The sequence below is a fragment of the Musa acuminata genome, chromosome BXJ2-6, assembly GCF_036884655.1.
Source record: "Musa acuminata AAA Group cultivar baxijiao chromosome BXJ2-6, Cavendish_Baxijiao_AAA, whole genome shotgun sequence".
NCBI classification, from domain to species: Eukaryota; Viridiplantae; Streptophyta; class Magnoliopsida; order Zingiberales; family Musaceae; genus Musa; species Musa acuminata.
The window spans coordinates 45455373-45735834 of NC_088343.1; the positions used below are offsets into that span (position 1 = coordinate 45455373).

The window sequence follows — 280462 nt, forward strand, 5'->3', positions numbered from 1 at the left end:
CATCAATCAGGAACAAGTTTCGTGACGGGAAGAGAGATTAAGAATCATTTTCTATTGCAGGTTTACTGAACCAGAGATTGGTAGAAAGCATGAGGGAATTCATAGCATTAATGCAAGGCTGTGATGTCGAAGGTAGCCTTCTTTTTCTTTCTCCCTTGTCAGCACTTTTTGTCAGCACAACATTTGACTCCAAACTACAGAAAACGATCTCTCAGAACACTTCTTTTTTTCTCTCTCTCTTTCGAAAAGAAAACTAAACTTTACAAAGTGTAACGAGAAAATACACCGTCCTTCGCATCTCCAAGAACCAAAAAATTACATGATTCAATTGTACGTGCATCTACACTGTTTTCCTGCCTCAAAACATGGAAGAATTTGCATTCAACAAAGCGAGGAGTCAATCATTTAATGTTCCCGACCAAAGTCAGAATAGTCCATGGCGGAGTAATATCTCACAGTTACCTTTCTCCTGATTCCTCGACTTCACATTTACTTGCTCTTCAACCTTGTTTTGTCACCAAACTCACAACCAAGTTGTTGTTGTTGTTGTTGTTCTTTTCTCTCTTCTTTTTCTTTTCTGTTCTTGGCTTGTAAACAAACCATCAGGCAACCGAATTTGTATTCGAAAGCGAGCACATTTATTTTCTTCGATCAAGAATGAAGCTTCATTTACAAGAATGATGATGGTTCGGCAAACGACCATGAATGACACTCGCTAAAACCTAGTGTGCTGCAACTTTAGTCCGGTGAGAGGTGACACACAGATACACTCACAGAAGATGTATCACATTTCCAATTCTAACTGGCAGCTTTCTTTTCGATGATGATCCCTGTCATCGTAAAGAAAGCATGTAAAGATGGCCTACTGATGAAAATTGTGTTGCTCTGACCACGCCCAGAAGGCAGATTGATCATCTGTGCTGTAGAACATGTTACAGAGGTTGTCTCTCTGGACGCTGCTCTCCACCTTGGGTGTTTCTGACTTGGAGGAGCTATGAAGAAGCTGGGAAGCACTCGGGAAGAAGGTTCTGCTCTGCTGGTGGAGATCCGACGGGTTATGGTTCATTGGTTCCCTTGAGATCTCCAGACTGATGTCAGGGCTGTTCTCGCTCCTCATGCTGCAGGAGCCCTCTGTTTCCTTGTTGAGATTGATGGACTCGGAGACATCTTTGCCTTTGAGACTCAAAATCTGCGATGCGTATTCATCCACAGAATGACAAGTGCTCCAAGGCAATTCATGACAATTCAATCAAATCTCCCTACAGGAGAGAGTGGAGTACCTGAGAAAGAAGCTCCTTGTTGTGGGCGTGCAGGGCATCATTCTGTGCCTTCATCATCTCAAACTGTCTCTTGAGTTCATCGTAGTCCTTCTCCAACTGCTTGATCTTCCACCTCGCTCTCCTGTTCTGGAACCATATAGCTATCTGCCTCGGTTGCAGCCCGAGAGATCTGGCTAGTTCCATCTTCCTCTCTGGCTCCAGCTTTTTCCCCATCACGAAGCTCTTCTCCAACGTCCTGACCTGCTCCAAGTTCAGCCTCTTCTTCTTCTCCCCCGGTGGCTGCAGTCCGTCGTCGGAAATATCATCCTCCAGGTTCAGCTCCTCGCAGGTCTCCATCCCCGAGAAGGACGTGGATCTTCTCCCTGCATCCATGCATTCGTTTGACGAAAGCCTCAGTGCCAGATCTTGAAAACAGTGATCTCACCTCTCAAGTCCTGTGGATAGGTGGGTAGCATTAGTGGATTCGTGGAGTTGTGGGGTGCGTGGTGGCTCTCCTCGTAAGGAATCCGTGACAACAAGCTTGCAGAGAAGAATGGCGGCATTCCATTGTGAGACATTGCAGGTCACAGACACGAAAAGTCCTGGTGGATGCTTGTTGTTGTCCTGGTGAAAGGGAAAGGTATGAGCCTCTGTTTTTCTGAGATAAAAGTGGGAGAGAGATTGGAACGAAGGGCATAGGAGCGAGGGACATGTATCATTGGATCTCGCAGAAGAGAGAAGGAAAACATGCATGCCGGTGGTAGTGAGAGAAGGTGGAAGGACGAACCGGTGGACTACATGCAAAGAAGATATGCGTACTCTTAATGAGGACAAGATGTAGAGTCCAAGTTACAGCTAGAGAGATGCAGAGAACCAGAGGTTGGTGTTCTGCTACTGGAGAAGTAGATGGCATCGGTAGGCTGCACGCACTTCAAGAATCCGAGGGCCGCCCGTGCGGTGCATGTGCGTGCTAACCCTTTCATCTTCTCATCTTCATGTCCCATGCGACGTGCTTTCAATGGTGGATGAGAACGAGATCAACAGTCTCGGCATCATCTGAGAGTAAAGAACGCTCCGAAAGGGGGTCGGGAGATCTTTGTATAGAGAGACGAGAGAGAGAACAAAAAGTGGCCCAGTCGATTGTGGCTTTTATATCTCAATTTGCGATCAAAGATAATGGACGATTTTTATGAAAAGGTTTTTTTTTAAAGATTTTTATTGAAAAGTATATATCCTCGTTTTTTAATTTACTTATTTGATACTCATTTTTCTCTAATACTTTAAATATCTTTCGTCACTATCACCTTCTTCTTTTTCTTTTTTTCGTTATAATGGTGGTGCGATCATGACAATGAGTTCTCGTGGTCCAACGAAAATGATCACGATGGGATAAAAACGATAAAGTCAAAGTAGAAAGGCAGAAGTAGTCTAATGAAGATAATAACGTATAAGCATTAAGGCCTCGTAGAGGAGACAGAGGCACTAGGGTCAAAGGTAGTCATAATAGAATGGAATTAACATGGGCTTACAAAGGAGAAGAAGATAGTCATAATGGGACGAAAACAATGAGACGGAGGTGGCAAGGTGTGTCGTTGTAGGGTGAAGGTGATGGAAAAGGAGCGACATACCTCGTGGAGGGGAAAGAGGTGAACACGATGAGATGGAAGCGATAAGATCTCACGGAGAGGAAGGAAACAATTATAACCGGAGAAAAGACGATGGGCGGAAGGTGACCACTACGGGGGCGAAAAGCAATGATCGACAATAACCATTCAAAGAAGGAGATGTGGTTGAGGAGTATTTAGGATATTAGAGAAAACATAAATAGAAATCTGACACCTTTCAGGAAAAATCTAAAAAGAAATTTTTTTTTTAATCTTCCAAAGATAAATAATAAGCATCCAAAGTACAAAAGATAGACTGTTCCGTCGTGAAGTACTTAAAACTTTTAACTTGAAGTAATTAAGCATAACATATTTCTTGGATGCGTACGACTTAGAAAAGGCAAAAGGTCTCCGTCGTCCGCTAGGTGAACATATATGCATTTAGAACTAAACACGATAGATGTATCGTTCAAGGAGGCGTCCAACCATATATATATATATATGTATGTATATATATGTATATATATATATACATATATATACATATATGTATATATATATATACATATAAATATATATATACATATATATATACATATATATATATATACATATATACATATATAAATATATACATATATACATATATATATATATACATATATATATATATATATATACATATATATATATATATATATACATATATATATATATATATATATACATATATATATATATATACATATATATATATATGTATATATATATATATATGTATATGTATATATACATATATATACATATACATATATACATATATATACATATATATATACATACATATATATATATATGTATATATATACATATATATATATTATTCCCAAGATAGTCTTTAAACTAAAGCACACGATAACGTTGCTTGTCGGGAAATTACATGTTCTTGTTGTTATATTCTTGGATGAGCTGCTTGGCTAAGTTTCCAGAAGTCCCGCCGCATAGACCTTCATGTTTAAGAGACAAAGCTGTCTTTTTATCATCATCAAAATAACAATTAACGAAGAAAGACTGGGCTCGATGATCTATGGATCACCGGTTCTAAGCCTGCCATGGTGTTTACCGTCTCCGTGCGCTTGTCGGGTTGGAGATGGCATCCTCTCTGCGGTGCTCAGTGATCGATACCCATCGAGTGAAGCAGGAGTGCCACCGTCACCACCCCAACACAGATCTAGCTGCTGGCTCGGCAGCATAGCCATGGATGTACAAAGGTTCAGGGAATGCAGGCCACTGGAAGCGGACACTCTGAGCATGTTGCTGCTGCCCAATTGATCAGGGAGCGTCCAAGTAGACCGGTCATCACCACCCATCGTATCTTGTGTATTAGGGTTTGTCACCGGCCATAGTGTCCCTGGCATCCGTCCATGGCTAGCTTGGCCGTGGACTGCTATCTGATTCTGCAATGGATGTGGTCGGTGTTGACGAATCTCCGGTTCCCGTCCGCGCTTACTGCATGGATTGACATTAAGAAACACAGAGGTTGACGTTGACTGGCCATCAGAGGAGAAAGAAAAGCTTCGATCGCTGTTAAAGTAATTAGCGGCAAGGAGGTGAGGAGAAGCGGAAACGCTGGAGCCGGAGTTGCGAAGGGAGATAGTGCTGAGAGAGGTGAAGGCGGCGGCCGCGGGGATGGTGCCAGTGCCTGTGGCCGCGATCACGGCGGGCTCAGCCTGCTGGAGCAGCCACTCGACGGTCTCCCCGTCGGTCTTGTGGCCAAGCTCGCGGGTGAGCTGGAAGATGCGGGCGGCGCAGAGGGCAGGCACGCGAATCCGTCGCCCGCGCCCCTCCACCTTCGTGTGGCGGTCCTTGTTGGAGTTCCTGATCTTCTTGGGAGGTGGCTTGTTCTGTGGGTTGACGACGGGCTCGCCGGCGGCGGTGGTGGTGGTGGAGGATATGGCAGGAGAAGGGTAGGAGGAGCAGGAGTGGTCTTCTTGCTTCTTCTCAAAGAACCCGAGAGCGTCGTTGGGCCGTCGGTATCCGCCTGATTCGCCTTCCATGCCTGGATTATGCCATGAGGTACAAACTGTTGTTATGGAGTTTGGCAGGAAGGATGAAAGGCTATGGGGAGATGGATCTGCGGAGAAGAAAGTGAAAGATTGAAGGAGATATTCCTGGAAGAGATAAGCCACTGCATCTTTTTGATGGATCATGTAAGCGCATAGTAGGGAATAGATATAGGAAGAAATGAATCGAGAAGATATGAAACAATTTCAAGATTCGGAGGACATCCAAATTCCACAACTGATGGAGTGGAAGGAAATCCAAGAGAATATTAATTCTTAACTCTCTTTACCTCTTCACTTTATTAATTTTCTTGTGTGAACCCTTAAGACAAAGGTTAATGACAAGTTTAGCATTAGGCTATTCGCATTTTGCAATTATTCATCTAACATTCTTTAGATCAAAGTCGGCCATTGCGAGCATTATTAAGAACAATCTTCATCATCATAAACTTGAGATGATGAACACATTAAATATGTCCAAGTTAGGTGGGTTTTAGGTTGTGGATTATGGTTACCTAATCATATCATGTCTTTAAATTGAAGTATGGAAAACTGAAAGCAGGTGGTACTAAGTGACAATGAAATGTTGAAACAGCGTCTTGTTCTTTTGTAGCAGGTCGCAGCTGATGTCATTAAGAAGGTTTACATCATTTCAAGGACGGAATGATTGAAGGTTGGAAAGAACCACACGACGCAAGTTCTTTGCGGATAGATAGAGTTGCAATGTGCATCCCTCCCTCTCTCTCTCTCTCTCTCTCTTTCTCTCTCTCTCTCTTTCTAACGAATGCACAATTGATTTGGATGCGGCTTTTGTGATTCTAAAAGTCAGTATCCGAAGATTACGAGAAATCCTATGAGTTTTTATAATTTTAATATTAAAAAAATCTTCTAAACGAACGATTCTATAAGATAAATATCTTATATATCTTCGTATTTTAATAAAAAAATATATATGAGAAATACTTTGGATGTTATTACATTTTTTTTCTTTCTGGTGTCTAAAGATGATGACGCTCTTTGGGTCTTTTTAGAGGGTGAGAGAAAGATATAAATTTTTTGATTAATATGAGAGAGTATATAAAGGGAGTCATACTTGAGTAGAGATTTTCACAATGTTAAGTTGAATTTTTTTCATGGATGTGGATATAGATTGGAGTTATCAAATCACGTTAAATCTTACGTTAATTTTTTGGTACGTTACTTATTTATTGCTCTGAATTTCTTTTTAGATTTTCGAGTTTTTCTCATTCTTTTTGACAAAGTGGTGTTATAGTCCAAAAGATCCGTTCTACAAGTGAGTGATGAAAATTGAAAGAAATGTGAAGTAAAAATATTTTCTCAAAAGTAGATAAAAAAATTAAAAAATTAAAATACCTTACGCTATTATTCTAAAAAGATAATGAACTAAAGAAGACGAGAGAAATGTATAAATTCTGAAAGGGTATACAGGAAAAGTTGAATGAAAATAATTTAAGATTTTTATAATTGATCTCACTAAAGATTTTAAATTTTTTTAGATATAAATGAGGGTATTAAATTTTATTTCAACTTTTTAATATATTATTTATTTATTTTTAATTTATTTTTAAATTTTCTCTCCCTCCTCAACGATAAAAAATTAAAGATCTATGATCGGTGATGTGTAGCTAACATTCTCTTCATCACTTAATATAAACAGGAGTTTCTCCCTATCCTAATCCAAACATGATTTGAGATAAACATGACAAGAATACAAGAAGAACAATGTCATGTCATGTCATGTCATGATTAAGAAACTAACGGACAGTGATGCGCCAAATCGGTGTTCATTGTCCCAATTGTGCTTTCTTATTATGTACTTGAAAGGTTTGGCTTCTTCACCATCTATACAATGCTTTACTTTTATATCTCCTCCCTATTAATTTAGTCTCATTGGGCGACCTCATTCTGCTACCTAACTAAGGATTGCAATCGGCATCTGACATTGTCCATACACTATATAAGCCCTCATGTTCTCTGCTCGATCGATGAGAACATCCTCTTCCCTTTCACCATTTGCAATCCATGACGCGATCTTTACTGCAAACCCTGACGGATACCGTCGCGTCGAGTCAAACAAAGATGGCTTGTCATCCGAGCGGGTGCAAACGGGCGGTGGGTTCGTGGTTAGGTCTCTGGGAACGATTAATTGTGGGGGATTATGGACGGGAACCATTTGGATTTAACGCATATAAATTGATTACATTACTTTGATTTAGTGCTCGGCTCGATCCGATGGTGCTGAGGAGAAGGATGCTCTTGGGGTTCGTGCTGGCTCTCTTTACCGGCATCGGTTTCTATCTTCGGATTTGGTCGATCGACGGTGACGACTTCTCCGCTGGCGACGACAGAGACGCCCTTCGGTCTGAATCCCTCTTCTCCTCCTCCTCCTCAGCCTGCCTCTCCCTTCTTACTTCTTTCGGGTGTTTGTTTCTCCATCGGATTTCAGTTTCTTTGATGTAATTGTTACAAGTAATATTCATTTCTCATAAGATCTTTTCTGCTATTCTATCAATTTTTAGAATTGAAGACCCGAGGAACCCCAATCTGATGGGGGTTGGGCCGAATACTCCGTTCCGAGCGGAATCTTTTACTTCAACTTGATTTTTTTTTTTCCTTTCTTTCAAGAACTACTGTTCTTTAATCTGCTTATTTTGTGTGTTGGTTTTCATTAATCGATCATAGTGAATTGACATCAGTTGGTCTCGATCTCATTAGCCACTGTTTCCTGATCGGATTTTTCATCTTCGCTCATGTTTATGCATGTATCATCGGTGTCGACTCGAAACTGTAATCATGAATTAGGGGTAATCGCTTTCCTGAAAGGAATGTGTGTGGATGGCTATCTTTTCTACATCTACTTGTCCTTTATGGCAATATGCTCATTTGGCAATCGTGATGTCTAGAGATTTATTGGGTCCGGATTGATGCTGACTCTGACCTCTGATAGGTCTGATGGCTCCTACTCTAGAGATTTATGGAGTCCATTTCGGGTCTACATTGATAACCCTCTTATTTCTTGGGCAGGATATCATCATTGTATTGGCGACAAGAATTGTCGTATGTCAAAACAACGGAAACATTCTTATGCTCAAAATCGAGGAACCAGTTAACCACCGATATCGATTAAAGGTTCTTTTGGTTGCATGTTAGGTGTACAATATACGAGTTAACACACACATGTTGGAGTCAAATATCTTCTTGACTGTCTTTCTAGGACTTCCTTCATGTGAACTCATTCGATGGTTGTACAGGTGATTGGGCGACAGGGTAATGAAGCCTTTGCAAAAAATTGTTGCCCTTGGTTGTCGTCTGAGAGACCAGTTTCTGGCATCATTTGAGTGATTACTTGCCATGCAAAAAAGAAATGAAAAGTTTTGCACACGATAAGTTGTCAACGTAGGAAGTTGTTTAGCTGAAATATGCAATTCAATCTAAAATATTATGACACCATAAGCATGACTTTACATTTAGCTAGTTACTCTTCTCATTCCAGTGTTCTCAAATATGCTCTTAAGCTAGTTATCTATGTGTCTTTCACTAGGATGCATCTGAGAAAAGGCCTGCTCAAAGTATCTACCTTTATAATCAGGATCATTGCCTTTTTGAGCAATTAATAACTGAACTTGTATTCATATGTTGGATAAATCGTGTTGATATTTTTTCTTTAGATTCTTTTGTGACAAGCTGAGTACAGCAAAGAATCTTGTTTTGAGCATTACCTACAGGTCCAAAAGTGTCATTCCTAAGTTATTCTACTCTGCAACTTTTATATATACCTTGCAGAAGAGAATTTGAACATGCAAATATGGAAGCGATGGATGAATCTGCTGAATGGAGAATGAGATATGATGTGGAAGTGGATAGAAGTAGGCAAATTCAGGATGAACTCCTAAAGGTACACCCTTCTTTTTCCCTTTCCTTCATTTTCGATGCTTGTACTAAATTATAAATTTTGATTGCAATTACCATTGTTTTGTGCTTGCTCTTGTTGGGTACTTTCGATATGTGATCTCCAATAAAATAGAAAATAGACTGCACTAATTAGCTGAAAATTTTCCTGCCAAATCTGGAAGGAGAAAAAGTTTGTTTGTTTTGACCAAGAAGTCTTTTTTCTTACAAAAATGGATAGAATAAGGATGGTTGCTGAGATTGTTTTGGACATCCTATCTTCTATGATTTTGAGATGCAACTGATTCAACTAACCTGCGATCATGTAGGATAGTAATTAACAAATCCATGCACCACTAAATGACAGAAGAGCTGGGAGGTCAATCGACAACTATTTTCATACAGAGGAATCAGTGAGTATGTTACCATCACAAAATCTTGAAGCTTGGAAGGTATTTTTTCATTGTTCTATATAAAATTGGGTGATGTATATAATGATACACCATAATAATCTTAGATGAAGCCATACAGTTTCAGATTTAATCAATTTAACCTGTGGACTTCCCAGGTAGACAAATAAAAGTGTAAATTTTGCCTTGGCAGGAGACCTTATAGTATCTCCCTCCTTTATCTATTCTCAGATTTGTTCTCTTTTCGTGATAGTTGCATTCTTTCTGCTGTTTATGGTGAGAAAGTGAATAAATCAGATTCCTTTTTGTTTGAATCTGCTTCCATAGTGTTGTTTTCCTATAACATTAAGGTGCATTAATAAAATTATTCTGCATTTTGATGTTGCAGTTTGTTTTCAGTGACTGGGCTGCAATGTTTTGCTGGTTCCAGTTTTTTTATCAAATTGACTTGTGCTAATTGAACTTTTTAGACTTCATCATTTTTTTGTTCTGCTACATATGTTGCCTTATTCCGATGTTTAAGCTGTTCTGCTATGCATATGTTGTACCTCAGTCCATATATATATATATATATATTTTTTTTTTTCATTTGTACTTTTTCAAAGTCTGATAATTTATCCTGTTTGCAGGTCAAGGCCTCGTTAGCTGGGGCATCTAGGAGGTTCAGCATGCTGCAAAAGGTATCTATGCAGTCATGGTATCTCATTTCCAGTTTTCAGCTCCTTGCTGCTGCTTCTTAGATACTATTGCTGTCAGGAAAACATGAAACTGCAGAAGCAGTTTGAATCCTTGAAACAAATCAAAACTAAAGGATGGGAATGCAAGTGCAATTAATCTTCAACCCAACTTTGAGAATAAAGAGGCGTATCGTCCAACAAAATCCTCAATACTGGCTTCAGATTCTCATGCACAATTTGATTTAACCCTCGTATGCAAGCAGCAATTCAAATCTTCCTTTTGCTTCCGTGCTGGTGGGTAATAAACTTATTGTTCCTTGGTAAGCAAGCTATATTCTTAACAGCAGGAATCCTGGTTTCCTCAACAGAGGAAGCTTCATTGCGGTTAAAAAAAGCAAGATGTGTCCGGTTTCATGCCCAAATAATGACTATATTCTGAGTACTCTGCAGACTAGATCGTGGTAATAAGGAGGCCATCATACTGACTGTCAACTGCTACATGAATCCACAATTGGAAGATTGAAGTATTAGATGCTGTTTTTCTGACTTAAGGAGAGGACGTCACTGATAAAAGGCAATCAGATGCTCTGATGCTGTGGCTATAGCAGAGTTCAAGAACCTGTTTGTTCTATGGGTTAATAAGGATAAGAAATGCACCTCATTTTGTGCCGGTGGTGTTAATTGGAATAGCAGCAGTGGTTAGATGGCATGATCTCTTTGTCGTTTGTTAGTTCATTTTTTGCCTCTTTTCTTTTCTTTGGTCACAGGGTGGAAGCATCTGCTTCTTGAATCATATACTTTGATCATTTTATTAGACCAACTCTTCAGATTAAATATGATTCTATGGAATAGTCAGTAATATGGACTTGGGAGACCCAACCTTGTTTGTTTTTAAATAGCCACAATAAGAGCATGTTCTAACACTCGAACAACTCTGGAGATTCAAATGCTATATATACTTACTTGATCCTTGCAGGACTTGGGGAACTCCTGAAAAGAAATATTTACCGAGAGATATAAATAGCTGCTTATTTAGGATGAGTGCCATGAAGCATATATATATATTTCCAGATGCTCATCCTCCAAGCTCCCAGGAATCACAGTCAAATCATATTGCATGATTGATTAGACATTAGAAGACAGTATATTCATCATAAATTAGTTCCATGTCTATATAAGAAAAAGACAATCCCCCCATTTCCATGGAAGAAGGAAGTGAAGCTTTATAAAATTTTTCCAGTCATTTTGTCATAATTTACAGAGGAAAGAATCCCAAGCACTTGCTTCTGGTCCACTCCAATTTCAACACCTTAATTTCTTGACAAAAACCTGCTACTCCCAACATCAATCTCTATCGTGAAATCTCGTATTTGGAGTACCCAAGCTGCTCCGTCTCCCAGTTCAGCTTCGAAGCCACTCTTTCATGTCGAGGGAAGTACTCCTGATGACACCAAACAGACAGACATCAGTTGGCTTTGTACACTTGCTATTTTGATCGTCCACTAAAACATAATATATCTCCGTAATGTCATTTGTATGTTTACCTCTAATTTCTTCATCAATTCTTTTGCCGTTGGAGCGGATAATATGATATGACGGGCATTTGGGCTGACGAAACCTTCTTCCACTGCCTTGTCAATGAACGATAGCAAGGAGTTGTAGTATCCATCGACGTTCAGCAATCCTACCTGCACAAGACCACTTGGGAGGGATAAGAACACCACCAGATGATTGATCTAAATAAGCGTTAACACCACCAGACGTTCAGCAATCCTACCGGCTTGTCATGGATGCCAAGCTGAGCCCACGTTATCACCTCAAGCAGCTCTTCAAGAGTCCCATATCCTCCTGCACACCAACATCTCATTCAGCTCCATGCAGATTTGGCAAAAGTACATCGCATAGCACAACAGGTATGCATACATGATCGTCTTATCTAAGCAAAATTTCTACGTTTCAGTTCTGTCAAAGGAAGGTGAAAAGGGAAGACAAAGCGATGCTTAGATGAGTATCACGTATGAAGGTTCAGAAGAACGAGAAATGAGGCTCTGCGGCTGTGCTGCTGTTTAGGGGGAGAAAACAAAGCACAGAGAGAGAGAGAGAGAGAGAGAGATGCCCTGCGTGTGACAGTGCAGAGAAATCTGCAGGTTTTTATACACTAACCAGGTAAAGCAATAAAGGCATCGGAGCGCCTCGCCATCTCTGCCTTCCGTTGATGCATATCGGCGACTGCCTTCACCTCTCCTACGGTCTCCCCGGTTATCTGCAAGAAGCAACCACCCCAAGGCCCAAAAAAGCATGAATACAAACATACTGTAGAACGTAGCTTTTGTACCAGCAGAGACAGAGAAAGGCCGAAAGCTTTATTTAGCTTAGCATACCTCTCGAGGCATGAGTGTCTTGGGAATAACCCTGCGCGGTCAGACAAGTAGCATGACAAAGAGTGAGTGAACCGCACATGACCGAGGCGACACAGTCTACTCCAAAGAACAGTAGATGAGTCCGAAGCTTACCCTGTGACATGCCTCCCACCATCATGAACGGCCTGAGAGACCAACCCCATCAGTCCGACACTTCCCCCACCATACACCAGATCGATGTTCCTCGACACCTGAAGGAATCCCACCCAGTTTAGCGGCGGCAAAGAAGAGAAGAGAAGAGAGACTGCAAGTTTCTCTATAGCTCGCCAGAGTTTTGATGTGCATCACACCACAACCGTAGATCTCTCAAGGAAGAAGAAGAAGAAGAGGAGGAGGAGGGAGCATACCAGTTCCTTGCCTAGCTCGATGGCAGCATCTTGGTAGCTTCTCTTCTTCCCCTGACTGCTGCCGCAGAAGACGCAGATCCTCGTAAATTTGGATGCTTTAGCTTCCTGCTTCCCCTCCATTCTTCTTGGCTCCCCTGTTTCTCCTCCTCTGCCTCTGTTTCCTATAGCTTTACCTCCGTCTTCCTTATGCTGCTGCAAGCGTCATTGGCGCAATGCAAACATCCACACTAGGCACTTTTCGGTGCGCTCTCCAGGGAGATTTATAAAGGCAACACGTGCTCACAACCAGAGAGACACACACAGAGAGAGAGAGAGAGAGAGAGAGAGAGAGAGAGAGAGAGAGTCACAAAAGACGCCATGGACAGAGAGTAAATGATTATGGAGCTGTGTTCGAAATGGAGGGCCCGGCTGCCCCCTTCCTCGTTACTGATGTCTTTTCCCTCCATTTCCACTGCATCTCGGTTTGGTTTCCCTACACAAGAAAATTGGACGAGTGAGTGAGACTGGTCTGGGAATTAGTACGTGTATATTTCATTCAATTATTGTGGTATGCATTGAGGAAGAAGACTCAGTGACTCACTCGCACAGTGACAGAGGGAGGAGATTAAAAATAAGCAGATGGCTCCGCATGCACTTGGGTGGTGAACGGAGGAGCAATATAATAAAAAGGCTCCTCCTTATCTGCAGCTTCACCTGCCGGACATGTCCTGCTGCATGCAGAGGAAACATATTGGTATTTTTATTGGACACGCCCTCTCCATTCCCCCATACCACCATCCCCCTCCTCACCAGACCAAGCATGCCCTCCTCCATCCACGCCATCCCTCCCATTGATTATACTTTGCCCTCTTCTCCCCTCCCCCCTTATCATTCTTCTCATCCTCCGATACCTTGTAACTTAAACCAATCCAGAATCCAATGTCCCATTCCCTCCTACAAAATCCTTTTTCTAATCCGTCCCCATTCCCCTAGCTCGTAGGAGCTAACTAAGCTCTCTTATCCCACTCTCACCGCAGGTAAGCATGCTTCCATCTTAGTTTTAGGCAAAAATGCGGATTCCTTGTCACGTCCGAGTTGAATTCCTCTGTGTACTGCCTCCGTTGTCTGTTTCGGTGTCTTTTGTCTTCCTACGCGTCTCGCATCTGAGACGAAAGATCCTTTTGGCCCTCCCAACTGCCGACCTCACATCTGATGAGGCCCATAACTTGCAGCTTACTTGTACTTGTCTGTAATGCAGGACATGGATAAATGTTTACTCGGTGTCTTTTCCCGGTCATCCTCTCGATATCCATAACTCGGAATGGAATAGACTTGCTCCACAGACGTGCACCTATACACGCGAAGCAGAATTCGATGGCCAAATCAACTCTCTTCTTTGAGACAAAAGACAGCAGCAGCACACACCAGTCACAAGCAGCTGCATCTCCACAGCCCACTAGTCGCTGACAAGGTGCTTAAGTTGACAAGCAACAAGGGAACCGAGTGAGAGCTCCATAAGCCTCCAATTGCTCGACCAAATGATTCAATATTCTCGATCGTTCCTTATCCGATGATTGTTCCCGAATGCAATGAATGGCTGAAGAAACCAGAGGGGCCATCACCAGGCCCTGCTGTTGGCCATTCAGAGCCAAGATATACAAATGTGAAAGAGGGAAATGCCAGTATCTATTCAAAGCTTCTTTATATTGGACCTAATGATTAAACTTTGCTTCTTCGCCACCTCTCCTAATCGCTGCATGCTCTGAGAAAAGAGGTGCCATCGTGAGGCTAATTAGGATCATGTGGGAGCAGAGATGGATGCCGCTTCCAGAAGAGGGGAGTGACAGAGTAGATGGACGAGAGGAGGAGGCTTCGGCCAATCGATGGGTATGCCGAAAAGACAAGCTGCCATTGCCATGGTCATCCGTGATGATACGGGCTGCTGGCCACAGTAAGCATCACCCACATGGTGGCATCAATAAAGGGTGATGATTGGGTCGGCTTTTGAGGCAGGTGGTTGTTCTTCATCTGTCTTCTACCGTGGGAGAAGGAAGGCGAGAAGAAGCAACAGCGTGGTCGATGAAGGTTCTCTGATTACCGTCTCATGCAGTCGGGGCTGCCTGGCCACCATCATCATCACATCGGGGAGACTGGAGCTGATGGCCGGCGCTCGTGGCAGACCACTTGTACCCTTAGGAGGGTGCCGTATGACTGGGAGATAGAATGGCTCGGGCAGGAATCAATCGAGTACTGAGGCCTCGTTGATGAGGAGTGCTTCTCCGAGTCATAGTCCACCAGCCCCGTGTATGGGAATCGGTTGCGACGACTGCTTCCCAAACCAAGAAGAGGTGTCAGAGGCGGGACGGGACCAGACCGCTCCGGTCCGGTTCGATTATATATATATATATATATATATATATATATAGGCCCGGCGGGTCGAGCGGCTCCGATATATGGTGGACGAATCGCGAGTCGACTCGGTGAAATCGGTCGAGTTCTCCTAATCTCGTATAAACTCCTTATCAAGTATTAAAATAGAGGATGAATAACTCAACGAGGAGGGCCGGTCGACCATCTTCGCTAACCCTAGCGTTTCCGCTGCTACCGTCGCCAACGTCGCCGGCCGATCACGTCTTCTTTGTCCCTGCCGCGGGCCGCCATCTCCCTTTCCTGAAGGTACCATCTCCTCTTGTCGCCTCTTTTCAAGTCTCGTGCCATCTCCTTTCCCTCCCTACTCCTCTTTTCACCGTCCACCTCTCCTCTCCTATTCTCTCCCCTCTTACCCTCTTCTGCTATCTCGTCACCTCCCCGATCCTTCGGTGCCAAACTTTATATGTTTTCTGGATGATGTATCGAATTAGAAGATGACATCGGTTGTTAACAATACATTAGTATCGACTTGATTGCAAGGGATCATGTCCGGTTACGGCTGGATGCTTGGCGAACTACTGAACTCCTCTAAAGGCTTGATTTTTAGAAGCTTTGTGATTCGCTTTCCCTTTTCCAATCGAAAGAATCTGGATCTCGAAATACTTTTGTGAAAATCGTGTGCCAAAGTGTGAGATCTCTGATCAATTTGCTAGCTTGATTAATCTTTTGTTCGAAATGGGTTTTCTAGAACTGGCACCCCCGGGAGTCTGTTGAATTGGGTTCCTATATCGATCGATCGATCGATATGGCAACTGAATCAAAGACTAGTGCTGCCCGCAAAGCTGGTCCGATGGTTCCTCCAGCTGAGATTTTGCATAAGGCTTCTCAATTTAAACGCTGGGGCAGGAAATATCCCTTCCTTCGATATGGTCTTCCACTCATTTCCCTTACAGTCTTGGGATCTGTTGGTCTTGCGCATCTCATACAAGGCAGGCAAGAGCAGTTGTCCATCAAAAGTATTCTTTTCAATATCTTAACAATGTTTTGTAGCGTATGATTTCTTAAAATGCGATCGTCTTGCTAATGTGTATTTTACCTGTTCTTTTCGATCATTGTTGCTCAGCAAAGAAGTAATAAAAGAAAAAGATGATCTGGAATGGGAGATTATCGAAACAACAAAAGCACTCACTCGAACCGGCCCCAAGGACAGCTACAAGCCTAGCAAGCTCTCTTTGGAGGAGGAGCTTAAGGTACTTGATCGCTTATAAGTTGGTGACTACTACTATGTTTCCCTTAACTGTGATCCAAACTTTTGCTCAACCAACCTGCAGGCTCTGCAACAAAAGATTGACATCAGCAATTATGAGTACAAGAGAATTCCCAGACCAAAAGAAGGGAAAGATAGCAAGAATTGAGTAGAACAAACATGGTCAGCATCTTCTTTTGTATGGTGTAATCTGTGTTGGCTTTTAATAAGTGTCATGTTTTTTTGCTCCTAATGTTTGTAGGTCCACTATTTTTAAATGTTCTTTTCCCTTTTATTGTAAATGTTGATGACGCTAACAATAATCATGAAAATTTTCCATCAGTGGAGAGTCACAATAACCCCTGAATGGTAGATTAACTAGAAATTACCAAATCCTATTGTCATGATAAAATCTTTAACGGGAAGATCCATTTTCTTGTGAGTAGCATCAGCTTTTTGTACTGATTGGTGGTCATACGGACTCCATGGTTGTGGTCTTATGGATTCCATGGCTGAGAGAATTTACCATGAGTCCATGATATGTCTGAAATAGGCAAGGCTATACCTACTTGGTGGAGTGATGTTGATCCATAGCTTCCTGTTTATACATATGTGAAAGTTTCCTCTGTTCATAGTTTTGTTGTCGATGTATCGACTGTTCTTTACGGGTTGAAGCATTGATCTAATCAAAGAAAAAGAAAACACTCGATGTTCTTGTAGAACAGGTGATTGCCATGATCCTTCTACCATCAGAACTGAGATCAAGAGGAGAAAACAAAACAATTCATTCCTACTTATCAACATCGTCGGTTGTCCAATAAAAAGATAACAAAAAGTCGGCATGGTTTCTTGCCAGGTTCTACGGGCGGGAGAACTCAGGAGACTCTCCATACCCACTGCAGTGTAGGTGCTGTACTTCTTCTATCTTCCTTATGATCGCCTCTATTGTGTTTGTGGTCTGCACAGAATTGCGACATCTTCTCGAGTCATATCTGTATGAACGATACCAACCATCTACTTAGAGGGATGACATATATGCCTGCATGAAGGATTCCAGACGGGGCTCCGTCAGGTCCACCGTCTCATCGTCCGATGAGCGCCAACTCCGACCATTTGATGTCAGCAGGATCAGCCTCTCCATGTGCTCAGCTGATACAGCCGGCTCCGGTTTTGCTTGGTGGTCACCGCAGGAGTCTCTTTCGACTGGCATTGGCAATGAACATGGATTATGGCATCTCCCGGAGACTGCTCGATTTGGATCCTTCCTTTCAACTGCAACTTCTGGAGTTTGACTTCCGCTGGTGCGGCGAATGCTGTGAGAGTATGAACTCTGAATAGTGCAAAAGAGAACCATTTATATGAACCTTTGGAAGTAAAAAAGATCTACGTACACAGCTTTACCTTTGGAAGCAAGCAAATAAAGGTGTTACATAGCATGAACATCGGTCATATATCAACCAATGTTCAGTGTGATGTAGCCTATTACAGATATTGCAAGTAAATGCATAATCTGGTACTCTATCAGCCAGGTATCACAGTGATCTATCTATTTATCAAAAGTTGCTTATAACTACTCTTGATCACAGTAATGTGGAATTGTTACTGAATAGTCATTCTGGTGGAGATAATACCGCACAAGAATAACAAGAATTTTCAAGTATGTGTTTGCAAGTAGTACATGTCATGTATCATGCACCATCACGCGCACAAAAAACCAATCTTCATGTAGCTGTGCTTGTGAATATACCACAGACGTTTAACTCGGTGTATGAACGTGTCGATTGAAAACAAAAAGGTGGGAAAATTTGTGCATAAATGCATTGCTAAATTTTGGTATAGAGACAGGCACAACAGGCATTTTAGTCTTGAAAACTTTATGGAAAGCAAGCAGCAGGAATGACATGGGAATCATGGTTGAACTAATATTTCACACAAGTTAGGATTGCGCAATGACATGGGAATCATGGTTGAACTAATATTTCACACAAGTTAGGATAGCGAAAGAGAAGCGTATACGCATACCCAGAGAAGTGTATTGCCTGTTGGTATGTATCTCCTTCTAGACTTGTCGGGAGCAATCGTTAAGAGGATCTGAACAATTTCGCTCATGGTGGGTCTTAAATCTGGATCCCACTGGAGACACTCTCTGGCTAAGTGACCCATTATTTGCATCTCTTCTTCTGGGAACTTCCCTTTCAGAAGTAGGTCTGGTAGTTCTGACACAACAAGCTTGCTATTTTGCAGTCGACTTGTTGCCTACATTTTTATGAACATTTTAATTATTCAGATATGTAGATCTGAACAAATTAAAGGAACAATGAAAACAAAAAAAAAGGCAGCATTAAACTAATTGCATATGGTAGCAAAATTGACTTGCTTTTTATGCACCCTTGATGATAAATTTTCTTTTATCTCACTAGAGATGGACACAGTGCAACTAGAATATTTAAAACCCATCCACTAGGATTGGAGTAGGAGAGTAACCTGAAATGAAATCCCCTTCTTTCATATATTTAAACATTCTCGGAAAAATTGCGTGCGCAAGTTAATCTGTTTACTGCATCATGTTAAGATCTTAATAAAGAATAACAAAAATCAGCACCTGGGGAAAGATTGATACAAACCAAAGTCTCTTAAAGTTGAAACTGCTCAAAGAAGGTGATGGGTCTGTCTATATGATGCTCAGGGGACTTACCCATATCACGAGGCTGTCCTCTTCTTTATTTGAAGACTTGAAGATGGGTTTCCGACCAGTGATCAACTCGAGAATAACCACTCCAAAACTAAAGACATCTGATTTTCGTGATGCCCTTCCCACAATAGCATATTCTGGTGCAAAATATCCAAATGTCCCCAGCATTCTTGCTGGTGAACTCGAACAACTAGTGAGATCATCAGTCATGAGATGTTTGGCCATTCCAAGATCAGTTATCTGCATGAAAAATAAAAAGCCACAACACAGATTTAAAGAACAAGGACAAAGGAAACGACTACAAACATTACAAAGGCCAGATTATTGAAAATGGAGCAACCATGAGAAATTATACCTATCCATAGTGTGCCAAAAAAATATTAAATTTCACATAATACTTAATAAGTTGGCCTTCCAATTTAAAGTTGAAAATTTAAATTTTCATTATATTATACTGAGACATTGAAAAGCAAGTTGAAATTTTGAGTTTTGATTTACAAGAATTTTAGATCTCATGCTACATAGTTTGATGATGAAGGAGCAACTTTAAAATGCTACTGCAAGTCTGCAACACTATTTTTATAGATGCAGCCTCCTAGTGGCTTCAACTCTAAATGCTGTTATTGACTGAAAGGAGGGTTAAACATATTCTATATTTAATTATAAAAGAATCAAGAAAAGAAGAAGATGAGAAAGAGGAACAAATTATCCCGACAGTTTATTGATACTTGGTCTCCTATTTATTTTAGTTATGCTTTACTAAGATTCAAAATAGCTCTGGCCTAATGGATCAACTGGGGTACGAATAATATTTTAGCAGAAAAGCATCAACTAAGATCATTGTCCTATTTATTTTAGTTATGCTTTACTACGATTCTAAATAGCTCTGGCCTAATGGATCAACTGGGGTACGAATAATATTTTAGCACAAAAGCATCAACTAAGATCATTGTGTTCCCAATGATCGGGACTGCCTACAAAACAGGCAGGAATATTCTTCAGCACATCAATAGTGAGACAACTGCTTCATGAAAAGTACTCACCTTAGCTCTATAATTGTCGTCTAAAAGAATGTTGGTGGACTTGATGTCTCGATGCAGAATCCTGGGAGCAGCTGCTTCATGAAGGTATTCTAGGCCCTTTGCAGCTCCCAATGCAATTCGTACACGTGTTTCCCAATCCATTGGTTCCTTTCCCCCTCTTGCATCCAAACAATCTCTCAAATTTCCATTAGGCATATATTCAAATACCAGGAGCCTTTCCAGTTGCCTTCCCTGGGTTTCAATGCAGTATCCAAGCAAAGGCACCACATGACAATGGTTAAGCCTTGATATCAGTTCAATCTGTAAAAGGAAGGTTTGAAAAGTTCAAATGTAATTGCTTTTAGATACTCAGAACAACAGGAATATGGATAACAATGCAAATGAATCAACAATGTGCCACCTTCTGACTTTTGTTTAGTTCACTTATTTTATGTTAAATCAGCCATTGGCAAAAAAGAAAACAAATTCATCCAGAAGACATTATGGATGCCAAAGACAAGGTAACCAAGATCCAAAACAGAATAACCTACAATATAAAGCAACATTTTCACCCAAACAGAATAAACAGTAAAATCATAGGATATTGCTTGAACAGTCCAACCAGATGTAAAATTCAGAATGACGCTTATAATAAAGAAAATCTTCTGTGTTAGAGTGTTAAGAACATGATTAGACCACTCACAAAGAATGAGTAAGAATTGGACACTTAAAGAGTGGCGTTTAGACAGTACCTCATATAGAAATTCAGAATCAGCTTCTGAACCTCCTAGCGGTCTTAATTTTTTTATAGCAACAATTCTTCGATCCTTAAGCTGACCACAGTAGACATTGCTGCTCCCTCCAACCCCTATTAGATTGTTATCTGAGAATCTATTGGTTGCTTGCTCCAGTTCAACATAGGAAAATTGGACAATTACACCAGGTAAAATTCCACTTCCACTTCCAAATATGTAAGTCAATTTTTGTATGACTCCTGCAGCATAGAGAATTTCTTTTACCATTAGTGACAACCACTAGATGGATGCACGAGTTTCGCTTCAGAAAAGCACATACAACAAAATTGAATATTTGCTTTCCAACAATAAAGTTGATGTAGCAGCAAAAATTTGAAAAGCAAAAGTATCAGACAATTCCGAACCAACTAAATCAAATACATGAGGTTTCAAACAGTGCAGGAATATCATGCACTACGCAAACAAGAAGGCTTCTGATGTTTCTTCTGCTTATTAGAACTGTAATAGAATGGCAGCAGGCAATGAGTCATTCAACATTCCTGCGTCCAAATCATTTATTGCCAATCAAACAGGCAAATGAGTCAGCAAATCATATCAAGTGCAAAAAGTGCTAAACAGACAAAACGGAGGTATGCCGACTTTACAGATCTTACAATAGGTTGTTCACCCATGAGAAACAGAATTTCCCTTCTAACAATTTCTCTGATCTCAAAAGGGAAAATAAGAAAGAAGCAAGAGCAACGAAACTGAAAAAAAAAAAAAACAATCTTCTGCAATCCTAATCAGAAACTTACCTGGATAATTATACTATACCTGAGATAGGCTTGAAAAAAAGACCGATCTTGTTTCGTTGCTGTGGAAATGAAGCAGATCGATGACTTATCAAGTTTATTGTACTGTTCCAACTCGAGTCTTTCTCAGATGAAATTTGCACTTGTCGCATGGAAAGTCTATCCTTGTAATAGAAACAATATGCAGCCACAGCTAACAATGCTATGGTTGCAAGTACAACACAGAGAAGCAAGATGACTAAAACACCTCTGTTAGATAGGTGCTTCTTTGCTGCCACAGATGTTCCTGTGGGATCTGGGCAAGGCATAAAAGAATTGATAAGTAACCCAAGCAAAACACAAAAGATAATGATTGTAACCTGAATCAACAAATAATATGGAATTTATGAGCATTCAACAACAAAACGAATGTCCGCCAGATATGATCCCCAAAGTGAGCTTCTGACTTGGCAGAATTTTATGTTCAGCTACATAACATCAAGCAGACAAAAAGAACACAACTTTGTACAGCATAGGAAGTTACCTGAGGTGCAGTTGCAGGTGGTAAAACAAGTAGTATCATGGATGTTGCCTGGGACCTGAGGACCTAGTATTGCACATGAGCAATTCCATGTACTTCTCTCTGAACCTCCTGTTACTATCACAAGAGAAAAGTTAATTTTGTAATGCTCTTAATGCGGGAAAAACCATGTTGAATATGCAGAGAGCACCATATGAGATACAAAAGGAAAAGGAACGTGTATGGAGTCTAAGAATAGCAAGGATTAGAAAAAAATCTACTCTAGAAACTAACAAGGCTTTGGGCTAGTTGAATTCCTTCCTCATCTTGAAGAGGTTCTAGGTAGTGGGTAAGATAAAGAATACTCATAGTAGTGTTAAAGAAGTCAACCTAGCCCCCCTCGCACTCATTACTGGACTTCCTACTGCAGATGCATAAGCTTTGAGAATTACAAATTGTTTCTAAGTCTTAACAATAGGTTGAACCCTTTCATTTCAGGTTTCATTAGTACTAAACTATCTAAAATACTAACATGGACCAAATGATCTCAAAGAACCTTCCCAGAACATGATATTTTCCGTGAAGCTGAGTTCACCAAAATGGTTTTGAAAATATAAAGTCTTGAAGAGTATGCAAAATCAATACAAGGATGTCAAATATGATCCATGTATAAAATTGACTGTTAACTTGCTCCTATTGACTTTCACACTAAAAGCAATAAGAACTATCATTGGATGAAGCCTTGTGCACTAGTCCCCCTTCCATTATATAAACTAACTGTACTTTAATTTACAGATGTCACCAATCAGAAGCATGTTGCATCAAAGAATGGACATACCAATCAATAATGTTTCTGTAAAAATAAAGGATTGAACGTATTCCATGCACGAGATAGTCTGCTCGTCTTATTCTTTTTTACACTAACACAAAAACCATATTAATCTCCTTCAATATCCTTTCAAAAACCCATTCTTATATCCATTTTATGTTATTTTAGATCAAAATAAACCACTGCATGACAAACCAAAACAGTTTTTCTGCTTATCATGATTAGTTAGACCATAAAATCCAATTATTGATGTTGTACGATGACATTTAAGCCTTCTTGAAAACAAAGAAGACATGAACAATCTTAACATTTAATTGGGTAATCATAAATCCTAAAAGCTTCAATGGTTAGAAAAGTACTTAATATATGCGTTAACATCCCTTCTCATGAGCAAGCCATTACACCTGAGGTGTGAATGAAGCCTAAGCGTATGGCACAAACCCAAATGAAGACCGATTGTTGCAAGAATATTTTTAATTAAACACTGCGAAAGAGGGCCTGATATATGATTCAAACTCAATACTTGATTTATCACCATCATAAAAATTTAATTCAATGACCAGTAATCCCAAGAGCTTAAAGCTATTAGATCAACAATGCCAGGCTATGCTTTGACAAACCATGCAAAATGGCATTTTTTTTTCTAATGTCATTTGTTATCCTCGCTATTCATTGAGAAAAGCTATCTGATTGATCGAATAAACATTGGATCAACTCATGATCATGGGCTTGATAACCAATCCCTCATTATACTATGAATCAAGCATGCCGTTTCTTGACATAAATATCAGTGAAATCAGCAAAAGCAATTAATTAGCAATGACAAAGGATACCAATCAAAAAATTAATAAATCATGATAGTAACAATTCTGAGCTGTCTTAAAATCCAGTCAAGGATGTCATAAAAGAAAACAGAGTTCCAGGTGAACTAAAAAGTCTAGGGTAGCTGATTAAAGTTATACCAGGAGTGCATCCACAGGATTCCGAACAATTAGATGCAGGAGTATAATTTGAAGCAGCTATAGGACCAGCAGCACATACACAAGTCCACTTTACTGTATCTGGCTGATCTCTGGTGTCCTCTGTAACGAGTAAAAGAGAACCAAATTTAGTGATGTATCCTGAGAATTGACGCTGCACAAAGATCATTAAGTTCTAAAATTTTGTATATGGAAGTTGAAAATGGAGAGACAACCACCTCAACTTATTTTCAATATAGAAGAAATTTGATACTGACCACAGGATGTAAATTGAATTAAGAGAAGCCAACTAATAGAAGCCAAGGCAACTCTTGAATGTAATTCCATCGACTTCATCCAGACCCTCTGTCAGAGAGGCATTAAAATCTACGCTTCCAACGAGTGCCTGTGGAAGTATAAATCAAAGTGAATATGGAATATCAGCATAACACACAATGAATATCTACTAGCAAAATTAAGCATTGATCTATCGGAACTACTTTTACCTTTCATGTTCTAGCATGGTAACGGAAAACATGGTATAGACTAGAACAAAAACTACACCATAAAGACCTCTGAAACGAAGAAATCAGATCCTTCATGAAAAATTAGGAAGTAGGCCATTATTCACTCACCCACCTATATGTAGCAGAGCAACAACAGCTTATTAAGTTCCCTATTTAACATCCTAAGGTTGCTTAACCTACTAAAAAAACCACTACAAGAAAAGGTGAGTTCCTTGTGGCCTTGATTTTAGTTAAAAAATCATCACTCTGATAGTTTTAGAAAACATGCAAAGCATTATGAAGAAGTATCAGTCAAACATTTAAAAAGGCCTTAATGATCTTTGACCAGATGGTTTGATCCCAGCTTGCCACAAAAATTATCCAAATGCTATCTAGCCACACAAATTAACATGCCGCCATATAGAAAAGCCACAAGGAGGAATAGAGTATGAATGAAGCATGAATTAGCGAACACATCCTAAATTTATATGGTTATCCATAAAAAAATAATTAGCATACCAAACAAGAAATAAAACCCAAACCAATGATGGATTGAAACTAAAAAAAAAAAGGAAAGTCACCAACACGTAGGAGTCGTATTCGGCCGAACAGAAATCCGCCTCGTTCGCTAGAGTTGATCTCAAGCATCAATCATTTCTCTTTCCCCTTTTCCTTTTTGTTTATTGGGGCTCGAGCTCCAGCATTCGGCGACATCCCCTCACCATATGCCGATGCTTGCCGATGAGGACGGTAAGACAATTCAACAAGCACCTTCGAGGAGGAGGAGGTTGGGTAAATATGGATGGGTTAGGTGGAGTGGCGCCCCAAATCCAAGAAAGAAGAAGAGAGGCAGGCAGGCGGACACAAATCAGCTGCTGGTGCTGCAGCTGAACTCGCCAACTTGGATTTTTGGATGGTTGGATGGCTGGATCGAAGCAAATAGGAGGCGATGGTGATGATGCAGATAGCAGGAGAACTCCTCTCGTCCAACCCAAATCGAAACAAAAGAAAGAAACGACCACCTCTCCCTCACTTCCTCCGAAAGAGAGAAAAACGTAGGGAAGGAATCCCCTCACCAACCTGACAGCGGCCTCTCAACCGTCCCCCCCATTTACAATCAAGTATCATCTTTCATCTCATTATATGCGACTCTCGCTATCAACGAGAGGAGAAACTAAATCAAACCCCTTTTCTCTCTCTCTCTCTCTCTCTCTCTCTCTCTCTGGCTGGGTGGGCAGCGACAAAAGAAAACAAGAAACTCTCTCTCCTGCAGCAAATGTTCAAACTGATCAACGGTTACTTCCTCTTTCTACCGAGAAAGCGAAAAGAAGAGGGAAATAGGACAACTTCGCTTCCAAGGCACTTATGATGAATCCACGCCACCGACATAATCGTATTGCAAATAACAACAATAGCAACAATAATGTACGGGTAAAATGGCAAATCTTTGAGTGACGTCTGCAAGAAAACGATATGCTCATGGATTTCCTTCCTCGTGAACGAATTTATTGCCGAAGCAAAGCTAGCGAGCGAGTCAGCTGAATTAGATTAGATTCTCTTTGACTTCTTTCGAATTAACTGATACTATATTTCGTACAATTACGGGTCCACCGCAGCGCAGCTGTGTCCGCTACAGGTCACAGTGTCAGCGGGATCCGGGGGGGATCGACGCACGATCCGTGGATGGGGATCCGTGCCAGCACTACAACTTCCGACATCACCGTGACGCGGGGGGGCGCCTTCTCCAGGAGGTGGTTGTGTCGCCCGGACTTCGTTCCTTCCCCATGCGCGGAAACCGATCCGTGGAATGCAGCGACCCTTTTACCGAACCTTGCAGTTTGCTTTCGTTGGATCTCGAGGGCCTTGCGGTAGATCTCGATGTACTGCTCCATGGATTGTGATTGATGTGATCAATAAAAAGAAGAAAAAAAAGAAAGAAACTTTTGTTCTTGAGCATGATTAAGCCAACCCAAATAGTATTGTCCATTGCAAAAGCAGCAGCTGATTCCAAACTTTCTACCAACGCCATAAAGGCTGATGAGAACAAGAGCAATTATTTACGGCGACAGAAGCGGGTCAGTCGTCGCAATCGTACGCTCACTATGTGTCGGCCGGCGGGTATTTATTGCAGCTTATTTCTGCATCATTTTGTATTTTTGCCTTTTTATTTGATTAGCGTCGGCGAATGAGGAGAAAGAAAGAAACAACAGACCAAAAATGAGCTCATCCATTAACCAATTAAATAAATTCCTTAGAGAGAGAAGAAGCGATGGGTTATGTATGGAAAGATAATATAAAAAAAGAGAATAAGAAAAAATAAAAGGGCCCGGGAAGGTGGAGGTGGAAGTGGGGGTTGATGCTGCTTCAATGCTACAGACGACGCAAACGGAAGCATTGGATGAGCAAAGAATGTCGAGGATTATATATATTAATCCTCCTTACATTTTATATTCAGTAGAAGTATAATTTTATTAGATTATCTGATTCTATTTAATTAGATAAAATATATTATAAATTTAATTAGATTTTAATTATGATTATCAATCAGTAAAAAAATTTATTTATAATATGATTCTTTAGAAAATAATCTTGATGGTAGGAACTCTCTTATTTATTTATTCTATATTTTCTTATCTTATCTATAGATAAGTAGAATCTCTTAATCTTCCTTATAAAGAATAGAAAGAAAAGATGAGGGCCTAGTTCATCTTATATATTTGTGTTATTGTTGCATGTTGATTGGATTACATAGCGTATTCTTGGACCTAATAAAATTTTTTGAATGACATCGAAAGGTATTCTGATCTGATATTCGATTCATTGTTATTTGATTTTAGTTCTTAGCATTTAATTTTTTCATATAGCAATAACATGATTATTTTTTTTTTTATTTACAATTGATATCGGAGCATATTTTGAAATCAAATATCTTATATCGTCAAAGCATTAGATTTGTTTTATATTAGATCTATTTTGTGTTATCATCGTTTGCCTGTTGTAAAGGGTGTTTCAATCTATTTAGTTTATCTTGTTTGTCTTAGTTGCTTGCTTACAAGTGGTGAAGGCTTCTTGCTCACACGGATGAAAGCGTGCTGCTCGATTTTGATTAATGGATTATAGTTAGTAGCTTACTATTAGCTACAACATTACGAAGGGTGATGGCCCGCTATGATCTACAATAAAGTCTAATGCTATTAATGATACTCACAAAGGTAACACCCAAAAAGAAAATTACTCGTGGCCCATGTTTGAGGGGGCACTCGGCACTTTGATCGTGACCATCACTATATCGAAGAGGTCGATGGACTACATCGCAACAACATTGAGGGCGGTGTAAGTGGTCGCAGTTTCATTAGTGGACAACATGCAACACCTTTAGGCATTGTGATAGAAGTTTCGCACGATGACGCACACACCAATTGGCCCTATAGGGTACTCGTAAAGTTGTCGACCAATATAAATATAGATGAGTCTTTCCTAGCATAGTTCATTCTTAATTTTCTTCTTCCTCGGTTTAGATCATTCAAGATTCACTTTATAAAAAAAAAAAAAAAAAAGATAAATAAGACTTGAATGAGTTAGCTAATATATATGTTTAGAAAAAATTAATGTTAAGATAAGAAAGTTCTCATAATATTTTGACTATTAGAATGACACACATATAATATTCGATCTATTATTATTTATTTTTAATGTTTGGAGTCGAAATTTTTTTTATAACAGTTGCACGAAGATAGATTTTTTATATGCTTACAAATCTAACCCATCGTGCATCAGCCTGATTCTGGCCCAATCAATTAACAGACCAACGAGAGAACAAAAACCTGCCAAGATCATGAAACCAATTGGAAGGACGAACACAAAGGTGGTTCCATTTGGAATCATATTAAGATGGCGAAAGAGCAAGCAACAATAGGCAACATCAATTGCAGGCTCCTCTGGAGAGCACTCAAGTTTTGCATCCCATTGAATCACAGCGGATTACGAAGAAGAGGAGCTCAGGACGTCAACTCTGCGGACAAAGCGAAACATTGTTCCAGATAATTATTAGTACAATCTTTTTCTTACATATACACACACACATATAGCCCAATTCCTGCTCTTGTTAACCATCCCAACTTATTCATTTGCAATAAAACAATAACTCCAGCACCAATTTAAAATCCTCCGGATCATCTCCCTCTCTCCTCTTTCTTCAATGTATCCCACCCAATCTTCCCTCGTCACTGAAGAACAGGAGAAAATAGGACACCGAGTACAAATAGCAGGACAGATCCATCTGTTTCCACAAGTAATTGGAAACCAACTATCTGGGTTTTGGCCCGGCTGGGAATGACCTTGTGTGTCGCATCTTCGGATTTGAACGCCGAGTCGCAGGACTAAATGTTTGGGACCTCTGCAGCATGTCAACCATGGAAGGCGTCTGATAGGATTGAACAAAGCTGCCACTTTCTGTCATGTCCCCACGTGTAGTTGCTCTCTGGCACAAGTGTGAGCTCAACCCTGACAGAACGTATGCCCGACCAGTTGCCTCATATCTTTGCTGGCTCACCATCCTCTCCTGCATCTCTTTCAGCTCTGCGTCCAGGCTCACGCACAACCGGTCACCTGACTTCCCAGCCTCGGACTCTACAATTCTTTTCCGGCAATCCTCCAGCACAGAAACAGCCTCCGATAGTTCACCACGTTCGGCAGCTGCCCTTGCTTCCACCATGGCCTCTGCAGCTTGGAGCCGGTTCCTTTGACGGTCCACCTCGAGCGACATCGTTTGTGACACCACCAACACTGGCCTAGGGATCTTTACCTGTACAGCTTCCGGACGCATTACCTCCTTCGTAACAGGGTCTCCGTAGGCACAGCTAACCTTGAGCAATGGAGTGTCGACGTCGGCGGCAGGAACATTGACTGAAACCAGATAGTCCCTCTCTTCATCTGCGTACATGTCCCCGGCGGCTACGGTCCCACTGCGTCCATCATCTGCAACCCTACTGGGATATCTGCCTGATTTTATACATCGAAGGTGCACATCAGGGTGCAAGCATTCCAGCCTCACCTGCATTTCTTGCACCACCACACTAAGAAGACCTCCGATACACTGTGCAAATGCATCTTGAATTGCACCCTCAGCCTCGATGAATGAGAATGTCCCGCCAGAGGTCTCGGAGATGGAATGCATCGATGCGGAGTCATGGTCGGAGCCAAAGCCAAATACATGAACGGGCACGTGATGCGCACTTCCGTCTCGAATGGAGGACGGCACAAGTGATCTGTAGTCTGGTTCCGTCGCTTGTCCGTTGCGAATGGTGGGAGTAAAGATGTAGGTGTCCTGCCCATCGGAGAGGAGAATGATGCTGCAGACGGGATTCTTCTCCTTGCGATCTTCAATCACTTTGGCACCCTTCCTGAGTCCCTCTGCTATATTTGTTCCGCCACTTGTTGTCAGCAAATTGACCGCCTGCAAGGCCTCCTGGCGGCCAGACTCGGACATCCGGCGGAGAGGAAACAGCCTTCGTGCTGTAGAGGAGAAAGTGATCACTGAAAGACGGTCCGACGGACCGAGGTTTTGGATCACAAACCCCATAGCCTGCTTCAGAAGTGCAAGCTTCGTGCCCGACATGCTACCACTGACATCAAGCACCGTGACCAGGTCAACTGGAGCTCGATAGCTTCTGGGAACTTGGGCATCTCCATGGACATCTTTGCCGGGATTCTGTGTTCTGGGAACAAGAGGTGCCTTGAGATGAATCAGAACGGTAAAGTTCTCCGTAGAAGCTGACTGCGAAATGGCTGGATACTCCGGGTATGTGCTTATCTCCACCATCTTGGCACATCCATGCGGGGGAACTCCGGAAACCTCGGATGGGGAGCCCAGCGACTCATCATCATCGAAGACGCTACGCTCTGAGCTACGCAACAGGGGCACAGAGTTCTGGCGCCGAATGTTCATGTGACCCCCGTGATGGGGCCAAATCACTGGGTTAATTCTGGATCTAACATGAGAGGACTCAGCAAAGGAAGGACCTTGGAAGGGAACTTCCTTCCATTTAGCTCTACAAACTGGACAAACATGGTTGCCGAACTTCACATTTGAGGCAATGCAGCGGAAATGGAAGCTATGGGAGCATTCTGCAGTGAAGAGGGCATGACCTTGCCCTGGTTTCATGGTCGCCAGACAAATAGCACATGTCCTCTATGGATATACAAGTAAGGTTATTAGCTTTCATGAAGCATGTAAACATTATGTTGCTACAGAGGACAAAAAGAAGAAACTTATCTTAAGTGTAGAAATTGCATAAGAATAAGAACAAGAAAAAGGAAACAAATGGACAAATAGGGGAAACACAACAAAAGCAATTTCATAGAGAAGAAAACATCAAATTCAATATGTACCATTAAAGAAAGCATACTGGAATAACAAATGAGTTAGCAATTTCATATAGAAGAAAACATCAAATTGCTTTAGCCTAATTCCCAATATGGTACCATTAAAGCAAGCGTACTGGATTAACAAATGACTTAGGGAAACAACTGCAAAATCGCCAATGTTGAATGCGATATTAAAGGTCGGAAGAAAGAAGAGGGGCTGGACAAGCAGAAGATTATCACTAATTAGATCATACGATATTTATGTTCTTCCCCTTTTACGTTGGTCTTTAATCTGTGATGCTTGCTACAGAGAAAACCAGGGCATGGATCTAAAAGGATGAACTGAAGCCAAGGGAAAAATTTTTGGCCAATGAATCGTGACCGCTCTTCGGTTTGTATATAATAGGGGGGAAAAGGGGGAAATAAGCTACAGCAACCGAATGGATGAGCAGATGGCTCCTAAACAGATCCAGAGTTGAATACCACAAGGGAATTATGTAGAGCTTCATTTGCGGGCAGAGCAAACCTCAGGCACTCGCCAGACCCCAAAAATCGCAAGTCCCATGTAAATCAAAGAGGAATTCGAGGCCTAACATAATGCGTCCGTCGATCGGTTGACCGACCGATTCGAAGGTGATAAGTACAATGGAATCTTACTTTGGAGGATCCGCTGCCGGATCTGGACGCCCGCGCCCAGAGGCTGGAGGACGACAGGCTAGGAGCGTTGAGCGCCGGGGCTCCGAGATCCGAGAACTCCGTCTCCAGCGAAGCGTCGTCGTCCCGCCTGTCAGGGGGGCTGGCGTCACCGCTGCCATCGACGGCCTCGGAGGAGTAGAGGCAGAGGTTTAAACCCCCCAGGGCGAGCTTGGCTTTCCTCCACCCGCTTCCCACCATCTTTTTATTCTTCTTTCCTTCAATATTTTTTTCGAGGCCGGCAAGAGAAGAGGCGGGGAAAAGTGGATCAACAGAGAGATCGAGCTCCGGGATCGGGGGGGCTACGGAGCCGAGGGTTCCGCTGGAAGAAGAAGAAAAAGAGATCTTATGCGCCTGCCGCCATAGCAAGCACACACACACACAAGCTGGCGGTGGTTATGACAGAGAGATTTTTAGGGGAAGCAGATGACAGCAGCGACGCGATTATTCATTCGTTAAATTGAAAATGCTATAATTATCTGGACGAATTTTCGGAAAAATCCCCCCTTTTTTTTCTCTAAGATGTTATCTTTTATATTTCTTATAATTTCTGAAATATTATACATAAAGACTGTTTATAGAATCTATAAACTGATGTCTTTTTAAAACAATATAAATCTATTTATAAATCTTGGTATTTAATTATTGTGACTGATGTATTTATTTTTTTGTTGCCCTCGGATTTGTTTCGTGGGTAACTCTTCGTGGTGTGAGAGGACCATGGTGGGCCACAGGGCCAATTTTACTCTTCGCATGATGTCCCTGTCGAGCCATCCTGGGTCAGTCAAGTAGAGGGTATAAGACTGGGCCATTAACCATCGCGTCGATCGACATGGAGCCCACTTCGCGGACCAATGGGGGCTGCCCAACTGGATCGGCACCGAGACAAGTATGCTTCAAAATTCTACGCGCACGCGATGGCGAGAGCAGGAAAGAAACAACCAAAGAAGGGGCGACGCACGAGTCATCGATCCCTACGCTTCGATGGGTGCGTGCCTACTGCGTACCACCACCACCACTGCCACTTGCGCTGCCAACTAATTTGTTTGCCTCATTGAATTGGCTACTGTGACTCGGGGCGGGTCCCGCAACAAGGATGGAGTCGATGGATGCTTCGGCAAAGCAGTGGGGCCCTGCGAATTAATCATGTTTGAAAAGAGAGAGAGAGAGAGAGAGAGAGAGAGAAAGATCCCCTGTGTCTGTGGATCGGATCGAGGGGTCTCTCTCGCGTGACATGCAGATAAGGGGAAGACGATTAAATGATTGGCATCATGCACTCCTAACCCAATATGACCAAGTCGATATGCAGATGCATCGATGCTCGAAAGCAACATGACGGTGGGTAAAGACGTGGAAAAAACTCGCGGTGTCGAAGACTCGTAGTGTTCGTGGCCGGAAATATAATGAGATTTGAGGGGAATGGGAGAAGGGCAAACTAGTAAAATAGGTTGAAAGAGGAGGAATTAAGAAGAATAAAAATAAAATAAAGTGTGAGTGGGTGACGTCGACATATAGGAGAAGTCTTCGCCGACGGACGAATGCTCGAGAACATGAACCCAGTTTTCCGGCAACGAGCCAAGAAGTGAGTCGTTCGTTTTGTATGCATCGTCACATGGTGGAACAGATAATGTAGAATTAAATATGTTTATGAGGTTGATGAAAGGAAATTTTATTATTCAGCTTATGATGTGACACTTTATTTGTTTGACATGTCGTTTGTCGAACCTACGTGTCTTTTTTTATTACATTAGTTAAATTTAAAAATATTAAAAATAGAAAGGCGGTAACCCATATTTTGATTATCCGCTTGCGATGTCTGCTCGGAATTAACCAAAATTTTATTTTGTATTTATCTCTTGTTAGGGTTCGGAAAGTATCAAATTCTCTTTTGTTATGGAAGATGTTAAACCTAAAAAAATTAACAAGATTTTTATAATATGATTTCAAGATTATTATGCTTCAATATGCATATAAACATTGAGGATGATTATATGCCTCTTTTATTCCTCTTGGAATCATATTATGTTGAATTCGAAATACACGCAAAAGTGGTGACATTGTTTCGATCATGGATGTCGAGAAATTAATCGACGTGACTCTAAACTATTAAACATATGATGTTGGAGTGTCAATCGCATGCTACTCAAGGTGTTAACCACATAACGCTAGGGTGTCAACTTATGTTGATATTATGGTTTCTTGACTGACATATTTGGATAAATAGCGTTTATAATCGTATCGAATTATGAACAATAGACATAGTTACATTGACAAAATGTTAGATAAAATATGACTTATTGTTGGATTGACAACATCTTATACGCATGTCACATCAATCTATTCTTCTGTATTCTGTCCAACATGGTGAAGCAAATGAAACAAGAGAGTAATATAACAAAATTGAAGCCTCTGCTGGCAAGTTGGTGCATAGAGTCGACCCATCCATGTTCATTTCGGTTCAAGTTTTCAGTTTAAAAGCGAAGTCGAATCTGTTTTGTCATTTAACTTTGAACCATAATTAAACATATTGGTTTGTTTATTTATCTCTATCTCTCTCTCTCTAGATGTCAATTGCAATGCATCTATCCCTCATAATATTAAGTTTAATTTACGTATGAGTCATGCAAACTACGTCCAACCATTGAATTGGGTGCACCAGAAGGCCTTCCTCTTCTTTACGACGAACATGAGCTTCTCATGAGAGATAAAACATTGGAGGAGTGATTGAAGAAGAAGGAAAAGAAGGCCATCATCCTCTTCTTTATGGCCAAAATGAGCTTCTTATGAGAGAGAGAAGCATTGGAGGAGTGATTGAAGAATCACCACGAGCGATTGAAAAGACATTGAAGAACGCAGCATAAATAGATGGCCCACATCGTCCTCGAGTCTAAATCAACATCATCGATAAAGTGGGCTCGCAATAAGTAAAGATTACACAAATAAGAAGGTGTTGTTGTTACCATAAAATCATGAGCATAGGATGATATCATGACGTCTTTGATCCTGTACTTAACAAGCATAATAATAATGTAGAGAATATAGGGATGACAAAGCAAGGGATGAGTATTTCGTACGTTGCCCGATCTGTCGGATGGACGTGTGTCAGCGATTGGTATACAATTTTTTTCTCATCGTGATTAGGAATTTAATTAAAAAATATATATTTTTTAAGTGGGGTTTGACTGTCAATGAATGAAAGTTTAAGCCAACCATCCCTTTAATAGTTTTTATTTTGTGTTATATTTTTATATTTTATAAAATATAAAAATTATTTATTTTATATTTTTAGGTAATTTCTCTAAAAAATCTCTATTTTATTTTTATTTTCCTAAAGGCATCCTATATTTTAACTTTTTTCGAATGATACCCCCTAATTTCAATGATCCAAAATTATCATTGGATTAGTCTCAGGGTACTATTTCATCCTATAGACTAGTTCGCTCCCATTAGTTTGATCGACATTTCATTTCTCTCTCTTCCCTTATAATATTTTGAAGCGCATGATTAATATTTTTGTGTTCGTTCATTTTCAATAGTACACCCTTTTATTGTTTTCATGCAATTTTGAGAACTTGTTTTCTCTCATCAATTGTTTTCATACTAATCATCCATAAGCTCTAAACTCACACCTTAAACTTGGCTATTTCCTTTCTTCTCTCTATTTCTCTAAAGAGGCATGTGTCATCGACTCTTTGTCACTGTTTAGCTCCCATCCTATTTTCTCTCCTCTTGCTGCCTAAATCCTGAACTCTCGTATCTTATTTCCTCTTTTCTCATACCCTAAACCATAAACTCCAATCTATTGTTTTCTCTCCACTCGTACCCTAAACTAAACCCTCACAAGAGAAGACCGACAAGTATTCTACAACTTATGATAGAGGAAAACTAAACCCTCACAGGATCAGAAAAATATCTATCTTTAGATAATTATCGAATGTAAATGTTCTAGTTTTTTTGAACAAAATGAGGGTAAAAAAAAATCGATGAGAGCTACAACATGAAAGGAGAGGAAACACAAGTTTAGAGTTTACGATACGAGAGGAGATGAAACAACTAACCAAAATTTATAGTTTAAGGCACGATAAAAGAGAAAACAACCTAAGAGAGTTTGAGATTTAAAGTTTAGGACACGAGAAGAGAAAAAACAAGATACAAGAGTGAGAAGAGAAAAAATAATACGAGAGCAAAATGGTAATAAAGAGTCGACGACACACACCCCCTATGGTAAGAGAGGCGAGGAAACAATTAGGTTTATGGCACGAGAAGAGGCGACGAGAGGTTAGGCTTTGAGGGGACGGTTGATGTGGAAATCGGCAACAGGGGAAGATAGGCTCGAGAAATCATGTAAAACCAGCTAACTTTGAGAGCGAAGGGCTACAAAAAACCTAAATCGCATGTTTCAGAAGACAAGGGAGAGAAGACGAAGGGATGTACACGTTAAATCGAACTAAAGGGGGGAGGCAACCAATTTATGGGGCGTTTTGGATCGATCCATAAGGTATTGGACGGAACAGTACCTTTGAGGTTGATGCAGGGGTAGTTTTGGTATCATATAAATTTTGGGGACAATTTTTAGAAAAACCAAAAAGGTGGGCGTCTCTCGGAAAATAATAATAATAATAAAAAGAGGGCTTCTTTATGATAATTACCCTACAATTTTAATAATAATAATATAATAATAATAATAATAATAATCGTAAACTGCAATTAACTCGGCCGAGATAATAATAATAATAATGATAATAATAATAACAATAACAATAATAATAATAATAATAATAATAATAATAATAATAATCGTAAACTGTAATTAACTCGGCCGAGACGTTAACCACATCCTGCGGGTAACTCACGGGTTGGATCTCACATCACACGCTCTGCTTCTGTGCAGGAGGCGTCCGCGGTCGTCGTCGTCATCATCATTTCGATCTGCTTCTGACCTAACCACCACCACCACCACCACCAACTTGCTGCCCCTTCCTCGTTTGCTATTCTCCAATCCACCATACGGCGACGGATCCGATCGAGATCGGCAACGGCGGATTAGGGACGAGGGGCTGAGAGCGGCGAGAACAAGAGGACGCGGCTGCGGCGTTGGGGTGTGGGCGGAGGGGAAAGCCAAGAGGAAGGATGAATTGGATCAGCCGGAAAATCCACCTCTACAACGTCACCATGGGTCTCTACATGCTCGATTGGTGGGAGCGCTACCTTTTCAGTATCCTTTCCCGATTTATTCGCTGCGGCCTCATCCACCGATTCCTTTCCATATATTACTTTATCGATCGTGATTTCTTTGTTGATTGTTGATGGGTTGCTTTAGCTCTCGGGGTTTAGATATCTTGATTCTTGTCTTGCTCTGGTTCATCTTCTACAATGGAACCAAATCCGCCACCGAGTTCTACGACAGGTACCTCGATGGTCCCCCCCTCCGCTGTAAACATGATCCATGGAAATTTGTTCCTTAATTGAATTGGTTATAAAAAAATGCCAAAGATGTTTCCGTGATTGTATCATTGAGATATACATTCGCCATGCCAGAAAAAAAAAAAGAAATAAAAAAGACCTCTAGTTCTAGAAGGGTATATCGAAAAGAAAAAAAAAGGTTTAAACATGCCGCTTCTTTGGTGAGAAACAAATCTCCAAGTTGCAATTTCTTTTGCTACGAAGCCTGCTAATGCATACAGTACCTGGAACTTTTTCTACATAATTTCTTGACTTGGTACCAGTACTGGAAAGCATTGTCAAGATTCTGGTCTCTTTTATATGTAGACTTCTTAGGGCGTTATTATTCTTGAGTGCTTCCGAAAATTTAATCGACTATAGAGGAGTTACAAAGAGCTAGATTGCTTGAATTTTGCATCACAAAATTTGGGACCGCCAAGTCTCATGCTGCTTAAGAAACTGAGCTTACCATGTCAAGTTCATACTATGTATTTTCTTTTTCATAATTAGTTTATTTTGTAATACATGAGGGGTAGTATTATTTGCATCTTTATTCTAAGACTATCACTTTCTCAGGCCGCTATCTACATGGGATAAGATTTCTGTCTTGCTAAATGATCAAATATGCATCTAATAAAAGAAATATTAGTGGTACTTTTGTCATTTTGAGTTTTTCTCAAAGGAGGACATGATTTGCTTTTAGGTGATATCTTTAAAATTGAATGACACCAATGAGATTGGATATCTGATTTTGGATCTCTGAATCGTGTACAACAATCATACAATATATAAAAACTTCATGAAGAACAAACTGAATTGTGGTTTGAAGGAGTAGAAGTGTCTTGCCAACAATCATACTTTTACTAATGCCATTTAACAAATATCACCAAAGCAGTCATGTTCAAATGTTTGGTGTCAGTCTATTTAAGTTCACATTTAATCGGACTCAGCTTTTTGTAGGCTTTTTGAGATATCTAACGCAATCCTCCTCGCACGTTTCCTTTTCGAGTTTTAGCATGGTTCATTTATCGATCAGTACTTTATGTCAATATGATCAGGTGTATTGCAAGTACTGATTGGGCAAAAAGGTATAAAATGAGGAGGCAAGAGGGGAGACCATGAAAGTAACTCTTTTTCACTTAAAAAAAGGACACTTGGATAAGTCTAGCTGTCAACAACTGTTGACTGATATGCTAGAATGGTAATTTTGGTGGTTGTCCAATAGATTTTGGTTAATTCCAAGGTTTCAATTACCTATTAATCCAGTATGATACTGAGATACTGTATACTGGCCCATGCCACCTGATCTCGCTAGATAAAATAATATAAAAAAAATAAAAATAAATGATATACTGAGCAGTATCAAGTGCTGAGGTTCATAATTGGTGCTTGGTGAGACTGTTCATAGCCGGGCATCCCGATAGGATCCAAAATTGGTCAACCCGATATTTGCTGATATGGTTATTACTGATCCTAGTTTGGCCAGAGCGAAGGAAAATCTTGGAGTTTTAACTAATTCCAGGGTTTAAAGTTATCTCACCTGAAATTAGGCGATCTACATGCAACTGATCTTTGCTTGGACCAGTATGTATCATGTAATATGGGTGAAATATCAGTAGACAGCATTTTTTGCCTTCTCTTTTGTCTGGGCTTGGGTAAGACAACAAAAAGAATGTAAACCAAAAAGATTTGTCTCTGTGTCATACCATTAAATCATTTTGACATTGATTCTGTTACAACTTATTATGACCAATTGGAAAAAGTGTTGCATGTTTGATCAGTACAGATAGACAGGAGAGACTCTGGGCTCAACAGTCATTCATAATTAATAACAGCGGAAGAGAGTTGTATTCTGCTTGTTCTTTAAAATACCGATTGCTCAATCATTATGTAACAAAGCGAACTAGGTCCACAGGAGGATAAATCTAAGGGCTAGTGTTTTGCTGCTGAAAGAAATGCTGTAACTGAAACTACATAATAGCAATCAACTTGAATTTGCCCATTTTAGGATGCACTGTAAAATGATGGGTGCATAAAGCTACTAAATTTCACCAAAGATATATAATGGGTAACTAAATTTGTTATTTTTGGGTTGATAAAGGATGTTTTATCAACAAGCTGCAAATATGTCAGAAAAAGAAGGTGAAAGAGTTCATGGTTGATTTTCAAAGAAAATTTAAAAAATTCATTAATTTTTTAATACTATAATGATCATGCATGGAAGTCATGTCATGCAATGTCCTTCCTATCTTTCGGTTTCAGATAATGTTTAACTATTAAGCTAACATTATAAAAGTAGTGGTTCTGTGTCTGTTTTTCTGAAAAGAAATTATTTCGCATGAGCTCTAGTAGATGCTTGGATGTGCTGCTTCAGATATATCAACAAACAATATATTCACAAAAGGATATATATTTCTTGGTCTTGAAGCATGAGTGTCATTCTGTCAGATCTCCAGGTGTCTCTTACAACCTGTCATATAAAAATTCATAAAAATGACATGTGGACATATGCATGTGATTGTAATTTTTTTTTATTTGTTTATTCTTTGGGTTTTCAATGGAAGAATTGATCTTCAATATCACTTAATCGTCTGTGGAAGCTATGTGTGGCTTTAAGAAATTTTTACAACGGTTTCATGTTCATGCATGATGCCGAATAACATCATGTTTTGTTAAGATCAGTTGATTATGAATAGTCTTTAACGCCCTAAGTTCAAGTTGTTAAATGTCAAGACACTGCAAGCAACCTAAAATTGAAGTATCCAGTAAGGTTGCTACAAAGTGGAGAGCATGAATACCCTGAACTTGAACTTATCTTGGTGGAGATGTGAAGGATGATAGGCGCAAGTTAACAAACCTTATCGGGCTGATCGCTTGAGTTCATCTGATGTCACTTCACATGATCAGTGAAGTTATTACATACATGAGAGATCTGATCTACATCTTCAGTCCACTTAACTCGACATTAAAGCTATGACATGCTCATCTTTGTCATCTGCATAATCGTCATCGTCATGATCTGATCTCATTCTGTGGTTTATTACTTTGGGGCAGTAATCCTCTTTAAGCAGGTTCTTGCTATCAATTGTTAAATGGCAGCAAACTTTTATCAAGTCAGCACAGGAGTGAAGATGCCTGAAAGAAAGGCTGCCAAATAGTAGGGCCTTATTGCGGGTCTAATTTTGTTAATTATTTAATCTCGTTACAAGGAAGCATATTTCTATTCTTGAAAGGAGTCTTAAAAATTATACAAGACGATACTGTATGATACAAGGAAATCTTCACCAACTTTGTATTGTATTTCTGATTGATTTTATAGAGATGTACCAATTATGACCACTAAACTAGCTTGTTACAGAAGGAATTGTTTTGATGGTTGCGTGCATACATAGTTTCAACTATTAGGATGCTACAAGTATTGACTGAGGAAACATGAATTCTGTTGTAGAAAATGAAAACATTCTTAGATGTGTTCTAAAAGAAATAGCAAACGAAAACAGGAGAACATTTGATTTGATTCACTAAGGAAATTATTTCGGGCTTTTCTGTACTCTGCACTATCATTATAAATTGTATCTTGGATCCTCCATCATGTCCCATCGGCTTGTGTCTCTTTTATGATAACCAAATGGCGGTTTGCAATTGCATCTTTGCAATCTCGTGACCTGTTGTGGGTGAAATTATGTTTATTTTGGATGCTATTGTTTCTTCTTTCTTTTGGACATCTACTTGCATTTCCAAGTTGCTTCGTTCTCGTCATTCTTGTTAGTCGTGTTTCTTAACACTGGAACAAAATGCTTTCTGATGTGTTATTCTCTTTTTCAGTTTTCTTAAGCCGAAGCTCAATGCTTACCACTCTGTAGCTGAAGGAAAAATACCTTCCTAATGGCAACTAATGGGGAAAGAGGATGACGGATTTAATTTATGTGATGTTCTCGTCGTTCATCCTGGATGACGGCAGTTGTTTAAGTCTTAGACATCTGTATAGTAAATTCCATTGGGAGGTTTAGTTTGATGCCATTTGTTTCTACAATAAATTGCTGTTTTCTTTGTTCCTGTTTGGAATCATTTAAGTGAGAAATAGTGCTTCATTTATTGTACCAAGTAACTAAGCTTCAGTTTCTTTGGATCAAGAAACTGGACCAGATTAGAATCCAAAAACTATGACCATTTATCATTAGTTGTACATCTCTTTGTTCAGATATATTCAAATTGCACGAGAGATGTGGATGCTGTTTATTTTTCCAAGTTGTTTTTCGATGAAGCAGAGGTTGAATGTAAGTGGGGATTCCACCACTTGGAGACGACGACCAACTACAGAAATCAGCTTCTCCATTGTCATCGGAGCAAAATAAACATTAGATTTCTTTTTTTCTTTTTGCTCATAATTTGAATGCAACATCAATCAATTTCGGGTGCCGAAATGTGTTTTCTACAGCTGATTTCAGTTATATGGCCTTCTTTCTGGTTATATTACCTTGCTTTTAGTTGTGTTAAGGTTTCTAAATTTCGGACGTACTCTGATATAAATGCTTCCCTTTCGATTGCATATGGAAATAAAGCATTTTGCTTTCATGCTGGCTGATCGGTTTAATTACTACTCCTGGTCATTGCTTAATGAGTGTGGTCGGACTGAAGTAGTTGGCACAATTATTCTGTCTGATAGATCCAGTAGTTGGCCCAATTATTTCATCCCAAGGTTGGCAATTGGGATGCGAACCGTCGTGGTCATTCGTTGCTGTCGTTGCTGTCATCACTATGATCAATCGAACAAGTTAATGCGAAATGGGGTCGACGGATTACACATACAATTTTCACACCATGACGGAAGAGTTAATTAACGAGCAGGTTGGATCGTGCATGACTTGATCATATTCACATATAAGGGCTTTGCCTAACGTCGTCGCTGCTGGGCCTTCTCGAGGAAGAATCGGAGGAGGAACGATAGGGGTTTGATTGATGTTAGGTGAAGGCGTCGGCGCTGGCGTGGGCTGGGAGGCAAATCATCATCTTCTCATCGATGGAGACGTGGTTGTTGCCGAGGAATGCTGCTTCTGATGCTCCGCTTCCTAATTCTACCCGACTGTCCTCTCAGATGGAATGGCAGATCCGGCCAATTATGGGAACCCCGACCGTGACATACAAAAAGTAGGTTTTGTAGATTGAATTCTAGCCATTTTCAATCCCTTCCGGTGGGCACCTTTAGTATTTATTTTAATTTGTAATCTTATTATTATTCGCTTGCTTCTTGTGTCGTTTCGATGTAATGAATCTTTGGTTTCTGAAGATAATATCAACGAAAATATTTTTATTTTCTTTGTTCACAATTTTGAGATGCAAAAATAGCACCATGTTAGTTTTGGTATATGTCAATTGTGAGATCAGACGTTGAAAAATTGACGCCATGCAAAAGAGAGATCGATGAACGATATATTCTGCATCCAAAGTTTAACCATGACTGGATTGATAGTTGTTCATTTCTTCAGTTTCTTAATGAAGAATATTAACTTGTTTACTAACATTTTAGCTTATTTTTTAAAAAAATTTTCTACTACACCTTAATAATAATAATAATAATAATAATAATAATAATAATAATAATAATCCTAGGTCTCTATAGAGGTGGTTCCTTTGTTCTGTTTTTCTTTTTCTCTCGTTAGGTTATATCTAGATATTGTTCATATGCTTCTTTATAGTATGCTCCACATAGTTTTCATATTTTTTGGTACATTTAAGATTTCTCAGTTAAAATAATAAACATCACAATTATATAGTTACTCCTTTTTATTTTTCAAAAATTATTTAAATAGCATACGTTTATAATTAGAATAATGAACAATTATGTATATATTATGTACACACACATATATATGTATGCATATATATACACACACATTATATATATATATATATATATATATATATATATATATATATATATATATATATATATATATGTGTATGTGTATGTATGTATGTATCTATATATGTATGTATCTATATACATGTACATATACATATATATATACATACATACATACATACATACACATATACACATATACATATACACATATACATACATATACATATACATATATATATACATATATATATATATATATACATACATATATATATATATAAATATATATATATATATATATATATATATATATATATATATACATGTGAGATATATTTGCACTACTCGAAGAAGGAGATATGTGAAAAGTCCAAAAATACAAGCTGGAGTTGATATTACACCCGAGAGTATGTGCATCAACATTCATACTATTTTTATTTACAATCCACACAACAAAAAGAAAACAGTAAGAGCATTGCACCTTCCACATCTTCTTGGACTGCCTCCAACATCATCATCTCGTTTGAAGGAGAACGCTGCTTGCTAGCTTCAACAATAAACACGGATAATCCATCCATCCCATAACAGTGGAGATTTCACATGAATGCCCAATTTATCCTAGTTCGTGAAGATAGATTCCAAGAACATGACACTGAGAAAAAGGTATCAAGATTTTGCTTTTCGTCCGATCCCCTCGCGTTGACTGCGCAAGTGACTTAGGATCTGTTGTGCCTGTAAAACAGGATATGCCATCCAAGAAATGAGGTCAAAGATCCATTTTGCAATGACAAATTTGAAAAATCATGAAAGAATGAGGTCAAAGATCTCATCCAAAAAATGTAATGATTTTGACATACATCTTTTCTTTCAAAGAAAAATACTCAACCAAAGACAGAAGACAACAATAAGCAGTTCAGATTTCGTACCTTTTCCTTCGCCCTGGGTGTTCCAAATTGAGCAAGCGCAATGAGAGGTGGCACGACACCTTCTTGCAGTACTAGACTGCAAATTTTCTGACTATTCAGACACAGTTGCGACAAAGTCGATGCTGCATTTTCCCTTCCCCTCGCAGACCCTGTCTCGACGATCTCTACTAGAGGTGGTATACCACGTTCTTGAACAATCGCCAGGCGTCCTTCAAGAATTGTCGATAGATTAGCCAAAAGAGCCACGGATTTGTCAACCATTCCTGAGCTTGGATCCATCAGCTCGACGAGGTATTTAACTGCACCCGCTTGAACTATCCTCACCTTGTTTTCATGGAAGATTGAGAGGTTAAACAAAGCAGCAGCAGCGTCCTTTCTTCCTCTAAGGTTGCCAGATCCCAAAAGATGAACTAATGCCTTGGCTGCACCAGATCGACCAATTTTTGCTTTATATTCTTCCAAGGCAGAAAGGGTAAATAAAGCTGCTGCTGAATTCTCTTTGGCCTCTGTAGTACCTGAATCTAGAACGTGCATAAGTGCTCCAATAGCTCCTGCTTCTGCTATAAGAATTTTATTATCATCATTGATGGACAAGTTCAATAGAGCAGTCACTGCATTTTCTTGAACTTTCTTTACCATAGAATGCAACAAGGAGACTAATGGAGGAATAGCCCCAAACTTCCCAATTAAGACACGGTTTTCCATATTGTGCTTTGCAAGAAGTCTCAACTCTGATGCAGCAGCTGTTTGCAATTCAGGAGATTCACTCTTTAGACCATCAGTTAATTTTTGGACATGATGAGAAGTGGTAAGGTCATCTAAATTTGAGCTGTGAAGCAAGAATTTCCCTGTGACATTCTTTTCATGCCCATTTTCAGAGCCAAAAAGCTGGTTCTGGCCACACCATGGAGAAGAACTGAGCTCTTTATTGAAGGGAGAACAAGCTGGATATGTAGTGTTTCCTACCAAACAAGTGTTGTCTTCAAACTTACTCATGATCCCGATGCTTGAAATGACACTTGACATTGATTCATTGTGACTATGGCAACCACTTTTTCCAACCAAAGCATCAGCTTCCATATTGACCATACTTGGCATCATTTGGTGATCAGTAGAATAGGAACAATCTTTCTGATCATGTTTAGGTGATACCTTAGTTTTGTGATGTTGAGTCTGATCATGGCCTTCAAGAGAGGATTTGTGGGTTGAATGTCTGCCCATTGAATGCTTAAGGTCAGCACCATGCATGTGGTCTTCAAAAGCTGCAGAAGATAGAAAAGGATTTGTGACATTGCCAGACTGAGCAGAAACATCTAGCTTTATTTTCTTTTCCTCGCACCAATCTGTAATAAGCACCTTAACCGTGTAATTGGGGATAAGACTTATGTAAGCAAGAGTTTGACGGGTCCTCGGACAAATTCTGAGGCCACTGTCCAGCCATTTCTGTATAAAAGATCTTTCATATGTTTGCCCTGAGGCCACAATTACTGGATCCAACATAAGTTGCAAAGAGAGAGGGCAGCGGAAATGCGAGGGAACGGGATGCCCATTGAGAACACCAAATTGTTCGAGTTTCTCGATACAATAGCAGATATGTGTGACTAACACGATGACCTGATTTATATCGTCCACAACTTCTGCTTTTGATTTGAGTTCAGCTTTCATTCTTTCCTTTTCAAGAGCTATACTTTCCATCAGGAGTTCTTGATTTGATGTCAAGCAAAGAGTAGCCATGATCTTTATGAGATCTTCAATGCTAGGTATGATATTTGCCTTTAGATCTTTAAGAGCATGATCAATCAGTTCTGAAACTGTGTCCTGCTCCGCATATTGAAGCTCCTGAATGCAATTCTAGAAAATAATTTGTAGACATTAGCTTTTTACTGCCTGGAGTACAAGAGATTGGTATCACTTGAGTTAAGACCTAGCGATTGAAAAAAGATGCCTCCATACTAAAAGATTGGACTGTCGCACACCAAATACCTGGATGTGAGCTGAGAGCGAAGATGACTGTAGCAATGCACTCGAGAAATGACATATCTCTAGTGCTGACTTTTGGACCTTCAACAAGATGGGTTCACTTTGTAAAACCTGCACATAAGCACTATATCAAAGAATGAGGATCATGATACATGGGCAGTAGCCAACATCACTATCCCAGAGATGTTGTATATATATTCAAATCTAAGCATTAATTCAGGAATACTTATGTTTGACCTACCTGTGCTGACAATTTTGGAACAAACTAATTATCAAAAATATCAAGAGGTCTATGTCAGTAGCAAAAGGAACATGGGCTGATATGGCCAGATTCAATTTTGTTGATCCATTGTTGCATCAGACCCTGTTAATATTCTCTTTGTAATCTGAATAGTCTCGGGTTATTGGAATTCTGGGTTTTATATAATTAGACATGTGACAGACTCTTGCACAACACATCTTTCAGATGTGTGCATCATCTCAGTGTCCGGCCATCGATGTCGGCTTACAAACCAAATCATATAAATTTTCTTCGTGCAATATGATTTCTCACTTTTCTAAACAGTCATCTCTACATTCCATAAGATATATACGTATTAGTTTTCATGAAGTGACCAGGACACCACTTATGCATATACAACATAGCTTCTCCTTAGGTTGAAAACAGTCATCTGTACATTCCATAAGATATAATACGTATTAGTTTCCATGAGGAAGTGACCAGGACACCACTTATGCATATACAACATAGGTTCTCCTTAGGTTGACTCAACATAACACTTAAGACTTACAGTCATTCATTCTGCACACATCAGACAAATGATTATAGGTGACACGGCATTGCCATTTGTTATTGCAATTGATGAAAAGTTTGAACCATGAAAAACTATGCATCAACAGGTTTATGTCAGGGTGTTTTATGCTTTAATCATCATTATTTGAACTTTGCAGTTGTCTGCATGTGGTTTGTGAAGAGTAGTATTGTTTGATGGATTAGTAGTAAACATGACCAGGTTTCAAGACAGACATGACCTCATCTAAGAAACTTCTCACGTTCTAATGGTTAAGATGATATGGCAGGTATCATACAGAGAATCAAACTCAAGTCGATAAGGAGTTGGGGTCTTGGAGGAGCTAAAATTCATAATTCTAACTCACATTATAACATTACTATTGCATTCAACTAACAAGGCACCATCAGTGAGTGAATTAAACTCCAGCAAGGTCATAAGCATGCCCACACGTTTCATGCACTCAACAGATTGCATCTTTGTGGAGAGAGTTCTGAAAATATAACCTAAAGAACTATTGAAATTAGTCAACAGATCAATTAAGTAAAAACACGAAATAAGACGCAGATTGCATTTGAGCAACCAAACAGATCAAAAAGGATAACCAGCATCATTATTGATGAAAAATGGTGAGATGGAAATGGATAAAGACAAACCGAACAAACAACACTAGAAGAAAAAAAGAAAAAAAAACATAGAACACAAAAGGCACTTACAGTGTATATCTTGCTCATTCTTTGGGGTCCCTTCTCCACTAGCTCTCTAGCTTCATTCACAGCTGCATCTAGCTCCTCAAGTTCTTTCATGAGATGTTCATCAAAAGGCAATTCGGGATCAAATACTTGATCTACAACAGGCCTCAAAAGCTTCAATATACCAACTATTTTTCTGAAGTCCTTTAAAGAGGCACTTTTTGTTGTCTGGCAAGCCACCAGATGAATAAATCGAGAAATGCTGTTGATGAGTCCGCCAGTGACGTCTCCATCCATTACTATTGTTTTAGTGGAAACACAACATATAATGAATACAGCTCAACTCACAAACAGAACTGGAAAAAGACAAAAAAAGCTCAACAGCAAAGAGTCACGGGAGCGTCAAAAGGAAGAACTGCATAGAACTTGGATGAAAACTATGAGCACAACATAGGCACTGATTCTTCCTTTTGTAATGAAGAATTAAGACATAAATTTTATGTCTGATTAGGTAGTGTTAAAAGCCTCACCGAAAGATTGAACAGAATTTACAAGCCTAAATGCTATGCTACATGAATACCTCTCCGAGGAGATAAAGGTACGCTAAGTTTTACCATGGCGGTGTCTAAGCTCATGCATCGTATATCTATCTCAATTTTCCTGTTTTCATTTTCTGTTCTCTCTTTCTCCTAAAAGTTGAATCTTTTGCAGAACCAAGTCGAGATGAAGAGTTGAAACAGAATAGGTTGACAAGAACTACCAACAGCAATCTTTCCCCACAGTTCCACCAGAAAGGAGCAGCCACCGACTTTGGTCTAAGGTCACGTTGGGCTCGAATTGAAACAACAGAAAGAAGAATCTTGACAAGCACATTCAACAACAAGAAGGGAAAAGAGGAAAACCCAAATTTCAGGTCAAGAAAGACGGCTTCCCTCCAAATTATCCCCAACCAAGAAGTATGAATCGCAAAGCAACCATACCTCCCCTCGTGTGGGTCGAGGACTATGAACTGCGACACACAAATCCAGGTCCTCAGATCAATCGACTTCGACGCGATTGATTTCGTGAGATGCCCCTGCGTCGACGCGGCCCTCTCCTTCCATAAACCCCTGTCGACAGACCAAAATGCCACAAACAGAGAGAGAGAGAGAAGGGAAGATAGTGTGCCCTTTTGATCTCATAACTACTGTAGTGTTCATTTGACTGCAATCCAGCGGTCTTATCGGGTCATTTGACCTCGTATCAAATAGTCAAAATCTATCTTTTCTTATTGTTTAATGGGTGATTTCATTTATTTATAATTCTCAAAGAGAATTTCTTCTCTTTGTAAAAATAATAATAATAATAATCAAAATACCTTGAAAAACTCTATCAAAATTTAGTAATATAATATTTTTAAATAGAATTATAGTTTATCAATTTATAATATTTTCAAATATATAGTGTTTTTAATTAATGAAGTAGAAACATTGTAACTGCGTTATTTTTTATTATTATATTATCATAATAAAATATTATAAATATCTAATATTAAGAGATATTTAAAATTTTTAGATCTAAATTTAAGATAAAATAAAAAAGAATTATATCAAGGCCTTTATAATTTTCATGAAAAAACAATATGAGCACGGTTCGATTTAACATCGAATCGGTTTAATCAATTCGGTCTAGTGAGGTTATTTTGACAGAAAACTTAAAATAATTAAAAATTTTATCATTGATAATAAAGGAATTTTAAAAATAAGATCCATTATTCGAACACATATGAATACTTAGAACATTTTCTTAATAAATCATCCTTCTTTAATCTTTGTGCACAAGCACCCTTATACAATATATGATAGGAGAGCCCTTGAACTGATTTATTAAATCATTAAAAAAAAATCAAACCAAACCAATTCATCATCCAACAAATTGGATTTTTTTTTTTTTTGGAAACTATTAGAGTAACTAACTATTTCTATGATTTAATGCGTATTTGTGTTGAGCAATGTTGGCGTTCAGCATATAGATGATGGATCTCTGTGGGTTGAAATGCAAGCACAAGTCCGCTTCCGTCTCTCCTTCCTTGTGGGTGTCGGTCTATTTCCACGGTCAAAGCGATGGAGATTGGAGCATGACGTTGACCGCGACGTGAAGACAGCACAGCGTTTGATGTCGTACCTTGCAGCAAGCCAGAAACGTTCGTCTCCCCAACTAAACGACGCCATTGAGGATTACCTTCTGCCAGTGAAGAATACAGAGTATGACACCATGGCGGCGGATTCTTTCTTACGTCACACACGACCTCTGAGACGGAAATGTACTGCGCAGCTTCGTATTCTTGCGAGTGAACGCAGGTCCTAAAGCTTCTAACACTGTGCCATGTTCATCGATAAGGAATGGGATTAAATCTAACGTAACATCTGTTTGCTAATGTCTGATGAGTTCTGTTAATCTTGTGGTCGAGATGAACACAGACAGAGCCGTCGAAGCTTAAGCTATAAATTTAAAGTAACCTTTAAACCCTAGGATGGAACGAGATGGTCGTCCCTTATTAGTCAGTCTCATTTCAGTAGCAAAGATCGATAAAGAGAATATTTTTTATTCTATTTTTCGATAATTATTTTGATTGATAAGTATTTTTAAAATATAAATTTAAAATAAGAAAAAAAGATTGTTTATAGAAAAAGATTTTTCTTTTTCAATTAAGATAGGATGATGACCTCTTGAATGAAAAATCACCCATATTAATGTAAGTTGTCTTTTGATAGATCCAAAGAAAATTATTATATCCTCGATTCAAATAAGAGAGATACATCCAACATTATATAATGCTGATTCAAAAGCTACTTATGAATTAGACTGTTGATTATGATTAAAAATTTAAAATAAAAATAATAGTTCTTATTGAACTGAAATTTATTAATATTTATATAAGAGAGTGTATAAAATAAATTTAACTCACTGATATTTGTAATTGATGTTACATGATGAAAATTTTAATTTTCTCTGTTAAGCAAATAAGAAACACCAAACCACATAAAATTGTCTTATCAATTTTCGATAAATTCATTCCTTTGATTGTTGATATCAAGATTTTTTTCCGGTATATTTGGAACGCATCTCATTCTTCCCCACAAAATGGTATCGAATTCTAAAAATCTTATTATCAAATTCGATAGAGATGTTGGAAAACGCTTGGATATTGCTCTTCCGGAAACAAGAGTAAGTTTGAGGAGCAAAAATGAGACAAAGGACAGTGGAGAAAGTGATGTTTTCTGCTTGTTCCCCGCCGGTTCAAAGGACCGGAAGCCTGCATGCAGGCCCCCCAAAGAACAGTATAAAGATCAAATAAGTGAAGGAACGGGGGGGGGGGGGGGTGGGGGGGGCAGAAACCCTGGAAAAGGAGGACGGGACATTCTTCCCATCTACAGAATTCCTCTTCCCGGTCAAAAAGGCACTCCCGAACTCCCTCCTGTTTCTGATTTCTTTTAGTTCCTGTCGATCTATCATGAGTCTCGTGCACAGCTTTAGTAAGCTGTGCAGCTCCCATCTACCGCGTGATCCATCGATCTTTACTGCTGTATGTATGCAGTTCTCGCAAGAGGAGATGGGGTGTGATGGATAGATTTACGCTATGCATCAGTGCAGCTGCATCAAATGAAATTAACCGCATGTATCTTTTCATTCGACGGTGTCATGATACCAATTAGTACGTACATGCATGTGGATGTCTCGCCTACGCTTCTGCCTGTCGCGTATGCATGAATCAAGCGAGCTACTTGAACCACCAGGAATTCCACCTCTCTCTCTCTCTCTCTCGCTTCTCAAGTTCCCTGTGTTGTTTGGAACAACAGCCCCCAAGTTTATTATTGGGTAAACAATTCTTGTATACCATTAGCCAAATCAACGTAGGAAGAAGCTAAGAGGAGCTGTAGATCTAGTCTTGACTTGCACTTCACAGATGTACTTGCAGCATGCAATGCATTAGTTGCATGCATGCTTATGTATTATAAGCAAGCCATATGGTATAGCAAGTAACCAAATGCCCTCAAGAGAACTCCTTATGGTGAGCTCGAGCCACTTCATGTAATTGGTTCATATCAAGGATGAGGTTTAATTCTTCTTTGCACTTAAACATATATATGAAGCACCCAATTGGAGGAATGTTTTGGCGAATGATATATTCTTGAAGAACCAAAGAAAGTCCAAGTAGATAACATCATGTTTGCAAGAGAAAGCTATTTAATGAGGAAATTTTCCTTTGTATAATGCAGTGATAACTCGATGTGTTCTAAGGGAAATAAAAAACATATTGAACATTATCGATAGACGAAAATGAGAGATTAATGCTTGGCAAGTGAGCTTCATAGCTTCGAACAAACAACAAACAAACATGTCGACTCAATGCAAATTGATGCATTATCACACATGATTAAACCATCGATAATGCATTATCACCAAAGAACTGACAGCCAAAAGTCTGGGTAGCAGAATCCAGTCGAAAGTGAGAAGTAAAACCATCAACACAAAGCTATCCTCAAATGCACAACAGCAACAATAAGAAAATTTGAGTGCACCGGAGTCTAGTTTGGCTTTTAGATGGATCTCAGGATTGCTACCTGTCTTTCCCAGATATCTTAGTGAATATGATGTGATTTTAGAACACTCTGCCATAGCAATTTCTTTTGATCTACAAATGCTAAATTTCACATTTCATTCAGCTCATGCAGAAAAGAAGTTCCTTTTAGCTTCTATCTTGATCATCATCTTCTGCAGTGTTTCTGCGCCTACAATTTCATTGCGTTCGAAGCTCAAGGATTGCTTGACCACTTGATATCCACATAAAACCTTACTAGGTAGCTCGTCCTAGATTGTCATCATCTCTACTCATCTTACATGAAACCAAGGAATTCAATCTGTCACTCACTCGTTCACAAAAAAAAGAAAGGAACCTGATGAGCTTTTGCGAGGACTGTGCGGAGTAATTGTGTCGTAGCATGTGTGGCTGATGAGTATAAACATTAGCGGCCAACTAATTCCACCTAAAGCATGATGATGTGCAGCAACCATATAACGCAAGCAAGTATATCACAAAGCATATGTTCTGATGATGCAGTGTGAATCTGAATCTTACCTTCGGATCAATCCAGAAAGGTATATCAAGACACAAAAAAGCTATTTTTTGCTTCTCTTGATCTGCACGACGAAGTCGTAACAAGACATAAACATGGCAGTGCACGTGATCAGAACACACAGGAGGAGGTCACAGATAACTAATAGGAAATCGAAAACCTTGAAGCGTATAGGAGGATAAAAGACCATCAATTTGCAACAACAAAGTAGCAAGATTCCCCAGTTTTTGTTTTGCTAGATAGGAAGATGCGAAGGCGGTGCACAATATGAATTTAAATATGGCAGCGTTGTAGTTTCCAATGGATATGTTTTCTGGGATATGAATAGAATGTCTTTTGGATGTTTCCTTGACATATATGAGCAAGTCCCCAACCATATGTGGCTTCATATATGTGATGGGAAATCATACATACAGTTCTCACCACTAACTGCTCATATACATCATAGCAAAGCAATAGAAATTCTGAAAGTGGGCGAATCCTATGGCGATTACTTCCTTTCTCGCAAACATGGCGAGGCCAAACAGCCCCGATAAGACAAGGTTGAGCAGACTTTCCTTCAAAGAGTCAAGTCCTTTCATCCTCCATATGAAGTAAAAGAAGTCAAACAAAGAAAACGCCTCACGACTCCTCTCGGAAGCACTTGCAATGCAAGTAAAGTCGAAACCGAAGAAAAGGTCGATGGAATGATTTCACCCGAAAAGAACCGTTGATCGCATTACCTCTATCGCTTTCATGCGGACGATTCAACACCTCAACACTGCGTTCTTCACCGTCTCCCGCACCTTTGCTACCATAAAGAGAGACAAAAGGAAGGAGAGGGAATTCAAATATGGTGGCCGAATCCTGAACCTCCCATAGTTGAGATCTCAAGTACACCATGAACAATCTTCATCTTTGGAAGCAAAGAAAAAAAGTACACGATGAATTATCAGTTCAAGACACAGTGCTCTACCATTACTTACCACCGGTAACAGTATGCTAACACGACTACCAACTACGGTCCAGAACCATAGTTAACTACTAGCCCTCCTGGCCTGCAACTTCGCTTGATCATGATAGTGCAATATCTAAGCTGCTTCTCCCTGTCAGCAACTCCACGAAAGCTTAAGTTTCAGCAACAACAGATGAAGGGAACGTACCTCCTATTCAACCAATTAAGCTACGAGTTGAAACCCTGTACTTACTGACATGCACATCATATGAGAATTGAGGAATAGATCATAAAAGACGATGGCTGGATGATATGGCGAATGCTGCGCCCGTGCTTCTTTCTGAATTAGGCAGCTGAACTGGTGCCGGGTGGTGGGCTGTGTGGGTTGTGAGGGTGTGACGGTGTCGGGGAAGTAGTCTTTTGTGGTTTCTTGCGATGCTTCCTGTAGCTGATACCCCGAGCCTTGGCCTGCAGCTCGCGGATCTCGCGGAGATACAGTCTGACAGCCCGTGCACCGAAGGGGTTGGCTTCGCGCTTGCCACCGTTCTCCTCAAAAGCCGCACGGAGGCGGCCAATGAGGGCGTCAAGGGAGCCCCAGGCCTGACGGAGCGGACAAGGGCAAGGGGCAGGTGGGTTGGGGTGGCCAAAGAAGGGGCACGCTGGGGTGTGGATCTTCGTCTTACCGAACTGGTCCAGGTACCGAAGGAACTCGAGGACATGTGCGGCGCTGCACCGCGACAGTGATAACGGTGGCTGGTGATTCTTTAGGTACTGAGAGAAGGTGTTCCAGTCGCGCCGCTTCTGCGCCTCGTATCTGCTTGGCGATGGGGTGGGTGAGGAGGATGACGGGGCAGCGGAGTTTGGGCTGACGGTAAAACCATCGGAGGAAGGACTGGCAGGGCTCGGGATAATTTCCATGATGCATGAAACTTGGTGTCCTCTTCCTTGGTCTGATCTATTAGATGAAGTACCCGTCAAGTATTATAGATCAGATACAGCACATATATATATAGTTTCTGCACTTGCTACAAAATGATTTTGGAATGATGATGATAATGATTTGATCTAGAAATATATGCCGACTGACTCTGGACCTGACACGCTTATACTTCTCACACACACACACACACACACACCACAGTGTGAGAGAGAGAGAGCGAGCGAGAGAGAGAGAGAGAGAGAGAGAGAGAGAGAGAGCAAACCGGAGATATAATTCAGGTGGAAGTGGGCATGAACACTGTCGCTCCTGCAGCAAGCAGTTGGATCTCCTTTGGCAAAAGGATGATGCGGAAGTCAGGAAGGTGAGATCTTCTAGAAACCACAGCAGCGACAGATAGATAGACGGGGGAGACGGAAAGTACTCGTTTAAGGGAAAGGCCGGAGAAGTATAGTTGATGGGGGCCGAAGACGAGATCTTTGGAGAAGGAGAGGCTTTTGTTACTTGATCGGGTCACTTGTCTCTCCGCTAGCGGATGCTGCTAGAGAACACGGGAGGCTCTGAGAGCGGTAGATCTCATGCTTATGGTCTCAGAGGGAGTTCAGAAGGTAGAAGATACTATGACTGGCCCGAAAGGGTGGGATATGAGAGTGAAAGGGAGGGGTTGGCAGCAGTGGGGTGGAAGATGATGGTGACAGGGGGCAGTGTGTGTGCGTGTGTGTGTGAAGGACAGTGAAATAGCTATTGGGTTCAATGAATGGAGCGTCCTTTTCGAGATGACAATTAGTAGCATTAATCAAAACTCTACTCTTTCACGAGTACTTCCTACGATTAAGGAACCCTAAGCTTGTCTGGGCCGTTCTTTGCTGTCAACATTCTTGTATTATCCTCATGCAATAGCTGAACTCATTAAATATAACCAAATATTTGCGATACTCGAATTTATTAGTATTTTATTATATAAATTATAAGTTTCATGTTCGAAATAAAATGTTTTTCTTATTTTATTAGAAAGGATAGAATGGTGTTGAATTATTATTTATGAATCCAAACATGCCTTATTATCCATTTGATTTGAGTATAAGACAAACTTGTCATCTTTATTATCTCCTATTTTTATTCTAATGGCTCATGAGATCTATTTTTTTAATAAGATAAGAACTAATTATCATATATTTAATAAATGATATGTTGGGGCTATCTAATAGCCCAATACTCATTCTTGTGGTTTGTTAATATTAAATAATATAAAAAAAATAATTATATAATATAAAAAATTAAAAAGTGATATAATAAATTTGATTTTCAAATATATTATTGTCAACAAAAAAATATATATAAACCTTCATGATTCATCCATCTCGTTCCCAACATTCCTTCTCCTCTTTACCTGTTTTTTTTTTTTTCATTGTCTTCCTTAATATCTCAGATGTAATTAATTTAATCATATTTATTTCTTATATCATCATCATGGCTACCATTTTCTCCCCCCTCCCCCCCCCCCCCCCTTTTTTTTGGATCATTTCTCGTATTAATTCTTCCGATCTTATTCTCTCTCATTAAAACTACATAATACCACCACTATATTCTCCTACCACAAACACACATCTCTTCCTCAGTTTATCAACACATTATCATCAAAGCTATTCATTATTATGTTTGACAAATTTTTAGGATTTTTTATTTATTTATTATTTCATAAGTAATTGTAATTAACTAACCTTTTATTATCTTTCAAAAAAAAAAATAAAGTACCTCCACCCACAAGGGGGCATGTGGTTGGCCCACAACCCAACATGGGTGTACCATAGTCTTTTCAATGGCTAAAGCTTATTTAATAGGGATAAGAGTTTGAGACATTAATTATTATATATATTTTTTAAAATATAATAAAATAATTTAAATAAAAAATAATAAATCATCATTGTTGGATATATGATATAATAAAGAATTCATATGACTCTCGATGTCATATACTTAATGCAATCCTACTCTTTTTAAAAGATCTTGAGACTGACTATGAAAAGGATATGACAATGTACATTCACGGACTTCTTGTTATCATTGTTATTGTTGTTCTTATAATTTATTACTAGTACCAAAAAAATAGTACAATGCACAAGATAATATGTGTTCAAATAACTAAATATTTAAATATATATATATATATTAAAATATGTTAGATAATTATAGTTTATTCAAAAAAATTATGAACTTATAGATTGTTAACAAAATAATAATAATTAAAAAAATTATTTATTCGTATTTGTATTCTTTGTGACCATTTGAATGACAAGTTAGTACCAAATTAATTTATCAAGCATTAAAAAGAGTTACATGGATTAAGATGGAGCTATGATATGCTCTAAAGAGCCTCATCGTGGAATATAGTTTTACAATAGTTAAAGCGATCAAAACAACCATATATCTCTCTCTCTCTCTCTCTCTCTCTCTCTAGTACATCCAGTACTCAACTGAAACCTCCCAAGAAAAGAGAAAAGCAATAATAGGTTAAAGCTGTAGAACAACATTGTCCAGGACATGTTCAACCTTAGAATGATGATAAAAACATATTTATTCGGATAATAGTGAAAGGCATATCCCATACTTGATCCTACATACACACAATTTGATTGAACTTATAGGGAGACTTGTTTGTTAAAACTAAATTAAGTCCTGAATTATCAATAAAAACTATAAATTCAAGCAGAGAAAAAAAATACACCTACTCTTATAAATATTATTATAGCATATATTACCTTATTAAACATATGTCTAGCTTTTTTTTTCTTTTCTTTTACCATATTATATATCTCTAGAAAATTAATTGAGGAAGATGGAATTGGATCTAACAAGAGTCAATGATCTTTTAATGTCTAAATTTTATGAGTATGTCCAATTCAATAAAAAAATTTTAAGATTATTAAGTTTTTTTTTTTGTTTTTGACAAACTCGGTATATATCATCCAAACTCCTAAATTTTTACCAATATCAAACTATTTGTCTTTTTAATCTTTTTTCATCACATGAATATTTATTAATATCATTTTCTATTCATATGTGCAGCTCAATCTATCTCCCTTTTTTTATTTATAAGAGTAGGGTCGAAACTATTTTTTTCAACTGATTATGGCCAACATTTTTTATTTAATTTTTTTACTCTATTTTTTTTCTATGAACATTTTGTTTTGTTTGATGAGTTTGAATGGAACTATCATGTCAAAAATTAATGAGTTTGAATGGAACTAATCATGATTAACACATATCAATTTAAAAAGTAATTCATCTAATAAAGTGAAACCTTTGAATTAAATGTTTGATGTATTATTACTTATCGATTTCTAATAATATGGACTATTTTTCGGTGCTCTTTTTTTATCTGTAAATATTTCCACAACAGTGATTTTTGTGCAAAAGCCATCGAAATTTCGGTTTCCACAATTGTGGTTCACATGAGTCAAATCGGTAAAATATTTTCTACTATATATAATGCATACTGGGATGGATGGATGGATGGATGCATCTTTAAGACATCGCCAAATTGATTGATGATTCGCATGATGGTGACATACATAACCCCATCGCTCCCCTTACCTTCCATGCTCTAAGCTGCGCGACGTTCGATCAACCCACAGTGCCCGGCCGACCGAGCATGATGTTGCGAATGCTGGCCCCGCCCCCATTCCGTCTCCATCGCTGCCTCCTCCATGTCATGTCCCGTGTGTGTTTGTTGGCGTGCTTACGTCGGAACAGTAGTGTGGTGGTGTTCTTCTCCTCATCAAGTACAGCAGCACCAGAAGGTGGAAGGCAGAAGGGAAGGGGGAGAGAGGGAGAGATGTAGAGAAGAAGAGATACATGAAGAAGAAGAAGAAGAAGAAGAAGACTCTGCCCACCACAGCGTTGAATGAGGGTGGGAGAAGGGGACGAACAGCGAGAGCCGCTTCATCGCCCGAACAAATAAACGGAAGAGCAGCGCAGCAAGGGTTCTTCTGTCACTTCTCCCGGCTTCCACCCACAGCGGCAGCGCAAGTACGCTGTTGCTGTAATCCCAGTAGCAGCACAGGAGGCAGAATAAGTAACGATCATATCATGACCTTCGACTCGGATAGATACCATACTAAAGCGGCCATTAATCTGCTGAGCGAGCGACGGAATCAGGCCCTCCATGTGAGGCTTGATGGAGATGGTTGTTTGCAGCTGTAGTTAAGGGTCAATGTTACGATACTCTTCTTCCTTTGCACTGCAGTGCGTGCGACGTTCCAAGTGTTCAGATAGAAACAATGCGACGAGGAAAGGCAACAACAGGTATTGGAATTTGTTAGCACAAATCCTGGACGTCAACTCAAAATCCGACGGTGCAAGATTTGCGATTGTCAACCCAATTTGATAAAGTTTGATTCGATCTCTTTATTATTATTATTATTATTATTATTATTATTATTATTATTATTATTATTATTATTATTATTATTATTATTATTATTATTATTATTATTATTATTATTATTATTATTATTATTATTATTATTATTATTATTATTATTATTATTATTATTATTATTATTATTACGTCTTAATCTTGTTGCATTTGAGACTTGGATGATGTTAAGTATAAATGCTAGTTATCCGATAGGTAGAGTGAGTTTGAAGTTAACCAATGTTCACTTTTGAGTTTATCTAAGGCTCCAGGAGGAATCTGGATGTTGGAAATTCTGATGACCCTACAAAAAAAGTGTTAGGGGAATTTATCCGATAAAGATTGCTTAAATTAGTATAGAATTTAAAGTATTTAGTAAAATAATAAAGTGGTTTCCTTTAAAGAAGAAGCCCTTAGGAATGAATGTATTTGGGAGGCCTTTTATAACCGTTTGAGATATCTATTATATTGAGATTCCGATAAATATGAAGGATGATTGCACAAATTGTTTGATAATTAATAGATCATAAAATGGTGCATCAAACCGTCCAGGCTATGATTGCATGGTAACTGACTCACCTAAAGCTTGGCATTGTCTATTATTGGTGTCGAATCAACATCCCATCGATCCGATGTCATTGATCGTGTGGGATCATGTGTAAGCATAAAATTGTAATCATGCCATTATATAGAATAGATTTAGTGTCAAAATCTAACATCAAATAATAATATATCGATAGTATTTTTGGATTTAATGTCATCCAAAAATCCTTTTATTTAATTCATTGAACACAACAATATCGATCTAAAAAAGAATTAGACTCGTCTTCTTCTCTTTTCCTATCATTTATATGTAATTTCTAAAGATTCCTATTTATTTATAAGAGAATTCCTTTTATCAAGATCTTCTTTGATTTTCTTAAAGTAAATACCTAATACCATCACCTATGTTGATTCGTTAAATTTTCGTTAGATATAACTTTACAATTCTTACAATATCTAATACATTTTAAGTGAGAAAAATATTTATTTGACTATAATTATGATCATTCTTATGAGTAATTAAATGTTCATCTTTCATCTTAAAGTGAATATTTATAATAATAAGATTATACGAAGTTGTATAATCCAAAATCATACCATTATCTTTATTTTTTTTTGTAATTAAAGCTCTCATGCATCCCTTTATTTGTTATAGGGAATTATTTATTATATGTTGATCATTCAAATCTCATTTAATTATAAGTTTCTTTGGTTATAGGGAATTGTATCATATAAGTTTTTCTAAAATTTTCTTTTGGTTATTCAATTCGACTCAAGGGTATAAGCACTAATAACATTAAAACATCTTATCATTATATATGTTTTAGAACTATAATTTTATTTTAAAATCTTTTTACATCTATAGTATTATTTTTAAGATCCTTATCAATAGCAATTTTGTGTTTCACTTTTTCAGTATATCAAATTTTAAATTTAATACTATAATTTTTTTCTAATCCGCGTAGTTGCTTATAAGCAAATAATAATAATTATTTTCTAATCATAATATCTATCCATTCTAATAATTTTTATTCATATATTTCATATTGCTAACCTGATATTTTATTATTGACTAACTTATTTACTATTATTGGTCCAAAATAATGAGTGCACATTTAATTACTTGGCACCACGTTTAGAAACTGATGTGATGAGCCGTTTTCGGGTAATCTCTTAATCTATCATTTATAATTCAGGATATTTATATGGTAAAATATCACTTTTGAATAATGACTTATATGTTCATAAGATCTAACATAGTTTTATATAGATCGTAAGTGACGTGACTTAACATGTTTTAAGATTGCAGGGTAACCTTTCATCTTTTTCATTCAGTTTTAAGATTGATATTACGAGTATTTTTATTTTATATTTATTAGATTTCATATGATGAATCCTAATTAAACCGATATATGTTAGACCGGTCAAATGCTTAGACGCAGGAGACCAAAACATAACAAGGCCTGGTTGAGACGCAATCCAACTCGCCACGTATTAGACAGGTGACATCCATGAAAGCAGGAGACCAAAAACAGAAGAGAGAGGCTGGTCGAGACGCAATCCAAGTCGTCATGATGTCGGATCTCTTAACTTTGGAGCCAACTCATAAACTTGTTAGTTGGGATGATGCCTGGTCGAGTAGCCAAGTTTGGGCTACCAAAAGTCCGATTGGCCTTCCATTCCAAGATTTATATGTGAGCTATATTTATATAGTCCAACTTAAATGGGAATCGAATTAAATGGGATGTCCCACAAAGAGAGTTAATTAACAAGGAACTTTACTGGAATCACTCACTCTTCTAGCAATAGTAGTGTAAGCAGAGCTTCTCAGACACTGAACACGGTGGACATCCAACATTTACACATCCCCTCTAGAACAGGAGCTGATCTCTACTCCCTTGAAACCTCAGACACCCTACACTTGCAATGCCTCCTCCCATGGCATCGAGGTCCTGCAGGCTCATATCCAGCAGCATCTCGTAGTCATCCCCACCACATCTCGAGCCCACTCCCATCACCATCGTCCTACCGCTCCCCAACTCCCGAGGGAAGTCCACAAGGCTGCCACGCAATACTGCCCAATTGAGGACGGTGTTTGAACCGTTGTCTTCCTGTCTCTCCTGCGTCGTCATCATCTGTTCCTGCCACTCCTCGGCAATGCCACTCTCAGGCAGAGGAAGAGGAGGTGAAGACTCCTCGGTCTCCATGCTGTAAACCACTGCACTCTTTTTCTTCTTCCGGAATACTCGGCACAACACCCAGTCTTCCTGCAGTTTGTTCAGGTCAGTGACTGATAGTTTATGGTGCCGAGGGGAAGAGAAGCCGGATGAATACCTTGGGAGGTGTATGTGGAGCTTCCAGTCGGAACTCATGCATGACCCAGTCGGACTTCACCCCATTGGGAGCTCTTCCACTGTAGAAGACTAAGGTCTTCCTCATCCCCATGACGAAGGTGCGCGTCGTGGGTGCATAAACACTACGGTCTTTGCCTGTGGCCTTCCAGTAACCCGACCTGGTTGCTCGATTCATGCGTAATCCCGTGGCGTATTTCCGGTCCCGAAAGCTGAAGAAGTACCACTCGTCCCTGCTGAGTTTAGCCACCTCTGACCACATCGAAGTGTAGATCTGTAATCAGTGTCCACAGAAGTGCACCAAATAGCTGGAATCATGTGGAGCGGGGGAGGGGAGGAGGAGGAGGAGAGAAGCAGATATCGACCTGGAAGTTCCCATGGCTCACGAGTGTGCAGATCCACCTCCACCATTGTGCCGCCGCCTGAAACACTTTCATTAGCTACTTTCTTGAAGAGGTAGTAGCAGACGAGTTCCTCGTCGCTCGGGCAGAACCTAAACCCTGGTGGGAGGGTGGACTCGATGTCCCTTAGATCCATAAATCTTTGCTGCACCAGAGAATATAGTCAGAACGACACACAAAGAGGATGATGGGTAACCGAGACACGGATACATATTTATATAGCACGAGGAGAAGGCCATGAGTAGTGGAGTTGGTGAGACCGTCAAGCTGTCTCTACTGTTTCAGAGGTGTCGTCGCCGTCACCTGGGAGGCAGCAAGGGTCCTCGTGCTGAACTGGAGAAGAATTTCTCCTCCAGTGAGCGGTGGGATAAAGACGCGATCCAGTTATTCTAATGTTGCCGTTAACCATGTCAGGGTTCAGGCGTAGACGAAGGGGAAGGTGACTTGGCGGCAGTGTGCAGTCGCCATGTCCAAGGAACGTGGCGCCCACCTCAGTGGGCAAGACAACCTGTACATTCGCCATCCATGCAAACCTCTTGGATCTCGAGCAACTAAATCTCAGGAAATAGAGTTTTCAGGACGCTTTCGAAGCTGACGACACACCATCGAGTTGATCCGAGAAGAAGACATGCACGTGAATGCAGTTCACATGAGGAACTAATGAAACTTTCTCCTTTCTTTCACTCTTCTTCCTCTCGAGATGTTGACGATTTCATTCTGTTTGTTGCAGCTAAACGTCAATGTGCTGTATGATCGGGAATCATGGCGAAGTCTGCTGTCTGTAGATGTTGTAGGAAGAGTGACGCCTCCACACTCTTCTTTCTTCCGGCAATCAACCTTCCTCAAATCAACGAAAGATACCTTCCATGGATGACACACAGCACCTCTGCTGCGACGTTGTCATTTACTTGGGCAGCCTAATCATTCAGGATTCCGATCATTGTGCTTCGGTATATGCTATGGGCAACCGTAGTCCTCTATCTACACTGCTTCAGGATGACAATTATGAGCCACCACCCATCTATGTCATTATCATCACACTAGTACAAACAAACAAACAAGAAAAGAAGGAAAGATGGCATAATGTTGAAAGGAAAGTGACTCTGCTGATAGAACATCGAATCTAACAAAACTTTGTCCCCGATGCGGCGGTTGAGGCTTAGGGAATCTTGCGTTATCTTAGCGAGGATACATTGACATGCACAGTGTGGCATGTAAAAGTAAATGCACGAATGGTAGGGTGATCCCCAGAAGTGACATACGTCAATTTTGATGGACTTCAACGTATGGTAAGAGATACGCCCTCCTTTCACGTGATGGTTTACTGCTTCCTTACAGTGTTGGCAGCGGCTTAGCTTGACCTTGACCTTGACTTTGACGATGACAAGCCGTAATTAAAATGCAGATGCCAAGTCGAACGACAAGTAGATAGCAACGAGGACATGTGACAGATAGATAGATAGATAGCCAGCGTGGAAAGGAGGGAGATCGCTGTCTGCAAGTTTTGCGCAGGACAGTGGGAATGACAAAGATTCTCCCAAGCATTTCCATGGCAACATGAATGATCAGAAGCATGCAAGTGCAGTTTGGCGCGTCGTAGGGACAGTGCTTCTTCACGCATCATGTTGGATGGTGGCAGCCCCGAGTACATGAAAAAGTGTTTTTTTTTTTTTTTTTGAAGAATCCACACGAAATTGCTTTTATTATATGTTTAAACTTATATATATATATATATATATATATATATATATATATATATATATATATATATATATAATACGGCTTACATGATTTAAAATGTGTCATTTGCCTCTTTATTAGATATTGACAATTTGGTTCTCCAATTCGACTATCGATATTCGATTAAATATAATCGATAATAATTTTAAAAACTTAAAAATTAATATAATATATTATTTTTTTTTTAAAAAAAATAATTATTTATGTGTAAATTAATTTATCTCGTGACATGGGGTGGTCAGCCTTTGATCAGAAAACCAATCATTTCAACAAAATAATCATATGATCCTTTTGGCACACACTCAACACTCGAGATCAACCTTTCAACCAACGAGAACAATCCAAGACACAAGACAGACAGGTAGAGACAGAATAAAGCATCAAAAGACGCTCATCGGAACATTTCGAAACCGACAGATGTTAGCGAGAATATGCTCGTAGGACCGAGTCAAGTTGAAATCTTTAATCGGTTTCACGAGGGACTATGGATCACGGGCCAGCCAGTGATCCGTGCTCGCCCTTGCGACGTAATGGCTTCCACCTGGATCAACTCTGACGCTTTCAAAGCAACAGGAAGAGACGGAGGGGTGACAGTGGCGAGTGTGACCAATACGACTCCACAAGAGGTTGCTCCCACATTGATTAAGACCCATCTCTACGCTGCCAACACATACGACACTCTTATTTTACAGTCTCAAATTCATTGACGCGCAGTTCCATAATGGCCTCATGCATGCATATATATATATATATATATATAAAAAGGCAAGAAATGCAACATTGTCATTTGAGATGACATGTAGTATCGGAACGAGCAGAGTAGATAAATAACCCTTTTTATTTGGTTGGAACAAAGGAAAAAGGAAGGGTTTGATTCAGAATGTATGGAAGGAAGGACAGGACTGTCTTAGCAGAAGCTAACAACAAAAACAAGAATATGCTAAATGACAGCACTTAGCCTACAAATAACAGCAACAGTGGAAGTAAGACGGGTCATGGTGCGGCTCGACCTTAAAGAATCAATCCCAATGCAGGCGACTCATGTCCGACCCAACTCCATAGAGAACAAGGAATTCAGACGCTTTAAGCAGAATCCTTGTCACTTTCCTCTATAAGCCACATCTTTTTCTGTATCACGAATACCATCTCCCCATCTTCTGAATCTGAATTGGGTTCCGCATCCTCAACTGCCACCGATTCCCAGTGCAATGCTGCTAAATGCCTCTTAATGAAGTCTATGACTGGCTTCCTGTCTCGGACAATCATGAAACCGGTTGGCCTTAGAATGCGGTCCATCTCAATAAGCAGGTCCTGAGCACTGCACCCTTTCTTCTCTATGTCAGAAAAGACAGTCCAGGCATGAAGGAGATCATACGTTCGAGGGTACGTCGAGAATGCCTCACACCTGTCAATTGTTTGGTGATGATAAGTAAAAGAACAAACCAAGTGATTTTGCATAAAAATTATAGCATTTCACTAAGGTTCCGCTGCCTTGGTCAGAACATTTAAGCATACTGTGACGATTAGTCCTAAAAGTATTCTGGATGACTACAAACTACTCAATGTTGCGCAAGCGCTTCCACAAGGTAGTGAGGCCAGTCCCCAAAGGAAACAGCAATGAGGGCTTGAAGAGGCAAAAGGTACCGAGTCCATGAATTTAACAATTGCATGACCTAGAATCAGTTCTCGCTACATTCAGCAAGAAAAAAATAATGAATAAAGAAAGTATCTCAATGTATAAGGGAAAACCAATGATATGGACTTGCAACATAAGGAGCTAATGTAATTGGCAACATAAATAAATGGCAGAATATCTCAATTGGTTTAGAACTAACATGGAACATCATCACATAAGAACAAAATTTCAGACAGTCGTTAGAGATGCCCCTAGCTTTGCATCAGCTGGGGAAAATATGGGACTTAAAATAATAGTAAAACAATTATACAGTTTCTTAGCTTCCCAACAAAAAGTAATAGCAGAAAGAGGGAAGAAACTTGTGACATGATCAGATTTACAGGTATGTCATATTTTCACATCAAACTATGGCAGAAAAGGATTCAATCAATTTATAGACCATTCTGAGGTTATACAAGCATGGAGAAAGACACGTGGAAATTTTCAGTTGCTTGAAGGAAAACCAAGACAAATGACTTGGAAGTTATCCACAGTTGGAAGTCTGGCAGTTTCAAAGAAGCTATTCTGAAACTTAAAGGTCTAAAGAAACTATTTTTCTCAGTTTTAATAAGTCATTCCTTCAATTTTGATACTTGCAAACATGTATCACATGCCTATCCAGTAGCTAGGAGAGAAAAAACCAAGTAGAAAAACATGTCTATGAATGCTTAGGAAAGATAGGCATAGAAAAATTATGCAACCAGTTAAATGCAAGCCTTTACTAATTAGTTACAGTACCTACAAACCAAACTCCCATTTCATATAATAAATAAATATAAAGCTCACCAGTCATGCACACTGCCTATAAGGCCTCTGTCATATATTATCTTGAGAGTGTTCGGACCATCTTCTGGTACAACATTCATAACCCAAACAGGCTCATCTTTGAGAGCAGCAGCAAATGATCCCATGTTTGCCTTCATATCCATCACATTTCTCAGTGTATTCGGCCGAATTTTTGTACCCAAAAGGCTCCAATAGTTATCAACCCTCAGCCGCCAAATTTCCTGCAAATCATATGCATTCAGAAAACAAAATTTATTGCTGCAAGGATCAGTTATGTGTCACCATCTTCATGATTGTAGTCGCACCTAGAAGCAATATCAAATTGCAAGCACTAAGAATTGCATGTTACAAATGATACACGTTATTTACCATATCCTTCTCAAACATGTCTGTTGAAATACCAAAATCAGCAAGGCGTGGAGGTGGGGTAGTTAGGCGAGATGGCCAAGGAGCCAATCCACTTCCCTCATCTCTTTGGTTCTCTGCAAAAGTGAAACTCTCATTACTAAATTTACTTCAGGAACTTTCAATGTAATTGACTATGTAGTAATAGCTACATTACATCATCTTTTTTATCCTATAGTAATCACAGTTATTTCATGAATATAGCAAAGTAATGATGATCAAGAAATTAATGCCCACGAGTATGACTATTCTACCAATCTTTATTGGTTAGCAAGTAAATTATCGTTAGATCTGGTGTGAAGATGACATCAGCTTTCCTTATATGTTCACCATGTCATACTAAAATAGGCTAATAATTTTATTGGGACTCTAGAATATCCATTAGGCAAAATGGGAAAACATTTGTTAGGCACCACTATGTGGGTGATTTAACAATCAACAAAGCCTCAATACACTGTTAATTTGACAAATAATCTCAGACAGCATAGGCTAAATCACATCACATCTTAGATAATTCATAAATGTAAAAGTGTGCATCTTCATTTTGTAGAAAAATTAGAGCCATTGTCTGTCATAGTAAGCTCTAAAATCTTTGCTAAAGAAAAGAATTAGAGACTTCTGGACTTCTGGTCATCATCTTTAAAATCTTTTGGCTCAAGTGTAACATGACATAATTGGTTTCTAATTAAGTTATTCTTTTGAATCTTCGAGTCCAATGGTAGGGCCATATTTGTTGTTACGTTTAAATCAACATTGTCAAGTATTCCGGAGAAAGATCTCATTAAGAATACTTTGGTTAACTGAAGTCTTCAAAGAGTAGCATGCAAAAAACTCAAATGGTAAGAAGCTCAGAAAGCCTCAAGCAAAAGAAAATCATGTTGAGGATAGAAAAATGAAGATCACCACAAAAGCTGAGCACTCACGTTCAGAGTAAGAGGTAATACAAGCCTCCATTGGAACACCCCAAACTGCATCCGGATCATCATCAGATCTGCATAGAGGTGGTCGTGTTCCTGGCTCCCTCTTCAAGTAACAATCATTTGTCAAAGGTTTCACCCATATCACAGTTTGGTTCTTTTTGGCAGCAATCTTCCAACACATCCGCTCAACTAGAGCACTCATCTCCTTCCATATCCTGAGGTCTTCTTCATCCTGTGCATATGCTTCAGGAGATGAGTAGGCAAAATAGCCTCCTGGTCTAAGCAGCCTATCTAACTCAAGAAGAAGGATCCCATCTCTCTGAAGCCAATCAATTCTACATCGAGAACAATGTGCAAATTCAAAAGATCTGCTTGGGTATGGGAGCCTCTTTGTCCCTAGTACACCAAGGTAAGCAGGAATTCCTCTCTCTAGAGCAAACTGGATCTGATTTTGATGAACATCATTAGGTGCTAAAGACATAGCTATGATATCAGATGACAAAAGATATCCTCCAAAGCTGGCAACTCCACAACCAACATCAAAAACTGTCCGGATCCTTCCCTCATTGTTCAAATTATTATTGGTGAAGTTAAGCATCTGTTGATCCAAATGAAGAATGAGTTCCAAAGTTACCGAAAAATCAAAGAACCAATAAAATAACAAATGTGAAGACAATAGAATATATCAAGAAAGAGTTAATTTCAGAAGTCCATAACTATTTCAAGAATGATAACAGCAACTAAATGTATCAAAAAGATAAAATTTTGCATGATATGACCAACATGTGAAAATCAGACTCACATTTGCAAGATGTGCAATATACTTATCAGCTCCATAGTGAAAATGAGTGCCACCTCCAGGAAAAACAATCTTGTCTCCCTTGACAACCATCCAGTTCTGGTCAGACTTCTCATGTGCAAGGTGTGTATGAGGAATATTCACTTGCCAAACTTCATCTCGGCTTTTTGGCCACTTCATTGGAACCTATAGCATAATAATCACAAAACACTCATTAATTGCCCAAGAGAACATAAAACAGTAGCATTAAGCAGAAGATGATGAAAAGGATGTGCCCAAGGGCATCTTTTGCAGCAATTATTCCTTGTCCAACCTTGTATCCAGGTGGAGGTGGAATCAAGCAGTTGTAACGCCTCTCAGGCTGTGGACAATGTCTCTCGTAATGCTCCATTAGAGCTAGATCCAGCTTCAGTCTTGTCTGGTAAATAAGATTTCTGTCTAGGCAGGGAATGAGCTCCGAATGCCGATCATCACAGACCTTAGGGAAAACAGAACAAATCAACTAAAGCTTGTACAATCACCGGTGCTCATAAAGAGATATAGCTAGTTCAGAATTCACTTACAGGAAAACTTTTGGGTATGAGACCATCCTCTCCACCCTCCTGACCAAGAATGGACTCTTTTGATTCACCTACCTCTCCGTTATCAATGCTAGACCAACCAAATGATCTTGAAATTCTACTACCATACTCCAATGCGGAGTTAGCATGCTGCCCACGGGGGCCAAAGAAAGAGCCATAGTACAGAACCAGAAAACCTATAAAGAGGACCACAACACACAATGATGGGACCAAGTGTTTCTTTTGGCCTCCATCTCTTCCCCTCATCTTTTGGAATAGAGTTCTAGCAGAGGACGTTCTATTAAAACTCTCAATAGACTTTATAATGACACCCCTCAATCCACGTAATCAAACATATTGAACCCCTACAACAAGCTATGAACAGGGTGGTGAACCTTCAAAGTCTCTGATATGTTTCTTTCCTGCCAAACACTAAATTACTGAGGTGGAATGACAATACCTACAAGTTCTGATCTGACTGTTCCAACTCAAAGCAAACGACCTGCAAGAACCAGATGTTTATACTTGATTCATTATCAGCATTTTATTTTTTGAATATATACAAGAAAAGATGTAACCAAAATTCATATGTTCTTCTTCATGTGAATATGACGATATGTGCAAGCTCAAGGAGTATCTATAAGAGTGGAGGGCAAAAAAAGAAAAGATGAAGAGACTGATCATTTATGCAAACACAGAAGGTGGGAAAGATGGAATTTATGCAACTAAGCTTCAGTTTACAATGGAAGATGTCGAAGAAAGGTACAGATTCTGGGAAAAAAATTCTAAGACCAAGCGCCGAAACGAGCGACAATCGCAGCCAAGTTATCACAAATTAGAACCTTCTTGCTATATGTGGCAGAGAGCATCGGGGGTCTCTTTGTAAAAGATTCAGAAACATCACGCAAGCAATAATAAATCCACTAGCAAAAAGAGATTGGCTGATCCACGATTCTAAGCCCCGCGGTACTTAAATCACCGACAGAAGAGGAATGGAGATACAATTACGGAAATTTTTCTGGGGATAAATCTCTACAGTTCTCGACTTGGTAAAAGAATCAACAACGCCACCAACCACGGAGAAGATCCGACGACGATCTAAGAAAAATCAAGAAAGGCAACATGCAATTAAGACCAGAGAGAAGAGCACCTGATCCAGGGAAGCAATATAAAGAACGCAAGAAACCCTTGAAACGGATCCAACTTCGTCGAGAGGATCCCAGCAGAAAAATCTCTGTTCGCACCCTAAAACGCAAGCCGATCCAGATGTAGGAGTACTCACCCGGAATCTGAGATCGGAAAAACCCTGCGAGGGATCTCCAAAAGAACGGATCGAAACGGGCTTTTGCTAGGAAGGGGAAGGGGAAGAGAGAGAGAGAGAGTGGGCGAGTGGAGTGAGGGAGGAGAAGCAGATCTGAGAGGTTTGGAGAGCGATGGGAGATATATATTATTTCTGGTGAATGTTACGATAAATTACTCGCAACGGCGACGACATAGATTGGTGAGGGTCGAAGTATGTAAATATAAGAACATTTGGATGATGGAGATCAAATCAGATGGGTCGCTGCTAAATTTGGGTATGTCGGCAACTCGCATGTACACTGACAAGCTTGAGATGAGAGGGATGATGATGGCGAGTGCGAATCGCGTCGTGAACCGATCGATCTGCACTGTCAGTAGGCGACGAAGATGAGAGAGTGTTTTATTATTGGCTGGTTGGCACTATGAGTAGGGCCCACACGGACTTGGAGAGAGAAAGAGAGGGAAAAGGAGTGATTAAATGACTCATTTGCCCTCCGTCGCACCACCCGCACGGATCTATTCTCTATGGCTGTGGAGACGGATGGAAGTTATAGCGAGTCTGCACGGTCACCGAGGAGATCAGAAGGGCGAAATCTTACGATGCAAATCGAAGGCTACATCAGAAACAGGTCGGATTGGTCGTTACCATCGAAGGATCGAGGAAGAAGATGTGGGTAGCACTCATGACTACGTTCCATGGGTAGTAAGGAGTTCTCGTTACACTGAAGTCAGTCATAAATACTGAATAAAATGAACTATTGTTTTATGCACTTACTAAAAAAGATCCTGTTCACAACTCAAAACAAACATACATTGCGCATTTACTGTTTTTTCATTATCTATATATATATATATATATATATATATATATATATATATATATATATATATATATATATATATATATATATATATATATATATATATATATATATATAGCAAACATAATCTTATAACATAATATATGAAAAATAAAAATATAAAATATTATATTAAAATAATTTAAAATACTACATATATAAAACATAATAAATTTATAAATTTCTATATCTCATATCATAATATATGCATGTACTTCCATACGACACATCATTGTAATATATACATGTACTCCTATATGATATATCATAGTATATACGTATAGTCTCATATTGTTATATCATTATATATATATATATATATATATATATATATAGTTTCACATCGTATGTTATAATATATATGTGTACTATTATATTACACATCATAATACATACATAAATTACACATTATAACATATTTATATATTCCTACATTGTATGTTATCATATATACGTGTATACAAAATATTTTTATCGTAATTTATATTTTTTAGCTTATAAAAAATATATATACATTCATATTTAGCTCATGAGAATCATATCATTCGAAACATATTTTTTAAAAATATTATGGATCTTATAATTTATACAATCATTATTTTATAATAAATTAAACTTATACTTATCTGATTTAACTAAAAAATAAATATAATAGTAAAAGATAGCATTCCTTGATGATCAAGTATGATAGAGTATTACACCCATCAAATTGGAGCATAGGATCATCATATGTCTTAATTAAGAATCTTATATCTTGAATTATTGATTTATAATAACTCAAGAATTCATACAAATATTTTGATAAAATTTCTAATATAATATATTATAATTATCCTAAAACTTTATATAAATTTTATCATTATTTTTTAATAATTCACTCTATAATCAATGAACTAATTTGTATCACTCAAATAATCATACAATTCTATAAATATGTCTTACTTTATATTTTAGCTGATCAAATGATCTTAAATTATCATAAAATTTTATAAAAAAATAGAAAACATATAAAACTAAATATATATACTAATATTTAGTCTAAAATAAAATTATTTAAAGGCTAAATTACTCTTTTAATTTATTATATAATATCTATTATATTCTATTGAAACTAGGTTGGGATCATCTGAACTTATAACCCTTATATCTTGATGCATACAAATGATATTTACTCAATTTTAAATTAATAAGGGAATCAATTCATCTTAAAGAAAACCCCTTCTTAAAATAAAAAAAAATTTAGTGCCTCAAAGGAACACTCATAACTCTATATTAAAGTCATATTAAAGGCCTTAAATCATACGAGATTCATACAAATTATATCCAAAAATTAATATTAATTCAAAATCTAGGATACCTAAAAGTAGCTAAAAATTTTAGTTTATAATATGTAAAACCAAATTCCTAGGTATTGTCATGGAAGAATTAAATTTTTTTTATCTCAGTCTTCCTTACGGCTAGGGTTTCCTAGCTTATACGAGAAAATTGAAAGAATAACTAAAAAAAAAAGAGAAAAGATTATATGTTATAAGGTCAGTAAAAAAGATAATATTAAAATAAGATAGAAGTGCTTAAGAAGTTATCTTGAAATCTAGAATTCAATCTCAATCTTATTTCAATTTTTTTTATTTTATCAATATAATTATAAGGTTTTAATAATTATATTTAAGTCTAATTTGATTTGACAAAGATGATATATATTTTTTTATCTAAGCGTATCCTTCAATTTCACTTATGTATCTTAATATTTTTAGTATAACACTTCTCTTATATTTATATTTATATTTATATTTATATTTATATTACTTTATCCATGTTTAGTAACTTATTATCTATATATATGAAGTTTAAAACTTAAACTTTCTTATTGTTCAAACTTATTCAAACCTTGATATTCACTTGAGGTCGATTACAATTCAATTGTCACTTCTAGTTACTATATATATGTTTATTATCAAAACTTAATCTTCTACTCAAATCCACTAATACACTTAAAGCTTCTTACACCGAAGAACTATACATTTCTTATTATAAAATATATTTAAAACAAACATTAATTCTTATATATGCTCAACAAATGTTTCGCAGAAAATAATATTTTTAGAAAGTATGTACTTCAACTTTAAATATTGAAAATATGAACGTATCATTTATCATATTTATAAAATATATACATCATAAATCATATCACTTTCTCTTCACTTATAAAACATCAATCAAATGATAGTTATCAGACCTCATTCGTCCTCACTTTCCCTTATTGTACTAGGATATCTAACATGAGTAGCAAGTTGAAAATCACATCCAATATCGATATTTGTATAGATCTACCTCATTTCTAACTCTCCGAGGTGTATTAGATTGATTGGTCTTCCAGGTCACCACCAATATTTTCCTCATATAGGTCACATCATAATATATTGAATTTTTACCATTATTGAGCTGACTGAGAGGCACTGACATAAAATGTGATGATAAATTGTGTTAGCAAACGAAAAAAAAAAAAAATGTCATACATTAGAAAGCGAAAAAGCTAGTTTGAACCAACGCATGCAAAAAATATTTTGTGCAGGAGAATTCTGTGCAAAATCACTCATCACGCTTAGATGAGAATTTACTTATGTAGGGGCTAAAATTACATTAAAAAATACCTCTGTAAACCACCAGTAATGGATAAGTGGCCCAATACTTGCTTATAGTACATGCCTTGATCTATACCTGTAATCCTGTTACATAGTTTGTGTTGATTTGACTCACTTTAGGTAAAACTACTTGTGAGGGTGGAGAATTTAGCCCAAGTGGGAGTGTATTCTCTAACGAACCAAATGGAACATGATCTGGTGGTTTCTGGACTGCTTTCTTGACGGGACGCAAGCAGGCAAGACGACCATTCAGCTGATTATTGCAGATGGGCAATTTGTTTACTCGAGTACGTGCTTCCTTTTCCTTAGCTACCGGAGCTCCTGAGGGATCCTGTTACATCCACCGAAAACGATATCATTAAGGCATGCACAATTGGCTTCATGGTCTGCAGAAGATAACTTCGTTCAAGTATATTTGGAACATGGAAAGTCATATTACCAATCGAAGCTCACAAGGAAGTGCGCTGCACTAATCACAATTACTCAAAACCAGGCAACAAAAGGAAAACAAAGTACTGTACCTACCCCAAGCAAAAGAAATGTGAATTTTTTGTTGTCTTCCTCGAGATTTATATCGATGAGTTTGCGCAAATCAGCAAGAGTCGAGTCCCTCAACACCTTAAGCTTCCTGATCAGACTGCCTGAAATTTCCTTCGAGGCCTCCCATTTTACATATATGTTCACAATGTCATCTGCATCCACCTTTCCAGGGCTGCAATTCTCCATCAAATCTTTTGATGGTTCAGAAGAAACACATCTTTTGAGTCGTTGATCAGCTGATTTTTGCTCATCTCCGAGTTCAAGCGACGCAAATGTAACAAGCAGTGTGGAAACTGCACTTTCTGTAACTATTGATTCGGAGAGCAACTTGCCTTGAGGTGCGAGCTGAGATTGTTCCAGTCGCAAGCCTAACTTTGATTCATACTCTTCGCCAAGCATCAAAGAAGAAGGTCGTCTATTTTCATCTTGATTACCTCTCTTGAGAGGAGAGGAAACTTTCACCTGTTGTGATAGCACTCTGTGGTTTCCACAGAGTCTGAAAATATTCTGGACACATGTTCTTCTTCTAGCAGAGATGGCATCTATTGTATTTTTGATAGAGTTGGTTTCTGCTCCTACCTGCTTTTTCTTTGAATCACTACCACACCCATCATGGTCATCGTTCAACCCAGAATCTTCAAACGGCATCAAGCAACCAATCCCGCGTGCATGGCTCATGTTCTCTTCGACTACTTCCTTATCAACCTCGTCTTCGGTGCTTTCTATGTCTTCTTCATCTCCCTCAAAAACAGTGCTCAAACTCACCTTCTCTGGGAATCTAAGCACACTGGAGTCAGCATCCTCTTCAAAATCTGAAAGGCAAGCATCCAGTGGGGACTGTTTTGGATAGCTTATATGCCGGTAGGAGTCCTCTCTGATCTCCTTTACATCATAACTGTCCTGTTGATCTCCCATGTCCAAATCCATAGATTTCACCATACCTGGTTCTCCTGCATAAGTTTCTAGCCGCTTCATAAATCTTCCTCCGTCCATGTCATGCAATGTATCCTCACCGGCTTTTCCTCTTCCAAGTTCCACTTCCTCGAGTCTCTGCTTTAGCATAGTAAGCTCCGCTTGCTGTTGTAACATTATCTCTTCCATCTTCATCAATTCAAGTTTTAAAGTCTTGGTTCTTTCGTCAACCGTCAAGTTGATCTCTGCCTCCTCGACTCCTGATTCCCTTTCTTCAATGAGTTGGAGCCTTGCTCCGAGTTTTGCAAGTTCCGCATCTTTCTGCAAGAGCTCTTTGCGAGCATCATCACACTCTTTCTCTTTAAGCTTGTTCTCCATTTGAAGTTTATACATGACCTGGTTCATTGCTACAATTCTCGACTTGAGGAGTAGCGAGGATTCCTCAGGATCAACTTTCTCCTTGGGTGTTGCCATACGAGTAACACGGATGATGCATTTTGCTTTAGCTCCGTACTCGAGAGTAGAAATGGTTTTGTGGGTTTCCTTGGGATCAGGGCTTGCGCACAGAATCATCAAAATCTTTGATTTGTCATCCTCAAAGGAATCCTGAGAAAATGAAAACAAAAGGCAAGAATTTCTTGATCACTGTTCATTTCTATGCTGAAAGTAATCGTCGAATAAGATTGCAATCGGCAAGATCATATGAATGAATACCTGTAAAAGCATTGTGAGCTTGCTATCCCTGAACGGAACATGAGAATCACCATTTGCAATGGATTCGACCACCCTTTTAAGAGCAATATTCCCTTGGTTTATTTTAGCTGTCTGCCAATGATTCACCATCACTCAATTCAAAATATCTGATTCATGAACATATCATAAATTTAACAGCAGAAACAATGCCACAAGAATCCATAGAAAACCACTTTGCAGAAACAGATGTATAATTCAACACGAGTTCACTTACTCAAAATTGGACCAAGTTTTTAAAGCAATAATGATAGAAATCGACATGATTAGCAAGAAAATACATTTTTGCATGTCAGATTATACATGCATAGAAACATTTACAAAAGGAGTGACTGATATAGATACATGTATGAAAAGATCTGCCAACAGCTAAGAAGTCATGTTAAATACAGTCAAGGGTACTAAATATAACAAGAGGTGAATTTGTGAATAGAGAATGATACCTGCATTTTTGCTTCAAGACCAGTTTGACCAGCTGCTTCTATGTTTTCAGAACCAGCCATGTCGACAAGCATCAGCCTTCCTCCCACAGAAGGAACATCTAAGATTATCTGCATATTTGTTAAGAAATAATAATAATAATAGTAAGCTAAATTTCCAAAATTCAATGAGTCTAGTGGTTCTGAAGAACAATTATTAGAATTAGAAGATGAGAACAAAAACTAAATTGGTAGTGAATATACCATGCAGTGGCTCCGTGAGCTTCTTTCATTGCAAAGAGTGCTCTTGACAATCCGCCGCTTTTCAACTTTGGCAACTTCCCTTGTAATCTTTCCAGCCTCATTTCCAGATATGTAACTTGCATTTTTGGCCCTTTTACCCAGCACCTCCAGCCGAACCTGTTAAGCACAGGAAAATGAGTAGAATTAATCTCTGGAATACGTATACAGGCCAGAATGTTGGAGCTACAGAAAGATTCATCGATGAGGTGAAACTGTATGGAGAACGCCACAAGCAGGGCTTCTTCCTTCAAAAGGATGGCAGAAAGAATTCAAGCTGGACGATTTGGTTCAGAAAGTTCATCAAATAAATGCAAAAAACAGCAAACGAATCGAACCTTGGGCGTTCTATTGCCTTTGGGAAGGCCGACGGTGTGTCCCGCTCCCCCATTGGATGCCCCCGAAAGAAGATCGTAGATTTCCTCGTTGTAAATCTCCAAGACCGTTACATGGACGAACAACCCAGGACCGAAACCGCGGTCTTCCTCGTCGTTGGCAGAGGCGGCGGCGGCGGCGCCAGTGGAGCTGCCATCGGAACCATCCCTTCCTTCTCCTAAGATGTCCCTGAGGGCCCTGTACACGATCCCGGGCTGCTTGGGGCAGCCGAACGTGGCGTGGCTCTTGCCGGACCCGGTGGGCCCGTACATGATGATGGTGCACTTGGCGCCCAGCCGGACGCCCTCCACCCTGGACGCCACGAAGCGGCGGTAGAAGGCCTCGAGATCCTCGTGCTCGGACATGGAAACCCCATCGAGGGTGAAGTCGCGGTAGCCGACGTCGGCGCGGACGCGGAGGGAGCGGCCGTCGCCGGAGATCTCAAGGACGGAGCAGGCGGCGGGCCCATCCTCGTCCTTGGGAAGGTCGGCGGGCAGGTTGCGGATCAGGCCGATGACTTCGACGGGGTGGTCGGTGGCGGCGGGGGCCTTGGGGTTGGGGCTGGGGAAGTGAAGCCGGTGCTTGGAGTGGTGAGGAGTGGGAGTGGCCTTGGAGTGGTGGTGAGGGGTAGTGGGAGCGCTTCGTGGAGACGGCGTGGGAGGAGCCATCGGAGTGCGACGGTGGGATGTGGATCGAGATGGTGGTGGTGGTGTTATCGGGCAAGAAGAGAGAAGGGAAACAGAACGGTTTAATGGGTTCCCTTTCGAAACGGAGGGGATGATAGACGTTTCGTAAGCAGGAGAGAGGGAGCGTCGTCTTACGGCCACACCGAGCAACGGCTATTTTCTCTGCCTTGGGAGCATATGCCGATCATTATTCTGTGATGCGCTCCACACCGTCCATCAGCGATGTATTCGCCGTGTAGGCATCCTACGAGGCGTCCATTCGTGTACAAACCCATATTTAATTTTAATTTTTTGGAAAATAAAAAAAATAATTTATTCAACTAAAGGAAATATTTTATGGTATAATCAATGATTAATGATACATACACTTGGCATCAGTTGAGAGGGTTGTCGCTCGTAGTAATAACGGAGATGAATTCGAGTTATCATAAGATCCATTACACCCCGAGATATCATAAACTTGATGAATATAAAGATTAACCTTAATACTCTTAGGTTTTTGCGTCTTATTAACCAAGGCAAGTATTCGATCCATATTTACGTACCAGTATATAAAGTTAGGTCAAATTGGACACAAAGTAGTTTTTTGTTGATCCAAATATAGTTTCATTTGACGTTCAAGGATTTCATATATATTTTTCTTGATCCTATGGAATTATTTGTTTTGCTACCACACTTAGATTGATCGATGATCTTTTTTTAGTCAAGGCTATCATATTATGGTATAAATTTAGTAAACTTGAAGCAAAAAAAGAAAATATACAAGGATCATTATTTCTTTTTGCGTAAGGGGTTCTTTGCTTGAGGAGTTTAGATCCTCTTGATATATTATTTTTTTTTTACTTAGATGGAAGAAGAAAATAATTTTTTTATTTAATAAAATAAAAAATATGTATAAGAAGAAAACAAAAGACTCAAACCATCCGAAGTCACTCAAAAATTTTAAATTATTATTATTATTATTATTTTAAGAACGAAAGTGAACTTTTTTTTAAGCCGAAAACAATAACATGCTACCAGGGACAAATTCGAATGAGTGGTGCAATGTCAAAAAAAAAAAAAAAAGTCATATGAATTTAAAACTACTGTAATGATAAAATAAACAAAAAAATGACGATCAATTATTCCTGACATCAATGATTCATCGTCACTAATATGATGGTTGTTAGTATAAACAACCTTAAGCCGGGGCCTCGGGGCCGACGCGATTGGATTCGGGTCCGAATGATTGGGAATCTTCCCGGGATGACCCTTGAGACTACTGAGGTGGCCGACTGTGGTGGTCCGATCGCGAGGGGACAATCGTTTCCTCTGGGAGGGAACTCCTCGTCTGGGCACATTGTGGGAGGCGTCCCGTCTTCGTCCTTACACATAGGTCAGGTCGGGAGGATCGACCCGACCCCTCCGACGATCAAGTCAGTGGATAATCTTATGGGGCTTTTTTTTTCCCTCCTGCTCCTAACCGAATGCGAGGGTTTTTATAGGGAAGTTTTACCGTTGCCTAATGTGCCCGTTTGTAGGGAGCAGGATCATACTCCTAGTAACGTCTGACACTGGTATTGGCGTGGCGTGAAGGACCGGGCTCACGCAGGATGTTAATGTGCCTCGGTCGGTGTTCCGATATGTTTTGGGCAGACGCTGTCAGGTCAACCGAGACGCGATGCGTCATCCGGACGCAACTGACGTTAACCCCCATCCCATCACCATTATCACTATCAATGGTAAAACTATATGTTTAAACTTATCGTCGTGATTTATTTGACTTTATTGAAGTAATTACAATAACAAGATGAATGCAGTTGAATCACTTATTGGTTGCAACATCAATATTTTTTTCTTTTTAAAAATAAAAAATAAAAATCGTTGTCTTGAGAGATTATCTCTGAAATTCAAACTAAATGTTTCTTTCGGTGTAAAAAATAAAAATAAAAATAATTAAGTGTATATTTACTTTATATTAAAATGCTCGTGTTCTCATTTCGTTACCAACCAACGAAATCAGTCTCACTCGAATGAATGATCAAAGCCGTCCATCTTTCAGACCCACACCGTTCTTTCCCATCTCCGAACCGTAAGTATTCACATGGATCATCCAAGGCCGTCCACGTGCTTATTCCATCAAAGCCGTGCCGTTGGATGGAGCTAACTTTGTGCTGCCGCTTTCCTTCTTTTAATTCTTCCTAGCCTCCCCGCTCGATCCTCTTTCCATTTCGAATTCAAATCGGCACGGCCTTCCTTTGTCCTTTCCGTTCTCTCCTCCCTCCCTTCTCTCTTTCTTTCCTTCTCACCTCCAACTCGGTTTCTCTTCTCCCGTCACGTTCACCCCTTGCTAAACCTTATCGCCATCCCTGCCGTTGACGGGAGATGTCGTCGCGGATCAAGGAGAGATGCGGCGGCGGAGGGAAGATTCCGGCGTCCAAGCCCCAAAAGCTCCCCTTCCATTCCACCCCCAAGGACAAAGCTGCCCCCGCCGCCCGTAGGACCCCAATCGCTGCCGGCAAGGAGAACCTTAGGACCCTCTCCGGCGGGAAGATATCTTCCATCCGGCCCACTCCTGTGCCCAGGCTCGTCGAGAAGCCGGCAGCGGCTGTCGGCGTCCGGTGGTCCACGTCGTCTTTGCCGAGAGGTAAGGCTGTCAATCCTTCTGATTTCTCGAGGTTGGTTTCCGATTTCCGTGGCAACCGCCGCCTTCCTAGGGTTTCCGCATCCGATCGGACGGCAGGAGATGTAGGCAGGGATCTGGAAGCCGAGGCCGGCCGATCGGGTGGGGTTAGGGATTCGGATGGTTGCCACCAGGGGAAGGGGGTTTTGGGCTCAAATTTGAAGAAAAATAACGAGAGACAGGCTACGAGGATCGCCGTCTCACAGCAGCAAAACCCTAAGCCTAATGGGTTTATCGGCTTGCCAGCGGCTAAGAAAGATGCAAAAGCTACGGTTGCTACCTCGGAGAAACTTGGTGGCAGAACTGCCGCCGGTGTGGCTTCAGAGAAACATAGCCGCAAAGAGGTAGCCGCTATAAAGCTATTGGTAGCAGACGGTGGTGATGATCGTGCCAAAGAGAAAGGAACAACTGCAGAACAGAAAAAGGAAACCAACTTGTTGGCGCACAAATCCGGAGTAGTGTGTTCCGATAGAAGCAAACATAAGGTATGGCTGGTATCATGTTCAACATCTACTGATGGCAAAACTGCAGAGAATGTTTCTGATCGAAATGGCTTGAAGGGCAGGAGTTGCACAGCATCTAATTCAAAAGCTCTAAATGATATTAACAAAGATACTGCCCCTGTTCTGTCGAACGACAAGAAGAAAGATTGCATAGTTGTACAATCACAGACTTCACAGGAGGCGGGTGGTGATGTTGACATTAAGAACGATCCTTCTGAGAAAAGGTGTATCGATTCAGTTCCAACAGTGAAGATTCCAGAAAAATCATCTGCAGATGTTACAGTCTTCGAGAAAGTAAAGGACTACATGAAAGGTGCTCCTGTAGCTAATAAGCAGCCAAGCAAGCTTCATGAGAAGCTGGCTCTGTTGGAAGGGAAAGTTCAGAAAATTGCTTCTGAAATCAAACGAACTAAGGAAATGTTGGATAGCAACAACCCAGATGAATCTAAGCTGATACTGTCTGATATCCAGAGCAAGATATCTGGGATTGAGAAAGCTGTAGGCTGCACAATTGATGGTACTATATGTCAATTCGGTCCATCGAAAATTATGAAAGGAGTCGATTGCCACAATAATCATAATGTGGTATCACGTCAGTGTGAGGAAATAAGTGTTCCAGGTCATTTAGTTAATGATTCGATTGATGAAGGATTACAAGAAAGGCTCTTTCCTCATCACAAGTTACTAACGAACAGGAGATCATCTGGACGACTTGGAACAAATCATAATAGCAATCCAGATGTGGAAGATGGGCCAGGGAGTCCTATTGAAGCAAATCCCATTGCATTGGAGTTCTTGGCTTCTCTAAATTCTGTACAAGAGGAGCCTAGCAAAAGTGTCTCCATTGGTCACGTGGCAGTACGAGAGTTGGGGGTTGATAAGGGCTCATCAGATGAAAGGTATGTTTCAAGGAAGAAGGTCATTGGGCATTGCAAGGCTGGAATTGAACTCAATGAAAAACATGAAGAGTTTGAGGACCGAGAGAAGAAAACTGCAATAATGTTGCATGTAGATAACGAGGAGCCTTGTGTGAAGCATTTATGTGAGATTGGACAAAAACCATCAACTGGTGGATGGTTTGTCTCTGAAGGAGAAGCCATTCTTCTTGCCCACGATGAAGGATCCTGTTCCTACTATGACATAGCTAATAATGAGGTAAACTTTTGAACAATTGATCTACATTAGTATCTTTCTCAACTCTTCTTTAGGTTTTTTCTTTTTTTTGTTGGATATGACAAATGTGCTGGACATATAACTTGCTTCGTAATGACTTAATTATTAACATCCCATGTTTGCATTATAATAATAATCTTCTGTCTATTGCTATATGGCAGCAATATGCAGTTTACAATTGTAACATTATATGTATCTCCTTTTCTGTGAGTAAAGAGACTTGATATATTCATGAGTTATAGAACAATAATGAAACAAAGTACAGATTGAGATAGGTCGATACCTGGTAAAGGATGCAACAGCTTGAAAATTTGATCAAACAACCCAAATCTTGCCCTTATTCTAGGTTTATTCCATCAAGTACCTTCCTAAACAGTGTTTCCAGGTTGCAAAAATGCTTCCTAAAACATCTCTGATTTCTTTTCTTACTCAGAGACCATTGCATAATGCTCACATCTCCTGTATAAAAATCCCATGAACAAAATCCACATTCCTATAGCTAGCATCTTTTTATGTTTTTCAATGAAGATTTGAGTCCATAGGACCAAGAAGCATTAAAATTTACCCAGCTATTGGTCTAAGGACACACTGATGAGATCATTGGTTGTTCCATCCTAATTACTTCGTAGATGCAGTATTGCTGTATGTTGCTTCTGTTCTTTGATATGATATACTCTGTATGCAGTCAATGAAAAACATCAACAAGTTCTTGGTTTAGTTTAATAATATGATGCTTACAAACTCAGACTAAAAACTCGTACTGCTGTCTACTAATTTACTTTAACATTCTCTGTTTTCAGTTCAAGGCTGTATACAATCCACCAGGAGTGACCCATAATATATGGGGTGATTGTTGGTTAATCCGTGCACCTGGTACAGATGGATGTTTTGGAAAATATGTTGTCGCTGCATCAGCTGGGAATGCTTTGGAATCTGGATTTTGTTCATGGGATTTTTATACAGGAGATGTGAAAGCATTTTCTCTTGGGGATGTGACAACTAATTCTTTCTCACCATCATCATCCAGGATTGTCCTTGGCTCGCTGAGCAATAGAGGTTTTAGCAGAAGTGCTTCATGTTCAATGCAGACTGTTGGACAGCCACAGTGGTGGTACAGGCCCTGTGGACCACTCTTAATCTGCACTGGAAGTGGGCAAAAGGTTGTCAGTGCTTATGATATCCGCGATGGGGATCTAATAATGAAGTGGGAAGTCAAAAGCCCAGTGACGGGGATGGAGTACTCGAGCCCTCTACAATGGCGAAGTAGGGGAAAGGTGGTCGTGGCAGGAAGTGAAGCCATTAGCCTTTGGGATGTAAATTCTCTTACCCCGCAGCCTCTGTTGTCTGTCACCTGTGCCGGTAAAAAGGTCCATTCCCTTCATGTCAACAACACTGATGCTGAATTGGGCTGCGGTGTTCGTCAGAGGTGAATTTCTAATTTCTAATGTTATTTTCAACATATATATATTTAGTGATTTAATGCATTACATTCGTGTGTCTGTGTAAGGATGACCTGAATGCTGTCCACTTCTTGTTTTTGTTACATTTTGCCTCATTTTAGCATCTGCCGATTCTTGAATTAATCTGCAGAGCGAGTTCATCCGAAATGGAGGGCAACGATGGTGTGTTCTGCATGCAAGAAAGTATCAACGTACTTGATTTCCGTGTCCCGGCAGGTGTTGGTCTAAAAATCTCTAGGCATGGAGGGATCGGGCACTCAATTTTCTCTCGTGGAGATTCCATATTGGTTGGTAGCACAGAAGCAAGATTGGCCAAAGGCAGCCCACGGTCTCGTGTCCAACATTTCTCCTTGCGTAAAGGAAAGCTTGTGACGACTTATGAATTGCCAGAATTCAATGCTCACTCACACTACTCTTCGTTAACTCAGGTATGGGGAAATACCAACGTCGTCATGGGCGTTTGCGGGATGGGACTTTTTGTGTTTGATGCGTTTCAGGATGAAAGATCCCAAGCTTTTTGCTTTGATCGGGGGAATACAGTATGCGTGAAGGAAAGCATTGGCCCCGATGATCTATACTGCCCTACTTTTGATTACTGTGGATCCAGAGTTCTTGTCATATCAAGAGATCGCCCAGCTTTATGGAGGTATTTATAATATTTATCAGAATTATCCTATATTTGTTCGATATAACTCTTTGGTCTGTACTATTTAATGTTTGGTTTATCTCTAAGAACGTTTATTTATTTATTTTTCTTAATTATCAATTTAAAAGTTGAATCCCTGCTATTATCAATTATATCCTGACACTTTGTTCAGTTATCCTCGCATGCTATTGGTCATCTCGATCTAGGCTTGGTCTTGGTTCTAGAACTAATAATTTTTATTCTTAAATTTTAGGAATCAGAACTGGAATTGAGTTGACTGTGTGTGATTGGTTTTGGAATCAAATTGGTTGGAACCCTGGGCTTTTTTTATTTTAGTAAACAATAATTTAAAATAAAATTTATATATTTTCTTAGTTATAAATTATTGATTGGAATCGTCTGTTTTGATGATTTTGGTTCTAAAAAATCAGGTATCGTAATCAAACTGTTTAGGTTTGATTTCGATTCTAACTTGATTAGAATCGATTAGATGAAGATTAAAAATAATTATGTGTTGGTATATTTCTTTGGGCTTTTTTTTGTTTCTTTTGATATGTCAACATGAATGTGTTTATAGTTCTGTCTAGTGAATTTTGGTTAAATTATGCAAAAAAAATCATTGAATTAAATAATATTTTTTACTCTTGTGTAAAATTCAATCTCAATTGCACTCAACAATGCTTATCTCTCCTATTAGATCTTTATAACCTAATATTAGTTTTGTTATGTGAGACTCATTTGAGCATTATAATTTCAATGTAATCCGGTTCATTTTAGGATGAGTTCAATAACTTGATCGACGAATAGTCTTTTCTTATTTGGTTCATATCATCATATTTAAATATTAGATAGATTTTGATATTAAATGTCATAATGATGAGTTAATTGATATATTAATTTCAATCTAAATCATTAATCAAAATATTTAAATTAAAATTGATAATAACATATTTATTATATCTTTATAAACCAATCATAGTTTTAGTCGTACTGAATTTGAAATTAATCGAAATATTACAATATATATAGAAAGAAGGAGATAACGTAGGCCAACAACTTGTAGCGTTGGCCGCGAGTACACGTCTCGTGAGGGTGCACTTTGAATCCAGCCGCCATGACGTAGCACGCAGTGAAGTCAGCATGTGCCTTTGAAGCAGAATTTATACTCGTGTGCAAATTCAATCTCACATTGATCTTTTTTGGTCAGGATGTTAAATGTGCTTCGAAGATTAGGACTGTTTTCTCAAATCATGCTTTATTTCATCGAAGTTGATTGCTGCATTCGATGAGAAATCCTCTGTTCTTCAGTTTGTTGGAATGCCCGGAATTGCTTCAGGACCAAACCATCCGAATCCCTAAACCCTATTCCTCCTCAGTCATCCGAAACCAACTCACAGAAAGGTAGTGGGACGGTCTTCACAGCTCTGAACTTGCCAACATTGTTCAGGTGCTCATTCTCCAACCTTTACTTGTAAATAAGTTGAACCGAACCGATACAAACCACCACATTAGCTTTCTTGACGTGTGGATAGCAACAACTAAGGTGCGGGAATGGGTGAGGAGACTGACCTGTAGAAGTTCCAATGCCCACGTCGGACGATCTCCAGCGAAGCCAGTAGGAAATCCAGCAATCGATGCTCCACCTGCCCCAGGCTTAGCGGCATAACGCTCCCGATCCAAGCAAGCCTAAGCACCGAATTCAAACCCTGCAAGCCAGAAATGACATTCGATCTATAAGAGTTGGTAGCGACGACAGTTGGGTTCCAATTTAAATCGGAACTAAACCGGGTTGGGACAAAATCCCAATCAGATTGCTAATTCATCGGTTCTAAACCGAACCAGACCTGATTAGTTCAGTTAATGATTCTTGGTTTTTTGAAACCGAAATCGATGATTTATAATTAAAATATATATATATATTTTTTAATATTTTTTAATTAAAAAAATTAAAAAAATCACTTTAATTTTTAATTAAAATTAAAATATATGGTTTTGGAATATATATATTTTTTATATTCCAAAACCGGCCTTCTTATTATATTATGTGGTTCTAGTTTTCAAAATCTAGGAACTGAAATCGGATCTACTTGAAGTGAGAAGTGAAATCGGAGAGATTTCACCCACCATGGAGGCGTAGTAGACGCATTTGTTCTTTAGAATGAGATCGTCTCTGAGGAGGAGATTCTTGGAGCTGAGGTCAAGTAGTCCCCAGTCTTTGACGAAGTCCCAGAAGAGCTGGTAGAAGGTGGCCCCCGTGGACGTGACGATGACGATGGCGAACCACAGGGGCGTGGCCTCCACCGCATACTTCAACCTGGCTGCAGCCGCCACCATGGCCGAGATGTACTTCCCGGCGTTCGCCAGGTGGTTGACGTCGTGCCCCTCCTCGATGTACCGCCTGACGCACTTGGAAACAGCAGGGCGATGCAAAGTTCAGCTACTCGGGTAGGCGCCGCAGAACAAACACATTGTGGGCATGTATATTTCTATATATATACACACATACCTGCATGGCACGCCAATAATAAGGAAGGAAGGATATAACGTAGACCAACAGCTTGTACTGTTGGGCGCGAGTACACGTCTCGTAAGGGTGCACTTTGAATGCGGCCGCCATGAAGTAGCACGCAGTGAGTTCCATGTGCCTTAGCAGTGGAATCTGTCACGGATAGTTCACCATGAGCAAGTTCTTATTGCCGCAACTTTTGTCAGGTAGCTGTAACTCACCTGGCTGGTTAGCTGGTCGGCCATGAAGAAGTCGACCATCAGTACCTGAAATGATGGACCGTGTCATAAGCCATGTAGTTTGCTGGATTAAGGGAAACCGAGAAGAAGTGGGAAAAGGTGAGCATTTACTTTGTAGAAGGGCGACAACGCGATGTTGCGCATCACTCGGATGAAGCAATATCGCGTCGAGCGGTAGAAGACGTTGAATGGGCAGAAGAGCAGGCCCGTGAATACCTGTAAGGAAACACAATGGAAATGCTTCGTATAAGGGTTGGAAAAGGATACAAGAGGTGAAGAAGTTGAGGATTTTTGATTCAATACCAGCAGGAGAGCTCCGGGTATGGCATCAACGTGCTTCTGGGAAACCCCAGCAGATCGAAGGAGGAGGTGGACGACCAGAGCACTGACGACCGCGGTCATCAAGGAGGCGCTGATGAGGAAGGCATCCCGTCGCTTTAGAGCTGTGTTTGGCGAGAACTCGAATATGAAGTTGTGGTTTATTCTGGTGCCTCTCCACGCGAATATGTTGCAGCCATACAAGAAAATGTGCAGGCTAAGGAGCGCAAACATGCTGCGGAAACCACATGATACATAATAGATTCAGTTGACCGGAAACTCTTGCACGTAACTCTACAATTGATGTCTCAACTCTCCAATAAATAATACTCTCTGGGAAAGCAAAGCAGATGTGCAAAGATGAAGTCATGTATGAGGCATTAAAATAGACCAAGAGAAGGGGAGCACCTGAAAACAGGGTACACGGTTTGCATATAACCGGCTTCACCATCGGTGGAAGAAAAGATGCCACAAAAATGAGCCAAGATTGCGTATACAGTGAATAGAGTCACAAAGCTGCCTGTGAAGAGACCTGCATGCAGCAGAAAAGACAACCCAAAGGCATCAGAGGAAGGAAACCAAAGTCCACGCTCCACGGCAGCAGACTGAAGACAAAAACACATACCGAGATCCCTGCTCTGCTATCTATCTTTTTCTTCTTAGTAGATGCCAGCTTAGGCTACTCTTTTCCTTAATTTCCATGTCTTTAGGCTTTGTTTTACCACACAATGCTTTGGCTACCATGCAATAATAGGTTTTTTCTCGCCGGTACTCCATCGTATACTCAAAACATTCTTTGGGTGCCTTTGAATTTTTATATAATATATTGAGGTGCTCTCCAAGGTGAAATAATAATAATAATAATAATAATAATAATAATAATAATAATTTCTTACAAAATAAATTTGTGTTTAAGTGACAATAACTCAAAGATATTATAATTGACTATATATAATAAAAAATTAAAATTTTTCATGGATGAAGATGAAAATGGTTGAATCACATTAAACTTAAACATTCTAGTATGCTCTTTAATTATTGATTTCCAGATTTTTTTATTTTAAAGTCTTTTCTCTCTCTCTCTCTCTCTCTCTCTCTCTCTCTCCTTATATGAAATTATTTTTAATTAAAAAAAAAAAACAACAACAACAACAGACCATACGAGAACCAAAGCGACGTACCCGCGAAGAAGGTGATAGTGTGGGACTCCTTGGGCTGCTGAGGTCTCAGGAACTTCATGGCCTTTTTCCTGTCACTACCAGCAAAGTGTTTTGTGAATATGGATTCCACCTCGTCCACCAACTTCATCACCTGCACGAGACCCTGTTCATTATTCTTAAATAGAAAAAGAGATTCCAACACAAAACAAAGGACGTATGGCCACGACAACGATTGTGATCTCCGTCAATGGATTTTCCACTATGGTCCCATTAATTGCAGGAGATTTCAGTAACCATGCCATGCCGAGAGAGACTTAAAAAGTTTTAGGTCATCTACAAGACCGAGCGAATCTTTTATTGGTGCACACCTGTGGGCAATCATACTCCTTTTAGCCACTTAATTTGTTTTTATTGATCTTTGTTTTTTGTTTTTCCTTGAGCAGATAAGGTGGTGGAGTCTACTCTTCTCCATATTCGAAGGCAACATCTACCCCTCCTTGGTTCCTCATGCATGGATGATTCTTAGATCATGGGATAAGCAGTGCTCATCCTACTAGGTGGTAAATTAGATCTTAACAATACATGGATAGGTTAGTCCGAGAAGGGGTAGATGCCATAAGAAAAGGGACGTGGGGATGGGATGTGATTGTTACCTTATCCGAGCTGATGAAGTGCGACCTCTTAACCTTGCTCGAGAACGCGGCCGATTCCTGCAGATGGTTCGACACCTTCAAAACAGAGCATGTCCCATCTCAATTAATACTTGGTAATGTCTCCACCACTTACTTAATGATCATGCAAGCTACAATATCACCATTCCCCAAATATATCTTTAATGAAGAAAAATATATGGTAGAGATCGAAGAGGAGTAAAAGTAGCTTCCTTCCTTCATCTTTTATAGGCATGGCCAACAAAACCCAACACCTCATGCCCCTCATGTGTAAAAGGGGCAGAAGCCACCTTTCTACCATTACTTGGGCACAGCTTTTTATCCCATCCACCCAACAACCACAGCAGTGAGTGAGGTATCTATAAATTGATGGCCCTGGACGTTCGCTCCTGTAGGATTCAGAATGATAGCTAGCTGGAACATCTTTCGGTGTCCCGATCTAATTGATGAATTAAGCATGTACATTGATGAACTGCACTTGTCATCATTATTAGAACAAGAAAAGACGAAACAAACGAAAGAGGAAGAGAAACAGCATGCCACTTTATTGACCAAGTTGTCATCTATTAAAGCTACTACGCATTAAAGGCCATAGAGTTAAGTGCTGCATTACCTTTTCGAACTTCTTGAGGATCTTCCTGAAGGCCTCCATGTTCAAGGAGCTGCGTACAAATGAACAACCTTTTGTAAGTAATCGATCGATTAATTTGACAAAAAAATGTATGCGACTAAACCGAGAAATTAACTTTTCCATGGACACAGAGTGTGTCATCCCTCCACCAAGAGAGGAGGTGAGGAGGAGGAAATTGTGCACTACGGTGTTGTTTTGGTCTTGTAATGACACAATAGTAAGAACATGTGTCATTGAATCGGTCAGTCTTCTCGACCTGCACGCAAGGCTGGTCTCCACGTCCAACTCTTGCATGCATTACCATGTAGATTGACGACCTCACCCACCCTCTCAATGGGGAGTTGCCTGATCTGAAACAGAGTAATCGACCAACCTGTATGTGCCGAGCAGGGCCAGCCCTCGGTAGAGCTGCACGAACGCCTCCCTGATCATCTTCTCGGCGCGCTGGAGCTTCTTCCGGTTGAGGTAATCCCCGCCGCCGGAGTCCTCCTTCCGGGAGCTGTTGACGAGGTCCTCCCAGATCATCGATATGGCCCGGGCCGGTGTCGTCGCCGGGATATCGATCCTTAGCGACGTGGCCGCCCTCGGCTTCGCGGACTTCTTCGCCTTCGCCTTCCCCAAACCGACAAAGCTCACGCCGTTCCTCTCTAGCGTCGATATCACCTCTTCAGTCAGGCTGTCCCGCTCCTCTGCTCCCGCCGCTGGGCTCTCGGGATTTCCCACTGCCACCGGTGCAAAACAGCTCAGTGATACGCATCAGCATCCGAGTTAGCGATAGTCGACGCGCTCACCGGACACGGAGGAGGCGTCGCTAAGGAGAGACGTCACGCTGCCGCCGCCGGAGGAGGGCGGGACGCTGCATTGGTGGCGGCTGCAGCGATGCTCGTGGAGGAGCTGTTTGAGGTCTATGAGGATCCGGAGTTGCTTCCTCAGTATCTCGCTCCGCTCGCAGAACTCCTTCTCTTTGTTGGCGTAGAAAGCGTTCACCTTCTTCAACTCCTGCTCCGACTTCTCGAGAAACTCCTTCACCTAAATTTCCACCCATCCATTTTGTTACTGCTATACGTTTCCGACTTCTACATGCACAACACAAATGCGATAAGCAAATTACCTCATCTTCTCTGGATTGGACGAGAACCATTTCGAAGAGATTCTCCTCATCGGCCTACCAACAAACACAAAAGGAACAGAGCCACTGATTAGTCCCGTCTGCAATTGTTCTGCAAATTTCACACCCTTCGTTCAGTGCCAAGGAATACGGATCGATTCTATTCCATTCGATTCGATTAGCAAAATCGACGGCACAGATCAACAAATCACTATCGCCGACCAAGAGGAACAGAGAGGGCGTAATCGATCGCGCACGAACATACATACGCATGTATATGTTGTACATATCATCGCGTGGCTTTCGTGCCATGAGGAAAACCAGATCGTGTCCAGAAGTAAATCGAATGCAACGATCGATGGGGTGACGGCGCGATGTACTGCCGCTGCCTTTTGACAGCAAAAGCGTCATCTTTTGCTATTGTCTCTTCCCCCCCTTTTTCATCCGATGAAAACCGAAAGAAACCGAGAATCGGAAGCAAGACGGGGAAGAAGAAAAGGAATTGAACGACCGACCTAATGAGGTTTCGACGTGATTTATGTAAAGAGAGACAGATATTGCATAGATCGATTAGGGATCTTACCGGAAGATGATGGTCATCGCGGCAGGCGTAAAAGCGGGCGGCGAATGCGCGAGCGGAGTCCAAGAGAAACAAGCCATAGCCGCTGTCGCAGCAGCCAGCGACGCCGTCGGGGTTGCCATCGGGGGAGGAGGAGGAAGGGAGGGAAGAACGGAGGAGGGCGAGCTTGATCTTTTTGACGTGCTTCTTGAGTTGCCGGTAGTCGACGAAGGCGTCCTTCCACTCGGGGATCATTTGCGCCTCCAACTCCCGTGAAAACTTCACCATTTCCCCTCTTCTTCTTCTTCTTCTTCTTCTTTTCTCTCCTTCGGATATAGAGATGAGGAGGAGAGGACGGAACCAATACGTATATATATAGAGAGGGTAAGCCAACACCGTTAGTATAAAATAAGAAAAATCTTCTTCACTTTTAATTTAAGATTTTCTTTTTTACTCTCTTAGTAATACTTTCAAATATCTAATATATTATTGTAAAAATAATAGGTCTCAGATTCAAATCCAACATAATTTATGGCAATGAAAGTTTTTAATTTTTTTTTCAAATATTCATCATAATTGTTCATCAAAATTACGTGTATACTTTATTAAAATTTCATTATATATATATATCCCTCTAAATACAGTAATTTAAGTGTTAGTTAACATCATAATAATAAGAATATGATGGATATTTCAGATATTTTCTATTTTTATCCACTTTTTAACTCAAAGTTGTTAAAGTTACGCACACTTGGAAGTGATTAACCCGTCTTTTTGCATGGATGCCAGTCAGAGAAGTGTGGGTGTGTGTATATATATATAGATAGAGAGAGAGAAGCACACACACGGCAACACTTCTTGTGCTTCCCGTGTTTAATGGCACAAGTTTAGACAGAGTATATGTTGGAGCACGAAGGTAGGGTTGGGTGTTAACCTGGAAATATGGTGGGAAATGACTCAGACATCACCAGAATTTTCTTGTAGTCACACTGAAGAGGCAATGGGTTAACATAGAGAGAGAGAGAGAGAGAGAGAGAGCGAGAGATGTTGGTATTAGGAGGATTGAGCCACTGATCCCTTCTGATCCAATCCGACAACACATGCTTCATGTAAGGAACTTTTCTTACTATCGTGTGACACAGATACATGGATATATGAAAAGTATTCTCAAAAACACAGTTAAGATATCAGTGGAGTAATATTGTGAAGAGGCTGCTGACATGTCACAAAATACAAACACCATTAACTGTTGCCGGTATGGACAATAACTGAGCCTTTTTGCTTTTGACCGTCTTGGAATACATGGAATACGGACAGGTTCCTATCTTCTTCTTCTTCTTCTTCTTCTTCTCACTTCTGCTTTGGGCATTTTCATGCTTGTGGATGATGCGTCCTAATGCATGCAACGCACTGAAACCCATCGTGGTCAGAAGAGATGATTGGCTGTGCGGCATTAATCATCGTAATGCATGCATCACACTGCAGTCCATTGGGGCCAGAAGACGTTCTTTCTCGGACGTGTAACAATCACCATTTGTACTACGACCGTACGGACGTCCTTGTGGTCCTATAAGTCGTAAAGAGGGACCATGGTAATTACATTCACCAAACATAATCTCATCTCATTCATGAAAAGTGTTTTTCACGAAATGGTTGCCGTAAATTAATGTTTAACTTGGTCTGGTTTTAAGATGGTCAACTTTTTTTTTTCCAAAAATATTATATTACATTAAAAGTTTTTTAGGTAAAAAATTCATGTTTTTCGAAACACAAAATGGAAATTAATCCTATCTCGAGATGATAAAACTTTTAGAAGATCTAACCTGATTAGCTAATCAATAGGCACCACTATTACCCTCCCGGTATACATTAGTAAATAAATGTACAATCGATGAACTTAATAATTAAAATAAAAAATACTCCTCTAATAATTCAAAATATTCCAAGGAGAGATGGATTTCCATCGTATTTTCAATGTCTTAACCATAATCTTAGCATCAGATTCAATTATTAACCTTTCTAGTTGTCAATCTGAATTCTCTTATCCAAGAAAAGAAAAGATTAAGAAAACAAAGATGACAAGGTCATGGCTCAAGATAACTTCGAAAGACTACTTACATCAGGCGAAGGTGTGCATCCAGCATTACTCATCCGATAATGAAGTCAATATGACTCATTTCTGATGTTAAAAAGCTCGCTAAAATCTCAGTATACATCTGATCAGTCCGGAATAAAAATATAGCTAAGAAGATTACCTCATAGTAAAGGTCGATTAATGAGAAAATATTTATTTTTTTTGGTTCTGTGTCGTGCTGATGTAGCACGTACGGTTGACTCTTTCTCATCTCCAAAAACCACATCTAGTAGGTGTTGACCGTATCAGAGTGCTGAATGATAAGCATCTCCACATTAAGAACCGAATCCCTGACGAGATCATTTGCTTCCACATTAACCAATGGCCAAACAAGTTTCAAGTTTGCGGTCTGATAAGCACAGTCGGAATCATTTCTACTCACACTGCCATCTCCACCGATTGGATCCCAGACTGATCAGTATCAGATAGTCGCATTTCCACCCTTCATCAGTATCTACACGCAGTCTGAGGTTAAAGATGACACTTGAGCCTTCAAAGACCTTTGTAGCTTCGATGGCAGTCGAGTCTTTAGTGACGCCATGGATGATCCCCATGTTGCTTTGCCGTGAATGTCCACTCTGATAATGCTTCATCCTCTTTGCATGCTCACCCTCCTCATTGGCCACTGCTCTTTGCAAGTAGATGAGTGGATCATTCCACTAGTGTGGTGTACCCTTTCCATTCTGGGTATTATTCTACAGACCATAGTGCTTGGTCATTCATCCACAGGAGGACGACGGTGGTGTCAGGTTGATCACCATCGCATCACTATAGGTTTCATTAGTTCATGTGCACATCTCCAAAAGCGAATGCTTTTGGCATCCAAAGAGACTATCTCGATGAGACATCAGTAGCGTTAGGTAAACTCTTTTGCAAAAGGTTCCGTATATGTATCATCTCAGGCCAACTCTTTATTCAGCACTTGAGCACCTCGTGCATGCAAATCCAATCGCCTAAACAATGCGTCTCCTTCTCGGCCTTTCACGGGTGTAAATCCAAACGACCCTTTTCATCTAGCGGTAGGGGTTAGTCGGGTGGCCGTGGTTTTGAAATCGTTGGTTTTGGTTCCAAGATGAACCGATTCCACGGTTCTGGTTTTCAGTTTCTGTCGACGAACTCTCGAATCGTGTCTGTATGGTTCGGTTCGACCTTCGATGTGCAGGATCATCGGTGTGGCTGGTTGTTGGATGGGAGCCTCTGTCGAGTCGAGTTGAGTTTGAGCCTCATCTTTCGAGTGCATCTTCTCCGTTATCAAGAGGAGGATTTCTTGACTCAACCCCTCAGAAGATTAAGTCAGTAGCGTACATGATTTGATGATGGTAGTTGACTCCTCGGGCAGTCAGCTTGTACATTTGTGCGAGCGCTACCGACTTGCACGGAACGATGTCCCATGGCACCGTTTCAAACTTTTCGAAGCGACTTTGTACCATATGATTGTGACCACGAGGATAATGCTAGAATATATCCTATCAATTTCGATTGAATTTGAAAGCAACTAGTCATCCTATTGAATTCCAGCTGGAATAAAATCTTGATCACCTACATGTAGGGATTAATTAAAGACGCCACGCCACATTGACGCATGCCTCCACTCCATATCTTCAAGGCAAAAGTTGACATGGATCTGCCTATCTTCTCCGAGGAAGCATCACACACTTTTGGGGCATGTTTGAGTGGTGGTTGCTAGCACACTAAGGAGGCACTTCGATCACGTAAAAGGAGGATGTCGAAGAAGAAAAGTAAAAGCCTCGAGTAAAAGGATGATGATGAGGTCCGCCGGACTTAGGTAACAAAGTCAAGCCAGCTATAGTCTGTGCGCATCGACGAGACTTCCATCGACTAAATCGACATGTCTTATCGATGAAAGTTTTGCTTTTCTTTTTCTGTTTGTGTTCCAAAAACAGATAAATAGAAGATTTGTTCATCGGAGTACATGTAATAGGTACGTTCGTGTTCACGTAGGATATGCTGTCATTATGAAGCTAGCTAGCTCGCTAGCTATTCGAGTACATCATCAATAAATGCACATAGGAGCACCATAGATGATGAGATGATATAGCTAGCAATCATGTTTTGGTGGCTTTGATCACCTCTCCTGTTACAAGATGGTGGCTTTTTCATAAGGATGACATCTTCATTAGCCATCACAAAAATGTTGAATGCCACTATGAGATTAGCTCTTCATCTATCTAAGCTTCAACGCACGATATTGTCCCGTCCCCACCCGACTTGTAGAGTGAATGGCACCCAAAGACGAGAGAGAGAGAGAGAGAGAGAGATTATAAAAAGCTATTAATTTAATCTAAAAACTTATTAAATTATGAATCAAACCTATCTATCAATGGGATTCTTTTAATTTTTAATAATATAAGATTATTCTTTAGTCCCTTTAATTTTTGATACATGAATATTTCCTTAGTTCTTTTCTCTCTCTATAAATGGGTGGTTGATATAGTTGTCTTCGCCTTATTGTTTAGGATAGATTAGATATTTTGATTGTAACCAATATCTAGTTTATTTATTTATTTTATTTTATAATTTTTTATTCACTCATTGTTTTATGTAAGGTCCGTCATACCGTATCGTACCGGAGTTTCGACCCGGGCTCGGTACGGTACGGTACTGGTATATCGGGCGGTACACCCTCGTGTACCGATACTGTAGTAGTGCTACAGTGTAATAATATAGCACTGTAGCAGTGCTACAATGTAGTACTGTAGCACCGTAACGACACAGGACGGTTCGCGTACCGAGTACCCGGCGAACCGGTACGTACCGCCCGATACGGCCGGTACGCTTCGGTACGGCAAACACTGGTTTTATGAACCTTACCTCTAGTATCATGATTCTAAGTTGAACGATAAGTTTAAGCCAAATTAATCAAGGCTAACATAGATGAGATTGCATATTAATTTAATCCAAAAGTTAAATTTATTAAGTCGTAAGTCAAACCTAATATACATTAGTAATATGTTATTATTATTTTAATTCTTTTAATATCTCGCATACCTAAATATTCTCTTAATATTCCACGTGTAACTAATATCTCTACGATGGAGTTTGATTGGGGTATTTCTGGTGTAATAAATATCTGTATCATGTGTAACTAATATCTGTACGATGGAGTTTAATTGCTTAGCACATTGTTGCATAAGCGACATACTCAAACAAGGACCGTTGGATGTATAGCCCGATCTCACAGCTCCAGATGGCTCCGGCCACATAAATACATGAGATAATGTTGGCCGCCGGATTACTTCGTCGCGTTTTATTGAGGCCGCCCGTTCCCGGTCTCGGTCCATCATCGATCACACGGTCCAGGTTTCATCCATCCAGTTCACGAATCTTACGGTCCACACTCTTCGGCGATCTCACCCCGAACCGGGCGGCTTCTTTCCGGCCCTCCATCCACGATAAATGCAAACGGTCCTTGCAGCTGCCGCCCATCTTCTCCTGGCGGAGGTCGGTGGGCGGCGGAAGCGAGCGATCGAGAGAGATACCGAGACCCAACCAGGTACGCTTCGGATGAGCTTCCCTCCAAAGTTCCTCTTTCGTTTCGCATCCCAACCCTAATCCCGGCATTCTGGTGTTGTTCGGGGGGTTTGACTTCCGATCCACCCCCGTAGACGGGTGGATCTCTTCGGGTGCATCGTCAGGGCAATCAGCATTTCATCGGCTTGTTATTTGTTCTTATTGTTTGGAATTAATGAATCGTTAGGGGCTAATGGATTTTGCTGTAAAGATTCAATAAATGTTTCGCACTTTGAATCCCGTGGCGTATTTTGTATCCTATGTTTTCACGTAAAAGGGAACTTGAGAAAAGGGACTTTTCACTGTTCTAAGCATGAAGACTGCCCAAAGAATGGGTTAATTTACGTAGAGCTCATCTTTGTTGCATTGGGGGATCACCATTACATGAATATAGAACTTGCTCCTAAGTAATTTTTTTGTCAACAGCTAATTGCTCGATGTTTCCTGAAACGGACTCTGGGAAATGTTTCCACTGTTTCTTCTTGCTCACTACCCTAATACCTGATTTCCGCGTTTAACACATTTTATATCTTTAATAAAGTGTTCTTCTTCTTTTTGTGCAATGCATGTGTGTGCCTTTTCCATGCAAGACATGGGATGAGCCTTTAAGAAAGTGGAATCGCATTGACATGGTGCATTATGCATGTAAAGGACTTCACTGGTGATGTAGGTTACTAATGCAGTCCTTACTTTGCTTGTAGTTGATCTTACGAAAGATGCTGGGTTTGGTTGTCACTCATGAGGTATATTCCTATACTTCAACAATGACCTGAATGACTGGTTGCCAAGTACCACCCTTGCATTTTGAATGGCGGATTGTGCTTCTATACCATCTTGTGCGCGTGCACAATTGCAAAGTATTATTTCCAGAAACAACCATTTTGTTGCCAGCCAAAGAAATGCATATGCCAGAATGTTACAAAGGTGAATCACACATCAAAATTCTGTTATAACTTACTTCCTAATGAACCCTATGTTCTTTTATCATCTTTGTATTTATCTGTTTGTCGAACACATTGATGATTATGTCTGTCTGTGTAAGGACAGCACTTGAGAAAATGGATGTATACATTCAGAATGATATCGAAGAAATTTCTTTCTGATTTTTGTTAATTTTCTGATGATATGAATGTTTTGTTTGGAAACTTAGACTGATTGCCCTCCATGCCACAGGGACTGTATCAAGAAAGGACATCTTTTTGGACAGTTCAAATGTTCAGCAACTTGTTTAGCTAGTGCTACTTTTCGCACTGGCATAAATGACATAATTTGCATGAAGAAGAGCTCTATCAAATGTCGTTGTCAGGGGATGCTGATGAATCCCGAGACTAATATGCCAAACGATTGGATTCCTATTGTCAACCAAGTTCTTCTAACAGTCAGTGTGATCTTTGCATACCTAGCTGGAGTAGTTCCCAGGGACAGAGCTTTTTCCAGGGTACGAGATGGCACTACAGGCTTACATCGTGATGCTACAACATCCAGTTACGGTAGGTAAGAGTAGGCTGCTAATCGGAAGAACCATGTATAATTGGATGGCATTGCATATTTATCTCGTGTGTTGAGAAATTAGTAATCTCTTCCATATCTTAAGCATGATATATTCTAGCTGATGTGGATGCACCAATTTCTCGACAGATCAACTGAGTCTACCTCAAACGATTATTGGCATGAAACTTGCAAAAAGCTTATGGATGCTTTGAGTACAATTAAGAATGATAGTAATTTCACTAGCAACGTTGCTGAAAACAATGCTGACAGCAAAAAGCAACCCTTCAATTTGTTTGCTATTGATGAAGGTCCTAGGTTGCGTTTGATTTGGGTCACTTTGCAGCGATTGCAAACAGAGGCAAGTATTATATCTAATTCCTTATGTTTTACATTCAATTGCATAGTTCTCTAGTCTGATGAAACTGTTGATATCGGAGGTCATAGATTGTCAGTAAAATCTCAAAACAAGAGATTTTGATTATGGCGCCTATGTTCTCTTTGTTCTTGATGGTAGTTTAGATTTCAATATGTAACCTAGTTCCTCACCATTTTGATTATTTTTATAATGCATTTAGTATACAATATTTACAAGAAATTTGTAGATCATAATAATTTCTTTTGTGAATGCCCAGTTTTATGCATAGGACTGGAAAGGTCAAAGATAAAATCATTTTTTTGGATAGCTGAATAAAATTTTTACTAGTCATGATTGATCTGTGGGTATGTGGCCTTTATTGGGTTTATAATGATAATAGATGGATCAACCTTTCAACCTGTGTAGGAAAAGAGATATGACACCAAAAAACAAAATAAAGAAGAAAAAGAATTTGGTTGTATTAGATTGAGTAGTGTGGTGATATGGATGTGAGTGAAAATCAAGAAGACCTAGAAATAGGCTGGCTTAACATACTTGTTCCTGTAAGATTGTGGTCTAAAGTTTAGGGGTAAGAATATTATATTGAGACAGGTTTTTAGTAGAAGTGGAGAGCAGGAAGGACCTATAATATAAACATAAATGCAAGGAAAAAAGAAAGATTGAAAAAGAAATGCAGGATTTGAAAAAAGAAAATAATAAGAGTAATTATTACTCCTGTTGGTGACACAGATAGAGCGATCATGCTGGTTAATATATATTGCCTTCTTTATGAAAATATATATTTATATGGATGCCATAATCTAGCTTAAACTCAATGCAGCTAGGGTTTGGGTTATGTCTCGTAGATTCTATAATTGGGTTTACTGTATTTATATGATTTTCAGTTAATACAACATCAGCATCCTTGTATTTTGTCACTTGGCTTGATTATGGTCTATCTGATTCAACTTGTTGTTTGATGCAAGTTGAGAATTCCTAGTCCTTCACTGGGTTCAATCAAGTTTCTGCTTGAGCTCTTAACAGCTATTGTGGATGATTTGACCGGAACTTGCCCAAATCTTTAACAATCCCAAACTTGATCTGTCATAAGCCTATATAAGAATGTTTATTTTCTTATGAAACAATTTTTTTCATTGAGAACTTCAATCTGTCAGACACTGCAAACTATTATATATGCTTCTCTAATGGTCAAGATCTCCTTGGACCAAACTCCAGTATAGTACACTTACAACACCCATAACACTGTCTTGTGGATAACTGATCTTTAATAGATGCTGATATCTGCCAAGCAGATTATACTTGTGAGAAATTTTGTTTTCAAGTTACAACTGAAGAAGAAACACAAGACAGTGTTATGGGTGTTGTATGAAACAATTTTTTTCATTGAGAACTTCAATCTGTCAGACACTGCAAACTATTATATATGCTTCTCTAATGGTCAAGTTCTCCTTGGACCAAACTCCAGTATAGTACACTTACAACACCCATAACACTGTCTTGTGGATAACTGATCTTTAATAGATGCTGATATCTGCCAAGCAGATTATACTTGTGAGAAATTTTGTTTTCAAGTTACAACTGAAGAAGAAACACCTGTAATGGTTTAAGGCATCCCATCTTCTTTGTGTATGAAGATATCTTGTTGAGTTTTATAAACACATTGGAAAATAAACAAGACATATTATCCCATCATGTCCTCCTACTATTGGGTGTGTTATTTCCTCCTTCTATTGAGTTAGTCAAAACTATTAATGTTGCCATACCGTAGAATGGTCTACATCCAAGTTAAAATTCATTGTTCATCTGGCTCCACACTGCATATCAACAAATGCATTCATGGAGAGAGAGAGAGAGAGAGAGAGAGAGAGAGAGAGAGAGAGAGAGAGAGAGAGAGAGCTGATATTGTTTTTTTGAAGTTTTCTTGTCAATAATTAAATTTTGAAGTATGTCTTAACATAATGTTTTTCTTCTATGTTATTGTTCATCAGATGATCTTTCAAGGTGCCTGAATTATTTTAGATATAGTTTAAGATGCTATGACTGCATTGGCAGGTCAATGATATCTCAGAAAATAGCGAATTTGTGACTCATGATATCTGGCTAAAGATCTCATTAGAAGTTATAAAAGGAGCATTGCTACCAATATGCAAGGAATGGCTCGAGGTAGAACTCAATCTGGAAATTGGAGAGTGCAACACGGTACATCAGAACACATGATTTTTCTCTTTATTGTGACGCTTCAAAATTCTGATTGAGATTTTCAATTCTGTCTCAGATGCTTACTTCCAAAATGCTAAAGAAATTGAAGGGAGATGATAGAATCTTACAAAATATCAATAGAGTAGGCAAGTCTGAACTATATTCAGATTTGTTATTCTTTCTTAGATTTGGTTCTCTCAGGTATTAATATAACTTTTGATATTTTGTTGTTGAACTATGTTTCTTTAGAAGTTACTCCTTGATACAACAACAACAACAACAACAAAAGCCGTAATTTAGAAGTTACTTCTTAATATTACATGAAATTGCCATATTTTGATATATAGGTCTAACCATCATTTGCTTATTCAAGTGTTCAAAAGCCTCTAGAATTGAATTTGTGTGGATGTTGGAGGTATGAAGTTATCAATGTAAGCTGCAAAAAACGATAGGTTTTGTTGTTTCTCAAAATTTGGATGCATATCATCTCAAAAAGTACTGATCTCAATCATATACACCAAAAAACCATTAATTTCAGGATTCAAACAATAACTCTTTGATCTTTTGTCAATGACTGTTCATATATCTGGGAATTTTTTATATTCATATAGCAATGAGTATATTTCATTTATAATTTATTTGTCTAAATCGTAAAAGTGCTGAGGCTCATCAGCTATCGAGACGTTTGCTTGACACTTCAATTCTCAAGGTGAAATCCTAATTAAGATTAAGCAGGTCAATCATATTTTGATCCTCCAAACATTATTTGCTGCTAGGAATGGAAGGAAAGGCCTTTGCATAAGACATTCATATCTAGCATATAACACAACCAATAGATATCCTGCTTTACAAGGTCCTGTAAAGCTTTTAGAGTAAGCTGCATTACCAATATTTTTGTCTCCCTTTTCCCATTGTTGATGTCTGCTCATTTGTCTTATCTTTTGATGGTTGAACATCCAATTAGTTCTGCTCTACCGAAGCGAAGCCCATTAAACATGATGTGGGAGTTAGAGTTGGTCTTGAAGGTTAAATCCTAATACAGATTAGGCAAGCCCATTATATTTTGATCCCCGTAGCATTATTTGCTGCTAGGAGCGGAATGAGAAGTTATTGAACAAAGAAATATTTTGCATATGGCAGTTATATCAAGCATATTATACAACTGATGGATATCATGCCACAGAAGGTCCTGTAACGCTTTTAGAGAGATCTGCATTATCACATATTTTTTGGTCTCTTTTTCCCTTCTTGGTATTCGTTCATCTTTGTTACCTATTGACAAAATTTTTATGCTTGAACATCCAATTAATTATGTGCTAGTGAAGCAAAGCCCAGTAAGCATGATGTGGGAGTTAGAAGTTGGATTGTCTGTCAATGTTATTTAATTACAATTGTTAAATTTATGGGCTATAAATTTTAACTGAAGATTAAAGAGGGATCAGTTGAAAGCCAATGCATTATCAAGAAATGGCTAACGAAGTAGAATAAATAATTAACTCTTTTTTAATATTTAATTGAGCCTATATATTGCTTTGCTCAGATGATGGAATTAATTTTTTTTCTTTGTATTTAATTGGGGCTATATTTTTGCTCTTGTCATAGAATTTACTTCATTCATTTACTAAAGTTCAGGATACCAACTTTTAAAATGTTTGGCACTTGAACTCACTGTGACAACATGTATGGTTAAATGACCCAATAAAGTGGTTGATTGTACTAAGTTCTTGATCTTTTTGGGGACGATTTCTCTTGGTTTGGATTGTAGACTCAAGTGAACATTTCACAGATTTTCCCTACAGACCGATTTGCTGTTAATATCAGTTTGAAATTCCTTTTGTGCAAGATTTTCCGGAGTTCTTAACTGGAGTATTGTACAATTGTAGTCAGATCACAACATGTCACTAATATTCTTAATTCCTTTTACCAGTGTTGGATGCTGTTATGGTACTAAACTTCTGACACAATATGGAGTTGACATTTTAGAAGATCTGGTGGTTATGTTGGCAGATACAATAGCAAGCATATATTTGGAGCTTATCTCTATTGACAGTGACATTTCTACAGAGATGAGTGGCTTGGGCTTAACATTATGTTCAATGTCCACTAGAACACTTCAAAAACTAAGGAATGAGGTAAGCAAGACTAAGTTAGTTGACTTGTTAACCAATTTTACATTTAATACCGTCATACAACATCTCTTCTAATAACTAGAATCTTAAAGAACATCTTAAGTCAGCTAGTAAATCTATAATGGCACTGCATATGCATGAGGAGAAAGTACTTCAAATATGGTAGATGTAAATTTTAAGTTATCTTAGATGGAACTTGATGTAATGTCCCCAACCCAACGGAAAGCTGGGGATGGTACAACGCTGCAATCCTATGGATTGCCCTATAAAAATGTAAGGTCAGAATCAGAACAAATAACTTTCATGGAATAATTATGACATAATCTAGTTCATAAGTAATCAACCCACAGGACATTAATAACATAACTCAATCCATAATCAATCCACCCATAAGACATTCAATAGATTCAACAACTCGTTTAAACAAACAACATTCTAATCCAAATAATATATATACAAAGGAATCTCAATGTACAGTAATATCAATAGATTAATTGCATAATTGAATCAGTAATTGATCCACCATGCTTCTGCTGTGCAACACTGAAAAATTGAGAGATAATCATATGAGTAAATCACACCTCAGTAAGCACCATTAGCAAAACTTGTCATAAATAAGCATTTTCTTTAAAAACATATGTTCTTTATGCATTCAATACATGTTTTAGAAATATGCATAATTATCAAATACTTTTTTTATGCATATAAAGTTTATAAACCATCAATTTCATATGCATTTCAAATCATGGCTTCTTAATGATACTTTTTAAAGCAAAATATTTTTAATACATTTTCATAATAAAAAACATAAGTATGGCTAATGTCACATATCACATAGCTAAGAGTGCATAAACATAAATATAGCTAAGGTGTATATGGCTGAACAGAAGTTGCAGTAGTATCAATGGCTATGGCCGTGTTATAGTCCCGTGACAAGGCTCAGAATTATGCTTAAACTCCCATGGTGTAGGTAACACATATCTCCCTGTGTTATGGCTCAGAAGATATTAGTTTCTGAATACATACTAATATAACCCTCATTGGTAGGGTTCATATCATAACCATGATGACTAGACAACTGTCATTTCACGGAAATAATATATCAATTATTGTTTTACCAAAACTAAGAGTTTTAATGAATCTTTTTTTTTTGCATATCAATTCAAAACTGATGCAAACATATATCATTTAAAACTAATGATATTAACATATTTTACAATAATTTTTAATTATAATATTGGACGAACATTTTCATATAAATTCAAATAAGATAACTTAAAAATGCATGTAAACAGTAACTAATTGGTTAAACCATATGCCTTTCCAAATGGTAAACATATAAATTCTTTGTAATATTTTTAAATAATAAAAGAACTTCTAAATCATGTAATCATATGCATTTACAAATTTTGAACACATGCATTGACACTTTCGAAAATAGACTAGACGAAGTTATCGGATACTTACCTTGATCGCATATCTTTGATACAAACATATTGTTCATATATTTCCTTTCCTTATTTTTCCCAAAATAAGTATATTTTCCTTCACAGCATAAATATCACATTAACTAATAACACCAACATTAGTCAATCTATAATCAACATAAATCTAATTAATGGGAATGCAAGAGAATTCAAAACCATACCTCATATAATTTTCCTGAACTTGATCTGAATCTATTTGGTATCAAAACGAATCCTCTATAATGATTCTCTTATTTTTCTTTTATTTTCTTTCTTCTCTTCTACACAGAATGCCACTCTTTCTCTCTCCTCATCTCTTCCTTCCTCTCTTTCCGTTTACGTGGTATCCTCCTCCTCTCTTTCCTTTCTCTTCCTCTCCCTTTCTTCTTCTCTTCTTCTGTCCTCCTTCTCTCCTCTGTTCTCACAATTAATGCCTTCTTTCTTCTCTGTTTCCTTCTTTTCTCCCTCCTCTTCTTTTCTTCCTTTCTTCCTTTCTTCTTCTTCTTCTCTTTCCCTTCTCCTCCTTCTCTTCTTTCTTTACTTTTTCTTGGTTTCCCTCTTTTCTTCTCTTCCTCACTCACCCACAACCTATCTTTACACGAGAGAGAGGCGGTGGGATGGAAACCTTTTTTTTTTTTCACCTTTTACAATTTAGTTGCTGCGATATATATATATATATATATATATATATATATATATATATATATATATATATATATATATATACAAATAGGTCCTAAAAAAATAGGGATATTACACTTGATGCCACCTCGAGATACCAGAGGGGTACTGGTACTTTTGCATGTCACATATGCATGTGCTGTATTTGATATCCTGCATGATCACATCATACCATGGGCACAAGCCATCCTAGTGCACTATTATACCATGGGCACAGCCCAGTGTGGTGTTTGTCATGCCCAAGGATCTTAATTTTGATTGATATCGCTTGGTAGATCGGTATACAAATCGCCCGCTACCGTTAGCCTGGCTGCGGCCTGGCTGTGGTGTGGGAAGAAGAAGCAATGAGGGAGAAGAGGGAGAATCGGGAGAACCTTGATGCTTTCCGATCCGGTGTCACCCTCCCTCGACAATCCTGATCTAGGAGGTAACAAAGAGGCAATGGCTCGGCTTCTTTTTCGTCGGAGGCCGGAGACGTTTGCAGCCTTCGACGTCTTCGTCGAATGTCACAGATGAGGAAAAGAACGTTCTTCTCCTCGTTTGATATGACGAGAAGAAAAGGAGACGACGTTGTCGAGGCAACATATGCCTCCTTTTCTATTTTTATATTATTTTTTATATATTGATTTTTATATTTTTATTATATATATATATATATATATATATATATATATATATATATACCGAGCAGTACACCTAGCATACTGCTCGATACGCTCGTATTGTACCATATCAAACAAAGCTTGAAACGTCAGTACGATACGAAATTACGAACCTTGGTCATGTCTGCCTACTTTTGGAAAAAAATGTGGCATGATACAACCATCAGTGCCTTCAGGTATAGCGGATTATTTTCTTACTTTTGACCATTGAGGCTTTAACAGTAATGTAATAGCTATGTGTACACAATAGGAGATATGAATGTATGATATCATAGGCACAGGATGTCATGTATGTTGGAATAAGATTGGCAGAAAATTAGCATAATTCTTGTCATCTTGTTTTGGTGCCATTGAGAAGTAAAATTGTTTCTTGCAGGTTGTACTTAAGCACTGGCTTCAGGAGAACTTCGAGTCTGTTATCTCAATGTATGAAGACCGTTTTGAGTTACATGTCCTTCACAGAGAGCTGCTTGATAACCCAGTAGAAAATCAAAATGTGAATCTTCATTGGTGGAAGAAGCTTCCGTTCAGAAAGTCAGCGACTGCATCCCCCATGCCATATGTTTGTATCAGCCGATTTTCCTTGCCTGTGAAACGAACAAAGGAACTAAGGGCCTTAACCGGATGGTATTGTCATACTTCTGAATGATCTTTACCATGGATAAAACATACTATGCTAAGCCAGTGATATCCCTAAAGAATCTGCAGATCAAATCATGATGTGCCTTGAATATACAGATTCAGTTGCTCTCTACCCATGTCAATTGAGACAGCCTGTTGTCTTTATACCTTCTGTGTCATGGTGATAACTTTAAGCCTTGTTGTCATGGAATAAACTATTTGGTGGAATGTAGCAACCCCTAAAGAGATTCAGGGTAATTTCATCTCACAGAGAACCGACATCCGACCAATGCATATAAGCCCCATTGTTCAGGCCTTTGAGAGGTGACACCGCCCCCAAAAAATCGTCAGCGGTGATTTGGTCCACCCAATTTGCAGTGTTCTATTCTCATTTTCAAGAACCCTGTTTGCATATAATTAACATGAAATTATGATATTACATGTATTCCATTTTTAAAGATGGAATTTAGTTCATTGGTTAATGAGAGTAATTCATCCTGCAATAAACTGGAGAGCTATCCTTATCCAATATCTTTTGTTTTGTTCTTTCTCTCTCTCTCTCTTTTTACTACAAGAAAACAAGTCATTTTCTATTGTTCTTCTTCATACATTTGGTTAGAAACAATGTACTTTATTCTTGATGATATGTGACATTTAATGCTTTGTTTGCAGGAGGTACTACTTCAGCCTGTATCTGGAGTTTTCCGATATCAGCATGCCATTGGTTAGATCTGCTTTCACCAAGGTTAGAAATGCTGTATCATTTCTGCTTGTCTGTATGATTGGGAGGTCCGTTGGTCTTATTTTCACTGGGATAAGACAGTCATTAGGCTGGAGGTAAGTGATTGTTTCTGTTGTCTTTCTCTTTGACCCTTGTTTTGAGATCAGATTTCCTAATGTCTAGATCATGACACTTGAGAAGCTAAGCCTTCTATCTCGTGAAACTGAATTACAAACACAAGAAATTTTTGTGAGCAATAATTTCTCGAAGGTAAGAGTTGTTCAACACTTTTGTTACCGTTTCCTTTTGTGTAGCTTGTAGTGTAGAATTCCAATTTCCAAGCCACCAAATCTTCTGATAAACCTAGCACACAAGGTGCTGCAATATTCTCTCCTTTTCATGAGACCTGCAAATTATTCTGTTGTATCCGTAAATCTCTGACTTCCGAGTTTAGTCTTCTATCTAGGGTACTACAATTGATTTAGTTTGAGGACTATCTTTGTTATTTTTCACCTCCCAGAGTGACATGAGGATGAACTAATTTCTAGTTTTCATTTGCAAAAACTGATGCCATTATGTGAAAGCAGATTTATGCTTCCTGGGTTTGTAATCAGTAAGATGTGTGTAGTGCAGTACGAGCTGCATTATGAACACACACAGCTTAAAGATGGGGTCTATTCTTTTTTTCCGGAACAAATCCGCTTTAGTTAGAATCTGCGTGGCATGAAATTTCATCCACTACGGTATCATCTTCTCAAAGAATTGTAATCTCAGCGGTCGCCCTCACCGCCTGCCATCTTGAAGGAGGAATCGATCAGACGGTATTGTTGTCTACTCAACTCGGTTGGCTCGATTTGATGCAGGTGTACCTATTCATTAGTAATGAATGAACTCTCCTTAAAAGCATGCATTTGCTCTACCAAAAAAAAAAGTATCAAGTCAGCTGGAAACGACGATGTCTTTCTCTTCTTTCTCTGAAAAGTGCGTTTTCTACTTTGACCATTGTCTCGAGCTTTTACAGGACCTACAAATAATAGGTGTTGAAGTTTCTTCTAAGATTCCACGACAGGAGCGTCCCGCTGGGAAGTGAAGCTTCAGCTTCAGTACTCTAATTGTCTTGCGAATGCCGCAAGAATAAGATGTACGCTACTTTTGTCTCGAGGGTGAAAGGTTTGCTGCTGGCAGATTTAAGGGTAATTTTATGGGTGAAAGGTTTCGTTATTTTTTGTTTCATATCCAATGTCGTCTTCCTAATTCGTTTTTATCTAGAGATATTTTTTCTATTTAAACAAAAATATTTTTATTTTATGTCAAATATTATTAAAAATTAATATATAATTTATGGTCTTTTTTTTATGGATTCATTTTTATTCATGTCAAAAAATTTTAAATCGCTAACATAATTTTCTCTTTTTTTTTTTTTGCCTTCTCTCCCTTCTCCTCCTTCCTCTCATTCTCTTTCTTTAGGGTAATTACATATTATCATTTGTAGTTAACTATGATTAGCACCTCGATCTTTTATACTTTAAAAAGGAATATTTAGATTTTTATACTTGCGAAAGTGAAATATTTAATATTAATTCTTCTCACATCATTAACTTCATTGATAAAAAAAATTGCACATGTTGTCACGTACCAAAAAGACATGAATGAAAAAGATAAATTTTTTATTATTTTTATATTAATAATTTTATATAAATGTAGTCTTTCACATAAATTATTTTACTTTCCTACGGTTACGATGCGAATGATAGACCAGCAGCGTCGTCGGTGGTGCGCAAGGCCGATGGCATTCTAAAGGAAATTTGGATGTTGCCTTTGACCGTGAACGATTTCCTCCTCCCCTCTTGCTCGTCCGTCACCTTGTTTGTAAAAGCAAAACCTTACAATGTGACGATCATCTTCTTTTCGTTCCATCATTGGTCGGCATTGAGGACCAGCACGTCAGCATTGACTCAACGCTTGCATTGCCAGTGCATGGCATTGAGATGGATGGTGATGCATACGTGATCAGGGGAGGGTGGTTGTGAGGAAGGACGTGGTCAGAGGAAGGTTTTGTTACCTGTGCACTCACATAGCGGATGCCCAACACGTGATGTCCTCCCTAATAAATAAAAATGCAAAAAGGCGAATGAGAAACCAGAAGACTAGTGGTGGCGACTCCCTTGCTACAACATCATACTCCTTTGAGTCATCGAGCAATGATATCGTCATCGTCGTCGTTGGAGATGTGGACGCACCCTACCTCCGTCTTTTGTTCCGATGTCCTCGGTTGTTGACAAGGACGAGGCTGAGGAGGAGGGATGCGTCTCACTGAAGCCGGGCATCACCACACGATAGTTGTTCCCTTTAGCTACGGAGGTTGCTACGATGCAACTTCACATAGTCGTGGAATTGTCCTCCTTGTTGCCTTTGAGCTTTATCGCTGTTGGCTTCTAAAAGGGAATGACAGGTGGTTTGGCGGAGTCGAAGTCCAACTTACTACTATAACAGCAACAACAATAGCAAGTGAAGAAGAACAAAAGGGCATCGAGGTCTCATAGTTCACAGTATCATGGAGTCACCTTCTACTAGAGAACCGATCTCGTGCGTCGTTGATGCTATCATGATCTGCCATTTGTAGCGTAGGAGCAACAGGAGGGGAGGAAAACAATTTACCGTGAATGATAAATTAATAATTTAAAAATAATAAAATTAATTTTTATTCTTTTTATTCGTGTTATTTTACACGTGATAGTACGTATGATTTTTTTCGACGTGAACAAAATTAAAATTAAATATTTTATTTTTATAAATATAGAAATCTTAATATTATTTCTTAAGGTATAAAATTAGGATATTAATCATAATTAACTACAAGTGATAATCTATAATTACCTTTATTCCTCCATAATCATAATTAACTAAAGGGTGAGAAGACAGGAAAGGAGACAAAAGGATGAGAAAGTTAAATGGTTAGAAGTTATTGGTTCAATTAGGTTTAGTTCATATATCTTTTTGTCATTTAAAAAAAATATCCTTAAGTAAAAACTACAATAGTATGAACTTGTTCGATAAAATGTCTTCTCCGCATTATAAATGTATAAACAAAGCATCCATCCCAAACTTATTATATATTTATATATACATATATTAGAGAGAGAGAGAGAGAGAGAGAGAGAGAGAGAGAGAGGAAAGAAGGGGGAAGGAGAATGGGAAGTGGGAGTTCTAAAGTTAAAAGTCGAAGGTAAAAACTTTCTATTACTCACTTATTCCTTCCCACTTGGTGACTTGTCACCGTCTAAAGCTTCTCTTGGTCGAAGACGTCAACACTTCTTCTTCTGTTAACCTCGTGAGTGACTTCTCTTGTCATGATAAGACTAGTTTCCACATTTTTACCTTTTTTATATGCTTCTTCTGCCAAAGCTCAATGGTTAAACGTGACTCGTTTCCATCTTGTGTTGTAAGATCCATCCATCCATCCATCATCACCTTCTTCCTCACAGCAAATCTGTCAAGGTGGGTATCGGGGGCCACCTGTTGCCCAGTGCGACGACAGCCTCTGGATCACAGACTGCAGAACAGCCATGCTTAGAATAGGATGCTTGCTTTTCCTGTGTCTTTAAACGTCATAGGCTTCCTCTCTCTCTCTCTCTCTCTCTCACACACACACACACCCATCTATCCAAGAAAAGGCCATCACATTAGCATGATAGTGTCTTTACAGGCAATTCCTTCTTCCCAGGTTTTCATGCAAATGTAGGGAGGGATATGATGACCTGAGAACTCACCAAGATAGTTACAGAAACATCATCGACTTTCTTATCTTATCATTTTACATTACTCTCGACGCTTCAATGGCGATCTCCACCACCACCATGCTGGATTCCTCTGCCGCACTCGTCGAAGCGCATGTCATCTCGTTCAGAGTCACTTTAACAATCCATGTACGCAAAAGTGACCTGAAAGGGGGTAACCACGTAACTTCGTCCCTCGCAATGTAGCGTTCAACTTAAAGCCTTTCCCTTTTCACCTCCCCTCCACCTGCGTTCTTTCCACCAAACCTTCTTCCCTTCTCGTCTCGAGCCTCCTCTTCTCGTTACTTAAAGTGGTTCATGGATCTTGATCTCTTCTCCAGACTGAAACCTGCATGGCTAAAGACCAAGTCCGTCTCGGAGCACATGCATTCCTACTCTACTCTTTTCTCTTCTGCCTCTTTCTCCTTGCTTTGCTTCGCCAGCCTCAGATTCAACTGAAGACCGACGGTGCCTCGTTATCGAGCAGCAGCAGTAGGCGACTTCTGTCACCTTCCTCGTCTCAATCCATGAGGCTACATCCGAAGAGCGGCAACTCCACCTCCCAGTTCGAAGCGAGCAAACACGAAGTCCCCAGTGGCCCAAACCCAGTCTCCAACAGGTAGCTTCATCGCCCGTCATCATCCGCGTCGATCGTCACCTTCTCAGCTGCTCTATCTTCTGCTTTTCGTCCATCATTTTTTTCTTGTGATCATAAGTTCGCTGCCATCAAATTATGTTGCAGTTCTCGTCGCTTGTATTATTATTGTCAGAAATGACGCTGTTGTAAATATACACGATCGACGCTTCTTGTCATTTTAAGTGCTGAAGAGTGTTCATCGTTCTACTTCAACCGAGATGGCTATCATCCATATGAGTATGCAGGATTGTTCTTTGCTCTTAGAACTCCACTTGGTTTTCTCAAGTAGAGTCAGCAGCCGAAGGCTTGCCATAGGGCTCCCATGTTTGCTCGGACCTGGCTGATCTGATCCGGGCAACATCTCCCGAGAGCAGCCTAACTTTTAGCTGGCCATTGTTTGCTTGCTCTTGTCTTCTTGGATATGTGTGGGATCTAAGGCACCTGTCAATGATGACCGTGGTTACATGATTCGATAGTAATTCTTGTCTGGGATGGGATGCATTCGTCTTTTCCACGGAATGATTGTACTGTCATTGTAGAGGCGATACAACATGAAGAAGGCAGTGCGATTTATCTTGTTCTTTTACTGCTATCTCGTTTCATCAAATGTTATTTATTACTGTGTGGTGGCGAAATGTTGCACTTTGGATTTGTGTTGGGGGGGTCAAAAAGTGGATTGGCCATTGGTGGTTTACTTTGACAGCCCCCCACAAAAACAAGAAAAAGTGAAAGAAAAGAAGTAGATGCAACTGATCGCCTGTGACTTTTCCCCAAAGTGACGACTCTCTGTCTTGGAGACCCAAACCCAAACCCTTCTTTTATCTGCCTCCGTTGCTTTGGAGAGAGAGTGATGTGAAAGAAAAATTAGATTTTAAAATGGTTTTTATTATTTTCTAAAAAAAAAAAAAAATCAAGATTCCAATGTTAGAGACAGAAATCGATAGCATATTGTCTTAATCGATGGATGGATGGATCAATCGATCTATTGGTCACTTAATGATAGGGTGTTTCCGATTTGATTCGGTTGAAATAAAATAGGTCTGAAGTGAAATCGGTTTGTACCCACCTAATCGAATCAATTCAAAATCACTTAATTCAGTTAAGTTAATCGATTATTTGGTTTATAATCTTAAGTAATTATATATATATATATATATTCATATTCAAATGAATGGACTTGGTTCAATTAAAATAAATCGAATAGTTAATCCAATTAAATGGATATGACAAAATTTATGAAATTAAGCTCACATAAGATTATGATAGTGAAATTAGGTCACGTCAATAATCAAACTAGTTAACGGCTTAAAACAATAAACTCATATCTAATTGATATTTTTTAAATTAAAATTAGTTTAATTTGATTCGAACTAGTTAATCATAGAAAAATATTTTTTCTATGATTACATCGACTTGGTAAATGAATTAGAGATCCAGTTTAGTCATGACTAGAAAACATAGTTCTAGTGATGATGCTGAAGTCGAAGATTTTTAAAATATTTTTTTATAAACTCTTCGTACGGGAAGAAATATGATAAATCAATAGTATCTAGAAACTTAGGACGTTTTTGTTTTTTTGATCATTGGAACAGTTTATTTGATTAATAATTGATTTTTTTGGATTGAAAATATATTAAATTAAAGGATTTGAGGTTTATAGTTTTTTTTTCTAGAAAAATAGATTCTACGTTTCGTGATTGATCGTCCTGAACAATCTGTTTATAGTCTTCAAAATTGAACTATCGATAGACCTAATTTGAATCGAAGTAGTTCCAAACTAGTTTGATATAATTTTTTGATTCGATTGGAACACTCCTAAATGATTGATGATTTAAAAACCAGATCGTCGGAGTCCAACTTGACGTAAGAATACCATGCAACCAATATGTTTACGCTTGTATTGGTAAATAAAGAGGATAGAATAATTTAACATTCATGTGTTTTCAAATTCGAACGCCCTTCGAATTCGCGCCTTCTCTGCGTTTTACGCGCCCCCCCTCTAACCAACAACCACTACATATAGAGACTCGCTCGCGGCAAAGAATAGCCATTGAGGACCGCTGTCGTCACCCACACCCTCCTCCATTCTGAATCCAGTGCGCATGGTCTCCAGCTCTTGCTCATCCCTCCCATGCCCGGTTTCTATTTCTGATGGGTAATACGTTGCCGTTCCTTCCTTCATCCAGTGCAAGAGAGGGTCAGAATGCTGCTCTGTCTCTTGATCTTATCTCTCGCTTCTATCGTCCGGGCAAAGGTATGATCTATCGCACCATCTTCTAATTTTACATCGCTCGTCACCCGATTATTTCACCTTTATTTTCCCTCTGAATGCTTGCAATGTGACATTCGGTGTTGTGTCAAAATGCCTCTGTGATTCGATTCCGTAGATCTGATTGTTCTTTTTGCATCTCACTTGGTCCAATTTATCTTGCTGGTAACTTGCTTGATAAAAGTCCCGTTTTGCATTCCTTACTGATTGGATCCTACGTTTGCACCTATGTAATTAGGCGATTAAGAATGCATGAATTTTACTATGCTGAAAGCCTGATGGGGGTTTCTTTTTTGAATCAAAGCGAGTAAATAATAGAATACGTCGTTAGAAGAGGTACTATATACTGTAGATAAAATTATGTGGAAGAAACTGTTGTTCGAGAGGGCTAAGTATCATTAGGACGCATGGTGATACTAGTATGAGCGTCTAAGGGAAGCGAGACAGGCACTCGAAAAGATGTATGCAATAGCAACAAGGTTTACATCATGGCATGATCTCGTCGATTTATTGATTACGGAGAATTGGCAGGTCTTTGCACGCGTATCAGAGGATTAGAATTATGTGTTGAATGAGAACATCAACATTGGTGGGTGTCTGGTTTCGATGTGAGTATGAAGTAAGAGATTCTACAAAGGATGAGTAGGAGCTGAGTGGCTCGATGAGGAAGCTAAGAAGGGGAACCAAAATTTGTTCTCGGAAGTCACTGGATATGAACGGCAAATCTGGAAATAATAAATCTGCCCTTGGATGTGCTTCATTTGAGCCCAACCAAGTTTAGCTAATATATTAGTGAAAGAATATATAAATGATTCCTAGGCTCGAAGTCATATATAATCAATCACTCAATCGTAGATATGTACCACGACCAGTTATTCACCAAAAGCACCCGTATAATCATCGTTCCTTGTCTTTGGTAGGAGAGCATCTATCGCCTCTTAAATGTCTAGGATTAAATCTCCCTCTTGTGCAAGTTTCATGTTTTACTCATCGTTATGATTGATGGTTCATCCACTAATGGTGGATGGCCTTCTTTCTAGCTGTCGTCTTGAGTATGCTTAGTGGGTCCTAAACCCTACTCGTGGTATAAGATGTATGTATCGCCCATGTTGCAGTCCATGGTGCCTTTTATCAAAAGAAAAGAAGAGAGAAAAAACTCTACACAAGATCTAAACAGAGAGTTAGTCTTGGTATCAATGATTAGGTTGCTCTTTAACTCATCTAGGCCATGCACTGGCAGGAATCTTATGAATTACATATATATATATATATATATGATTATTGCATACTAATATATTTGTGTTTTGAAGGACTTTCTTTATTCCAAGGATGAGATATGAGTGTGGTTTTGGCAGTGAGATCACGGCATATTCAGAGTAGACACATCATCGTTGTCTAAATTCCACAATTTTAGTTTTAAGCTCCCCTTAATTTGTTGATTGCCTTATTTTTTATATGATGGCTTCCCTTTAAACAAGTGATTCACCAGCCAGCTACTACAATAAGGTTCAACGACATTTTAGGTTCTTGACTGGTTCCATCTTTTTAGCTTCACCATCATGTCCGAAGTTAAACTCGCCTGTCCAAAACACACTAAATCAGTAGTGCTCAGATACTTTTAGCTTTTGCGTCTGAGTTCGTTGCCTACATGCAACCATGCATGTTTTAGCCAGAAGTCTAGTTTCAGGCGTAACATGATACGGAAGGTTTGCAGGCCCAATGATGGACTCGGAACTTTGTGTTGTCTAACTGCGAGTGCAATTTGGGACCGCCATAACTGTCTATTTCTCTTATCCTATAAGCATTTGTCTATGATTCATCTTTGGTACTTGTGAAAAGTGATCATGGATGAGGAAATGATCACAGCTGTTGTAGTAGATAATAATGCGCCTCATGCCGACTGAAAAGGCATCCGCTGCTATAGTTAGTTGGTGGGTTATCTTTTTCATGCTTTTTGGAATCGGTAAGATGATATGCTGGAGATAAATTTTCGTTTAGAGCCTTGCTTACCTTTATAATGCAAATGATGCATTGCCTCTCGATGTTAACCATCTAGCTGGAGCATATTCCAGCTGTAGTTATCTATCTGCGTACTCCTGTTTCAGTATGTAGCTTTTCTGTGTACCAACTCCTTTCGTTCCTTTACAGTCGGACCTTGGTTAACAAAGAGTAACCATGCGTCCACTTGGGGCCACCTTTTTGAGGACAAGATGTTGGCTAAACTCTTTAGCTTATCCTGTTTGGTGATCTGTGAGCATGTCGTCAGATTGGACTCGTATTTGGTGTGTGTGTAAAGAGGTTGTGGGAATCTTAGCTATCTATCACGGGAGACCAAGTCTACCTACAAGTTAGGAATCGAATTCATAATTAATTTCTGAGGTTTTTGACAATGACGTTGGGAAAATGGTCAGAAAAATTAGATTGAAAATTGGACGGATTTTTTTTAAAAAATATTTTATTTTTAGGATTTTCTTGGAAAATACTCCATTGTTAGGATTTTCTAATAATATTTTTTTTAATTTTCAAAATATTTTTAATTTGATGGTCAACCATATACCTTTTGTTTTCTTCCTTGATATTTCTTTTTCTATGAACCGGTACATATTCTTGATATTCTTCCTTGATACATTTTTTTATGAACTAGTGTAGTTACAATACTTTTACATGTTATCATGTAAAGATATTGTGTTTATCGTGTGTCTACAATGTTTTTATATTACAGTTCAGCATTTTCAATATTATTAAAACATATTATATTGTGTTATAGTGTTTTTATGATATTATTGAAAACACCATAACACAATGCAAGAACATCATTACTGGATCAGTTCATCCTATAGATTGATCCATAAGAAAAGTAAGATAAAAGAGATAGGTGAATGAGGATGTTCAAGGTATTAGGAAAAAAAATATATATTAGGAAATTCTAAAAATGAATATACTTTCGGGGGGAAAAAACGAGTTCTTTTTCCCAAAAATTACATGAAACTTTGGTCCTTATAACAACTCTATAGTTGTGCGATAAGAAAGACAGAGTTCTAAAATAGGGTAGGAACAGTTATTACAATGAACAGTGTTTCTTTGTGAATGCTTGAACTTTGGAAATATGGCACGAGAGCATTGATTAAAAGGATAGTTAAAGTGAGTCGGGCAAGATAGGGAATGGTTCCGCATGCAAAAACTCATCGACAAATGTCTTCCCGGACTTGACTCCAAAAACGCTTTTCTTCCATTTTGACAAGCTTCATGTGAGAGGCTTAGTAGGACAAAGGTTTTGGGAGAAAAAAGTCTGGAGTTCCGAAGCCTCATTTAATTGCCCGAATAAAATATAAGGGATGTTGTTAGTAGCGTTCATTTATTCCACGTTCGTGGCAGCTCGAGTTTTCCGGCGAAGAAGATGTCGTGGTTCCACTTTGACCGTAGTACTTTTTTTTTTTTTTTTTTCCATCTCATTTCAATTGAACTCTTGTGCGAGAAATGGCGGGATGTGATTTAGAATTCAGAAGCAAACAAGACACTCCTAACAAACAAACAAACAAGGCAACTATAGGCTCTCGGCCTTACTGCCGTCTGTCCTTGCAACACCGTATCTCTCTTTAGAATTCTTTGACAGCCTTTCCTACTTCCATATTGGTGAACCTCATTACTATATGTTTATATACATACTATTCGTATTATCGACTCTCCTCAACGCCACTTACCAGGAGGCTAGCACAGTCCCAGTGAGTATGAATGGGGCCCGCCGAGCTCCTGAGTCTTCTTTGACCTCCTTCCTTCCTATCAGCCTTTTTTTTTTTTTTTTCCCCAACTACCCTACGGCAACCACTCCCCTGAATGCCAATAACTGTAGTAATACGCTCCACTGGTCAGCACATGGCATGGCCATGCCACCACATGGTGGTGCCATGCATGCATGTCAGTGGTCTTCCTGTACCCTCGAAGTGTTGACTCGTCTCATTATTGTCCTCACAACCTGACCTCGTTTTTGTACTCGTAGAGGCGCCCTAGAGCCGTCATTTCCTGCAAAACTCTACGTGGAACAAGTAGGGAGTGATTCAAGTGAATTTGTGGTATGCTACCGAACGATTCTTGTAGGCGATCTACACCCCAGCCGTTCCCATGAAGAAGCCTCACCTAAAATGTCTCTGTTCTCTGGTTGCTGCGACCTATTCCACCACTTCCGATATCCTATCTTAACCAACTCAATCACGATTCGGATCAGTTAGTTGAGATTCACGTACCCTGGCGACACAAAAAAGAAAAGTTTCTGTGAGAGAATTGGAGTCGATATTTTTCTCGCTTTTCTTGGGGGTTAGGATGGATCCCAGACGTCGATCGGATTGCAATGCCCCACCCATGGCTGATCTGTCCCACACACGAGACAGGTGAGCTCCACCCTTCCCCAAGTCTCCCTCGACCTCATCGCCCACTCCAATATATGCTAAAAATGCGGCAGCAACCTCCCATGTTCAGTTAGACAACAGAGATTCCAGTGCGGCAGAGGAGGTATCAAAACAGAATGGAGTCATCCGGCGCCGACTCCTCCTCCTCCCCCTCCCCTCCGCCCCCCGTCCAACGGGACAACCTTGCCCCAAGCTGCGACGACGCGCCACCTCCTCCGGCCACGTCACTTGGCCGCGTCAAGCTTATGGTCAGCTACGGCGGCCGCATCCAGCTCCGCCCTCACGATAGCAGCAGGCTCTCCTACGTCGGAGGTGAGACCAAGATCCTCTCCCTCGACCGTTCCGCCCGCCTCCCCGCCCTCCTCACCAAGCTGGCATCCCTTGCCCGCTTTTCCGCCCCTCTCTGCCTCAAGTACCAGCTCCCCGGTGAGGATCTCGACGCCCTCGTCTCCGTCATCGACGACGGCGACCTCGACCACATGATGACTGAGTACGACTGCCTCTGCTGCACCTCCTCCTCCTCCAAGCCGTCGCCCCGCCTCCGCCTCCGCCTGTTCCTCTTTCCCGTGTGGCCCCCTCCCCCGCGCCCCTCTGCCGCCCTTCTCGTTACCCTCAACCCCGTCCCCGCCCACCCTCCTCCTCCTCCTGCAACTCCAATTGTGCCGGAGGCCTCGCCGAGCCCTGACTTCCTTTTCGGCCTCGACCAGGGCTTCGTCCCTGCCCCGGCGGTGAAGGTCACCACAGATCCTCAGCAGCGGCCACCGTTGCTAGAAAGCCTTCCCCTCTCAAAGCCCGATCTGGCCAAGGATGACCCCGAGCAGCCGATCGGGACTGGTGCTGATACCGTCGCCCCCGCCGTTGCCGTGGTCTTGGCAGGGGAGATCCAAGCACAGATTCCGGAGCTACAAACGCTAAATATCGCCGAGAACGCTCGGCCGCCGATTCCACGCAACAGCAGCGAGGAGACCCTACGTAAGATATGCCCCCTGGAACACCATGTTTCAAGAGCGCCTGAGAAGGCAACACCGGCGCCACCACCCTCCCCAGCGTTGTACTGGCTGGAGCAAAGCGGAGCGACGTCGGGTGGCAGGTACGCCTCCTTGGCTCCCGGCGTCGATCAGACGGTGTACCTAGTCCCGGCATCACCGGCGGTCTACCCAGGGTTCTTCCCTACGGTGCGTAGTGTGGTACCATCGGAAGCCTACAACGAGGCGCCGGCGAAGGTAGTGGGAGGCGTTGGCGGAGCAATGCCGGGCCCGGAGGTCTATGCAGGGGGGCAGTTGGCGTACGGGCGGGTGGTCTACTACCCCAGCGTGGCGCCCACGTTTCCGACGGTCACGAGCGTTGCCCTCAATCCGGCCGATAAAACCGTGAAACCTTCAGCTTGATCGAGTCAAAAAAACGAAAGAAAAGTCTTCTCCTTCCTTTTTCTTTTGTGTCTCCCTTTCATAGTTTTTGTTAGTTTACTCCTACGGGTTTGCAGTCGTCTATGTTCGTAAATATGCACGAATCGATGTCAGTAGAGGTGGGTTTTTATATTAGTCATGAGTTAGATGGGGAGTACGTTGGGTCCGTCTGAGTAAGGGCTTTTGATGATGATGTATCTTGAGATTGACGGTTGGCGGCCAAGTGTGGGGAAATTTTGGAAGGGCCACCAAACTATTTCCATTCCTTTCCACCAAACTATTCCCATTCCTTTCCACCACATTCTTCTCACCTACCTCTCCTTTGGCTAATCATCCGTCGTTCGTCAGAAAATAAAGGGGTGATGCTAAAGCAGTCAGGCAAACTCATCGAGGTTTTGGAATTCCTGTATTTGCCATTCCACGTAGCGTCATGCGTCTTAATGCCGTTTAAGGTGTCCGATCTTATCCTTAAAAATGTGATCACTTAAATTTTCTTTTCTGAATGCTTCTACTACTACTACTTGCGATTAAGATTCGGATGTCGATACGTAAAGAAATTTTGCATAAGATGTGATGACTTTAAGATGCTAGGGGATCTCATAAGAAACATTGGTAAAATGGATGATGAACCACAACCATGCAGTCAAAATTAATCTCAACAACCAATCACACTCTGTGATATAGTCAAAATTAATCTCAACAAGATTAGAGATAGGAGGAGTTATATCTCTAGATCTCTTAGACGAATGATGGGCATGGAGAGATTCTTTGGTAAGGGCTAAAGTTGTATAGATTGTGATGGATGTGTCATTTGGCCTCATTTCTATCGAATCATTGACATAAAACGGAATAGACATGAGACTAAATCCAAATATATGTATTTGTCATAACTTAAAATTGAAAGATTAAAGTGTTTAAATGGAAGACCGATTTTATCTTGAGTAGATTCTAAGGATAGAGAGAAGGGACATTCAAGGAAGATTCAATATGGAGATGGCAATAAAAGTAATTGTTCATTTTAAATAGAATGATGATTCTTTGTCATGTCATGTTCTCAAACCTCGATCGGTCCCAGAATCAGATTTTTAACTATATATATATATATATATATATATATATATATATATATATATATATATATATATATATATATATATATATGATTGATTGATGAGCTATTAATAAGATGTTAATATATTTTAAGACAGCAAGAGAGCACGTAGTGCAACTTTCGGGTGCCGTCAGATGGGGAGGCCCAAAACAGCAGCAGCGGCTTGCGTCATCCGCCGTGGAGCATGAACCCAGGCTGATCTGGTCGAGGTTTGTACCCCAATTAAAGCGGTGGTGGTTGTTGCGGCGTCGGATCTTATTGACATATTCTTTTTTTTTTGTGGCTCGTATATTTATTAACAATTATTTGATTATACGCTTCCGCTTTGCTTCGTGCCGCGTGTGGTCTCGGCGATAGCAATTCCGATTCCTCGAGGCAAGGCTGCCCTTTTCCCGCACCCCAACCGCACGTTGCTGTTTCCTCCATCCTCCCTTGGCAGATGTGTGTATCCGATGCCTCTGCGTCGACCCTCATCTCCTTTCTTCTCCTTTTGGTTGTGTGGGTGAGTTCCTCCTCTTCTGCACGGTGCAGAATAAAGAGGGATTAGAGATTGAATCGATCGATCGGTATCGAATGGGTGAGTCGGGTATGGATAGGCTTCCCGAGGGCTGCGTCGCCCACGCCATCGCCCTCACCTCCCCCCGCGACGTCTGCCGCTTCTCCGCCGTCTCCTCCGCCTTCCGCTCCGCCGCCGCCTACGACACCGTCTGGGACCGCTTCCTCCCCTCCGATTACCGCTCCATCCTCTCCCGCGCCATCCGCCCCGTGGTATGCTCCTCCAAGCGCGACCTCTTCTTCCGCCTCTGCGATTCCCTCCTCATCGACGCCGGCAAGATGGTACGTCTCCTCCTCTAGATTAGATGCTCTGTTTTCTTTAGGGTTAATATTATATTCTTCTTCATCGGTGAATTGGGACCGGTTTCTGATTGGAACTGAACGACAAAGAAGAGATTTCTGGTAGAAGAAACATAGAGAACCACCATCTTTCCGGTTCTCTTTTTCTTCGATTTCGATTTCGATTTCGCCCATGCTCTCTGGGCCGCAACGTGACAGGATGAGTCGGGTACAAAGCTTGGCTGTTGTTTGATGCTTGCAGAGCTTCTGGTTGGAGAGGTCGAGTGGGGCCAAGTGCTACATGCTCTCCGCCCGATCGCTGTCCATTACGTGGGGAGACACGCCCCAGTACTGGAGGTGGGTTCCTCTGTCCGACTGCAGGTAATGTAGTTTGCATCCCTCTCTCCAACGCTGCTGCTGCTGCTACTGCTTCATGTCTCATTCCCCGTGCGTGCAAGGTTCTCGGAGGCCGCCGAACTGGTAAACGTGTGCTGGCTGGAGATCCGTGGCAAGATTCAAAGTCGCATGCTTTCTGGGCGGAGGACGTACGCTGCCTATCTCATCTTCAGACTAGCGGACTGGTCGCGTGGTCTCGGCCACCCACCCCAAGAAGCATCCGTCACGATGGGGGTGCAGCATTCATCCACCCACGTGGTCCGTCTTCAGCCAAATGATTCGCCATCTCGTGTACGCGCTCGGAGGAACAGGATCCGGTTCGGGCCTTTGGTGAGGTGGGGCGCGATGATGCTGGAGATTGCAGCGGACCAGGAAGCGGCGGCGGAGGTTGGGGACGCAAGGGACGACGGGTGGATGGAGGCGGAACTGGGGGAGTTCTACATCGATGAGGGAGAGGACGGGGAGGTGGAGATGAGTTTGATGGAAGTGAGGGGAGGGCACTGGAAGAAGGGTCTCATCATCCAGGGAATCGAGATCAGGCCCAAGGCCTAGCCGCACAGGCGCCCCCCAAGGGCATGTGATTCGGGCATTCCTCGAATCGCACCAATACTACGCGCGATAGATATCTCCCTGTTGCTTCTTTTCCTTTTGGTGATCGAGTGATACGGAGAGAGAGTGTGTGTGTTTTGTTTTGTTTTGTTTGTCAAATGCAAGTGCATCTCTTTCTTGTACGCTGTTTCTAGCAGCTTGTACGTACGTTGTGGAAGCTTCTGGTGTTCTCTTAAAAGACGAGAGATGAAATTAGCGATAGGAAATTACTGGTGTTGGAGAATCATCAGTGAATCAAGCAATAAATGATTTGAGAATAGCGATTACAGTATATACTTAGTTCAACCAATCATTGTACCTTTCAAATATCAATCGGTTGATGACTCCAAGACGATCATCGAGAATGGTGTGAACCAATATTGTGTGTATCGATAAATACTTCCAACAAGACTACAAAGGGAAGAAGGTCTTCTAAATCGTGCAGTGAAACAAGACGAAGGAAGAGGGTCTGATTTGGAGTTGTCCTCTCACGATAAAATTAACACACAAGAATAGTATTCAAATTTTGTTGTATACGCCAAAGAAAGACACTTCCTGTGGAGGAGAGGTAGCACGCAATCACCGGTTCATCGAACCTCGCACAACAACAATTAACCCTATATGTAACATAGGTAGCAAACAAAGGTGGCACGCAATCACCGGTTCAGCGAACCTCCCTCTCTAGGGAGAGGGAACAGTGCACCAACTATTATAATAGTCAGTAAAAAAAAAAATGTAACGTTGGGGTGAGAGAGGCTCGAACTCTCGACCTCAGGATAACTCGATAAAGCTATGAGACCTACGCGCTAACCAACTGCGCCACCACCCCGATGGTGTTTAAGGGTAAGAAATATTTATATTATTTATTATTTATTTATCGAAAATTTGCATTTACTTTCCCTATATTATCATATATTTTTTGCTTTTACTTGAAATCAAAAAAAAAAAAAAAAAGGAGGGGATAACAAGTGCATGATTCTCGATTATAAAGAAGAATGGAGCTGAACAAAAATAAATTCATAGAATAATTTATATATATTTTTTCTTTAGGCAATTTTTCTTTTAGATGGTATATTATTTATTTATGAGAGTTTTTCAATTGATTAAATTGGGTGTGTCGAGTCTCTCGATCTACTATCGATAATTATTATTTTAATCATTATAATAATATTATTGAAGATTGTTTCTCTACTCCCATCAAACCCCATGAAATGCTTGTGGGATGAAATGCACAGATACAAGTATAATTACTTGAAAGAAAACAAAAACTAATTATCGACCAAAATTACTGTGCCAAAAATATGTGGTAATATAAATGAGCCACGAACGACCATTGTCGTACATATACACTGCGTCCACAGACTCCCTCTTGATCTTATCCATTTAGAACAGAATGAGATGCGACGGCAACACAAGAAGCCGTTCACGACAAATAATAAAGGTGTTGCTTTTTGCCTCGGTGTTATCCTTCACACAGCGGTGGCAATGCGTGGATTGATCACCGCACGGAAGGCACGGCCGGCTTCTTCTGCAGGTGGCTCTCAGTCGACATGCGATCGATCCTCTGTCATCATTAAGACGACGACGCGGAGAGAGAGAGAGCAGACGACCCAGCGGAAGAGACAGCAATGTAATCTTGCACTCAAGTCACCGACGACAAAATGCTGCTATATCTCCACCGGGCTGGCTGTATATCAACTCGTCAATCCGGACCCAATTAATGCCATCAGGACGGACCTGAATCGTGTTGTTGATACCTTAATTCTCCTTCTCGATGCAATATTCCAAATAGCTTATATGCATGGTATTCACGAATATATATGTATATTTTTTATTTTTGAGGCTAACATTTTTCGAGGATAAAAAGTCATAATATGAATAGGATTTCTCATTAAGGAAGAAAATTCTAAAACTAAGATTTGGAGAATATCTCATATATTTATATGTTTTTGATATTTGACTACGATGTTAAGAAATATATTAAGTGAGTTTTTTTAATGGGTCTAGAGAATGTAAAAAAACATATATATAATTTTTTTTTCAAATTTATGTACGAGGATATGCTAGTGTGATTCACAATTTGAGTTAGGATTAACTAAAGAGTGTTTGCAATTGATCTCTATGATATAAAATATATCTTAGAAGAACAAATACTCCAAATAGAGAAAGAGAATGTCATTCTATACAGAAACAACTCGAGGGAAGAGTTAAGAAAGGAAAATAAATGTTTGCTTCTTTATAGATAGAGATAAAGTATTTTAATCACATTAATTTTATATTAATTATTTATACTTATTGATCTCTAAGATTTTCCTGTTAATTTTGAAGCCACACAACTCATCTCACACTGTTTAACTGTTTTGCATGCACTACTATCTCGTTGGTCCTTACGCAAAATGCCTTGCTTTCTCCCACATACTGCATGGTTGAGCATCGTCCTCCACCATCATCAACCATCTTCTCTCTCTCTCTCTCTCTCTCTCTCTCTCTCCCTCTCTGTACATCCATCATACATCAGGGAAGGCACGTCTCGATCTCACTATTTTCTCTTCACCTACAGTTGCATGACCATTGCATCTTCTGCTCGCTAACGCTTGGCTTCTTCCCGTGTACTCCTACTACGTGTATACGACCTCGTCCGAGAGAAATCCGATTGGTATTCTTATCCCAATTAATGTCTTATATACTCGACCAGGAGTCATTAGTGATCTCATCGTCATTAAATCTCCATTTCAACGTCCTCCAAAAGTCAAAGAGCAAGATCGCTGCTTCCATCTTCCTCTCTCACTCGCCAACGAATCTATCATTGACCAGCACAGCTTGTCAACGCATGGTACGTCGCCATACTTAACACACCCCACGTCCCAACTGTCTCCGTCTGCAGTCTACGTTGGCTTTTCTGCTTCGGTGTGGCTTCGCATTGACTCGGTGACTCCGTCACATATCTTATTAACAGAGCCACCGAGTGGTTGTCCAAGCCAGCCATCAGCTTAGCTGGAGTTTCTTGTCACTTCGCAAGTTGGAATACGCAAAAACTCATTCCTAAAGTTTTAGATAAATTGGTGATCGATATGAATGGTATTATTGAAGTTTGAATCCCACCCGATTCAGTTTAGATCTATGCATGTAAGAATTCTAATATGATCGAAACCTTGAACGCTCCCTTGATGGTTGAGATAGATTTGGACGCGTGCTCCGTAGCTAGCTGACCTATATGAAGATCAAGATCAAATGAGTTTTTTATATGATCCTTATGATGTTTAAGTCGATAAAAGAAAATGAAATTTAATAAATTATACTTGACTTCGATTATTATGTTCTACAGTTAGTAAATTGAAAGAATAGTCTATAATACAAGTGGAATATTTTCTTGATCTACTATTTTTAAGATATGAATAGAATATATTGATCCGATTTTATCTTTCTATTATTGTGCTATATATCGAGTTGTCATTGGGTGAATATTTGCGCTATCAATGATGATCAACAATATTTGGATTAGCCTCGCCAATAATAATTGCAATAAGTTGAGGATTTAGAGACTCGAGACGATGGCTTTGGCATGAGATATATAAGTAGGAACAGCGCTCCTTCTTCTCCGAGCAGTGTTAGTTGCCATCCCTAAAACATTACTTGTCGAAGCTCCTCTTCTTCTCTCCTCTATTGCTGATCAATGGTCCGGTGGGGCTCCTGCCAACTTCTGAGCAGTGTCCTACCAGGATATGGTTGTCCTCCATAAACGTAATCCGAACTCCTCGTCATTATTATTTCCTATTGCGTACAAAGGAATTTAGTAATTATTACACATAACCTTTGAAATGTGGTGTGGTTGATAGCAGAGAGGGAATTCTTCCTTGCAATGACCCACAATGATCACCTTCCATGACCCTCATCTCTCTCTCTCTCTCTCTCTCTCTCTCTGATCCTTCGAGTTCCTTCTCTCACATGCCCGTGACAGACCTCAATGTAACAGTCAATCTAAAAAAGGACTTGGTTGGGAAGCAGCAGATGATGGTAGTGCATTTATAGCCGCTCAACCCTCCGAAGCCATTCACTACGTATAACTCTCCCCCGATCCCTCCTCTTCCAGTGGAAACAGCACCGAGAAGAAGGTAGATTATTTATTTCCTTGGCATTGTGCCATGGATCTCTTGTGGACGATCTCCACTATCCTTCTTCTCTGTTCTTTGCTGTCCATTCTGTGGAAGGGGTTCGACCGTCGGAGGAACCGGAGCTGCTACCTCCTCGACTTCGTCTGCTACAAGCCTTCCGACGATCGCAAGCTCTCCAGCGAGCTCTGCAGCGACATCATCGTGAGGAACAAGAGACTGAGCGTGCCTGACTACAAGTTCCTCCTCAAGGTCGTCGTCAACTCCGGCATCAGCGAGGACACGTACGGCCCCCGGAGCATCATCGAGGGCAGGGAGGAGTGTCCCACCCACGACGACTGCGTCGACGAGGTCGACGACTGCATGTATCGCACGCTAGACGAGCTCTTCCTCCGGACCAGTATCTCTCCCATTGACGTCGACGTGCTGGTGGTCAACGTGTCCATGTTCGCCCCCTCCCCTTCCCTGACGTCGAGGATCGTCAACCGGTACAGAATGAGGGAGGACGTCAAGAACTTCAGCCTGGCCGGGATGGGGTGCAGCGCCAGCCCCATCGCCATCGACCTTGTCAACAACATCTTCAAGACCCGGAAGAGGACGCTCGCTGTCGTCGTCACGTCCGAGTCCATTGCCCCCAACTGGTACTACGGCACGGACAAGTCCATGATGCTGGGCAACTGCCTCTTCCGCTCCGGAGGCTGCTCCTTCATGCTCACGAACGATCCGTCGTTGAAGCACCGAGCTAAGATGAGCCTGAAATGCCTGGTCCGGGCGCACATCGGTGCCAACGACGACGCCTACAGCTGCGCCATCCAGAAGGAGGACGACGAGGGCCGCGTTGGTTTTCACCTGAGCAAGAGCCTCCCCAAGGCGGCGGTGCGGGCCTTCGCCGAGAACCTCCAGAGGCTGGCGCCCAAGGTGCTACCGGTGGGAGAGCTTGCGCTGTACGTCCTCCGGGGGTTCCGGCACTGGCTCTGGAGGTCGAAGGAGGCGAAGACAGACGCAGCGACGGCCGCGATGGTGAACTTCAAGTCGGGCGTGGACCACTTCTGTCTCCACACCGGCGGCGCGGCGGTGATCGATGCCGTGGGAAGGGCCTTGGGGCTGACCAAGTACGACGTGGAGCCGGCAAGGATGACGCTGCACCGGTGGGGGAACACGTCGGCCAGCAGCTTGTGGTATGTGCTGGGCTACATGGAGGCCAAGAAGAGGCTGAGGAGGAAGGACAGGGTGTTGATGCTGAGCTTCGGGGCGGGGTTCAAGTGCAACAGCTGCCTGTGGGAGGTGCTGCGTGATCTGAACGATGGCGGAGCGTGGGAGGACTGCATCCGAGCCTACCCTCCACAGACCCTAGTCAACCCTTTCATGGAGAAGTTTGGGTGGGTCAAGGAGGCGTAAGCAGCGCCGTTCGCATCCTCTTGCTCCATCGATTCTTTCCAAACTGTATGTTGAGTGGCACCTTTCGCTTCTGGTTGTTCTTTTCTCATTGTGATCTCGATTGTCGCATACATTATTGTTTCATTAACTCACTCGGCTATAGTCGGATAGCGTCGACATGGCTGGGATTGCAAGGACGGTAAGTTGATATGGGCCTTCATAGCTCGAGTCACAATAGTTGCTGCTGGGGCTGATGAGTACAATCTAATAAATGGATTCAATGCACGCGTCATTATCTTTTTGCCCTTTTTGGTTTCCCGAACCGCGCTGTCCCCGCAGGTCTGTGTTCGTCATGTCTCTTCGGCTTCACTCGTCGGTCATCGGTGTATACGACGCGCCCCGCCACCCCCGCCTCGACCCGGCTCGATGCGCTGCACTGCAGATCGGTACGCAACATTGATGTGGCTGGTGGAATGCGACGGACATCCAGGTGGTACGCTCATTGATTTGTTGCCCGCGAGAGTACATGGTGGGTTTTCGGGCCAAAGATATCTAGGCTTTGGAAGCCCAAAAGTTTGAGGCCCAATCCAAGCCCATGTCTCAGTATGCAAGCCGATGCTCAGGTGTGTGTATTTTGGTGTTTACGTATGAATACATATATCCATCGTAGGAAGATATCCATGCACATATGCTCTCCATGACTTCCTCATAGCATTCGGCCGGACATGCAACACGCATGCATCAGTCGTTGACTTGTACTCGAGGAGATGCGTGATGAGAGGGGAAACACAACAAAAGATAGCAGGGCAACAAAACAGTGGAACAGCAGCTAAGGAGGCATGCACTGATGCTTTATCCAACCAAAACTGTGGATCAAACCCTACACGGACATGAATGCCCAGCATACCAATGGCCAGACACTGTTAGGAGACAGTCAATCGGACATGTCGGTTGTCAATTGTGGCCGAATGCAGACAAAAAATGTCAAGCATTATAAATAGGTGTCCAGAATTGAAGTCCTTGCTTGCCCATACATTTAAAGATCTTAAAATCCGTCTGGTCTCATATTTTCTCTCATTATTTCATTAATAGTATCATTGATATGTTGGTTAGTTTGTTGATCGAAACCAATCTCTACAATTTGAGGGCTTCGTATAGCTCGGGTCTGGAATATTCGTTTTCATCGGAAGCTTGATAAGTCACTCAAAATATCATCATAAAATGTGCATCAATTATAAAAGATAGATGGATATATCAATGCTCAACATTCTTTTTTAATTTATCTCAAATATTCAAATATTGATTAAGGTATACATCAATTTTCATACAAAGAAGATAGATGATTTGAATTTAGCATCACAAAGAGCCCTCGACATCTCGGGTGACATCAACTATTGTAGCACGGGTCAAGTCCATAGCAAATCAAACGGATTAATATCCTCATCAAGGACCTATCCATGAGTAATTCTTTTTAGCACGGGTCAAGTCCATAGCAAATCAAACGGGTTAATATCCTCATCAAGGATCTATCCACGAGTAATTCTTTTTAGCACGGGTCAAGTATCGTATTATGATACTACTAAATCATATTCGATGTCGCCTAACTCAATGTTTAGATCTACGCTAATGGCAGCTGCCTCTTATGAATTCATTGAAATCTTCTTTCGCTTTCGCCACAAAATACTTTTAGAGAAAGTAAATGCAAAAGAGACTTTGTTACATGGTTAACTCAGAAAAATGATTTTGGTCCTCATTTCAAACAAAGTTTTACCGTAATATATTTTTTTTCCTCTCCCAAGTTGGAAATTTTCCATGGAAGCTGAAAATTTGCCATGGATACTAAAATATCGTTTGATTGAATCTTAAATATATTTTATACTAAAATTGAAAGTTCAGAAAGAGGAATTAAGAAGCAAAAGCATTTGTCTTACTTGTATTCCTTAGTCCTATGCAAGCAGCATCCGACAAGAAGACCGTCCATGATACAAATGCATAGACGATTCTTGTATGCGTTCGATGAATACGATCTTAATGTGGTAAAATCGAAAGAATCGGAAAGCTGTGCTTCCTCTCTGGGTAATCGTGGTTTTCAGAAGAGTTTTTTTACATTGGGATTCGAGAGAAGGAAGAGGAGGATGAGGGATTGGTCAAGCGAGAAGAAAGGGGAGGAGGAGGAGGAGGCAGAAACAAAAGCTGTGAGACAGGAGAGAAGTGGATTTCAGGGTTTGTAGAAGACAGTAAGGCGATCGAGTCAGATATCAGCCAATTACCGTTCTCTTTGACATTCCGTTGGTGGCGGGGCTTTCACCCAATCAATTTAGCTGCAACATTGCGAGTCCCTCGAGTGTCAAACACTGGCTGATCTCGTGATCCAGAAACGAACTGTCAGAAGCGTCCTCAATGTTCGTATTCCCATCGGTGAATGCTGTCAAGTAAACAAAAAGAAGGTTATTACCCACCCATTCGACATGCCGTAATAAGATATATAGATTCGTGGCCTGCCATGGATGGCGTGGGGACCTAAGTGGGAAGCATGAAGAAGAATAAATGACCTAAGCCTATGCGGAAGGACCCGGTGAGCTCAGTCCCCACTCCTTAAAAGCTCACAGGCGACTCGAGCTCCGGTTCGTGCAATGGAGAGACGCGTCTTCTTCCTTGACCGTTCTCACTGACAGAAAGCCACATACATAGAGGTGGGCAGGAGGCATTCTTGGTGGGTTCACGTCGATCGGGAATTGTTTATGCGTCACGAGATCTACGTGCATGGGGGAATCCACCAACAACATTGAATCCAACCACAGAAAAGGCCACAAGATATGATTGAAATAATCCCCACGGGCAGGCCGTACCCTCGGATGGTGCTTCTGGCCACTTACCTTTGCAGCCTTTCACCCCCTCTTTTGGCTCTTCTTTTACCGCGTCCGGAGCTCGTGTCGTCTTCTTTACCTCGACCGCCTTTGCGGCCTGGCTTTCTCAAGAATCCAATGACTGCCGGAGTGCTGTTCCAGGTTTGACCTGCTGTTGCTGCATGCCAACTGCAAGAAAGTGGAGCAGCGTGTAGCGTGACCATGGGTTGCAGCAGCACGCTCCACTGCTATTCCCTCGTACGTAAACACCGACTGCATGCATGCAACAGCAGAAGGCGATAAAGAGATGATGACTGCAGTTTCTGCCGTGGATTAGAGAATGTGTTAACTCGTCGCCTTTCCTTTGGAATGTTTCATTCCAGCGAGCTACGTTGATTCATGCACACACACAAACACAAACACAAACACGCACGAGTGAGATGGGTTGTAGGCACAGAAAAAGCAAAACAAAATGGAAGTACGAAGGAAAATATATTATTATATCATGATCGAGTAGGAGGAGGAGGGAGGAAGGGGTGGGTCATCATACAGTAATAAATAAGGAGCATGGAGATCATATGAAGGAGCGAGTGCACATTCCCGCACGAGAGAGAGTTAATTGGGATCACCAGATGTCACTGAGGGTGATGGTGCTCACGTGTGGTAGGTGGTACCATTACGCTCAAGGTGTATGAGTAGTACCTACCCATCTATGAATTCCAAGGAATAAGTAAGTCGATTCAAATATGTGATGTTTTTTGATTGGCCAGAGTTCGACTAACATAAACATTATTTCAAATAGATCGAACTTAGTCGAATACAAATTCTCAAGTTTGAATTTTTCATGAGCACCAAGCTATTATGTTAGTTATATCCAATAGAGGGAGACGAAGGGAGGAAAGAGAATGTAAGGAAATGATCCATGAAGTGAATGATTGGCAAAGAATAATGTATTTTGCGGCGTCCCGTTTTATAGTTAAAAACAACGATAGAGAGACAACTGATGCAAATGAAAGAAAGGAAGTTAGGCTTCCATGTTGATATTGTCGTAATATTAGATCAAATGATTAGACAATATTTTGGCTTAGGAGTCTTTGCCAAGATATGAATTTTTATAATAGTTAAATTAAGTTCTTAAGTTTTTATCCCTTTGTAAATAAAGTTTCATATAATATTTTAATACACAATTGAAAGGAGAGATGAGATAGAGTGTGTCTAGTTTCAAAAAAAAAAAAAGCTCATGTTATTGTAAATTATATTAATATAAAATTTTAATTTAATTTTTATCATCTTTTTGAAAGATATTTCAATACTATATCAGAGTGTGTCTGATCTTCGAGGTTAAGTTACATATTAAAAAGATAGATAAAGAGAAACTTACAATAAGAGAGATGTAGACAAATAAAAGAGATCATATTTCATCTAAAAGGATAACTTTTAGAAAGAGAAATAAAAGAGAGACAATTAAGAAATTAGTAGAGAGAAAATCAAGGAGAAACGATTGCAAGAAAATTTGAGGATACTGAAATCTCATAGAGAGAAAATCCTAAGACAAAAATTATTCAAAGAAAAAAAAATCTAAGTGATAGGGAAAACAATGGTATTACACTTTTGATTCACTGGTAATAGACTGCCATTTCGAATCGACACTAGAATGCACATTATCCCATCATGTGAGAAGTCGCATAAGATGATCATTGGAATATAGTAATCAGACCCACTCTCTCAATTTTCTCTCGATCACATCACCAGATCTCTCGATCTCCCCCCCTCCCCCGATCACTAGTCTCCAGACATCCGTCATTCTTAACTATGATTTCGAAAAGGATCACATGATTAATCATATAGATCATTAATTCTTAAATGACACGACCCAACTCTTGAGGCACTTAACACCAATCCTCATCTCTTATCTATTTTGGACATATCACTACTTGGATAGACAATGCGCCCCTAGACGTCCTTCCCTAATATTGTCAACGGGAAGATATATTCACTAGCATTTGACATAAATGAACCTATAATGGTATGAGAAGCTAAAGAGGGGAACAGGTAGCTAGCCATCCTTCATTAACAAATCAAATTTAAAAGTCGAATCTTGAAACTAGTAAGGGAGAGGAAAATAAATTATAGAAAACTCTTTTAAGCCCTTTTAAATCTTCTATACTTTCTCTATTAACTTGTGTGTCAGAAGGGTCAAGTCAGGAAGTTTCCCGACACTAACCAATTGTGTAAGACTCTCGCATATCTAGGAACATCTTGGGAATACTTCAAACTTCATTTAGTATACGAACCGTCCTCTCATTCGTTTGGGCTTCTATAGTAGGTTTGTACCTGTAAGACTACCCTTATCAACGATACTCATGTAATAACACTAAGAAAAAAATTATAAACAAAAAAATCTAAGGAGATATAGTGAGAAAATCTATAAAAAAAAACTATAAGGAGAAAAATAGCCAGATTCTCTTGTGAAAGTCATATAAATTGAAATATAAGATACTCCTAAGAATAACATGTGAATCGAATAGAATCACATATCGAATAAAATAATAATTATTCATAACATTGACGAAGAATAATCATAATAATCATGAAATAAGAGAAGATACTAAAATTAAGAAATCAATTGATTTAGATGCTTGTGAATATCTAATGAAATTATCCTGAGAAAACTATGTAAATCAAATTGAATCAAAACTAAACAGACTAAATTGAATCAAACAGAACTAGTCCATGTAATTTAGAGCCCCTTTTTGTTATCCATTTTCATGATTATGGAGAAGGAAGAGAGGGAGGAATGAAATAAGAGCATGACTGTTTAGAGTCCCTTTTTATTAATCATAATATTCTAATTATTATAATTTTTTTTAAAATTAATAAGATAATAATATACTATTCATAACCATATAGTTTTCTTTTTGCCCTTTTTTTCATTTTTTTTTTCTCCATAACCCTTCCTTATAGCCCCACCCATTCCATCGCTGTCTATAGCCATCACGTATTTTCCCCACCATCACTTGCTGCCCATAGTCTCACCTACGTAGTTGCTCTCTAAATCATTACTGACTCTCTCAATCGTTGCTTAGTGCCCACAACCCTTCCCATGTCATATCTCTCCAAGTCATCACCAATGCTCTCTAAGCTGTCAATGTCGTCGCGGACCTCATTGGGTGCCAATTGCCTCTCATTCTTCGCGAGCTTCATCGATTCCATGGGAAAAATATGAATCAAAGTATATGTTTTTTTTGAGTTTCTTCCTATGATATCCAAACTTTTACATATTATATATATATATATATATATATATGAAAGAATAGTTTAGGTAGATTAAAAATATTAAAATAAGAATGCAGATAATAAAACGAGGTTATGAAAAACTGCTTTCGATGTTTATTGCCCAAACTACCCTTCCACCGCGCAGAGTTGGACTTCGAGATGCTATCCCACACGGGGAAGTGTGTCCACCTACAAATCATTCCCATCTGCCCAGCGGAGAAAAGGAATAAGGAAAGGGGAAAGAAAGCCGTCCAAATCTTCGGTGTTGCCATCTCCCTCCTCGCGCGTGCTGTTTTCCTCCCTCGTCCTCTCGCTTCCCACCTCCTCTGCTTGGCTTTCTTTGCTTCTCTTCCCCTTCGCTTCCGCCACTCGGCTTCCCCCTTCGTTCTTCCTTGACGATTTCTGTCATCTTAATTTTTTGACCTTTCTGCCATTGAAGATTTGATTACCGCTGAAAGAACGGATTTTGATGACGAAATCTCAGGGTTCGGGAATGGGGAGGTACGCGAGGAAGGCCAAGATCGACGGAAAGGCGGCGGTCGCGGAGGCCGTTCACCATCAACCCTCGCTCGGGGTTCACACCAGGGCCAAAACCCTGGCACTCAAGCGCCTCCAGGAGACGTCACCGGACACCGCGTCCTGCTACCTCCAGCTCCGAAGCCGCTGTCTCGAGAAGCACCTCCCCGTCCCCTCTTCCGCTAGGTCCAGGGCAGCTACCAGGAACAGGCCGAACGCTGACCCTAACCCTAATTCTCACGCTAGCCCTAGCCGTAGCCCTAATCACGTGAACCAGGCGGCCGGTGCGGCAGAGAGTCCGGTGAATTCGGACTCCGTGGGGTCCGTACCAACAAAGAGTCGCTGCTTCACCAAGACAAAGGCCACGGCGTTGGCTGTTCGGGAGGTGTCGCCGGAGGTCGATCCCGCGGAGACGGAAGGTTCCTTTGGGGAGAATGTTCTCGACCTCGACGACTCCAGGTTGGGTTTTCGTCTATCCTTGTAAGCTTTGGGTTCCTTTGTGGGTCACCGTGATGACCGTGATGGTTCTTTGGTCTCGGCCTTGGGTTGTGCTAATTACCCCATTCCGGGGGATCTTGGGCCCTTTCGGCTATTTGTATATCGTCTCTCCGGATTTTTCGGTTCTTGGCTGATGAGAGGGCTTTTGGCCCTAAAAAGATTCAACCTTTTCCCTTTCTTTAAACAAAATTTTTCTTTTTTGTTTTGATCTCTTAGGTTTCTCTGTTCCAGAGGTTCCTTTTCTACTAAGATTTATCTGGAATGTCGGATCTCACCGCTCTACTCTTAAAACTAACCATAAGAATTGTTCAAGATTCTGCTTCGAGGGACCATCTTAGTTCATATTTCAAGTTGGCCTTATCTTCTTTTTTGCATTTTCCTCTTGCAGATTTTAAAAGATTTTCTTGCACTTTCTCCCTTCTTTTGAAACTTCACCGTTGTGAAATCTCATCCACTGGTGCACCATTTCATCTCAAGAGCATAATGTTTGTTTTTGGAGTTACTGAAATCTCAGGTACTGTCAGAAGACAAACTTCTTGTGCATCGTACTGTTCTTATTATGTTCCTGTTTTACCCTTCCCTGCTATCACTATCCATCCGATTCTTCTGGCTGGCTTGTCCGCTACCTGTACTGACTGCATTAATGTTTCTTTGTAATATTATTGTTGTTTTCAAAATTATAATTAAATAACGTAATAAATACTTAAAATTGCAATTTCAAGTTTCTATCTCGTCTCTCTGAATTGGCCTAAAGTCCACTAGAGTCTCCAGGGGCTGCTGCAAGTGATGTTACCATATCTACTGCTGTCTGAACTTGTGTCATTCCTTTCCATTTATATGCTAGCTGTTTGTCGTGAAGCAAGTATAAGAAGTTGGAGATGTGTGCCTTACATCAGAGGTGGCATTCTCCGGCTAGGTTGTCTCTGCCTGGTTTAACACTTTAGACCAAGTTACATATTTACCATGGCATGCGAGGATACCATAGTTACTGAAAAGATCCGTTCTTTGCGAGCCTGTTTGTTTTCTTAAATGTAGTTTTTGTATCATTGGTTTCAAAAGCATCGGATTGCCAAAATTTGCGGTTTCTGTGTGAAAACCATGTTACAAAGTAGTTTGGTTGACTACTTCTGTTTTTTGTGATTTGGTAGCTTGAACTTTGCAAGGAGTCACTATAAATTTAATATCTTGATATCGGTAGGTGCTCTGACTGCTTTTTTTGGTTACTAGCATGGCATCTTTTGAGCTACCGCTACAGATAGTGAAGCGTATAGTGTCTATGGCTCGCACATTCTTGGTGATGCTTTTGACACTTTTTTCTGTAGTAGACTGTAAGACCAGCAGTGAACGACCATGTAGCAGCACTATGTGACTAGTCTTTGTTTGAATTGTTACGGCGATCATCCCACCATGATCAAAGGGCTTTTGTTTAGGGTCATATCCACCATTTGCAGACAGTTGATGTCGGGCTATCCATGGTGATCCCCGTATTTCTAACAAGTACTTAGCTTGCTGCTTAATGTTTTCTCCTTTCGTTAACCTTTGGAGATCTAAAGTGGAATACATAAAAGGATACTCGGACGAATAATCAGTTGCTTTATCTAGTTATGCCTATTGAGATGAATTTGTTGATCTTCATGACTTTGGCAAATATTTTTTTCTTCTTTTTAATGTGCTGAATCATGGACTTCCCTATTTCTTTCAATGCATGCTTGCTTGGTTTGTGACATTGTTGACAAGTTACAATGATGAAACTTATACACACGTTCTTTGGCTGCAGGACTGCGAGAGAACCCACACCTTGTGATCTGATAAGGGACTCAGAAACCGTTGGAACACCTGGTTCAACGACTCGGCGGACCGCAAGCAAGAGGCAGGCAGCAACTCCCAGTAGTATACCAACGAACCTTGAAATGGAGGAGCTTTTTGCTGGCCCCGAACAACTTCAACAGAGAAGTTTTGTAGAAAGGTATGGTTTCCTCAGTTCTTTAAACTTCTGAAATATTTTCTTTCGGTACCGAGACAAAGTCTAAACCATCATCGCTGAGGCCACCTAATGGAGCTTCCTAGTGGTTGGATTGTCATAGTTATAACTTCAGCTGTATTTTGTAGCAAAGCAAGAGTGTTGGCAGGTGCACCCGTCATAAATTTTGTTGTTGCTTAGATTCACGTACGTTGTTGTCGGTGTTTCATGAGCTAGGATTACTGTGAGTTCATTAAATGTAATTAACTCAGAAATTGCGGACATCTTCTGTCAGGTACAACTTCGATGTGGTGAAAGATCAACCGCTCCCTGGCCGCTATGAATGGGTAAAATTGGATTCTTAGATGTTCTCCAATCACGCAAACTCACCGGTGACCTCTGCCCGAGATTTTCCGACGAGGGTGGTCTCGTCTGCGGTGGTGGCGTGTCCCACCCTTCCTTCCGTAAGATACAATCTTCACCAAGATTAGTGTTTATTCTCTAACAGCTAGTGGCTGATCAAAGGTCATCAATTTGTAGCTATTCAAATCGATCGGATCTGGGTGTCTCTTCTGTGGTTCGTGGGGGAGATAGGTGGTTGTACCTTGGTTTGTATCTTTATGTAGACAAGTACTGGTGAAACTGATAGCTCTGTGTGAATAAACATAGACTTGACCCCATCTCCCCATTGCCTTTCTGTCTCGGTAACATTTCTGCCGCTGAGACTGGACTTGTTTGTCATTGCCTCTGTTTCTCTTCGGTGATCAACTCCCAAGTTCTGCTCAGGGTTTCACTGCGGTGTGGTAATTGCTGTCTGCTGCGTGTGTGGTACGGACATGGGAACAATGTCAGTGGTGGCAAGAAGTAGTCGGTCCTTTGTTACCTATTCTACTGTGATAACTCCTGCACCGGTTGGTGGCGTAGTTAATCCTCCGCAGCAGCATAAACTAGTACGTGCTGCATGCGCATGAAAGAACGTTGTTTACTGGCTTTGTGATTGGTGGATTAATCAAATGGCATTTGATCATTACATCTTTTTCCTTCATCTACGTATAAAATAAAAAAAAATATATTTTACTCTTACTGTCGTCCTGATATATATATTGATCGATGAGATTTTTAATAATTTTTTTAAAAAAATTATTTCATAAAATTCAAAATATAAATAAAAAGCTCACTAACACTACTCCTCCTTTATATCTTCATTAAGAAATTTTATTTTTATATTTATTTATTGTAACTTAAGGTCAAAATAAGCGACTAATATCAAAATGACACGAAGATAATCTTTAAAATGTCTTTGTATAATCGATTCATTCTTTTTTAGTAAATCCCTATGTAATAAGTCTTTTATCTCTCAATATTACTTAATAAATTTTTCTTGATCTTAAAGATCCATTTATAACAAATGGCTTTGCCTCATTAGATAACTCTACGATGTCTCCGTTGCTCTTCATGTAATTCATATTCTCTTTCATGACATTGTGTTACAAATATGACTTTTTATAACTCATGCTCTGTGAAAAGATTTCATGATTATTTTCGGCTCTAATATTATAGTTAGATTTTTATAGATATACAACATAATAACTAGGAATTATTGATCTTTTATTTATAATAGATCTTCTTAATGTCGTACCAATATTTTCCTAAGGAAGTTATAGTTCAACTAGTTATTCAAGAGCTTGTTGTAATTCATGAATTACTTGATCTATTAGAATACGGTTAGCAACTTGTAGAATCTCAATGATCGGTTATTTAACACCAGTTTGTATTTGAGGAGTATTGTAAACTATAACCAATCTATCATTTGTCATGAAAGATTAAGATTCTATATGATCATGTGGAGAAACTATGTTCTTGAATTAAATGCTCCCACTAATCATGCCATCCTCAAGAAACTTAGCATTTCTTGATTCTACAATCCTAGTTATGTGAGATGGACAATAAAATATGTAATCTTTGGATCTTTCAGCATATAAAATTAAATATCCACTAATAGTTCTTAGGTTTAATTTTTCTCTCATGGATTATATATCCTGATACGGACATCCCTAAATGTGCATATGTTACAAACTCGATTTTCAATAATTTTATAATTCAAATGGTGTCTTTAGAATAGTCTTGATTGGAACTCGATTTAATATATACACAATCATCTTTAATGCTTCAGTTTACAATAATTTAGGAAGATTAGAGTTACTAAGTATACTCCGCACCATGTCTAATAATGTTCGATTTCTTCTTTCTGTAATACCATTCTGGTCTAGAGAACCAGACATAGTGTATTGGACAACAATCCTATGTTCTTGAACAAACTTAGCAAAAAGACCAGGAGCTTGTCCATTCTTAATATATCTATTATAATATTTTTTAGTCTCACAATTTTAATTTGCTTATCATATTAGTTTTCAACTTCAGCTTTAAAGACTTTGAAGACATCTAATGCTTCGTTTTTAATATCAAGCAAATAGATACACATATATCATGAATAATCATGGAGATGAAGTATTTCTGACCATATGTATCTATGTTTTGACAACATATATCAGTGTGAATGATCTATAATACGTATGAACTCTTATTAGCACTTTTTATGGACTTTTTAGTCTGTTTTCTTTTAATATAGTCCACATAAGTCTTAAAATTAGTAAAATTAAGAATACTAAGTATCTCATAATTAATTAATCTCTTAATTCTCTGTATGAAGATATCTCGATGCTATAACACATAAGAGTCCTTAATAATATTACACTTTTTAGTGCTAGTGTGAATATGTATTGAAGTGTCATTATCTTGTAAGAAAATATGATAAAGACCATCAAACAAAATATCATTCCCAATACCATCAAATTTATATAATAAAAAAATTAAAGAAATATCCCAATAATACGAGTTTGAAACAAAAATCGAGAAACTTGATATATAAAAAATGTCCTTTCTAATTTTAAAACAAAGCCACTTCTTAAAATTAAAATGTATATTCCAATTTCCTCGCATGTGAGCCAATCTTATTACTTGATAAGATGCTTTGCTCACTTCCCACCGACTTTCTTAGGTTTTGTATATATTACAAAGAGTTTACAATATAGATTGTTAATCCATGGTCAATCTACCATGTGTTAATATTAACATTAACCATATTAGATTCATAATACATAAACGAGATTGATTTAACTTTCTTATCAAGTTATTATTGGAATTTCATGCATTCTTTTTTCATGTGTCCATTCTTTTTATAGAAGAAACATTTTGCTTCTTTTTTGATATCAACTTGAGGTGGTATTTTATTTTTTCCCCACTGATTAGCTTTCTGATTGGATTGATTTTTGTTAATTTTATTTTTCCTGCAAATAATACCACCAATGCACTCTCACCCAGCTCTATCACTAGTCTCTCTTCTTCTTGAATACATATATTTATTAATTCATTGATTGACCATTTGTCTTTATGTGTTGTATGAAATCTTAAAATGTTCGTACTATTATAGAAGGGTGTTTAGAATATAGTGCATTAGAAATGATTTTGACATATCAACCTCAAATTTCTTAAGTTGAGTCGTAATATTTTTTATTTGCATTATATGCTCGTGCATACCTTTTACGTTGGTGTGTCTGAGGGATGAGAGTTTTATTATTAAGGTACTTGCTAGTGCCTTTTCCAAAATGACGAATTGCTCATCAATAGCTTACAACAAGTCTCGGACTTTCTCATATTGGTCAACATAATAACGTATACTAGTAGTTATCTTAGTTTTGATAAACATCACGCTGAGCTGATTGGATCACTCCCATCACTCATATAACGCGACCTCAATTAGAGTGATAGTATTGATAACTACAAGTGGTTCATCCTTCCTAATAGCATAATCAATATCCATTTACTCTAAATGGAAGAGAACCCTCTCTTTCCATACCTTATAGTTATCACTCTTAAGTTCGGAAATGTCACATCGGATATTAGAGAAAATAATAATTTGAAAAACTATATAAAACCCAAAATGCTTATGTTAAAATTTATGATTTAATAGTCTAAATTACATATTTTACCAATATGAAATATGCCAAAAAATGAATCTCATGACATAAAAATTACTTGTGGGTTAAATTTTTAATTCAAATAGATTGAAATGATCTTCGTGATAAAACTATCAAATTATGTATCAATTCATAATCCTTATGGGTAAATTATGAAAATAATCTAATATTTTATCTTGATTAATTACATAAGTATAATAAAAGATCCTCTTGGATAATATTTATTATATTAAGTATAATTAATCATAATATTATATCTAATTCCTTATGTGATCCTTATTTTAACTTTATATGTAATTTTAATTAATTAAGGATGCTATGGCTAATCCCTAATTAATTAAGATTATATGGATTACTGGATATTTTCAATATATACAATTGACTCATAAGCATGAATTAATATAAAAAAAATATTCACATAGAATATGAGCATTTTACCAATAATGAATGCTTCATTTCACTAAAAATACTGAAAATCTTATATCATCAAGATTTTCAACACCAAAATCATCAAAAGTTTCAAAAGAGAAACTAAAATCAAACCATATTCATGGTATAAAAAATAAAAAAAATTATTTTAAATTATAGAAAATTTAAAATTATTTTAAAAACCATATTCAAGGTGAAGGTCAACGTGGCTCTGAGACCATATGTTAGAAAATTTAAGACAAAAATATATTTCTAAACTACCGTAGAAACACAATGAAACTAATATGAAAATAAAAATTGTCGAGAATTTCAACAACGAGCTCTATTACTATTTTGCTTCTTTTTGGCTAAAAACTCGGTCTTAGATTGAGTCTAGAGATTAAAAAACTCATTTACATAGATGTTCTCCTATCCTATCGACAATGTTTATTATCACCGACATCATAATGTTCAAGAATTAATTCAAATTTAAAACATTTTAATCATAATAATTTTTTTTAATAATAATGAATGAAAAAAATTATGATACAATTAAAGAAACTGAAACATTTAAATCATAATAAATGAAAAAATGAATAATAATGAATGAGAAACTGAAACATTCAAATACAAACAAGAGAAGTTACTAAAATTAAAAAAATAATTGATTCAGTTGACTGCTCATGAATATCCATCCAATGAAATTCTCTACCTAAATTTGAATCAAAATAGAACAAACCAAAATTAATAAGATAATAATATACTGTTCATAGCCATCTGATTTCCTTTTTTACCCTCATTCTTTTAGTTTTTTTCTTCCCCGTAGCCCTGCCCACCGTCGCTTGCTGCTGCCCATAGCTCGGTCCACATCGTTGCACTCCAACTCATCGTTGACTCACTCTATCGTCGCTCTTTGCCCACAATCCCACCCACATCATCGCTCTCGAAAACCAATATCGATTAGCTATGGACACAGTTATCATCGACATCATTGGGTGCCAATTGACTCTCCTCTGATGCTCTCCTATGACCCAAGATTGGTAATATCCCCGCAGGCTTCGTCAATTTCAAGAGGAAGATATGATACAAAATATATATTTTTCGAACTTCTTATGATACCCACGCAGAGCATTCATTTTTCAAACGTTCTTGAGAGCATCCAAAAGATGTACAACATAATTTAGGTGTTTAGATATATTTGTGAGAGAGAAGAAAAAGGAAGCTTTTGATATATTTATGGAAGGATAGTTTAGGTATATTAAAAATTATTAAAATAAGATTGCAAATAATAAAACGAGGTTATGAAAAGTAATCTTTATGACATAATATGCTTTGGATGTATATTAAAAATTATTAAAATAAGATTGCAGATAATAATGCTTCTCTTCCCCACCTTGGCTTCCGCCACTCGGCTCTCCCTTCGTTCTTCCTTCACGATTTCTGTCTTCTTAATTTTTTGACCTTTACGCCATTGAAGATTCGATTGCCGCCGAGTAGAACGGATTTTGATGACGAAATCTCAGGGTTCGGCAATAGGTACGCTAGAAAGGCCAAGATCGACAAGGCCGCGGTCACGGAGGCCATTCACCACCAACCTCGCTCGGGGTTCACACCAAGGGCAAAACCCTGGCACTCAAGCGCCTCCAGGAGACGTCACCGGACACCGCATCCTGCTACCTCCAGCTCCGAAGCCGCTGTCTAGAGATGCACCTCCCCGTCCCCGCTTCCGCTAGGTCCAGGGCAGCTACCAGGAACACGCCGAACGCTGACCCTAACCCTAATTCTCACCCTCGCTCTCCTCCTGGTCCTAGTCGTAGCCCTAATCTCGTGAACCGGGCGGACGGTGCGGCAGAGAGTCCGGTGAATTCGGACTCCGTGGGGTCCGTACCAACAAAGAGTAACTGCTTCAAGAAGACAAAGGCCACGGCGTTGGCCGTTCGGGAGGCGTCGCCGGAGGTCGATGCTGCGGAGCCGGAAAGTTCATATGGGGAGAATCATCTCGAGCTCGACACCTCCAGGTTGGGTTTTCCTCGATCCTTGAAAGCTTTGGGTTCCTTCGTGGGTCACCGTGATGGTTCTTTGGTTCTCGGCCTTGTGTTCTGCTAATTACCCCATTCTGGGGGACGTCGGGCCCTTTCGGCTCTTTGTAGTCTGTTCGGGACCTGGGGGCCTGGAAGATTTTTTATGGGCCGACTCAATTACACGGCCTGGCCTGGCCTGGTGAATCCGTATTCTGTTGCGTTTACGATTCTTTTTTCCGGCGATTTATATGAAAAGATTTTGAAATATTATAAATTATAACCACAAGGTCCTGTTCTTTCTCGTCTCGTCTCTCCTCAATACGGTCGTACGATCGAGGTGTGGTTTGATGAGATATGGATTCTTTAACGATCTAATTTTCCTTCGGATTTTTCGATTCAGTTATCGTCGGATCGCACGGAACCAAAATTAGATATCTATTCAATCCCCATTCTGTGACTCGATCTGGGGAATTGATTGTTGTTTTATGTGATATTTCTGTTCTACAAAATTTACCTTCAATCCATCGAATTCATACCTTTGTCATCTTTTTTGTTGTATTTGTTTCTTGGATGGAATCTATGCTTTGTATCGTGGACTATAGTTTAGTAAGAGTCTACCCTAAATGCAGAGATAACTAGAGCGTGAACATTCTATTTGCTGGATCTAAACGGTTCCGCAGATCACGATCTGTAGTGGTAAATGGATTCCCGCAGGAAAGTTCCCTCCTTGGTGGAGCTATGCAGGGACACGGCGATCCTTAACCTTAGGTTCATGGGAGATGTTGGAGACACGGAGTTGCACCTATTGAAGGACATCTTACCTCGCTGTAACATTAAGGAGTTGACCCATATCGAGTACTCATCGGAAGTAAGTCATGCGTTGCTATAGTCGTCTCTTTTGAGATTCTTACATGGTCGTGGTTTTCGTATTAATCTCAAGCTTTCTGAGTCACCACCATTGATAATTGATTTTACTATGCATTTTAGGGAAGGGACCTCAGTCCAGTGACAGATGACTTGTGGAAAAGATTCTATGTGCGATATTTTGGAGAGAAAAATGCAAATACTGTGATCAACAGGATGAAACAGAATAAAGTAGTATTTAAGTGGAGAGTGCTCTATGAGGTGCTGCATCATTTTTCTAGGATTTGCTGTTTTTATTATAAGTGATTTGTTTGGCAATCTGTAATTCTCTGGGTGAAGAAATCGAATCACTAGCCAAGAACCAGGCCAACCACATTCTTGGCATAGAAGTTCTGCAGAGATTGCCAAAAGGAAATCTTAGGATGTCATGTCTATTGTTTAAAAATTTATATTTCAAAAGATATATGGCGTGTTGAATTTGCATGACTTTCTTGTAGGCAAAGGAAAAGGAACTGGATGAGGCTATAAATAGAATGGTCAAGAAAATTAATGCAGAGATCCAACATAGTAAGTCATCATACACTTTTATATTTTGTGCCTGTTAATTGTATGTTCTGTAGCATGGAGTAATGTTTGAACTGCACCAACTGGTACATTTCTTAAGTTGAACAGCATCTAGCTTCAGAATGCTGCTTTCATCACAGGTGCATTTTCACTGTGGCAATATAAGTAAGTCCAACCATTGGCTGATAGGTACAGAAGCACATATTGTTTCATTTTGTGATTATGCTGTATAGGCTTCTTGCTTGAGCTTTTTTTGCTGAACTTTTTCCCTGTGGAAAATGTTGTTTGTTGAATTCTCAAATTATAAGGATTCTCGGGAATGACAAATTTAATCCGAACATGGTGTTGTAATAGCAGATTGTATGTTTTGAGTCCTCAAGACATGTAATTTTCCTACTTTTTATTATTATTTTGTGACACATGTCGAGCTCGAGCGTTACCCAATCAACATGTCGTAGGTTTGATTGAATGCAATCAACCAAAGCATGTTATATTTGAGGATAATTATGACATAATTTTAAAATTCTTTTTCTATTTATTAGCATAAGTTGTTCCATCATTTGTTAGAGGTTAAAATTTAATGTAGTATTTACATTAGGAACCCAACTCTCACATGATATGCGCTTGTGATCAAGATTGGGATTTGCCTAAAAATTGATGGTATTGGTTCCATTGTCTACTCTAAGTATTGTGTTTAAAGGGCCAATAGTGGCCTGCTCTGCTTATTGAAGCATTAGCCTTGAGGCAGGCCATATATATCGATAGAAATGTAGATTATCATCATTAAGACTGCCTTATGAATATTTATTATCAAGAGAGAAATAGCCTTTTATCAACAAGCTGTTGTTTGTTGTTAACAACTTTGGACTCCGTTTGGGATCGTGAAGTCTCTCGTTTTGTATAATGCCAATAAGTTTGGTGTTTATCTTGCAAAATTTTGAAGAAGTCATTTAGCTTGCCAGGACCAATGGAGTCATTCTAGATTAACAAATTGTTCATATTGTTCTAGGTTGATTAATTATTCTACCAATTAAGGTTGAAATTTATAAGCTAACGCATTATTTTTAATCATTTTTGAAAATGTTTGTAGGTGTTTTGTAATTGTTACTTTTTTGTTTTTTGAAGGGAATCAATGGAATCTACAATTCCAAAGTTGTTCTGAAGATCCACTCTCAGAAAAGAAGAGAGGCCATGGGGAAGGTAACTTCTTCATTCCTGTGTTTGATGTGTTTCATTAGAGGATTGTGAATGTCCAAAAAAGGTGAACTAAATGCTGGTTGCTGCAGTAACCAACTTTGCTAGTTGACAAAAAACATATGATGTGTATATATATATATATATATATATATATATATATATATATAAACATGTTGATGACTGATTATAGGAATTGGACCGAGTAATGTGAAAAGTAACCTGATGAAGAAGGCAAAATTGGAGTATCGTAATAGGTGAGTTTGGATTTGTTTTCTGGATCCAAACCTTGTGTTGCATTTATTCTAATAAAGTTCAGTTATTTTTCTTGTCAATAGCCATGAAGTAAAAATACATGCTCTGCAGCCAAACAGGTTATCACATCAAAGGTAGATCATTTTTTTTCTAAATCTGGCAAACCGTGTATCTTTGTATATTAGCCTTTAGCCTTTTGGAGAGTTATTTAAAATCATGCTTTCGTCTTTTCTGTATCTTACACTCTTCTTCTTGTTTGGCAGCATCCCAAAACAAAACAATATCCTTCCAAGTAGTCCGGATTCAAGTTCAAGAAATGGAAAACCAGCAGCGAGAAAATAATTGCTTTACCTCATCTTTTCAGGGTTTCTCATGAGAAGGAAAACTGTGGCATCTATTTATTTCCTACAATTTATGGTACTCTGTCAGTAAGGTGCCTTGTTGGCATTAGTCTCTTTATCAGCCTCATGTGAGTTTCGTATCTCTATAGAAAGATTTGTGTTGACTATAAATATTTGGTTTTATAGCTTTAGATTTGAGTTTTATCTCTTGACACTGTATTGTGTACTGTGGCTTCTAAGTCACCTCCCTAGCTAGATTACAGATTACGCAATAAATCAGAGCTTAACGGCTGTGTGATTACTGCCTGTCGCAAAAATGAGCCAATGATGTGCTTAAAGCAATGGTTAAGACATGTTGGTAGAACATGTCTATCTTGATCTTAGCTACTGCCCAAAGTTGACTAGATTGCTTTCGATTAGATTTTGAACATCCAACTCGTTATGTACAGTTATGCCCTTAAACAGTTATGTACAGGTAACTGTACGGCAAAACCATTGGGTGACGGAACAAGAGAGACGCACCGTCAAATGACGAACACAGAAACAAATGACCTCTGTAGTTCCTCCGCGTGATGGGTTTCTCCCCCGGAGCTTTGGTTGTTCCTCTGCTGCTTCTCAATCTGACAAGAAAGGCCTCCCACTCTCAAAGCTTCAGCCGGTTGTGAATGGGATCTGACCCTCTTCGAACTCGACGTGACGCTCTCGGCCACTGCAGGTGTTAAGTTGCTCCTCTCTCTACGACGGATGTCGAGGTAAGGCTAGCGTCGCCTAGTAAATTGTGAAAATACTTATTTTTAAGAAAATTAATTAGAGAATTAATTTGAAATATATTTATTATTATTAATTTTATAAATTGAAATTATACATATCATTGTATTAATGATTTATTATGAGTTAACATGTCAAAATTAATTAGAGAATCAATTGAAATACATCTTTTATTATTTTTATAAATTTAAATTATATATATCATTATATTAATAATTTATTATGAGTTAATATATCACGAGTAAACCATAAGGTTTAAGAGATACATAATCAAAATCATAAAAAATAAAATGGATCATATAAACAGATTCTAATATCTGGAGAGAAACTTATATACTATATTTTTTTAAAAATTTAGATACGAGTAATCATGATTGAAATCACATAGGCTAAAATGGATCTTAATCCAATATAATTTAAAGATAGGTTATTATATACAAAATACGTAGGAGAAACATCCTATATTTTAGGGATTCAGATATATAGAGATAGATATAAGATGATGGTTGGTTTATCATAATCCGAGTACATAGACATCATTATCAAAAGGTTTGATATGAAAATTTTAAAAAAATATCTCGTATCAATGAGACATAAAATATCACTTTTTAGAAGTATGTTTCCAAAGACTCCTAAAAAAAAAACATACATAGATATGATATCTTATGCCTCTACGATAGGATCTATCATGTATATTATGTTATATACTAGGCCTGATGTAGCGCATGCTCTAAGTGTTATGAGCAAGCATAAGACAGATTTAGGTTTAGAATATTGGAAGGTAGTAAAGTGTATCATTAAATACTTGAGAAGGATTAAGGATCTATTATTGGTTGATAAGGATAATTTTGTCTCATGCCAACTCATTTGTCATAGAGGCCAACACCTAAGCAGGTCTCCAAGTCATTAGACTTAAAATTGCATCGCAGTGCGTCCGAATATGTCCCGCATCAATGACTTGTAAAAATCATCCTACCTTATCCTTATTAAGATTAAAGATCAGAATGATCAGGTGGCTAGCCAAAAAATAGGCTTAGGGATCAAGTTAAAAAAGAACCTATTGATTCATGCTTGGGAGCTCTCTTTACACACTAACTCAATCATACAGCTCACACTACTATCTTCTCCCATTAACTAACTTAAACATCGGAGGGGCCGTGTCGGGCAACCCTTGTGTCGACCTGTCATGTAGGATCATCGACCACCCGAAGACATCTAAATGACTCAGCCCTTAGGGAGGAATATTACAACTAGGAAGATCCCAGTCCATCTACTCGGCCATCTCGAACCAAGTCCTCACTAATAGAACAGCTTCCGACCGAATAGCTTATGCAATCTCACCTCACCAAGTCTCTCACGTTAGGTAGGAAGAGGTACTTGGATAAGCCTGCACCTTTAGTAGTAGACTAACCAGGTCGACTTATCAGTCGATGGTACTCATGACACCATCACTAGTGTACGGAGGAGGTAGTCTCAAGGATGAAGAAGTTTATCGTAAATCTAGGAGTTGTGCCAAGCAGTAAGGAGTCGGTTCCCTTATATTACGACAGTAACGGGGTGATTACTTAAGCAAAGAAACCTAGGTCTCATCAGAAGTCTAAGCATGTTTTGAGAAAGTTCCATTATATCAGAGAGATCATAGCACAAGCAATGATATACCAAACTAGTTAAGACAGGGCTAAGCAACCTCGATAGTAGGTGGTTGCCACCCCGGCCTCCTCCCATAGCCACTAGTCCTTAGTTAGCCCCTCCCAACGTGGCTTTAGGGGGTGCTTGGGGACAGAGCCATGCGGCTAAGTGCAACAGCAGTAGATGAGCAGAAGGTAAAAAAGCTTGAGTTTGTTGAGGCATCAATGGATGGAGGAGGAGGGATGAGCATCAGACCCTCAGGGGTGCCATCCCCCCTAGGGGTGGAGGGCTTCTCAACCACCCCCTCATGTGGTAGCATCACTATAGGTGGACCTAAGGATGAGTCCGAAGAAGTTATGTGTATACCCTTCCCCCATCGGAGATAGTAGCAGGTTAGGGCCCTCCTCAATGGATGGCTCCATATGTGAAGTTGTAACCCTAGGTGATATAGCAATGTGGGACCAGAATGGTTATGTTGGCTGCTCAAAGGCAACAAGGAGCCGGTTAGGCAACAAAGAGCCGGTTCTCTTATATTGCAATGATAACAGGGTGATTGTTCAAGTAAAGAAACTCAGGTCTCATCAAAAGTCTAAGAATATTCTAAGGAAGTTCTATTTGATCAAAGAGATCATAGCCCGTGGTAATGTAATAGTGGAAAGAGTTTCTTCTGAGGATAACATTGTAGATCTACTAATAAAACCATTGTCTTATATTATTTTTTAGTGTTACCGAGATCTAATGAGGATCAAGCATGCGAGTGATTAGCATTAGGTTAAGTGAGAGATTATTAATTATAGGTCTAATCACTTTTGGTTAATAATAATAATAGTATTTTCTCACTCTATATTGTATGATGGATATATATATATATATATATATATATATACAATTAAAATTGGATCATGATGAGATCATGATAATGAGACCAATTCTCTTTAAACATAAATCCTAAATATTTCTGGTCATAGGTTACTAGAGATGAACATTGAGATAATCGGACAGACTGATATACTATATACTCGTCCATATGATAGAGGTAGTTGGTCTCATAGCTGTTTGTATACAAATACTAAAGATATAATGTAGGTGCTCATTAGAAAATGAGTTTACTTGATAATCCGCTTATGTTATGTTGGATGGTTAATGATACCTCATCGTTAGATAGCAATTTTATAGTCCTAGTTGTGTATTTGGTCCTTGGACTTGAGACACCAAGGATGCCCTTGTTTGAATACTTTATTTTTTGATATCAAACATATAGATCTAGAAGTTTTAGATCTAATACAATCGATTATTGAGAATAATAGTCAACCTTACGAAGGTAATTATATATTAATTATTAGGAAACCTAGGATAGTATCACATGCACATTAGAAGAATAGAAAATAAAAATCTCATATTTCTCACAGGAAAAAGGTTTGTCGTCATGTAAAGATCGGTGCGCAAAAACTCGCAAAATAAAAAACTACGCGTATATGAAAGATGTGTTACCTAGGGAGATCGTATATCCCAAAAACCTACAAATCTATGGGAAAGGATGAAGGAGGTCAACTATCATCTTTTCTAGCGATGATCTACATAATAGATGCAGCGAAGATACTTATTAAATCGCTACACAATCCTTCTCTCTACGTGTATCACGTGATCAAGGAAAGGGTCGACTGTCCACACACCCCAAACTGGTGCTGTTGTTTGAGGAGGAGAGGGAAGGAGAAGAATAGGAGATAGCAACTAAAAAGGATCTAGCATATACCCATTTGGTTTCTTCCTATTTATAGAGGTCTCTATCATCTTAACTATAACAGATATTACCATATTGGGTATTGGATCTTTATCCAACTACCCAAGCCTATTTGATTAGTAGATCTCTACTCAATAATCTGGCTCTTATTGGATCTTATCCAAAAGATCTAATAATTAAGGGGTTTACTGGATATATAATAAGATAGGAGCTCTAGCAGATACCTCATATCCGAACCTCCTAACATCTATCATATATATGTGACCCTCTAAGCTCAGTATTGAGTTGGCCATGAGTCATATCTATTAAAACCCCTTTTGGTTTAGTGAATTATTATCTTTATAATAATTCATTTGACTCATCACTTCTATCCTCAAGAATTCCTGCTTCTTTCTTACTCTCTCAGCATTAGTGGGGGTATTTATAAACCCCAAACAGTTTAAAAAATAAACCGTACTACTACCTGAGTGGTACTACTATTGCCTATGCGGTACTAGCGGTACTACTGCTTATGCTAGGGGATACCACCACCTGGTTGGACGATACTATCGTTGACCTAGTGGTACCATCGCTTGCTTGAGTGGTACTACCGTCGAGATTCTAAAAAAGTATAATTTATACTTTTCAACTCATAAGCGGTATCACAATCTAGCCCAACCTTAGGTTATTGAATTGGACTTCCAATTCAATCTTGGTTCAAGGGCTCCTAAAAAAGTTGACATTGTTATGTCCCAAAACCAATTCAATTATACTCTAAACGACTACGATCAAGACTTAACAATTCTAATTACAATTGTGAAGCCGTCAGCACGTTATCCGGCATGTCATCTACTCATTTGACACTTCATCCTAACCTTTGGCGCATCATCCTTTTCTTCAACGTATTGCTCGATCTATAGATAATTTGATCTCCCATATGATCCGATCTTCTTAGCGCAATACTCGATTCTTTTGGTCTGATGCTCAAACTCATGGCACGAAGTCCATCCTTCATCACGACGACCAATCCTTCGGCCCAATATCTTATTCTCCTACTTTAATGGTTCGAGTTCATGATTGAAGTTTTCTTACGTTACTTATTGCAAATACTTATTAATATATAATCTCATCAATTGATTTTATCATCAAAATTCGGGATTCAATACCTATTAGACCCTCCTTCTAGCGTCATTATGAGAAAATATTATTGACGTCTTAGTCTGTCCAACATATTCCAAACTCATGTATGTAGAGATATCCAATGTGCCTCCAAGGTGAAAATATTGAGCTTCTAAAATGTCATTTGCATTAAGAGCAAAGTCGGGTGAGATTTTTGGACTCGATTTATTCGACACCCAAATTAATAACTTAATATATGTACTTATGGATGCGGAGCGATAAAAAATGATCCATTGCAATTGCATTAAGAATAAACTTTTTATATTTAGTTGTAAAAAAATAAAATATTTTATAAAATATGTCATCTACCTCTAATAATCCTCTATTATTATTTTATTCACTTCATTATTTTTTTTATTCAGATGGATGACAACAGAGGAGATAATATGTAACTATATGCACGTGGATAGACTAACGTGAGGTAGCCTCTATCTCTTTCTTTCAACTTAACATTACAAAAAGTCACGTCTCCAACGATAATTAATCAATGATTTTTTTATACCGAAAACTAATATATATTCAACGAGTTTTCAAGTACCATCAGATTTCAATTTACCCTAACCGTTTATGGTTGACGTTTGATCCATTTAATAGAAATACGATGACACGAAGGAAAATACATTGTTTTCGAACGTTGAGATAATAGATAAGAAAAAAAACACCTTTCGAAGATAGTCTGTCTTTTGACATTTCTATATTTATAAAAATCATATAAGAAAAGATCACTTTGATAACATGTCGGAAAAATCACGTGGAAAATCCCACTACCAGTCAACGGTCAACACGATATTCTGTAGGGAGTAGGGGACGGAAACGGAAGACTTGCCCCTAACGGACCGTCTCGCTTCGCAGTAAAATTATACCGTCGACGGAAGAAAAGAAGACGAAATTACAATTTTCGTTACTTTTTATTATCGAAAGAAAATAGAAAAAAGAGAGATGAGAACGATAGTGAAGAAAAGTGCAGTAAACGGACGTCTCCTCCGTTTCAGATTTGAGAACGGAGTCCTCCTTCCCTTTACTCACTTAGTTCTTTACGTGTTTGCTGGTCGCTCTTCCTCTTTTATCGGTCTGTTTTGGTTTGTGTCGAGAGAGAAAGGAGTCCCTTTTTGGTGTCTTCTTTTTCTTCTTCTTTTACCGAGAACCGGAATGGAGAAGGGAGGCCAGAGAGTGGAAGCGGAGAGCTCCTCTGCCTCCGCGGGAGTCGTCGTCGTCGTCCAGGAGAGCAGCGACGCCGTGGGCGAGGAAACCGAAGTGGAGCTCGGCGGCCGCGATGTCGAGGATGAGGAAGTTGATGCTGATGAAGACGAGGAAGCCGGAGCCGATGGGTTCGTTCCCTCGCCGCTGATCCCCCTAAAGGATCAACTGGAGAAAGACAAGGTCTTGATGCTCTTTCTTCTTCCCTCTTTAGCCGATAATTTTTTCTTCCTTCGCCCTTTTCGGGGCGATTTTAGATCCATTTTACCGTAAAGACGCGATCTTTACTGCCGACTGATGCCGTGGTCTGAATGCTTTCTTCTGGTCGTTTCCCTTTTTCTCTTACGGTCATTTGCGATGTGTGGTTCCTCCAAAGATGCCATATTATTGGCGATTGAGGTCGGCTTAGTTTTCTTGACTGATAATGAGTGTTCGATGCACTTCTGTCTCCGTCTAAATCAGGTCTGCACTTTCGCCCTCAGCTTTCCACTTCTATCTTCTTTTGACATTGAGATGGATCTGGCGCTGATCGTTGTTAAGAATCTACGGTTGCTTCTCTTGGTTGTGTTGTGTCTGTAAAATATCGCATACTTCCGTGACAAAATGATTTTTCCTCTATGGACACTTGAATTGGGCACTTCCTGTTCTTGTACATGACGGGGTTCTTTTCTTGGGAGATTGCCTAGATTTACTCGAGACAACGATTTTGTGCCACATGATACAGTTGCCAGGCAACATTAGCTCAAGTCACACATAAATCTGTAATGTAGGTTGTCTGGCTGCAAAATAGACCTTTCAACTAAACAGGTGGATTTTTCCTTTGTAGTAAAACCAGAGGATTGATTGGCCTTTTTCTTCATATATCTGTTCCTTTATCAACAGTTGACAGTGATTGTTTCAAACCCTTGTTACTTATACATCTTTTTTGTAGTTAAGCCAAATCAAAATGATTTGGGTTTGTCATTCAAATGATATGAAGCATTATAATGGTGATTCTAGAATTTTATTTTACATCTGTCTTGCTAGTCTCTTCGAATTTTTCTTGCTTGCAGCTGTCTCTTGTTGATTTTCCTGAAGAATCTTTTGCTAAAAAGAGTTAAATTCATAAATCGACTTTTCGGATTAATAGAGCAGGAAGCCAATGAATAATGAGTATAAAGGATGTTTTTGCTCCAAGGAAACCCTTTTCCATCCTTATACTTCCAGGCCCATTTGGATACATCTCTCATAACACTTGGCTGGTCTCACGGCCATCAATTGGATGTGCGGTGCAGCTGTTGATATTTTTGACATTTTCTTCCAATCTTACGTCTTTTTCATCTATAAAACTGTATAATTTGTTAACCTTATTATAATTTTTCTTAAAGTGCCATTCTTGATGATCATTTTACTTGGCAGTTGAAACTGCTACTTAATTAGCATACCATCGTATAGAATTTATAGTAGTAATTACAGATGAACAGCATTGTCAATTGGAAAGTAGTCGTTTAGGGTCCTTTTCTTGCGTCTTGATGGTGTTCTTGATCTATTCTAGACAAGATTTTGTAGTTTGACTGTATAGTTATGTTCTCTATTCTTCCACCCACTAGTTACTATAAATCAGCATTGCTGCAATGACTTTCTACTACACCCCAAACACCCCCCCCAACCCCCCACCCCCCCCACCAGCTGTCTATCTTCAATTCTTCTCAATCAAGATCCTATTTGGTGTTCAATTTCAAGGGTCATTTATTCAGCTTGTAAAGAACTTTAAGTTATGGGTGAATCTGCAAATTACCATTTGCTGGCAAGATATGGTCATGGCATAGTCTAGAACTATTATTATTTTATTTTCCAAAAGATAGTTGATAATGTTACAGCCTCAATTAGTCGCAAGCTAATCTGTGAACTAAACGTTGTCTACTTCCACTTGTAACATGAAGGGGACATCGGTTTGTCCTATATTTGTTATTCAATTACCATTCATTAGCTCTACATAAACAATTACATGTATTATATATAAGGTAATTCTCCAATGAAAACGTTAACATCAGGTACTTGGGTTGCCATGCAAAGATTTCAGTTTCTCTTACAAGTCTTTTATTGTTGATATATACAGTTGTTACTTCTCTGAGCCATTTTATTTATCTAGTTTGGCCATAAATGGACTTGTTGGTGGTTTATGACACTGTTGCATCTACGTTCTAGCACTAGCTGATGTTTGTTTTGGGATATTAAAACCATGGCCTTGCTCCTAGATATCATTGGTTGCAAATCAAGTTGCCTTCACATGTAGATACAAACACTGAACTAGAGAGAATCATAGAACAAAACAACTCACATTCACTGGCTTCAACTGATAGGCATAATTTGTAGTGTTTTTTTTTTTAAGAAATAAGTTTGTAGTTGTCTTATTTATTGAACCCTTGTTTAAGCTTCTCCAAGTTTGTATTGCAGATAGTAAAAAGAAAGCATAAGTCTAACAGGATGCCAAGATACCTGCTTCAGGAGTAGGTGTTAGAGATGTAAAGTAGGGTTTTATCCTCTCTGATTGACCTATATCTCTTATTTTCTTTGTTTCCATGGAACAGAAGCAATGTCTTTTTCTCTTGCCTCTAGTTACAATGAGAAGTCAAGTTTAGTTTCTACTTCAATATTATGGCTACTTCTTAAGTAAATATTGATTTGAAACCATCTGCCAAATTCTCACTCACATGAAAGAAGGTTTGTTAACTAGCAGTAAGCAAATTGTTGACAAATCCATTATCTTAAATCAAAGCTCGTTTATTATATCTTGCAGGAAGATGAAAGTCTGAGGAGATGGAAAGAAAAGCTGCTTGGCTGTGTTGAAGGAGAGTTGGATGGTCAGTATTTTATTGTCTTATTTCTTCTTTATTTGATTATTGGAGGTTTTTCATGACTCATAAACCTTCTGCAATGCTTTCTGTATATCTTTAGGCCAAACTGAACCTGAAGTTACATTTCACTCGATAGGAGTCGTATCTGAAGGCCATGTTGATTCAGTCACATCCTTACCAGTAGCAGAGATGCAAAACCGAGTTCTTTTTACTCTGAAGGAGGGATCTAAATATCGCCTCAAGTTGACATTCAGTGTTAGGCATAATATTGTCTCTGGCCTAACTTACTCGAACACAGTGTGGAAGAGAGGGCTTAAAGGTACAATCTTTTACATAGGAATGCCAACACAAAAGATAGAAATTCAACCTCAACCATCACAATGATTCAGTTAACAAGACATTTCATCTCTAAATAGAATATAAATTCTGGATTTTTTATGAGAAAGAAATAGTCATGTGAGCATGCATGACTAGTGTATACAGTCAAATATAGTCAAAGTTGTAACTAGAAGAATGCTGCAGGGTTAGACTGCTGCCGCAAGGGACCAGAGGTCACTCGTCCTTCTAATTACATATTGGTTTCTGTTCTCAGTCGATGATTTTGGATGATTTCTGTTTTGGTAACACCTGTGTGGTTAGATTAGCCAGTGGAAGATGTGATGCATAAGCTCCTCCAGGTTTTCCATTTGAGTTATCTGTAACTATTAGATCTTGGTTGTGACAGTGGATCAAAATAAGGGAATGCTCGGTGCATTTGCTCCTCAACGTGATCCACATGAACTCTTGCTGGAAGAAGAGACCACTCCATTCGGGGTGCTTGCCCGAGGAATTTACTCAGCAAAACTTAAGGTACATTCTTGTTCTAGTGGCACAAGAAATTGGTACTTAAAAACTACTTAGCTTCATCACTAGCTTTTCTCTTCCAGGATTTCACTGTTAAATCTTTTCGACCATCTTTTTTTCTTTTGGTTTTCGGTTGCCTGCAGTTTGAAGATGATGATAAGAGATGCTACTTGGAACTCGACTATTCCTTCGAGATCAAGAAACGCTGAGTGTGTATGTCCTCTCTTCTAGGATTAATCATTGTGAGGTGCAACTGCATAAGGATTTTATACTGCAAAGTTAACAAGTTTTATGAGAGCATCGGAAACCTCTTATAATTTGTATGTGGATCTACACCTGTATGTTTGTCCATTTGCCTATACTTGTATTAATTTGTTTGTATGCTTTATGCTCCTGATTATTACTGTGTGTGTGGTATCAACGTAGATGAAATTAAAATGGTTGCAGAGTGAGATTCTTATTAATTGTATAAAAGTCTTCCAAGCACAAGAATTCAGATTACAACTGATGGAAATTCAAAATTGGTCGGAGTCTAAGCATCCGGCAAGCTTAGTGTTTAATTTGAAGCCCCCATTTGAGCTGCACCAATCCGCATCAGGTGAAATGGATCCCAGTGGCTCAGGGACGACGTGATTAGGTGGTCTCGTTTTGACCGCAGAGTGAAGAGTAAGCAGCAGCCGTGCCTTCTCCTTCCCAGCCAATCGACACACGCATCTAAAGCTCACCACTGAAGAGTCAATCAAGATCTCCATTGTGTGGCCTCAATTCGCCCCTCCAAATCCAAGCCTCAGTAGCGCACACCCCCCAACCGTTCTTCTTCCCGCATCTCGAGGTCTCCTCCCTTGCGTGCGTGCGCGCGTCCATGGCTGCCTCGCTGACGGCCGCGGGGTGCAGAGCCCTCCCTTCCTCCTTCCATGGAAGCTGGACCAGCTCCTTCGCGGGTGAAGACCGCGCAGCGTTGGCCAGGCACGTCACCGTGGTCTTGGTTAGAGCTGCTCGGCCGCGGCGGTCATCTCCTAGGATGGGCAACGTGAACGAAGGCAAAGGCCTCTTCGCGCCGGTCGTCGTGCTGGTTCGCAACATCATCGGTCGCAAGCGATTCAATCAGCTCAGGGGGAAGGCTATCGCTCTCCATTCACAGGTCGGTGTGGATCTCCTCCTCTTCCTCATAGTGATGGCTTTTACTGATGGCTTTGTCGTTACACGCTCAGGTGATCACAGAGTTCTGCAGGACTATAGGTGCTGATGGTAAACAGAGGCAGGGTTTGATCCGATTGGCCAAAAAGAACGGGGAGAAGCTTGGATTCCTGGCATGAGAGGTCATTCGATGCTTGTGGAAGAGGATATCCCTCGTGAATGAGAATGTAAGAAAGTCGTAGCACCTGTGTATCTTTATGCATCATAAGGTTGATTTGCTTCCTTCTCGGGGTGATCTGGCATCTTGTTCTATGTGGCTGAAAGTTATTTTGGTTTAACTGATTTTTCTTTTGTTGTGATTGTGGTTTCAATAAAATGCTACAGATTATACGAAGTTCTGTCTAAATAAACTATGATGCTTCTTTTTGGATAGAGAAGCATTTATGTTTCGCACGCAATATAATGACTATAGCATAAAATAACAAATATCATTTATCTTAGCACTCTTTAAGACCCCCATTACATAAGGTCATGGATGGTGCTTCACTCGCCCTTTGTATTGTCATATAATCAAAATCGATCTATTTTGGTATTTTATAGTGAGCTACGATGCACTGTAAAACATAAGTTAGTCATCATAAGAGTATCTTGAAAGTTTGAGCCATACATGACTAATCAATTCACTTATGAGATAGATTTGTCAATATAAAATATAGAATTAGGAAAGAACCTCCTCCAACAAACATAATTAATTACACTCCTCGAGTAACACAACTAAGAAATTGAGTCTTTATCTCTCCAACCCAGTTTTCATGGAAGATAGATATAACTCTTCAGTGCCATTGATGAGCTCAGAGAGCTACAGGGACACTCTCTTGGCTTCTCAAAGGGCATCAAGTGTGAGAAGATAAAAGGGGAAATAGTTGATATCCATATCATAAACGTCCAGGTACTGTGTGAAAAATACAGCACTGAGAGGATGCATTCTAACATATTCATAGAAACTGTTTACCAAACGTATGGGTAAGGATGGAAAGCTGTCATGAGATGTCTGAAGTGGGGAGACCTCGAGCTACTACTCCACACAACAAGAGATGGTCATGGAGGAAACCATCATCAAAGTTCTGAGAGTAACTCCGTGGATCATAAGCAAAACTTGTCGACTTGTGCCACAACGGCGTTGTCATGCCCCTCAACTCCGACCTCAACTTCCAAAACACTTGCTTCATCGACCTCCAACACTCCATGGACACCCTCAACTTGAATCTTAAGCAAATTCCTCACCTTACTCCTTCAATGCCACATGCTCGCGAGCTTATTATTTATAACCAGCGTCAAGCATCACTGTTCCATCACTAGCGTTGCCTTTATCATGCTGACGAGTTCCCATTCCTTTCCATCTCGCAAATGGATTCCTTGTCCAAAAGCCTCCATCGAGAGTGAACAATTTTGATTGGCCTTCACGCCTCAAAAGCATCGGCGAGCTTTCGGTGGCCATCTGACATCCATTCCCTACGTGGCATTTCCAGGGGCTGAAGAGGCAGTGGCATCTTTACCTGTCAGCAAAGGTAAAATTCTCACAAAAGTGACGTCTGAATGATCATAATCCGAGTAAGATCGTACTCTGTAGGAGTCGAAGCACTTTTTTTAGGATGACTTCTGACACAGAACAACTATCCTCAGTAGCTTCCTCACAGGACCATGCATCAGCTCAAAACGTGAAATAGCTGTTGTTGACACTATGGCTGCTCTGATCCATATTATTTGACCAGTGAAGACATGACTCAATTCTAAGAACTTTCAATCAATAGTTAAATTCCTTACTAACTAAGCAATAATTTAAAGCTTCAACAAATGCATGCAGTGGAATAGATTATTTTCCACGCTCGGTTCTCCGCACCAAATTGATAATGGAGCAATTTTAGTATGAAATCAAAAAATGATGAGTGTAAGTCGAATGGGTAAGGATTCATACACATTAATCTGTTCCTACAACTATTAGAGTATGACCGACACAGTCAAATCGGTTTTAGTTTGACAGTAGTAGATGAAAACATTTATAAGTATTTTAATTCCTTTAGTTTAGTTGGATGAATCAAAAGGAACATACGAAGAGGCTATTTAATATAATATTAGTTTTGGTAATTATTGATTAGACTTTGCATGTCTGTTGTTTGTAAACGAATATCAAGTTTATTTGACTTTAAAGAACTTATCACAGCTCCACAACTATTACCTTCATTAAGAAATAATCAAGTGGTATCTTCATTTTTTTCTTATCTTGGATGGAGATTTTGATTACATCAACCAAGTTGGAGATATTTTTATCTTACCTGAACGTATTGCATGTGAGATGTGACTTAGAGTATTAAGGGTATATTTTCAAACATATTTGAAATATAAGGGTTCGATGCATCGATGTTTAGTAATTTTTTTTTCAATTCATGCTATATTGAAAATACTTAAATGATGATGCATTTAGTATTTAACACTTGTAAGATGTTAATATAATTTTTTAAATTCTAAAGTATCTTATATCTAAAAATATAAGATTGCTAAAATGATTTAGTAAGAAACCAATATAATTTATATTTTCTATAAGATAATATTTTATTTTATTTAAAAAATAGTTTATATAATTATATTTTTATTTATTATATATATGAGCCATTTGAATTTTTTGTAAGATTTATTTTATTTATTTACTTATTATTTTAAATGAAAATATGTGTTCACTTTTGAATAAACATTAAAAATATCATAAGGATATATTTATTATAAAATATTCAATAGACTTTTGAAATATAATTTTATCAAACAAAACTTATGTCAATGCATATCTAAAATATAATTTTTATATAATGTTTATCAAACATTTAAAGTATTCTACAATTATACATTCATCACTTAGACATTTTTTTTTTTTTGACTACACATTAGAGATGAGAATGTGGTTCTTAAATCTTTTTTCATCTTGAGTAGGTGCATCACGTGTAAACGAGGTTCTTTAATTTTATCCTGAACAAATGCATTAAAAAAAGGTGATACTTTCTTTAATATGAAGACGTGTTAGCTGCATTGGGCATGTTGTTTCTTTCGACGGATACATCACATGCAAAGGAAACTATTCGAGCGTATAGAGAATTGACTTACATTTATAAATTGGTTTTCACATGTTGACTTAACTAAAAATACATTGGATTGACTTAATATCGATGAACGCATCGCTTGCAAGACAGACATTTTAGGGATGTATTATCTTTCTTTTTTTTATATTATATTTATAAATTCATCTATTTCTTTTTTATTATGTTTCTACATATTACTAATATTATTTTTATTTTGATTTTGACTAATATTATTTTTATTTTGATTTTGACTAATATTATTTTCATAATAAATATTAGAAAGAAGTAATTTGATTGGTGTGATCCACGGTTTAGTATAATATGCATTAAAAGGTAACATAAATTCTGGGAAGAACCAAGGTTCTAGATTTGATATGGTAGAATAATTTTGATTCATTCCCATTCATTCAAAAATTTTTTTTTATAGTCTTAGTCTTAATATTTTTATCAATTTCGGTACCGATATACATATCGGTTCAGTCTTCAGTATCATTATTGTTCTCAATATCATCATTGTTTCTAAGCAAAAAATTAAAGAATTCTATAATTCAAATCTTCGTGCTACACTCAGCATGAGTTACGATCGCAGATCAAGCGGTGGCTTCATCGGTGACGTTGACGTGGAGCTTCTGACCGCCCTCGCAATGCAGGCCAACGCTGCAGTAGAAGTAGTGGACACCGACCTTCGTCAGCTCCAGGATGGTGGGTCCCACGAACTGCACGTCCTCCACGTTGGTCTGCTTGCAATAGGCGAACTCCTCCTCCTCAGACGCCTCTATCACGTTTTGCAACCCCGTCGTGTACAAGAACACTGCCGCCCCCAATGCCAATCCATGTAGTCCCGCAGAACGAAGAGAGAAAACAAAAGGAAATAGTGATTGATCATTCATTTCTTTTCCTTTTGTTTTCTTGGATATTAAACTAAATAAGATGAGCATTTTAAGCTAATTAAGATAGTGAAATGGATGTCTTCGTGTTGTACGACGTTCAATGTAATGAGAATATCTTCTAATTAAAAGAGTATATTGATACGAACTGAGCTTATCCCCCACGAAGAAGCTCTGTTTATTAGCCCATTCCTCATAGAATGTCTTGTTGGGTGGGATCTTCCACCCATAGCTGCCTCCGACGATGTGGATCTTTTGGTGGGCTTGTGACACTGTCACAAGGCAACTCATGGCGACCACCAGGAGCAAGAGGGTGCGGTGCACTTCTGCCATCCCCCCTGTTCTTCCCCTTCCCCTTCTGTTAGCTCTCGACCGTCTCACCTCTATGGCTGATTGGGGGGAGCAAACGAGCAAGGAACAAGAACGAAGCAAAGGAAGACTTATATAGATCCATTCCTTAATCTTTATCTAAATTTAGCTCACACCCCATAGATGGAGCAAACACATCCACAACTTTTTTAGGTTGAGGCAGCAAATTTAGCTCTCTCTCTCTCTCTCTCTCTCTCTCATGCTCATCCTAACAATCAATCCACACACATTCTTTTGTCACCACCCTAATTGGCATTTGCGTAGTCATCGTAGTCTTAATGCATTATTTACTTGGTAAAAAAGATCGAGGTTTCAGTGAATTATCATATTGATGATACACAGAAATATCATAGCATTTTTATATATCAACGTCTATGTTTGATATATGATTATTGAGGGCATCACGTAAATGAAGATAATATGGTAGCTTACTTTGAATAGGGATCAGGTAAATGCCTGATGGGGAGTTTCTTGGGGTGCATCATTCATAGTTCATCTTAAATACTTCTAATACAATGGTCTCATGTCTCGAGTTCAGACACTTCGATGTCACAGCCATGGTCATTTAAGAAACAAGGGAAGGTAATGTCCATCATGATATCATACATTTGGTCAAGGAAAACTCTAGTGAAGAAGATGAAACAACTTGACACAGACGAAAGAGGAAGATAAGGATTCATCATAACTTTCCTTTCTCTTCATCTGCACAGCACATGGTGTAGAGCACAGGGTTTTTTCCTGTACAGATGCCTCTCTTGGCACAAGGTTGTGTCGGCAGGCATGAATTTGAAAGGCATGAAGGGGATGTTCGTCAAGCAGGTGCCTCGGTCTCGACCTTCCTCCGCACGAGCACCTCCCTCCTCGTCTTCCGAAGCTTCTTGCGTCACTGTGAGCAAACCGGAGCACCCGAGGAAGAAGAAAAAAATGCTAGCGCGCAAGGAGTCCTCCGGTGGGTTAGTCCATGAGGTCCGAGGAGCCCAGGCCAAAGCCCCGGCTCACAAGGGGGCAATTGGGAAAGCTCCTCGTGGGGAGGGGAGCAGCAAATGCCGAGGTAAAGGGGCGTGTTGTCCCAAATCGATGCGGGATATTTATTGCACAAGAGCTTGTTCAGCAAATGAGCCCTTCTACGCCTTGTTTTCTTTCTTTTTTTTTTTTTCTTATACACTAAGTATTTATTTAATTACTTATAAATATCTTTTATGAGATGTTAAAACTTGTCTACGGCGCATTCGCTTAATTACTTTTGGAGACGGATAATGCGAGGATACCTTATGATATAGGTAATTCTAACTAAGTCTAGGTAATTCTAACTAAGTCTATGATAGTACTCTTGCAATGCATTTATCAACGAATCATTTGTCACTTATGTTTGCTTGTACGATTGTTTGACAATATGTTTTACCTTAAGTTTGAAAGCTGCATAGTGACTGATCATCAGATTGGGTAAAATTATCCTAAAATTATCAAAATTTCGCATGCCATTGTCTATCTTCTAGAGGCTATGGTTCGGTGGGAAACATTAGTCATCTCAGTTCCCTTGAACTATCCAGGTGGCATAGGACTAGATGGGGCCTTGGGATAGTGGTGGGTGCTTTTTGGATACACAAGTTCGCTTGTATATAATTTGTGGTATTGTGATTATTTTTTTACCTTATGAAGTTTTTATTTTTCTCTTCCTCTCTTTTCTCTCTTGCATAAGTTTTTTTTTTTAATGTTATAAAGTTCTTATTTTTCTCTCTTGCATAAGTTTTTGTTGAGTTGCTTACAAGCTACCATCTTTTATGAGACGTCGAGACTTATTTATCGTTCAATTTCTTAAGCTGATCAACTTTTTTTTATAGATTATTTGAGCCTGTACGAGGTTATTCTTGGGTTGACCCTTTGCGAATGGATAATGTAAGAATGGCATACGACTTGGATAATTCTAGCTAAGTCCGTAATAATATAATTGATATCTATATATTACTTGAATGATACCTCAATACCATATCCCAAGGGATTAGATTGAGCCCTGCCTCAACCAACCAATCTTGTGCCCAAGTCATAAACCTCAACCAAAAAACTTGCTATGGTGAACAAGTGCTCAAGCCATGCACCTTGATCCAACGATGTCTGAATCATACACCTCGGTCAAACATGACACCCCAGCGAGGAAGCGTGCTACGACAGACATGCCCCGGGTCATGCGGCCCAGAAAGAAGGCTCACTATAGTAGACAAAAGAGAGGGAGTCAAGTCGCCCGATCACCCACAACACAAAGATGTACCTCAAGCCCTTATATTAGGAACCTGAGGCAATTCGGGTTTCAGTGTGTATGAGTCCTTACTATCTCTAAAATTTATATATTCATGTGATAAAAGATCATATCTATAGTGTTTTTAAAATTTTTCTTTTTGACTCATCGATAAATCCACTGCATAAAAATTTTCATTCATGTAATGAATTAATCAGTCTTTTTCTTTTTTATATGAATACAATTTCATTGATTTTTTATTTTGAATAGTACAATGTTGACCGACTCTATTTTGCCATTTTTCAGTACTAATCGAGATATTTTCTTCGAGAAAAATTATATTGATAATGACCCTTTAACCAGCTTTTCCATTTATTCATTCTAGACTTATTAATTTTTTTATGCCTTGATTTGTAATCAAATATTCCTCGTGTCATACAATAATACTTTATCTTGTCTTTAATAAAAGGATAGGTCTCGTGATCGTGTTGTCTAAATAAACTATAAGATTATGTTTCTTTTCAGATAAGAAAGAATTGATATTTCTTGTGTGATCTAATGACTGTAGCATAGAATAACAAATATCATTCATCTCAGCACTCTTTAAAACTCCCATTGTATGAAGTCATGGATCGTGCTTCACTCGCCCTTTGTATTGTCATTTAATCAAAATTGATCTATTTTGGTATTTTACAGTGAGCTATGATGTGCTGCAAAATTTAGATTTGTTTCTATCTAAATCAAAATTTTCATTTGATTTAGATAGAAAAGAAAAGGATAATATATTTCTGCATTTATGAAAGAGAATGATTTCTTTGCACTTAAAAACACACCATATGTGTATATCTTTCGGTTTTAATTTACTGAAAACGGCATGTGATATATAGGAAATATATCATTAAATAATTCTAAATCGTGGCTACATACGTATCCTAGACATACTGAAATGACTATCATTATTGATATCAAACCAATAGCGATTCATACAAGCTAAATCATCTAATCGGTAATTGGGCCAAAGAAACAATTTATATTTAATTAATTTATTTAAATCCGTATTAAGACGTTTGTCCTCATTTAAAAATTGCTCAGAGTTTCTTATGTTGTTTTTGTTGCAAAATACTAGATTTCTATTCACAATATCCCGATTATAAGAGTTGAAACAAATTAGAATTCTCAATTCTCTACGATGTCCAGAAGATAGAATATTTTTAGGAACAAAAAAATTATAATGATCTTGATCCCCATTTATAAATTATATTTATCAATCTAAGTAAGAGACAATATATCATAACATTATTAATCATTTTTTGATTCAAGGGGTCATCCAATCTAAATTGAAAAATAAAATATTTTTTCAGGAACAAATCTAGTTTTCTTTCCTTATTTTTCTTGGATTGTTTTTTTTTAATCTTTTTTAATGTTTGATCTCGTGTAATCCTCTTCAAGATATTTATTTTGGTTTTGTTTTTGTAGATTTGGTAAACGATTTTATTGACCCTCTTTATCTTGGAATTTTGAAATTCTATTTTAATGAAATCATTGATGTTTTGATTTTTACTATTATTATTTTGTTTTCATATTTACTAATATTTTATTGATTTTGATTTTTACTAATATTTTTAATTTTACTATTTTTTATTTTGATTTTTACTAATATTTTTTTATTTTGATTTTTATTAATATTTTTTATTTTGATTTTTACTAATATTTTTTTATTTTAATTTTTACTAATATCATTTTCATAATAAATATTAGAAAGAAGTAATTTGATTAGTATAATCCACTATTTAATCTTATATGCATCAAAAGGTAACACAAATTCTAGGAAGAACCAAGGTTCTAGATTTAATATGGTAGAATAATTTCGATTCATTCTCATCCAATCAATTTTTTTTTTTGATGAGTCTTAGTCTTAGTATTTTTATCAATTCCTTCCCATCCAATTAGAATAATTTCGTGCACCACCAGCTCGACTCCTTTGATGAGTTCATCGAGAACACCATGCAAGAGATCGTGGACGAGTCCACCGACATCGAGATACGCCCCGAACGCCAGCACCACCTTGGCCGCAAGCTCGACTCTGACGAGGTCCCCCTCTCTTTTCCTCGTTGATTGGAAGTGGTCGCGATTGATAAGTACATCTGTTTCTTGGTCGATTGATTAGGAACATCGTGCTCTGTCGCTTCTTGTCGTGCGATCTATCAACTTGAATCGAATGATCTTTTCTCTTGAATTTATTTAGGAAAAAAATGGTTTCCCTCTTCTGAGTCGTCCTGCCATGATATTTATGAGACTGAAGCACAAGGTTGATGATATGATCCAGTCAAGGAGTCGTGGCCCTATTGACATCCTCACCAGACAGCTAGCCCAAGGGCGATATCGATATGGTGGGCTTCGATTTGGCGAGATTGCTAGATTGCTCATGGTGCTGCACACTGGCTCAAGGAGCGACTGTTCAACCAGAGCGATGCTTACAGGATTCATGTGTGGTCTCATAGCTATTGCCAATCTTCAGATGAGTTCTTTCTAGTGCAAAGGTTGCAAGAATAAAATTGACATTGTTCAGGTAACATTTTTCCATCTTCTTTTAGTGTTCTCTCTCTTCCAACGTGGTTGGCAGTTTAAGAGCTTAACCAACAACAAATATATACTTATTTATTCAGAATAACATTTTGTAATACTTTCAGACATACCTAATGATAATTACCAAGCCACTCCCGTCATCGTGCAATCTTGTTTTGATCCCCTGCTTCCCTCGAACATAAAATGCCATGCATACATCCATCGGTTCTATTATTTTGATATGTCATGCCTCAGATTTTTTGAAATGATAACATCGCTAACATGTAATGAAATATTGTCATTTGTAATTGGACATAGGTGCACATTCCATTTGCATTTAAGCTGATGTTACAGGAACTGAAGGCTATGGCAATTGCTCCTGTAGACCAAGGATCAAAAGAAGTGATGAGAATCAACTTTTACGGTTGTAAAACATGTAAGTTTTTGGCTTAGAAGCACTGCCCTTAGATGATCGAACCATCAAGCCTTTAACTAATATATATATATATACCTCTTTCTTTTCTTTTTTTGGAAAGGAAGGTTGTGCTCTCTAGACAGGCATAAGCTAATGAGCAACAGAAACTTGCCGAGGATAGAACGTCTTTTAACCCTTCATAAAAATCTCTGTAATTGTTGGATGTACTATGGTCTTGAAACGTTAGTACAGTTACTGTTCACAATGATTTGTTGTGCTTGATAGAATTTGAAAGCTTCTTGATTCCCCATTTGTAACATATGAAAGAGAATCGAAATGTATGGTGATAGGGAAAGTAAGCATTATATTGTTGACTCACCCAATCACAATGGTCTATGTTTTTTTAACTTGTTTTCTTCCTCCCAGAAAACCAAATGTCCTACGTTGCGTTTGCTCGTCTTTCTGTAGTGGGATCTAGTCATTGGAACTGTTAAAAAAGTACAACCGAGACCAACTCACATGAAGGATGAAGACGATGGAAGACAACTTCTTCTAAGTCGATACTAACTAAATATCAGTACAAGGTGTCAGCTTCGTGGGAATTCTAACAAGAATCAAACTTATAATGCTTATCGATAGCTACTATGATATCCCAGGTGGAGCTGACTCCTTTAGGAATCACAACAAGGTCTCCACGCACTGAGACGAACCCTCGCTGTAGGCTTTCACCTTCCCTTTGAGAAGATAGCACGTCTCTTGTGCATCAAACCTGAGAAGATACCTGCCCGGAGAGCAACCCCACCTATATAACAGCGATACGATGAGCTATTTATCCCTCAGAAACAACATCGACCCCAAGATGAGCTTGACGGTGGAGTTGTGTGCTCACTTGGGCCATGGCCTGATTCCCAGCTCTAACAAGCGACACTTGGGTGGGTCTCTCTCCACGACGATGGCGAGGTTGGCGGCATCTGTTCGCGGCGGCGCATCCCCTGTCGACGACGTAGCCATGAAAGAAGAAGTCGCAGGTGAAGTAATAACCTGCAGAAGCACGAGAGAACAAAATTGCAGCAAAACGAGAAAGGCCAGCCTTAGAAGACAAAAAGGATGGGTTGTTATATAGAAGAGGAGCGCAAGTCGTTCGGTAGAAAATTTGCGTGGTTGCAGCATTTGGAGAAGACAGATTCCAAGGCCGCTCATGGGGGGGGGGGGGGGGGGTGCCATGTATTTGCTCTACTGCTGGTCTCGTCGACCTCAGGATGTCTTGATGTGGTCAAGGAAAAGATTCCCTGTTCATATTTCTGGCACCTCCAACACTAGTTATTATCCGAAACTATATAACAACAGCAGCAGCAGCAATAACTATTATCCATAACTATATACTGACAAAAAAAACAAAAGGAATACGTAAGGCTCTATTAGTGTTCGATGGCAGAACAAAAAAGAAGAAATATTAAGCTATGGAGATGTGTGCATCAGTCAATTAACCGGAGGTATATTTCGTTGATGAAACCCCGCAACGAAATGGCGCTGCCATCCGTAGAGACTTTGCGATGTGAGACGGGATCGACCGTCCATTCTGACTCGTGCTCGCCAAACTCGGGATTCGGGTCTCCACCTTAAAATTTTCCCACAACGAGCGGACGAACAAAGAAGGAAGCCAAAAACACAAAAAGAGAATCTTTTGCCCCCCTCTTCCTCTCTCTCTCTCTCTCTCTCCCATCTGTCTTGTTGATCCAACCAATTCAACGTACGCTCGTCCACCATTCCCCTAAATCTTTACATCATTTGACGTCATTCTTCTTTCTTTCGTTATGAGTCCGAGAGAAGGGAGGAGGCCACGGATCGACCGGTGGTTTTGAAGGTGGAGCCTCTCTCATCTTTTTTCCTTTCTTCTTTACCCTCCTCGGCGGTGATTGATCAGGGGTGATGAGATCGGAGAAGGAGCGGCAGCGGCTGCGGGGCCTTCTCGAGGAAGAATCGGAGGAGGAACGATAGGGGTTTGATTGATGTTAGGTGAAGGCGTCGGCGCTGGCGTGGGCTGGGAGGCAAATCATCATCTTCTCATCGATGGAGACGTGGTTGTTGCCGAGGAATGCTGCTTCTGATGCTCCGCTTCCTAATTCTACCCGACTATCCTCTCAGATGGAATGGCAGATCCGGCCAATTATGGGAACCCCGACCGTGACATACAACAGGTAGGTTTTGTAGATTGAATTCTAGCCATTTTCAATCCCTTCCGGTGGGCACCTTTAGTATTTATTTTAATTTTAATCTTATTATTATTCGCTTGCTTCTTGTGTTGTTTCGATGTAATGAATCTTTGGTTTATGAAGATAATATCAACGAAAATAATTTTATTTTCTTTGTTCACGATTCCGGGATGCATCAATGTGTGTGAAAAAATAGCACTATGTTAGTTTTGGTATATGAACTATGAGATCAGATGTTGAAAAATTGACGCCAGGCAAAAGAGAGATCGATGAATGATATATTCTGCATCCAAAGTTTAACCATGGTTGGATTGATAGTTCTGTTCATTTCTTCAGTTTCTTAATGTCTTAATGAAGAATAGCCTGTTTTCTCACATATTAGCTTGTTTTCTTTGAAACTTTTCTACTACACCTTAATAATAATAATAATAATAATAACCATGGTTCCTTTGTTCTGTTTTTCTTTTCCTCTCAATAGGTTATGTCTAAACATTGTTCATATGCTTCATTATGCTATGCTTCACATAGTCGTCATATTTTTGGGTCCATTTAAGATTTCTCAGTTACTATAATAAACATCACAATTATAGAGTTACTCCTTCCTCTTTTTATTTTTCGAAAGTTGTTTAAATAGCATGCGTTTAGAATTAGAATAAAACACTTTATGCATCTAGCTTCTCATTAGAATCCTAGTCCTCCTCTTCTTCTGAGAGCTAGCTGAATGCTAATTGGGTGTCGGTGCAAGATCATCTGGCTTTATCAAATAGTTAATTATACTTCCAAAGTGTTAATGTTCCTCATTGTCATGTTTGTCCCCTAAGTAATTAGTAATTTAGAAAAATAAATACTTTTTTCGATGTTAACCAAATAGGGATGATCTGTTGTGTGGAACTTTGACATCTGAATTCTTTGCATCAATAAGGCTTTTACTAAGCTGTGCTAAGCATCTTTTTGTATCTTTAATCTATTTGTAGTACATCAACAGCTCATTTTTGATAAATGAAATTTGAATTACTTATTTTTGTTGGATAAATTATGTGGATGAATCGCTCCACCAGATTTCTTATGCTAGAAACACATGTAAGTAAAAACTATATGAATATCATCCATTCTTCACAGGTAATTGATATTTTGAAGAGGCAAGAGTGTGTAGTACGACAACAATAATTGTCATCATAGTAATTATTACTATTTGATGGAAGGGGAGCAATGACTCAATTCACTGCATATGATACAACATCAAAGCTGTAGATAGGATACAAATACATATCCAGGTCTAACTGCAATTGATGATCACAGCTATCATCTAAAGGTTGATGTTAGAGCTGGAGTAGTACAAAAAGTGTAAGACATGTTAGAACATGTGATGTTTGGTGCTAGTCATTTACATATATAAGTTTCATCCAATTTTTTTGATATATTGGATCCACCTAGATTTTCTAGATCCTAAACCTTTTTCCCTGAAAGATTGTGGGAGATGCATTCCAACAGAAGCATAATATGAACAAATAAATATTTCCACATTTATGTATATGGTAGATGCATTGAATCTTTAGGTTAACAAAGAGCACATAAATGATGTAGCTCTGGAACCATTTTTTTCATAACATTGCTACATCTCAAAACAATATTTGCTATCCCAATTTTGTAGGCTGCTACAATTTCTTTGTTGATGTTTTGTTATTTTGTTTTAAAGTTGAAATATTTGCAAGCCAAGGTTGTGTTGGTTTATTCTATCTTCTATTGCACCGACTTGGTGGTAAATTGACGTTATTGTATTTAGCGAAATAATGATTTTAAATCTTGCCTTATGTTGGAGATATAATGCACGGATTGAGAAGTTTTATGAAAAAAGTATTTTGTGCCTTGATTTTATATTTAAATAACAAGTATATGCCAATAGGAGCCTAACTGTTGCTTTTGGTACGAATTATTAAAGAAGAATATGTATAATTAAGATCATAACTGATTTAATTCTGTAAAATTTACCTTTTTTGATTGATTTTTACATGATTCATCCATGATGTTTTGAAAATTCTATTTCCTTAGATCTGTATTGCAGTCATTTCTAAAAAAAGATGTCTTGATAGGAATGTTACTTTCTTATTCATAAGTTTTTTTTTTTAAGGCACTCGTTGCATTGAAGAAAGGCACCCAATTAATTAAGTATAATCGGAAAGGAAAGCCTAAACTCTGCCCCTTCAGAATTTCTAGTGTGAGTTACTGTACTATCATGTTATGTCTTATTCCTGATATTTATTTATTTTTATCAAGTTATGTTTTTGTACAAGCACTTTATGAAATGGAGTTCGGGCTCTGTATCCCAAACCTTGCCAATAATTGGATGCTGAAGTTTTACGGAAAATATGTATTATTATTAATTTTAGACTAAGCTGAAAATCCTTGCATTCATCCTTTTGTACATAATCTGGAGGGTCAATTGTAGTTCTTATATTATTTGCCTATTACTATATAGGTATATAGACATCAGAAACAAATTTACAGTATTTGTGACTCTCACATTACTATAGTATCTCCACCAGTATATGAAAATACTTAGTTGGATTCAACCGTAGTTAAAAGAAAAATAAGCACTATATACTAGTTTATCATCAATAATATTTATCATCAAAATTACTGATTTCAGTCATTATCTTTTTCTTTCATCTATGTTTTGATTCCTATTGGATGGTAGAAGGCATCATAATCTTCTAGGTTTTAGGAAATCAGAAAAAGAGAATCATGTTTTGGGCAGAAACCAAAGGAAAACAAAGCAACTCTTTATTTTCAATTCAACTTTATACAAAAATAAAATTAATTGCCAGAAAACTGTATGCATATAATTAACTTTCACTGAAAAAGATACAAAAAAAAAAAATCTGAACCCTTATCCTTGACATTTTAAGTGATGCAAGCTCAAAGTAGGAGTCATTAGAGGATACCTGCTCAATGATAACATCGACTCCCATATAGAAGCCTTGTCTCATCCACATGAGTTTGGCTACATAGACTATATGAAATCAAAATATTCTATTATTTATTTTAAATATTCATGCCCACTTATCATGTCAACCATATTGGTGTCTGTATATTTGCTCAAAACAGAAAATTTCAAATAATGAAAGCAATTTAGATTCATAGACTTGATAGCAGCCATCAGATACCATCATAATTACAAGTTCTGACACAAGAAGCAAATTGTATTTAGAAGGCATAAACATCTAGTGAAAATGATTCACCAATTCGAGAAGTGGCAATAGAAAAGAAAAAAATAAATAATTTACAAAGCATTGTAAGACTCCTATCCTAAAAGCTATGTAAAGATTTATGGAAGCAATAAAGGTATCATAAATGACCCTAATCTTATGAGGAGTTTGCATGGAAGTCAATTTCAAAATTCTGGAACTTGTATGGAAACTGAGCTACATCCACGATGACTAGATTTTATTACTATTTTTGGATTAAACTGTTAAATCATCCACTTTAGCCTGATTTCAATTATGATTTTAAACTTGTGGCCAATAGCATGAGAACCTTAGACATACTACAGTATCAAATTTATTCATTGTGCTTTGTTCAGGTATGTTGCCAGTATTATGTTTTTCTCATCGTATGTAGTTATCCACATTCTACTTAGCGTTTATAATTGGCATCTAAGATTTAATTACAACTAAATAGAAATATGAAAGTTAAGTGAAGTTTACTGTTCTGATTAAGATAAGATGATGTTTTAGATATTTTGACACACATGTATATTTGTGTGTTCTGTAATTTTTCTCATCTACTTCTTCGGCCTTTAGTTGTTTCATTTTACAAATTTACTTTTTGTAATATATGTTTATAAAAAATTCCTGATATTATTAAGCATTCACAGGACGAGACAACACTGGTTTGGTTTTCTCATAAGAAAGAGAGGGCTATTAAATTGGCTTCTGTCACAAGAATTGTTCCTGGACAGAGAACTGTAAGTTTTACTTAGTTTGGAACTGAGTAATATTCCATTAGTGTTCAAAAGATGAAGCAGAATTTGCCGGCAAGAATTCATCATTACCAAAGTCTAATTTTTCTTCCTTATTGACTTTAACAGGCTGTTTTTAGGAGATACTTGCGGCCTGAGAAAGACTACTTATCATTTTCTCTTATCTATAACAATGGTGAAAGATCTCTTGATCTGGTTAGCATACAAGACAATCACAACTTTTCGATTGTCATCTGTTAGCCTGTTACGTAGAATGTGACTCTACTATATATCTTCCTTCTGCATAGATTTGCAAGGATCAAGGTGAGCTAGAGGTGTGGATTACGGGCCTTAAGGCTCTGATATCTACAGGACAACATCAACATTCTAGAACTGATAGCCACAGTGATGGGGTTTTCTTCTCTGATGTAAGTTTGTATCTTTACAATAAGCAAAAAGTCAGGCCTGACTCTTTTTTTTCTGGTTTAATATTGATTTTTCATTATAAACAGGTTTCTTCAACTTATGCTACCACAGCATTTCTACTTCTATTTTATATGACATGAGAGCTATGTACCTTTAGCTACCAATCCTAGTGCCTGTCTTTTGACTTTAAATTGAAGAAAAAACCAATTTGTTTGGTTTTCAAATAGTACTCTGTATTATGACAAGATTCAAGAACAACCACACTGGAAAAAAATACATTGATTATATTTATTTTGTTTTTATTGATTAGATGGTTAGCTTTCTACCTGTACAATGTTAGCCAAAATTTTCAACAATTTATACCCACACAAAAGTGAAGTGGTTGCCTCTAGCCTTTTCTTTTTATAACACTTTAGCTGTAAATTAGATCAAAGCCCAATTAAATTAAGTTAAAGTTCTGATAATTACTTTTGGGATGCAAACGTAGGTACATATATTACCAACTTGATTTTAGACTTATATGACTACAAAAAAAATTCTTATGAAATGAAGAGTAGATATTCTGTTAACTGTACTAGACTTGCTCTTATTACTGCTATAGCTTTGGCAAAGAATAGATAGATCTTTCTTCTTGATGAATTATAACTAGAACTATCCTAACTATTTCTTTTCTTCAGGATGGAGACTCTGTTTCAAGTGGTCGTCCTTCTGGTGTAACATTAGAAAGCACTTTGAGCATATCCCGTGGCTTCAGCACAAAATTTCATAATCGTGATACTTCAGCGAGTTTACCAAGGTCAGATGTGGGGTCAGATAATGCAAATATGCAACTAAGAGCAAGTAACGGAGATGGTGTACGGCTTAGTGTTTCAAGTGCCCCTAGTTCTTCCAGTCAAGGTTCTGGACCCGATGATATTGAATCTTTAGGTGATGTTTATGTGTGGGGGGAAGTATGGTCTGATGGAGTTTTATTAGATGGATCAACAAACTCAATATGTTCAAGAACTGATGTTTTGATTCCAAGATCCTTAGAATCGAATGTAGTTTTAGATGTTCATCAAATTGCATGTGGTGTTAGACATGCTGCACTTGTTACAAGGCAAGGGGAAGTATTTACTTGGGGTGATGAATCTGGTGGGCAACTAGGCCATGGAAATGACAAAGATGTAAGTCGGCCCCGTCTTGTTGAGTCGTTGGTACTATGGAATATGGATTATGTTGCATGTGGTGAGTATCATACTTGTGCTATATCCACCGCCGGTGACTTGTTTACATGGGGAGATGGCACCCATAATACTGGACTTCTTGGTCATGGCAATGATGTCAGCCACTGGATACCAAAAAAAGTTTCTGGCCCTCTAGAAGGACTTCAAGTTCTGTCTATTGCATGTGGTACATGGCATTCGGCACTAACTACTTCCAATGGAAAAGTATATACATTTGGAGACGGAACATTTGGTGTCCTTGGACATGGTGACCGAGAGACTGTAGCATGCCCCAGGGAAGTGGAATCTTTGAGTGGATTACGGACAATCAAGGTTGCATGCGGAGTGTGGCATACTGCAGCCATCGTAGAGGTAATGGGGCAAACTGGTGTCAATGTCATATCTCGTAAATTATTTACTTGGGGTGATGGTGACAAATATCGTCTAGGTCATGGTGATAAGGAAGCACGTTTGGTCCCTACTTGTGTTCCTTCACTTATTGACTATAACTTTCATCAGCTGGCCTGTGGGCATAACATAACTATTGGCCTCACCACTTCTGGTCATGTTTTCACACTGGGCAGTACGTCTCATGGTCAGCTTGGAAACCCACAATCTGATGGCAGGGTTCCTTGCTTAGTACAAGAAAGACTGGTTGGTGAATTAGTTGAAGAGATTGCTTGTGGAGCTTATCATGTTGCAGTACTAACATCACGCAGTGAAGTATACACATGGGGCAAAGGTTCCAATGGCCGATTGGGACATGGTGATACTGAAGATCGGAAAACACCTACCCTTGTTGAAGCTCTTAAAGATAGGCATGTGAAAAGTATATCATGTGGTTCAAATTTTACAGCTTGCATTTGTATCCATAAATGGATATCTGGTGCTGATCAGTCACTTTGCTCAGGTTGTCGACAAGCATTTGGTTTTACTAGAAAGAGACACAACTGCTATAATTGTGGATTGGTACATTGCCATGCTTGTAGTTCCAAAAAAGTGTTGAAAGCTGCACTGGCACCAACTCCAGGCAAACCACATCGTGTATGTGATTCTTGCTATTCAAAACTTAAAGCTGCTGAAGCTGGTACTTTCTTGATAGGTAATAAGAAGAATGTAATTCCTCGTCGATCCATTGATATCAGGGAAAAGTCAGACCGAGGGGATATAAGACCTTCAAAATTCCTATTATCATCTAATACAGAACCACTCAAATATGTTGAAGCTAAATCAATGAAGACTGAGACTAAATCAGATCCTTTGTCAATACTGAGAGCTCCACAAGTTCCCTCGCTATTGCAGCTGAAAGATCTCTCTTTTACCAGCTCATTGAGTGCTCTTCAAACCGCTTTAAAACCAATTGTAACATCGACACCTCCACCTCCTGTAAATTCTAAGCCTACATCACCCTACTCAAGAAAGCCAAGCCCTCCACGCACTGCAACTCCAGTATTCTCCAAAAGCATTATTGATAGCCTCACAAGGACTAATGAACTACAAAAACAGGACCTCCAAAAGTTGCAAGCCCAGGTATGCTGCAAAAGCAAGCTTTTAATTAGTATGAAGATGTCATTTCATTTTTGTTCTTTGCAACCTTAAGAACATCTCTGTGCCCTTTTCCAGGTCAAAAATTTGAAAAAAAGATGTGAAGTACAAGAACTTGCCTTGCAGAATTCAGAAAAGAAAGCTCAAGATGAATCTGCCAAATTCAATGCTGCAGTAGAAGTCATCAAGTCTCTTGATTCTCAGGTACCCTTATAAATAACAATACATAATATTTTTGTAATGATGAAAACATGTACACCATTCTTTCTGTAACCTATATTCTTTAGAAAGTTGCAAATGTTCCAATGTTTTCATTGATATCACTGTCTCATGGTATAATTCACGGTATTGGATGCAAATTCACTTTCATGCTCTCTTGTTATCAGCAGTCAATTCTTAGTAGGCCTTTCTGATGATTGCAATTTTCTATGGTTACCTAATTGATGAACAAAGACTCTTAAGAAGTCTGAATTCACATTTGTTAAATGACTAATTTTATTATTGACAAATTATGTCATGGTTAACTAATAAAACCCTTATCAAAACTTCTTAGAAAAGTTGTTTATTAACATGCCCTTGGTTTGCACTTATCTATAGCTTCTTTATTATGTGAGGGAGTTTTCTCAAGGAGAAAGGAGCTTATGTTATTTCTGTTGTCCACACATAGAGATCATGCATGCCATTGATTCAAACTTTCACAGCCCCCATCTAGTTAGTCATCTATGAACATTTCACTCATATGCTTCATATTGTTATTAGACCACAAAAATTTGATATATTGAATTGCAAATTGCACAGAAGGATCTAAACTTAGTGGTTATATCTATTTTGCTTTCAAAGGAACAGTTTTGGCAAATTCCTATCTCTTTACAGTCATACTGTGAAATGAATAGTTGCTAATTAGATCATAGAATGCTGTAACTTATCCAGTTTCCACCAAATTTAATATTTTTGAAGAAACCACATGCTTATTGTAGCTTATACAAAATAATCACAATACTTTGTTGTATTTATCATTGTTATGATTTTTCTACTGATTCTTGTTGCCATGTTTATTGGCTACCATTTTCATTTGAAGCTGATGGACATAGCAGAGAAACTACCTCCCGAGTTTCATGACAGCTTGGGCGTCATGCATGGTCAAGCAGAAACATTCCTTAAGCACAGTGAACATGTCAGATCAGACTTTTCGTCTTCGACAATGGATTCTTCATCTAATTTTCAATCTCACCTGACAAATGAGGGAATTGACACTAGGTATGAGTTGGAATTGTCACATAGTGCTATTGAAGGTGGTGCTCAAAATAGTAGTAAGTTGGTGGTCCTTGATAACAGAGAATCTACTTCACAACATAGCATTGACAATGGCTTAAAATCACCTCCAAGCTCTAGGCAAAGCACAGATGGAGAAGCAGAATTGGTTGAGCAATTTGAGCCTGGTGTATACATTACTTTCATACAACTAAAGAACGACATTAAAATGTTCAAACGGGTCCGATTCAGGTATGCCTTCTTCGCATTGGAAACCATGCAATACTATTTAAGCATATCACAAAAGACACATATACATCTCGTTATTGATTTAGAAAAAAAACTCTTCAACAGCTGCATACTCATCAGCAAACAATTTTTTCTTTTTTTCTATTTTATAATTATCTTGGTAGAAAACGTCAAAGGTATGTTAAACAAAAAACAAAAAGAAAACTTGCAACATGGTGTAATCGAGATGAATGAACAAGTATAACTTTCATTCTTGAAAAAGGAATCCGAAGAAATTCTCCATTATTGCATTCACATTAAGCATTCTGACTTTTTGATCCTTGTGTAGCAAGAGAAGGTTTGCCGAGCAGCAGGCAGAAGACTGGTGGAACAAAAACAAAGAAAGGGTATTCAAGAAATACAGTTATCCAGGGCAGGCCACTGCCACATTATCCACGAGTGCACCAAACGAGGAGGAAGATGCAACACCATCCTCCTAGACTTAGCTGTTCTCGTTGATAGTAAGGAGCAACAGTGAAAAGAGACAAAAGGCACGAACTGACAGTGCAAGCTTCATGGCTTATGGAAGACTTCCTATTTAGTTGGCAATATTCTACTGTTAATCGAGGGCCAGAGCTTGTCAAGGGATAGAGATGGCAATCTAGACAAGAAGGTTTGTTTAGTCATATTTTTCCACCATTGTTCTTTGTAACAGAGCTTCTATTCGTGGGTTGTATCATTGTATAGGTTCGTTCAACTTATCATCCAAAAGTTGTATTATATGCATCACAAAAATGTAATATACCATATTCTCTCCCTTAGGGCAGCGAATGATGACATGAATGTGCATAGAACGTCAGAGATTATTTGATTACGTATTGTTTCCCTCAGTATAGAGGACCCTTCATATAGTGATCGGGCAGAACGATGTTTTTGATGAGGCAGGCGTATGAACAAGGTGATATGTGAAAAGTCCAAAAATACAAGTAGGAGTTGATATTACCCCCGAGAGTATGAACAACAATATGTGCATCAACATTTATACTATATTCATTTACAATCCACATAACAAAAAGATCACGATAAGAGCATTGCACCTTCCATATCTTCTTGGACTGCCTCCAACATCATCATCCCATTTGAAGGAGAGAGATGCTTGCAAGTTTCAACAATAAACACAGATAATCCATCCCATAACAATGGAGATTTCACATGATATTGTTCTCAATATCACTATTGTTTCTAAGGCAAAAATGAAGAACCTTATAATCCAAACAAGTGTTGTCTTCAAACTTACTCATGATCCCGATGCTTGAAATGACACTTGACATTTATTCATTGTGACTATGGTGACCACTTTTTCCAACCAAAGCATCAGCTTCCATGTTGACCATACTTGGCATCATTTAGTGATAGGTAGAATAGGAACAATCTTTCTGATCACGTTTCGGTGATACCTTAGTTTTGTGAGGTTGAGTCTGATCATGGCCTTCAAGAGAGGATTTGTGGGTTGAATGTCTTCCCATTGAATGCTTAAGGTCATCACCATGACCATTTATCATTAGTTGTACATCTCTTTGTTCAGATATATTCAAATTGCTCGAGAGATGTGGATGCTGTTTATTTTTCCAAGTTGTTTTTCGACGAAGCAGAGGTTGAATGTGCAAGTGGGGATTCCACCACTTGGAGACGACGACCAACGGCACAAATCAGCTTCTCCATTATCATCGAAGCAAAATAAACATTAGATTTCTTTTTTCTTTTTGCTCATAATTTGAATGCAACATCAATCAATTTCGGGTGCCGAAATGTGTTTTCTACAGCTGATTTCAGTTATATGGCCTTCTTTCTGGTTATATTATCTTGCTTTTAGTTGTGTTAAGGTTTCTAAATTTCGGACATACTCTGATATAAATGCTTCCCTTCCGGTTGCATATGGAAATCAAGCATTTTGCTTTTCATGCTGATCGGTGAAATGACTACTCCTGGTCATTGCTTAATGAGTGTAGTCGGACTGAAGTGATTGACACAATTATTCTGTCTGATAGATCCAGTAGTTGGCCCAATTATTTCGCCCCAAGGTTGGCAATTGGGATGCGAACGTGGTCATGCGTTGCTGTCATCACTATGATCAATAGAAGAAGTTAATGTGAAATGGGGTCGGCGGATTACACATACAATTTTCACACAATGATGGAAGAGTTAATTAACGAGCAGGTTGGATCGTGCATGACTTGATCATATACACATATAAGGGCTTCGCCTAATGTCGTCGCTAGGCCCAAACCAGGTTCATAAGAACCAGAGTTTCAATGGTCAAGATTTGGTATGATGTGTGATTTGAATCCCACGTGTCGGTCGTCATGACGACCATCCTTCCCGCAAAAATTGGATCCCATCGATCAAACCCCGCAACGAAACGGCGCTGCCATCCGTAGAGACTTTGCGATGCGAGACGGGATCAACCGTCCATTCTGACTCGTGCTCGTCTCCAACTTAAAATTTTCCCACGACGAGCGGTCGAACAAAGAAGGAGGCCAAAAACACAAAAAGAGAGTCTTTTGCCGCCCTCTTCCTCTCTCTCTCTCTCTCCCATCTGTCTTGTTGATCCAACCAATTCAACATACGCTCGTCCACCATTCCCCCAAATCTTTATATCATTTGACGTCCCAAATCTTTATATCATTTGACGTCATTCTTCTTTCTTTCATTATGAGTCCGAGAGAAGGGAGGAGGCCACGGATCGACCGGTGGTTTTGAAGGTAGAGCATCTCCCGTCTTTCTTTCCTTTCTTCTTTACCCTCCTTAACGGTGATTGATCAGGGTGATGAGATTGGAGAAGGAGCGGCAGCGGCTGTGGGGCCTTCTCGAGGAAGAATCGGAGGAGGAACGATAGGGGTTTGATTGATGTTAGGTGAACGCGTCGGCGTCGACGTGGGCTGGGAGGCGAATCATCAGCTTCTCATCGATGGAGACGTGGTGGTTGCCGAGGAATGCCACTTCTGATGCTCCGCTTCCTAATTCTACTCGACTGTCCTCTCAGATGGAATGGCAGATCCGGCCAATTATGGGAACCCCGACCGTGACATACAAAAAGTAGGTTTTGTAGATTGAATTCTAGCCATTTTCAATCCCTTCCTTCCCGTGCGCACCTTTAGTATTTATTTTAATTTGTAATCTTATTATTATTCGCTTGCTTCTTGTGTTGTTTCGATGTAATAAATCTTTGGTTTATGAAGATAATATCAACGAAAATATTTTTATTTTCTTTGTTCACGATTCCGGGATGCATCAATGTGTGTGAGAAAAAATAACACTATGTTAGTTTTGGTATATGTCAACTGTGAAATAGACGCTGAAAAATTGATGCCAGGCAAAAGAGAGATCGATGAATGATATATTCTGCATCCAAAGTTTAACCATGACTGAATTGATAATTCAGTTCATTTCTTCAGTTTCTTAATGAAGAATATTAGCTTGTTTTCTCACATATTAGCTTGTTTTCTTTGGAACTTTTCCCTACACCTTAATAATAATAATAATAATAATAATAATAATAATAATAATAATCCTAGGTCTCCATGAAGGTGGTTTCTTTGTTCTGTTTTTCTTTTTCTCTCATTAGGTTATGTCTAGACATTGTTCTTATGCTTCTTTACGGTATGCTCCACATAGTCTTCATATTTTTAGGTCCATTTAAGATTTCTCAATTAATATAATAAATATCACAATTATAGAGTTACTCCTTTCTCTTTTTATTTTTTGAAAGTTGTTTAAATAGCTTGCGTTTATAATTAGAATAAAACACTTTATGCATCTAGCTTCTCATTAGAATTCTGGTCCTCCTTTTCTTCCGGGAGCTGGCTGAATGCTAATTGGGTGTCGGTGCAAGATCATTTGGCTTTATCAAATAGTTAATTATACTTCCAAAGTGTTAATGTTCCTCATTGTCATGCTTGTCCCCTAAGTAATTAGTAATTTAGAAGAATAAAGACTTTTTTCGATGTTAACCAAATAGGGATGAGCTGTTGTGTGGAACTTTGACATCTGAATTCTTTGCATCAACAAGACTTTTACTAAGCTATGCTAAGCATCTTTTGTATCTTTAATCTATTTATAGTATATCAACAACCCATTCTTGAAAAATGAAATTTAAATTACTGATTTCTTATGCTAGAAGCACATGTAAGTAAAAACTATATGAATATCATCCATTCGTAATTGATATTTTGAAGAGGCAATAGTGTGTAGTACGACAACAAGAATTGTCATCATAGTAATTATTACTATTTGATGGAAGGGGAGCAATGCCTCAATTCACTGCATATGATACAACATCAAAGCTGCAGATAGGATATAAATACATATCCAGGTCTGACTGCAATTGATGATCACAACTATCATCTAAAGGTTGATATTAGAGTTGTAATAGTACAAAAAATGTAAGATACCTTAGAACATGTGATGTTTGGTGCTAGTCATTTACGTATGTAAGTTTCATCCAATTTTTCTGATATACTGGATCCACCTCGATTTTCTAGATCTTAAACCTTTTTCCCTGAAAGATTGTGGGAGATGCATTCCAACAGAAGCATAATATGAACAAATAAATATTTCCATATTTATGTATTCGGTAGATGCATTGAATCTTTAGGTTAACAAAGAGCACATAAATGCAGCTCTGGAACCATTTTTTTCATAACATTGCTACATCTCAAAACAATATTTGCTATCCCAATTTTGTAGGCTACTACAATTACTTTGTTGATGTTTTATTATTTTGTTTTAAAGTTAAAGTATTTGCAAGCCAAGGTTGTGTTGGTTTATTCTATCTTCTATTGCACCTACTTGGTGGTAAATTGACGTAATTGTCTTTTGCGAAATAATGATTCTAAATCTTGCCGTATGTTGGAGATATAATGCATGGATTGAGAAGTTTTATCAAAAGAGTATTTTTACCTTGATTTTATATTTAAATAACAAGTATATGCCAATAGGAGCCTAACAGTTGCTTTTGGTACGAATTATTAAAGAAGAATGTGTATAATTAAGATCATAACTGATTTAATTCTATAAAATTTATCGTTTTTGATTGATTTTTACATGTTTCATCCATGATGTTTTGAAAATTCTATTTCCTTAGATCTGTATTGCAGTCATTTCTATAAAAAATGTCTTGATAGGAATATTACTTTCTTAATCATAAGTTTTTTTTTAAGGCACTCGTTGCATTGAAAAAAGGCACCAAGTTGGTTTTTACTAATATTTTTTTTTATTTTGATTTTTACTAATATATATTTAATTTTGATTTTGATTTTTACTAATATATTTTTTATTAATATTTTTATTATGATTTTTATTAATATTTTTTATTTTAATTTTTACTAATATTTTTTTTATTTTGATTTTTACTAATATTTTTTTATTTTAATTTTTACTTGTATTTTTTTCATTTTGATTTTGACTAATATTATTTTTATTTTGATTTTGACTAATATTATTTTTATTTTGATTTTGACTAATATTATTTTCAAAATAAATATTAGAAAGAAGTAATTCGATAGGTATGATCTACGATTTAATCTTATATGCATCAAAAGGTAACACAAATTCTAGGAAGAACTATAGTTCTAGATTTGATATGGTAGAATAATTTCGATTCATTCTCATTCAATCAAAATTTTTTTTTGATAGTCTTAGTCTTAGTATTTTTATCAATTTTGGTACTGATATACATATCGGTTTAGTCCTCAGTATCACTATTGTTCTCAATATCACTATTGTTTCTAAGCCAAAAATGAAGAATTCTATAATTCAAATATTTTCTATCCAGATTTTTAATAGGCATCAATAAAATATTTTTTTTTAGGTAATCATCAATAGTCATATTTAGTAATAGATAAAATAATTCGATTTCAGTGTGCATGAGTCCTTACTATCCGCATAATTTATATATTATTATATTATATTAATATATATTATAATATAAAAATTAATATATATATATATATATATTATAAAAAATATAAAAAATTAAAAAGGAGGCCACGTTGCCTCTTTCTAAATTCCTTTCATGTTGCTTATTGGCATGTTCTGTTTCTTAGGCATTGATAGAACTTGAGCCACATAGACATACTTGTTAGGGTCCTTTTTCTTGAAAACATATACACGATTAATGCTCATCTTTTCATGTGCAATTAGCACCTTTTCATTTCCATTGATCATGAAATACTCTCGTTGATCATAAGGACACTCTCTAAGCTCTCTCAAACCTCTCTCAAAGATGGTGATCAAGAATGTGATGAATAAAATATAAAGAAAAAGAGCGATATAATTATACAACTCAGAAGAATCAATTTTAACTTTCCAGACTCTTGGTAAGTGTTGAGTCTTTACAACTACTTCACAATCCTACCCCTTCTTGATAATGGTTTTAGTGATATTAACATACAGTTGAAATAAGTCAAGTTCCTCATCTGAGCCGACAAGGAGGCGATGTCGCGTTCGACGAAGACGAAGAACGTGGCAAAGAAGCCTCGTCATCGTCTCATCGTTTCCTACTGGATCGAGATCGTCAAGGGAGAGTGGCATCGGATTGAGACACATCAAGGACTTTGACTGCCTTCTGGTGTTTATTTTATTTTCTTACTCATGTAACTAATACTGGATAGATGTTTAAAATTTCAAGTGTTGAATGGACTGACATATGCATCTACACTCTCTCATTTGTGGAAGCTAAGCTCTCCCATGGATCGCAAAGGTAAATTATTTTGCCCTTTTTTGTAAATTTGATATCCTTCAGGGATTTGTGAAAAGGTCAAATATATTAGAATAAGAAAATGAAGAGTTTATTTGAAAATTTTCCTACCTATTTACTAGTTCATAACCGAACAAAATTCACGTGCTAATTTGATTTTTTGTTTGGGGAATGATTTGTCCTATTGAAACACCTGAAGTGCAAGAATTTTTTGAAAGAACTTGCTGCATTATTTTATTGTCAAATAGGTTGTAAAGAAGTTGCTCCTGTGGAGTGTATAACTTGGATTGGCGCTAGACTGGTTCCTTTTTAGCTCGTGATTGTCCAATAGTTTATTTTGATTTTGATTTTTACTAATAATTTTTTGATTTTGATTTTTACAAATATTTTTTTTATTTTGATTTTTACTAATATTATTTTGATTTTGATTTTTACTAAGATTATTTTGATTTTGATTTTTACTATTTTATTTTGATTTTTACAAATATTTTTTATTTTGATTTTTACTAATTTTTTCATTTTGATTTTTAAATTTTTTTTTTCATTTTAATTTTTACTAATATTTTTTTATTTTGATTTTTACTAATATTATTTTGATTTTAAGTTTTACTAATATTATTTTGATTTTCACTCATGGTGCACATAACAGTAGGATTTGCTGTACATTTACTATTGGAGCTTTAAGAATTGCGTACTAAATCCTTTGATGTAAGTGTTGAATGAATGTAATTTTCTGACTTATTGAGTTTTATCACCTCTTATAGGAAATATCTCATGCTCTTATTCAGGAGTTGACTAAAATTTTTGTCAATGGCTACTGGGTCAGAATTCATTGGGATCCTGATTTCTTGGTCAACATATCGAGACAATTCAGGAAACATGTGTTGTTTTTCTGGGCATTGTTTGTAGATCATTTTCTTCTGCAATAAATGTTTGTGTTGTAAGCTTTGATTTTTCTAGCTTGTAATTTTTTTTTTCTAAACTTGCTTATGATTGAGAGGTCTGAATTCTTGACATCGTTTTCTATTGATGTCAAAGCTCTTTCTTTTGATTAATGATTCTGCAAAGCAAGAGTTGCTTTGTTGGAAATGCTGAATATTAAATATTATATATCTTGATGCTTCCAAGTGACATTTGTGTGAACGTAACAGACATGTAATGTTTCATAAAATGTCTTTCTCTAATAGAACAGTACTTTGTGGACAATGATTTATTTATTTCATTTTATTTGTTTTACATATTTAGATATATTTTATAGGCTCTATTGAGTTTTGTGGTATTTATTCAGAGATCTGCATGTGGATATGACTGTGTTCTAACTAAACAAACTTGTGAATAATGATTGCTTGTAATTGTAGTTCCATTATCATTCTATTTAGGCTTGCTTGGTCTTTGTTTAGAATGTGGATTTATGTGTTTCTGTGTTTCAGGGCATGTGCCATGGTTTATATGAAAAAATGGGTGTTGATTGGCTTGCACCTCCCGCAAGTATCTCGAGAACTCATCTCATTCATCTGAGCTGTTAAAGCCTTATCCTTTTTTTAATCTGGTCCATCTTTTTTTTGTTTCAGGGGACACGGGTCTTTGGCAATGATGTTATCATAGGAAAGACAAGAAGAGCTGTTCCTCAAGATGATTCCCAAGGACGATGTGACTAAACCATGAGCATGCACCCTGGTGAATGTGGAATAGTGGATCAAGTTTACCACCTACTTTTGGCATTCAAAGTATCGAAGAGGTGAAAGTCATAGTAATGGATTCGGTTCCATTTTGATCATCGAGGAATATCTACATTTTGCAGGTTTTGATAACTACAAATGCTGATGGTTTAAGGTTTGTGAAAGTGAGGATGAGATCTGTGAAAGTGAGGTTTGTGATCATCTTCTTTTATTTTTCTCTCTCTTCCAATGTGGTTGGCAGTTTAAGAGCTTAACCAACAACATATATATGCTTATTTATTCAGAATAACATTTCGTAATACTTTGAGACATACCTAATGGTAATGACTAAGCTACTCCCGTCATCGTGCAATCTTGATTGATCCCTTGCTTCCCTCGAACATAAAATGCCATGCATACATCCGTTCGTTCCATTATTTTGATATGTCAAGCCTCGATTTTTTGAAATGATAATATCGCTAACATGTAATGAAATATCGTCGTCAGTAATTGACTTAGGTGCACATTCCATTTGCATTTAAGTTGATGTTACAAGAACTGATGGCTATGGCAATTGCTCCTAGACTGCTGACCAAGGATCAAAAGAAGTGATAAGAATCAACTTTTGCAGCTGTAAAACGTGCAAGTTTTTGGCTTAGAAGCACCGCCCTTGGATGATCAAACCATCAAGCCTTTGACTGATATATATATATATATATATATATATATATATATATATATATATATATATATATATATATATATATATATATATATATATATATATATATATATATATATATATACCTCTTTCTTTACTTTTTTTGTTTTTTTGAAAAGGAAGTCTGCGCTCCTTATACAGGCGTAAGCTAATGAGTAGTAGAAAATTGCCGTCTTTTAACCCTTCATAAAAATCTCTGTAATTGTTGTACCATGGTCATGAAACTTTAGTATGGTTACTGTTCATGATGATTTGTTGTGCTTGATAGAATTTGAAAGCTTCTTGATTCCACATTTGTAACACATGAAAGAGAATCGAATATGTTATATATATTTCATTTTTTACCTTTTTTAATGTTTGACCTTATGCAATCCTCTTTAGGATATTTCTATTGGTTTTTTTTTTTAAGATCTAGTACAAGATTTTATTGACCCTCTTTTTCTTGGTTCGAATTTTGAAATTTTATTTTAATAGAATCATTGATGTTTTGATTTTTACTAATATTATTTTGATTTTTATTTTTACTAATATTTTTTTTAATTTTTATTTTTACTAATATTATTTTGATTTTGATTTTTACTAATAATTTTTTTATTTTGATTTTGATTTTGATTTTTACAAATATTTTTTATTTTGATTTTTACTAATATTATTTTGATTTTGATTTTTACTAAGATTATTTTGATTTTGATTTTGATTTTTACTATTTTATTTTGATTTTTACAAATATTTTTTATTTTGATTTTTACTAATTTTTTCATTTTGATTTTTACTAATTTTTTTCATTTTAATTTTTACTAATATTTTTTTATTTTGATTTTTACTAATATTATTTTGATTTTGAGTTTTACTAATATTATTTTGATTTTCACTAATGGTGCACATAACAGTAGGAATTACTACACATTTACGATTGGAGCTTTTAGAATAATTGCGTACTAAATCCTTTGAGGTAAGTGTTGAATGGATGTGATTTTCTGACTTATTGCGTTTTATCACCTTTTGTAGGAAATATCTTATGCTCTTATTCAGGAGTTGACTAAAATTTTTGTCAATGGCTGCTGGGTCAGAATTCATCGGGATCCTGATTTCTTGGTCAACATATCGAGACAATTCAGGAAACAGGTGTTGTTTTTCTGGGCATTGCTTGTAGCTCATTTTCTTATGCAATAAATGTTTGTGCTGTACGTTTTGATTTTCTAGTTTGTAATTTTTTTTTTCTAGACTTGCTTATGATTGAGAGGTCTGAATTCTTGACATCGTTTTCTATTGATGTCACAGCTCTTTCTTTTGATTAATGATTCTGCAAAGCAAGAGTTGCTTTGTTGGAAATGCTGAATATTAAATATTATATATCTTAATGCTACCAAGTGACATTTGTGTGAACGTAAAAGATATGAAATGTTTCATGAAATGTCTTTCTCTAATAGAACAGTACTTTGTGAACAATAATTTATTTATTTCATTTTATTTGTTTTACATATTTAGATATATTTTATAGGCTCTCTTGAGTTTTGTGGTATCTATTCAGAGATCTGCATGTGGATATGACTGTGTTCTAACTAAACAAACTTGTGAATAATGATTGCTTGTAATTGTAGTTCCATTATCATTATATTTAGACTTGCTTGGTCTCTGTTTAGAATGTGGATTTATGCGTTTCTGTGTTTCAGGCCATGTGCCATGGTTTATATGAAAAACTGGGTGTTGATTGGCTTGCACCTCCCGCAAGTATCTCGAGGACTCATCTCATTCATCTGAGCTGTTAAAGCCTTGTCCTTTTTTTTATCTGGTCAATCTCTTTTTTGTTTCAGGGTCACGGGTCTTTGGCAATGATGTTATCATAGGAAAGACAAGAAGAGCTGCTGTTCCTCAAGATGATTCCCAAGGACGATGTGACCAAACCATGAGCATGCACCCTAGTGAATGTGGAATAGTGGATCAAGTTTACCACCTACTTGTTGCATTCAAAGTATCGAAGAGGTCAAAGTCATAGTAATGGATTCGGTTCCATTTTGATCATCGAAGAATATCTACTTTTTGCAGGTTTTGATAACTACAAATGCTGATGGTTTGAGGTTTGTGAAAGTGAGGGTGAGATCTGTGAAAGTGAGGTTTGTGATCATCTTCTTTTATTCTTCTCTCTCTTCCAACGTGTTTGGCAGTTTAAAAGCATAACCAACAACATATATATGCTTATTTATTCAGAATAACATTTCGTAATACTTTCAGACATACCTAATGGTAATTACCAAGCCACTTGATTGATCCCTTGCTTCCCTCGAACATAAAATGCCATGCATACATCCGTTCATTCCATTATTTTGATATGTCAAGCCTCGATTTTTTTAAATGAGAACATCGCTAGCATGTAATGAAATATCGTGTCTGTAATTGACATAGGTGCACATTCCATTTGCATTTAAGCTGATGTTACAAGAACTGATGGCTATTGCAATTGTTCCTAGACTGTAGACCAAGGATTAAAAGAAGTGATGAGAATCAACTTTTGCAGTTGTAAAACGTGCAAGTTTTTGGCTTAAAAGCATCGCCCTTGGATGATCGAACCATCAAGACTTTGACTGATATATATATATATTTATATACCTCTTTCTTTTTTTTTTTTGTTTTTTCGGAAAGGAAGGCTGTGCTCCCTATATAGGCGTAAGCTAATGAGTAGTAGAAAATTGCCGAGGATAGAACGTCTTTTAACCCTTCATAAAAATCTCTGTAATTGTTGTACCATGGTAATGAAACTTTAGTATGGTTACTGTTTATTATGATTTGTTGTGCTTGATAGAATTTGAAAGCTTCTTGATTCCACATTTGTAACACATGAAAGAGAATCGAATATGTTATATATATTTAATTTTTTACCTTTTTTAATGTTTGATCTTATGCAATCCTTTTTAGGATATTTCTATTGGTTTTTTTTTTTTAAGATCTAGTACAAGATTTTATTGACCCAATTTTTCTTGGTTCGAATTTTGAAATTTTATTTTAATAGAATCAATGATGTTTTGATTTTTACTAATATTATTTTGATTTTTATTTTTACTAATATTTTTTTAATTTTTATTTTTACTAATAATATTTTGATTTTGATTTTTACTAATATTATTTTGATTTTGATTTTTACTAATAATTTTTTTATTTTCATTTTGATTTTTACTAATAATTTTTTTTATTTTGATTTTGATTTTGATTTTTACAAATATTTTTTATTTTGATTTTTACTAATATTATTTTATTTTGATTTTGATTTTTACTATTTTATTTTGATTTTTACTAATTTTTTATTTTGATTTTTACTAATTTTTTCTTTTTGATTTTTACAATTTTTTTCATTTTAATTTTTACTAATATTTTTTATTTTGATTTTTACTAATATTATTTTGATTTTGAGTTTTACTAATATTATTTTGATTTTCACTAATGGGGTACATAACAGTAGGATTTACTGCACATTTACTATTGGAGCTTTTAGAAGAATTGCATACTAAATCCTTTGAGGTAAGTGTTGAATGGATGTGATTTTCTGACTTATTGCGTTTTATCACCTCTTGTAGGAAATATCTCATGCTCTTATTCAAGAGTTGACTAAAATTTTTGTCAATGGCTGCTAGGTCAGAATTCATCAGGATCCTGATTTCTTGGTCAACATATCGAGACAATTCAGGAAACAGGTGTTGTTTTTCTAGGCATTGCTTGTAACTCATTTACTTATGCAATAAATGTTTGTGCATAACGCTTTGATTTTTCTAGCTTGTAATTTTTTTTTCTAGACTTGCTTATGATTGAGAGGTCTGAATTCTTGACATCGTTTTCTATTGATGTCACAACTCTTTCTTTTGATTAATGATTCTGCAAAGCAAGAGTTGATTTGTTGGAAATGCTGAATATTAAATATTATATATCTTCATGCTTCCAAGTGACATTTGTGTGAACGTAAAAGACATGTAATGTTCATGAAATGTCTTTCTCTAATAGAACAGTACTTTGAGGACAATGATTTATTTGTTTCATTTTGTTTGTTTTACATATTTAGATATATTTTATAAGCTCTCTTGAGTTTTGTGGTATCTATTCAGAGATCTGCATGTGGATGTTACTGTGTTCTAACTAAACAAACTTGTGAATAATGATTGCTTGTAATTGTAGTTCCATTATCATTCTATTTAGGCTTGCTTGGTCTCTGTTTAGAATGTGGATTTATACGTTTCTGTGTTTCAGGGCATGTGCCATGGTTTATATGAAAAACTGGGTGTTGATTGGCTTGCACCTCCCGCAAGTATCTAGAGGACTCATCTCATTCATCTGAGCTGTTAAAGCCTTGTCCTTTTTTTTATCTGATCCATCTCTTTTTTGTTTCAGGGGACATGGGTCTTTGGCAATGATATTATCATAGGAAAGACAAGAAAAGCTGTTCCTCAAGATGATTCCCAAGGATGATGTGATCAAACCATGAGCATGCACCCTGGTGAATATGGAATAGTGGATCAAGTTTACCACCTACTTGTGGCATTCAAAGTATCGAAGAGGTGAAAGTCATAGTAATGGTTTCGGTTCCATTTTGATCATCGAGGAATATCTACATTTTGCAGGTTTTGATAACTACAAATGCTGATGGTTTGAGGTTTGTGAAAGTGAGGGTGAGATTTGTGAAAGTGAGGTTTGTGATCATCTTCTTTTATTCTTCTCTCTCTTCCAACGTGGCAGTTTAAGAGCATAACCAACAACATATATATGCTTATTTATTCAGAATAACATTTCGTAATACTTTCAGACATACCTAATGGTAATTACCAAGCCACTCCCGTCATCGTGCAATCATGATTGATCTCTTGCTTCCCTAGAACATAAAATGCCATGCATACATCCGTCCGTTCCATTATTTTGATATGTCAAGCCTCGATTTTTTGAAATGATAACATCGCTAACATGTAATGAAATATCGTCGTCGTCTGTAATTGACATAGGTGCACATTCCATTTGCATTTAAGCTGATGTTACAAGAACTGATGGCTATGGCAATTGCTCCTAGACTGCAGACCAAGGATCAAAAGAAGTGATGAGAATCAACTTTTGCAGTTGTAAAACGTGCAAGTTTTTGGCTTAGAAGCATCGCCCTTGGATGATCGAACCATCAAGCCTTTGACTGATATATATATATATATATATATATATATATATATATATATATATATATATATATATATATATATATATATATATATATATATATATATATATATATATATATATATATATATATATATATATATATATATATATATATATATATATATATATATATATATATATATATATATATATATATATATATATATATATATATATATATACCTCTTTCTTTACTTTTTTTGTTTTTGTGAAAAGGAAGTCTGCGCTCCTTATACAGGCGTAAGCTAATGAGTAGTAGAAAATTGCCGTCTTTTAACCCTTCATAAAAATCTCTGTAATTGTTGTACCATGGTCATGAAACTTTAGTATGGTTACTGTTCATGATGATTTGTTGTGCTTGATAGAATTTGAAAGCTTCTTGATTCCACATTTGTAACACATGAAAGAGAATCGAATATGTTATATATATTTCATTTTTTACCTTTTTTAATGTTTGACCTTATGCAATCCTCTTTAGGATATTTCTATTGGTTTTTTTTTTTAAGATCTAGTACAAGATTTTATTGACCCTCTTTTTCTTGGTTCGAATTTTGAAATTTTATTTTAATAGAATCATTGATGTTTTGATTTTTACTAATATTATTTTGATTTTTATTTTTACTAATATTTTTTTTAATTTTTATTTTTACTAATATTATTTTGATTTTGATTTTTACTAATAATTTTTTTATTTTGATTTTGATTTTGATTTTTACAAATATTTTTTATTTTGATTTTTACTAATATTATTTTGATTTTGATTTTTACTAAGATTATTTTGATTTTGATTTTGATTTTTACTATTTTATTTTGATTTTTACAAATATTTTTTATTTTGATTTTTACTAATTTTTTCATTTTGATTTTTACTAATTTTTTTCATTTTAATTTTTACTAATATTTTTTTATTTTGATTTTTACTAATATTATTTTGATTTTGAGTTTTACTAATATTATTTTGATTTTCACTAATGGTGCACATAACAGTAGGAATTACTACACATTTACGATTGGAGCTTTTAGAATAATTGCGTACTAAATCCTTTGAGGTAAGTGTTGAATGGATGTGATTTTCTGACTTATTGCGTTTTATCACCTTTTGTAGGAAATATCTTATGCTCTTATTCAGGAGTTGACTAAAATTTTTGTCAATGGCTGCTGGGTCAGAATTCATCGGGATCCTGATTTCTTGGTCAACATATCGAGACAATTCAGGAAACAGGTGTTGTTTTTCTGGGCATTGCTTGTAGCTCATTTTCTTATGCAATAAATGTTTGTGCTGTACGTTTTGATTTTCTAGTTTGTAATTTTTTTTTTCTAGACTTGCTTATGATTGAGAGGTCTGAATTCTTGACATCGTTTTCTATTGATGTCACAGCTCTTTCTTTTGATTAATGATTCTGCAAAGCAAGAGTTGCTTTGTTGGAAATGCTGAATATTAAATATTATATATCTTAATGCTACCAAGTGACATTTGTGTGAACGTAAAAGATATGAAATGTTTCATGAAATGTCTTTCTCTAATAGAACAGTACTTTGTGAACAATAATTTATTTATTTCATTTTATTTGTTTTACATATTTAGATATATTTTATAGGCTCTCTTGAGTTTTGTGGTATCTATTCAGAGATCTGCATGTGGATATGACTGTGTTCTAACTAAACAAACTTGTGAATAATGATTGCTTGTAATTGTAGTTCCATTATCATTATATTTAGACTTGCTTGGTCTCTGTTTAGAATGTGGATTTATGCGTTTCTGTGTTTCAGGCCATGTGCCATGGTTTATATGAAAAACTGGGTGTTGATTGGCTTGCACCTCCCGCAAGTATCTCGAGGACTCATCTCATTCATCTGAGCTGTTAAAGCCTTGTCCTTTTTTTTATCTGGTCAATCTCTTTTTTGTTTCAGGGTCACGGGTCTTTGGCAATGATGTTATCATAGGAAAGACAAGAAGAGCTGCTGTTCCTCAAGATGATTCCCAAGGACGATGTGACCAAACCATGAGCATGCACCCTAGTGAATGTGGAATAGTGGATCAAGTTTACCACCTACTTGTTGCATTCAAAGTATCGAAGAGGTCAAAGTCATAGTAATGGATTCGGTTCCATTTTGATCATCGAAGAATATCTACTTTTTGCAGGTTTTGATAACTACAAATGCTGATGGTTTGAGGTTTGTGAAAGTGAGGGTGAGATCTGTGAAAGTGAGGTTTGTGATCATCTTCTTTTATTCTTCTCTCTCTTCCAACGTGTTTGGCAGTTTAAAAGCATAACCAACAACATATATATGCTTATTTATTCAGAATAACATTTCGTAATACTTTCAGACATACCTAATGGTAATTACCAAGCCACTTGATTGATCCCTTGCTTCCCTCGAACATAAAATGCCATGCATACATCCGTTCATTCCATTATTTTGATATGTCAAGCCTCGATTTTTTTAAATGAGAACATCGCTAGCATGTAATGAAATATCGTGTCTGTAATTGACATAGGTGCACATTCCATTTGCATTTAAGCTGATGTTACAAGAACTGATGGCTATTGCAATTGTTCCTAGACTGTAGACCAAGGATTAAAAGAAGTGATGAGAATCAACTTTTGCAGTTGTAAAACGTGCAAGTTTTTGGCTTAAAAGCATCGCCCTTGGATGATCGAACCATCAAGACTTTGACTGATATATATATATATTTATATACCTCTTTCTTTTTTTTTTTTGTTTTTTCGGAAAGGAAGGCTGTGCTCCCTATATAGGCGTAAGCTAATGAGTAGTAGAAAATTGCCGAGGATAGAACGTCTTTTAACCCTTCATAAAAATCTCTGTAATTGTTGTACCATGGTAATGAAACTTTAGTATGGTTACTGTTTATTATGATTTGTTGTGCTTGATAGAATTTGAAAGCTTCTTGATTCCACATTTGTAACACATGAAAGAGAATCGAATATGTTATATATATTTAATTTTTTACCTTTTTTAATGTTTGATCTTATGCAATCCTTTTTAGGATATTTCTATTGGTTTTTTTTTTTTAAGATCTAGTACAAGATTTTATTGACCCAATTTTTCTTGGTTCGAATTTTGAAATTTTATTTTAATAGAATCAATGATGTTTTGATTTTTACTAATATTATTTTGATTTTTATTTTTACTAATATTTTTTTAATTTTTATTTTTACTAATAATATTTTGATTTTGATTTTTACTAATATTATTTTGATTTTGATTTTTACTAATAATTTTTTTATTTTCATTTTGATTTTTACTAATAATTTTTTTTATTTTGATTTTGATTTTGATTTTTACAAATATTTTTTATTTTGATTTTTACTAATATTATTTTATTTTGATTTTGATTTTTACTATTTTATTTTGATTTTTACTAATTTTTTATTTTGATTTTTACTAATTTTTTCTTTTTGATTTTTACAATTTTTTTCATTTTAATTTTTACTAATATTTTTTATTTTGATTTTTACTAATATTATTTTGATTTTGAGTTTTACTAATATTATTTTGATTTTCACTAATGGGGTACATAACAGTAGGATTTACTGCACATTTACTATTGGAGCTTTTAGAAGAATTGCATACTAAATCCTTTGAGGTAAGTGTTGAATGGATGTGATTTTCTGACTTATTGCGTTTTATCACCTCTTGTAGGAAATATCTCATGCTCTTATTCAAGAGTTGACTAAAATTTTTGTCAATGGCTGCTAGGTCAGAATTCATCAGGATCCTGATTTCTTGGTCAACATATCGAGACAATTCAGGAAACAGGTGTTGTTTTTCTAGGCATTGCTTGTAACTCATTTACTTATGCAATAAATGTTTGTGCATAACGCTTTGATTTTTCTAGCTTGTAATTTTTTTTTCTAGACTTGCTTATGATTGAGAGGTCTGAATTCTTGACATCGTTTTCTATTGATGTCACAACTCTTTCTTTTGATTAATGATTCTGCAAAGCAAGAGTTGATTTGTTGGAAATGCTGAATATTAAATATTATATATCTTCATGCTTCCAAGTGACATTTGTGTGAACGTAAAAGACATGTAATGTTCATGAAATGTCTTTCTCTAATAGAACAGTACTTTGAGGACAATGATTTATTTGTTTCATTTTGTTTGTTTTACATATTTAGATATATTTTATAAGCTCTCTTGAGTTTTGTGGTATCTATTCAGAGATCTGCATGTGGATGTTACTGTGTTCTAACTAAACAAACTTGTGAATAATGATTGCTTGTAATTGTAGTTCCATTATCATTCTATTTAGGCTTGCTTGGTCTCTGTTTAGAATGTGGATTTATACGTTTCTGTGTTTCAGGGCATGTGCCATGGTTTATATGAAAAACTGGGTGTTGATTGGCTTGCACCTCCCGCAAGTATCTAGAGGACTCATCTCATTCATCTGAGCTGTTAAAGCCTTGTCCTTTTTTTTATCTGATCCATCTCTTTTTTGTTTCAGGGGACATGGGTCTTTGGCAATGATATTATCATAGGAAAGACAAGAAAAGCTGTTCCTCAAGATGATTCCCAAGGATGATGTGATCAAACCATGAGCATGCACCCTGGTGAATATGGAATAGTGGATCAAGTTTACCACCTACTTGTGGCATTCAAAGTATCGAAGAGGTGAAAGTCATAGTAATGGTTTCGGTTCCATTTTGATCATCGAGGAATATCTACATTTTGCAGGTTTTGATAACTACAAATGCTGATGGTTTGAGGTTTGTGAAAGTGAGGGTGAGATTTGTGAAAGTGAGGTTTGTGATCATCTTCTTTTATTCTTCTCTCTCTTCCAACGTGGCAGTTTAAGAGCATAACCAACAACATATATATGCTTATTTATTCAGAATAACATTTCGTAATACTTTCAGACATACCTAATGGTAATTACCAAGCCACTCCCGTCATCGTGCAATCATGATTGATCTCTTGCTTCCCTAGAACATAAAATGCCATGCATACATCCGTCCGTTCCATTATTTTGATATGTCAAGCCTCGATTTTTTGAAATGATAACATCGCTAACATGTAATGAAATATCGTCGTCGTCTGTAATTGACATAGGTGCACATTCCATTTGCATTTAAGCTGATGTTACAAGAACTGATGGCTATGGCAATTGCTCCTAGACTGCAGACCAAGGATCAAAAGAAGTGATGAGAATCAACTTTTGCAGTTGTAAAACGTGCAAGTTTTTGGCTTAGAAGCATCGCCCTTGGATGATCGAACCATCAAGCCTTTGACTGATATATATATATATATATATATATATATATACCTCTTTCTTTACTTTTTTTGTTTTTGTGAAAAGGAAGTCTGCGCTCCTTATACAGGCGTAAGCTAATGAGTAGTAGAAAATTGCCGTCTTTTAACCCTTCATAAAAATCTCTGTAATTGTTGTACCATGGTCATGAAACTTTAGTATGGTTACTGTTCATGATGATTTGTTGTGCTTGATAGAATTTGAAAGCTTCTTGATTCCACATTTGTAACACATGAAAGAGAATCGAATATGTTATATATATTTCATTTTTTACCTTTTTTAATGTTTGACCTTATGCAATCCTCTTTAGGATATTTCTATTGGTTTTTTTTTTTAAGATCTAGTACAAGATTTTATTGACCCTCTTTTTCTTGGTTCGAATTTTGAAATTTTATTTTAATAGAATCATTGATGTTTTGATTTTTACTAATATTATTTTGATTTTTATTTTTACTAATATTTTTTTTAATTTTTATTTTTACTAATATTATTTTGATTTTGATTTTTACTAATAATTTTTTTATTTTGATTTTGATTTTGATTTTTACAAATATTTTTTATTTTGATTTTTACTAATATTATTTTGATTTTGATTTTTACTAAGATTATTTTGATTTTGATTTTGATTTTTACTATTTTATTTTGATTTTTACAAATATTTTTTATTTTGATTTTTACTAATTTTTTCATTTTGATTTTTACTAATTTTTTTCATTTTAATTTTTACTAATATTTTTTTATTTTGATTTTTACTAATATTATTTTGATTTTGAGTTTTACTAATATTATTTTGATTTTCACTAATGGTGCACATAACAGTAGGAATTACTACACATTTACGATTGGAGCTTTTAGAATAATTGCGTACTAAATCCTTTGAGGTAAGTGTTGAATGGATGTGATTTTCTGACTTATTGCGTTTTATCACCTTTTGTAGGAAATATCTTATGCTCTTATTCAGGAGTTGACTAAAATTTTTGTCAATGGCTGCTGGGTCAGAATTCATCGGGATCCTGATTTCTTGGTCAACATATCGAGACAATTCAGGAAACAGGTGTTGTTTTTCTGGGCATTGCTTGTAGCTCATTTTCTTATGCAATAAATGTTTGTGCTGTACGTTTTGATTTTCTAGTTTGTAATTTTTTTTTTCTAGACTTGCTTATGATTGAGAGGTCTGAATTCTTGACATCGTTTTCTATTGATGTCACAGCTCTTTCTTTTGATTAATGATTCTGCAAAGCAAGAGTTGCTTTGTTGGAAATGCTGAATATTAAATATTATATATCTTAATGCTACCAAGTGACATTTGTGTGAACGTAAAAGATATGAAATGTTTCATGAAATGTCTTTCTCTAATAGAACAGTACTTTGTGAACAATAATTTATTTATTTCATTTTATTTGTTTTACATATTTAGATATATTTTATAGGCTCTCTTGAGTTTTGTGGTATCTATTCAGAGATCTGCATGTGGATATGACTGTGTTCTAACTAAACAAACTTGTGAATAATGATTGCTTGTAATTGTAGTTCCATTATCATTATATTTAGACTTGCTTGGTCTCTGTTTAGAATGTGGATTTATGCGTTTCTGTGTTTCAGGCCATGTGCCATGGTTTATATGAAAAACTGGGTGTTGATTGGCTTGCACCTCCCGCAAGTATCTCGAGGACTCATCTCATTCATCTGAGCTGTTAAAGCCTTGTCCTTTTTTTTATCTGGTCAATCTCTTTTTTGTTTCAGGGTCACGGGTCTTTGGCAATGATGTTATCATAGGAAAGACAAGAAGAGCTGCTGTTCCTCAAGATGATTCCCAAGGACGATGTGACCAAACCATGAGCATGCACCCTAGTGAATGTGGAATAGTGGATCAAGTTTACCACCTACTTGTTGCATTCAAAGTATCGAAGAGGTCAAAGTCATAGTAATGGATTCGGTTCCATTTTGATCATCGAAGAATATCTACTTTTTGCAGGTTTTGATAACTACAAATGCTGATGGTTTGAGGTTTGTGAAAGTGAGGGTGAGATCTGTGAAAGTGAGGTTTGTGATCATCTTCTTTTATTCTTCTCTCTCTTCCAACGTGTTTGGCAGTTTAAAAGCATAACCAACAACATATATATGCTTATTTATTCAGAATAACATTTTGTAATACTTTCAGACATACCTAATGGTAATTACCAAGCCACTTGATTGATCCCTTGCTTCCCTCGAACATAAAATGCCATGCATACATCCGTTCATTCCATTATTTTGATATGTCAAGCCTCGATTTTTTTAAATGAGAACATCGCTAGCATGTAATGAAATATCGTGTCTGTAATTGACATAGGTGCACATTCCATTTGCATTTAAGCTGATGTTACAAGAACTGATGGCTATTGCAATTGTTCCTAGACTGTAGACCAAGGATTAAAAGAAGTGATGAGAATCAACTTTTGCAGTTGTAAAACGTGCAAGTTTTTGGCTTAAAAGCATCGCCCTTGGATGATCGAACCATCAAGACTTTGACTGATATATATATATATTTATATACCTCTTTCTTTTTTTTTTTTGTTTTTTCGGAAAGGAAGGCTGTGCTCCCTATATAGGCGTAAGCTAATGAGTAGTAGAAAATTGCCGAGGATAGAACGTCTTTTAACCCTTCATAAAAATCTCTGTAATTGTTGTACCATGGTAATGAAACTTTAGTATGGTTACTGTTTATTATGATTTGTTGTGCTTGATAGAATTTGAAAGCTTCTTGATTCCACATTTGTAACACATGAAAGAGAATCGAATATGTTATATATATTTAATTTTTTACCTTTTTTAATGTTTGATCTTATGCAATCCTTTTTAGGATATTTCTATTGGTTTTTTTTTTTTAAGATCTAGTACAAGATTTTATTGACCCAATTTTTCTTGGTTCGAATTTTGAAATTTTATTTTAATAGAATCAATGATGTTTTGATTTTTACTAATATTATTTTGATTTTTATTTTTACTAATATTTTTTTAATTTTTATTTTTACTAATAATATTTTGATTTTGATTTTTACTAATATTATTTTGATTTTGATTTTTACTAATAATTTTTTTATTTTCATTTTGATTTTTACTAATAATTTTTTTTATTTTGATTTTGATTTTGATTTTTACAAATATTTTTTATTTTGATTTTTACTAATATTATTTTATTTTGATTTTGATTTTTACTATTTTATTTTGATTTTTACTAATTTTTTATTTTGATTTTTACTAATTTTTTCTTTTTGATTTTTACAATTTTTTTCATTTTAATTTTTACTAATATTTTTTATTTTGATTTTTACTAATATTATTTTGATTTTGAGTTTTACTAATATTATTTTGATTTTCACTAATGGGGTACATAACAGTAGGATTTACTGCACATTTACTATTGGAGCTTTTAGAAGAATTGCATACTAAATCCTTTGAGGTAAGTGTTGAATGGATGTGATTTTCTGACTTATTGCGTTTTATCACCTCTTGTAGGAAATATCTCATGCTCTTATTCAAGAGTTGACTAAAATTTTTGTCAATGGCTGCTAGGTCAGAATTCATCAGGATCCTGATTTCTTGGTCAACATATCGAGACAATTCAGGAAACAGGTGTTGTTTTTCTAGGCATTGCTTGTAACTCATTTACTTATGCAATAAATGTTTGTGCATAACGCTTTGATTTTTCTAGCTTGTAATTTTTTTTTCTAGACTTGCTTATGATTGAGAGGTCTGAATTCTTGACATCGTTTTCTATTGATGTCACAACTCTTTCTTTTGATTAATGATTCTGCAAAGCAAGAGTTGATTTGTTGGAAATGCTGAATATTAAATATTATATATCTTCATGCTTCCAAGTGACATTTGTGTGAACGTAAAAGACATGTAATGTTCATGAAATGTCTTTCTCTAATAGAACAGTACTTTGAGGACAATGATTTATTTGTTTCATTTTGTTTGTTTTACATATTTAGATATATTTTATAAGCTCTCTTGAGTTTTGTGGTATCTATTCAGAGATCTGCATGTGGATGTTACTGTGTTCTAACTAAACAAACTTGTGAATAATGATTGCTTGTAATTGTAGTTCCATTATCATTCTATTTAGGCTTGCTTGGTCTCTGTTTAGAATGTGGATTTATACGTTTCTGTGTTTCAGGGCATGTGCCATGGTTTATATGAAAAACTGGGTGTTGATTGGCTTGCACCTCCCGCAAGTATCTAGAGGACTCATCTCATTCATCTGAGCTGTTAAAGCCTTGTCCTTTTTTTTATCTGATCCATCTCTTTTTTGTTTCAGGGGACATGGGTCTTTGGCAATGATATTATCATAGGAAAGACAAGAAAAGCTGTTCCTCAAGATGATTCCCAAGGATGATGTGATCAAACCATGAGCATGCACCCTGGTGAATATGGAATAGTGGATCAAGTTTACCACCTACTTGTGGCATTCAAAGTATCGAAGAGGTGAAAGTCATAGTAATGGTTTCGGTTCCATTTTGATCATCGAGGAATATCTACATTTTGCAGGTTTTGATAACTACAAATGCTGATGGTTTGAGGTTTGTGAAAGTGAGGGTGAGATTTGTGAAAGTGAGGTTTGTGATCATCTTCTTTTATTCTTCTCTCTCTTCCAACGTGGCAGTTTAAGAGCATAACCAACAACATATATATGCTTATTTATTCAGAATAACATTTCGTAATACTTTCAGACATACCTAATGGTAATTACCAAGCCACTCCCGTCATCGTGCAATCATGATTGATCTCTTGCTTCCCTAGAACATAAAATGCCATGCATACATCCGTCCGTTCCATTATTTTGATATGTCAAGCCTCGATTTTTTGAAATGATAACATCGCTAACATGTAATGAAATATCGTCGTCGTCTGTAATTGACATAGGTGCACATTCCATTTGCATTTAAGCTGATGTTACAAGAACTGATGGCTATGGCAATTGCTCCTAGACTGCAGACCAAGGATCAAAAGAAGTGATGAGAATCAACTTTTGCAGTTGTAAAACGTGCAAGTTTTTGGCTTAGAAGCATCGCCCTTGGATGATCGAACCATCAAGCCTTTGACTGATATATATATATATATATATATATATATATATATATATATATATATATATATATATATATATATATATATATATATATACCTCTTTCTTTACTTTTTTTGTTTTTTTGAAAAGGAAGTCTGCGCTCCTTATACAGGCGTAAGCTAATGAGTAGTAGAAAATTGCCGTCTTTTAACCCTTCATAAAAATCTCTGTAATTGTTGTACCATGGTCATGAAACTTTAGTATGGTTACTGTTCATGATGATTTGTTGTGCTTGATAGAATTTGAAAGCTTCTTGATTCCACATTTGTAACACATGAAAGAGAATCGAATATGTTATATATATTTCATTTTTTACCTTTTTTAATGTTTGACCTTATGCAATCCTCTTTAGGATATTTCTATTGGTTTTTTTTTTTAAGATCTAGTACAAGATTTTATTGACCCTCTTTTTCTTGGTTCGAATTTTGAAATTTTATTTTAATAGAATCATTGATGTTTTGATTTTTACTAATATTATTTTGATTTTTATTTTTACTAATATTTTTTTTAATTTTTATTTTTACTAATATTATTTTGATTTTGATTTTTACTAATAATTTTTTTATTTTGATTTTGATTTTGATTTTTACAAATATTTTTTATTTTGATTTTTACTAATATTATTTTGATTTTGATTTTTACTAAGATTATTTTGATTTTGATTTTGATTTTTACTATTTTATTTTGATTTTTACAAATATTTTTTATTTTGATTTTTACTAATTTTTTCATTTTGATTTTTACTAATTTTTTTCATTTTAATTTTTACTAATATTTTTTTATTTTGATTTTTACTAATATTATTTTGATTTTGAGTTTTACTAATATTATTTTGATTTTCACTAATGGTGCACATAACAGTAGGAATTACTACACATTTACGATTGGAGCTTTTAGAATAATTGCGTACTAAATCCTTTGAGGTAAGTGTTGAATGGATGTGATTTTCTGACTTATTGCGTTTTATCACCTTTTGTAGGAAATATCTTATGCTCTTATTCAGGAGTTGACTAAAATTTTTGTCAATGGCTGCTGGGTCAGAATTCATCGGGATCCTGATTTCTTGGTCAACATATCGAGACAATTCAGGAAACAGGTGTTGTTTTTCTGGGCATTGCTTGTAGCTCATTTTCTTATGCAATAAATGTTTGTGCTGTACGTTTTGATTTTCTAGTTTGTAATTTTTTTTTTCTAGACTTGCTTATGATTGAGAGGTCTGAATTCTTGACATCGTTTTCTATTGATGTCACAGCTCTTTCTTTTGATTAATGATTCTGCAAAGCAAGAGTTGCTTTGTTGGAAATGCTGAATATTAAATATTATATATCTTAATGCTACCAAGTGACATTTGTGTGAACGTAAAAGATATGAAATGTTTCATGAAATGTCTTTCTCTAATAGAACAGTACTTTGTGAACAATAATTTATTTATTTCATTTTATTTGTTTTACATATTTAGATATATTTTATAGGCTCTCTTGAGTTTTGTGATATCTATTCAGAGATCTGCATGTGGATATGACTGTGTTCTAACTAAACAAACTTGTGAATAATGATTGCTTGTAATTGTAGTTCCATTATCATTATATTTAGACTTGCTTGGTCTCTGTTTAGAATGTGGATTTATGCGTTTCTGTGTTTCAGGCCATGTGCCATGGTTTATATGAAAAACTGGGTGTTGATTGGCTTGCACCTCCCGCAAGTATCTCGAGGACTCATCTCATTCATCTGAGCTGTTAAAGCCTTGTCCTTTTTTTTATCTGGTCAATCTCTTTTTTGTTTCAGGGTCACGGGTCTTTGGCAATGATGTTATCATAGGAAAGACAAGAAGAGCTGCTGTTCCTCAAGATGATTCCCAAGGACGATGTGACCAAACCATGAGCATGCACCCTAGTGAATGTGGAATAGTGGATCAAGTTTACCACCTACTTGTTGCATTCAAAGTATCGAAGAGGTCAAAGTCATAGTAATGGATTCGGTTCCATTTTGATCATCGAAGAATATCTACTTTTTGCAGGTTTTGATAACTACAAATGCTGATGGTTTGAGGTTTGTGAAAGTGAGGGTGAGATCTGTGAAAGTGAGGTTTGTGATCATCTTCTTTTATTCTTCTCTCTCTTCCAACGTGTTTGGCAGTTTAAAAGCATAACCAACAACATATATATGCTTATTTATTCAGAATAACATTTCGTAATACTTTCAGACATACCTAATGGTAATTACCAAGCCACTTGATTGATCCCTTGCTTCCCTCGAACATAAAATGCCATGCATACATCCGTTCATTCCATTATTTTGATATGTCAAGCCTCGATTTTTTTAAATGAGAACATCGCTAGCATGTAATGAAATATCGTGTCTGTAATTGACATAGGTGCACATTCCATTTGCATTTAAGCTGATGTTACAAGAACTGATGGCTATTGCAATTGTTCCTAGACTGTAGACCAAGGATTAAAAGAAGTGATGAGAATCAACTTTTGCAGTTGTAAAACGTGCAAGTTTTTGGCTTAAAAGCATCGCCCTTGGATGATCGAACCATCAAGACTTTGACTGATATATATATATATTTATATACCTCTTTCTTTTCTTTTTTTGTTTTTTCGGAAAGGAAGGCTGTGCTCCCTATATAGGCGTAAGCTAATGAGTAGTAGAAAATTGCCGAGGATAGAACGTCTTTTAACCCTTCATAAAAATCTCTGTAATTGTTGTACCATGGTAATGAAACTTTAGTATGGTTACTGTTTATTATGATTTGTTGTGCTTGATAGAATTTGAAAGCTTCTTGATTCCACATTTGTAACACATGAAAGAGAATCGAATATGTTATATATATTTAATTTTTTACCTTTTTTAATGTTTGATCTTATGCAATCCTTTTTAGGATATTTCTATTGGTTTTTTTTTTTTAAGATCTAGTACAAGATTTTATTGACCCAATTTTTCTTGGTTCGAATTTTGAAATTTTATTTTAATAGAATCAATGATGTTTTGATTTTTACTAATATTATTTTGATTTTTATTTTTACTAATATTTTTTTAATTTTTATTTTTACTAATAATATTTTGATTTTGATTTTTACTAATATTATTTTGATTTTGATTTTTACTAATAATTTTTTTATTTTCATTTTGATTTTTACTAATATTATTTTCATTTTGATTTTTACTAATAATTTTTTTTATTTTGATTTTGATTTTGATTTTTACAAATATTTTTTATTTTGATTTTTACTAATATTATTTTATTTTGATTTTGATTTTTACTATTTTATTTTGATTTTTACTAATTTTTTATTTTGATTTTTACTAATTTTTTCTTTTTGATTTTTACAATTTTTTCATTTTAATTTTTACTAATATTTTTTATTTTGATTTTTACTAATATTATTTTGATTTTGAGTTTTACTAATATTATTTTGATTTTCACTAATGGGGTACATAACAGTAGGATTTACTGCACATTTACTATTGGAGCTTTTAGAAGAATTGCGTACTAAATCCTTTGAGGTAAGTGTTGAATGGATGTGATTTTCTGACTTATTGCGTTTTATCACCTCTTGTAGGAAATATCTCATGCTCTTATTCAAGAGTTGACTAAAATTTTTGTCAATGGCTGCTAGGTCAGAATTCATCAGGATCCTGATTTCTTGGTCAACATATCGAGACAATTCAGGAAACAGGTGTTGTTTTTCTAGGCATTGCTTGTAACTCATTTACTTATGCAATAAATGTTTGTGCATAACGCTTTGATTTTTCTAGCTTGTAATTTTTTTTTCTAGACTTGCTTATGATTGAGAGGTCTGAATTCTTGACATCGTTTTCTATTGATGTCACAACTCTTTCTTTTGATTAATGATTCTGCAAAGCAAGAGTTGATTTGTTGGAAATGCTGAATATTAAATATTATATATCTTCATGCTTCCAAGTGACATTTGTGTGAACGTAAAAGACATGTAATGTTCATGAAATGTCTTTCTCTAATAGAACAGTACTTTGAGGACAATGATTTATTTATTTCATTTTGTTTGTTTTACATATTTAGATATATTTTATAAGCTCTCTTGAGTTTTGTGGTATCTATTCAGAGATCTGCATGTGGATGTTACTGTGTTCTAACTAAACAAACTTGTGAATAATGATTGCTTGTAATTGTAGTTCCATTATCATTCTATTTAGGCTTGCTTGGTCTCTGTTTAGAATGTGGATTTATACGTTTCTGTGTTTCAGGGCATGTGCCATGGTTTATATGAAAAACTGGGTGTTGATTGGCTTGCACCTCCCGCAAGTATCTAGAGGACTCATCTCATTCATCTGAGCTGTTAAAGCCTTGTCCTTTTTTTTATCTGATCCATCTCTTTTTTGTTTCAGGGGACATGGGTCTTTGGCAATGATATTATCATAGGAAAGACAAGAAAAGCTGTTCCTCAAGATGATTCCCAAGGATGATGTGATCAAACCATGAGCATGCACCCTGGTGAATATGGAATAGTGGATCAAGTTTACCACCTACTTGTGGCATTCAAAGTATCGAAGAGGTGAAAGTCATAGTAATGGTTTCGGTTCCATTTTGATCATCGAGGAATATCTACATTTTGCAGGTTTTGATAACTACAAATGCTGATGGTTTGAGGTTTGTGAAAGTGAGGGTGAGATTTGTGAAAGTGAGGTTTGTGATCATCTTCTTTTATTCTTCTCTCTCTTCCAACGTGGCAGTTTAAGAGCATAACCAACAACATATATATGCTTATTTATTCAGAATAACATTTCGTAATACTTTCAGACATACCTAATGGTAATTACCAAGCCACTCCCGTCATCGTGCAATCATGATTGATCTCTTGCTTCCCTAGAACATAAAATGCCATGCATACATCCGTCCGTTCCATTATTTTGATATGTCAAGCCTCGATTTTTTGAAATGATAACATCGCTAACATGTAATGAAATATCGTCGTCGTCTGTAATTGACATAGGTGCACATTCCATTTGCATTTAAGCTGATGTTACAAGAACTGATGGCTATGGCAATTGCTCCTAGACTGCAGACCAAGGATCAAAAGAAGTGATGAGAATCAACTTTTGCAATTGTAAAACGTGCAAGTTTTTGGCTTAGAAGCATCGCCCTTGGATGATCGAACCATCAAGCCTTTGACTGATATATATATATATATATATATATATATACCTTTTTCTTTTCTTTTTCTGTTTTTTTGGAAAGGAAGGTTGTGCTTCGCATAAGCTAATGAGTAGCAAAAAATTGCCGAGGATTGAACGTCTTTTAACCTTTCATAAAATCTGTAATTGTTATACTATGGTCATGAAACTTTAGTATGGTTACTGTTAATGATGATTTGTTGTACTTGATAGAATTTGAAAGCTTCTTGATTCCCCATTTGGAACACATGAAAGAGAATCGAATTTGTTATATATATTTAATTTTTTACCTTTTTTAATGTTTGATCTTATGTAATCCTCTTTAGGATATTTCTATTGGTTTTTTTTTTTTAAGATCTAGTACAAGATTTTATTGACCCTCTTTTTCTTGGTTCGAATTTTAAAATTTTATTTTAATAGAATCATTGATGTTTTGATTTTTACTAATATTATTTTGATTTTGATTTTTACTAATATTTTTTTTTATTTTTATTTTTACTAATATTATTTTGATTTTGATTTTTACTAATATTAATTTGATTTTGATTTTTACTAATAGTTTTTTTTATTTTGATATTGATTTTGATTTTTACAAATATTTTTTTTATTTTGATTTTTACTAATATTATTTTGATTTTGATTTTTACTAAGATTATTTTGATTTTGATTTTGATGTTTACTATTTTATTTTGATTTTTACATATATTTTTTATTTTTATTTTTACTAATTTTTTCATTTTGATTTTTACAAATTTTTTTCATTTTAATTTTTACTAATATTTTTTTATTTTGATTTTTACTAATATTATTTTGATTTTGTGTTTTACTAATATTATTTTGATTTTCACTAATGGTGCACATAACAGTGGGATTTGCTGCACATTTACTATTGGAGCTTTTAGAAGAATTGCATACTAAATCCTTTGAGGTAAGTATTGAATGGATGTGATTTTCTGACTTATTGCGTTTTATCACCTCTTGTAGGAAATATCTCATGCTCTTATTCAGGAGTTGACTAAAATTTTTGTCAATGGCTGCTGGGTCAGAATTCATCCGGATCCTAATTTCTTGGTCAACATATCGAGACAATTCAGAAAACAGGTGTTGTTTTTCTGGGCATTGCTTGTAGCTCATTTTCTTATGCAATAAATGTTTGTGCTGTACGCTGTGATTTTTCTAGTTTGTAAATTTTTTTTTCTAGACTTGCTTATGATTGAGAGGTCTGAATTCTTGACATCGTTTTCTATTGATGTCACAGCTCTTTCTTTTGATTAATGATTCTGCAAAGCAAGAGTTGCTTTGTTGGAAATGCTGAATATTAAATATTATATATCTTGATGCTTCCAAGTGACATTTGTGTGAACTTAAAAGACATGTAATGTTCAAAAAATGTCTTTCTCTAATAGAACAGTACTTTGTGGACGATGATTTATTTATTTCATTTTGTTTGTTTTACATATTTAGATATATTTTATAGGCTCTCTTGAGTTTTGTGGTATCTATTCAGAGATCTGCATGTGCATATGATTATGTTCTAACTAAACAAACTTGTGAATAATGATTGCTTGTAATTGTAGTTCCATTATCATTCTATTTATGCTTGCTTGGTCTCTGTTTAGAATGTGGATTTATGCGTTTCTGTGTTTCAGGGCATGTGTCATGGTTTATATGAAAAACTGTGTTGATTGTCTTGCACCTCCCGCATGTATCTCGAGGACTCATCTCATTCATCTGAGCTGTTAAAGCCTTGTCCTTTTTTTTATTTGATCCATCTCTTTTTTGTTTCACGGGACACGGGTCTTTGGCAATGATGTTATCATAGGAAAGACAAGAAGAGCTGTTCCTCAAGATGATTCCCAAGGTCGATGTGACCAAACCATGAGTATGCACCCTGGTGAATATGGAATAGTGGATCAAGTTTACCACCTACTTGTGGCATTCAAAGTATCGAAGAGGTCAAAGTCATAGTAATGGATTCGGTTCCATTTTGATAATCGAGGAATATCTACATTTTGTAGGTTTTGATAACTACAAATGCTGATGGTTTGAGGTTTGTGAAAGTGAGGGTGAGATCTGTGAAAGTGAGGTTTGTGATCATCTTCTTTTATTCTTCTCTCTCTTCCAACGTGTTTGACAGTTTAAGAGCTTAACCAACAAATATATATATGCTTATTTATTCAGAATAACATTTCGTAATACTTTCAGACATACCTAATGGTAATTACCAAGCCACTCCCGTCATCGTGCAATCTTGATTGATCCCTTGCTTCCCTCGAACATGAAATGTCATGCATACATCTGTCCATTCCATTATTTTGATATGTTAAGCCTCGATTTTTTGAAATGATAACATCGCTAACATGTAATGAAATATCGTCGTCTGTAATTGACATAGGTGCACATTCCATTTGCATTTAAGCTAATGTTACAAGAACTGATAGCTATGGCAATTGCTCGTAGACTGCAGACCAAGGATCAAAAGAAGTGATGAGAAATATCTTTTGCAGTTATAAAACGTGCAAGTTTTTGGCTTAGAAGCATCGCCCTTGGATGATCGAACCATCAAGCCTATGACTGATATATATATATATATATATATATATATATATATATATATATATATATACCTCTTTCTTTTCTTTTTTTATTTTTTTGGAAAGGAAGGCTGTGCTCCCTATACAAGCGTAAGCTAATGAGTAGCAGAAAATTGTCGAGGATAGAACATCTTTTAACCCTTCATAAAAATCTCTTTAATTGTTGTACCATGGTCATGAAACTTTAGTATGGTTACTGTTCATGATGATTTGTTGTGCTTTATAGAATTTGAAAGCTTCTTGATTCCCATTTGTAACACATGAAAGAGAATCGAAATGTATGGTGATAGGGAAAGTAAACATTATATTGTTTACAAATATTTTTATTCATTTTGATTTTTGCTAATAATTTTTTGATTTTAATTTTTACTAATATTTTTTATTTTGATATTTACTAATTTTTTTTATTTTGAATAATATTATTTTCATTTTGATTTTGACTAATATTTTTTCATTTTGATTTTTACTAATATTTTTTCATTTTAATTTTGATTAATATTATTTAATTTTTATTTTGACTAATATCATTTTCATAATAAATTTTCATAATAATTTGATTGGTATGATCCCCAGTTTAATCTAATATGCATCAAAAGGTAACACAAACTCTGGGAAGAACCAATGTTCTAGATTTGATATGATAGAATAATTTTGATTCATTCTCATTCAATCAAAAATTTTTTTTTGATAATCTTAGTCTTAGTATTTTTATCAATTTTGGTACTGATATACATATCAGTTTAGTCCTCAGTATCACTATTGTTCTCAATATTACTATTGTTTCTAAGCCAAAAATGAAGAATTCTATAATTCAAATATTTTCTATCCAGATTTTTATGGGCATCAATAAAATATATTTTTTTATATAATCATCAATTGTCATATTTAGTAATAGATAACACAATTCGGGTTTCAATATGTATGAGTCCTTACTATCCCCAAAATTTATATATTCATGTGATAAAAGATCATATTGGTAGTGTTTTTAAAACTTTTCTTTTTAACTCGTCGATAAATCTACTGTATAAAAATTTTCATTAATGTAATGTATTAATCAGTATTTTTATTTTTATATAAATGCAATTTCATTGATTCTTTATTTGAATAGTACAACATTAATTGACTCTATTTAGCCATTTTTTGGGTATTAATCAAGACCATTTTTTTCGAAAAAAATTATATTGATAATGACCCTTTAACCAGCTTTTCTATTTATTCATTCCAGACTTATTAATTTTCTTATGCCTTGATTTGTAATCAAATATTCCTCATGTTATACAATAATACTTTATCTTGTCTTTAATAAAAGGATAGGTCTCATGATCGTGCTGTCTAAATAAATTGTAAGATTGTGTTTCTTTTCAGATAAGAAAGAATTGATATTTTCCGTGCGATGTAATGTCTGTAGCATAGAATAACAAATATCATTCATCTTAGCACTCTTTAAAACGCCCATTGTATGAAGTCATGGATCATTCTTCACTCGCCTTTGTATTGTCATTTAATCAAAATTGATCTATTTTGGTATTTTACAGTGAGCTATGATATGCTGCAAAATTTAGATTTTTCTGTTTCTATCTAAATCAAATTTTCCATTTGATTTAGATAAAAAAGAAAAGGATAATATATTTCTACATTTACGAAAAAGAATGATTTCTTTACAACTTAAAACACACCATATGCGTATATCTTTCGATTTTTATTTACTGAAAACGGCATGTGATATATAGGAAATATATTATTAAATAATTCTAAATCGTGGCTACATACGTATCCTTGACATACTAAAACAACTACCATTATTGGTATCAAACCAATAGCGATTCATACAAGCTAAATCATTTAATCAGTAATTGGGCCAAAGAAATAATTTATATTTAATTTATTTATTTAAATCCGTATTAAGACATTTATCCTCATTTAAAAATTATTCAGTGTTTCTTATGTTGTTTTTGTTGCAAAATACTATATTTATATTCATAATATCCGAATTATAAGAGTTGAAACAAATTACAATTCTCAATTCTCTACGATGTCTAGAAGATAGAATATTTTTAGGAACAAAAAAATTATAATGATCTTGATCCCCATTCATAAATATATTGTCATGTCGTCCAATGGTTTTTTTTTTTAATTCTTCTTATCAATATTTTTTTTCTTTATATATTTTCTATTAATTTGGTGTTTTCTTTATATATATTTGATATATAATGAATTTTCCATCCCTTCTTAAAGATAGACAAATTGGTTCGATAATTAATATTCCCCTTTTTATTAATTCTGTAAGAGCTAGATCTTTCAGAATCAGCATTACATTTAGATGTATCTCTCCTCTTTGAATCGAGAATATAGCAATTTCCTTTATATTTATCAATCTAAGTAAGAGACAATATATCATAACATTATTAATCATTTTTTTATTCAAGGGGTCATCCCATCTAAATTGAAAAATAAAATATTTTTTCAGGAACAAATCTAGTTCTCTTTCCTTATTTTTCTTAGATTATTTTTTTTTACCTTTTTTAATGTTTGATATCGTGTAATCCTCTTCAGGATATTTATTTTGGTTTTGTTTTTGTAGATTTGGTACACGATTTTTTTGACCCTCTTTTTCTTGGTTAGAATTTTGAAATTCTATTTTAACAAAATCATTGATGTTTTGATTTTTACTATTATTATTTTGTTTTCATATTTACTAATATTTTATTAATTTTTATTTTTACTAATATTTTTCAATTTTGATTTTTACTATTTTTTTGATTTTTACTATTTTTTTTACTAATATTTTTTTATTTTGATTTTTACTAATATCATTTTCATTTACTAATAAATATTAGAAAAAAGTAAGCTGATTAGTATGATCCACGGTTTAATCTTATATGCATCAAAAGGTAACACAAATTCTGGGAAGAACCAAGGTTTCAGATTTAATATGGTAGAATAATTTGGATTCATTCTCATCCAATCAAAATTTTTTTTTGGATGAGTCTTAGTCTTAGTATTTTTATCCATTCCTTCCTATCCAATCAGAATAATTTCGTGCGCCACTAGCTCGACTCCTTTGATGAGTTCATCAAGAACACCATGCAAGAGATCGTGGACGAGTCCACCGACATCGAGATACACCCCAAACGCCAGCACCAATCCGGTCACAAGCCCGACTCTGACAAGGTCCCCCTATCTTTTCCTCGTTGATTGGAAGTGGTCACGATTGATAAGTACACATGTTTCTTGGTCGATTGATTAGGAACATCGTGCTCTGTCACTTCTTGCTGTGCGATATATTAACTTGAATCGAATGATCTTTTCTCTCGAATTTATTTAGGAAAAGAAGTGTTTCCCTCTTTTGAGTTGTGGCCCTATTGACATCCTCACCGGACAGCCAGCCCAAGGGCGATCTCGATATGGTGGGCTTCGATTTGGCGAGATTGCTCATGGTGCTGCACACTGGCTCAAGGAGCGGCTGTTCAACCAGAGTGATGCTTGCAGGGTTCATGTGTGATCTCATAGCTATTGTCAATCTTCAGACGAGTTCTTTCGAGTGGAAAGGTTGCAAGAACAAAATTGACATTGTTCAGGTAACATTTTTCCATCTTCTTTTATTGTTCTCTCTCTTCCAATGTGGTTGGCAGTTTAAGAGCTTAACCAACAACATATCTATGCTTATTTATTCAGAATAACATTTCGTAATATTTTCAGACATACCTAATGGTAATTATCAAGCCACTCCCGTCATCATTCAGTCTTGTTTTGATCCCTTGCTTCCCTCGAACATAAAATGCCATGCATACATCTGTCTGTTCCATTATTTTGATATGTCATGCCTCAATTTTTTGAAATGATAACATCGCTAACATGTAATGAAATATCATCATTTGTAATTGACATAGGTGCACATTCCATTTGCATTTAAACTGATGTTATAGGAACTGATGGCTATGACAATTGCTCCTAGACGATCAAAAGAAGTGATGAGAATCAACTTTTGCAGTTGTAAAACATGCAAGTTTTTAGCTTAGAAGCATTGCCCTTGGATGATCGAACCATCAAGCCTTTGACTAATATATATATATACCTCTTTCTTTTCTTTTTTTGTTTTTTTGGAAAGAAAGGCTGTGCTCCCTATACAGGCGTAAGCTAATGAGCAGCAAAAACTTGCCGAGGATAGAACGTCTTTTAACCCTTCATAAAAATCTCTGTAATTGTTGGATGTACTATGGTCTTGAAACTTTAGTATGCTTACTGTTCATGATGATTTGTTGTACTTGATAGAATTTGAAAGCTTCTTAATTCCCCATTTGTAACATATGAAAGAGAATCGAAATATGTGGTGACAGAAAAAGTATGCATTATATTATCGACTCACCCAATCACGATGGTCTATGTTTTTTTAACTCATTTTCTTCCTCCCAGAAAACCAAGTATCCTTCGTTGTGTTAGCTCATCTTTCTATAGTGGGATCTAGTCATTGGAACTGTTAAAAAAGTGCAACCGAGACCAACTCACATGAAGGATGAAGACGATGGAAGACAACTTCTTCTAAGTCAATACTAACTAAACATTAGTACAAGGTGTCAGCGTCGTGGGAATTCTAACAAGAATAAAACTTATAGTGCTTATCAACAACTACTATGACGTCCTAGGTGAAGCTGACTCCTTTAGGAATCACAACAAGGTCTCCTGCGCCGAACTCCACGCACTGAGACGAACCCTCGTTGTAGGCTTTCACCTTCCCTTTGAGAAGATAGCACGTCTCTTGTGCATCAAACCTGAGAAGATACCTACCCGGAGAGCAACCCCACCTATCTAACGGCGATACGATGAGCTATTTATCCCTCAGAAACAACATCGACCCCAAGATGAGCTTGACGGTGGAGTTGTGTACTCACTTGGGCCATGACCTGATTCCCAGCTCTAACAAGCGCCACTTGGGTGGGTCTCTCTCCACGACGATGGCGAGGTTGGCAGCGTCTGTTCACGGCGGCGCATCCCCTGTCGATGACGTAGCCATGAAAGAAGAAGTCGCAGGTGAAGTAGTAACCTGCAGAAGCACGAGAGAACAAAATTGCAGCAAAACGAGAATGGCCAGCCTTAGAAGACAAAAAGGATGGGTTGTTATATAGAAGAGGAGCGCAAGTCGGTTGGTAGAAAACTTGCGTGGTTGCAGCATTTGGAGAAGACAGATTCCAAGGCCGCTCATGGGGGGGGGTGCCATGTGTTTGCTCTATTGCTGGTCTCGTCGACCTCAGGACGTCTTGATGTGGTCAAGGAATAGATTCCCTGTTCATATTTCTGGCACCTCCAACACTAGTTATTATCTGAAACTATATAACAACAGCAGCAGCAGCAATAACTATTATCTGTAACTATATACTGACAAAAAAAACAAAAGGAATACGTAAGGCTCTATTAGTCTTCGATAGCAGAACCAACAAGAAGAAATATCAAGCTATGGAGATGTGTGCATCAGTCAATTAACATGAAGAACCTTGTGCGTTTGCAATTGCATCTTTGCAATCTCGTGACCTGTTGTGGGTGAAATTATGTTTATTTTGGATGCTATTGTTTCTTCTTTCTTTTGGACATCTACTTGCATTTCCAAGTTGCTTCGTTCTTGTCATTCTTGTTAGTCGTGTTTCTTAACACTGGAACAAAATGCTTCCTGATGTGTTATTCTCTTTTTCAGCTTTCTTAAGCCGAAGTTCAATGCTTACAATTCTGTAGCTGAAGGAAAAATACCTCCCTAATGACAACTAATGGGGAAAGAGGATGACGGATTTAATTTATGTGATGTTCTCGTCGTTCTGTATGACGGTAGCTGTTTAAGTCTTAGACATCTGTATAGTAAATTCCATTGGGAGGTTTAGTTTGATGCCATTTGTTTTTACAATAAATTGTTGTTTTCTTTGTTCCTATTTGGAATCATTTAAGTGAGAACTAGTGCTTCATTTATTGTACCAAGTAACTAAGCTTCAGTTTCTTTGGATCAAGAAACTGGACCGGATTAGAATCCAAAAACTATGACCATTTATCATTAATTGTACATCTCTTTGTTCAGATATATTCAAATTGCACGAGAGATGCGGATGCTGTTTATTTTTCCAAGTTGTTTTTCAACCAAGCAGAGGTTGAATGTGCAAGTGGGGATTCCACCACTTGGAGACGACCAACGGCACAAATCAGCTTCTCCATTATCATTGAAGCAAAATAAACATTAGATTTCTTTTTTTCTTTTTGCTCATAATTTGAATGCAACATCAATCAATTTCGGGTGCCGAAATGTGTTTTCTACAGCTGATTTCAGTTATAAGGCCATCTTTCTGGTTATATTATCTTGCTTTTAGTTGTGTTAAGGTTTCTAAATTTCGGACATACTATGATATAAATGCTGCCATCCGTAGAGACTTTGCGATGCGAGATGGGATTGACCATCCATTCTGACTCGTGCTCGCCAAACTCGGGACTCGGGTCTCCACCTTCAAATTTTCCCACAATAAGCGGACGAACAAAGAAGGAAGCCAAAAACACAAAAAGAGAGTCTTTTGCCCCCCTCTTCCTCTCTCTCTCTCTCTCTCGCTCGCTCTCTCTCTCCCATCTGTCTTGTTGATCCAACCAATTCAACGTACGCTTGTCCACCATTTCCCCAAATCTTTATGTCATTTGATGTCATTCTTCTTTCTTTCGTTATGAGTCCGAGAGAAGGGTGGAGGCCACGGATCGATCGGTGGTTTTGAAGGTGGAGCCTCTCTAGTCTTTCTTTCCTTTCTTCTTTACCCTCCTCAGCGGTGATTGATCAGGGGTGATGAGATCGGAGAAGGAGCGGCAGCGGCCTTCTCGAGGAAGAATCGGAGGAGGAACGATAGGGGTTTGATTGATGTTAGGTGAAGGCGTCGGCGCCGGCGTGGGCTGGGAGGCGAATCATCATCTTCTCATCGATGGAGACGTGGTGGTTGCCGAGGAATGCCGCTTCTGATGCTCCGCTTCCTAATTCTACCCGACTGTCCTCTCAGATGGAATGGCAGATCCGGCCAATTATGGGAACCCCGACCGTGACATACAACAAGTAGGTTTTGTAGATTGAATTCTAGATATTTTCAATCCCTTCCGGTGGGCATCTTTAGTATTTATTTTAATGTGTTATCTTATTATTATTCGCTTGCTTCTTGTGTCATTTCGATGTAATGAATATTTGGTTTATGAAGATAATATCAATTTTATTTTCTTTGTTCACGATTCCGGGATACATCAATGTGTGTGAGAAAAAATAGCACTATGTTAGTTTTGGTATATGTCAACTGTGAGATTAGACGTTGAAAAATTGACGCTAGGCAAAAGAGAGATCGATGAATGATATATTCTGCATCCAAAGTTTAACCATGACTGCATTGATAGTTCTGTTCATTTCTTCAGTTTTTTAATAAAGAATATTAGCTTGTTTTCTCACATATTAGCTTGTTTTCTTTGGAACTTTTCCACTACACCTTAATAATAATAATAATAATAATAATAATAATAATCCTAGGTCTCCATGAAGGTGGTTCCTTTGTTCTGTTTTTTTTGTTCTTTTTCTCTCATCAGGTTATGTCTAGACATTGTTCATTTGCTTCTTTACAGTATGCTCCACATAGTCTTCATATTTTTGGGTTCATTTAAGATTTCTGAGTTAATATAATAAACATCACAATTATAGAGTTACTCCTTCCTCTTTTTATTTTTCGGAAGTTGTTTAAATAGCATGCGTTTAGAATTAGAATAAAACACTTTATGCATCTAGCTTCTCATTAGAATCCTAGTCCTCCTCTTCTTCTGAGAGCTAGCTGAATGCTAATTGGGTGTCGGTGCAAGATCATCTGGCTTTATCAAATAGTTAATTATATTTCCAAAGTGTTAATGTTTCTCATTGTCATGCTTGTCCCCTAAGTAATTAGTAATTTAGAAGAATAAATACTTTTTTCGATGTTAACCAAATAGGGATGATCTGTTGTGTGGAACTTTGACATCTGAATTCTTTGCATCAATAAGGCTTTTACTAAGCTGTGCTAAGCATCTTTTTGTATCTTTAATCTATTTGTAGTACATCAACAGCTCATTTTTGATAAATGAAATTTGAATTACTTATTTTTGTTGGATAAATTATGTGGATGAATCGCTCCACCAGATTTCTTATGCTAGAAACACATGTAAGTAAAAACTATATGAATATCATCCATTCTTCACAGGTAATTGATATTTTGAAGAGGCAAGAGTGTGTCGTACGACAACAAGAATTGTCATCATAGAAATTATTACTATTTGATGGAAGGGGAGCAATGCCTCAATTCACTGCATATGATACAACATCAAAGCTGTAGATAGGATACAAATACATATCCAGGTCAACTGCAATTGATGATCACAGCTATCAACTAAAGGTTGATATTAGAGCTGGAGTAGTGCAAAAAGTGTAAGACATGATAGAACATGTGATGTTTGGTGCTAGTCATTTACATATATAAGTTTCATCCAATTTTTTTGATATACTGGATCCACCTAGATTTTCTAGATCCTAAACCTTTTTCCCTGAAAAATTGTGGGAGATGCATTCCAACAGAAGCATAATATGAACAAATAAATATTTCCATATTTATGTATATGGTAGATGCATTGAATCTTTAGGTTAACAAAGAGCACATAAATGATGTAGCTCTGGAACCATTTTTTTCATAACATTGCTACATCTCAAAACAATATTTGCTATCCCAATTTTGTAGGCTGCTACAATTTCTTTGTTGATGTTTTGTTATTTTGTTTTAAAGTTGAAATATTTGCAAGCCAAGGGTGTGTTGGTTTATTCTATCTTCTATTGCACCGACTTGGTGGTAAATTGACGTTATTGTATTTAGCGAAATAATGATTTTAAATCTTACCTTATGTTGGAGATATAATGCACGGATTGAGAAGTTTTATGAAAAGAGTATTTTGTGCCTTGATTTTATATTTAAATAACAAGTATATGCCAATAGGAGCCTAACTGTTGCTTTTGGTACGAATTATTAAAGAAGAATATGTATAATTAAGATCATAACTGATTTAATTCTGTAAAATTTATCTTTTTTGATTGATTTTTACATGATTCATCCATGATGTTTTGAAAATTCTATTTCCTTAGATCTGTATTGCAGTCATTTCTTAAAAAAAGATGTCTTGATAGGAATGTTACTTTCTTATTCATAAGTTTTTTTTTTAAGGCACTCGTTGCATTGAAGAAAGGCACCCAGTTAATTAAGTATAATCGGAAAGGAAAGCCTAAACTCTGCCCCTTCAGAATTTCTAGTGTGAGTTACTGTACTATCATGTTATGTCTGATTCCTGATATTTATTTATTTTTATCAAGTTATGTTTTTGTACAAGCACTTTATGAAATGGAGTTCGGGCTCTGTATCCCAAACCTTGCCAATAATTGGATGCTGAAGTTTTACGGAAAATATGTATTATTATTAATTTTAGACTAAGCTGAAAATCCTTGCATTCATCCTTTTGTACATAATTTGGAGGGTCAATTGTAGTTCTTATATTATTTGCCTATTACTATATAGATATATAGACATCAGAAACAAATTTACAGTGTTTGTGACTCTCACATTACTATAGTATCTCCACCGGTATATGAAAATACTTAGTTGGATTCAACCGTAGTTAAAAGAAAAATAAGCACTATATACTAGTTTAGCATCAATAATATTTATCATCAAAATTTCTGATTTCAGTCATTATCTTTTTCTTTCATCTATGTTTTCATTCCTATTGGATGGTAGAAGGCATCATAATCTTCTAGGTTTTAGGAAATCAGAAAAAGAGAATCATGTTTTGGGCAGAAACCAAAGGAAAACAAAGCAACTCTTTATTTTCAATTCAACTTTATACAAAAATAAAATTAATTGCCAGAAAACTGTATGCATATAATTAACTTTCACTGAAAAAGATACAAAAAAAAAAAAATCTGAACCCTTATCCTTGACATTTTAAGTGATGCGGGCTCCAAGTAGGAGCCATTAGAGGATACCTGCTCAATGATAACATCAACTCCCATACAGAAGCCTTGTCCCATCCACATGAGTTTGGCTACATAGACTACATGAAATCAAAATATTCCATTATTTATTTTAAATATTCATGACCAATTGTCATGTCAACCATATTGGTGTCTGTATACTTGCCCAAAACCAAAAATTTCAAATAATGAGAGCAATTTAGATTCATAGACTTGGTAGCAGCCATCAGATACCATCATAATTACAAGTTCTGACATAAGAAGCAAATTGTATGTAGAAGGCATAACATCCAGTGAAAATGATTCACCAATTCGAGAAGTGGCAATAGAAAAAAAAACAAATAATTTACAAAACATTGTAAGACTCCTATCCTAAAAGCTATGTAAAGGTTTAAGGAAGCAATAAAGGTATCATAAATGATTCTAATCTTATGAGGAGTTTGCATGGAAGTCAATTTCAAAATTCTGAAACTTGTATGGAATCTGAGCTACATCGACGGTGACTAGATTTTATTACTATTTCTGGATTAAACTGTTAAATCATCCATTTTAGCATGATTTCAATTTTGATTTTAAACTTGTGGCCAATAGCATGAGAACCTTAGACATACTACAGTATCAAATTTATCTGTTGTGCTTTGTTCAGGTATGTTGTCAGTATTATGTTTTTCTCATCATATGTAGTTATCCACATTCTGCTTAGCGTTTATAATTGGCATCTAAGATTTAATTACAACTAAATAGAAATATGAAAGTTAAGTGAAGTTTACTGTTCTAATTAAGATAATATGATGTTTAGATATTTTGCAGATAGAATACATTTTATTATCAGATGTTTCAATTGTCAAACACACAAACACACATGTATATTTGTGTGTTCTGTAATTTTTCTCATCTACTTCTTCAGCCTTTAGTTGTTTCATTTTACAAATTTACTTTTTGTGATATATGTTTAGAAAAAATTCCTGATATTATTAAGCATTCACAGGACGAGACAACGCTGGTTTGGTTTTCTCATAAGAAAGAAAGGGCTATTAAATTGGCTTCTGTCACACGAATTGTTCCTGGACAGAGAACTGTAAGTTTTACTTAGTTTGGAACTGAGTAATATTCCATTAGTGTTCAAAAGATGAAGCAGAATTTGCCAGCAAGAAGTCATCATTACCAAAGTCTAATTTTTCTTCATTATTGACTTTAACAGGCTGTTTTTAGGAGATACTTGCGGCCTGAGAAAGACTACTTATCATTTTCTCTTATCTATAACAACGGTGAAAGATCTCTTGATCTGGTTAGCATACAAGACAATCACAACTTTTCGATTGTCATCTGTTAGCCTGTTACGTAGAATGTGACTCTACTATATATCTTCCTTCTGCATAGATTTGCAAGGATCAAGGTGAGCTAGAGGTGTGGATTACGGGCCTTAAGGCTCTGATATCTACAGGACAACATCAACATTCTAGAACTGATAGCCACAGTGATGGGGTTTTCTTCTCTGATGTAAGTTTGTATCTTTACAATAAGCAAAAAGTCAGGCCTGACTCTTTTTTTTCTGGTTTAATATTGATTTTTCATTATAAACAGGTTTCTTCAACTTATGCTACCACAGCATTTTTACTTCTACTTTATATGACATGAGACCTATGTACCTTTAGCTACCAATCCTAGTGCCTGTCTTTTGACTTTAAATTGAAGAAAAAACCAATTTGTTTGGTTTTCAAATAGTACTCTGTATTATGACAAGATTCAAGAACAACCACACTGGAAAAAAATACATTGATTATATTTATTTTGTTTTTATTGATTAGATGGTTAGCTTTCTACCTGTACAATGTTAGCCAAAATTTTCAACAATTTATACCCACACAAAAGTGAAGTGGTTACCTCTAGCTTTTTCTTTTTATAACACTTTAGCTGTAAATTAGATCAAAGCCCAATTAAATTAAGTTAAAGTTCTGATAATTACTTTTGGGATGCAAACTTAGGTACATATATTACCAGCTTGATTTTAGACTATATAACTACAAAAAAAATTCTTATGAAATGAAGAGTAGATATTCTGTTAACTGTACTAGACTTGCTCTTATTACTGCTATAGCTTTGGCAAAGAATAGATAGATCTTTCTTCTTGATGAATTATAACTAGAACTATCCTAACTATTTCTTTTCTTCAGGATGGAGACTCTGTTTCAAGTGGTCGTCCTTATGGTGTAACATTAGAAAGCACTTTGAGCATATCCCGTGGCTTCAGCACAAAATTTCATAATCGTGATATTTCAGCGAGTTTACCAAGGTCAGATGTGGGGTCAGATAATGCAAATATGCAACTAAGAGCAAGTAACGGAGATGGTGTACGGCTTAGTGTTTCAAGTGCCCCTAGTTCTTCCAGTCAAGGTTCTGGACCCGATGATATTGAATCTTTAGGTGATGTTTATGTGTGGGGGGAAGTATGGTCTGATGGAGTTTTGTTAGATGGATCAACAAACTCAATATGTTCAAGAACTGATGTTTTAATTCCAAGATCCTTAGAATCGAATGTAGTTTTAGATGTTCATCAAATTGCATGTGGTGTTAGACATGCTGCACTTGTTACAAGGCAAGGGGAAGTATTTACTTGGGGTGATGAATCTGGTGGGCAACTAGGCCATGGAAATGACAAAGATGTAAGTCGGCCCCGTCTTGTTGAGTCGTTGGTACTATGGAATATGGATTATGTTGCATGTGGTGAGTATCATACTTGTGCTATATCCACCGCCGGTGACTTGTTTACATGGGGAGATGGCACCCATAATACTGGACTTCTTGGTCATGGCAATGATGTCAGCCACTGGATACCAAAAAAAGTTTCTGGCCCTCTAGAAGGACTTCAAGTTCTGTCTATTGCATGTGGTACATGGCATTCGGCACTAACTACTTCCAATGGAAAAGTATATACATTTGGAGACGGAACATTTGGTGTCCTTGGACATGGTGACCGAGAGACTGTAGCATGCCCCAGGGAAGTGGAATCTTTGAGTGGATTAAGGACAATCAAGGTTGCATGCGGAGTGTGGCATACTGCAGCCATCGTAGAGGTAATGGGGCAAACTGGGGTCAATGTCATATCTCGTAAATTATTTACTTGGGGTGACGGTGACAAATATCGTCTAGGTCATGGTGATAAGGAAGCACGTTTGGTCCCTACTTGTGTTCCTTCACTTATTGACTATAACTTTCATCAGCTGGCCTGTGGGCATAACATAACTATTGGCCTCACCACTTCTGGTCATGTTTTCACACTGGGCAGTACGTCTCATGGTCAGCTTGGAAACCCACAATCTGATGGCAGGGTTCCTTGCTTAGTACAAGAAAGACTGGTTGGTGAATTAGTTGAAGAGATTGCTTGTGGAGCTTATCATGTTGCAGTACTAACATCACGCAGTGAAGTATACACATGGGGCAAAGGTTCCAATGGCCGATTGGGACATGGTGATACTGAAGATCGGAAAACACCTACCCTTGTTGAAGCTCTTAAAGATAGGCATGTGAAAAGTATATCATGTGGTTCAAATTTTACAGCTTGCATTTGTATCCATAAATGGATATCTGGTGCTGATCAGTCACTTTGCTCAGGTTGTCGACAAGCATTTGGTTTTACTAGAAAGAGACACAACTGCTATAATTGTGGATTGGTACATTGCCATGCTTGTAGTTCCAAAAAAGTGTTGAAAGCTGCACTGGCACCAACTCCAGGCAAACCACATCGTGTATGTGATTCTTGCTATTCAAAACTTAAAGCTGCTGAAGCTGGTACTTTCTTGATAGGTAATAAGAAGAATGTAATTCCTCGTCGATCCATTGATATCAGGGAAAAGTCAGACCGAGGGGATATAAGACCTTCAAAATTCCTATTATCATCTAATACAGAACCACTCAAATATGTTGAAGCTAAATCAATGAAGACTGAGACTAAATCAGATCCTTTGTCAATACTGAGAGCTCCACAAGTTCCCTCGCTATTGCAGCTGAAAGATCTCTCTTTTACCAGCTCATTGAGTGCTCTTCAAACCGCTTTAAAACCAATTGTAACATCGACACCTCCACCTCCTGTAAATTCTAAGCCTACATCACCCTACTCAAGAAAGCCAAGCCCTCCACGCACTGCAACTCCAGTATTCTCCAAAAGCATTATTGATAGCCTCACAAGGACTAATGAACTACAAAACCAGGACCTCCAAAAGTTGCAAGCCCAGGTATGCTGCAAAAGCAAGCTTTTAATTAGTATGAAGATGTCATTTCATTTTTGTTCTTTGCAACCTTAAGAACATCTTTGTGCCCTTTTCCAGGTCAAAAATTTGAAAAAAAGATGTGAAGTACAAGAACTTGCCTTGCAGAATTCAGAAAAGAAAGCTCAAGACGAATCTGCCAAATTCAATGCTGCAATAGAAGTCATCAAGTCTCTTGATTCTCAGGTACCCTTATAAATAACAATACATAATATTTTTGTAAAGATGAAAACATGTACACCATTCTTTCTGTAACCTATACTCTTTAGAAAGTTGTAAATGTTCCAATGTTTTCATTGATATCACTGTCTCATGGTATAATTCATGGTATTGGATGTAAATTCACTTCCATGCTCTCTTGTTATCAGCAGTCAATTCTTAGTAGGCCTTTCTAATGACTGCAATTTTCTATGGTTACCTAATTGATGATCAAAAACCCTTAAGAAGTCTGAATTCACATTTGTTAAATGATTAATTTTATTATCGACATATTATGTCATGGTTAACTAACAAAACCCTTATCAAGACTTCTCAGAAAAGTTGTTTATTATCATGCCTTTGGTTTGCACTTATCTATAGCTTCTTTATTATGTGAGGGAGTTTTCTCAAGGAGAAAGGAGCTTATGTTATTTCTGTTGTCCACACAGAGATCATGCATGCTATTGATTCAAGCTTTCACAACCCCCATCTAGCTAGTCATCTATGAACATTTCACTCATATGCTTCGTATTGTTATTAGACCACAAAAAATTGATATATCGAATTGCAAATTGCACAGAAGGATCTAAACTTAGTGGTTATATCTATTTTGCTTTCAATAGAACAGTTTTGGCAAATTCCTATCTCTTTACAACCAGACTGTTAAATAAATAGTTGCTAATTAGATCACAGAATGTTGTAACTTATCTAGTTTCCACCAAATTTACTATTTTTGAAGAAACCACATGTTTATTGTAGCTTATACAAAATAATCACAATACTTTGTTGTATTTATCATTGTTATGGTTTTTCTACTGATTCTTGTTGTCATTTTTATTGGCTACTATTTTCATTTGAAGCTGACGGACATAGCAGAGAAACTACCTCCCGAGTTCCGTGACAGCTTGGGCGTCATGCATGGTCAAGCAGAAACATTCCTTAAGCATAGTGAACATGTCAGATCAGACTTTTCATCTTCGACAATGGATTCTTCATCTAATTTTCAATCTCACCTGACAAATGAGGGAATTGACACTAGGTATGAGTTGGAATTATCACAGAGTGCTATTGAAGGTGGTGCTCAAAACAATAGTAAGTTAGGTGTTCCTGATAACAGAGAATCTACTTCGCAACATAGCATTGACAATGGCTTAAAATCACCTCCAAGCTCTAGGCAAAGCACTGATGGAGAAGCCGAATTGGTTGAGCAGTTTGAGCCTGGTGTATACATCACTTTCATTCAACTAAAGAACGACATCAAAATGTTCAAACGGGTCCGATTCAGGTATGCCTTCTTTGCATTGGAAACCATGCAACACTATTTAAGCATGTCACAAAAGGCACATATCCATCTCGTTATTGTTTTAGAAAAAATACTCTTCAACAGCTGCATACTCATCAGCAAACAATTTTTTCTTTCTTTTATTTTACAATTATATTGATAGAAAATGTCAAAGGTATGTTAAACAAAAAAAAAAAAGAAAACTTGCAACATGGTGTAATCGAGATGAATGAACAAGTATAACTTTCATTCTTGAAAAAAGAATCCGAAAAAATTCTCCATTATTGTATTCACATTTAGCATATCTTTCATGATTACTTAAAACATGATTGATTGTTCTAGTCTACTCTCTCTCTCTCTCTCTCTCTCTCTCTCTCTCTTTGTGGTTTCTTGCTGCATTCTGACTTTTTGATCCTTGTGTAGCAAGAGAAGGTTTGCCGAGCAACAGGCAGAAGACTGGTGGAACAAAAACAAAGAAAGGGTATTCAAGAAATATAGTTATCCAGGGCAGTCCACTACCACATTACCCACGAGTGCACCAAACGAGGAGGAAGATGCAACACCATCCTCCTAGACTTAGCTGTTCTCGTTGATAGGAAGGAGCAGTGGTGAGAAGAGACAAAAGGCACGAACTGACAGTGCAAGCTTCATGGCTTATGGAAGACTTCCTATTTAGTTGGCAATATTCTACTGCTAATCAAGGGCTAGAGCTTGTCAAGAGATAGAGATGGCAATCTAGACAAGAAGCTTTGTTTAGTCATATTTTTCCACCATTGTTCTTTGTAACAAATCTTCTACTCGTGGGTTGTATCATTGTATAGGTTCATTCAACTTATCATCCAAAAGTTGCATTATATGCATCACAAAAATGTAATATACTGTATTCTCTCCTTTAGGGCAGTGAATGATGATAAGAATGTGCATAGAATGTCAGAGATTATTTGATTACGTATTGTTTCCCTCTGTAGAGAGGACCCTTCATATAGTGATCGAGCAGAACAATGTTTTTGATGAGGCTGAGCATGTCAAACTAAAACTACTTCCCTGTAAAGGAACACATGCACTTCTCTTGAGGAAATCGATAAACATTTTGTTTTTGATATAATTTTGTCTTTTCTAAAGGTCTTTACATTTTTTATTTTCCTTATCTTGTCGTGAATGCTCGAGCGAGTCTCCACACTTAATGTATCCCTAATTGTTCTTTTCTTTTTCTTAGATTCTTCTTCTAAGGACGAGAACAGAGCTGAGATTACTTTCGTTTGTGCTTTATTCATACATAACATATACATAATTGTGGGTGGTAGGACCCATATATTCTTGCATGTGAGATATATTTCCATCACATGAAAAAGGTGATGTGTGAAAAGTCCAAAAATACAAACAAGAGTTGATGTTACACCCGACAGAATGAACAACAATACAAACAAGAGTTGATGTTACACCCGAGAGTATGAACAACAATATGTGCATCAACATTCATACTATGTTCATTTACAATCCACACATCATATCTTATTTGAAGGAGAGTGATGTTTGCAAGCTTCAACAATAAACACAGATAATCTATCCCATAACAATGGAGATTTGGCATGAATGCCCAATTTATCCTAGTTCATGTAGATAGATTCATGAATGCTTTTTGTCCGATCCCCTCGTTCTAACTGCGCAAGTGACTTAGGATATGTGGTGCTTGTAAAGCAGGATATGTCATAGTCTGAAACTCTATTTTACAATGACAAATTTGAAAAATCATGGAAGAATGAGGTCAAATATCTCATCCAAGAAAATATATATTAATTTTTATATTTTTATATATAATATAATATAAAAATTAATATATATAGGTGCAAATATGCGACTTACTGGTCTGTTATGTTTCTCCGTTATAAGCACAAACATCCAAGTACTTGTGTGTGTGTGGATGTTACTGCTCTCAGGTTCATTAGGCCAAGACATTACTCTTACATATATTCGGGGCGAGATCCTAATAATAATTATCTTTTGAGCATTAGGCTTTGTTGCTGACAAAAATATACTAGAGCAAATGATGTTATAAAGGCACTTCTATTTATAACATATATCTTTTCCTTCAAAAAAAAAACTCAACGGAAGACACAAGACAAGAATAAGTAGCTCAGATTTCAAACCGTTTCCTTCGCCCTGGGTGTTCCAAATTGAGCAAGCATAATGAAAGGTGGCATGACACCTTCTTGCAGTACTAGACTTCAAAATTTTTGACTACTCAAATACAGTTGCAACAAGGTCGATACTACGTTTTCCCTTCCCCTCACAGAGTCTATCTCAACGATCTCTACTAGTGGTGGTATACCACATTGTTGAGTAATCACTAGGCGTCCTTCAGGAATTATCGATAGATTAGCCAAAAGAGCCACGGATTTGTCAATCATTCATGAGCTTGGATCCATCAGCTCAATAAGGTATTTAACTTCACCCGCTTAAACTATCCTCACTTTATTTTCTATGGTTACCTAATTGATGAATAAAGACTCTTAAGAAGTCTGAATTCACATTTGTTAAATGACTAATTTTATTATCGACATATTATGTCATGGTTAACTAATAAAACCCTTATCAAGATTTCTCAGAAAAGTTGTTTATTAACATGCCCTTAGCTTCTGAATCAGCATTACATCCAGGTGTATCTCTCCTCTTTGAATCGAGGATATAATAATTTCCTTTAGATTTATCAATCTAAGTAGGAGACAATATATCATAACATTATTAATCATTTTTTTATTCCAGGGGTCATCTCATCTTAATTGAAAATTAAAATATTTTTTCAAGAACAAATCTAGTTCTTTTTCCTTATTTTTCTTGGATTATTTTTTTTACCTTTTTTAATGTTTGATCTTGTGCAATCCTTTTCAGGATATTTCTTTTGTTTTTTTTTTGTAGATCTAGTACAAGATTTTATTGACCCTCTTTTTCTTGGTTCGAATTTTGAAAATTTATTTTAATAGAATCATTGATGTTTTGATTTTTATTAATACTATTTTGATTTTGATTTTTACTAATATTTTTTTACTTAGATTTTTACTAATATTATTTTGATTTATATTTTTACTAATATTATTTTGATTTTGATTTTGATTTTTACTAATATTTTTTATTTTGATTTTTACTAATATTTTTTTTAATTTTTAATTTTATTTTGAGTTTTACTAATATTTTTTATTTTGATTTTGATTTTTACTAATAATTTTTACTAAATATTAGTAAAACATTATTAATCATTTTTTTATTCTAGGCGTCATCCCATCTTAATTGAAAAATAAAATATTTTTTCAGGAAAAAATCTAGTTCTCTTTCCTTTTTCTGGATTATTTTTTTTACCTTTTTTAATGTTTGATCTTTTGTAATCCTCTTCAGGATATTTCTATTGGTTTTTTTTTGTAAGATCTAGTACAAGATTTTATTAACCCTAGTTTTCTTAGTTTGATTTTTGAAATTTTATTTTAATAGAATCATTGATGTTTTGATTTTTACTAATATTATTTTGATTTTGATTTTTACTAATATTTTTTTAATTTTTATTTTTACTAATATTATTTTGATTTTGATTTTTACTAATATTATTTTGATTTTGATTTTTACTAATATTATTTTGATTTTGATTTTTACTAATTTTTTGATTTTGATTTTGATTTTGATTTTTACAAATATTTTTTATTTTGATTTTTACTAATATTATTTTGATTTTGATTTTTACTATTTTATTTTGATTTTTACAAATATTTTTTATTTTGATTTTTACTATTTTTTCATTTTGATTTTTACTAATTTTTTTCATTTTAATTTTTACTAATATTTTTTTATTTTGATTTTTACTAATATTATTTTGATTTTGATTTTTACTAATATTTTTTTTATTTTACTTTCAATAGAACAGTTTTGGCAAATTCCTATCTCTTTACAGCCAGACTGTGAAATAAATAGTTTCTAATTAGATCACAGAATGCTGTAACATATCCGGTTTCCACCAAATTTACTATTTTTGAAGAAACCACATGCTTATTGTAGCTTATACAAAATAATCACAATACTTTGTTGTATTTATCATTGTTACAGTTTTTCTACTGATTCTTTTTGTCATTTTTATTGGCTACTATTTTTATTTGAAGCTGACGGACATAGCAGAGAAACTACCTCTCGAGTTTTGTGAAAGCTTGGGCATCATGCATGGTCAAGTAGAAACATTCCTTAAGCATAGTGAACATGTTAGATCAGACTTTTCATATTCGATAATGGATTCTTCATCTAATTTTCAATCTCACCTGACAAATGAGGGAATTGAAACTGGGTATGAGTTGGAATTATCACAGAGTGTTATTGAAAGTGGTGCTCAAAACAGTAGTAAGTTAGTGGTTCCTGATAACAGAGAATCTACTTTGCAACATAGCGTTGACAATGGCTTAAAATCACCTCTAAGCTCTAGGCAAAGCACTGATGGAGAAGCTGAATTGGTTGAGCAGTTTGAGCCTGGTGTATACATCACTTTCATTCAACTAAAGAACGACATCAAAATTTTCAAACGGGTCCGATTCAGGTATGCCTTCTTTGCATTGGAAACCATGCAACACTATTTAAGCATGTCACAAAAGGCACATATCCATCTCGTTATTGTTTTAGAAAAAATACTCTTCAACAGCTGCATACTCATCAGCAAACAATTTTTTCTTTCTTTTATTTTACAATTATCTTGGTAGAAAATGTCAAAGGTATGTTAAACAAAAAAAAGAAAGAAAACTTGCTGATTACTTAAAACTTGCATTCACATTACTTAAAAGGTATGTCAAAGGTATGTTGAAAAAGGAATCCGAAGAAATTCTCCATTATTGCATTCACATTAAGCATATCTTTAATGATTACTTAAAACATGATTGATTGTTCTAGTCTACTCTCTCTCTCTCTCTCTCTCTCTCTCTCTCTTTCTCTCTCTTTTTGTGGCTTCTTGTTGCATTTTGACTTTTTGATCCTTGTGTAGCAAGAGAAGGTTTGCCGAGCAGCAGGTAAAAGACTGTTGGAACAAAAACAAAGAAAAGGTATTTAAGACATACAGTTATCCAGGGCAGGCCACTACCACATTACCCACGAGTGCACCAAACGAGGAGGAAGATGCAACACCATCCTCCTAGACTTAGCTGTTCTCGTTGATAGTAAGGAGCAGTGGTGAGAAGAGACAAAAGGCACGAACTGACAGTGCAAGCTTCATGGCTTATGGAAGACTTCCTATTTAGTTGGCAATATTCTACTGCTAATCAAGGGCCAGAGCTTGTCAAGGGATAGAGATGGCAATCTAGACAAGAAGCTTTGTTTAATCATATTTTTCCACCATTGTTCTTTGTAACAAATCTTCTACTCGTGGGTTGTATCATTGTATAGGTTTATTCAACTTATCATCCAAAAGTTGCATTATATGCATCACAAAAATGTAATATACTGTAGTCTCTCCCTTAGGGCAGTGAATAATGACAAGAATGTGCATAGAATGCCAGAGATTATTTGATTACGTATTGTTTCCCTCTACAGAGAGGACCCTTCATATAGTGATCAAGCATAACGATGTTTTTGATGAGACTGAGCATGTCAAACTAAAACTACTTCCCTGTAAAGGAACACACGCACTTCTCCTAAGGAAATCGATAAACATTTTGTTTTTGATATAATTTTATCTTTTCTAAAGGTCTTTAATTTCTTATTTTCCTAATCTTGTCGTGAATGCTCGGGTCTCCACACTTAATGTATCCTTAATTGTTGTTTTCTTTTTCTTAGATTCTTCTTCTAAGGATGAGAACAAAGCTTAGTGTGAAAATGATGTGAGATTACTTTCGTTGATGCTTTATTCATACGTAACATATACATAATTGTGGGTGGTGAGGACCCATATATCCTTGCATATGAGATATATTACCACGACATGAAAAAGGTGATATGTGAAAAGTCCAAAAATGCAAGCATGAGTTGATGTTACACCTGAGAGTATGAACAACAATATGTGCATCAACATTCATACTATGTTCATTTACAATCCACACATCATCTTATTTGAAGGAGAGTGATGTTTGCAAGCTTCAACAATAAACACAGATAGTCTATCCCATAACAATGGAAATTTGGCATGAATGCCCAATTTATCCTAGTTCATGTAGATAGATTCATGAATGTTTTTTGTCCGATCCCCTCGTTCTAACTGCGCAAGTGACTTAGGATATGTGGTGCTTGTAAAGCAGGATATGTCATAGTCTGAAACTCTATTTTACAATGACAAATTTGAAAAATCATGGAAGAATGAGGTCAAATATCTCATCCAAGAAAATATATATTAATTTTTATATTTTTATATATAATATAATATAAAAATTAATATATATAGGTGCAAATATGCGACTTGGTCTGTTATGTTTCTCCGTTATAAGCACAAACATCCAAGTACTTGTGTGCGTGGATGTTACTGCTCTCAGGGTTCATTAGGCCAAGACATTACTCTTACATATATTCGGGGCGAGATCCCAATAATAATTATCTTTTGAGCATTAGGCTTTGTTGCTGACAAAAATATACTAGAGCAAATGATGTTATAAAGGCACTTCTATTTATAACATACATCTTTTCCTTCAAAGAAAAATACTCAACGAAAGACACAAGACAAGAATAAGTAGCTCAGATTTCAAACCGTTTCCTTTGCCCTGGGTGTTCCAAATTGAGCAAGCATAATGAAAGGTGGCATGACACCTTCTTGCAGTACTAGACTTCAAAATTTTTTACTACTCAAATACAGTTGCAACAAGGTCGATACTGCGTTTTCCCTTCCCCTCGCAGAGCCTATCTCAACGATCTCTACTAGTGGTGGTATACCACATTGTTGAGTAATCACTAGGCGTCCTTCAGGAATTATCGATAGATTAGCCAAAAGAGCCACGGATTTGTCAATCATTCATGAGCTTGGATCCATCAGCTCAATAAGGTATTTAACTTCACCCGCTTGAACTATCCTCACCTTATTTTCTATGGTTACCTAATTGATGAACAAAGACTCTTAAGAAGTCTGAATTCACATTTGTTAAATGACTAATTTTATTATCGATATATTATGTCATGGTTAACTAATGAAACCCTTATCAAGATTTCTCAGAAAAGTTGTTTATTAACATGCCCTTAACTTCTGAATCAGCATTACATCCAGATGTATCTCTCCTCTTTGAATCGAGGATATAACAATTTCTTTTGGATTTATCAATCTAAGTATGAGACAATATATCATAACATTATTAATTATTTTTTTATTTCAGGGTTATCTCATCTTAATTGAAAAATAAAATATTTTTTCATGAACAAATCTAGTTCTCTTTCTTTATTTTTCTTAGATTTTTTTTTTACCTTTTTTAATGTTTGATCTTGTGCAATCCTTTTCAGGATATTTCTTTTGTTTTTTTTTTTGTAGATCTAGTACAAGATTCTATTTACCCTCTTTTTCTTGATTCGAATTTTGAAAATTTATTTTAATAGAATCATTGATGTTTTGATTTTTACTAATATTATTTTGATTTTCATTTTTACTAATATTTTTTTATTTTGATTTTTACTAATATTATTTTGATTTATATTTTTACTAATAGTATTTTGATTTTGATTTTTACTAATATTTTTTATTTTGATTTTTACTAATATTTTTTATTTTGATTTTTACTAATATTTTTTTAATTTTTATTTTTACTAATATTTTTTATTTTTATTTTTACTAATATTTTTTATTTTGATTTTGATTTTTATAATAATTTTTACTAAATATTAGTAAAACATTATTAATCATTTTTTTATTCTAGGGGTCATCCCATTTTAATTGAAAAATAATATTTTTTTTAGGAACAAATCTAGTTCTCTTTCCATATTTTGCTTCGATTATTTTTTTTACCTTTTTTAATGTTTGATCATGTGTAATCCTCCTTAGGATATTTTTATTAGTTTTTTTTTTGTAGATCTAGTACAAGATTTTATTGACCCTCTTTTTCTTGGTTCGAATTTTGAAAATTTATTTTAATAAAGTCATTAATGTTTTGATTTTTACTAATATTATTTTGATTTTTCTTTTTACTAATATTTTTTAATTTTGATTTTTACAAATAATATTTTTTGATTTTGATTTTGATTTTTACAAATAATATTTTTTGATTTTGATTTTGATTTTTACTAATATTATTTTGATTTTGATTTTTACTAAGATTATTTTGATTTTTACTATTTTTTATTTTGATTTTTTCTATTTTTATTTTGATTTTTACTTTTTTTTCATTTTGATTTTTACTAATATTTTTTCATTTTGATTTTTAATAATATTTTTTATTTTGATTTTTATTAATATTATTTTGATTTTGATTTTTACTAAGATTATTTTGAGTTTTACTTTTTTTATTTTGATTTTTACTAATATTTTTTATTTTGATTTTTACTATTTTTTATTTTGATTTTTACTAATATTTTTTATTTTGATTTTTACTATTTTTTATTTTGATTTTTACTAATATTTTTTTCATTTTGATTTTTACTAATATTTTTTTTATTTTGATGTGTACTAATATTATTTTGATTTTGATTTTTATTTTTACTAATATTTTTTATTTTGATTGATACTAATATTTTTTGGTTTTTATTTTTACTAATATTTTTTTATTTGATTTTTACTAATTTTTTTTATTTTGATTTTGATTTTTACTTTTTCATTTTGATTTTTATTAATATTTTTTTATTTTGATTTTGACTAATATTATTTTCATAATTAATATTAGAAAGAAGTAATTTGATTGGTATGACCCATGGTTTAATCATATATGCATCAAAAGGTAAAAAAAAATTTAGGAAGAACCAAGGTTCTAGATTTGATATGGTAGAAAAATTTCGATTTATTCCTATCCAATCAAAAAAAAAAATTTGATGAGTCTTAGTCTTAGTATTTTTATCCATTTCGGTACCGATATACCTATCGATCCAGTCCTCAATATTACTATTATTTCTAAGGTAAAAATGAAGAATTCTATAATACAAATATTTTTTATCCAGATTTTTATGGGTATCAATTAAATATCCTTTTTTAAGGTAATCATCAATAGTTATATTTAGTAATACATAAAACGATTCAGTGTGTATGAGTCTTTACTATCCTCATAATTTATATATTCATATGATAAAATATTATATCTGTAGTGTTTTTTAATTTTTCTTTTTAACTCGTCAATATATCCATTGCATAAAAATTTTCATTCATGTAATGAATTAATCAATCTTTTTCTTTTTAATGAATACAATTTTATTAATTCTTTATTTTGAATAGTATAATGTTGATTGACTCTATTTCACCATTTTTTTTATACTAATCGAGAACATTTGTTCCGAGAAAAATTATATTGATAATGACCCTTTAACCAGCTTCTCCATTTATTTATTCTAAACTTATTAATTTTCGCATGCCTTGATTTGTAATCAAATATTCCTCATGTCATACAATAATACTTTATCTTATCTTTAATAAAAGGATAGGTCTCCTGATCGAGCTGTCTAAATAAATTGTAAGATGATGTTTCTTTCCATATATGGAAGCATTGATATTTCCCGTGCGATGTAATGATTGTAGCATAGAATAACAAACGTCATTCATCTCAGAACTCTTTAAAACTCTCATTGTATGAAGTCATGGATCATACTTCACTCACCCTTTGTATTGTCATATAATCAAAATTGATTTATTTTGGTATTATACAGTGAGCTATGATGTGCCGCTAAATTATTTTGATATTTTACAGTCATACAAGTATTTTGGAACTTTAAGCGGTACATGACTAATCAATTCTCAAAGGAGATAGATTTGTCAATGTAAAATATAGAATTAGGAAAGAATCTCCTCCGGTAAACATAATTAATTACGCTCCTTAAGTAACATAACTAAGAAACTAAGTCTTTATTTAGCAAACCCAGTCTTCATGGAAGATAGATTTAGCTCTTTCAAGTCATATGTACAGGGGCAATGCCATTGATGAGCTCAGAGAGCTATAGAGGGACACTCTCTTGGCTTCTCAAAGAGCATCAAGTGTGAGAAGTTAAAAGGAGAAATAATTGACATTTATGCCACATATGTCCAAGGTACTATATGAAAAATGTAGCACTAAGAGGATGCATTTTAACTTATTCAGTGAAACTGTTTGCCAAATCTGTGGCTAAGGATGGAGAGCTGTCATGAGATGTCTGAAGTGTGTAGACCTCGAGTTACTACTCTCCACATTGCAAAAGATGGTCATGGAGGAAACCATCATCAAACGTCCGAGAGTACCTACATGGATCATAAGCAAAGCTTGTCGACCTGTGCCACAGTTGCATCGCCATGCCCCTCAACTCCGACCTTAGCTTCCAAAACACTTGCTTCATCGACCTCCAACACTCCATAGACGCCCCTCACCTTGAACCTTCTGCAAATTCCTCACCTTACTCCTTCAATGCCACATGCTCGCAAACTTATTATTTATAGCCAATGTCAAGTGTCACTGTTCATCCTGGGATGTATTATCTCACAAACTTAATATCGGTGAACGCATCGCTCGCAAGACATACATTTTAGGGATGTATTATCTTTCATCTTTTTTTTCCTATTATGTTGTATATATAAATTCATCTATTTCTTCTTTATTATGTTTCGACATACGGTTCAAGTTGAATGTGATTCTGTTTGAATTGGGTTGAGGTTATGGTTCCACCAGGCCGCATTGACTCGATCTGGGCTCGCCCATAACAGGATTGAGCTCCGTTTAGGTTCGTTGAACCCGCTCCCCCCGTAACAAACCCTTCCAGAAGCTCTATCAGCCTGATGAGCACACTTTAAAGGCCATATCTCGCCTCTTCCGTGTCGTTCACTAATTGCCTCTTCCACTGCTAATGCCTATTCTCTCTGCTCTTTAGGGCTTCTCCCAAATCCTCCTCCTTCGATCGTATACCCATTCCTCGAACCATTATTTTGGAACCATGGCGGACGACCATGCCACGATGGAGGACGACGAGATCACCCAGGAGGACGCCTTAGTAGCCATCAGCGCCTACTTTGAGGAGGACGGCCTCGTGCACCACTAGCTCGACTCCTTCGATGAGTTCATCAAGAACACAATGCAAGAGATCGTGGATGAGTCCGCCGACATCGAGATACACCCTAAGCGCCAACACCACCCCGATCGCCAGCCCGACTCTGATGAGATCCCCCTCTCTTTTCCTCGTTGATTGGAAGTGGTAGCGATTGATATGTACATCGGTTTCTTGGTCGATTGATTAGGAACATTGTGCTCTATCACTTCTTGTCGTGCAATCTATCAACTTGAATCGAATGATCTTTTTTGTCGAATTTGTTCTAGAAAATAAGGGTTTCCCACTTCTGAGTCGTCCTAGTTTGTCTTCGTGCAGACCATTCACAAGATAAGCTTCGATCGGATATTCTTGAGCAAACCTATGGTGACCGAATCAAATGGAGAAACTATAAAATTATTCCCCAAAATACAACATTGAGGAACTTGATTTATTCAACTTCATTATAAGTTGATGTTACTAAAATCCTCATCAAGAAAGGACAGGATTGTGAAATAGACTCGAGACTTACTAAAAGTATTTATTGGAAAAGTAATTGATTCTTTTGAGCTGTATAATTGTATCGTTCTTTTTCTTTGTATTTTATTCATTGTGTCCTATAATGTTCTACTCAAGTTATTGCAATTTGTACCAGAGGTATGAGAAGGAAGAGTGTCCTTATGATTAAGGAGGATATTTTATCATTAGTGGAAGTGAAAATGTACTAATTGAACAGAAAAAGATGAGCACTAGTCGTGTATGCGTTTTCAAGAAAAAATAGCCCAACAAGTATGCCTACATGCTCAAGTTTTATTAATGATCGAGAAACAGAATAGGCCAGCATGAAAATAATTTAAAAGGAGGCGACATCTCCTCATCTCCTTGTCATCTCAAACAAAGAGAAGAGGAAGGGGGCGACGTCGCCTCCTTTTTAATTTTTTAATATTATTTTTATAGAAAATATATCTTAATTTTTATAGTTTTTATATATAATATAATATAAAAATTAATATATATATATATATATATATTATTAAAAATAATATTAAAAATTAACTGAATTGTGTGTTAAAATACCTATTGATTCTATATGCTAACTGTTTCTTCCAGAGGATAGTCTCAACAATTCTATCATTTGTGTATTGAAGAAATCATAGCAAATATGCTTCAGTATATTTTTGTCATCTCTAGAAGAAGTATTTAGCATACAAAATCAATAAATATTCTTGACACACAGTTCAGTTAATTTTTAATATTATTTTTATATAAAATTATATATATATATATATATATATATATATATATATTATTTTTTATATTATTATATTATATTAATATATAATATATCATATAATATAAAAATTAATATATATTTTTTATAAAAATTTTAAAAGGAGGCGACACCTCCTTTTAAATTCCTTTTATGCTGCTTATTGACCTGATATGTTTCTCAGTCATTAATAAAACTTGAGTCACATAGACATACTTATTAGGCTATGTTGTGGGAAGGGAAGCCTAATGTTCCTTTTGTCCTGAAACAAAAACGTACTAGGAATAAAGATGAAGCAACTGACCTCCTCTCAAGAACAATTACTGCGTAGCATAATGCACTCCATTCTGCATGTCAATTTGTCAAACATTTGATTTGGAGGATGTTCTGAACAAAATAGAGTGGCCAAGCAAAAACGAAACGACTGCTGAAAACATATTTTTATTCGAAGTGAAAAAGTAAACCTTTGAACGGAGGTCCGAAATCATCGATGACACCTATTTTACACCTATAAGAAAGAATGAGATGCATCCTGTCCGCAAGTATAAAAATTAAAGAAAGAAGAACAACATCCGTTTGATAGAACTGTTGTGACTGTCAATCTCTTCTTTGATGAATTGACCAATCATATACAAGTTCCACTTCCCGGGTGGCTATACTTGGCAATTGGACCAAAAGGGATTGGTCAAGGATTTGCGTGAACAGAACTCAACCCATATAACCTGTCCAGAGGACTACAAAATTGAATCACCTAATAATGCTATCATAAGCATCATCATCACCATCTCGATCATCAAGATGTATCCTAGTGTCCGCACCACTCCTGTGATGTTCCAAGTGGTGGGATGTTTAACATAAGAATACAGTGAATAGATAATGAATCATTACATAAAAGCAGCAGATAAATTGGAAAAATAGTTAACAGAAATAAATAATCACCTAAGCGTCCAAGCTTCTTCGGATCACTGGTTGATCCACTACAACAATTGATCATATTACAGATTTAACAAATATATTTGAAAGAATATTATATTTTATATAAACAATAATACTATATATAACATCATTTGAACTTGGATCGTACAACTAGGCGACCAACAACCACACATTCATTATTCCTCAATAATGAAATTAAAAATAACAATAATAACCAAAACAAAAGATAAATTTCACTATAAATCTCAAACTAACAGGATGAACATATACCATGAAGTATAGTCTTAAGCCTTTTTGTGTCATCAAATTGTTAGGAAAAGTCACTAGGCGATCAAGTTGACTACAATCAATTCTTAAAGCTATTCGAAACCCCGATATGAGATTCCTAATTCAATAACTGAGCAAACCAAAACAAGAAAAAAAATAATGAGATACAAAAAGAAAACAGCAAAATTATAAGAGAAGAAATGGAATTTACCAAGCCATGATTGGAATACCAATATCATTGTGCACCAGATACACCATCAATAACAATGACAAACTGTAAGATCACAATTACCTAGGGCAGGCTGCATGGATCTTTCCCACCACGGAGTTATATTGAGGCCAGCACCAATGTTCTAAAACAAGGGGCCCAGTTCCCAGTTTTTCTGGTAGAGACCAACCAGTCTCATCTGTTTCTGAATTAAATAACAAGAGGAAGGAGCCATAAGGTCACAACTGTTTTAAGTCAGTTGCACGAATCTTTACCCACCACTAAGCTATGTTGAGGGTAACATTACTGTCTTAAATTGTCAAACAATTGGCTCAGTCCAACATGCTACCGATTCATTATAGTAGCTATGCAACTCTGCTGTTCAAAACATAATCAGTTCTGAAATTGTTTTATAGCATGACAATCGATACACATACGTACACATGGCAGCATGATACCATGACAGACTCCATAAGAAACATTCCACACCAACTAATCTGACAGAATTCCATGTCACCTTATTTCCACCTCGCACCAACTCAGCCGAGGCATCACAGAACAATAACACATCAACCTGTGTGAAAAACAAATTCTCCAAAAGATTCTAAACTCAGGAGATGAAGATGTATCATGAAAGTTTTTAAAATTACTCTATGATATTACGACAGAAATTGATAATAAGTACGATAACAACAATCAGCTACTTTTTCCATCATTTACTCAGTGAAATGCAATATATCTAATTCACCGAAACTCTAGAAAACTTTTGTTAGGTCAACCTCATTGCCAACTCAACCTTAGCTTTCCTCGCACCACAAGTTCCAATCAACTCATCTTATCTAACTAGAACATTTCTTTCATTTTATCCTCTAATTGGGCCGGCCTAATTGTTGGCAAATGATAAAATTTATTTTTCTCTCTTTTCTATTAGTCACATACATTCATCTATACATTTACATCTCATCAACACTAAATTTTTTAACATGTTACTCATACTTGTCCAACACTCCAATTTATAAAGCATGGCTAGTTATAACTATCTTATATAATTTTCATTCAAACTTAATAATTAAACAAAGATCCAGCAAAATAATAATAGCTTAGGTAATGAGAGATCCATTAAGTGAATCTCTACGCACAATGTAGCACAGTTTCATTTGTTCCATTCTTCTATGTTCACACTAGCTTCTTTTTCTGGAAAGACAATATGGCTTGTTGACATGGATAACAACAAAATTTCCAAGTGTTTAGAATCGGTTAAATGGATCTTTTGCCATCATTGAACTATAGTATTTTCGCAACTCAAGACACAAAGAATACCAGAAAAGAATGTATAAATAGGTGCAGAGTAGAATGAATAATATATATATATATATATATATATATATATATATATATATATATATATATATATATATATATATATATATATATATTCATTTTCTATGGAAAATTATATCTATATCCTGATATTGTGATGTAATATCAATGGTTTGGAAATCATGCAATACAAATAAAGGCATCTCCGATAATTAAACAATTTCAAATTTCCCCATGAGTGCGTACTCCTCATTAAATCCCTAACAAACAAACAATAGAAGAGGTTTCACGTTCAAGGAAGAGGGGAGGGGGAGATGGTACCAGAAGAGAACGAGGAGGAAGAGCACGTGCCTTCAAGCAAGGTCTTGGTCGTCGAAGTCATCGTCGAAGGAGTTGAAGAAGTCGGCGTCGACAGGGGGCTGCTGGCGGTCGAAGTCGGAGAGGATCTCGATGGGATCGGCGTCGTCCACCTCCATCCCCACGGTCACCGCCACCGCCTCCTCCATCTCCTCCTGCTGCTGGTGGTGGTGGTGGTGGTACAGATACGACGACGGCGGCTGCTTCATCTTTTCTTACACCAAACCCTTTCCCCGTCCAATGTGACTGCGACTTGGGAATTCCGGCCACATCGCCAATGCGTGCAACAGATAGTCCTCAAGTGGTGGCTTTGTTTCGGCTTCGTATCGGTCAACCGGACCCAAATCAGAGGTGGACCGGTCCAGGCTAGCTGGAATGGGCCAATTTTGTTGTCCAAGCTATATAATTTTTTTTTACCAAAAATAAAAATGTATTTAACTCGAAAAGGCATTGCCTATGCTCCGGAGGTCAGCACATTAAAAATTAAAAATTAAAAATTAAAAATTAAAAATAAAAATCTCGGGAGGGGAGGGAGGACGTAATCTGCCCTCGCCAAATCATTACTTATGCTCCTAAAGTCAGCTCATAAATAATAATAATAATAATAATAATAATAATAATAAAATTACAATAGGAAGAAGGTATCTCCTAACAAATTTAGTTAGTCAATTTATACATTAATTATCAGATTTTACCGGAGAAAAATGAGAAATGATACCAAGAATATTGATTAGGAGCTTGTCAAATATGTCTAATATGAGAATAGTCATCGATACATATGACTCTTATAGTAATATAAAAATTTCATATAGGAGTCATTCATATTCAATTTGACTATTATAGATGGAGCAATCCTCGTAACATCTAAGAATATGATAATAAAAAAATTAAATTATATCAAAATCTTAAAAATAATTACCAACGGAGTGATTTTATTGGGCATACTACGCCCGAAGAATCATATGTATTTTATTGGACATACAAATAAACATATAAAGGTAATGGGATAAAAGGATTTTCTATTGGATATCTCTAAAACCTTGAAGATCATAAAATAATTTTATCAATACCATTAAAGATGCAAAAGAAATTTGAGAAAGAAATAATATCAAGAAATTAGAAGTCTCTAATTTTGCTAAGCAGGAAGGCTAACTTTTTTTGTTTTGTTGGGAATAATATTGGAAAGGATAGGTTTTAATCAGTTGATAATCAATTTTGCTAGAATTATATAATTTATATGACAAAGGAAAATAAGTTGAAAGTTGAGTAGGATACTTGAAAATAAAAATAATGTAGGTGTAAGTTTAATCTTTAGGAACAAAATAAAGATCATTAAAAAGATTAAAATCGAATGTAAGTTGAGATCAACAATGGTTTGACAATCAAATCATCATGTCTTGAGCTCCTACCATATCCTAGAGAATGGATAACATCCTAAGCTTTCTACCTTTAAAAAGGATGGATGAGAGATTCACCAGCTTAAGCAAAGATACCCATCATGATTAGCCTAGCCATTAATGGGACGTAACAACATTACTAGCATGTCTATTACAAAGGTTAGAAGTCAATAAAAACCTTCGTGATCATATAATTATTAATTTTAATTCATTAAATTTAATTATTTTTTTCTTGTAACACATTTTGATAATATATAGTGTTATAATTACCATTAGAAATCTATATTCTTTTGACTAGACTCAGCTTTTCAAATTCAATTTGTGTAAGGGAGAGCTTTAAGTTATGAGAAGAAAAATGTCAAGATATTTCATATTTAGAAGACCAACCAAGTTTTCTTTGGTCTTAAGGCCCATGATTTAAACAGTAACTTTTGAGAGCCTATCTATCTTTAAGTTGACCTAATATAGACTTAGTTACACTATAAAAATTTTTCACTTTGGAAGATAGATAAATCCAACTGGTTTAGAAAAATAAGATGATTTTACTTTTTCTTTAACAATGTCATGGATGTTAGGATGTTACTTTTCTTTAAAAATTTTGTAGGAGCTTGCTAAAAAGATTTAATCATAAGACATTAGCAAATTCACGATCTAAATGAATCAGAATCTTAATCAAACCACAATAATTGTTAGACCATATAAATCTAGTGATGAAAAGAACCTAAATCCTAAAAAATATTATTATCAATAAAGTCCCTTAAGCAGCGAACAGATGGAGTAATAGAAAATCTTGATCCACCGTGCAACATCTTGAAAACCAATGAATGGTAGAGCTCTAAAAGACATTTCATGGAATACTATAATTTCTTTCTAGCGTAAACAACTTATAACAATCATAGAGAGGAATCCTTATTTTGAACAATAGCATGCATATACTAAGAATAGTGTGATTTCTCATGAACATTAATAGTTGGGCAAAAAAAAATTCATCATCTTTCTTTTTTTCTTGCAAAGAGTAAAGTGTAAAGAGCAAAGGGTGAAAATAGGATTCGAGTCTAAGATCTTACGATAAACAATTAAAATTTTTACTATTTAAGCTTGTTAACATATTTAAAAAATTTTATGCTCTATTAATACATATGTTCACTTCTTGATTCTCTTAAAAGAAGGATGATATCAATTTCATATTTCCAAATGATAATATCAATATCATGTCTAAGCTTGTTAACATATTAATACATATGTTAATACTCCTTGATCAAGTGATGTCGAGCACCCCCTATAATTCCAACTTAGTATAAATATAAGAAGGATTAAAGAAAAGGATGAGAAAAAGTATTCAAAGGGAAACACATCACTGCCTAAAGGCAAATCAAATACACCAATAGAGTAAATCACCTTAAGAGCCATTGAAATGGTCATATTATAAAATCAAACCCATTGCAATAGAATTAGAATTACTATTTAATCGAGGAGCTTTTTTTTTAAGAGGCAACTGCGTCATTAGAGATCTTTTAGATTTGACATCACAACCAGCACCGATGCTACCCCACTAATACGATCACATCGCCCTATAAAGACCTATGATGATCGGGTAACAATTATCCTCACCTGGGTTATAATATAAAATAGTTCCACTGACATGCCACTTACGAGGGATACCAGTGCCACCTAGCTTCATCATCTTCTCTAACATCGATCGATGATCATTGTGTCTCCCGTTTACACATATTCTATTCCACACTATTATTCCTTTCTTGTATACACTATTGATGCTTAGAGCGTGGAGATATTTCTCTACCAAAGAATCATTATCATGGTTAAATCATTTAATATTTTTATGAATTACTCATCGATTATAATAACTTTTGAGAGATCTCATCCCTATAAAAAGTAGAGTTAGTTAAAACATACATAAGATTTGTGGTCTAATACAATCATATTTAAAGCAAGCAAAATAATTTTATATGAAAAAATTTAAAAAATATCAAATTTTAGTCTTGAATTAAGAGAAAACGAGAGATCAAGTTGGAACACACACAACAACTATACTTGTGACTAGATAAGGAAAGAAATTGCTCGTCCAACTTCAAAAGACAAATAAACTAGAGTATATACTCTTCTCTTCCTATGATAGTTTAATGACGAACCAAGGAGTTGTATCAACAACATGGGGTAGAGGACCGTAACTATTCTAAATTAACTTGAAAGTTAGAATGCCATGGTATGGTATCAAATAGAGAAGGACATCACCTCAAAATGATCATACTCCTTCCATCTAAATCCGGATAGCCTCAACTTCAATGAACAACTTGGAAATTAAAAATAATAAAAAATAAAATTCTCGAATAAGATCTATTACCATATATGAAGACACTTGTGTAGTCTATTTATTAACCATCAATCGCTTTGCTAAGACAGGATTTCTTAGAAATTGACCGACCATGCTATATATATATATATATATATATATATATATATATATATATATATATATATATATATATATATATATATATATATATATATATATATATATATATATATATATATATATATATATATATATATGTAATATGTGGTCTATCGGGAAAATCGATGACTGCATCTTTGATGCATTGCTAAAAATTCTGAATTGACTATTTACAAGGGATCAAAGGTTAGAGCATCGCTTTTGTAATGCGATGGTCATCGGTTCGACTCCGATAGTTAGCTTTTTTCTCTATCGATTTTTCGATGAATGATAATCTCTCTCCTCTACAATATCGTTATGGTATTCTGTTATTTATAGTGAAACAAGTTGGGAAGTCACAAACTGGGAGAATCCCTTCCCGCATGCCACAAATGCCCCCACAAAAAAGAAGAATCCTAAAACAAAATGAAAAATGGATGCAAATTTGTGACTGCTGGTTATCCGAGTTCAAATTGACTCCTTCGAATCGGTTGGTTGGATTGGTTGGTAAGTCTTCATGAGTCGCGTCGAATCATGCCCGTGTGTTGCGCGCACGTCACCTAATTTTTAGTATCGACACATGATTCATGTCATCTCAATTCACGGATGTGCTGATCATGCTTCCGGCACGGATAATATGACCTCGGATAATATATTCGTGTACAATATACGTGTCGAGAAATAATCGCTCACCAACTGTGTTCCTTGTTCGGGCCGATGAACTCCGGGTTTGCCTTGCACCTCCGACACGGATGAGACCTCAAACGGTTCGTTCCTCCAGCGGAATCAGACGGCAGAGATCCATCATGATCTTTCGTATGGGAGATGAGACTGGAGACGGAGCGCGCCAGCCGCCGGCTCTTCCCCTTTCTCCGCCTATAAATGCGCCATCCTTCTCGAATCACCACCCACCATTTCCCCCCTCTTTTCTTGCCATCGCTGCCATCTCTCTCTCCTCACCTCCACCACCTCTACCTCCCTCGAAACGTTAGCCCCATCTCGGTACCCCGTCCGTCGCTCTCGCCTAGAATCGGTCCCTAGAGGCGAGATCCACCGGATCTCGGCTTCGCTCAGGGGGTCACGTCGGTCGCCGCGCCAGATCAGGGTGGCCCTCCCCGGAGATTGGCCTTCGTGAGGCGTTGCGTGGCGGATCGGTCGCCCTCCTCGGCTGGAGTAACCATGGCGGTGCTGGCGACGGCGGCGACCGCTGGCGAAGGTTCGGCTGCCAGGAGGTTCTGGATCAGCTCCATCGAGGAGGCCATCTTCGCATCGTATTCTCCGTTCGTGGTGTGCCTGGCGTCAGGGAAGCTCGACATGGAAACCTTCCGCAACTACATTGCGCAGGATGTGCACTTCCTCAAAGCGTTCGCTCAAGCGTGAGTCAGTGTTTCCTTTCTTGTACTCTATTGAAAGACTGGAATCTAGTCACATATCCCTAACTTCTAGTTTCCTTGCAGTTCCTATGGCTGAATTTTATTAGATTTGTTCGTCCTCCTGTTGCTGATGGTTATAAAAGCGTGTTGATTGTGTTTCCTGGAATTTGTTAGCTACGAGATGGCGGAAGAATGTGCAGACGATGATGATGCCAAGGCTGCAATCAGTGAGTTGAGGAAGGCTGCTCTTCATAAGCTCAAAATTCACGATTCAGTAGCCCAAGTAAGATGTTGAACAATATTACCCTTGACTACGTGAAGTTCTCAGTCCATATATTCCATTTTGTCAATGTATCTTCTGTATTTGATCTCTATATATGCTTATCTTTGGTTATCTATGCACTATTTTGTTACTGACCGATCAGGGTTTTGCAAATGATGCAACTTCTAGGTAAATTGTCCTGGTATTTAGTTGGCTCTCCTGTTAGTTCCTATCGTTCCCTTTGATATTGGAAAGGATAATGTGCTTAAAAGCACTCAATACTTCTGAACACTTTTACATTGAAATCTCTGGGCTTTCTTTATATCAGGTGTTGATATATAGCTTCATGGATCACATCAGAGTCAGGATATTCTACTAAACAGGACCAACAAAAGTGATCCAAATGAAAACGGATACTTGTTTTTGGTTTCTAGTTCCTACTAGTCATTCTTACTGTTATCATTTACTTATATTTCAGGAATTTGTATTTCATGACCATACTGGTGTGATCTTTCACTGATCACTTTCTAATGTTTGCGGATTCTGTACTTTTCAACTATTAATTTGATGAAGTAGGGTGATTTATATTCCCTAGTATTTGGTTTATTCATCATAAGAATTATGTTTGAAACCACATGCTGCTGAGGTGGATTACATTGAAATTTAAGCGATGGACAATGCAATTATTTTATTCATCTTTGACTCCTGGAACGTGCTTTTAGATTTGAGATAATCTAAGTTTTACACTGTCTTGATACCTGTTTTTTTATTATTTTTTCTTTATTTTTTGCTAATTTCCTGCCATTTACCCAAAGAAGGGAAAGGATCCATGTGGTCATCCCCAAAATAGTTATATCTACCCAAAACAGATTGTTCATTCTTGAGCTAATAAGGGTGTGAATCCTTGTGCTATATACGATTAGCTTATCTTGTCACTCTTTGTCTCTGTTCTGTCTAAGGTACATGTTACTACAGAATCATACATCGCTTGACCATGTGAATACCTGTGTGTGCATAATGAATACCTGTGTGTATATAAGTTTCTAAGAGACCCAGTTATGCAGGAATGGGGAATTGACACGACCAAAGAGATAATTCCCAATCCTGCAACACTAAAGTACACTGAGTTCCTGCTTGCAATAGCTTCTGGTAAAATTGAAGGAGGGAAAGGTCCTGGAAGGATAGACACCCCCTTTGAGAAGACTAAAATTGCTGCCTATACAGTAGGTGCCATGACCCCTTGCATGAGGCTTGATGCATTTTTGGGCAAAGAGCTTCAACTGCATCTACAATATGAGGGAAATGTTTATCCATACAAGAAGTGGATCGAAACTTATTCCTCTGCTAGTTTTGAGGTATCTTAATACTTCAAACAATTAACAGCTGTTTGTCCCTTTCATCTATTATTAAATCCCTTCAATTATTATTCCAATCTTATGTGCTCTTTTTATAGTGTTTGCCTTTCTTCTCTCTTTTCTTTTATGCAGGCATCTGCTGCACAAATGGAAGAGTTGCTTGACAAACTGTGTGTTTCGTTGACTGGCGAGGAGCTTGAAATCATTGAGAAGCTCTATCACCAAGCTATGAAACTTGAAATTGAATTTTTCAATGCTCAGCCAATTGTCCAGCCAGTGGTAGTTCCATTCAAGAAACTTCATGATGCCAGTAATAACCTGGTTATTTTTTCCGATTTTGACTTGACGTGCACTGTGCTCGATTCCTCTGCTATATTAGCGGAGATTGCAATTCTAACTGCATCCAAGGCTGTTCAGAGTGGGACTGATAATTTGAGTGCTCTGAGGTCACCGTCAGATGTGAGGGACTCCTGGAGTGCTTTTTCTAAGCAGTATACTGAGGAGTTTGAGAAATGCATAGAAAGCTTACTTCCATCGAAACAAGGTAACTATGCTATATATTTACAAGTATGTTACTTTTAATAGCAATTTTAGTGGTAAAGATTATTATTTTTTTAAAAAAATAAAGAAGCTACAAGTGTTAATTCTTATACATTTTCAATTTGTCGTTCATGTGCAGCTGAGACTTTTGATTATGAAAGTCTGTGCAAAAACTATGAGCAGCTCTCCTATTTTGAAAAGCGAGCAAATTCTAAGGTTATTGAGTCAGGATTGCTTAAGGGAATAAATTTAGAAGACATCAGAAGAACTGGGGAGCGATTGGTCCTCCAAGATGGCTGTAAAGAATTCTTTCAGAAGGCTATAAAGATGAAAGGAAAACTGAATGCAGGTTTTCATATATTATCATATTGTTGGTGTGCAGACCTCATAAGATCAGTCTTTGGCTCAGGTAAGTCCTGCTTTTGTCTTTCCCTTGTGATTTTTACAATCCAATTTAAAAGTTTTCTGGTTGATCTTGCTGTTCTTGATTTGATACTTCTAGTAATGAAGTGACTATTTTTACCTCTTTTTTCTGAAAAGGAAAAGACAACTATATTATTCTATTGGCATCGAAAATGCCATTCGTGAAAGTTGATCAGATGACTATCTTTTTCCTCTTAGTGACCAGAATTGATTGATGCTAATGTTATAAAAGTTTGTCTTTTTTATCTATGACAAGTTGAGTGTTTTGTACACAATTCAGGCAATTGATTTGACATTTGGAATTCTTAATGGACAAAAATGAAAAAAATTTCATTAGTTTGATAATATAATTTGTTCTGATGTTTCTCTCTTTGTAGAGGCAGTAGTATGTATTAAGGTCAATTTCTTGCCTACGAACTAGTCTGATAGGTTTGAAGGCAATATATCCTTGTTTAAGTTTGCGTTGATTAGAAATTTGTTCCCAACTCCAGAGGATTGACATCGTGTTATAAATTTCATCAGGCCATGTCAACCTTCAGTTGTGTTTGACATCAAACCCAATATTAGTGGAATAAGAGTTTCATGTGATCTGATCTTTCTTTTCTTTTGCGGAATTGCCTTTAGCAAGACAGTTTTTGTGTTCGTATGAAGGTTCTATAGCACAAAAGATGTTGTGGCACATGACTTGTCCGTTACTTGTAAATGACACAAAAGAGTGGAATATTTCTTAGTGGCTATCTGAAGTTTCATGAACATTATACCAAAATGCTGTAAATAGTTGCATACTAGGTTTTCTCCACGATGCCGTGGCAAATCCATCTGAATATATATGTGTCTTTGAACTTATTTCTATGCAAGGTTGTGAGGCGACACTAGCACTATCATGATTGTTTTTCTCCATGACGCTGTGGCCAAGCCATCTGAATTTGTCCTTATTCTGTTTAGTAGGTTCTCCAAATGATTTGAGCATACACTCGAACGAGTTCAACTATGAGGGATCTGTTTCAACAGGTGAAATTGTCAGAGCAATGGAGTCTCCTCTGGACAAGGTTAAGAAATTCAGAAGCATCTTAGCTGACGTTGGTAGGGAAAAAGAACATATGTCTGTCTATATTGGGGATTCAGTTGGTGATATGCTCTGCTTGCTGGAGGCAGATGTTGGTATTGTGATGGGATCAAGCTTAAGCTTGAGGAGAGTTGGGGAGCAACATGGTGTATCTTTTGTTCCGCTCTATCCCGGTTTAATAAAGAAACAAAGGGAAGTTCTAAGAGAAGATTCCCGTGTTTGGAAGGGGTTGTCTGGTGTTCTCTACACAGCATCTAGCTGGACAGAGATACATGCTTTTGTTTTGGGGGCATAAGTTTTTAGATGGCTCCTTTTTGTGTTTTTGTGACGAGTTAAAGAAGTCGAGTACATAAATTTCAATCCGTTGTTGGTTTTCTTAAGCTGCAGGTACTTAAGGGATCTGCAAAAGTCATGCCTTTACCTATGTTCCATTGACGTCCACATTGATCGAAAGGGATCTGCTGCTGGGCCGGCGTAGACGCTCAGGTACTTGAATTTCCTATATTATTTGCTGAGTCCATTCTTTACATAATTAATTAATGATGGAAGTTTTATGTTTTTCATACTTTTGCAGGCCATTTGTGTCGATTTAGTTGATGATGGAGCTTCTTAGTTCTCTGAAAAATTTTTGGGTTCTAAGAATAAGGTTGTAAAACCTATCATTTTAGAATCGAACACTTAATTTGATTGATGTACCAATTTTAGCTTAGGATTTGAGGATAACATACATCATAAGATTTGTGTGGTAAAGACTCCTTTATGACAACTCGAGTCATTGGAGGTGCCAATTCTCGAGTCTCTTCCTTGAGATGCACATTGTGACTGTAATTATTTCTGTAAATTCTGATGATGAGACTTCATCAACGATCAAAAGCAACCTTCACTCATCGGTATGACTTACATGTTTCTTGCAACCGTCCTATAACAATGATCTTTCCCTTTGCTTGGCTTTTCATTCTATGGATTGGGGTGTGACCTCTACATACTTTTTTTTTCTTTTTTTCAGGGGCTAGACCTGATGGGGCTGCACGGCGATTCGAATCAGCGTGTGTCAGGTAGCCACTTGGAATTTTCAATCTCGGCAGAGCTCCGTTGACTTTTTTCTTTTCCTTTTTATTTTCTCTCTCTCTCTCTCTCTTTCTGTCTGCACGGCAATTTAGATCAGCGTGGCGACTTTTGTTTCTCAGTTTTCTCTCTCTCTCTCTCTCTCTCTCTCTTTCTGTCTGCACGGCAATTTAGATCAGCGTGGCGACTTTTGTTTCTCAGTTTTGGCAGAGCTTTGTCGACTTATCTCTCTCTCTCTCTCTCTCTCTCTCTATCTATCTCTGTACCTAAGGTTGCAGATCTTGAGGAAATTTTAATTGGTCTCAGAACATTTTGAGAATCCGCGTGATTTGTCAGTTTGCGAAGGATGGCAAGTAGGTGCATGCTGTGAACCCTTTCAGGCTCCATGAGGTGCTGCGCTCTAGCTGACCAAGGAAAACCCCACTCCATGCTTCCCAACTTTGTTCAGCTTCCAACAGAGCATTATCTGTACTTGATCCATCTTCCCTGTTCTTAGTGTAATACCACAGTACGTACGTGTTGTAATTTTCCCATAATTTGGGATCTTTTGGCTAATTCCTGTGCTTAAGCATTTCCAGTCAACCATGTCAAAAGCTTTTACAGTTTCAGCAAACTCCCATGATCTTCCCTTCCCTGTTAGGACGATGACAGAGAATGGAATGGTAACTCTGATTGTTATAGGGCACTGAATATAATAGCTGAACTTTCATGGATAAGATCCTACATTAATGAGAAATATTATTGAGATTTCACGAATGGTATAGAGAATGACTAATTATGTTAAGATTTAAAGAAAGAAAGAAAAATTTTCCAAAAGTACCAATTTTGCCTCCATAGCACGCTCGATGTTTTTTCGGCAAAGCAGTTCCGTACACTTAAAGGATGTTAAGATTTATTGAGCACTGAATGTTTGTCTCCTGTTAGGTTTGGACACATGGCTATCGATCAGCACAAGGAAATCAAGCTTCTTAGTCATCAACTAAGTCATATCAGAATATAAATCCTTAGAAATATTCCTCCCACTCCACACAATACATTATCTAATTGGATCGACTATGAAAGGTCAAGCAAAACATAGTTATCGAGTTCAAACATAGTTGTTCACTCTCATTTTCTTCTATTCTATTCTAAATACTAACTTCACCCGATCTCAATTTTCTTGCATCAGATCAAGTGTCTCAAGTCTTCTTGATCAGACTCTGAAAATTTCTTTCTTGGTTCGAATCAATTTGGACTAATGCAGTAATCAGTGACATCTTCCCTATCAAGTATAGATTTCTGTAAGGGGAACAAGTTTTGGCATCAGTCGAGGAGAGAAAGGTTCGGGTAATTCTGTTACAGTAAAATCAGAAGCATGAGCGGAAAGAAAGATCTGAAGCTATCTATATCAAGGTCAGGGTCAGGATCAGGATCATTTGCTATGCCAGTTAATTCTGTTTCTGTTCGAAAGCTAAGTTGAAAATTACGTTTGAGTTGGAGTTGAAATAACAGGATCAGATAAAAGGATTAGATGAAACAGCAAGCACTAAAAGGAATGTAGTTCTAGGAAAGTAAACAAGAGAAGAAGGATGGATGGTCAGTGGGGAATCCAATCGACTCACCACCACAAGCAAAAAAATTGAGGACACAAGTTAAAACATTTTACAACAGGTTAATTATTTTATAAGGCACTTTCCCACCATAAATCCAGGCTTTCTACTCTTCGCCCGAAGAATCATTGGACATACTACGTCAACTAAAGAGTGGAGAGAGAGAGAGAGACTCGCAGGACATCAAATTAAACCATGTGAATAGCATTCATGGTGGAGTAAAATTCACCCTAAACGCGATGGTGAACCTTCTTCACCTCTTCATAAACATCTTCGCTCTCCAAACTTGCCTGCTTTCCAAGGAAGGAAGCACTCGTCGACCACAGCTAATTAACTGCGCAGCGGAATCAACAGCTGTGCAATACACATCATGCAATAAAATAGTGGTCGTTCCTGCAAGAACCTCCTCACATGATGATACTGTCTCGAGCTTTGCTCTCTCTCCCTGTGATCGTGAACTCGTACATTTCTTGTCAGTAAAGCCATGTCCTTCGCTGAAACCTTGATGCTGACTGCCCGTCCTAAGATAGATCTGAGACTTCCTCAACTATGGCTTCTGCTCCTCGGTTGCGTTTACTTCATGCTGGTGCAATCATAAGGGCCTTTTTGTCTCCTTGTCCTACTCAATTTGCTTTACTAGAAAATTGATCCATGTAAAGCAAAGTTATTAATAATGCTTAAAACAGTGTATGTATAACGCCAACAATCATAGTAAAAGCCTTTTTTACGTCACGTAAATTTAGATATATGCTCATTTAATACAAGTGTTGGGGGCATCTCTCTAATAGAAAAAGAGTGCCGTAACATATTGATTCATCGGTCTTAGTCTCATAAGATCAGCAACATCATATTGATAGAGACATTGACTCCATTATGATAGAGAATAATTACCAAGTACAAGATAATTTATTATTCCATAATCCTAACCCAATCATTCAACAAATGATCTCTCATTTATCGTATTTACTATCTTATTATAAGGGCCAATCCTCAACTGAAACTTTTTAACATTTTTACTATCTTATTATATCCTCTATTAACTTAAGTATTAAATGAATATTTATCGAGTACGTCCTAAGTATAGTTTTAATAGGATCATCATCTAAATCTAGTTTTAAGATCTTAACATAGAGCTCGGATAACTAGAATATACTCTTATTTTTAACATATAAAATATAAATTTATAATTTATAATTTATAATTTGAAATTTGAAATTAAAGATTCAACAATCATGAATTACATAGTGAAAAGACATAAACTTTATGATATTTTAATATTATATATAATTATAATTAAAGTGTGTCATATATTATTTTGTTGTTGTGATATGGACGTGGTGCTTATTATTAGACTTTGATTCTTGGATTCTAATGTGAGACTAAATATGATGTTATCGAGGCCCCAATTGGTGAGCTAATATCTTTTGATACTAACGATAGATACTAAATCAGTATAAAGGAAATAAAAAATAAAAAATAACTTATAAGCCTCCAAATTAAAAATAATTGTTCACCATCCATTATATATATATATATATATATATATATATATATATATATATATATATATATATACACTCCTCTGTTGTGTCGATCCATACCCACTGTATAAAACTAAACCCAATTAATCTTCCTTTCCATCCATGTCCTCTCCCTCTCCCTCTTCTCCTCACTCCCCTCTCTCTCCCCGCAGTGGTTGAGTGAGGCTGCCAACAGCGTGCAAGCAAACTCCTGCGAACGCAGCGTCCGACGGCGGGCGTCGGAGGAAGCGGGTTGGGCTTGCGCTGTAAGAGGAGGAGGAGGAGGAGCGTAGTATGGTCGGTCCTGAGCCTCCAACACCCTATAGCGTTTCTTTGTCTTGTTCCCAATCTTTCTTTCGTTGTTTCTCGTCTTCGATTCCACTATGGTTCTCGGTACTGCCTCTTTGGCTCTCCCGTCCCTCTCGGACTCCGATCTCGAATCCTGGAGTTCGGCAGATCGCGGCCAGCGGTGGAATGCAGCTCTCGGCGGCGCGCTGGATTTGGTTTCATTGGCTCAATGTTGGAGCTTCTTGTGAATCTTCTGGTGCCTATTGTGTCACTGATTTTCCTTAATGATTTGGTTGATCGATTGAAGTGCCTTTGTAACATCATTTGCTTACGTTGAGGAGAAAAGTGCTCATTTTTCTTTGCCTTGAACTTAAATAGGTTTATGTTTCGTGAAAAGATTGGAGCCTTTTAGGCTTTGAAGTCGATCTTTTCCAGACATCGCAGCCTTTTGCTGTGAAATTTCTTTCTTTCTTTCCACCCTGTTTTATTTTTGGTTCATATTATGCTATTTATCTCGCCATTCTGCTTCCTACTTTTTGCATCATGTTTGATTCTTTCTTGTGCTACAGCTTGAGCTTGGCATCTCTGGCTAATCTGCTCCCGGTGTTTGCATTTTGTTGAAGGTCATTTTCCTCCGGAGACTATTTTTGAGAGATCTGGTTACATGCCCATTTTTCGCGTTAAAATTTGGGGGTTTTTTTCCTCGTGCTTTAATGATATATCATCGATCGTAAATGCAAAACCTTGGCTTTGTTCTGCTGCATTGCGTTAAATGCCTGCTGCTATCGTCTAGTCTTCCCATTTATCCTAATTCTTATTTCCTTCTCTTAGCCTGGACGGGGTGCCATAAGCTACTTTTCTGTTTTGTACCAGTGACGATGTTGTTCTCTGTGGCCCTGGTGAGTGATCTTAGATCTTAGCTTTTATCTCTATGATGAGGATAGTTGACGACACTGGTGTTCGTCTTTGTTTCCTTCTCAGGCAACTCGATGAACAGTTTCCAGTAGTAGCAAGGGGATGGAGCTGGCGGATTCTTTTCCAGGATGTATGGGAAGGATGATGAGCTTATTTGACTTGAGTGCCGGCATGGCCAAAACCAAACTGCTCACTGAGAGACCACATAGTGATGGTACTTCTCTTACTTCATCATACTGAACTGTGGATTCTTTTCTAGCTTGTTCAGTTCTTTCATGGGAGAGAATGCCTATTTCTTGCAACCTGCATAAGCTCGAATGCTTCACTTCTATTCAACCGTTGGTGTTCTAGAATTTTTCAGGTTATATCCTGCTTTTATTGTGGTTTTTTATTTTTCTAAATCATTTCTTTTTTATGATTGATTGTTTATCAGCTGATTTCATCACTTATATTTTGTTCATCCTTTTATCTTTGATCTATTTTCTTTGTGCACATCAATTTTTCAGGTTATATCCTGCTTTTATTGCCCTTTTTTATTTTCTAAATAATTTTCTTTTTATGATTGTTTTTTATCACTTGTATTTCGTTCATCCTTTTATCTTCAATGTATTTTCTTTGTGGACATCCATTCTGTGGCTTTCTGTTCATGTTTTCCAAAAATGAATATGCTGATCTAGTATGATTCCATTCTCCAGCTGCTATTAATATGGAGTAAATTCATTTGTTGGTTTCTGCAGTTGTTAGGAATTGTTCTGATGTGGTAAAGAAGCCAACATATCCTGCAGTAGCCAAGACAGAGGGCAAACAAGTATCACTCTGGACTTTCTTTTTTTCCCTACTGTCAAGAAATCCATTTATACAAACCCAACTATTTATACAAATCCTTGGTCTTGCTACAGATGGTAAACGAACAAAGGAGCAGTTCCCCGAACAAGAAATCAGGTCGAACACCAATTAAGTCGCTTATTTCACAAGAGATGTGGGATGATACAGAGTCTATACAGAACCCACCAAGTGTTGTTGCGAGACTAATGGGGCTTGATTCCTTACCAGTGCAGCAATCAGTCAAAACCGATATAAAAAACAGTGACAATAGTTTAACAGGAGAAGTTCGACATTATCGACAGCAGGAAGGTGACTATCTTGATGAATCAAGTGCATGTGAGGGTCAATTTTTCACCCATGAAAATAAAGATTATAGGGATGTATATGAAGTGCAGCAACAACCATCAGAGAATGTCAGGGTTAAAGATCAATCTCCACCAAAGGTCAGATATGAAGAGAAATCATATCAAATGAGAATGGCCCTTGTTCGGCAAAAGTTTACTGAAGCAAAACGCCTGGCTACTGATGAAAAGCTTCTTGATTCAAAGGAGTTCCAAGATGCAGTTGAGGTTCTGAATTCTAACAGAGATTTATTTATTAAATTTCTGGAAGAACCAAACTCGTTCTTCACAAATCATCTCTTTGAGCTCCAGAGCGTCCCTCTACGTCCTGCGAAAACGTGTATAACTGTGCTAAAACCTTCGAGTACCATGGAGACAAAAGGTGACAAAATCATCAGAAGACAACCGTTTATAGATTCTGCTGAACGTGTATACAAAGCTGATAAGCATTATTGGAGCTCTGGTTTCTCTAAGCCAAGAATTCAGAGTATATCTCAAGCAACGAGAATAGTTGTTTTAAAGCCTAGCCCTGGGAAACCTGACACCATAACGACCACACTCCCAAACAATTTGCCAATGTTGCTGGGTAGGCGAGTTTCTAATGGAACTCTGACAACTGATGAACTGGTAGGTTCAAGAGAAGTAGCCAAGGAAATCACTCGTCAGCTGCAAGAGAGCCTGAGCAGCAACAACGATGAAGCCTTGTTATCCTCAGTACTATTAAATGGATATATTGGGGATGAAAGCTCGCTCAATAGGTCAGGACGTGAGTGTATGGAAAATGACGATGGCAGTACAAGTGACTCTGAGATTGCAACTACAGCAACGGAGTATTCTTGGGCTTATGCCAACATAATCGGTAGTCCTTTCTCAGCCTCATCCTTGACTCGAGTGTCTCATTCTCCTGAATCATCAGTTATTAAAGAAGCTAAGAAACGACTTTCAGAGAGATGGGCATTAGTAGCATCAAACGAAAATGGTCAAGAGCAAATCCAATTGCAGAGGACTTCAAGCACCTTAGGTGAGATGCTTGCCATTCCCGAATTAAAGAAAGAAGAAGGAACCAAAGAGGAGCTTATTCATTCTGATGGCAAGTCATGCAATGGAGGCCCAGTGCTCTCATCATTCTTGTCTACATTTGCGACGAAGGATGAACATACTGGAGAGAATTCCCATAGGAACTTGTCAAGATCAAATTCCATCCCACTTTCTTCATCAGCTTGTGAAGTTGATGAGTTGAATGTGGGGATCTCCCGTTCCTTGATTGGCAAACCCGTTCTTCAGATGGAGGTTCCCAAGTCAAACAACAGGAAGTCATCTTTCAAGGATAAGATTTCTAGTTTTTTCTTCTCTAGAGGCAAAAAACCAAGTGAAGAAAAGCCCTCCAGATTTCCCTTGGTGTGTGAAGATAGAGTACAATCTGGCAGTTCTGGCAACAATGGTACAATTAGTTATGATTTATCACAATCCATTAATAATACTCTCACGGCACAGACCTCTCTATTTAGTCTTGATAAAATTTGTGATGGAGCAACTGAGAAGACATGGCCTACTGAGGTGACACATCTCCCTCCAATTTTTCCTTCTTTTTTTGTTGAGCCTTCACTAGATTGTTTAGTAAACCTTTTCTTGTTTTGTTAACTTGTCTCATGTCCCACATTCTGTTTTCTTCCTGATCCATTTAACTATATACATTTTTATATTGCTCACACTCTGGGGATTAATAGAGATGACCAGATCATGGTGCTCCTTGGACATTCTGGCTGCACTCTGCTGACTATATTAGTCCTTTTAAATTGTTAGATCTTTTTTTTTTTCACTCTGAAAATTGCTGTGCACATAATCTGCAGGGTGCCCTTAGCCTCGAGAAACCTGGGATATCAGAGAACATCATGCAGAACCAGGATCGGTCCTGCCCAATTTCAGTTTCAGAAGCAAAATCAGTAGATGATGTCGATTATGGTTTGTCTCTGTCATCTAGAAGTATCATTGCAGGACGTCCACGTAAGTCTCATCTACCTCTTTCCACTGATATAATGTGTTCCTTAAAGTGACTATCATGTCTTTTACCTGTCTTCAGAAGCACTATTTAGATCTCCACCGATCGAATCAGTTGCTCGTTCCCTGTCAAGGGGTGACTCCTATTTGGACATAAGATCAACAAAACCCTTAAGGTCTTCTATGATCATCTCCAAGGTGGACGAAGAACATGAGCAGTTCGTCTTTGTCCACAAGCTGATATCATCTGCTCAAATGAAGAAAAATAAGAGCATGAAGTTCAGTGGATGGCATTCGCTCGATAGTCCTTTAAACCCTTCATTGCTTTATGATTCTTGGCACACGGATGACGAGGAAGGGAAGCACGGGAAGAGGCAAACAAGCCGCAGGCTCCTATTCGATGCTGTGAATGCAGCACTCTTAGACATTAGTCAGTCTGCATTATTTGCTGCGTATCCATGGACCAAACCGTGCTGTGGGCCACCAAAGGATGATACGGTGGGCACTTCAGCGGCCGATGAAGTATGGGCAATCATAAGAAACTGGTTGTCGGGCGAGAAATGTGTACCGAATGAATCCACCAGCAGCAGCAGCAGTAGGATGGTAGATGGGTTGGTGATGAAAGAGGTGGGGGGAAGGCAATGGACTGAATCTAGGTGGTCGGAGCTGTGTGAATTCAGCAAGGAGATGGGTGGGAAGGTGTTAGATGAATTGATTGAAGAAGCATTGGCAGTATTATTTGATCAGTGATGAGCTAAAGGTTCTCTCTTGTCGTTTTTATTCCTTTTAGTGACACATGATGTTCAGGGTTGTCATTATTGGCACTGCGACGCCTCTGGTGGTGGGTATCGCAGCCCTGACAAATACTAAATTACCCCCCCAAGTTGTGGTTTGGTGGTTGATGTTTATTCGTTGATGAAGATGTATATGTTTCTTGTGCCATCATGATGAATTCATCAGAATCTTGACCCATCTTCTTTCCCCACTGCACCCTTGTGGTTGCGTCTCGTTACGATCCATCGTTTCACCGTTAATAATTGAAGGCCTTTTTTCTTTTGTGTCATGAAAACAATGAGAAAGATGCAGTGAGTTTGTGGTTGATTGGGGCGGGTGAGGCGTCGAATACCGCAGCGCGCGTCAGGTCGTATCGGCTGGCCAAGTTGGATTCTGTAATCTTGCAGCATGACGCCGCAAAAGGATAAATGCCGGCACCGCTGTGGGTGAGAGGAGGCTACTTTCTTTTCCGGTGCTTCCCGTCCGGCTTAGAATGGATTATGTGGTCGATTTGATGGAGCATGCTGACTTGACGACCTCTTAACGGAGTAGGCATTGGAAATTTTGGTTTCAGTCAGATCCGGTGCACGGGGAGAGTAGCTTTTAGACTGCGAATCCTATTACTCAACGCGAGTAGAGCATCGCATTGCACTTACGATTCATTATAACTAGGCATCGGACGATGGTAGGTCAACGGTTCCATATTTCGTCTGATGGATTCTTAAAAAAATTCGACAGAAAATATCTCTCCCTATACTTTTTATGTCAAACTTATTTGATCGATTCTCAAAATATATAATTTGTTGTGTTCCTATATTATTCCACGAAAGAGACGAGGAGGTTGATGATGAAGAATGTGTTGAAGTATTAGAAAACTATAATAACCTAAGCGTGGTTGTTTTTGAATCGTTCTAACTCCAAGTTATATTTTCTCCAAGTTATAATAACCTAGAAAATATAACTCCAAGTTATATTTTCTCACAAGCTTTTATCCGAACTAATAAGCTTACTTTTTGTAGAAATATTTATTAAGCACTAATTAATCATATCAAACAAATCTTTTTAAATATAGTTAATTCTCTTATAATTCGTAGCACACCCGTAGGATGAATAAGAGTCCCTTCAAAATTATCATCGAACAATGACTCTCTCATGCCTTGATAGTTGGGTACATCAAAAGTGGTCCATCTTCATATCACTTTACAAAAAAAAATAATACCAAAACATAAATATTATATAATCTTATTTGGAGAAGATAATTAAGAAGATGAAGATGTAGACAAATTTAGGGAGGTAATTTTATAAATTTCTTGGTCGATGATCAATTTAAAAAAATTAAAATTATACATAAAATTAAAATTATACATAAAATTAAAATTGTCTATCTTTTGTAAGTGCTTAATCTTTTTATTATTGAACTTGAGTGTTGGACTTGTTTTTGAGTCGAATCAATTTTTTCTTCTTCTTTTATATCTTTGATACAAGAACAAGATTACATTTAAATTGATTCATTGCGAACGAATATCTCTCATGAATTAGACAAATTTAACTAAGTCATAATCAACAAATTTAAAAAGAACATATAACCAACATCTTGTTGAGAGTAACACTAAAAATCCAAGTATTAAGAAAATTATGACCGGTCGTCACTCAAAAAGAAAATTATAACCAGTCCTGCCTGCAACGAGGCACGGACGACGACAAACAGGTCCTGGCCGAGTTGCCATGCCATACTATGCCGACGGTGAGCCCGGAAATGACAGAAAGGACATGAATGACGAAGCAGGAGCGCAAAAGACCTCAACTTCAAACTGAAAAGGTGGATGATCCTGCAATGGAGAAGCGCCAGTGGGCGCCGTTGGACACAAGTTATCCTCACGATCCAACAACAGTAGCTAATCTTAAGGAAGAGCGAGAGAGAGAGAGAGACACAAGTTATCCTCAAGATCCAACATTAGCTAATGTTGTCAGAGAGAAAGAAAGAAGGAAAGGTATCCTCAAGATCAAACAGTAGCTGGTGTTGTCAGAGAGAGAAAGAAAGAAAGAAAGAAGAGAGAGGAATCTCACAGTTGTCGGAGCGGCAGCCAACGCCCGTGACCAGCCTAATGGTTGCAATCAGAAGCTCACCGTGCACAATATGGGAGCGTTCCCAAGTCAGTGAGAAGCTGGATGGAGCAGTAACAGATCATCCATCAGCCTTGCTGTTCCGTGGACGGCATTCATGTCTTGGGGTCCGCAGCATTATGTGACGACTCACTCTCTCTCTCTCTGGGTATCCTATCCTATCATAAACATAAACATAAACATAAACAGTATAGTGTGCGTTAGTCATGGATATCCACCGCCAATAAATATAAATATAGCAAAACACAGTAAATTTTCGAGAACCCATAATGCCTTTTCATGGAACACAACATATTTTTTTTATGTTTGACGTCGATGTAAATGATAATTAATATGTAAGCATAAAAAATTATGTTACATTATTTTTTATATTAAAAAATTTAAATATTAAATAATAATAAATTGAACTTATGCTATGTATTTATTGTATTGTACATTTCTTCTATTCTTACTCTATGGGGATGTTCGTATTGTACAATTCGAGGCTCCCCGTATGATGCCAATAATTTTGATTATATTTATATTTGTTCTAATTTATATTGATTCTAATTAGTTTATATTAGACTCATCATTTAATTCTAATGTGAATATGATAAGCAAAAATTATTATTATTTTAATTTATTATTATTTAAATGTTTAATCTTTGCATTAAACGTTACCGTAAGATATATATATATATATATATATATACCCAATGCTTTTTTAACACGTGAAAACCGTCAAGACAGAGTGGCCGTCGTAAAACCTCAGCAGCAGCAGCGGCAGGAGCAGCCGCCATCCGAGCGTGTGCACTTCTCCCACGGGATTGGATGCGGTTGACGTTCGCTATTCCTTCCGATACATCGTATTGTGTAGCGTTGCATTCGTACAAAACGCTTTCGTTCCTCTTTCCTCTCCGGTACTATACCGGTCTCTCTCGGTGCTGTTCCGCAGCATTTAGAAATCACCTCAAATTGGAAATCAAATAATCGGAGCTATTTCTCTTAATTTCCATGGCCAAACCTCCATCGCCACCGCCCGTAAAGAAGCAAGAAGACGTGAAAGAGGAAGAGGACGAATATGAAGAAGCCCTTCTTTCCTCGCATGGAGCATTTTCCTGTCCTTACCCAAACCCTAATCCTAGCCCTAAAACCCCTTCCTTCCCCCCCACCACCTCCTGCGTGTACCAACGCCGGGTCCGCCGTCGCACATTTCGCGACCCCCGCTTCCCCCTCTCCAAGAAAGCCCGCTGCTTCCTCAAACCTGCCGCCGCCGCCGCCGCCGCTTCATCCTCCTCCGGCGGCTCCGCTGTCTCCTCCGGAGGACGTGCCAAGAAGTCGATGGCCGACCTGGACGGCGTCATCCTTGCAGCCGAGCGGCGGGCGCCCCCGGCGTCGGCGATGACGCGGGTGGTTCAAGGAGGTGGGGAACTGACGGTCGGCTTGGTGGCCGCCGCCAAGAAGCGGCCGCCCCGGTCCGCCGAGATGGTGCGCGCCACCTGCAAGAGCAGCGAGGACCGGCTCGGCTGCCGCCTCCTCGCCCGCCGCGCCCGCATCACCTTCCAAACGCTCCTTGCCCTCTTCCTCCGCAGCGGGGAGTTTCGGCGCCCCGACCTCAAGGCGGCGGAGGTCATGTGTGACCGCGGTCTCTGGCTCCATCGCGACCGCCGCATTGTGGGCCCCCTTCCCGGGTCCCTGATCGGTGACGTCTTCTTCTACCGCTCCGAGCTCCAGGTCGTCGGCCTCCACGGCCTCTGCCAGGGCGGCATTGACTTCATACCTGCCATCCGGTCGTCCTCTGGTGAGCCCATCGCCACCAGCATTGTCGTCTCCGGCGGATACGAGGATGACGAGGACCACGGCGACGAGCTCATCTACACCGGCCAAGGCGGCAAGGCCCGCAACCGCCCCCACCTCTCGGCAGACCAGCAACTCACCGCTGGCAACCTCGCCCTCGAGTACAACGAGCAGTACGGTATCGAAATTCGTGTCATCCGTGGCCTCACATACGAAGGCAGTCCCTCCGGTAAGGTCTACGTCTACGACGGCCTCTACAAGGTGCACGAACACTGGCGCGAGACCACCAAATCTGGCTTCACCGCCTACAAATTCTGCCTTCGCAGGGTTGAGGGCCAGAAACCCATGGGCAGCTCAATGCTCAAGTTCGCAGAGTCGCTGAAGGCCTGTCCTTTACCGAAGCTGCCCAAAGGATACCTCAGTTGGGACATCTCCCGTGGCGAGGAGAAGGTCACCACCATTCCTCTGTTCAATGACATCGATGATTGCTGCGAACCTTTATCCTTTGGGTACCTCGTCAGGCCCCAATATCCTACCCATGTTCTTGACCGGGACAATGCCATCGGAAGCTGGGGGTGCAGCTGCACCTCGATTTGTTCGTCAAACTGCCATTGCGCAAAGAAGAATGGGGGACAATTTGCTTATGATGCAAATGGGATTCTGCTTAGAGGAAAGCCACTAATCTATGAGTGTGGCTCATGGTGTCGATGTCCTCAGAGTTGCCCGAACAGAGTGAGCCAGAGGGGAATCAGACATCGGTTGGAGGTTTTCCGTTCAAGGGAGATGGGGTGGGGGGTGAGGTCATTGGATTTGATTCGTGCTGGATCCTTTGTCTGCGAATTCAGTGGAGTTGTGCTTCCAAATGAGGTGATTCCACTGGGTGGCAGTTGTTTGCTCCGGTCCAATCAATTCCCAGCGAGATGGTGGGAGTGGGGGGATGTCTCTGATGTGTTTCCAGATCACAGGCCTCCTGACGTCCCTCCCCTGCGTCGGTTGAGCTTCATGATGGATCTGTCAAGGTCGAGGAACGTCGCATGCTATATCAGCCATAGCTTTTGCCCAAACCTGTTTGTGCAGTTTGTGCTCTATGATCATCACAATGAGTTGTATCCGCACCTGATGCTCTTTGCTATGGAGAACATACCACCCCTGACAGAGCTGAGTATTGATCATGGAATCTGAGATTACGGGGTTGTTGGTTCTCGCATTTTTGAAGGTGTCAATCCACATATTTTTTGAGCGCCTGCCACAGCTTTTGTTGGATGACAATGGCACTGCTGGTATGCTTCTGAATTCTTCATGCTTAGGTGTAACTCCTCTGCCACAGCATATCTTGTTCTATGGTGTTTCTACAAGCATTAGCCCAAAAAGCTCTCTTTAAGACTACAGCGAGCTTTTACAGAATATTGTGTCCATGGCAGCTTATCACATGGCTATGTAACTTGGAAAACATCCTAGGTTGTTACAAAGGTGATGTGTGGTTAATAATTAATATGGCTAGTCTTTCTTATCCAATACCTTACAACGGCAATTAACTAATCCGTGAACGGGTGTCATGAAGGATTTCTTTTTATAGAAATGGTAGCTTGTTTTCTCTTACATAAGCTTTGTTCATAAAGCCACATTGACATTGGTTCTAGCAGTTAGGTCTTACTGCTGCCGGAGCTTTTACCGTAAAGCTGCTTTTGTGTTATTGCATGCAATTTCATTAGGGTAAACTTTGTCATGTGCCAGATCGAGGGTGAACTCACGTTTGATTTGAGAAGTTAGTAGTCCAGTGGAACATGTGCACTAGGAAATGCATGCATTTTGTGTCCATAGAACAAAATAGTCAAGATACATGGCTTTTTGTGTTTAAGCTCCTACAGGTTCATGACTGTATTATTTGTAAATTGCTTGTAGATGTCCAATGGTACATTCTTTTGTTTGATTTGACGAAACAAATACTTAAAACTGTATTGTGTACTGCCAAGGACTAGGAGATCAAAACGCGAGCCATTAAGTGTAATGTGATATTTAGAATTGTAATTCTAGAATGAACTGAATAATGAGTCTCATGCATTTGGTCCTCTCAGATCTTTGCCAACACAATTCAGTTCTGTTCGGATTCTGAGCTAGTCATCTTACCTGAATATTCTCTTTTGACAACGAATACATAGGTTTGTGATATCTAAAATGTTTGGTCATATGTTTTAACAATTACATAAGACATAAATTTGCTGAATGCTTGCCAAGGTTCTCTACTGAAGCTTTTGAATGTGATGTTTTCCCCAGCTAATCTCGACTCTTCCAACCATCCTATCGGTGGAGGGATTCATAGAAGTTCTGTAAAAGGCTAGGTAAGACTTGGGGAAAAGTGCTCACAGTGATCAGTAATCATCCTATGGAACATGAGGACTTGTTTTGGGTTGTAGAAAAGGCTGTTCTTTTAAGAAGATAACAGGAACACTAGGAAATAACATTGTATTACTTGTGTAATCTTTTGACATGCAAAGCTTGTACATAATATTTGTTCTTGATGGACAATGGACGTACATGCATGTTCTCAAGGATGATGGTCGTGAGGTACTGTCTTCCAAATGATATAAATCCCTCAAATATCTGCTGTTGTTTGCCCCAGGCATCCCTTAACCATCCATATATACTGTGCTTTAAATTGAATGCTCTGCAGTTTGATGAACATGCGTGGAACTCAACCGGCTTCTTGCTAGGTGGCCAAACAGATGAACAGTGTGATGCGGGTGGAAGAAGACATTCAACGATTAGTAACAAAGCCATCACCAACAAAGACTCTCTCATGTCGATCATTAAGGTCTGCATTCATAGAGATGCATGCATGACTGTGAGTTGATGTTTTCAGTGCATTGCAGAGATGATGATGATTGATTGATTGATTCAGAAGATTTCTTTAACTACCAACAAATTCAATTACTTGGAGACATACTTGCAATTTTTACACCATCAGGACCACACATTCACATCCAGCTCAAGAATAATTCTTGACACATTCACATTCCATTCTGTGATGAGTTTCAGGATATGAAGGGACGACGACAGCTGAAGAAGAAACACCGAGCTACCTGCTATCATCACATTTTCCATCATTGTCCATAAAGATAAGATGGCTATAAAAGTTGGAACTGTACCAGACCTTCAGTTTGTCCATGCCTTGGTCCAAAGGAACTATCCAACAAAAGACCATGGAGCATGGATGCAGCGCAAGCATTGGCAAGTAGCTCCTTTAGCACTTCCAAGCCGACACTGATACGAGTTCCCTGCGCTGCCAACAGAGGGAAAGGGATGTTTGGCGCTTCTCCACATGGAAGCCCCTTGCCAACACTCTCTTTAGAAGACACTCTGCTTGTGTCTCCGTGAAGTTGCTAAAGCGCATGGGCACAAATCCAGCTGAGGCGAAGAGAGTTCGCCATGGTAGTGTCTTGTCTGACGACCAGCAGCGGCCCAACACAGCATTTTCAATCCTTGGCTGCACTAAGTATCGCTCGATCTTGCTCACTACATCCTGATTGGTGCCTGCTGCATCAATCGAATCCAGGAGCACCGTGCATGACTGGAATGCATGGAGGACGTGATGGGCAAAGGGTAGGTCGACGCGATCACATCCATGATCCACTGAGACCACAATCTTGGGGCAGAGCTGCGTCACGAAGCGTAGGAGAGTCGAGATGAGCGGGCAAGCTGCAGACCCTACACGGAGGTTGACGGCAACGGCAGCGTCGAGAGCAGAACACATTCTGAGGAAATTTGACGGCTCGAAGTCGTTGAGGTTAAGAACATCGAATTCGAAGGGGATGCTTAGGCTGCTGGCAAAATGGCACAGGTTTTGGTGGATGAGATGGAGCTCAAGGGGGTGATGGGAGCTGGGCGATGTAAACGCTGTGATTTTGAGGTAGGGAACGGCAGCCATTGCCGTGGACCAACGCTGGGCAAGCTCCTGCATGAAGGCTGACCACTGCACGCCGATCCCGATGTCAAAATCGATGATGTAGATGCGAGTTGCACTACCAAGCGCCTCCAATAGGGCCTGGATGCATGTGAAGCTTGTGAATTGGACGATGGGTGAGACGTCGGAGAAGGTCTTGTAAGTTCCGAGCTTGAGCACGACGTCCAATGGTGTGGAGATAGCGGATGAAGAAGGCGGAGGTGAGCGGTGTGATTTGGCGGCGACGAGGTGAAGGGCCTCCTTGAAGTAGAAGACGGACCGCAGGAGTGGCTTCCCTACAGGAAAGGGGAGCTGGTGATTGAGCCGCGCCAATATCCCACGGGCGCTGACGATATTCCCTGCTTCGATCAACTCCGCCGCCTTGAAAAGCTGATCGACCAATGCTTGATGCTGCCGGTGCATCGCTGCCGCTGCAGCGTCCGACTCATTTCCGTCAGCTAATTTGGGCTTTGCCGGTGTCGGTTGAAGCTGGAACGCGGAGGCATTGAGGTGCTGAGGGAAGCCCAGCTGCTGGGGCTGGTCGCCGCGGAGGAAGAGACCAGGGGTACGGGAGTCAAGGAAGGAGTCGACGACGGCAGGTCGTTTCTGCAGAGGAGAGGAGAAGTGCTGTGGCTGGTGATCCTCACGGTTGCCGGCAGAAGTGTGCAAAGGCAGGAAGAAGGAAGGGCAGTTTGGGGGTTGGGTCTGCTGTTGCTGGGCTAAGAGCTTGTTCATGCTGAAAGGGAAGGGCCTCTCCTCCATGGATTCTTGGAAGAGGGACCCCGGCGGAGGAGGGAGGCATGGATTGAGGTTTGTATTCCCGCAATCGACGGCGGCACCTTTGGATTCAAGTCGACCGGCAGAGTTAAGAGAGGAAACCAGTGGAGGAGGATTTATGGCCTCCGCCGGAACCGAAGCGCCTTCCAGTGCAAATGCCGGATCGAAGAGGCCTCCGAGCGGGAATCCGGTGCCATTAATGCTGGCAGCAGGGGTATCGTCAACCTCGCCAACGTTCCACCGGAGAAAATTCTGGTCTTGGCCAAGGGAGGCAGCCGACTCCGAGAGCAAAGCCTCCCAAACATCAACGCCTCCAAAGTTGCAGTCCCCTCCCGCAGCCAGGGCCGCGGGGGTGGGCGGGAGCTCTGCCGTCCCTTCCTCCCTGCGGATCTCTTCCAGCGCCGCTGCCGCCGACGGGATGGCGGTGGCGGAGCCGTCAGAGGAGGCCGGTTCGCCGCTGCCGCCGCCACCCACTAGGGACGAAGACAGGGTAGGGTAGAGGAAGCGGAGCTTGGTGGGCTGAGGCTCCGCCGGTTTTCCAGGACTGACCGCGGCTCCGACAGCAATCCTTCCTCCCTCGCTGCTCGCTTCTTCCTCGTATTAGCAACACAAGCAGGAGGAGGAGGAGGAGTAGCACACCAAAAGAGGCCTTCTTCTCCTTCCGACAGCACCTGCAGAGGAGCCCTCTTGTCTCGGACAGGAAAGAGCATCCCTCCTCCTCTCATCTATGAAACTGCAACACCTTACGGAACCCAACAAATATCCCACGTCAATTCCAACAGTGGCGCTCACCCGATGGATCCTTGTCTGTGCACTGTGCTGCGGGCTCGCGGAATGGTTGGAGAAGAGAGAAAGATCTGCTCTTTGTTTCCTTGGGAGAAATGACTGTGCCACCTTAAACTCTAGTGTGCACTTGTAACCCAAAAGGAACCACGGAAAAGCCCCTCTTCTGTCGCCGGTTCTTCCTTCTCACTCTAATTCGCCAACTTTTTCTTGCTTGCCCCCTCTCTCTCTCTCTCTCTCTCTCTCTCTCTCTCTACATGGGAGAGATTGTGGGTGGGAGGGAGAGGAGGGAGAGGAGGGAGATAGAACCGTAGTAGGAACGCCCTGTACTCACCTCCTTTTTGTCACTGCACCTCCTTGTCGTGAAGGACGCACGAACCATAAAAAGGACCCAAAATTATATACATGTATATTTCAACAAAATAACAGACTTAATTTTAATTTTTTTAGAACTACTATAAATATTTTAAAAATGGTTTATTTGAAGCAAGATATTAATAATTAATAATTTTGATTTGAAATGATAAATCGGAATTTTTAAATAAAATTTAATGATGATGACTACATATATAATCTTAATATTAGTCATACTAAGAAATATGTCCAATGTACTTTTGGGACCATCCGTACGCACAGGGTCAGTTTTGCCATTCCAGTGAATCTTTCGTCAACGGAAAACATACAGATCAGATGGTCACGAAGATATAGTCGAACGGCGTCAAGACCGTCGGATGGTCGACGACGTTGGTTCGATCTGCCAGATGGAAGGTTGCGATCGCACAAGCGAAACCGATGGAACACTGCCAGCCTGGACCTGTTCTGTGGCCCCCGATGGCGACGGAACGCGTCAGTGGCGGATTTATCTGTCCGTAGTGCCCCTGCTTGTATGATTGTATTACTGTCTCAGCCCAAATCAATGTTAATAGAATATAAACCACTGTTTTGGCAGTAGTAATGGTTTGATTGTTGTTACCGTCTCTCGATTGGCTGATTTAATTAGACGAAATTAACAATATAATAATTATTTTAAAATAGATGGACCGGGTCGAAATGACTTGCGATTAGACCAATGCCAATTTAATCGACCCACCATGCTCGACTGTATAACAACTAACTTGTTCGTGAATCAAATTAGATCATCCCAATGGTAATATTCAAATTCATTATCGAGATGGATACAAAATAGTCAATATAAATTCTTTAAAAAATAATACATTCACATGTATTTAAATTGAAATCGATTGGTATCTTCACTAGACTTGTGAACATATTAAAATGATAATTCTCTGCGATGCTATATATTTGTAGAGCAGGTGGAGTTGATTGATGAGTGTTGTCGCAATCTTAGGAATGCCTCTTGTTCCAATATGTGGCCATCGATCCGATGGGTCTTATCCACCGATCTACTACTGCATGTCTGGTCTGCTTTAGTGCAGAGATGGATGTCAGACAAAAGGGACTCCCATAACTAACACAAACAACACATCCTCAATCAACGTAACAACCGGCGAGTGGGCTAAATTAGTTTCATGAATTTTTATATTTTAAAATTTTATATTAAGATTGTTATGATTTTAAAAATTAATATATATATATATATATATATATATATATATATATCTCACGTATTGAATTACTGATTTTGTGAATGATAAAATGATCATTTTAATGGTTAATTAAATAGTAGAAGATCCCCCTTTCATCTCTCCATTAGATTAAACCATAAGATCCAACAAATTTGTATTTCCCCTTCGTGTGTTCAACAAAGAATGGGATCAGCATCAGCATCCCTTTACAGTCAAAAGGCAACTAACTTCTTGAACCGGGATGGGCATTTCTTTTATGCCTGGTTGCAATTGGCTCCTCGAATTTGAACTCAAATTGTTAATCGGTACCGTTAAAGAGTTCAGCCTTCGTCTCTATGTCCACTATCGAGCATGGGTTGTTTGCTAACGGAGAGCCCGTTCCAAGCCTTACAAGTTACTCGTCTTGCTTAACAGCTTGAGCTACTCCACCACATCATCTATGGAAGTCCGCATCTCCTTGAGCGACCGCATGTAGCTAAGCTGGCAGCAAGCGACATGAGCTACTTCCTCACTAATGGGTTCTCGGGCTATGTGATCCTCGAATCGAACAGCATCTAGACCTCCTTGCCTTTTCGAGCCTTGTTTTTTACTCGACCACCGATGGCGGGGAGTGGGCGACATCGATCACCTTCCAGCCGCTCATGATCTCCTCGAGAAGCAGGAGCCAAACGATCCTTTTCTTCTACCACTTAATTAACGTCTAAAATGATCATTTTATCGTTAATAAAATCGATAATTCTGACGTCACGTGCAGTGATTTCCATCCATCGATCGATATAGTAGATGACAGACAATAGAAAGAATAAGATGAATCATTTTTACTTTTATAATATTGATATATTTTTTAAATTTAAAAATTATGATGTTAAGAGTGAGTGTCCAATTACTACTACTACTACCACTACTACGAGGAATAATATATAATTAGTTCAGAAAAACTTTTTTAACTTGTTGTGAGAGAAGCAATGCTATTAAGTGTCAAAAGTATATATATATATATATATATATATATATATATATATATATATATATATATATATATATATATATATATATATATATATATATATATATCTTCCCCAGCAGATCAAAAGGCTAAGCTTCAAATATACAGAGTTTGAATTTTCTTGAAGCCTCCTATTGCACCCTTAACTTTTCTCGTGGATTGGTGGTCGGGAGTGTTTTCTTTATATGAGTTGAGTTGCTTTGGCAAGTTGGTGGCCCAGCACTGATAAAGGGACAGCGACGACATGGCACAGACCAAACACAATGGGGTTGGTGTTCTTTGTCCATGCCAAAAAGGAAACAAGGAACATCAGCTTAATTTATATGCAGATTTGGACGACGACTCATGGACATCAGCTTAGTCTATGCCAAACCTCCCTTTTATTTTTTTTTATTTTTATTTCCTTCCTTTCGAATGGTTCAATCCATTTCATTCTTTTGTGTCTTTCTCCTCACCACCTCTTTCCCTTTGTGAAATCCAAGTCTGGAGGAGGAGGAGGAGGAGGAGGATGGAGACACGTTCTTTCCTCTCCTCCATGGACTTGCTGCACTCGAAGCAATATCCCAAGGCGAATGAATGCATGCCTCCTCTCGTTTCTACCCAGTGGTGAGGTGATGAAAGCAGAGAAAAGAATGCATCAGGACAAACATCCTTGTCGTCTCACACGAAAAAATCTCGTTCGTTTGCTCGTTTGACAGAGACGTCAATCAGTGCTTGAGCTTTTTTTCTTTCTTTCTTATGCTGATGGCTTGTATTTTTGACATCTGTTGTTAACTTAAGTTGACATCATTCATTGAGAAGAAGAAGAAGAAGAAGAAGAAGAAGAAGAAGAACATTAGATAAAAGCATGTATGTTGTGCATACAGACGGCTTGAGAGTGAAGATTGCTAAAAGTATTATTAGTGCTAATTAATTAATTAATTAATATTACGTGGTCTCGCTCATAATTTAAAGTGGTAGGACGCAGCAATGAGAATTAATTAAACTTTTTTAACCTTTATCTTATAATACATACCACACAAAATGATTATGTAGAAGATGTTGTTTAGCTTAGCTTAGCTTAGTTTAGTTGGTAAAAAAATTTGATAGTTTATTATAAGCTCCCAAGCTCAAATTTTTTTATTTCTATCATTTATTCTTTGTATAAATAATAATAATAATAATAAATAAATAAAGGGAAAGAAAATCCAAGCTTAGGGCTCTTTTATCTTAGAAAAGATATTAAATTTCTTTAAACCTTTTTCTATGTTGACCACATTTCCTAATTACATTTAGATTCGTGCAATCAATCACCAGTTCGGGCTCGAAAGCTGGACCTCAAACCCACCAACAAAGCGGGGAAGGTTCGACCCACTAAAGCGAGAGATTATATGCATCGCAAATGAAACCCCCACTCTCTCTATCCTTGTATTCTTCTACACTTATACTAAGACCATAAACCTCAAATCAATAATATAAATACAAACATGTCATAACATAATTAAATTAACAAAAATTTACTTGATTGATTCTACACTGTTATATACATCCAAAAAGAAAAATCTAAGTTCGATATTCTTCATGTGAGAATAAACTATATGTTTCATTAAGTTAACCTAAACCTAAGTTCAAATCTCATCATATACTCTCTTCTCACATATAAATCGAAATATTTTTTTTTATTTCTCTATTTCTACTACAAACGAATTTTTATTCTCCCTATATCTACTACAAAGAAATTTCAAGCATTGGAAATATCACCTCTCGTATTTTCATCATCAAACTCTAAAATATTTATAAATAATATTTAATTTTCAAAATTTTTTATTTCACGTAGAAGTTTTTTCGAACTTCAAATTTTTTTATCCTCCACGAACTCTAGTTCAAGATCAAAAAATTACTTGACAATCCTAACATAAGTTTTTGTACTATGTTTACATGAAGAAATATTTAAGGAGATTACTGTTTATAATTTTCTTTTAAACATTATTATTAGTATTTTAAGATAATTCTTTGAACATAAATACCCTTCCTCTTCCTTCTCCTGGGTGGCAACGTGAGAGAGCGACGAGTAAGGTTAGAGTACAGACCAAGTGACCATGGCCTAGGGGGACTAGGAGCATAGGCTAAGGGCAATGGGGAGCATCGACGATGATAGCGTGCCTATACAAATTATAGGTGTTGAATCTCGTATTTTGATGATGAAACCACTTGATATGTATTTATAATTTAAACTGCATTTTGAGTGATGCAGGTCTACTCGATCAGGATTAGACAGTTAACGCAGGAGAAATTGACGTTACACCGGAGGAGATCATGTCAGGATATTGGACAGCAGAAGGCTTCGGACGTCGGGCATCGGGCCAAGGAGAGCGGAATTACGCCAAGGATATCGGGGTTGCGGAGGTCAACCGTCGATTGGGCAACAAGCCACAAGAGAGGATGATGCGCTGAAGAATCGGACGAAGTGCCAACCAATGATGTGCCAGGCAACAGAATGTCAATTCGCGTTGTAATAATTGTCTAGATCGGAGTAGAGCTTTTACTTGTGTGTGCAGGATTAACTACGATAATGATGAAGACATAAAGCGAAACAAAGTGTCGGAGTTAAGCGCGAAGGATTTGTTGCGAGTTCGAGAGTTCGACGGAAGTCCGAAGGTTCGTCGGGAATGCTGCCGGAACTAGCCGAGAATGAGTAGGGAGCTTGCCGAAGGGTTTTTCGGAAGCTCGCCGGAAGGTTCGTTGGAAGTTCGCGGAGCTCGTCGAGAAAGATTGGAGCTTGCCAAAGAAGCTCATCGGAACTCGCCAAGATCAAATCGTGAAGTCTAGGAGCTTGCCGGGAGTCCGCAGAATGGTTTCCGAGAGTTTATCGGAAGACCGCCGAAAGTTCGCCGGAAGCTCGCTAGAAGAAGTCTTGACTTATGGACTTTGTAATAGCTTAGAAAATGTCTTTAAATTCGTAGTTAGCACGTTAATTAGGGTTAGGATTAGGTGTTAATCCTATAACCCAAGTAGGGGCCAATTGGGCCCGAGTTCGGACTGGTTTGGGCCAAGTTTGGAGCCCAACCAGTGAGCTGAATTGGCCTAGGCGGTGGCACCGCCTAGACTGGGCGGTGGCACCGCTAGTCCACTGTTAGTGTCAGACACTGACAGGCGGTGGCACCGCCACTGACAGGCGATGGCACCGCCGGCCTCGGAAACCAAAGAGAATTCAAATTTTGGAGCCCAAATTTGAATCCTCTTGAGGCCTATAAATACCCCTCATTTCTCAACAGAGAATACAACCTTTTGAAAAACTAGAAGTTGAGAAAAGCTTTAGGAAAAGTCTTATTTTCAATAGCTTGAGTGTTCACCTCCTTTCTTTTCATTGAAATCTTTGTAAAAGAGTGAACCACTTGTAAGAGGTTGTAAGAGGGGTGTAAAAAGGAGGTTGATCTTCGCCTAGTAAAGGAAGATCATTAGTGGATGCCGGTGGCCTCGACGGAAGAGGAATCGGAGAAGTGGATGTATGTCACGATTGACCGAACCACTATAAACTATCGTCTTCTCTGGTTTGCATTTTGTTCTTGCCATTTGCATACTGCAAACTACTTTACTTAGTCACTACGCTTCCATACGCTTCTAAGTTATTAAACTTTTCAAGTTCGATTTTTTATCGTACGAAAGATTTTATCAAAACCGACGTTTTAATCCGCGGCACTAATTCGCCCCCCCTCTCTTAGTGCCGCTACGATCCTAACAATAGGGACGTGAGGAAGAAAGAAAAAAAAAAGTAAAATTGAAATTAAAGAGGCTAAAAATAATAAAATATTATTTTATTATTTTTTAAAAGGGGTTATTGATAGTAAAAAAGAGATTCTAGATAGTAAGCTCTAATAGAACCATAAGTTTAAGAAATTTTTGGAATGTCTCATTATAAAAATCTACCTATACATAAAAGTATTCGTCGAATAATATTTAATTTTCAGAGTTTTTTTTTTAATTTCAAATAGAAACTTTCTTTTTCATACTTAATTTCTTTTAATCCTTGGAGGACTCTCCCTCTCAAATCCAAAATATTTATCGATCATAATGAAAACTCATTAAGGTTTTTTCCTTTTTATAATACAGAAGGAAAAATCTAATGGAACTAAGGAATACATCTAAGCCATGTGGATGTGTATATATCATGGACTGCAAAGCTATTTCTTGGTCGAATAAAACAGTGCAAATTTACATCCCCCGATGAGTCGAACAGCAATGCTAATGGCAAAATATGCAGATATCGAGTTTCTTATGGTCACAAGGTGATCATTGTCCTCTACCTAAGCTTAATCCTTTCCTCGGTCATATCAACTATGATTTGATTTGTCTTGGAAACATGCATGCAGGACAAATCCACAGCTCGATTGCCACTTAATTTTTGCATGCATTGAAATGGACAGATACATGACTAAATAAATGTTAGGAGTGCACGTTGGAGATGCCAAAATGAAATTGTTCGACCGCTTCATATCATTACAATTTAGCTGACGAATTCAAAGCCCGATAGTAATAAGATAACTTCATTGCTCACGAGAGTATGCAATTGTTCTTCTAAGATACTGTTGAAGACAATTACGTGTAGTAAGTCAATTGCAAACAATCCCGAATAATGCATGCACCAACTTTCACTTCTTTATTCATGCTGGTGTTCTAGTAAGTAATTCCCTGATTTGATTTGAATTGAATTGATTCATGGAGTTCCAATTCCAATGCCAAGTTTTCGGTGAGCCTATTCACGTAGGAGCGTTATTAAGTTGAAATTTGAGTTGGATGTCCACTCGAAACCAAACAAAATTTTATTTTGCGCCTCTTGTCACGATTGAATCTAGAAAATGTCAAACCCTATAAAATCACATTGGGTATGTCCGACACAATTCTTTTGATGATTAAGTTAGTTTGGGAGTTTAGATATTAACGAAATACCAAGAATGATTTGAGACATACACGAGAGACTTTATATAGTGTGACTTTGACCGGCTAGAGGAGCATTTAAACAAAAAAATAAATGATTGAAATAGATGGTTCGGACCTCGAACTAGTCTAGTTATAATTTCAAATTCAGTAGAAAACTATTTATATATGAAATTAGGTTAAAACTATATATTTGTATATCATAATAAGTTCTTGATGTTTCAAATAATGGTGTCGAAGCAAAATTTTACATTATATATATATATATATATATATATATATATATATATATATATATATATCGTTTTAGCTTATACCCTCTGTAGTCACAACCATACACAAACACCAATCAAAGCAAATGCAACCATCAAAGTGACGTCCTTGTCTCACTTCAATGTTGAGCTCTCTCTCTTTCTCTCTCTCTCTCTCCCCTCATAGCTTGTTGCATTACATTAAGTACCTAAACTTCGTTGATGACAAGGGCTATAACCTTCAACAAAGGTAATAAGAAAAGCTCGTAGACGTCGAGTCGTTTCGAGGGGATAAGGGTAGGCTTCAATTATTTGCGTTCGATTCCATGTTGACGCCCACTAGCTTCTAATGAGACATAGCATAAGTTGACGTTGACGAAGATGTAGTTGAGACACTTCACCTTCATGGCACACGCCTTATGGTGGACATCAAATTAGGACCTACATAATAATGTTTGTATCTTGCACGAAGTCTTACCACTGTGAAGCTCTCCTCTTCACAAGCCTCACCTTCTCTCTCATCCATTATGTGCCTAACAATAATGCTTTATGTCGGGTGGCTCTCCATTATTGGCTACTAAAATTATATATATACATATATATAAACTATTACCATGTGTATTATGATAATGATATGATTAATAACTATATATACATGTGTATACACGTATATATTGAATAATAAATAAAACAATATAAATCTTTTAATAATAAATAAATAAAAAGTCTAATATAATAATAAAAATATTAGATGATGATGATGAACTATCAGATTCATTTATCAAAGGTTGAGGATTTGAAATCTCATCTAATATTTTTTCGAAGAAGTCGACTAGTTTAGTTGATGAAGACCTTGATAGTTTATCGTAGAGTTGTAAGCTCGAATCTTACTTTCGTCATTTGTTTTTTTATAAAAAATATATAATAATAAAATAATTATTATCATCTAAGGAAAGTTAGGTCACAAATATATTGTGTCCATAAGTGATATAGTTGAAGCGGGAAAGGAGAGGTGATTTTATTATGAGGAATATTTACAAATATTATTCGGACGTGAAAAGTCATTCGAACCGTCAAACATCATAATTGACAGTGTGGACTCTCGATGATGTACCCCACCATAGATAAGATACATGGAGCCAATTAGATGTCTGACTTGGTGTCGAGCTGACAGTGATGTGTCACTCAAATTATCAATGTCATTCTTAAGTAGGTTAGTACAAACTATCACTATACATATTTATCAAATATATCACACTATATATATTTATCACATCAAGTACTTACAAATTTCCAAAGTATCGAAATCTAAACCAGAATCCAAGTTTAAGCTGATCGGATAAACTCTCGACTAGAAATCGAGTACAGCGAGCAAAGTACTCGAATTATAAAGTTCATCGTAATCCAAATTTCAACCCCTTTAAACTTATATAAAGTTCATCTTAAATCTGATTAGATAGATACTATCCAAACAACATCTAAGCGGATTAGATAAGTTGGAATAAAAAGTGTAGATTCTGTGTCTTTTTAATTGCAAACGTAATGTGTGTGTGTCAGTGTCATCGGAGGCTCTTATGGTATATGTACTTCACTTCCTATGCCTCTTAGGCTTTTAAGGCTGGAGGAGGATGAGGAGGAGGATGAGGAAGGAGGACCCATCCGCTGGATTGTCTACTTGTGGTGGACTGTGGTCATGCATAGGGTAGTATTTATTATTCATGGCAGATTCCCAGCTCATATAATATACTGATTGATTGATGAAGGCCAATTAATCCTCATCAAGCATACATAATAAACCACCACTTTGGTCCCAACTTGAAGCTCTGTTGCACATCGTCTCTCTTCTTAACCTCGACTCTTGCAGTCAAAAGATACAAAACCTCAGCAAACAAAGACACTCACTCATGCACGCTTCCTTCAACTCAGCCTCTCTTATTTGGGAGGAGGAGAAGAAGAAGATAAGAATTAACAATGCCAAAATAGTGCGACTTTAATGTTGGCTTGTTTTCATTCCTGTATCGGAGCAGTCCTTTCGGATGCTTGCTGTCATCTCAAGGAGAAGAGTGGCTTTAAGGTACAGCCATTTCATGAGGTGCGTATTGCACAGGCGAGCATCACGGCAGCATAAAAAGGCAAATGCAAGAAAAATGTGTCTCTGCTAGTCTTAATCCTTCTTCAGTGGTGTCTGTTCCATCTCCGGGAATAAAATATTTTTGCTCTACTTCGAGTCACAATGAAGAAGCAAAGTGAAACAGATGCGAAAATGGTGAGAAAACAGAGGAAGAAAAGACGGTGATAAGGATCGGATGCTCCGAAAGCAAGAGTGTGAAGGCGAGAAAGCTTCACTGTTCTCGAAGATTATTCGGGAGTTGGTCTCGACGAATCTTTGCCGTATCTCCTGTCCACAGTGCAGATGACGAGTTGCATCCCTGCGAGCTCAAACTTGTGGCCATCGAACAGGGGATGCAGGAATCGTTGGTCATGGAGCAGTGCAACAAGGCAGTCTCTGCTTTTGGACACCGAGGTGGCTATCAGCCTCAGATTCTTCTCTTTCGCTGGACCTACACACGACCGGTTCACATCACCACAGCTTACTCTGATGGCTACACCCATCGCGACCTCCCCCCGATCCACCGGATGAGCTCGAATCAAAACCCAAATCTATCTTTAAACCAATCCGATAATGACCCTACCGGAATAGAATTCCTAATTGGAATTTGGTCAACTTCAACAGGATCAGATCGTGGTGGATTTTGCTCGAGTTGTTGATTCCTGTGACCTGATCCTTTCGGCTCCTGTTCTTGTGGCAAGCATCCACTGCTCTGCTGTTCTATCGATAAAATCAATGCGTCAATGTTAAGACTCGTGTTCCGAACCTGCTTGAG

At 37.6% G+C, this 280462-nt stretch overlaps 27 protein-coding genes, 2 long non-coding RNA genes, 1 other non-coding gene and 1 pseudogene across 60 annotated transcripts; 17 read left to right on the forward strand and 14 right to left on the reverse strand.

Moving 5' to 3' along the window:
- Positions 1-615: 615 nt before the first annotated feature.
- LOC135615979 (homeobox-leucine zipper protein ATHB-13-like) lies at positions 616-2325 on the reverse strand. Of its 4 annotated transcripts, none has more exons than XM_065115133.1 (4): positions 2113-2325; positions 1705-1883; positions 1281-1642; positions 616-1189 (listed from the first exon to the last, which is right to left on the reverse strand). In XM_065115133.1, the coding sequence occupies exons 2-4, from the start codon at positions 1835-1837 to the stop codon at positions 863-865; spliced, it is 822 nt and encodes a 273-aa protein (XP_064971205.1). In that variant the 5' UTR covers positions 1838-1883; positions 2113-2325; the 3' UTR covers positions 616-862. The 4 variants fall into 4 exon arrangements, with proteins under 4 accessions (XP_064971205.1, XP_064971204.1, XP_064971203.1 ...); XM_065115132.1 differs by having other exon boundaries at positions 2079-2325; XM_065115131.1 differs by having other exon boundaries at positions 2047-2325.
- Positions 2326-3788: 1463 nt separating this feature from the next.
- On the reverse strand, positions 3789-5194 carry LOC135615980 (transcription factor TCP15-like). Its single transcript, XM_065115135.1, has 2 exons — positions 3987-5194; positions 3789-3870 (listed from the first exon to the last, which is right to left on the reverse strand). Exons 1-2 carry the CDS (start codon positions 5071-5073, stop codon positions 3800-3802), a joined length of 1158 nt encoding a protein of 385 aa, XP_064971207.1. The 5' UTR covers positions 5074-5194; the 3' UTR covers positions 3789-3799.
- A 1641-nt stretch (positions 5195-6835) lies between these two features.
- Positions 6836-10756, forward strand: LOC103989951 (uncharacterized). 3 transcript variants are annotated; one of them, XM_009408925.3, is made up of 5 exons: positions 6836-7075; positions 7164-7307; positions 8731-8842; positions 9875-9925; positions 10002-10756. In XM_009408925.3, exons 1-5 carry the CDS (start codon positions 6915-6917, stop codon positions 10077-10079), a joined length of 546 nt encoding a protein of 181 aa, XP_009407200.2. In that variant the 5' UTR covers positions 6836-6914; the 3' UTR covers positions 10080-10756. The 3 variants fall into 3 exon arrangements, with proteins under 3 accessions (XP_009407200.2, XP_009407202.2, XP_009407201.2); XM_009408927.3 differs by having other exon boundaries at positions 6932-7059; XM_009408926.3 differs by having other exon boundaries at positions 6937-7070.
- Positions 10757-10986: 230 nt separating this feature from the next.
- LOC135615981 (cytokinin riboside 5'-monophosphate phosphoribohydrolase LOG3-like) lies at positions 10987-12932 on the reverse strand. The gene is made up of 7 exons (XM_065115136.1): positions 12690-12932; positions 12436-12533; positions 12304-12334; positions 12086-12185; positions 11700-11770; positions 11467-11610; positions 10987-11363 (listed from the first exon to the last, which is right to left on the reverse strand). Exons 1-7 carry the CDS (start codon positions 12807-12809, stop codon positions 11274-11276), a joined length of 654 nt encoding a protein of 217 aa, XP_064971208.1. The 5' UTR covers positions 12810-12932; the 3' UTR covers positions 10987-11273.
- A 2216-nt stretch (positions 12933-15148) lies between these two features.
- Positions 15149-17944, forward strand: LOC135615982 (uncharacterized). 3 transcript variants are annotated; one of them, XM_065115138.1, is made up of 5 exons: positions 15149-15344; positions 15787-16031; positions 16162-16288; positions 16370-16467; positions 17010-17944. In XM_065115138.1, exons 1-4 carry the CDS (start codon positions 15210-15212, stop codon positions 16451-16453), a joined length of 591 nt encoding a protein of 196 aa, XP_064971210.1. In that variant the 5' UTR covers positions 15149-15209; the 3' UTR covers positions 16454-16467; positions 17010-17944. The 3 variants fall into 3 exon arrangements, with proteins under 3 accessions (XP_064971210.1, XP_064971211.1, XP_064971209.1); XM_065115139.1 differs by having other exon boundaries at positions 17141-17944; XM_065115137.1 differs by lacking the exon at positions 17010-17944 and having other exon boundaries at positions 15151-15344; positions 16370-16626.
- Positions 17052-25580, reverse strand: LOC103989949 (receptor-like serine/threonine-protein kinase NCRK). 6 transcript variants are annotated; one of them, XM_018827996.2, is made up of 10 exons: positions 24919-25572; positions 24110-24237; positions 23835-23954; positions 22068-22181; positions 21567-21839; positions 20751-20992; positions 20020-20319; positions 18980-19216; positions 18307-18540; positions 17052-17614 (listed from the first exon to the last, which is right to left on the reverse strand). In XM_018827996.2, the coding sequence occupies exons 2-10, from the start codon at positions 24186-24188 to the stop codon at positions 17303-17305; spliced, it is 1911 nt and encodes a 636-aa protein (XP_018683541.2). In that variant the 5' UTR covers positions 24189-24237; positions 24919-25572; the 3' UTR covers positions 17052-17302. The 6 variants fall into 6 exon arrangements, with proteins under 6 accessions (XP_018683541.2, XP_009407193.2, XP_009407196.2 ...); XM_009408918.3 differs by having other exon boundaries at positions 24923-25569; XM_009408921.3 differs by having other exon boundaries at positions 22068-22175; positions 24923-25568.
- A 2770-nt stretch (positions 25581-28350) lies between these two features.
- Positions 28351-31805, reverse strand: LOC103989946 (E3 ubiquitin-protein ligase WAV3). Its single transcript, XM_009408915.3, has 2 exons — positions 31361-31805; positions 28351-30527 (listed from the first exon to the last, which is right to left on the reverse strand). Exons 1-2 carry the CDS (start codon positions 31595-31597, stop codon positions 28644-28646), a joined length of 2121 nt encoding a protein of 706 aa, XP_009407190.2. The 5' UTR covers positions 31598-31805; the 3' UTR covers positions 28351-28643.
- A 4428-nt stretch (positions 31806-36233) lies between these two features.
- LOC135615984 (uncharacterized) lies at positions 36234-41024 on the forward strand. The gene is made up of 3 exons (XR_010488209.1): positions 36234-36611; positions 36717-36803; positions 40664-41024. It is a non-coding gene; the product is annotated as an uncharacterized LOC135615984 (long non-coding RNA).
- Positions 41025-43062: 2038 nt separating this feature from the next.
- Positions 43063-48273, reverse strand: LOC135615985 (U-box domain-containing protein 3-like). 2 transcript variants are annotated; one of them, XM_065115141.1, is made up of 5 exons: positions 48074-48273; positions 47118-47392; positions 45614-45721; positions 43631-45481; positions 43063-43436 (listed from the first exon to the last, which is right to left on the reverse strand). In XM_065115141.1, exons 2-5 carry the CDS (start codon positions 47388-47390, stop codon positions 43371-43373), a joined length of 2298 nt encoding a protein of 765 aa, XP_064971213.1. In that variant the 5' UTR covers positions 47391-47392; positions 48074-48273; the 3' UTR covers positions 43063-43370. The 2 variants fall into 2 exon arrangements, with proteins under 2 accessions (XP_064971213.1, XP_064971214.1); XM_065115142.1 differs by having other exon boundaries at positions 47118-47449.
- A 4214-nt stretch (positions 48274-52487) lies between these two features.
- On the reverse strand, positions 52488-54780 carry LOC135613759 (protein G1-like4). The gene is made up of 2 exons (XM_065110798.1): positions 54347-54780; positions 52488-54099 (listed from the first exon to the last, which is right to left on the reverse strand). Exon 2 carries the CDS (start codon positions 54060-54062, stop codon positions 53490-53492), a length of 573 nt encoding a protein of 190 aa, XP_064966870.1. The 5' UTR covers positions 54063-54099; positions 54347-54780; the 3' UTR covers positions 52488-53489.
- Positions 54781-60759: 5979 nt separating this feature from the next.
- LOC135613760 (NAC domain-containing protein 21/22-like) lies at positions 60760-62327 on the reverse strand. Its single transcript, XM_065110799.1, has 3 exons — positions 61758-62327; positions 61376-61644; positions 60760-61308 (listed from the first exon to the last, which is right to left on the reverse strand). Exons 1-3 carry the CDS (start codon positions 61927-61929, stop codon positions 60913-60915), a joined length of 837 nt encoding a protein of 278 aa, XP_064966871.1. The 5' UTR covers positions 61930-62327; the 3' UTR covers positions 60760-60912.
- A 2026-nt stretch (positions 62328-64353) lies between these two features.
- LOC103989942 (probable methyltransferase PMT3) lies at positions 64354-70233 on the reverse strand. Of its 3 annotated transcripts, XM_065115143.1 has the most exons (9): positions 69961-70233; positions 69521-69776; positions 68682-69180; positions 68432-68596; positions 68122-68304; positions 67323-67917; positions 66364-66476; positions 65995-66215; positions 64354-64938 (listed from the first exon to the last, which is right to left on the reverse strand). In XM_065115143.1, exons 3-9 carry the CDS (start codon positions 68943-68945, stop codon positions 64617-64619), a joined length of 1863 nt encoding a protein of 620 aa, XP_064971215.1. In that variant the 5' UTR covers positions 68946-69180; positions 69521-69776; positions 69961-70233; the 3' UTR covers positions 64354-64616. The 3 variants fall into 3 exon arrangements, with proteins under 3 accessions (XP_064971215.1, XP_009407181.2, XP_009407182.2); XM_009408906.3 differs by lacking the exon at positions 69521-69776; XM_009408907.3 differs by lacking the exon at positions 69521-69776 and having other exon boundaries at positions 69829-70233.
- A 3109-nt stretch (positions 70234-73342) lies between these two features.
- Positions 73343-77589, reverse strand: LOC135613761 (kinesin-like protein KIN-10A). Its single transcript, XM_065110800.1, has 6 exons — positions 76742-77589; positions 76368-76523; positions 76128-76235; positions 75649-75759; positions 74008-75540; positions 73343-73813 (listed from the first exon to the last, which is right to left on the reverse strand). The coding sequence occupies exons 1-6, from the start codon at positions 77444-77446 to the stop codon at positions 73553-73555; spliced, it is 2874 nt and encodes a 957-aa protein (XP_064966872.1). The 5' UTR covers positions 77447-77589; the 3' UTR covers positions 73343-73552.
- A 2098-nt stretch (positions 77590-79687) lies between these two features.
- On the forward strand, positions 79688-84057 carry LOC103989940 (KIN14B-interacting protein At4g14310-like). Its single transcript, XM_009408904.3, has 3 exons — positions 79688-81784; positions 82603-83228; positions 83393-84057. The coding sequence occupies exons 1-3, from the start codon at positions 79829-79831 to the stop codon at positions 83916-83918; spliced, it is 3108 nt and encodes a 1035-aa protein (XP_009407179.2). The 5' UTR covers positions 79688-79828; the 3' UTR covers positions 83919-84057.
- An 853-nt stretch (positions 84058-84910) lies between these two features.
- On the reverse strand, positions 84911-91424 carry LOC135615987 (phosphate transporter PHO1-2-like). 3 transcript variants are annotated; one of them, XM_065115145.1, is made up of 15 exons: positions 91125-91424; positions 90545-90598; positions 90225-90462; positions 89807-90155; positions 89416-89464; positions 88785-88859; positions 88153-88282; positions 87380-87503; positions 86957-87206; positions 86765-86869; positions 86636-86680; positions 86415-86567; positions 86033-86314; positions 85478-85614; positions 84911-85371 (listed from the first exon to the last, which is right to left on the reverse strand). In XM_065115145.1, exons 1-15 carry the CDS (start codon positions 91386-91388, stop codon positions 85281-85283), a joined length of 2346 nt encoding a protein of 781 aa, XP_064971217.1. In that variant the 5' UTR covers positions 91389-91424; the 3' UTR covers positions 84911-85280. The 3 variants fall into 3 exon arrangements, with proteins under 3 accessions (XP_064971217.1, XP_064971216.1, XP_064971218.1); XM_065115144.1 differs by having other exon boundaries at positions 88153-88294; XM_065115146.1 differs by having other exon boundaries at positions 88153-88294; positions 90545-90653; positions 91125-91264.
- Positions 91425-96504: 5080 nt separating this feature from the next.
- Positions 96505-107396, forward strand: LOC135615988 (uncharacterized). Of its 2 annotated transcripts, XM_065115147.1 has the most exons (9): positions 96505-96748; positions 97467-97689; positions 97939-98259; positions 98404-98614; positions 100685-100831; positions 100908-101032; positions 102759-102963; positions 106146-106396; positions 107063-107396. In XM_065115147.1, the coding sequence occupies exons 2-9, from the start codon at positions 97574-97576 to the stop codon at positions 107229-107231; spliced, it is 1545 nt and encodes a 514-aa protein (XP_064971219.1). In that variant the 5' UTR covers positions 96505-96748; positions 97467-97573; the 3' UTR covers positions 107232-107396. The 2 variants fall into 2 exon arrangements, with proteins under 2 accessions (XP_064971219.1, XP_064971220.1); XM_065115148.1 differs by lacking the exons at positions 96505-96748; positions 97467-97689 and having other exon boundaries at positions 98116-98255.
- Positions 107397-118040: 10644 nt separating this feature from the next.
- On the forward strand, positions 118041-120104 carry LOC135615989 (uncharacterized). Its single transcript, XM_065115149.1, has one exon. It carries the CDS (start codon positions 118313-118315, stop codon positions 119582-119584), a length of 1272 nt encoding a protein of 423 aa, XP_064971221.1. The 5' UTR covers positions 118041-118312; the 3' UTR covers positions 119585-120104.
- Positions 120105-121000: 896 nt separating this feature from the next.
- LOC103989936 (putative F-box protein PP2-B12) lies at positions 121001-122823 on the forward strand. Of its 2 annotated transcripts, XM_065115151.1 has the most exons (4): positions 121001-121154; positions 121245-121550; positions 121810-121928; positions 122006-122823. In XM_065115151.1, the coding sequence occupies exons 2-4, from the start codon at positions 121287-121289 to the stop codon at positions 122493-122495; spliced, it is 873 nt and encodes a 290-aa protein (XP_064971223.1). In that variant the 5' UTR covers positions 121001-121154; positions 121245-121286; the 3' UTR covers positions 122496-122823. The 2 variants fall into 2 exon arrangements, with proteins under 2 accessions (XP_064971223.1, XP_064971222.1); XM_065115150.1 differs by having other exon boundaries at positions 121039-121550.
- A 450-nt stretch (positions 122824-123273) lies between these two features.
- Positions 123274-123360, reverse strand: TRNAM-CAU (transfer RNA methionine (anticodon CAU)). Its single transcript is given in 2 exon segments — positions 123274-123309; positions 123323-123360. It is a non-coding gene; the product is annotated as a tRNA-Met (tRNA).
- Positions 123361-126607: 3247 nt separating this feature from the next.
- On the forward strand, positions 126608-128208 carry LOC135613762 (3-ketoacyl-CoA synthase 3-like). Its single transcript, XM_065110801.1, has one exon. The coding sequence runs from the start codon at positions 126674-126676 to the stop codon at positions 128036-128038; it is 1365 nt and encodes a 454-aa protein (XP_064966873.1). The 5' UTR covers positions 126608-126673; the 3' UTR covers positions 128039-128208.
- Positions 128209-134298: 6090 nt separating this feature from the next.
- On the forward strand, positions 134299-137793 carry LOC135615991 (cyclin-dependent kinase inhibitor 4-like). Of its 4 annotated transcripts, none has more exons than XM_065115153.1 (4): positions 134299-134401; positions 134624-135114; positions 136931-137119; positions 137409-137793. In XM_065115153.1, exons 2-4 carry the CDS (start codon positions 134633-134635, stop codon positions 137476-137478), a joined length of 741 nt encoding a protein of 246 aa, XP_064971225.1. In that variant the 5' UTR covers positions 134299-134401; positions 134624-134632; the 3' UTR covers positions 137479-137793. The 4 variants fall into 4 exon arrangements, 3 of the variants coding, with proteins under 3 accessions (XP_064971225.1, XP_064971224.1, XP_064971226.1); XR_010488211.1 differs by having other exon boundaries at positions 134336-135114; positions 137409-137577; positions 137654-137793; XM_065115154.1 differs by having other exon boundaries at positions 134342-134425.
- A 5144-nt stretch (positions 137794-142937) lies between these two features.
- On the forward strand, positions 142938-147001 carry LOC135615992 (uncharacterized). 2 transcript variants are annotated; one of them, XR_010488212.1, is made up of 8 exons: positions 142938-143576; positions 144294-144447; positions 144567-144704; positions 144941-145010; positions 146133-146207; positions 146395-146458; positions 146521-146590; positions 146720-146798. XR_010488212.1 is itself a non-coding variant. In XM_065115156.1 (8 exons), exons 1-8 carry the CDS (start codon positions 143263-143265, stop codon positions 146796-146798), a joined length of 945 nt encoding a protein of 314 aa, XP_064971228.1. In that variant the 5' UTR covers positions 142939-143262; the 3' UTR covers positions 146799-147001. The 2 variants fall into 2 exon arrangements, 1 of the variants encoding a protein (XP_064971228.1); XM_065115156.1 differs by having other exon boundaries at positions 142939-143576; positions 146540-146590; positions 146720-147001.
- A 6127-nt stretch (positions 147002-153128) lies between these two features.
- Positions 153129-157358, forward strand: LOC135615993 (rho GDP-dissociation inhibitor 1-like). Its single transcript, XM_065115157.1, has 5 exons — positions 153129-153473; positions 156070-156133; positions 156228-156446; positions 156852-156976; positions 157114-157358. Exons 1-5 carry the CDS (start codon positions 153243-153245, stop codon positions 157177-157179), a joined length of 705 nt encoding a protein of 234 aa, XP_064971229.1. The 5' UTR covers positions 153129-153242; the 3' UTR covers positions 157180-157358.
- Positions 157359-157713: 355 nt separating this feature from the next.
- Positions 157714-158394, forward strand: LOC135615994 (protein PROTON GRADIENT REGULATION 5, chloroplastic-like). The gene is made up of 2 exons (XM_065115158.1): positions 157714-158111; positions 158182-158394. Exons 1-2 carry the CDS (start codon positions 157833-157835, stop codon positions 158284-158286), a joined length of 384 nt encoding a protein of 127 aa, XP_064971230.1. The 5' UTR covers positions 157714-157832; the 3' UTR covers positions 158287-158394.
- A 10933-nt stretch (positions 158395-169327) lies between these two features.
- On the forward strand, positions 169328-179404 carry LOC103974713 (PH, RCC1 and FYVE domains-containing protein 1). Of its 2 annotated transcripts, XM_065115159.1 has the most exons (9): positions 169329-169902; positions 172046-172132; positions 173792-173881; positions 174005-174091; positions 174184-174303; positions 174979-177036; positions 177130-177255; positions 178130-178554; positions 178880-179404. In XM_065115159.1, the coding sequence occupies exons 1-9, from the start codon at positions 169855-169857 to the stop codon at positions 179028-179030; spliced, it is 3192 nt and encodes a 1063-aa protein (XP_064971231.1). In that variant the 5' UTR covers positions 169329-169854; the 3' UTR covers positions 179031-179404. The 2 variants fall into 2 exon arrangements, with proteins under 2 accessions (XP_064971232.1, XP_064971231.1); XM_065115160.1 differs by lacking the exon at positions 172046-172132 and having other exon boundaries at positions 169328-169902.
- Positions 179405-217485: 38081 nt separating this feature from the next.
- On the forward strand, positions 217486-227775 carry LOC135615995 (PH, RCC1 and FYVE domains-containing protein 1-like). 2 transcript variants are annotated; one of them, XM_065115162.1, is made up of 10 exons: positions 217486-218052; positions 220217-220303; positions 222008-222097; positions 222221-222307; positions 222400-222519; positions 223194-225251; positions 225345-225470; positions 226343-226521; positions 226600-226767; positions 227188-227775. In XM_065115162.1, the coding sequence occupies exons 1-10, from the start codon at positions 218005-218007 to the stop codon at positions 227336-227338; spliced, it is 3114 nt and encodes a 1037-aa protein (XP_064971234.1). In that variant the 5' UTR covers positions 217486-218004; the 3' UTR covers positions 227339-227775. The 2 variants fall into 2 exon arrangements, with proteins under 2 accessions (XP_064971234.1, XP_064971233.1); XM_065115161.1 differs by having other exon boundaries at positions 217486-217725; positions 217787-218052; positions 226343-226767.
- Positions 227776-240892: 13117 nt separating this feature from the next.
- Positions 240893-242591, reverse strand: LOC135615996 (uncharacterized). The gene is made up of 2 exons (XR_010488213.1): positions 242202-242591; positions 240893-241134 (listed from the first exon to the last, which is right to left on the reverse strand). It is a non-coding gene; the product is annotated as an uncharacterized LOC135615996 (long non-coding RNA).
- A 4289-nt stretch (positions 242592-246880) lies between these two features.
- LOC103989930 (bifunctional TH2 protein, mitochondrial) lies at positions 246881-252725 on the forward strand. Of its 6 annotated transcripts, none has more exons than XM_065115168.1 (9): positions 246881-247462; positions 247634-247742; positions 248786-249076; positions 249209-249620; positions 249756-250025; positions 250985-251088; positions 251493-251591; positions 251680-251995; positions 252112-252725. In XM_065115168.1, the coding sequence occupies exons 1-7, from the start codon at positions 247266-247268 to the stop codon at positions 251538-251540; spliced, it is 1431 nt and encodes a 476-aa protein (XP_064971240.1). In that variant the 5' UTR covers positions 246881-247265; the 3' UTR covers positions 251541-251591; positions 251680-251995; positions 252112-252725. The 6 variants fall into 6 exon arrangements, with proteins under 6 accessions (XP_064971240.1, XP_064971238.1, XP_064971236.1 ...); XM_065115164.1 differs by having other exon boundaries at positions 246883-247462; positions 250985-251591; positions 252112-252160; positions 252477-252725; XM_065115166.1 differs by having other exon boundaries at positions 246882-247462; positions 251051-251591.
- Positions 252726-255373: 2648 nt separating this feature from the next.
- LOC135615997 (uncharacterized) lies at positions 255374-260631 on the forward strand. Its single transcript, XM_065115169.1, has 7 exons — positions 255374-255576; positions 256399-256466; positions 256549-256696; positions 257220-257290; positions 257382-259205; positions 259499-259652; positions 259729-260631. Exons 3-7 carry the CDS (start codon positions 256585-256587, stop codon positions 260394-260396), a joined length of 2829 nt encoding a protein of 942 aa, XP_064971241.1. The 5' UTR covers positions 255374-255576; positions 256399-256466; positions 256549-256584; the 3' UTR covers positions 260397-260631.
- A 2643-nt stretch (positions 260632-263274) lies between these two features.
- On the forward strand, positions 263275-266846 carry LOC135615999 (histone-lysine N-methyltransferase family member SUVH9-like). Its single transcript, XM_065115171.1, has 2 exons — positions 263275-265600; positions 266595-266846. Exon 1 carries the CDS (start codon positions 263538-263540, stop codon positions 265500-265502), a length of 1965 nt encoding a protein of 654 aa, XP_064971243.1. The 5' UTR covers positions 263275-263537; the 3' UTR covers positions 265503-265600; positions 266595-266846.
- A 338-nt stretch (positions 266847-267184) lies between these two features.
- Positions 267185-270172, reverse strand: LOC135615998 (scarecrow-like protein 6; annotated as a pseudogene).
- Positions 270173-280462: the final 10290 nt, after the last annotated feature.

Bases quoted from the DNA above. Each gene is read 5' to 3' on its own strand.
- LOC135615994 (XM_065115158.1), top strand. From the start codon at position 157,833: ATGGCTGCCTCGCTGACGGCCGCGGGGTGCAGAGCCCTCCCTTCCTCC. The intron at 158,112-158,181 runs GTCGGTGTGGAT...TTACACGCTCAG, and splicing joins CTATCGCTCTCCATTCACAG to GTGATCACAGAGTTCTGCAG.
- LOC103989936 (XM_065115151.1), top strand. From the start codon at position 121,287: ATGGGTGAGTCGGGTATGGATAGGCTTCCCGAGGGCTGCGTCGCCCAC. The intron at 121,551-121,809 runs GTACGTCTCCTC...TGATGCTTGCAG, and splicing joins TCATCGACGCCGGCAAGATG to AGCTTCTGGTTGGAGAGGTC. The intron at 121,929-122,005 runs GTAATGTAGTTT...CGTGCGTGCAAG, and splicing joins GTTCCTCTGTCCGACTGCAG to GTTCTCGGAGGCCGCCGAAC.
- LOC103989949 (XM_018827996.2), bottom strand. From the start codon at position 24,188: ATGAAGTCGATGGAATTACATTCAAGAGTTGCCTTGGCTTCTATTAGT. The intron at 23,955-24,109 runs GTCAGTATCAAA...TACTCGTTACAG, and splicing joins AATTCAATTTACATCCTGTG to AGGACACCAGAGATCAGCCA. The intron at 18,541-18,979 runs GTAAGTCCCCTG...ATAAAAATGTAG, and splicing joins AGGACAGCCTCGTGATATGG to GCAACAAGTCGACTGCAAAA.
- LOC135613760 (XM_065110799.1), bottom strand. From the start codon at position 61,929: ATGGATCTAAGGGACATCGAGTCCACCCTCCCACCAGGGTTTAGGTTC. The intron at 61,645-61,757 runs GTCGATATCTGC...CGATGTGGTCAG, and splicing joins TGAGCCATGGGAACTTCCAG to AGGTGGCTAAACTCAGCAGG. The intron at 61,309-61,375 runs GTATTCATCCGG...AACAAACTGCAG, and splicing joins CTCCACATACACCTCCCAAG to GAAGACTGGGTGTTGTGCCG.
- LOC135615981 (XM_065115136.1), bottom strand. From the start codon at position 12,809: ATGGAGGGGAAGCAGGAAGCTAAAGCATCCAAATTTACGAGGATCTGC. The intron at 12,534-12,689 runs GTATGCTCCCTC...GGATTCCTTCAG, and splicing joins TCGAGCTAGGCAAGGAACTG to GTGTCGAGGAACATCGATCT. The intron at 11,771-12,085 runs GTTAGTGTATAA...GTTGGTGTGCAG, and splicing joins TGCCTTTATTGCTTTACCTG to GAGGATATGGGACTCTTGAA.
- LOC135615992 (XM_065115156.1), top strand. From the start codon at position 143,263: ATGCACCTCCCCGTCCCCGCTTCCGCTAGGTCCAGGGCAGCTACCAGG. The intron at 144,705-144,940 runs GTGCTGCATCAT...ACTTTCTTGTAG, and splicing joins AGTGGAGAGTGCTCTATGAG to GCAAAGGAAAAGGAACTGGA. The intron at 146,459-146,539 runs GTGAGTTTGGAT...TCTTGTCAATAG, and splicing joins AAATTGGAGTATCGTAATAG to CCATGAAGTAAAAATACATG.
- LOC103989930 (XM_009408889.3), top strand. From the start codon at position 247,266: ATGGCGGTGCTGGCGACGGCGGCGACCGCTGGCGAAGGTTCGGCTGCC. The intron at 249,077-249,208 runs GTATCTTAATAC...TCTTTTATGCAG, and splicing joins ATTCCTCTGCTAGTTTTGAG to GCATCTGCTGCACAAATGGA. The intron at 250,026-250,984 runs GTAAGTCCTGCT...TATTCTGTTTAG, and splicing joins AAGATCAGTCTTTGGCTCAG to TAGGTTCTCCAAATGATTTG.
- LOC135615987 (XM_065115144.1), bottom strand. From the start codon at position 91,388: ATGGTGAAGTTTTCACGGGAGTTGGAGGCGCAAATGATCCCCGAGTGG. The intron at 87,504-88,152 runs GTACGTCGCTTT...TGCTGCATGCAG, and splicing joins CACTATCACCTTCTTCGCGG to GTCTCTTCACAGGCAGCTTT. The intron at 86,315-86,414 runs GTATGTGTGTAT...GCTGTTTCCAAG, and splicing joins ATTATTGGCGTGCCATGCAG to TGCGTCAGGCGGTACATCGA.
- LOC135615980 (XM_065115135.1), bottom strand. From the start codon at position 5,073: ATGATCCATCAAAAAGATGCAGTGGCTTATCTCTTCCAGGAATATCTC. The intron at 3,871-3,986 runs GTAAACACCATG...TTAAACATGAAG, and splicing joins CCGACAAGCGCACGGAGACG to GTCTATGCGGCGGGACTTCT.
- LOC103989951 (XM_009408925.3), top strand. From the start codon at position 6,915: ATGTTCTCTGCTCGATCGATGAGAACATCCTCTTCCCTTTCACCATTT. The intron at 7,308-8,730 runs GTCTGAATCCCT...TATACCTTGCAG, and splicing joins GACGACAGAGACGCCCTTCG to AAGAGAATTTGAACATGCAA. The intron at 8,843-9,874 runs GTACACCCTTCT...TCCTGTTTGCAG, and splicing joins TTCAGGATGAACTCCTAAAG to GTCAAGGCCTCGTTAGCTGG.
- LOC135615985 (XM_065115141.1), bottom strand. From the start codon at position 47,390: ATGGATGGAGACGTCACTGGCGGACTCATCAACAGCATTTCTCGATTT. The intron at 45,722-47,117 runs GTAAGTGCCTTT...GCTTATGTGCAG, and splicing joins GAATGAGCAAGATATACACT to GTTTTACAAAGTGAACCCAT. The intron at 43,437-43,630 runs GTACGAAATCTG...CCTGTTTTACAG, and splicing joins CACCCAGGGCGAAGGAAAAG to GCACAACAGATCCTAAGTCA.
- LOC135613762 (XM_065110801.1), top strand. From the start codon at position 126,674: ATGGATCTCTTGTGGACGATCTCCACTATCCTTCTTCTCTGTTCTTTG.
- LOC135615991 (XM_065115152.1), top strand. From the start codon at position 134,609: ATGACGAAATCTCAGGGTTCGGGAATGGGGAGGTACGCGAGGAAGGCC. The intron at 135,115-136,930 runs GTTGGGTTTTCG...CTTTGGCTGCAG, and splicing joins CTCGACCTCGACGACTCCAG to GACTGCGAGAGAACCCACAC. The intron at 137,120-137,408 runs GTATGGTTTCCT...ATCTTCTGTCAG, and splicing joins CAGAGAAGTTTTGTAGAAAG to GTACAACTTCGATGTGGTGA.
- LOC135615999 (XM_065115171.1), top strand. From the start codon at position 263,538: ATGGCCAAACCTCCATCGCCACCGCCCGTAAAGAAGCAAGAAGACGTG.
- LOC135615979 (XM_065115133.1), bottom strand. From the start codon at position 1,837: ATGTCTCACAATGGAATGCCGCCATTCTTCTCTGCAAGCTTGTTGTCA. The intron at 1,643-1,704 runs GTGAGATCACTG...GCATGGATGCAG, and splicing joins CTATCCACAGGACTTGAGAG to GGAGAAGATCCACGTCCTTC. The intron at 1,190-1,280 runs GTACTCCACTCT...TACGCATCGCAG, and splicing joins ACAAGGAGCTTCTTTCTCAG to ATTTTGAGTCTCAAAGGCAA.
- LOC135615989 (XM_065115149.1), top strand. From the start codon at position 118,313: ATGGAGTCATCCGGCGCCGACTCCTCCTCCTCCCCCTCCCCTCCGCCC.
- LOC135615995 (XM_065115161.1), top strand. From the start codon at position 218,005: ATGGCAGATCCGGCCAATTATGGGAACCCCGACCGTGACATACAACAA. The intron at 220,304-222,007 runs GTGAGTTACTGT...AAGCATTCACAG, and splicing joins GCCCCTTCAGAATTTCTAGT to GACGAGACAACGCTGGTTTG. The intron at 222,308-222,399 runs GTTAGCATACAA...CCTTCTGCATAG, and splicing joins GTGAAAGATCTCTTGATCTG to ATTTGCAAGGATCAAGGTGA.
- LOC135613759 (XM_065110798.1), bottom strand. From the start codon at position 54,062: ATGGAAATTATCCCGAGCCCTGCCAGTCCTTCCTCCGATGGTTTTACC.
- LOC103974713 (XM_065115159.1), top strand. From the start codon at position 169,855: ATGGCAGATCCGGCCAATTATGGGAACCCCGACCGTGACATACAACAG. The intron at 173,882-174,004 runs GTAAGTTTTACT...TGACTTTAACAG, and splicing joins TTGTTCCTGGACAGAGAACT to GCTGTTTTTAGGAGATACTT. The intron at 174,092-174,183 runs GTTAGCATACAA...CCTTCTGCATAG, and splicing joins GTGAAAGATCTCTTGATCTG to ATTTGCAAGGATCAAGGTGA.
- LOC135613761 (XM_065110800.1), bottom strand. From the start codon at position 77,446: ATGGCTCCTCCCACGCCGTCTCCACGAAGCGCTCCCACTACCCCTCAC. The intron at 76,524-76,741 runs GTTCGATTCGTT...TGTGCTTAACAG, and splicing joins AAGGCAATAGAACGCCCAAG to GTTCGGCTGGAGGTGCTGGG. The intron at 76,236-76,367 runs GTATATTCACTA...ACAAATATGCAG, and splicing joins GCTCACGGAGCCACTGCATG to ATAATCTTAGATGTTCCTTC.
- LOC135615997 (XM_065115169.1), top strand. From the start codon at position 256,585: ATGGAGCTGGCGGATTCTTTTCCAGGATGTATGGGAAGGATGATGAGC. The intron at 256,697-257,219 runs GTACTTCTCTTA...TGGTTTCTGCAG, and splicing joins TGAGAGACCACATAGTGATG to TTGTTAGGAATTGTTCTGAT. The intron at 257,291-257,381 runs GTATCACTCTGG...GTCTTGCTACAG, and splicing joins CCAAGACAGAGGGCAAACAA to ATGGTAAACGAACAAAGGAG.
- LOC103989940 (XM_009408904.3), top strand. From the start codon at position 79,829: ATGTCGTCGCGGATCAAGGAGAGATGCGGCGGCGGAGGGAAGATTCCG. The intron at 81,785-82,602 runs GTAAACTTTTGA...CTCTGTTTTCAG, and splicing joins ATGACATAGCTAATAATGAG to TTCAAGGCTGTATACAATCC. The intron at 83,229-83,392 runs GTGAATTTCTAA...ATTAATCTGCAG, and splicing joins GGCTGCGGTGTTCGTCAGAG to AGCGAGTTCATCCGAAATGG.
- LOC135615988 (XM_065115147.1), top strand. From the start codon at position 97,574: ATGGCGGATTGTGCTTCTATACCATCTTGTGCGCGTGCACAATTGCAA. The intron at 98,615-100,684 runs GCAAGTATTATA...CTGCATTGGCAG, and splicing joins TGCAGCGATTGCAAACAGAG to GTCAATGATATCTCAGAAAA. The intron at 100,832-100,907 runs GTACATCAGAAC...ATTCTGTCTCAG, and splicing joins AAATTGGAGAGTGCAACACG to ATGCTTACTTCCAAAATGCT.
- LOC135615982 (XM_065115138.1), top strand. From the start codon at position 15,210: ATGAATAACTCAACGAGGAGGGCCGGTCGACCATCTTCGCTAACCCTA. The intron at 15,345-15,786 runs GTACCATCTCCT...TGGGTTTTCTAG, and splicing joins GCCATCTCCCTTTCCTGAAG to AACTGGCACCCCCGGGAGTC. The intron at 16,289-16,369 runs GTACTTGATCGC...ACCAACCTGCAG, and splicing joins CTTTGGAGGAGGAGCTTAAG to GCTCTGCAACAAAAGATTGA.
- LOC135615993 (XM_065115157.1), top strand. From the start codon at position 153,243: ATGGAGAAGGGAGGCCAGAGAGTGGAAGCGGAGAGCTCCTCTGCCTCC. The intron at 153,474-156,069 runs GTCTTGATGCTC...TATATCTTGCAG, and splicing joins ATCAACTGGAGAAAGACAAG to GAAGATGAAAGTCTGAGGAG. The intron at 156,447-156,851 runs GTACAATCTTTT...TGGTTGTGACAG, and splicing joins GTGGAAGAGAGGGCTTAAAG to TGGATCAAAATAAGGGAATG.
- LOC103989942 (XM_009408906.3), bottom strand. From the start codon at position 68,945: ATGAGGGGAAGAGATGGAGGCCAAAAGAAACACTTGGTCCCATCATTG. The intron at 66,477-67,322 runs GTGAGTGCTCAG...TCACTTTTGCAG, and splicing joins TATTACCTCTTACTCTGAAC to AGAACCAAAGAGATGAGGGA. The intron at 66,216-66,363 runs GTAAATAACGTG...TATGATTTGCAG, and splicing joins ACATGTTTGAGAAGGATATG to GAAATTTGGCGGCTGAGGGT.
- LOC103989946 (XM_009408915.3), bottom strand. From the start codon at position 31,597: ATGGTGGGAAGCGGGTGGAGGAAAGCCAAGCTCGCCCTGGGGGGTTTA. The intron at 30,528-31,360 runs GTAAGATTCCAT...GTATATCCATAG, and splicing joins CCGGCAGCGGATCCTCCAAA to AGGACATGTGCTATTTGTCT.